Source organism: Muscardinus avellanarius (assembly GCF_963383645.1).
Source record: "Muscardinus avellanarius genome assembly, chromosome: 3".
Classification (NCBI taxonomy): Eukaryota; Metazoa; Chordata; class Mammalia; order Rodentia; family Gliridae; genus Muscardinus; species Muscardinus avellanarius.
In genome coordinates this window covers 81,557,171-81,845,528 of record NC_137788.1, presented here as the reverse complement: position 1 = coordinate 81,845,528, position 288,358 = coordinate 81,557,171, and the positions used below count along the sequence as shown (strand labels likewise).

Below are 288,358 nucleotides of genomic sequence, written 5' to 3'. Positions count from 1 at the left end.
GCACAATAGTCCAGCAACAGATCCCAAGACATTTTAACTTATTGTGCCATAATCAGTTCTGAAGTACCAGCTATGTCAATCATTTAAACAAAGGGCTGGGGTACAGCTTAGTGGAGTAAAGCATGTGCTTAGCATGCATGACACCCTGGGTTCCAGTCCCAGCATTGCCCAAAAATAAGTAAGTAAAAGATTGGCTAACTCAAAGTTTTTCTAGCTGGGCAGTGGCACACACTTGTAATCCCAGCACTTGGGAGGCTGAGGCAGGAGAATTGTGTGCACAGCCAGCTACTTAGTGAGGCTCTCAGCAACTTAGTGAGACTCTGTTTCCAAATAAAATATAACATAGGTCTGGGAGTATAGCCCAGATAGCCTGGAGGTAGAAAGCCTCTGGGTTCCACCCCCAGAACCACCAAAAAAAAAAAATTTTTTTCTAAAATTACTTATTTCACACTCCAATATGCTTATTTTAAGTGATGGGGAGAAGAGGGAGAGACATGAGTATACTGGTAATTATGCTTACTCTATAATCTAGTCTATCAATGCCAAAGTCCACTGTTGTTTCTAATGTTTATAGTGAGTTTTTTTTTCTTTCAAAGTATTTTTCACCCAAGGTTATGTTTCTAAAAGAAAGATGTCATAGGTAGATGAAATCTAATATCTATAAAAACTGAGTGTTATGTAGTAACCAGTTACCATTTCTGAGACGATGCACCTAAGTGATTGTGAAAACTTTTGGTTTAAGATAATCCCATGATAGTACAGCATCACCCTGTCAAATTGCTGTGGTTCATGAAGAAGTTGCCTAAAAATAGCAACATCCCTTTTGCCCACTCAGTAACTTGTTATAAAATAAATCTTGGGAACTCTGAAGAAATTCTTTAAGATAATGTATGTTAAGGATTTCTAAGAAAAAAAAACACCGAAACAAAACAGAAAGCAAAAATGAGAAGTTTATTTGAATTTTGATATTCATATGGTATAAAATCCTAATGAAAATGGTATACAACAAGGTTTCAGACTGTTCCATCCTTATACCCCAGCCAACCAGATCCCCTCCTACGGCTAGGACTTTCTCATGTATCCCCTCAGAAATGGTCTAGTGGTCTAGTTTTGTGTACTTAACTCATCTTAGAAACTGTCCCAGGATAGCACAAACATTATTGCTCATTCCTCCTCCTCCTTCTCCGTTTTTGGTTGTTGTTGATGGTGCTGCTGGGATTGAACTCAAGAGGCATTCTACCTCCAAGTTACACCCTCGGCCCTATTCTGTTTATCTTGAAACCAGGTCACACTAAGTTACTGAGCCTGGCCTTGATTCTCCTGTCTCAGCCTCCCAGTACTGGGATTATAGGCCTGTGGACATGGTTATTGTCATTACTTTCAATGATTATACATTTATACAATGTTGCAATGAATATCTTTTTTTTTTTTTTTTTTTTTTTTGCGGGTCTGAGGGTGGAACCCAAGGGGATTCGACCTCCGAGCTACACCTCCTGCCCTATTTTTTATTCTTTATTTTGAAACCGGGTCTCACTGAGTTGCAGAGGGCCTCACTGAGTAGCTGAGACTGTCCGCGAACCGCGATCGTCCGGTCTCAGCCTCCCAAATGCTGGGATTACAAGTGTGCACCACCACGCCTGGCTCAATGAATATCTTTTTTTTTTTTTTTTTTTTTTTTTTTTTTTTTTTGTAGTACTGGGGATGGGACTCCGGGGGCATTCTATCTTGGAGCTAAGCCCCCAGCCCTATTTTTTTTTTTTTTTTTGTGGTGGTACTGGGGTTCCTGGAAGCCCTTCTCCAGGCTACACTCCCAGACCTATTTTCTTTTTATTTTTGGAAACAGGGTCTCTTAAGCCAGCAAGGCTGGCTTCAAACCAGCCCAATCCTGGTCTCCGCCTCCCAAGCCGGGGATTACAAGCATGCGCCACCACGCCCGGCCCCAGCCCTATTTTTTATTCTTTATTTTTTGAACAAGGTCTCACTGAGTTGCAGAGAACCTCACTAAGTAGTAACTGAGGCTGTCCGCGAATTGCGATCTTCGGGTCTCAGCCTCCCAAATGCTGGTTACAAGCATGTGCCACCACGCCCAGCTTGCAATTAATATCTTTATAAATACATCACTACATCTATATGAATGCCTATTAAATATCCTTCTATTAACAATTTCTATGCCAATGCTTTTTACATTTTACTAAATGTTTATTTTCTAGAGATTATTCCAATTTATATTTCTATCAAAATGTACAAGAGTAACTTTTTAAACTTTAAAAAAGCAACCTTTTAAAGTGGTTGCAAAGTCAGCCATGGAGGCGCACGCTTGTAATCCCAGTACTTTGGAGGCTGAGACAGGAGGATTGCAGATTTTCAACCAGCCTTAGCTACTTTGTGAGGTCTCTACAACTTAGAGCCTGTTTCAAATTAAAAAATAAAGATGGGTGTGGCTTGAAGGTAGAATGCCCCTGGGTTCAACCCTCAGTACTGCTAAAAATTAATTAATTACAAAAATAAAAGAAGTGGTAGGGTATAGCTGAGTAATGGATCACTTGCCTGGCATGTAGGAGGCTCTGAGTTTGATCCTTAGCACTGCAAAATAAATAAATACATAGATAAATAAATACAATAAAAATAAGAATCAGTCATTATCTTAAGTTTGCCCAGAATTCCTTTAAATTCTGCAATAATTACTAACAGTGGCAAAAAAGTATTAAATTATGTTGCTCTTATGCATACAAAAGACTCCAAGTGGCGCACACTTGTAAACCCTGTATTTGGGAGGCAGAGACAGGAGGATCACAGGTTCGCCACAAGCCTCAGCAATGCAGTGAAGCCCTCTACAACTTAGTGAGACCATATTTCAAAATAAAAAAGAATAAAATAGGGCTGAGATGGTAGCTCAGAAGTAGAATGCCCCTGGATTCCATACCCAGTAAAACACACACAACCAAGTCTCAAAGAATTGAACAAATTAAGCAAAAAATATAATATACTCTATCTTAACCCTGGAAGGCTCAGTTTTAGATAAGTATAGTTGAACTTTTTGAGGATTTGAAGATTGTTAGATCAGGTTCCAGTTAAGGTAAAACAAATCTGTACAAAGTGTGTAGATTTCAGTGATAGAATCTCCTCACCCACTCCTCCTTTCACCCTTTCCATTCATTCAGGAAACTTTCCTGAGTCCTTAAAATCCAAGATAAGCCAGGCGTGGTGGCGCACACTTGTAATCCCAGCATTTGGGAGGATCACAGTTCGCAGATAGCCTCAGCTACTTAGTGGGGCCCTTTGCAACTCAGTGAGACCCGGTTTTAAAATAAAAACACAAAAATAGGGCAGGGGGTATCACTCGGAGGTCAAATGCCCCTGGGTTCCATCCCTAGACCTGCAAAAAAAAAAAAAAAAAAAAAAAAAAAAAAAACCTAAGATAAAATTGTCAATTGTCTTGAAGAGCCTTCCTCTCTTTTCTTTAACATTTATATACGGGTTCCCCTCCATATACAATTTCCCAAATCTCCTTAAATATTCTTCCCTTAAAGCTGGGCAAGGCAGCACATGCCTGTAATTCCTTTTGGGAGGCTGCGGGAAAGAGGATCACAAGTTCAAGGCCAGCCTGAGGCTAATCAAGACCTGGTCTAAATAAATAGGGCTGGGAAGTGGTAAGGGCACCACTGGGTTCCATCCTCAGTAATGGGTGGGGGGAATCCCAACAGAATTGGAGTTTGCATGTCACTTAAGTCCCTGTATAATCAGGATTTGAAACACCCTGCACGTTCCTCATCTGATTCTTCCTTTAAATAAATAAGTCTTCTCTAATCCAATTACCGCCAGTGAGTCTCAATTTCTCCTTCTGTGTTTCATACAGGGCATTCCAAAAGCATCTCTGCTCCTTACGTCACACTTGGCTTTCTTCCACCAATCCTCTAAGACCCCTCCGACACTAGGTCAACACTGTAGTTAAGTCTGATGGATTTTCTTTCTGAATCTTCTCTTACTTGACCTCTCAGCAACATCTGTCACTATATTATTATGACTCTCTTAAAACTTGCCTTTGGTTTCCAGGATACCATTTTCCAAATTCTATTTGTTCACTTATTAAATATTTATAAGCGCCTGTAATGTTGCCAAGCTCTGTGCTAGGAAATGGGGATATATCTCTTTACAGGGACTTGCAAGTAGGCAATTATATTGCAATATATATAATTAGTCTATGACAGAGATAAGAATAAGATACAAAGGAAACAAAAAGAAAAGTCTAAATGGACTTAACAGAGAAAGTTCGCACCATTATAACCTCATCTATTGCTAGCCCATCAATGTCCTGAGATTCTTTTCTCCCTGTTTTCTATCCCATTTACACACTCCTCTTATGCCAATCCCAGCCACTCTATGTATCAAATAACTTTAAATTCGTGACTGCCACATATAAATTTCCATATTCTGAATATTTACTGTTTTTATTCTCAACCCCCCAAACTGCTGTTTCTGTCACTTCCCAAATGAACTAATGCAATGGCCATGTTCTCATTTGTTTCAGAAACTTGCTTAAGCCCAAACTCTTTGGTCCTTCATGATATCCCGCCCCTTTATAATGTGCCTCCTTGCCCCCTCACCAGACTCACCTCTTGCTACTCTACCAACCCAGAGTTGTTCCAGCCACTCAAACACCTGCAATTCTTCACTGCCCCAAGCCCCCATCCTTTTGGGTGTCCTTGAGGATGGAACCCAGGGCTTCACACATGCTATGCAAATGTTCTACCACCTACCCACATCTCCAGCCTACTCTCTGGACACACATCGGTGCCTTAGAGGCAGTTCTTCCAGCACTTTCTTCCCCATCCTTTATGCCAACTTACTAGTCTTAAGACTCAACCGAGTCAGCTTCTCTATTGAAGAGCCTCCCTCATTCAACTGACACACCCCAGCCCTTCACACAGGTCCCAAAGCACCCACTACATGCCTCTATTCATACTCAGCACAGGCCGGTGCCTTGAGGTCAGGCCCACCTCCAATTCTGCAGCACCCTGCAGAAGGTTTAGGTCTCAAGATCTTAAAAAACTTAGTTGAGTGAACAGACCAAGGACCAGGCTCTCCCTGTCCCAAATGTCCACACACAGAACAAACTCTACAATGACACCAGCTAACGTTCAAGATCTATAGTTTTCCCCACCTTTCTCAAATTACAGTACAGCTGCAATCTACCAATCCAAGACCCAAGAGGAATTTTAAAGACTTTAAAGACCAGGAACACTTTCTCAGGATGCGAAGAGGCACAGTGGGCCCCACGCACCGACCTCCTTTGCAGAAAAGCCATGTACCTGGGAGAGAAAGAACCAGGGCGAAAAAACGGTTCCCTGGGGCCATGAGTTTTTAGTTAGCAAGGCCCAAGGAGAGCAACTCGCAGCTCACCTGGGCCACAGGCCCGCACGGGGCTGGCCTCCCCAACTGCCTGGCCCAAAGCTGGTGGGGGAGGGGAGAAAGAAAAAACCGTTGTTCTCACTCAGGGCCACTCATGGGTGGTGGCCCAGGGTGGCGCCAGCAGAAGCTATAGTACCTCTTATGAAAAGGACCTTATCTGATCGTCCCTTCCAGTTTGCACAAGATGGAGTAGTGCAAGCCAACCGTTCCAGTCCTCCACGTCGGTCGCCGCCAGCTCTGGTCCTAATGGCGGCCGCTGGCTGGCTGCGACCGGCGCCTTTATAGGAGACCGGGTGGGGGCGGCCTGCTGATTGGCCTGCGCGGGTCACGTGACGCACACAGCCTCCAGCCAATACCTCGAGGCTAGGTAGGGTGGGTTAGGTTTATGCACTCACTAAATGCTGGGCTCCCTGCTCAGAGCTGTGGGCTTGGGAGAAGGGCTGCCCTCCAGGGATTTACTGTTAAAACAACCTTTTTTACTTATCTGTTAGCCTTCTGCTGCTATTTTGGGGGTCCCTGAGTTTTGCTTTGGCTGTTTCTGTGATTTTCATTCTTTTCTCCAGCCTTCTGCGCAGCTCCTGCCTCTTGCATCTAGTGTTTAATAGATATTTCATGCCGGGCGTGGTGGCGCACGCTTGTAATCCCCGTACTTGGGAGGCGGAGACAGGAGGATCGCGCAGGTTCGAAGCCAGCCGTGCTGGCGTAAGAGACCCTGTTTCAAAAATATAAAATAGGTCTGGGAGTGTAGCCCGGAGGTAGAAGGGCTTCCAGGAACCCCAGTACCACCAAAAAAAAAAAAAAAAAGAAAAAAAGAAAAGAAAAAAAAAAGATATTTCATAGCATCCGAGGCTAGAAATGACACGCTCGAGCTGGGTTTAAAATGGCACTTATGGGTTGTTTCACAACAGCTGTACGTGGATAGTGATTTCGGATTTTGAGTCTTGGCAACTACCTCCTGATCTTTTCTCCCGCCCCTCGGCGTCCTTCCTTTCTTCCTTCCCTCCTTCCTTCTTTTTGTATGTGGAGATGTACTGGAGTGTCTTGGCAACTACCTTATAAAAATTTAGTCATTTATGTGTGTGTGTGTGTGTGTGTGTGTGTGTGTGTGTGTGTGTGTGTGTTACTAGGGCTTTCTACCACTGAGCTACATTCCCCAGCCCTTTTCATTTTTATTTTTTAAATTTTGAAGTGGTCTCCCTAAGTTAGCAGGGAGCAAGGCTAACGTGAATCACAAGAATGTATTTAGAACAGTAGTTGCCTTTTAGATCCAAACGGAAACAACGTTTCTGGCTTTGAGGTGGTGGTGTAAATTACTAAAGACTGAATCCAGGGGCACCCTCCCACTGAGCTACATCCCCAACCCTCCTTGTTTTTGTTTTTGTTTTTAATTTTTTATTGGTGCACTGTAGTCATACATCTTAACGGGGTACAAGATGGTGGAGGCATACATGTACACATCATCCAGTTAGCCCTTGCCCAATTCCCACCCCATCCCCTCCTCCCTCCTTCTCTTGTTTGGCGTAGTGACTGATATTGATATTTGTGAATATACATCACGTACATTAGGGCATTGCCCTCTCTCCCCCTCCCATCCCCTCAGTTAGGTCACCTTATTTGCTCATCTATTTCCTTCTTTGTCTAGAGTTCCTCCTGTGACCCATTTTCTTTCTAGCTTCCACATATTAGGGAGAGCATCCGATTTCTTATTTTTGGTTTTGCCTAATTGCCGGACTGGCCTAGAACTGACAATCCTTTACCCCCAACAAATGGAGTGGGTAGGATTACCAGCATGGGTGGGAAGGGGTAGGGCAAAAACAGCTGATGAGTAAATTCATCAGAAAATAACCAACCTCCAGTTCCCTGAAGCACAAACCTTAGGTCCATTAACAGTTTAGTGTGTTATTAATTAATTAATTATTTGTACTGGGGATTGAACCCAGGGGTTTTCTATCTCTGAGCTATTCCCCTAGCCCTATTTTATTTGTTTGTTTATTTAATTATTTATTATTGTGGTACTTGGGATTGAATATAGAAACATTCTACCACTGAACTATACCCTCAACCCTATTTGGGAGGCTTTTTTTTTTTTTTTCCAGGTCTGGGGATGGAACCCAGGGGCATTCAACCCCCGAGCTGTAGCCCCTGCCCTATTTTTTATTCTTTTATTTTGAAACCGGTTCTCACTGAGTTGCTCACTATGTAACTGAGGCTGTCTGTGAACCGCAATCCCCGTCTCAGCCTCCCGAATTCCTGAATGCTGGGATTACAAGCATGCACCACCACGCCCTGCTTTTTTTGTTTGTTTGTTTTGTTTTTTTTTTTAAGCAGGATCTCACTAAGTTGCTGAGGGCCTTGGTAACTGAAGGTTAGACTCAAACCTGTGATCCTCCTGTCTCAGCCTTCCAAGTACTGGGATTATAGGTGTGTGCCACCACATTCAACCTTTTTTCTTTTAATTTTTGAAATGAGGTCTCACTAAGTTGTGGAGGGCCTCACTCAATTGCTGAAGCTGGCTTTGAACCTGTGATCCTTCTGTCTCTGCCTCCTAAGTACTGGGATTACACGCTCACCTTGCGTGTCTTCATTTAATTAATGTCAAAGGAAAAGTCCTCAAACCAAATGTTCTCAAGAAAGCACATTCTTATAGAAGTCTTATGCCCGAATGCACTGGCATTATGAAAGAAGGAAGGCTTTTATTCAAAACACTGAAAATAGTTTACTTTAATCAAGAAAGGCCTGGGAGGTCCTGATTTTCCAAGTAACCTGATGATCAAGAATTGAATGGGAGCTGGGCGTGGTGACGCATGCTTATAATCCCAGCATTTGGGAGGCTGAGACTGGAGGATCACAGTTTGTGGACAGCCTCAGCTACTTATTGAGGCTCTTTGCAACTCAGTGAGACCCCGTTTCAAAATAAAGATTAAAAAAAAAAATAGGGCTGAGGGTGTAGCTTGAAGGTCAAATGCCACTGGGTACCATCCTCAGTACCAAAATAAAAAGGAATTGAATGAAAGAATTCTGGTGCTACAAGCATGGTGGTACAGAACTGTAATCCCAGAAATTTGGGAGGCTGAGGCAGATAAATAACAAGTTCAAGGCCAGCCTGGGCAATTTAATGAGACTGTCTTAATATTGGTACATGCCTATAATCCCACTCTTTGGGAGGCTGACACAGGAGGAATATAGGTTTGAGGCTAACCTCAGCAATTTAACAGGGCCATCAGCAACTTGTTAAGACCCTGTTTCAAAAAAAAACAAAATAGGGCTGGGTGTAACTTGGAGATATAACACCCCTGGATTAAATCCCCAGTACCACAAAAAAGTAAATAAACTATTATTCAAGGCAAGAGTAGGTAGGTGACTGTCCTGCCATGAAAGGCTTAAGAGAGGTCAAAGGAAATGAAACACAGGAGGAGCTCAGTACAAATCTAATCGTGCCCAGCCAGACTTTGGCTCTTCTGAGAAAATTAATGGAAAGTAATTTGAAGGTTTTTTGTTTTTGGTTTTTGGTAGTACTGGGAATGGAACCCAGGGGCCTTCTACCTCCGGGCTACATTTCCAGACCTATTTATTATATTTTATTTGGAAACAGCGTCTCTTAAGCCAGCACGGCTGGCTTTGAACCTATGCGATCCTCCTGTCTCCGCCTCCCAAGCGCGGGGATTACAAGCATGCGCCAACACCCTGGCTACCCAAGTGATCTTTTGAAAACAAAATCCCATCATGTTACCACCCTTAAAACCTTCAAATCGCCGGTGTGGTGGCTTAGGAGACCCTGTTTCCAATTTTAAAAAATATAAAAAATAGGTCTGGGAGTGTAGCCCTGAGGTAGAAGGGTTTTCAGGAACCCCAGTACCACCAAACCAAAAACAAAACAAAACCAAACAAAAAACCCTTCAAATTATTTTCAATTAATTTTAGGACTAAGACCCAACTCCTTAAAATGAACTACACAGTTCTTCATGATTTATCCAACTTCAGCTCCAACCGCACCTTGAGTAGTGTGCCACGTTAGCTAGACTGAACTCGCAGCTCTCACCAGTGCCCAGTCCTCTCCCTGGGCTTCCACAGTTGGCCTTTTCTCCACTTCACACGATCCCCACACTTACCCTCGGTCTCCATCTACGGTCATTTCCCCAAGGAAGTTTCCACTAGACTAGGTCTTCCCATTATACCCTCTCATTAAAACCTAATTGCAAGCGAAGTGTGGTAGCCAGCACCGCTGTCATCCCAGTACTTGGGAGGCTGAGACAGGAGGACCACAGGTTTGAGACCAGCCTCAGCAACATAGTGAGACTCAGTAACCTAGCAAGACCCTGATCAAGACAAAAATCAATCAATCAATAAAAAGAGGTATATAGCTTGGAGGCAGAATGCCCCTGGGTTCAATCTCCTGTAATTACAGTAACTAGTACATTCTCTCTTTCTCTCTCTCCTCTTTCTCTCTCTCTCCTCTCTCTCTTTCTCTCTCTCTCTCTCTGTCTCTCTGTCTCTGTCTCTGTCTCTCTCCTCTTCTTCTCTCTCTCTCTCTCGCACTTGTCACAGATGCATAGCTGCAGTATATTTACTGTCTCTTTCTTCCCACTGGACAACAAGCACCGTGAATGCAAAGTATCAAAAACCTTTGCAACAGCCTCCTGGCCAGCCTGCAATCACAGCCACTTGGTGGGCTACAGCAAGAAGATCACAAGTTCAAAGCCAGCTTGAGCAACTTAAAAAGACCCTGTCTCAAAAATGAAAATGCTGTGCCGGGCGTTGGTGGCGCACGCTTGTAATCCCCGCGCTTGGGAGGCGGAGACAGGAGGATCGCGCTGGTTCGGAGCCAACCTTGCTGGCTTAAGAGACCCTGTTTACAAATTATAAAATAGGTCTGGGAGTGTAGCCTGGTAGTAGAAGGGCTTCCAGGAACCCCAGTACCACAAAAAAAGAAAAAGAAAAAAAAAAGAAAAAGAAAGAAAGAAAGAAAGAAAGAAAGAAAGAAAGAAAGAAAGAAAGAAAGAAAGAAAGAAAGAAAATGCTAAGTGCTGGGGAGGTAGCCCAGAGCTACAGTGCTTGTGTAACATGGGCGAGGCCTGGGGTTTAGTCTCGAGCACTGGGGGAAAACTGTTACATGCAGTGCTACTGAGTACAGAATCCTTTGAGCCTGTCTGGGTTCTTAGAAGTGCAGTGAATCCCACCTGAGTCATTTAGGGGGAGGGGCCTCCCAAAGGATAGGCAAGACCAGATTGGAAGATTTTTACTTTCAGGGTTTTTTTTTTTCCCCCCTTAGACTTAGATGGTTACAAAATGAAGAATATAGAGAATGCATTTATTGGGTGGAATAAATTCTCCAGGAATTGGTGTTAGATTGAACGTAGACAATTTGGGCCAGGTGCAGTGGTACATGTCTGTTGTCCCTGCTATACCAGAGATTGAGACAAGAGGATCACAAGTTCAAGGCCAACCTGGGCAACTTACCAAGACCCTATCTCAAAATACATATTTTTTTTGGGGGGGGGCGGGCCTGGGGATGGAACCCAGGGGCATTCGACCTCCGAGCTACACCCCCTGCCCTAATTTTTTTATTCTTTTATTTTGAAACCGGGTCTCACTGAGTTGCAGAGGGCCTCACTAAGTAGCTGAGGCTGTCTGTGACCTGCGATCCTCCGGTCTCAGCCTCCCGAATACTGGGATTACAAGCGGGCACCACCACGCCTGGCTAGAGGGCGATTCTATGACATATGGAAACATGTGTAATTATGGTTCCAAACAGTTCCATAGTATGTGGGGGTTTTTGTTGTTGTTGTTGTTTAAATCATAATATCACAGAATAGCTCACAGGCTTCCTCTTGCTTTTCATTTTTCTTTTGCAGTGCTGGGGAATGAAATACAGAGCCTCCCACATTCTAAGCAAGCACCTCTCCTCCCCCTGAGCTCTAGTCCTCGCCCAAGCATTTCCATCCTTCCTTCTAGCACTGGATTCAATCAGAGGAAGCCTAGCTTTCTGGTCTCCATAGCAACTGTAGATTCACACATGTCCCCAAAACTCAGTTAAAGAATTTAAATTGATAACTGGCTTCATGTGGAAATTAAGAGGCAATATTATATACAGGAGAGGATTTATTACTAAAAATAAAAATGCTTCAGTTACTCCTAAATCCAAAAGTTGGTTCTCAGTCCGCCAGGGTTACGTTGGAATGTTGTCATGCGTGGTCCTTGGAACTCCTCCTTATTTAAATGCTCTCAGGAGCGCGTCCAGTCTCTGCTTGACTTCAAACATGCGTCTACCCCGGATCTTCTTCCTGAGCTCCAGGTTCACCTCACTGCCGGCTGGAATGCTCCACTGGGAACGTCTAATGAACATCTTAAAGCTGTATGTCTAGATGTGCGCTCCTGATGACCCCCTTTAAACTGCCCACCCACAGCCTTCCCCATCTCAGTAAATGGCAGCTCCAATCTAATAGACCCAAAATTCCAGTCCTCCTCTCTCATATCTCATAGCCAATGAAATCAGCCAATCAAGGTCAAAAGAATTGGAGTCAGCTAGGTTTGGTGGCATGCGCCTGTCATCCTAGTACTTGGGAGCCAGGAGGATTGCAGGGTTGAGACAAGGCTCAGCAATTTTTTTTTTTTTTTTTTTTTTTTTTTTTTTTTTTGGTGGTACTGGGGTTCCTGGAAACCCTTCTACCTCCGGGCTACACTCCCAGACCTATTTTTACATTTTTATTTGGAAACAGGGTCTCCTAAGGCAACGCGGGCGGCTGGCTTCGAACCTGCGCGATCCTCCTTGTCTCCGCCTCCCAAGCGTGGGGATTACAAGCGTACGCTGCCACGCCCGGCTAAGGCTCAGCAATTTAGCAAGGCCCAGTTTCAAAATAAAAAATTAGCCGGGCGTGGTGGCGCACGCTTGTAATCCCCGCGCCTGGGAGGCGGAGACAGGAGGATCGCGCAGGTTCGAAGCCAGCCGCTCTGGCTTAAGAGACCCTGTTTCCAAATAAAAATATAAAAATAGGTCTGGGAGTGTAGCCCTGAGGCAGAAGGGTTTCCAAGAACCCCGGTACCATCAAAAGAAAAAAAAATTTTAAATATATTAAAAGTAGGGTTTGGCGGGTGTCTCTCAGAGGCAGAACATTTCTAAATTTAATCCCCATTATAGGAAGAAAGGAAGGCAGAAAGGAAGGGAAGAAACGTATTCCCTGAGGGGTAGTGGTGCATGCAGTGCTTGGGAGGCTGAGAGAGGCTCATAGGCAGAGACCAGCATGTGGTAACTTAGTGAGACCTTGTTTCAAAATAAAAAATAAAAATGGATGGCTGGGGTATATAGCCCAGAGGTAGAATGTCTGTTAATCCCCAGTACACATAAATACATAAATACTAAAAGGACTAGATTCAACACCAAATATTTATGGCTACATTTTAAAAACCATCCAAATTCCAAAGTAATGATTTTTAAAGGTATTTTGGCAATAAAATGTATAATGTTTATTACCAGGTCTAGCTTACAATTGCCTTTAACAAATTTATTTTGGAAGTAGTATTGAATATAATTAAATGGATGCTCCTCATAGAAAACTTAAAGTATATAAGATTCAAATTTGGAAGTGAAGTCAGGCATGGTAGTACACACCTATAATCCCAGTACTTTGGAGGGTGAGACAGGAGGGTCACGGGTTCAAGGCCAACATCAGCAATTTAGCAAGACCCTATTTCAAAATAAAAATAGAAAGGGCTGGGGGTGTAGCTCAGAGGTAGAAAGCCCCTGGGTTGAATCCCTAGTGCAAGGGGAAAAGAAAGAAAGGAAGAAAGAGAAAAAAGAAGAAAAGAAACTTGAAAGTGAATGAAAATGTATATAGTGAATAATGAATTATCTTAATGTAGTCATTTCTTTCCTTTTTTTGTAGTAGGAATCAAATTCAAGGACATTCTACCTTTGAGATACACACTTAGGCTTTTCAATTTTTATTTTGAAACGGTCTCATTAAGTTGCTGAGGCATACACACACACACACACACACACACGAATCAAGTATAGTAGGAAATAATAGAAAATGTCTCCTTGAACTAACATTTTATGATATAACAATTGAAAAGATCTAGTTTATTTGATTTTGCTATTCGGTTTTTAATGACAGCCCTAGCTGATAAAGATATCTCATCAAAACACACAAATTCAAATGGAAAAACACAAAGAAACAGCAACAAAAACAATAAAAGAATTGGAAAAACAGTTACCTGTGCTTTTAAAACCTTGCTATTTATTTCTCATTTTAATCCAATTTTTTTTTTTCCGGTATTGGGGATGATACCCAGAGGCATTCTATCTCCGAGCTATACCCCCAGCCCTATTTTTCTTCTTTATTTTGAAACAGGGTCTCACTGAGTTGCAAAGGGCCTCATTAAGTAGCTGAAGCTGTCTGCAAACCACAATCCTCCTTTCTTAGCCTCCCAAATGCTGGGATTACAAGTGTGCATCAGCACACCCTGCTAATCCAATTCTTTTACTGTATTTTATTTTTTAGAAATGAGAACTTGCTATGTTGTATAAACTGACCTTAAACTACCAGGTTCAAGCAATCTTCTTGCCTTAGCCTTTTAAGTAGCTGGGACTACAGGATTGGGCCACCATGCCCATTTTAACCTATTTTGAACCAATTTTGAAAATTTTTTGTTAAAATTTAGCTACTAAACTGGGTGTGTGGCACAGGCTTGTAATCCTGTAATCCCAGCATTTGGGAGGCTGAGACAGGAGGATCTGGATTTGCAGACAGCCTCAGCTACTACTTAGTGAGGCCCTTCGCAACTCAGTGAGACTCTGTTTCAAAATAAAGAACAAAAAATAGGGCTAGTGGGTGTAGTTCAGAGGTAGAATACTTCTGGGTTCCATCACCAGGACCTCAAAAAAAAAAAAAAAAAAGCTACTAATTTATTTTCATTGGGTAGGGATGTAATTCAGTGGTGGAGTACCTGACTAGCATACATGAGGCCCCCTGTTCAATTCCCAGCACTAAAACAGGAGGATTGCAGGTTCAAGGCCAGCCTCAGCAATTTAGTGAGACCCTCAGCAACTTAGCAGACTTTGTTTCAAAATTAAAAAATAAAAAGAGCTGGGAACTGGGAGTGTAGTTGGAAGATAGAATACCCTGGGGTTCCATCCCCATTACCAGTAAGTAAGTAAATAAATAAATAATAAAATTTTATTTTCTGATGTCAATGTTTTCCTGAACTAGAAGGTTTTGCATTTTTAATATGTTTAACAAATAGTTTCAAGACCCATTGAAACTTGTAAACAAATAGTAAGTTATGTCTCTAAGTCTCTTAGTATGCTGATAAAGATTTACAGATAATATAATTATACCATTTTGGGGGGAACAAAATTTTGGGCAACAAAATCACCAAACAATAAAAATAATTTCACACGTCAGTTTTCAAAATGTATTTTTCATAGCACCAGTGTGTGTGTGTGTGTGTGTGTGTGTGTGTGTGTGTGTTACTGGGGATTGAATCCAGGGGTATCCCACCTCTGAGCTACACTCCAAGCCCTTTTTATTTATTTATTTATTTATTTATTTATTTATTTATTTATTTATTTATTTTTTGCAGTACTGGGATGGAATCCAGGGGCATTCTGCCTCCGAGAGACACCACCAGCCATATTTTTTTATTCTTTATTTTGAAACTGGGTCTCACTGAGTTGTAAAGGGCCTCACTAAGTAGCTGAGGCTGTTCGCGAACCACAATTCTCCCTCCTGTCTCAGCCCCCCAAATGCTGGGATCACAAGCGTGCACCACCATGCCCAGCTTTTATTTTTTATTTTGAAGTGGGATCTGGCCAAGTTACTACACACTGGCCCAGTTCCTGCTATCCTCCTGTCTCAGCCTCCCAAGTACTGGGTTCACAGGCGTGCACCATAGTGCCCAGCTTTGAGTTCCTTTTTAAAAGCAGATACTGGGCTCAGGGGTAGAGTGCTTGCTTAGCAAGTGGTTCAGTCCCCAGAGTGTGTGCAGGGGGGGTGGGGGTGAGGTCCTACATTTAATTTATAGAATTTACATTTAACAGCGAGTGCATTGAACATTCAGTGCCATCTTAAAGTCCCTGTTGTCTGTGCGTCTGGGCTGTTTGGCCTTCTCACCCTCCTCCAGCAACACACTCTGGATCTCTCCCACAGCATGTGGCACTGTGCTCTCGGGACACGGCTTTAATTTTGTTCAATGCGTGAAGATAGGAGAAGAATGAAGTGAAAGGAAGAGAGAGAGGGGAACCTAACTGTATTCGTCTCTTTCCTCTCTTGTTACTGTGGGACAGCAAAACTGTACCAGTGTGAGATGTAGCCGCGGGTTCTTGTTCTTAGCTATTTGTAGAAAAGAATAGCCAGAACTCTTCTGCTGTAAGCTTAAGCAATTTTTATTATTACAAGGGCAGAATTATTATTTTTTTTGGTGGTACTAGGGGTGGAACCCAGAGGCTTTCTACCTCCGGGCTATACTCCCAAGTCCTTTTTTTTTAAATATTTTATTTGGAAACAGGGTCTCACTAAGTTGCTGAAAGCCTCACTATGTAGCTGAGGCTGGCTTTGAACCCATGCGATCTTCCTGTCTCAGCCTCCCAAGCACGGGGATTACAAGCGTGCGCCACCACGCCCGGCAACAAGGGCAGGATTGTTACAAGAGACAGGAAGCACTGTTTTTGAGGTGCAGTGGAGTGACTTGAAAACAAGTCACTGGAGTTTCAAATATTAGAACAGTTTTTTATAAGGATTAATTATCTCCTTTCTCCCATCCTGCTTTACCAATAGTCTTTTTACCTCCCCCTGACCTAATGCAGACCCAGGCCTACCAATTATCTCCACTGTTAGCCTTTCTTGTTAGATTTATGACCAAGATGTGTTACATGGTTAACAAGGTCAGGGGTTACATGGTATGTGCCCACTTTAGAGAGGGCCTGTACCATCGTCCTGCATCCTTGGGTAGTTTTTAGCCATTTTTATCTCTATCTGCTAGAAGACATTTATTATGTAAACTTGTCTTTAAAGTATGGAGACTGAACACCATATAACTCCATATATAACTCTTTTGTGTACTTGGTAATTAATATAGGGTTCTCTTAACCTTAATTTAAACTGCTATGAGAATTTCTTGTTTGTTTTAACATTCTGTGGTTAGCTGGGCTAACAGCTAACTTTTATTTATTTATTTATTTATTTTGGTGGTACTAGGTGTGGAACCCAGAGGCTTTCTACCTCCGGGCTATACTCCCAGACCTTTTTTTATATTTATTTGGAAACAGGGTCTCCCTAAGTTGCTGAGAGCCTCACTAAGTAGCTGAGGCTGGCTTTGAACCTGCGCAATCCTCCTGTCTCAGCCTCCCAAGCGCCGGGATTACAAGTGTTCGCCACCACACCCAGCTAACAGCTAACTTTTAGCTGACCGAGGTCAATATTGGCTGCAGCTCTTGGCTGACAGTTTAGAGACAGAGAAAAGGATTTTATTGTTTTGTCTAAGTATGGAAGCTTATTCTAATTAGCCATTAATACAGCTCTTATTAACAGTCAATACAGGCTCAATCCCTATCAGGAGAGGTAAGATTTGGCTCTTGTGAACGGGGCAGGCCGACCTCTCTTACGCTGTCGTCTCTCTCAGTTCCCCCTAGTAATCTTTGTCAGAACCGAAGATTGCTTTGAAACTCACATTAACAAGTTTATCCTAACAAGTGACAAGTAACTGCAATTATTATAAAGAAGTTAACATATCTCCATATCTTCAAGTAGTTGAATTATTAACCAGCAGTGTCCATGCGAGAGTCATCTCTGACAAAATGTGTGCCTTTTTTTTTTTTTTTTTTTTGGTGGTACTAAAGATTGAACCCAGGAGTATTTTTACCTCTGAGATGTACCTCAGCTCTATTTTATTAATTAATTAATTTATTGGTTTATTTATTTTGCAGTACTGGGGATGGAACTCAGGGACACTGTACCTCTGAGCAACGCCCCAGCCCTATTTTTTAGTCTTATTATTATTATTATTATTTTTTTTTTTTTTTGGTAGTACTGGGGGTGGAAGCCAGGGGCTTTCTACCTCTGGGCTACACTCCCAGACCTATTTTACATTTTATTTGGAAACAGGGTCTCACTAAGTTGCTGAGAGCCTCACGAAGTAGCTGAGGCTGGCTTCGAACCTGTGCGATCCTCCTGCCTCAGCCTCCCAAGCGCAGGAATTACAAGCGTGCGCCATGATACCCGGCTCAGTCTTTTTATTATTGAAACGGGGTCTCACTGAGTTGTGAAGGACCTTGCTGTCTGTGAGGCTGTCTGTGAACTGCATTCCTTCAGTCTCAGCCTCCCAAATGCTGGGGTTACAAGCATGTGACCTCTGATCTTCCTGTCTCAATCTCTCAAGTACCAGGATTTACAGGTATGTGCCACCACGTCAAGCAAAGTGTGTGTGTGTGTGTGTGTGTGTGTGTGTGTGTATGTGTGTGTGTGTGTGTGTGTGTGTGTGTATTTTTTTTTCGATACTGAAGGTGGAACCCAGGGGCATTCTACCTCCAAGTGGCACCCCCAGCCCTATTTTTTATTCTTTATTTTGAAACAGGGTCTCACCAAGTTGCAAAGGGCCTCACTAAGTAGCTGAAGCTTTCTGCAAACCGTGATCCTCTTGTCTCAACCTCTCAAATGCTGGGATTACAAGCATACACCACCATGCCCGGCCATTGGCTGTGTTTTTATTCTTTCAAAAAGCTATACCTTGAGCTGGGCGTAGTGGCGCATGTTTGTAATCCCTGGGTTTGAGAGGCAGAGACAGGGCAGGTGGGAAGCCAGCCGTACTGGTTTAAGAGACCCTGTTTCCAAGTAAAAATATAAAAATAGGTCTGGGAGTATAGTCCAGAGGTAGAAGGGTTTCCAGGAACCCCAGTACCACCAAAAACAACAACAAAAACAACAACAAAAACCCACACACCAACACAAGGACTACAATAACAAAACACAAGCGGGGCGTGGCGGCACATGCTTATAATCCTAGTACTTGGTAGGGTGAGACAGGAGGTTCACAGGTTTGTGGCCAGACTTAGGTACTTAATGAGGCCTTCTATAACTTAGTGAAATCTTATTTCAAAATAAAGAATAAAAAAACAGGGCTGGGGGTATATCTCAGAGGTAGAATGTCCCTGGGTTCAATACCTAGTACCACAAAAACAAAACAAAGCAAGCAAGCAAACAAACAAAAACCCACTGTTGTAGTATTATTAGAAAAGATACCTTCATTTACACAGGAGGCTGAGGCAGAGGATCGCAAGTTCAAACCCAGCCTGGGCAACTTAGCAAGAACCTGTCTCAAAATAAATAAAAAAAAAAAAAAAGGCTTGGGGGCAGCTCCATGGTAGGAGCTCTGGGTTCAATCCCCAGTACTGCAAACAAAATGAAACAAAGACACTTGCCCATCTCCCACTCCTTCCCGTGGCTTCTTAGTGGGCAACTCTCCCTGTGACTCTCTCCATCTATCTACTGGCCTAAAGGTACCTCTTGCCCACGTTTGCACGGTCAGGACTTTTCATCCCTGCCCAGCATCAGGTCCATTTCATTAATGTTTCAAACTACCGGCCGCTTACCCTCCTGTGTCCTATTTACTTCTTTCTGTCTTGCTGACTACTGAGTTTCCCACCGCCACACCGCCTCTGCCCTCCGCGCTCCCCTGAGGCGCCCTGCCGGTCCAGGTGGTAACTTTAAGTATTCCATAGGCTCGTTGCTCTTTCTCTTGGCCAGCTGTGTGAACGCAGTGGACTGGGAACTCAAGAACCTCTGTCCCAGGTCCCGATCTGTCTCCAGCTGGTGGGATCTTGATTGATCTTGGTTTCCTTTTGTAAAACAAGACAGCTGGACTCAATCAGCTCCCATTTCTCTTCTGTCCTACAAGTCAACTAGTCTACACTCCCAGGCACAGCCTGCAGATATCAGCTCTCTTAGGGTTTGGCAGAGGCCCAGGGCACTGTTCCTGACCTGGTGTCCTCTGCAGCTGGTGCATTAACATAGCTCCTTCTTCCAAATGCTGAGCCTGGTCTCCTGCTCTCTATGGGTATGTATAGATTGCCTGTGATTCTGTGTCTGTCTGTCTGTCTTTTGAAAAAGGGCCTTGCTAAGTTGCTGAGGGTCTTACTAAATAGCTAAGGCTGGTCTCAAACCTGTGTGTGCTACTATGCCTAGTTAGTAATGTTTCTTTCCTTCTTTCCTGGTGTGTGTGTGTGTGTGTGTGTGTGTGTGTGTGTGTGTGTGTGTGTGTAGAGGATGGGGATTGCTGGGGCATTCTACCTCTGAGCTCTACCCCCTTTTTATATTATTTATTTATTTAGTGAGTTAGTTAATTACTTAGTGTGGTAGTGGGGATTGAGCCCAGGGGCATTCTATACCTCTTAGCTACACCCCCAGCCCTGTTATTGTTGTTGTTCTTATCATTATTATTATTATCTTTAAATTTTGAAACAGGGTCTAACTGATTTGCAGAGAACCTTGCTAAGTAGCTGAGGCTGGCTGTGAACCTGTGATCCTCCTATCCCAGCCTCCCAAGTACTGGGATTACAGTTGTGCGCCACCACACCTGGCTCTTTTATTTTTCTTTTGAAACAGAGTCTCACCAAGTTATTAGGGCCTGCCTAACTTGCCAAGGCTGGCCGCAAACATGTAATCCTCTTGCCTTAGCCTCCCAAGTACTGAGACTACAGGCATGCACCACCACACCCGGCTTTTTTATTTTCATTGAAGAAACTCTTGAAAATATATGTACCATTGTTATAAAAACTCTGTGTGTGTGTGTGTGTGTGTGTGTGTGTGTGTGTGTGTGTTTTGAAACAAGACCAAGCAAAAATAGCATTGGCTTGCCTGATATAACTTGTTTCCGTGTAAAGATGGCCTGCGTTCTTCCTCTAAGAACCTCCCTGTGAGATCCCTTAAAGAAGTTGTTTTTACAAATGTGTTGAACCATTTATGTTCTTATGGGAACCATTTCTCCCCAGGCATTCCATTAAACTTGTTTTTCAGGTTATTTGGCGTTTTATTTTGTTTGTCAGTTACCCATGATTAAGTCACCCCACGACTCAGGAGCCTGCAGTGGCTTCCATCTCACCCAGAGGTCCCCGTCCACACTTGCCTCCCATGGCCGCAGTGAGCTGGCGTCCCCGCCCCTCTGCCCCGGGTACCCACTGCCCTTGTCCTCTGCTCCACTGGCCTCCTTGCTGTTGTTCAATCACATCAACATTTCCTACCACCAGGATCTTGTACCTTCTGTTTCCAGGGCCTGAAACACTCTTATTGCCCAAAGCCAGCAACCTTCAATCCTTCACTTCTTTCAAGTGTCTTATGGAGAAGCCTTCCAGCAACGGCACTGGATGTGCAGGGCACACTGCCCTTCTGGACACTGTAACACCCCCTTAACTTAGTTTCTCTGCATTAAATTCGCCATCAGCTAACACATTTTTTTCAGTACTGGAGATGGAACCCATTCTACTTTTGAGCTACACCCCCTGCCCTATTTTTTATTCTTTATTTTGAAACAGGGTCTCACTGAGTTGCAAAGGGCCTCACTAAGTAGCTGAGGCTGTCCACAAACCGTGATCCTCCAGTCTCAGCCTCCCGAAGGCTGGGATTACGAGCGTGCAACACCACACCTGACTATCAGCTAACACATTTTGGGTTTAGCCATTTTTTTCTGTCTTCCTTTCTTTGATATAAGCTTCATCGAGGGCAGGAACTTTGGTTGGTGCTCTGCTGTATCGCTGGAAAAGAGCATCACCCAGTAATTACTTTCATGTTAAATGAATGTGTGAGGGGAAAAATATGATTTGAAAAAATGTGGAGTTACCCAGGTCATAAGTTTTAGTACAATTATGATTATGTCCTTTGCACTGTTTTTACTTTAATATAATTTTAAAGATACAATATCCATAGATTTAGTAAAGATTTATAGAAATTGCATAAGTTGAGGGGATAATTGGATAAGTTGAGTTTGAAGTTTCCCCCAATATTAACCGTTGATTGTACCTTAATACCAGGAGCATAAATAGACGATGATGCCTCTTTGTGACCACTAGGTGTCAGAATATGCACACACTTCACTGAGAGAGGCTCCTGTCTCACTTTTTGGGAGTAGTAATACTAAAAAGTAGGAAAGACAGGTATTTTTATCTCTTTTCCTTTTTTTGGTTGTTTGTTGTATTAGGGATGGAATTCAGTACAGTGAGGCCCTCCACAATTTAGTGAGATCCTGTTTCAAAATTAAAGAAAAAAATAGGGCTGGAGGTGTAACTCAAAAGTAGAATCTCTCTTGGCACTTGAGAGCTAGAGAAGCCTTAAAATATTATGGCCTGCCGGGCATGGTGGCACACACTGTAATCCCCGCGCTTGGGAGGCAGAGAGAGGAGGATCGCACAGGTTCCAAGCCAGCCGCGATGGCTTAAGAGACCCTGTTTCCAAATAAAAATATAAAAATAGGTCTGGGAGTATAGCCCGGAGGTAGAAGGGCTTCCAGGAACCCCAGTACCACAAATAAATAAATAAATAAATAAATAAAAATAAATAAATAAATAAATAAATAAATAATAAAAACATGGTCTCACTAAATTGGTGAGGATCTCCCTAAGTTGCTGAGGCTGGTGGTGGACCTGTGATCCTCTTGTCTCAGCCTCTCAAGTACTGAGATTACAGGCATGCAGTAGCACACACGGCACAAGTGTCTTTGTAAGAGACACACAGAGGAGAGACAAAGGTGAAGAAGAGGGGTTGGGGATGTAGGTCAGTGGTGGAGCATTTGCCTAATATGCATGAGGCTCTGGGTCCAATTCTTTGCACCATGGAGAAAGAAAGAAGAAAGAAAGAAAGAAAGAAAGAAAGAAAGAAAGAAAGAAAGAAAGAAAGAAAGAAAGGAGGGAGGGAGGGAGGGAGGGAGGGAGGGAGGAAGGATGGAAGGAAGGAAGGAGAAGGCCATGTGAAGATGGAGGCAGAATTGGAAGGACACAGCCACAGGAATGCCTGGAGCCATGGAAACTGGAAGAGACAGGAAAGGTTCTTCCCTAGCGCCTCCAGAGGGAGTACAGCCCCGCTGATAGCCAGCTTCCAGGCTTCTGACCTCCAGAGTGATTGAAAAGGGAAAAAAAAAAATCTGTTGTTTTAAATCAAGACACTGAGTTTGTGGTAGTTTGTTGCGGCAGCCACAGGAAACTAAGAGATAGAGGGGGTGCAGTGTTACCCCCACCCTGGCTTCTGGGTGTGTGTTCCCATTGTTTACTGATTTGGGGAGGAAGTCTGGTTTCTAGGGCAGAAAGCCGAGAGTTCAAGTTTGGACGCGTTAAGTTTGAAATACTGTGAGATGTCCAAGCAGCGAAGCTTGATCAAGCTTGATCAGTATCGGGATGAAGGAATCTGTTGATAAAGGAGCTTCAGAGGAAAGATAGTAACTGGGCGTTGTCAGCCCGCAGGTTACATTTAAACCACAGAAATGAGATGCCACCTTAGAGAGTGTGTAGCCGCGGGAGGTCTGTGAACATTAATGTAGATTTTCTCCTCCTCCTCTTCCTCCTCTTACAGTGCTGGGGCTCAAACCCAGGGCCTTTCACATGCTAGGCATGTGCTCTATCGCTGGGCTATATTCCCAGCCACTGGCATAGACTATTTATGTCCATCTGTATGAAACTGGACGGTCTGTAGCCTTTAAAAAAAAAAAAAAAAAACAACTTTCTCACCTTCGCTGCCTGCATGTTGAAAGAGATGCAAACTACAATTACAAGAATATGGGAAGGCAAGATAATTTCAGGGGCAAAACAGTGATATTCTGGCCTCCCAAGTGCTGCTTCTGTTAACTAAAGCCAGGCCTCCCTAATTAAAGCGTCATTGGTTTAGCTATGAAAACTAATATTCTCTAGGAGAAGTCCGTTCATGCATTTAGTGGGTATTTGTTTATCAGATACAAAAAGAGCAGGTTGTGATACAGCGGGTGATAGGATTGTGAGAGAACAAACAGACCAGAAGCTTGGGATGTAGATGAAGCAGGCAGAGTAGAAACGGGCAATCCAAACTCAGCCCAAGTCGGCGTGGGGTGCACCCTGGAAATCTCAGTACCTGGGAGGCTGAGGCTGCAGGAGTTCAGGTTCCAGGAGCGTATGGGGGTAACTTGAGAGAAACCTTGTTTAAAAAATAATTAAAAGGGGTGGGGGAGTAGCTCAGTGGTAGAATGCTCCTGGATTCAATCCCGTTGTTGTTGTTGTTGTTGTTGTTGTTGTTGTTGTTTTGGTGGTACTGGGGTTCCTGGAAACCATTCTACCTCCAGGCTACACTCCCAGACCTACTTTTTTCTACTTTTTATTTGGAAACAGGGTCTCTTAAGCCAGCACGACTGGCTTCGAACCTGCGCGATCCTCCTGTCTCCGCCTCCCAAGCGCGGGGATTACAAGTGTGTGCCACTGCACCTGGCTCAATCCCTTTTAATGCAAAGAAAATGAAAGAAAGAAAAAAAGAAAGGAAGGAAGGAAGGAAGAGAGAGAGAGCAAGGGAATCCAGAGAACTTGGGACCCTAAAGCTGAACCATCTGTGGTTCACGCTGTCTGGGAGGGGAAAAGCCACCTGGAGCCTAGAGAAGGATTCCTCACCACTGAACCAAGGCCTGAAAACTGATTTCTCACGCTTCTTTCCCTGCCCCCTTCTTGGAATCTGAGCCGACACACCCTTCTCTGTACTCCGCAGTGGCAGCTCAGGGCTTTACAGTATCGGGAGAGGAAATCTATTACAAGGATTTTGGGCACTTCGCTAAGGGCTGTTTTGAAGTTTCTGCCTTCTCCAAGGTGATTATCAGCCTAGCCACCCTGTACCTAGCTGGATTCTTTGCAGCACCCCCATTCCCCACCCCAGACCTTCCCACTAGCTCTGCCTGCAGGGCCAGGGTTTCAAAACTCAGGGGCCAGGGTTTCAAAACGCAAATATCAGGTTGGGCGTGGTGGCACATACCTATCTTCGGAGTACTTGGGAGGCCAAGACAAGAGGATCACTGGATTCGAGGCCAAGATTGACTTCAGCAACTTAGTGAGACCCTGTTTCAAAATAAAAATTAAATAGGGCTAGGAGTACAGCTTGGAGATAGAATGCCTCTAGGTTCATCCTCCAGTACCAAAATCAAAAAGCAAGCAAGCAAGTAAAAAAAAAAACAAAAAAAAAACAAAAAAAAAAAACATGCCAGCACACTCACCCTTCTGTCCTCCCACCGCTCCCTGTATAGAAAGGTGTAAAGTGTTGCCTGCTCCACCTCTGCCCTGTATTTCCAACTTTGCTCTCTGAGATCCAGTGGCGCTGACAGTCACCCAGTTCCTTGAGCTCGGAGAGCCCGCTCCACTCCCCAGTGCCTCCTCCATCGGGAGTGTGCCCCCTTCGGATGCTGCCATCACCATCTCGACCTCTTTCCTGCCATACTATATCAAATCCTGTTATTTTCAGCCTCGTGGCACCTTTTCTGCATAGTCCTTATGAGAGTTGTAATGATATATACTTAGATTTTAGTGGTATGACTTGATTGAGGTGTCTCCTCTAGCAGGTTTCAATTTTCATGACAGTGAGTACCTTGCTCCAGATGGTACGGTGCTCAGCCTGATTACAGGGTCTCATTGGATACTGGCTCAGTAGGTAAAATGAATGGGTATCTATTGCCGTTAGTTGTTGAGCTACCAGATGGATTCTAAGAATTCTCAGCATGGATCACTTCTGTGTGGCTCTTTCGGGTCTGAGAAGCTGTTAATAAGTTGGTTTGTGGTGGCGCACACCTATCATTTCAGTACTTGGGAGAATGAGACAGGAGGATGTGAGGAAATAGAAGCTCTAACACATTGTTGGTGGGATTGCAAGTTAGTGGAAGAAGGAAAACGAACTTACCATATGACCCAGCAATACCACCTCTGGGTATGTACCAAAAAGAATGAAAACCAAAATACCAAACTAATGCATGAGAAACCATGTTCATAGCTGCACAATTTACCATTACCAAACTGTGGGACCAGCCAAGATGTCCTTTAACAGATGAGTAGATTACAAAACTATGAAATGTGTACACAATGGAATTTTGCTCAGCCAAAAACAAGAACAAAATTATGGCATTTACAGTGAAATGTCACAAAAAATAAGAAACCAGATGCTTTCCCTAATGTGCGAAAACTAGGGAGAAATGGTAACAGGAGGCACTCTAGTTGAAGGAGGGACCCTATAGAGGAGCGATTAAGGTGACCTATCTGAGGAGATGGGGGGAGAGGGAAACTCTTAAGCACATGATGTACTTAAACATATCAAAGCCAATCAGGAAGCCGAGCATGGGTAAGAGGGAGGGGGAGGGAAGGGGTTAGAGATTGTGTAGGGGCTGATTGGGTGATGTGTGCGTTTATCTCCACAAGTTTTTTTTTTTTTATCCCATTAAGATGTATGACTACAATGCACCAATAAAAATATATTTAAAAAAAGAAGAAATAAACAAAATTATTAGTAATAATAATTCCCCCCTGCTGGAGATTGCTCATTCCTTGAGAGGAGGTTTCTACTTTATGTGCATTAATACTCACCCCCCAAGTAAAAGGAGAGACATTGCTGGGCGTGGGGATACATACCTATCATCCCAGTACTTGGGAGGCTGAGACAGGAGGATCTTAGGCTCCAAGCCAGCCTTAGCAACTTCACGAGCCCGTGTTTCAAAGTAAAAACTAAAGTAGGTTGATGATGTAGCTTGGAGGTAGAATGCCCTGGGTTAATTCCCAGTACCACAAGGAAAAAAAAAGGAGAAATTCTTGTAGGCCCAAGGACAAATGGTGCCAGTTCTGAGCTAGCAATCAGCCTGAAGTCCTCTGTGATTGTGGCTCAGGGATGAAGAGAAAATTCAATAAAGGATGGTAACTGCCCCAACAGAAGACAAAATGAGAACATCCTTCTCGAAAGCACATGAATGTTTCATGTACACACCTTAATAATGTGCACCAGTTTTGAGCATATTTGGCCTTCCTGAAAGCAAAAAAAAAAAGAGCTACACTTAATCACTTTAAATGAAGAGGAGACACAGGGGGTAAGCTTGACAAAATCACCAAAATGTCAGGAAAAAGTCGGCCACATGCCTTAAATGTAGTTTAAGTGCTTCTTCCAAATGTTAAGCGTCCAGTACACGCCTGTAGTCCTTGGAGTGATGAAAATGTGGTGTACATCTGTACATTTGTTTTCACATGGCTTGTGTTTAATTATCCACAGAGGAAAAAAATCACAAAATGTTTTATGTTCTTCTCTTTTAAGTGCCAAAACAAGAACTTCTAAGGCTCTGACAGAATTGGCTGCGATCCCTTTGAAAGTTTTATTAATGTAGACAGAGTATGTTTTTAATGTTTTGTATTTTATTTTTTGTGATATATTCATGCCGATTCCACCATATTTTAAGTCAGCAGTTCTTACCTTCTGAAATGTATTGGGCTCTATTTAAAAAAATACAGCATGATGATGATTAATGAACAAACTATTAAATCAGAAGATTCCTCTGTGTCTCACAGAGAAAGGAAGTCTTGGGTCCCGTGAGAGATTAGTGTCTACGCTCATTAAAACGTAAACACCAGAGCATTCCAGTATGAACACATCTTTCCTCCAAAGAAATTCTGTGCATACGTGTTGCATTTTCTATGTGTTTGTGGATATAGGAATATAAATAAATCAAAGTGCGTACTTTTGTGTCTCAATTGATATTTTGAGCCAGCAGTTGAAACTTAAAGCAAGGTGTTTTAGTAATTGGAGAACTTTAAAAAATAAAAGTGGCCGGGCGTGGTGGCGCACGCTGGTAATCCTAGCGCTTGGGAGGCTGAGACCGGAGGATCGCGCAGGTTCGAAGCCAGCCTCAGCTACTGAGTGAGGCTCTCGGCAACTTAGTGAGACCCTGTTTCCAAATAAAGTATAAAATAGGTCTGGGGGTATAGCCCGGAGGTAGAAAGCCTCTGGATTCCACCCCTAGTACCATAGAAAAATAAGTGTGAATGAGAAAACATCAAATGTTTTAACAGCTAATCTCATGTCCTAATTGTCTTACTGTTTCAAAGCTTGATTCCCATTCCACACAACCCATTGTTTGAGGTCTATTTAATGTGTATGTAAATAACTGGCTACTTATTGGTAGTTTCCTGAATAGGAAAGTAAGATGTCACTTATTCTAGATGAATATATAAGATAGGTATATTTCAAACAAAACAGAATTCTTAGGTCTACACTCTCCAACTAGGTATAACTAAGATAGTGCAATGCTCAAACAGAGGGTACTTCATTTAAAAAAAAAAACACAACATAGCCAGGCGTGGTGGCGCACACTTGTAATCCCCGCGCTAGGGAGGCTGAGACAGGAGGATCGTACGGGTTCGAAGCCAGCCTCAGCTACTGAGTGAGGCTCTCAGCAACTCAGTGAGACCCTGTTTCCAAATTTAAAAAAAAAGGTAAAAAAAAAACCCAACATAAAGGTAAAAAAATTTTATTGAGCCTGGCATGGTGGTACATACCTGTAATCTCAGTATTTGGGAGGCTGAGACAGGAGGATCACAGATTAGAGGACAGCCTCAGCAAGTAGCGAGAATGTCAGCAACCTTGTGAGACCCTGTCTCAAAACATAAAATAAAACTGGGCTGAGGGTGTATCTTGAAGGTAGAATATCCCTGGGTTCAGTCCCCAGTCTCTCTCTCTCTCTCTCTCTCTCTCTCTCTCTCTCTCTCTCTCTCTCACACACACACACACACACACACACACACACACACACACGAGCTGTGAACAAGAGGGACATGGTGGTGCTTGCCTGCAATTCCAGTATTTGGTGGGCTGAGATGGGAATCATAGCTCAGAGACAGAATTTCTTGGGTTCAATACCCAGTAACACACACACACACACACACACACACACACACACACACACACACTGTAGTGATATATTTATACTCTTTATTGTTAAATGAGGATGGTACAGATCAGATACTGAAATTTTCATAGTAGAAATTAATAGATATTTTGAGAATATTAGTGAGAAAATTAGGCTGATAAAGTGATTCTACCTAATTACCATGTACAGTAAGGCAAAGTCCATCTCCTTTCTATGGGCTCTAGAGATATGTCAACTCAGACCTTGGAAAAGCTTCTATTCTTCCAGTCTATTATATATTAATTAATCAGCTTATATTTGAGTTTGAGGCCTTCCAGATAAGATTTTTATAATAGGCTAGCGATGTAGGAAAACACCCAGTGTTATTGGCAATGCAGTGTCATACTTTGGGCGAGTCCTCTTGGGAGGTATCTTCATCCGCTGCCTTATTCTTCGTGTGTGTGCTTCCATTGCAGAGGATGACCGTGACTGCCTCTCTCTACACTCTTTCCAACATTCTGTGACTAGGCCCTATTTGGGTTGTGTATTCCATATGGTAAGTTCAAAGGATATAATAATATACATAAATATGTCCTTTTGTCATGAATTTCTTTTTCATTTTATAAATGTTGTATTAAGGAACTTGTGTAAATATTTTCATTTTTTTCCCTTCCCCAATCATAAACTTGCCCTCACTTCTGGATTTGGAACGTAACCAAGCTGAAAATCAAGATCATGTTTGCAGAGCATGTGAGGTGTCAGCCAGGATCTTCTGATTTGAGAGGCATCGGGGTTGTACGCACTCATATGCCAAAACCACGAAGAATGAAATCAGTGAGAGGTCATTTTTAACACTGGGACTAAACAAAGGAGGTAAGTGTCCTCTCTCTCCTCTCCTCTCCTCTCCTCTCCTCTCCTCTCCTCTCCTCTCCTCTCCTCTCCTCTCCTCTCCTCTCTCCTCTCTCCTCTCTCTCTTTGTATGTGTGTATGATTCTGGGAATTGAACTCAAAGGCACCGTACCTATTAGCTATACCCCCAGCCCTATTTTATTTTTTGTTTGGAAACAGGGTCTCACTAAATTTCTGAGACTGGTCTTGAACCTGAGATTCTCCTGTCTCAAGTTCCCAAGTAATGGAATTACAAGCATGCACCACTATGCCCAGCTCTTTTTGTATTGTTTTTTTTTCAGTACTGGAGATTGAACCCAGGGGCATTCTACCTCCAAGCTACACCTCCAGCCCTATTTTTTATTCTTTATTTTGAAACAGGGTCTCACTGAGTTGTGGGAGCACCTTACTAAGTAGCTGAGGCTGGCCATGAACTTTTGATCTTTCTGTTTCAGCCTCCCAAGTACTGGGATTACAAGCCTGCCCCACCATGTGGGCTTCTTTTTGTATTTGTTAATATTCAAAATAACTTACTTTCCACTGGGCGTGGTGGCACACGCTTGTAATCCCAGCATTCGGGAGGCTGAGATTGGAGGATCACAGTTCACAGCCTCAGCTCACAGATCACAGACAGCCTCAGCTACTACTTATTGAGGCCCTCTGCAACTTAGTGAGACCTGTTTCAAAATAAAGAATAAAAAAAATAGGGCAGGGGGTGTAGCTCGGAGGTTGAATGCCCCTGGGTTCCATCCCCACACCCGCAAAAAAAAAAAAAAAACCCACAAAACAGCAACAAAAATCTTACTTTCCTTTGCAAATATGATTCTGTCTCATTTAAAATAATTGACTCAGCCCCCAGTACTCATTTACGGATGTAAATAATGCTACTGCCTTCCTTTTATCTTCTTCTTTATGGAAAATTATGATGTTAACCCTTTTGTTCTCATTGTAAAATGGGTAAAAATTTTAGGAAGCACTTTTAGACTATTACTTATTAATATGGAGCAAATTTTTCCTTTGTTACATTTTTCATATCATCACACATGATTATGAGTCATTAATGGTCCGATTTGCTTTTCAATATGGAATAATTTCCCCTTTCCATGCAATTATACACATACCATATATACTGTACTGTTTAGCTTAGGGTGTAGAACACATGAGGAGAGCTTGGCTTTTTTTTGCAGATGTTCACCACATGTGGAGCATGGCGAATATGCATATGTCAAGAGTGGTTGACCCCAATTCCTTTTTGAAATGTTTTTATGTGGTTTTATGAAATAGATTCATATTTTAATAGCAGTCATGATGGCCACGTTGAAGTCTTTGTTTTCAGGAAATTCAACCCAAACTGCCTGCTGTAGGTATCTATTGTTTTTATTTTTTTATTCTACCAACCTCCCCTTGTTAGGAATCAGATCTTGATTTTCTCTTGGGGGATTACCCCACCCTTATCCAAGCAGTCCTAGTGAGATGACCACATGTCCCACCTGCTCTGAACTATAGTACTCTTCTGTTAAGATTTATTTCTCGCCGGGCGTGGTGGCACACGCTTGTAATCCCAGGCATTCGGGAGGCTGAGACCGGAGGATCGCGGTTCGTGGACAGCCTCAGCTACTTAGTGAGGCCCTCTGCAACTTAGTGAGACCCTGTTTCAAAAAAAAAAATTAAAATGGGGCAGGGGGTGTAGCTGGGAGGTCAAATGCAACTGGGTTCCACCCCCCCCACACACACACACACGCAAAGATTTATTTCTCTCCAGGCATGGTGGCGCATGCTTGAAATCCCAGCATTTGGGAGGCTGAGACAGGCGGATCACGGTTCACCACCAGCCTCAACTGCTTAGTGAGGCCCCCTGCACCTCAATGAGACCCTATTTCAAAATAAAGAATAAAAAATAGGGCTGGGGGGTGGGGGTAGAGCTCGGAGGTAGAATGCCCCTGATTTCAATCTCCAGTACTGAAAAAAAAAAAAAAAAGATTTGTTTCTCAAGCCAGGTGTGGTGGTGCACACCTCTTAATTTCAGTACTTGGGAGGCTGAGACAGGAGGATTGCAGGCTCAGGGGCTCAAGGCCAGCCTCAGCAACTTAATAAGGCTCCGGGTATGTAGATCAGAGGTAGAATGATCATGGGTTCAATCTCCAGTACCCAAAACAAAACAAAGATTCGTTTCTCTAAGTTTTGTTACTGGAAAGAAGCACTCTTTCTCTTTGGGCCCTCAAAATGAAAGAACACACAAGCCTGAAGCCACCCAGGATCCTAACATCGGGCTTTGTGGAAGAAACTATCTGTGAACGATGCCAAGTCAGGGAAAACCAGAGGTCAGGCAACATTTAGCTCCATCTTAAGCTAAATCGACACCAGTTACTGGAGCTGATACATCCTTTTTACTTAAGCAGAGTTGAATTCAATTTCTACTGCTTGCAGTCAAGAGAGCTTTGATATATATATATATTTTAACAGCGAAAATGATCGATTTATCGTGAGCAGAAGTAACTGGTCAATAGTTCTGGGTAGTAGAAAATATTATTGAAATCTCTTTGGGCTAAGTAGGAAGTTTTTATTGGTTTGGGATCCTAAATTTAGAAAGCTCAAATAACTAACATTTTTCTGTACTCTAGAGACAACTGTCAAATAAATCATCTGATCCTAAGGATTGTTCAGAGAGGTAATTCCAGATTATGTCAGAGTCAACAGAACCACATCCATTTCCAACATTAACACGGTCATTTCACAGGAATTAATGGTCCCAAGGCCCCGCACTAATACTGGCTGCAGTACATTGGCACACTTGGTGTGCTAAGACGGTCATTTTACACGGAATTCCTCACAGCAATCCTGAGAGGCAGGCTTCGTGTTCCTCTTCCACATACAGAACATGAGCGAGGGTCAGCGCTGGGCTTCAGCGTGGGATTTGAAATGTGACCTGCGCACAGCTACAAGTAGAGCCACACCGAAGCCCAGATTTTCTATGTCAAAGCCCATGCTTTTCTTTTTTTTTTTTTTTTTGGTGGTACTGGGGGTGGAACCCAGAGGCTTTCTACCTCGGGGCTATACTCCCAGACCCATTTTATATTTTATTTGGAAACAGGGTCTCACTAAGTTGCTGAGAGCCTCACTAAGTAGCTGAGGCTGGCTTCGAACCTGTGCGATCCTCCTGCCTCAGCCTCCCAAGCGCCGGGATTACAAGCGTGCGCCACCACACCCGGCAAAGCCCACGCTTTTAACCAGTGCACGCATATATTTCCAGAATATGTTCCTGAGCTAGCAGGGATTTAATGTTTTAGTTTTAAAGTTTTTGTTTAGTTTAGTTTTTTTTTTTTTTTTGACAGTGAGGAGTAACTGGAAATTGAAACCAGGGACATTGTCTCTGAGTTACAACCCTAGCCACCTCCTTTTAAAATTTTTGACAGAGGGTTTTGCTAAGTTGCTGAGGGTCTCAATAAGTTGCTGAGGCTGACCTCCAACCTGTGGTCCTCCTATGTCAGCCTCCCAAAGCCTGCGTCACTGCACATAGCTTTAATTTATTTTTGGGGGGCGGGTCTGGGGATGGAACCCAGGGGCATTTGACCTCCGAGCTATGCTCCTTGCCCTATTTTTTATTCTTTATTTTGAAACCGGGTCTCACTGAGTGGTGGAGGGCCTCACTAAGTAGATGAGGCTGTCTGCGAAACCAGATCCTCGGTCTCAGCCTCCCAAATGCTGGGATTACAAGCGTGCGCCACCACGCCCGGCTAGTTTAATGCTTTAACCTTAGATATATCAGATCAATTCTTTAAACTTGACAGTATATATAACTATCAATTTATAAGAATCATTTAATTATCATTTTGGTCCTATTTTGAACAACTATATATGGCTTATACTTACTATGAACCAGGCATAAGAATTTCTAGTTCATAAGGGACCTTATTAATAACTCAGAATCTACCATTGATAATTCATTACCTGAACTTAATTTTTTTTTCTAAGAGGAAGAGGCCTAGGTTGGCATTAGAAAAAAAAAAAAGTAACGTGCCAGTAGACTGCTAACAGAATATGGGGCTGCTGCTCTTTCCAAAAATGCCCGGCTCTTGGGTGGTTCTGGAAGCCTGAGATCACTGGACTGTAATGAGAGCGTCAGAAGGCAGGCGGGAGTGGGGGCAGCCTCTGGGCTGGCTCCTCTCCTCCTAAGCTGGCCTTTTTTTGGGGGGTGGTCTGTGCTCCTGACCCCCGGCTGGTCTGCTGCAACACCTGTTTTCACATTGACCCTTCATAGCATTGGGCACCATACTGGCACTGCCTATTTTTTTTTTTTTTTGAGCTTCTCTCACAGGGACTGAATCCAGAATGTAATTAACTGAGCCCTTATTGAAAAAGTAACCTGTTCTTTGTGTTTAGAGACCCTAAAAAGATGTGAAACAATATCTTGAAAACACTAATTCAAATAGAACTATGCTTTCTAATGGAGGCATGAAAAGAGGCAGGGGTTTAGACAGAAAGCATCCGGCTTTGAATTTTAGCTAGCCACTTATTAAATCTACATGTCTTTGGGAAAATTATTTGCATCTCTATTTTCCAGTAATAATATTTAGCTCAGACAGCCGTGGTGATGTGCCCTTGTAAGCCTAGTAGTTGGGAGGCTGAGACAGGAGGATTACAGGTTTGCAGCCAGCCTCAGCAGCTTAGTGAGGCCCTCTGCAACTTAGACTGTTTCGAAATAAAAAATAAAATAAGGCTGGAGATGTAACTCAGAGGTAGAATGTACCCGAGTTTAATCCTCAGTATCAAAAAAAAGAGGACTCATTAAGATATAGAGACAAATAAAATTAGGCATGCTAGTACTTTGTTTGAAAGCATTAAGGTTATTATAAATTAATATATCCTACAGATATTGACAGGAAAATTCCCTAGAGACTCCCTGTCACTGAACTCTTATCATTCACTCTGATATGTTTATTTCCATAAAGTTTCAAAAACAGTTGAAAAAGTCTGCTTAATATCTTTAAATACATTGTTTTGTTTTGTTTTGTTTTTTGGTGGTACTGGGGTTTCTGGAAACCCTTCTATTTCCGGGCTACACTCCCAGACCTATTTTTATATTTTTATTTGGAAACAGGGTCTCTTAAGCCAGCAAGGCTGGCTTCAAACCTGCGCGATCCTCCTGTTTCCGCCTTCCAAGCGTACGCCACCATGCCCGGCTTGTAAATACATTTTAATGCAGTACTTGTAATATATAAATACAAGTAGCGTTTGTAATATTCAAACATTAAATGCTGTGTGTGTGTGTGTGTGTGTGTGTGTGTGTGTGTGTGTTACTAGGGATTGAACTCAGGGGCATTCTACCTCTGAGCTACAATCATAACCCTATTTTATTCTTTATTTTGAAACATGGTCTCACTAAGTTTGCAGAGGGCCTCACTAAGCTGCTGAGGCCGGCTGTGAACCTGCGATCCTCCAGTCTCAGCCTCTCAAGTACTGGGATTACAAGCGTGCACCACCATGTTCGATGGTATTATTTAAAGAAGTAGCTGAGGCCGGGCGTGGTGGCGCACTCTTGTAATCCCAGCATTTGGGAGGCTGAGACCAGAGGATCACGGTTCGTAGACAGCCTCAGCTACTTAGTGAAGCCCTCTGCAACTCAGTGAGACCCGGTTTCAAAATAAAGATTAAAAAATAGGGCAGGGGGTGTGGCTCGGAGGTCAAATGCCCCTGGGTTCCATCCCCAGACCCGCAAAAAAACAAAACAAACAAACAAAAAAAACCCCAAAGAAGTAGCTGAGTAAAAACAGGTGTAAATCCTCATAATCTTTTTTTTTTTTTTCAATACTGGGGATTGGACCCAGGGGGATTCTACCTCTGAGCCATATCCCCAGCCCTTTATATGCTTTGTTTTGAAACAAAGTCTTACTGGGTATCTGAGAGTCTCGCTACATTTCTGAGGCTATCCTGGAATTTGGGATCCTCCTGTCTCAGCTTCTCAACCACTGGATTACAGGCATCTGACACTACATCCCTCTCTCTTAATCTTAGTAACATAAATGATTAAGCAGTTATGAAGAGATTGCCTTGCTGTGTGTCATGGTAGATGCCTGTGATCCCAATATTTTAGTGACTGAGACAGACTCTCAAAATAAAAATGAAAGGGGCTCAGAGTGTAGCTCAGTGGTAGAGTGCCCCTGGGTTCATCCTTCAGTGTTACACAAAAACAAAACAAAATAAAAAGTTTGCCTTGTCTTACTCTGCTTATTGGATGTAGTTTCCCTTAATTGCTGACTTGCAGGCTGGTTGCAGGGGCAACTTACTCCTTTGATCACGCTGGCTGGTTTGGCTGATCTAGACGGCTAGACCAGTGTCCCCTTCGTCCCTTGTGCATCCCTCCAGAGGCTGCAGTCAAAGAGGACAGCTCCTGCCCATCTAGGAGGAGGACTGTCTTCTCTCAAAAGCATTTGAGCAGCTATGCTCCCTTGCTACGGTACCTGAGATTACATTAAACTGAAGAGCTTCTGTACAGCAAAGGAAACCGTGAAGAAACCTCAACAGAGAGCAGACAGAATGGAAGAAAATTTTTGCCAACTATTCCTCCAATAAAGGACTAATGCCTAGAATATACAGAGACTCAAGAATTCACAGCTAAGAAAAAATAACCCAGTTTGCAGACATGCAGATTAGTGCAACCACTTTGGAAAACAGTATGGAGGATCCTCAGAAGAATGGGAACAAACTTACCATATGATCCAGCGATACCACTTCTTAGTATCTACCCCAAAGAATGGAAACCGAGCTACCAAACTAATGCATGTGTATCTATGTTCATAATTTGGATTGATTCACTCTTTCTTTTGGTTAGGTTGGCTACTGGTTTATCTAATTTGTTCATTTTTTCAAAAAACCAGTTTTTGGTTTTGTTGATTCTGTATTTTTTTATTCTCTACTTCATTGATTTCTGTTTTGATTTTAATAATTTCCTCTCTTCTAATGGCTTTGTGATTAGACTGTTCCTTTTATCATGGGCTTTGAGGTATATCATTAGGTTATTTATTTGGTGATTTTTTTGTTGTTGTTGTTCTTATGTGAGCACTCAGTGCTATGAATTTTCCTCTTAATACTGCCTTCAAGTTGTCCCAGAAGTTTTGATATGTTGTATCTCTATTTTTATTTGTTTCTTTTTTGTGTGTGTGTCTGCGGATGAAACCCAGGGTTATTTGACCTCTGAGCCACATCCCCTGCCCTATTTTTATTCTTTATTTTGAAACAGGGTCTCACTAAGTTGTGGAGGGCCTTACTAAGGTGCTAAGGCTGTCTGCAAATTGGAATCCTCCGGTCTCAGCCTCCCGAATGCTGGGATTACAAGCGTGCGCCACCTCGCCTGGCTAGCCTGGCTATTTTTATTTGTTTTTAGGAATTTCTTAATTTTGTTCCTTACTTCTTCTATGACCCATTCCTCCTTCAGCAATGTGTTATTCAATCTTTACACGTTTATGTGGTTACTCAGGGTCTTCTTATAGTTGATTTCATTTCAGTTTGGTCTGAAAAGCTGCAGGGGAGTATGTCACATATTTTAAATTTGCGTGTGTTCACTTTCTGTCCCAGGATGTGGTCTGATTTGGAAAGGTCCTGTGAGCAGCTGAGAAAAATGTGAACTCTGCTGTAGTTGGGTGGAATATTCTATATTTGTTTTATGGTGTTCTTTAGGTCTGAGGCATCTTCACTGACCTTTTGTCTAGAAGATTGTTTAGTGATATGAGGGGAGTGTTAAAGTCTCCCAGTATTATTGTATTGGGATCTCTGTGTAACTTAGCATCATGAAGAGTTTGTTTTATGCAAGTGGCTGTACCCACGTTTGGGACATAAATGTTGACTACTGTTATTTCCTCTTGTTGTATTGTTCCTTTAAAATGATCTGCATTGTTTCTTATGATAAATTTGGGCTTGAAGTCTGATTTGTCTGATATCATAATTGCTACTCCTGCTTGTCTTTGAGTTCCGTTGCCATGAATTACCTTGTTCCAGCCCTTCACCTTTAGTTTGTGACACTCTTTACTTGTAGGGTATATTTCTTGTAGGCAGCATACAGATGGGTTCTGATTTTGCCATCTTATGACTTTTTTTTGTGTGTGTGTGGTACTGGGGATGGAACCCAGGGGTATTCTACCTCCAAGCTACACCTCCAGCTCTATTTTTTATTCTTTATTTCTCACTGAGTTGCAAAGGGCTTCACTAAGTAACTGAGGCTGTCCATAAACCCGGATCCTCCTGTCTCAGCCTCCCAAATGCTGGGATTACAAGCGTGCACCACCACACCTGGCTTACCTTATGTTTTTTGACTGAGGAGTTGAGACCATTTAATGGTAAGTGTCATTATTGAGAGATGATTTTTTATTCCTAACATTTTGAGTTTTAACTTCTGTTTGAGATAGTATTTGTTCTTCTTTGCTTAGTTGTTTGTTTGATGACAATTATTGTTTCTATGGTTCTGGCACTTATTACTTATTTCTTCTTTTAAGTCATTCTCTTTGAGTATTTTCTCTATTGATAGTTTGGAAGACATAAATTATTTCCGCTTTTGTATGTCATGGAAGATTTTATTTCCCCACTGAATTTGAGAGATAGTTTTGCTGGGTAGGAAATTTTTGGCTGCAAGTTGTTTTCTTTCAGAGTTTTGAATATGTTGTTCCAGGCCCTCCTGGCTTTCATGACTTGGTTTGGGAAGTCTGGAGTGATTCTAATTGGTTTGCCTCTGAATGTCACTTGGTATTTTACTTTTGTTGCCTTTAAGATTCTCTTCTTGGCTTCTATGTCAGTCAGTTTGACTATTATGTGGCATGATGAACCTTTTCTCTTAGGTTGTCTAAAAGGGGACTCTAAGTTTCCTGTACCTGTGTATCAACCTTTTTCTTTTTTTGGTGGTGCTGGGGATGGAATCCTTCTACCTCCGGGCTACACTCCCAGACCTATTTTTTTTTTTTTTTTGAAACAGGGTCTCTTAAGCCACTGTGGCTGGCTTCGAATTTGCGCAATCTTCCAGTCTCCACCTCCCAAGCGCAGGGATTACAAGTGTGTGCCACCACGCCCGGCAGCCTCTTTTTCTATGTTTGGAAACATTTCTGATATTACTTCTTTGAAATGATTGTTGATCCCTTTGGTTTCTCCTTCTATTCCTTTTTCTATGTATATTATTCTTAGGTTAACTCTTTTAAGATGGGCCATATCTCTTCAATGTCCAATTCATGCTGCCAAATTGTATTTTCTAAATTATATAGCATGTGTTCATTTTTGGAGTGATCATCTTTTAAGAGCAAGATTCTATTTTCCATGTGGTCTAGTCTATTGTTTATAGCTGCTATTGATGCCTTCACTTCAATGATTACATCCTTCACTCTCTTCAGAGCTTCTTTCTGATTTCTGTTCAGGGTGTCAGATTTTTTATTTGTTCCTTTATTTCTTTCTGGCTCTTTCTAAATTCTCTTTGAAAATCCTGCATCATTTCTACTGTAAAATCGCTGATTTGTCCTTCTGGCGATCTCTGCACTTCTGTGTTGTTCGTTTGTGTTATTGTGGAGCTGTGGGATCTCATTGCTTCCTTGCTTTTCCTTCTTCTCATGATTTCATGATTCTTAAGTTTATAGCTTTGCTTCTTTTGGTAGTTTTCTCTCACTCTGTAGGTGTCAGCTAGTATATATGAGGGCAAGTTGTGTTGTGTTCAGTGGTGAAGGTTGAGTGAGGAGCAAGGTGATGAAGTAGTAAATGCAAGAACAGGGTAAAGTCACAGGTTTACATAGAACGAGAGTTTGAGTTTGGTAAGGTAATATATAGTAGAGATCAGCGCTAGTGATTATGTAGTAGGATTCTAGTACCAATGTGGATTTAATACAAGACAAAGAAGAAAAAAGAAAAAAGGAAGAAAAAAAGAAAAGAGACAGAAGAGAGTAGATGTACAAGGGAAGACGCTTGAGAAAGAAGTGAGGAAGAGAGCAAACAAACAAGCACGCACGCACACACACGCGCACACACACACACACACACACACACACAGAAACCAAAACAACAACAAAATAATGCAACCCTACTAATATACAAATACTAAGCAGTCTTGGCCTCTGCAGTCCTCCTGGTTTTGCATGGATTCTTGCAGCCTTTTAAGGTTCACAATTAATTGGCATGATTTTTTAAAAACAGAATTGAAGGTGTTTTAACATTATATAGGAAGCCCTTTTTTGTGTTAGAGCCTCTCGATCCCAGATTGAGCTTCCTTCATGCTGTTTAGACTCCGTGCTTGCTTTCTGCCTAGCCCACTGGTCTCGGTCCACTCAGCCAGACACATTCTACTCCCTCCCACGTCCCAGCCTTTGTAGCAACTGAAGCCATCATGTCAGTCCCTCTCTGAGCCCCTAACAGGTCGTCATCTCTCCCAATGGTTGTTGCAAAGGTCAACTCCTTGATCTCTCACCTGTGCTACCTCTGGAATGAAGCTGTCCACTCATCTGATACTGTTCATTGGGTACCTATTAGGTCCTGATATCCACCCACCCTTTCCCTGACCAGATCCAATTGGGACACATTTGTTAAAGTCAATCTATGGCTAGAGCAGTGGCCAATTCTCAGTTTTCATCTTATTTAGAAGTTAAGCCAAAGCTGGGTGTGGTGTTATACACCTATGATCCCAGCACTTGGAGGCTGAGACTGGAGGATTACAGGCTCAAGACCAACCTCAACAACTTTAGTGAGACACCTAGCAACCTAGCAAGACACTGTTTCAAAACAAAAAAATAATACCAAGCATGGTGGGGCATGCTTGTAATCCCAGTACTTGGGAGGCTGAGATAGGAGGATTGCAGGTTTGTGGCCACCCTCAGTTACTTAGGGAGGCCATCTGCAACTTTGTGAGACCCTGTTTCAAAATAAAGAATAAAAAAGAGGACTGGGGGTATATAGCTCAGAGGCAGAATGCCCCAGGATTCGATCCCTAATCCTGCCAAAAAAAAAAAAAAAAAAAAAATATATATATATATATATATATATATATATATATATATATAACAGCAAGAAAAACAACAACAACAATAGCAACTATTAATAAAAAGGGCTGAGGCTGGGTGTGGTAGCACATGCTTGTAATCCCCGTGCTTGGGAGGCTGAGACAGGAGGATTGCACAGGTTCGAAGCCAGCCTCAGCTACTTAGTGGGGCTCTCAGCAACTTAGTGAGACCCTGTTTCCAAATAAAGTATAAAATAGGTCTGGGAGTATAGCCTGGAAGTAGAAAAGCCCCTGGGTTCCACCCCCAGTACTACTACTACTACTACTACTACTAATAATAATAATAATAATAATAATAATAATGGCTGAGGATGTAGCTTGGAGGTAGAATGCCTTTGAGTGAGGTAGAATGCCTTTGAGTTCAATACCACAAAGAAGAATAAGAAGGATCAGGAGGAGAAAAAGGATGGGGAAGAAGAGGAGGAGAAGGCAGAGAGAAGCTGGGAGTACAGTGTTGGACAGCCATGGTCTCTGCCTTGTGATGTTTACATGCACAGGAAGCCTGTTCTAAGGAGCCAGATTTTCTTTACTAATGTGACTTGTGCATAGAAGGCACTTGAAGTATGTGTGTGTGTGTGTGTGTGTGTGTGTGTGTGTGTTGGCAAGTGGGAAGCAGAAGACTGGAAACAGACCATGACTGTCACAAGTGTTTATGTAAGAGATGACGGTATTTTGACTGGGGCAGCCATGGTGGATGCGGTGGGACGTGATCATGGGAAGATACAGTGAACAGTATTGACTGATGGACGGCCATGGGGTGTGAGAGACAGAGAAGAATCGGTGATGGCCCAAATGGTTTTGAGCCACATTAAAGGGGGAAGAGTCAGGCAATTTATGAGAGCAGGAGAGAGGGGGTATCTGTATGGGAATCAATAGTTCGGTTTTTGCATTGTTACATTTGACTTTCCCATTGAATGAAATAAGTGGAGATGTTGAGAAGGCAACTAATACTTGGGTTTGGAGTTCAGGGGAGAGGTCCAGGCTAGAGACACAGGCTTGAGACTCATCAGTACATGCTGCATTTAAAGAGATGGGTCTGGATGATGATACCCTGAGAGGGTCTCAACAGAAAAGAGGACAAAGGACAGGATGGGAGAAGCCAACATTTAGATTCTGGGTGTAGGAGGCGGAGCTAGCATGGAGACCTGGAAATAGGAGGCAGACAATTGGTGTATTTCCTGACAGCCAGGCCAGCGTCTCTAGGAGGAGGGAGTCATCTCCCGGGTCACAGGCTATTGAGCAGCTAAGTGAGAGAAAACTGAAAATTGGCCACTGCTCTGGCCACAGGCTGACCTTAAGAAATGTGGCCGAGGCAGGTATGGTGGTGCACACCTGTAATCCCAGTACTTGGGAGGCTGAGACTGGAGGATCTCAGGTTCCTAACCACCCTCAGCAACATAATAAGACATTGTTTTAAAATAAAAATTAACAAGGGCTAGGGGTGTAGTTCAGAGAAATCCACTGGGTTCAATATGTAGTTCAAAACTAGCAAACAAACAAACAAACAAACAAACAGTCCTTATTGGGTCTGGTTGGGGAGGAAATGGTGGTGAAGAAGCTGGAAAACAAGTGTCAATATCTTTTTTGAGGAACATGGCTTTAATAGACAAGTAGAATTTGGTGAAAATGTGGGGTCAAGTAAGATATTTAAAAAGTGAGAAATTCAACCGGCACAGTGGCACGTGGCGTAATCCTAGCCCTTGAGAGGCTGACATAGGAGGATGGCCAGTTCAAGGCCAGCCTCTGCAACTTAGCCAGGCCCTCAGCAACTTAGTAAGACCCTGCTTCAAAATAACAATAAAATAGGGCTGGGGATGTAGTTCAGAGGTAGAACACCCTTGAGTTCAATTCCCAGTAATCATACACAGACACACGAAAGTGAGAACTATTATAGTATGTGTGTAAGTTGATGGAAATGTCCCAGGTAAGAGAGAAGCGAGAAGATACAGGTGAAGGAGAGGATGAGGACAGGATGCAGGCCTGAGAGCAGTTGAAAGAGGGAGCTGGAGAGTGGAGCTGGAGGACATGGTCTAGTTTATCCAGGGGGACTGAGAAAGTGGAGTAGCATTAGATACATTGGTGGATGTGGTGGTAGGAGGAGGAAGATATTTTTGTCTAAGGGATCCTATGATCTCAGTAAAATCAGAAGCGAAGTTATCAGCTTGAGAATCTGAAGAGAAAGAAAGAAAAGAAAGAAAATCCCTTGGAGGGTAGCCAAGCCAGTGAAGAGGAAAAACTAGAATTTGCTGAGCAGCTCGAAGGGCTGGTGAGGACCATGGTCAGGAACTTAAAGTAAGATCAGTCCCGGTTGTTGATGGTGAAGCCATCTGGGATCAGTGGTTTGGAGATTCTGGTGGGGTTCAAGAATCCCCGGAACCAAGATGCTATAGAAGCGATGAGCTGGATGGGGAAGATGGAGCAGTCATGGCTTTGGCCCCACAGGATCTCCAGCCTCCCAAACCCTCCCAGGCTTGGGTTTCTTATGGAGACGGATAATGCAAACAGGATTATGAGGTACTCCTGGTTTCTTAAGAGGAGTTCTTACTGAAATCAAAGCTTACCTGTTAATCAAATGATTAGTACTTGCATTTGCTGTTAAAGATCCTAAGATGTTTGTCTTAATTTCACCCTTATAAAAGGAAACAGAATGGCTGGGCTGGTGGCTCACATCTGTAATCCCAGTACTTGGAACACAGGTTCACAGGTTCAAGCTCAGGTTTAGCAACCTAAGAGATCCTGTTTTAAAACACCACCACTAAAGGGCTGGTGATGTAGCTCAGAGGTAGAATGCCTCTGGGTTCAATCCCCAGACCACAGAAACAAAACAAAACATGAAGGAATGGCACATATTCATTGGGAAACAGCCCTGATAAGATGATGGCCCTCGAGCCCTGATGCCTTCACTCATTTCTGCCGTGTGTGCGGGCCTTCCTCAGTTTAGATAATATTCTTCAGCAGAAAGGGTAGGGAGACCCTCAGTTAAATAAGGAGTCCTTATCACAATGGAAATTAGGTTCAATTTTAGAAAATAAAGAAAATTTTGTTTCTGACAAAGGCATATGTATACCATTGACAAATGTATACCATTTATAGATTTTACTAGGTCTTAGATGCACTTGATTTTTTTTTTTTTTTGGTCCTCCTCAGAGCAAAACATTTTCTAATTTCTAACACACTTTTTTTTTTTTTTTCTTCAGGCCCCAGACTGGATAAACAACAAACAGAACAAAGCAGAAGGGAAGGGCTGGCTATCTGCGGGGCAGCTGTGGAGAGGGGTGTGGGGCCCAGTCTTCTCCCTGGAATTCCAGGCCTTGCTCATGCTCCGGGAGAGGGTGGCTCTGCCCAGTCCCCGGGCAGCTAAGCCCCAGGGCACTGCAGGCACTTTTGCTGCCCTTTGAAATGGTAAGAGTTCTCCAGCTTCATCAAAACGCCTGCTGAGGGGAAATTGAAGGTGTTTTGTGGGACCTCCTTTGGGGGCTCCCCTTGGTCTCTAGAAAAGGTGTTTGCAGGAAAACATGATTATATAAGAGAATTTGCTTCAGATTTTTTTTTTTTTTTTTTTTTTTTTTTTTTTTTGCCATTTTCCCAGGAATCCCTTTGGTCTGAATCAGGTGTCTGGGGCTCTGCCCTGCATACAGGTTCATCTGCTACAACTGTTTCTCTCATTAATTTGAAATTTGTTAGCTGCAATTCTTGTTTGTGAAAATCGAATTCTGATCTTGGATATAAAGATAGAAAATGTGGCCGGGCGTGGTGGCGCACGCCTGTAATCCTCACACTTGGGAGGCTGAGACAGGAGGATCGCACGGGTTCGAAGCCAGCCTCAGCTACTTAGTGAGGCTCTCAGCAACTTAGTGAGACCCTGTTTCCAAATAGAGTATAAAATAGGTCTGGGAGTATAGCCCAGAGGTAGAAAAGCACCTGGGTTACACCCCCAGTAACACACACACACACACACACACACACACACACACGCACGAAGTATCCAGGCCTGGTGCACACACCTGCAACCTTAGCGACTTAGGAGGCAGAGGCTGGAGGATCACACAGGTTCAAGCCAGTCTCAGCTACTTAGTGAGGCTCTCCACAACTTAGTGAGACCAGGTTTCCAAATAAAATATAAAAATAGGTCTGGAAGTATAGCCTGGAGGTAGAAAAGCCCCCAGTACCACAAAATAAAAACAAAAACCAAAAACAAAATAAAACACCTGCGCATATGAAATGGACTCTTTAGAAGTAGATTTTAGACAGAGGTAGTGAATCTGTCTGTAATAACAGATGAACAGAGAGCACACGCTGTAGTTTGTAGAGCAGTATGCTGTCACAGTAACGCGTGGCTCTCGTCCTGCCACACATTCTTACACGGAGTTGCACAATTGCCTCCAAGATGTTGGCTCCGTGGCAGACAGACTGAATGTCCGTGCTCTTTCCTGGGTGGAAGAAATCGACTTTTAGGTGTTGGTGGTCATATTTCTCCTAAACAAACTTTCATTTTTCTCTTTTGAAACTTTTTTTTTGTGGTCCTGGAGGTGGAACCCAGAGGCTTTCTGCCTCCAGGCTATACTCCCAGACCGATTTTATATTTTATTTGGAAACAGGGTCTCACTAAGTTGCTGAGAGCCTCCCTAAGTAGCTGAGGCTGGCTTCGAACCTGTGCGATCCTCCTGTCTCAGCCTCCCAAGCGCAGGGATTACAAGCGTGCGCCACCACGCCCGGCTCATTTTTCTCTTTTGAAACTTTTTTTTTTTTTTTTTTTTTTTGCGGTATTGGGGCTGGGACCCAGGGGCATTCTACTTTAGAGCTACACCCTCAGACCTATTTTTTGTCTTTATTTTGAAACAAGGTCTCACTGATTTGCAGAGGGCTGTCCGCGAATCTTGATCCTTCTGTCTCAGCCTCCCAAATGCTGGGAGCTTTGAAAAGTGGAGACTCTCTCAGGGATAAATGAAAGGGGCTCATTTTCACCTGAAGCACAAAGTGGGGTTCAGGACAGGGACTCTGGAGCCCCCCGCTCTGCTTTGAGCTACACACCCTGCCCTATTTTTTATTCTTTATTTTGAAACCGGGTCTCACTGAGTTGCAGAGGGCCTCACTATGAGGCTGTCTGCAAACCATGATCCTCAGGCCTGAGCCTCCTGAATGCTGGGATTTCAAGCGTGCGCCACCAGGCCCGGCTGTGTGCATCATTTTCTAATTGGTATAGTGAGGGGGAAAAGAGCTGTTTTCCGATTTAATCAGTTAAAAATTATAAAGTATGAAGCTTGCGCTAAGTATTCTATCAGGGCTTCTTAAAATAGAGAAAGAAGCTGGATTTGGTGGCACACATCTATAATCTTAGTAGTCAGACAGGAGGATCTTGGGTTCAAAGCCAGCCTCGGCAACTTAGTGAGGCCCTCAGCAACTTAGCAAGATCCTGTCTCAAGCTAAAAAATTAAAAATATAGAGCTGGGGTATAGTTCAGAGGTAGACTGCCCCTGGGTTTAGTTCCTACTAACACAAAAGAAAGAGAGAGGGAGAGAAGGAGAAAAGGAGAGAGACCGACAATCAAATAATTTTTCTAAAGCATTGTAGATCTAGTGTATGGCACTAAGGACAAATGGATTGTTAAGAACTTGTTGAGTTGTCTGCTACTGCATGGAATCTGGGGGCATACCACTGAATATGAGTTACTGTAAGCCAGCAGGTCCACACCTAGAGGAGGAGTGGTTCCTTGTGACAGACACAGCGTCTGTAAATTACTGAGATTTTCTGCTAGCAAACATGCTCTACATAAGAAAGATAAGTGCACCTTCATTTCAGCCCTCTATTTACAATTCTTTTGAAGAAGATGGGCTGAGGGTAGGGCTGGATGGTACAGCTTGTGCTTAGAACACCTGAAGCTCCAGGTCCAATCCTCAGCACCAAAGAAAGAAAAAAGATTTAGAGGTGACGCCTCTGTAGACATTGTTAGTTTTGTAAATACTAATATAATTTCTTGTGCTTTTCTATGTCATCTACTAAAATTATTTACCCCCAAGTTTAAAAAGCCATCTACTTTTGTCAATATATAAAGCTCTGGTGACAGGTCATAGTGGTTACCAAGGTAGGTAAATGTGGATTTGAACCCTGGCCCTCCCCCTTCCTAGTGCTACTGTAGGGTGCATTATAAGGCCTTGCTCATTGTAGGCAAGTACTCTACCATTTAGCTCCACTCCTAGCCTTGTTATTTATTTTGAGACAGGATCACTCAGGCTAGCTTTTAATTTATAATCCTGCCCCAGCCTTCCAAGTAGCTGGGATTACAGGCGTGTGCCACCATACCCAGCTTGCGCTCTCTTTCTCTCCCTTTCTGCCAAGGCATTTTACTTAGAAAGCCTACACATGACTGATATATTTGAATGTGGGATTAAATATTTACAGCCAGTTCAAGTGTTCATGTCTGCACTTGAAACTAAAACTTGATAACTGGAAGCAGGAGCGCCATGCCATCTAAGTGCAGGGAAAGCTTAAGGCCTTAAACTTAGACTCCACGAAAGCCTAAGCTACCTCTAGAATTTGCTCCTCCAGCAGTGCGCATACCTGATGCCAGCGTGCACTGACGAGGATGAAGGGTTCATTGAGGAGGTTTCTGTGCCATTCAGTTGATTGGTGCCACTTGACCTTTGTAAATGAATCCCCAATAGGGTAGATTCCCCACGTGTAGGTATAAGAGAAACGGGAGAACTATTTCCCGTTCTCTCAAATTAGAGAACTCCAATACCTGCTTAAAGCATCCTGCAAGTCACAGTATAAGAAGCCACCCTATTCCATTCGTCATCATTTTGAAGACCTTGAGCCAATGCAATTTAGAAAGAAGACTCTCAGGACAAGCCCCTCATTTTACAGAAATCCGAGACTTTGAAGAGTTCAAGCCCTTTGCGTAGGGACCCATCTTTAGTCCAGTGGTAAGAGTCAGGACCAGAAAACAGGTCTCTGAAAGCCTCAGTACGGCCAGGTCGGTTCACGTGTCTATTGGCGTGAGAGCGTCCTGTTATTTAAGTATGCCTTTCACTAGAAAACTGGGGTGTAAACAGGAGTTTGGGAGTGCAGTTCTGACTACCGCTCTCACACCCCGTGGGGGTGCGGTTCTCAGGCGCAGGCTTGCAGGACGAGCGTGCGGGACTCCGCGCGGTCCACCTGCCGCCTACCTCGCGCGGGCCTTAGGGTGACGCCAGCGACGCTGGACCAGCTCCACTATTTATATTAGTTTATTTAGCTAGCGGGGGAGAAACCGCTGGTTCGTGCACTCTGAGCTGCGAGCGAGGCAGAGGCAGCCACCACCACAGTGTATCTTGAGATAACGAGCAGGACGGGAGGCTGGGAAAAAGCAAACAGGGGCAGAGCTGCAGTGTGCGCGGGGCGGGGGCCGCCTTGGGGAGTGGGCAAGAGGGTGTCAGCAGCTTATTCGAGGTTGCAGACTTTTCATTGGAGGACGAGGAAGCGAATAAAACCCCGCTTCTCCAGGGAGCCCCGGAGAGTCTGCAGGACCTGGTTCAAGGGAGCAAGTCCCCCAAGTCCGCGCCGCGCCCCCGACCGTCCTCGCCCCCCGCCCGGCCCGGGGCGCTGGGAGCGGGGCGCGTCCCCTCCCGCGGCTCTCGCCCTCCCCGCCCCGAGCGCGCAGGCTGCCGCGGCCCCGGGAGGCGGGCGCGGGAGGAGTCTGTGCGCCGGGCCGGGACCCGCGAGCCCCTCCCCCCGCGCGCTGATTGCTGCGGCGCGCGGCCCGGCCCCGCCCGCGGTGCGGCGAGGGCGCGGGCGGCGGGCGACCCGGGCTCGGGGACGCCGAGCCGCACTTTCCTCTGCCGGGGAGTGCGACAGGAGGAGCGGCTGCCGGGCGCCCCGCGCTCGCCGCGTCCCCCGCGCGCCCTGCAGGAGGCGGACGCCCCGCGGCTCCGGGTGGCGCAGCGGCGGCCGCACTCGCCGGGCCGGGAAACTTTCCTCCAGCTCGCGGCGGGTGGATCTGCTCGGGACACGCCGCCTCCGAGGTGCGTGCCGCCCGCCGTGTGGGTCGCGCGCTGTGTTCGCTCCGGGGATCCGGGGGCACGGATCGGGGATCGGGGGTCGGGGAAGCAGGGATCCGGGAGCACGGATCCGGGATCGGGGAGCAGGGATCGGGGATGGGGCCGGGGATCGGGGATCGGGCAGCAGGGATCCGGGATCCGGGCCGCGCGGGGAGGCACTCGGGCTCCGGGCTTCCTCTCGGCGGGGCCGGCCGGCCGCGCCCTCCCCCGGCGGCGCGGTGGGTGGGGAGGTTTGCTGGGGGCTGCGCTCCGCGGAGCCCGAGGCTGCTGCGCTCCGGGCCGGCCGCGCCCTCGGGGCCCCGGAGCGCCCGCGTTGTCTTCCCGATGGATTTCCGAGGCTCTCTTGGCGCGTATAACTGGGTTCGGACAAACTTGGGAATCGGGGGCCGTGGGCAGGAGAACCTGCTTGCAGACTTGTTCATATTAGGGCATCTGCCCCACTCCCGGAGCCGCGGGGCGGTGCGGGTCCCGCAGGAGCCACCTTGTCCGCTCGAGAGGCGGGAGCAGAAGATCGCGGGGTCCCTGAGCTGTGCGATGCGGGCCCGGCCCCAGCCCCGCGAGGCCGCCCAGGGGGTCGCGTGCTTGGATAGGTGTTAGGGTGCTAGGGTGCTAGGACTGAGCCTGGCGCCCGGGAGGCGCTGCCAGGTGTCAGCGCCCGCGTCCCAGCCCCGAGTGACCGCGAGCGGCGAGGGCGGGAGGAGCCCGAGATGCGGACCTAGCGCCATCTCCGCAGGGAGAGGGGACCGTGTGGGGGTCAGAAGGCTGCAAAGTAGCAAAACCACATCAAGACATTAATCTTCCTGCAGTGCGACCTACAACTATAGGTACTTTGGTGTGCGCTCAGCCCTCTCTTTTGGTTAATAACAGTGATTGACATTTATCGCGCCCCTACTGTGCGCACCTAAGGATCACATCAATGCGATCGTTGGGGAGGGGTCCAGGGATTGGAAGCAGGGGCATTCTACCCTGGAGCTCACTCGCCCCCAGCCTTTTTATGTTTTGAAACAGGGTCTTGCTAGGTTGCCGCAAGTCTTGCTAAATCGCTAAGGCTGGTCTTGAACCTGAGATCCTTCTGTCTCGGCCTCTCAAGTACTGGGATTACAGGCGTGCAAAAAGCACTGTGAATGGTTCCATTGTACAGATCAGACAGGAGTTTAAGTTACCTGCCCAAGATCAAACATAACTTTCCGTTGGTTCTGACTCCTGAGCTCCTGTGGTGAAATTTGCCTGTGGTCAGACCTTGGTCTTCTTCCTCCCCCCAGCTTCTCATGACTTGACCAACGTGTGTGTGTGTGTGTGTGTGTGTGTGTGTGTGTGTGTGTGTGTGTGTGTTACAGAGGATGGAAACCAGGGGCTACATTCTCAGAGCTATTTTAATTTTTATTTGGAAACAGGGTCTCAGGAAGTTGCGGAGAGCCTCATTAAGTAAGTAGCTGGGGCTGGCTTCAAACCTGTGCGACCCTCCTGTCTCAGCCTCCAACTACTGGGATTACAAGTGTGCGCCACCACACCAGGCCCGGCCACATCTTTTGAAACACAGATAAAATTTCTGTGATTAATTTAGGTGATTATACATATATTTATGGGGGTGCCAAATTGCAGCTCCCCCGAGACTGGCCCCAAATAATTATAAATAGAACTCTGACTTGTGTTAATGCGGCTCTTTATTCTTAATTTCTTTTATTAATCCTCCAGACATTGTTGATGGTCGTTACTTGGCTTCCTTAGGAAACAGCTTGAGGTTGGCACAGGAGGCAGGGAAATCATTCTTACCCCCTTAAGGGCTATTAAAATGGAATTGATTTCAAGCCATTGTGTCGGCTAAAGGATGTTGCTCCGTTTCTCTGTGTTCTCTGCTTTTGGCTTTAATTCTGCATTGTTTAGTGTTTCAAAGCTTCAGTGTATTTTTTTTTTTTTTTGCCCTTTGGTTTGTCTTTGTCACTTGTCAGCTTGAATTTTTTCCTGTTGTGATGGAACCTGACCATGACATGGCAGCTTTGCTTGACAACTGTTGGTCCAGCTCATGTTTTTTAAATATAAAAATCACCAAGGTACCTTTGAACCCCAGGACTTCAAAGGCAGTCCCTGGGGAACTCATGGTTATTTTTAATTTGAGCCAATAGAGGGAGCACGAGGTACTGTTGGTGTCTGCAGGGCACACTAGCCAGTTGGTGGGGCATTAAGTGTACGTTTCAGAAGTGGAAAAGGTTGTGTCTTTATCTAGCAAAATAATTCAGTTGCCTTCTGAGCTTGCAATAGGGAAGTTGATTTAATTTCAACTGATTACAATAAGCATGAAGCTGGGTGTTGTTGGCACATGCCTGTAATTCCAGTGTTTGGGAGGTCAAGGCAGGATTTCAAGTTCGAGGCCAGCCTCGGCAATTTTATGAGAACTTGTTTCAAAATAAAAAATGAAACAGGGCTGGGGCTGGGGCTCAGGGGAAGAATACTTTTGGGTTCAATCCTGAGAACCAAAAAAAAAGACTTTGAGACTTTGAGGACAGGGCCCACATGGTAAATATACATCAAGAACACGTTGCTAGCTGGAGAGATAGCAAATACAAACATGTAGGGTTTTTTAATCGTTTGTTTTCTTAAGAGGTATGCATGTGAAACAATTTTGTATAATTTGAATTTGAGGTTATTGAGAGAACTGGTAATCCAGAACTGGTAATCCAGAGAATCTCATTCTGATTCTTTTTTCTTTTTCTTTTTTGGTACTGGGTATTGGGATTGAACCCAGAGATATTCTACTTCCAAGCTACACCCATCCTCAGCCCTATTTTTTATTCTTTATTTTGAAACAGGGTCTCACTAAGGTGGGGAGCACCTCACTAAGTAGTCAAGGTTGGCTGTGAACCTGCGATCTTCCTGTCTCAGCCTCCCAAGGACTGGTATGACAAGCATGTGCCACCATGCCTGGCCTGAGTCTTTTTGTAATGATCCTCATTTGTCTCATGTAGAGAACTGGATGTAATGACTCATTCTCAGGGAGGTCATATAGTTCTGTCATTATCTCTCATTAACATCTTCTAAATGTAAGATGATAAAGGATTATAAACTCTAAACTACAGTAATTCTATTACTGTGCAGTTTTTAGAGGCTTTTATTATCCAAAATGCTTACGACTAGAAGCCTTTTAGATATCTTTAGATTTTGAAATGTTTGCATATACATAATGAGAAATCTTGGGAAGGTGACCTAAGCCTAAATACAACCTTCACTTATGTTACATAGCTATAATTCATAGCTAAAGAGTAATTTTAGTATATGTAGTGTACCTGAATTTCAGCTTTGACTCATCACATGAGGTTTAGGTATGGAATTTTCCACATATGGTGTCATATCAGCACTAAAAAAATGTTTGGATCTTGAAGCATTTCAGATTTTGCATTTTTGGATTAGGGATGTTTAATCTATATAGTGATAGTTTAAAGTGTTACAATCAATATCAGTATTAGTCTATGGAGTCATGTCTGTAAGCACAAATATAAATAATACTTAAGAATTAATGTACTTGACTGGGCATGGTGGCACACACCTGTAATCCCAGTATTTGGGAGGCTGAGACAGGAGGTTAATAGGCTCATGACAGCCTCGGCAACTTAGTGAGGCCCTGTTTAAAAAAAAAAAAAGTAGGGCTGGGGTATAGCTCAGAGGTAGGATGGGTAGAATGCCCTGGGTTCAGTCTTCAATACTGAAAAAAATGAACATACTTGGAAAATCAAACTGACTTTTTTGTGTGTGTGTGTGGTACTGGGGGTGGAACCCAGAGGCTTTCTACCTCCAGGGTATACTCCCAGACCTATTTTACATTTTATTTGGAAACAGGGTCTCACTAAATTGCTGAGAGCCTCACTAAGTAGCTGAGGCTGGCTTCGAACCTGTGCGATACCCCTGTCTCAGCCTCCCAAGTGCGGGAATTACAAGCGTATGCCACCGCGTCTGGCTCAAACTGACTTTTTAAAAAGGTTGTCTGTCTTTGCAGTTTTCTAGGCCAGTTTCTCTTTCTTGTTTCTCGTGTATCACATAGTATTGATTTAACTTTACTTCATTAACCAAGTTAGAGTCAGATGTTTCCTATTTTAAAATAACTTTGAGCATGGTTGGCGCAAGCTTGTAGTCCCAGTACTTGGGAGGCTGAGACCAGAAGATCGCGGTTCGCAAACAGCCTCAGCTACTTAGTGAGGCCTTCTGCAACTTGTGAGACCCTGTTTCAAATTAAAGACTAAAAAAATAGGGCTGTGGGTGTAGCTCGGAGGTAGAATGCCCCTGGGTTCCATCCCCATTATGGCAAGGAAAAAGAAAAATAAGCCGGGCGCAGTGGCGCACTCTTGTAATCCCCGCGCTTGGGAGGCAGAGACAGGAGGATAAACCAGCCGTGTGCGCTGGCTTAGGAGACCCTGTTTCCATATAAAAATGTAAAAATAGGTCTGGGAGTGTAGCCCGGAGGTAGAAGGGCTTCCAGGAACCCCAGTACCACCAAAAAAAAAACAAACTTTGAAATTTAGTTCCTTTTCCTCCCCAAATCCCAACAGTTGTACTTAGAGTACAGAGCAGCATTTATTTAGGCTCTTCATTAGTCACCCAATACTGATCAAGTTGATCTAGTTTACTTGACAGATGTTCACCAGCCCCCCCACTCCCTAATCAGCTTATAGCTTCTGGTTTGGTGGTTTGGCAAATTAGCAGTCCTCTTCCAGTCCTCTCAAAGCAGAGGCCAAGATGCTTTAAGGATGCCTAGGGTTTGTCAAGAAAGCCTGTAAGGATTGGCAAAATTAGTTTGCTAGAATGAAACTATTGTCTCTTCTTTTTGAAGACTCAAAGGAATTAGTGTTTCCTTATTGTATGAAACTTGGTTGTAGCTTGCAAAAATCAGGTGACTGCTTTCCCGAGAGCCCAGGGAACTAAAAAGTGCCCTTTACAGGTTGTTACTGACTTCTTTGAAAACTTAGGTGATGACCAATTTCTTGGGATCCTAAATCTGTGAAGGATTTTGACTACATTTTAAGCCTAACAGTTCAATCTTAGAGGACAGCTGGGAAGTGCTAACAGTACTGGGGTGGTTGTACTGGATGGTTCTGCTCTGTGATCAATTTTGAATTACCTTTGTTCTTGACAGTTCATTAGGAAAGATATTTCTCTGTCTTTTCATTGCTCTTGGATGAAAATTATAGTTCTCAGATTTATCAGTTAATAGAGGACCGTCGTCTTTTTCACTTTTTTTTTTTTTTTTGCAGGTCTGGGGATGGAACTCAGAGGCATTCGACCTCCGAGCTACACCCCCTGCCCTATTTTTTCTTTATTTTGAAACAGGGTCTCACTGAGTTGCAGAGGGCCTCACTAAGTAGCCGAGGCTGCCCGCGAACCGCCATCCTCCTGTCTCAGCCTCCCAAATGCTGGGATTACATGCGTGCGCCACCATGCTCGGCAGTAACAGTCAATTTTTAGCAGGTTCGGTGAGTGCATTTGTCACTGGGGGAAGATTACTTGCTCTGAGGTGGGAGGCCGAGGCACTTATCTCTGGTTCAACATCTTCAGAGTAACACTTGGAATGAGAGCACTGTTACTTGTAGCCTTTCACAGCACACAAGCTGAGGCTAATATTTTCACTGTCTGGTCAAGCTGAGATAAGTCAGCACCACTTGGAAGGACTTTACCAAAAGCCTTTGGGTCCATTTCCTGGGCTCTGTCCATTTTTATATTTCTCGTTTTATATATTTTTTGAAATAGTACATTTGCTTGTTAACTGACACTGAGCTTAATTTTCTCTGTGTGCTGAGTCTTTGTTGGGGATTTAGCCCAGAGTTCCAACCATTCTCCCTCCTCACCTTAGAGACGAGTTATTTCGGTCTCTTACTCTCTCGGCCAAGATGTGTGCAGTATTTTGTGTTGGAAGCAACGTCAATGTAAGTTCTTTCGGGGGCTACTCTTGTTTGGCCTTAGTCTACATTTTTTATTCCTTAGTTTTCTAGGCTACATTGGCAACTACTTTTGAGGGGTGGAGAAATATTTGAAAGCGAAAGTCTAGAACCAGAGATGGGGAAACATTTCTTTAAGCCACCCTGAGATAGCCTACTGATGATCATGGGTGTATATGAGAAAAAAGGTTAATGTCTGCTGTTTGTGCACATGATTTTTTTTTTTTTTCCCAGTACTGGGGATGGTACTGGGGCATTCTACCTCCTAGCTACATACCTCCGGCTCTATTTTTTATTCTTTATTTTGAAACAAGGTCTCACTGAGTTGCAAAGGACCTCACTAAGTAGCTGAGGCTGTCAGCAAACCACACTCCTCCTGTCTCAGCCTTTCAAATGCCGGGATTGCAAGCGTGCACCCCCACGCCTAGCTACATGATTTCTTTATGTTGAAAACTTTTTCCAGCCGGGAAGAGGACTTTTAGTGTTAAACTGTTACCAGGATAATCACTTAGAATTAAGTTGGAAATGTTAGCCCTATCTCTACTTTAAGAAAAAGAATACCCCAAGCTGGGCACAGTGGTACACCCCTGTGATCACAGTGTTTGGGAGGCTGAGATAGGAGGGTTGCAAGTTGAAGGCCAGTTTCAGCAAGTGAGACCCTGAACTATTTAGCAAGACTTTGTTTCAAAATGAAAAATAAAAATATCTGGGAGGTTGAGTGCCCTTGAGTTCAATCCCAGCACCAAGGAAAACCACCACCAACAAAAAGGCGGCACAGAAGCAGCTACTCTCCCTGCCTCTTGGGCACTGGATTCTGAGCAAAAAGCACCTTCTAAGCTGCGTTCTGTCTGCGGGAGAGAGAAGCACCTGCTTTCCTGTCTTTCCAAGTGCATAATTCACTTCTCTGCAATATGCTGAAGGTCAGGCTTTTGTATAAAATTGCAGATGGACCATTTGCAAAAACACATTTAAGTTGATTAGTTCCTGAAAAAAAAAAAAAAAGGATCGTTAGCAAAGAGTCTTTGCAGATACTAGTCCTTGAGCTTTCCTGTTGATCAGATTACCTTAGAGGACAGCCTGCAGTGTCACAGGCATGATGGCTGACGGCTGGCACGGGATGGGCATGAATACCAAACGGGCCAGGTGGAGGGACTGGCAGAGCTTTGCGTTTCTTTCTTTGTCTTTTCTTTAAAAAAATTTTTTTTTTTTTACTATTTTATTAATGGAAACTTGATGAATACTTAATTCTATTTGCTGTGTGAAAAGAGTCCCTTTGGAGAGTTTCATTCCGTTAGTGTTTTTAGTGATTTATATGTTTTGACAGTATGCTGTTAGTCCCTGGATGCAAAATTGCACGGGTGGCTCTTTGCAAATTTCATTTCAGAATTATCTCACTGTATAATTGCTGGCATAGAATGTGGCTTGTCTCTCCCCCCCCCCCCCCCCGGAATGGAAAGGTTATTTGAGGTGAGATACTCAGATGCTAATCAAAAGCTCCATGCTCATGTGGCCCCTCAGTCCTTTTGTGTGGTCCTGTGTTTTTGAGTTCTCTCTCTATGGCTCTCTTCCTTAAGACAAAACATGCTGGAGCACACAACTCTTCTGAGTGTCCTGAACGTATAAATGTTTTATCTTGTCGTATTAGACTTCGTGCAGTCGGCTGGCAAGTTAAATCCAACGTGGAGGGAAAACACCACTGACTCATCCCATGCATTTCTGCATCATGGCAGTGTGAGGTCTTCCCCATGTGTGTGGGAGAAGTTTCTGATCTTCTACACGGGCGTGTTTACTATCGCCGGTCTGTCTCTTCTTGTCACTTTCTGAATAGACATTCCTCTGAGTCGTCTTATTTTTGTGACTTTAAAGAAATCGTTACTTGTCACCTATTCATAATAGTCCACACACATCCTGAAAAACCAGGCAGGTCACCGACTCATCTTGTGGGGACACACCTGGCTTTTTGCTTCTCACCCATCACAGTCACAATTCACCGCAATTGCTGTGCAGACACTGACTGCATCATGTTTTGACGGGAGCCGGGGCAGGGCTGACCTACTTGTTAACATTTCCCATTCTCCCATATTTCTGACTTTTTCAGTTTGTGACATCTTCGTTTCATTGCTTAGAGTGTTTGCTAAGATGTTCAAGGTTTTAGTGTTCTTCAGCGTGTGGGCTAAGTGACTTCCTTTAGAACCGGTTCTACTAAGTTCCTGGAAATGTCTTCAGAAGCCGGGGGTGGTGGCGCACACTCGTAATCCCAGCCCTCGGGAGGCTGAGACAGGAGGATCGCAGGTTAAGCAACAGAGTTAAGACTCTCAGCAACCTAGTAAGACCCTGTTTCAAAATAAGGAAAAGAAAGAAAGAAAGAAAGAAAGAAAGAAAGAAAGAAAGAAAGAAAGAAGAAAGACAATGACTGGGGTTGGGTGTAGCTTGGAGATAGAATACCCCTGGTTCAATCCCCAGTACCACAAAATAAAATGGGCGTGGTGGCACACACTTGTAATCCCCATGCTTGGGAGGCTGAGACGGGAGGATCACACAGGTTTAAAGCCAGCCTCAGCTACTTAGTGAGGCTCTCAGCAACTTAGTGAGGCTCTCAGCAACTTAGGCAGACCCTGTTTCCAAATAAAATATAAAATAAGTCTGGGAGTATAGCCTGGAGATAGGAAGCCCCTGGGTTCTACTCCCAGTACCACCAACAAAACAAAACAAAACCAAATAAAACAAAACACAAAAAACCAAGAAAATGCCTTCAGAAAGAATCTCACTATATACCAAGCTGGGTGAGGCTGTGTTAGTGTTTGAAGGGGAGATAGCTGAGCTTGCAGCGAGATTCTACTCAGTTTAAAAGGGTAGAGAGGGGAGGACCAAGAGGAGGGAGGTATCTAATATATGAGGAGAAACTTCACTTTTGCATAATAATAATGGATTTAAATGTTTTCTTTGGAATTAATATAGATCTCGAGTAGGTATGTAGGTAAGAGCTTTGCAAAAGAAATTTTTTGCTAAGGTTGAAGTTCTGTAGCTGGCAACTCTTGTAACCCCAAAGATCCTGTTCTCGAAAAGCCAGGAAAAAAACAGTCTGTTTCCAATTATGCATCATAAAAATAGTGAAATTAAGCCAAGAAAAATTATCATTTGGGAGTTGGGTTGCTTTTTTGCAGAGGGTAAAGGAGAAAAAGGGACTGTAGATGCACATTTTAAGGAATCTCCTAGTTTTTCAGTTGGCTTTCAGCTTTTTCTCAACTGCTCTGTATTGGAAATTAAGAATACTTTTAGGATTAAAGACTTTTTCCTCCTTGGGCTCCTTTCTGCTTCTCAGAGAGCACAGAGAATTGTGGCTGGTCAGCACCTGCCAGATCGAAGGGGTCTGGGCCTCCTGTTCAGGGACCCAGCTTGAATTTTTGGTAAAGAGAGCCTTTTTTTTTTTTTTTTTTCCCTCCTGTCTGATTGGGGCCGGGGTATCAGGGGCTCACAGCATCACACCTGGAAGTTGTTGTTGTGGTTTTGGGTTACATTTTTACTGTTTTTCCAGCTGAAATGCAGTCTCCACTGCTCAGCAGTATGTGGCTAGGGGAGGAAAACTGGGGATGCTCCTATGGGGAGAGTGTGGCAGCGGGCAGTGCAAGCAGTGGGACAGTATGTGGGCGCGCTTACTGCCCTCCATCCTGGGCAGAAGCCACCAGGCTTTGTGAGTGCCTGCTGCCAGTTTCAGGATTAGTGGTCCCATGAGACTGAGGTGATAACTAAGAAACCTCCTTCCTACCGCCAGAAGATCGCCCCCAGCACCTCTTAGTTCCTGTTTCCCACACCTTCACACAGTGTTGAATAAGACTTTCCTGATGGCTCAGGGGCTCTGATAACAGGTGGTGTCTTACTTCTTTTCTTGTCATCTTTCATTTGCTCCTCAGCCTGCTGCAGGGCTCCCACGCCCACCACACCCAAACCCAGGCGCCTCCAAAGTGCAAAATTCCCAGGCTGCTTTCAGTCTGCACCTGTATGGTCCTCCCTTGTGTTGCTCTACTCTCTTCTTGCCCCATGTTTTTTTTTTTTTTTTTTTTCCCTCAGAACTAGTTCTGGCGGTTTCCCTCTTGTGGTATCTCTGCAGTCTTGCTTTTTTTTTTTTTTTTTTTTTTTTTGGTGGTACTGGGGTTCCTGGAAGCCCTTCTACCTCCGGGCTACACTCCCACGGGCTACACTCCCAGACCTATTTTTTAACATTTTTATGTGGAAACAGAGTCTCTTAAGTCAGCGAGGCTGGCTTCGAACCAGCGTGATCCTCCTGTCTCCGCCTCCCAAGCATCGCAGTCTTGCCTTTTGATGCTTGATCTGTGCTTATTGGATTTTTGTCAGTTCAATTTTTGTTGCTATAACAAAATACCAGAGAGAGGGTGATTTATATAGAAGAAAGGTCGCTCAAGGCTGGGAAATTCAATATTGGGTGACTGCATCTGATGAGGCACTTCTGGCTGGTGAGGAAGCCTCTCTTGGGCCCCCTCAGGTAGTATGGGGATGGGGACAGAGCATTGTAGCTATTGTTTGCACAGGCCTCTTTTTCTCTCCTTATAAAGCCACAGTCCCATTGCATTAGGGCCCCTTTCTTACAGCCTAATCTGACCTTACTGACCTTCCAAAGGTCCCCAGTAAGTATCACAGTTGGATTAAGCATCTACTGTGTGTGTGTGTGTGTGTGTGTGTGTGTGTGTGTGTGTGTGTGTGTTACTAAGGATGGAACCCAGGGGCATTCCACCTCCGACCTACACTTCCAGCCCTATTTTTTATTCTTTATTTTGAAACAGGCTCTCACTAAGTTGTGAAGGGCCTCACTTAGTTCTTGAGGCTGACCAAGAACCTGCAATCCTCCTGTCTTAGCCTCCCAAGTACTGGGATTACAAGCATGTGCCACCACGCTCGGCCAGCATCAACCTTTTTAATACTTTAGAATGGAGATTAAATTTCAACATGAGCTTTAATGGGGACCTTCTTTTCCATTCCCAAGCCATCATCTTACCTGGACTATGGTAGTTACCTGCCAGTTGGTTTTCCTGGCTTTAGCATCTCTGTCTCCATTTACTCATCCACTAGCATCTGATTTTTCATTTCTTGCAGATTTAAGTCTCCGCTGTTCCATGATCCTTTGCATGGTACTTATGTTTGTTAACAGTCTGGCCTCAGCCCACTTTTCCATCCCTTTCTCTTTCTGCTTCCTCCGTGAGCCTCACTACGTTCCTGTCGGGTCTCTCATGGAGCATGTGCTACGTGCTGTCATGCTCCATCCTTGTGCACCCATCCTTCCTCTGGCATGGCCTCCTTCTGCTTCCTGACAGCCCTGTTCACTCTTTGAGGCTCTCTCTGCTGTCCGCTCTACTGGTGAAACTCCACACAGTTCCTCCTGGCAGGTGCTTTTCTTGCTAGCTCATGAGAACTGTTTTCTTCCTCTGGCAGATCATGGACCTCCCTGGAGCAGAATTGAGTTTGTACTGGGTGGTTTTCTATGACTATTACAAAATACCTGAGATGAGCAATTATTATAAAAAGATGTGTTTTGGCTCACAGTTCTGGAGATCCTTATTTGTGATTTATTAGCGCTGTAGTTTTGGGCTTGTGGTAAAGCAGCTTCAGGGAGGGAGTGTGTAGCAAAGCAAAACCAGTCACCTTGTGCCAAGGAAGCAAAAGAGAGAAGAAGGAAGAGACTGGGGTCCTCTCCAGCCCCCCAGTGACCTAAAGACCTCCTACTAGACCCACTCCCCAAAGATTCTGCTACCTCTTAATACTGCCACCTCGGGGATACTAATTTAATCCATGGGCCTTTGGGGGACATTCAAGATCCAGCCCATGGCAGAGTCTTGCCATCTTTGTATCATGGGGTGGGGGAAGCACAGACCAGGCATCTGACATGTGTCATCAGTTGAATCCTTCAATTCAGTTCCACTTTGGTTAAAGCTTCGGGAAGGGTCGGATATGCTTGATATAAATTTAACTATAGACAAGACATAAGAAACCCGAGTTTGAGTCTGGGAATCAGAAGCAGAGATTGGGATTAGAGCAGGGTTTAGGACAACTTTTAAAGCTCTAGAGAGGCGCGCACCCCGAGAGGGAAGGCGGCTGGCCCGGGAGCACGCGGCTGGTGAGCAGGGCTCCCCCTGGCCCTCTGCAATCTGGTCTCCACTCAGTAGGCTATTGTGCAGGACTCTGTAGATCACTGTTAAGAACCGTGGCTTTGACTCCGAAAAAGACAGGAATAGTAAACTGTTTAAAGCAGAGAAATGATGGGGTCAGGCTGGGGCTCGGGCAGAATCACCCTGGCTTGCTCACAGTGTTCCAGCTCCCTGGCCTGCTCCCTGAGCACACCAAACGCCCTGGCTCAGGGCCTTTGCAGGTGACATTTCCTTTTCTTGGAATGCTTTCCTCCAAAATATATACTGAATTCACTTCCTGTAGGTCCTTACTCAAAAAAATCAAGCTGGGTGTGGTAGTATACCCATAATCCTAGTACTTGGGAGCCTGAGACAGGAGGATTGTAGTTTTGAGGCCAGCCTCACAACTTAGTGAGACCCTGTTTCAAAAAATAAATATTAAAAAGGGTTAGGGACGTAGCCTCTTTTTACTTAGAGGTAGAATTCTCCTGAATTCAATCCCCAGGAAAATACACACACACAACAACAACAACAACAACAACAACAACAACAACAACAACACAAAGACTCTTGGGCATATTTCCTTTCCCCTTGTCTTCTTTGTTTTCTTAGCCTTTATCCTGGTCTAATGCAGTTATATATTTTTCTTATAATCTAATTCTCTGGTCTAGAATGTAAGTTTCTTAAGGGCAGGGATTTTTATGTTTTGTTCTCCATTGAATCTCCATATCTAGAACAGTCCCGGCATGGAACAGACACTCTATAGATATTTACTCAATGAATAGATGGATGAAAAGAAGCCAGATCCCATGGACTTCTTGTAGCTCCAGATGAACATACACTCGGGGCACTCAAGAGGGAACGCCATCGGGCCTGTCTGGGGGGAGGAGAATCTGCTTTTTAAAGCCTCGTTTAAAACGTGTCAGATGAGAACACTGATCTCTTTTTAATTGTCCAACTCACAGCAGCATCCGCGGCTCTCCGCAGCCTTACAAGTGGTTTGGGAAGATTCCCACTTTACCTCTAACAGGCATGGGCTTGCTGTGGCTTCTCTCTGCCTGTGGTTTGCCCTTTAACCCATCTGACTATAAAGATGAAAAATAAACACAGCAGTAAAGGAAAGAGCAGGGGAGAGGGGACCGGGCGGAGGGCAGCGTTTCCCTGTGGCCTGACATCTTCCCTTGGCTCTGAGCCCAACCCCTTGGTGGTTTATAGAACCTTCTAGAGTTGCCAGGCGGGGGTGGGGGCTGTGCTCTAAGGAACAGTCTTGAGCCTGCCAGGCCACCTGACTCTTGCATTTTGCTTTTTTGTTCTAGTTTTTTTGAAAAGGAATGTTTATTTTAGGTTAAAAAAAAAAGATGCTTGAGAAGGGATTTTTTTAAAAAAATTAAGTCACATATTAATTAATTAAGTTTTTTTGTGGTTCTTGGATGAAATGCAGGGGCATTCTACCTCTGAGCTACACTCCAGCCCTATTTTACTTTTTTTTTTTGTTTTGAAGCAGGATCTTGCTAGGTTGACAAGAGTCTTCCTAAGTTGTTGAGGCTGGCCTCCTGTCTCAACCTTCCAACTACTGGGATTACAGGCACGTAGTTTACCATTTTAATTTTGAAGTGTTTTTTTTAACCCTTCTCTGGATGGAGGACTGCTCTTGCAATGACTACTTTGATGCCAGCGAGGGGTGAAGACTGGTGGGACTGTCCTGTGACACCATCCTGTGACACTGACCTACACCCCAGGGGCAGGCGTGTCTGTCCTGAGGAAGCGTGGGATGCTCGATGGCTGGGCACAAACAGTGAAGCGCTCAGTTTATATCAGTGCAATAGAAGAGCTAGCCTCACATGCGTGCGCTCTTCCGATGGCTGCACCCAGGCCTGCCTCTGGACCTGGAGTCTGGCCGGGGAAGTCTAGGGCTCAGAAGGAAGTTACTGGCCATGCTCAAAGCCAGTGGAGCAACTGGACCCTGGTATTCAAAACCATCGCATCAGAGCGGGGCGTGGTGGCGCATGCTTGTAATCCCGGCATTTGGGAGACTGAGACAGGAGGATCGCAGTTTGGGGCCAGCCTTAGCTACACTCAGTGAGACCCTGTTTCAAAATAAAGAATAAAAAATAGGGCTGGGGCTGGGCGTGGTGGCGCACGCTTGTAATCCTCGCGCTTGGGAGGCGGAGACAGGAGGATCGCGCAGGTTTGAAGCCAGCCGCGCTGGCTTAAGAGACCCTGTTTCCAAATAAAAATATAAAAATGGGTCTGGGAGTGTAGCCTGGAGATAGAAGGGTTACCAGGAACCCCAGTACCACCAAAACAACAACAACAACAACAAAACCAAAACACCATGACCAGCCAGGGGTGGTGGCGCACACTTGTAATCTCAGCGCTTGGGAGGCTGAGACAGGAGGATCGCACAGGTTCGAAGCCAGCCTCAGCTACTTAGTGAGGCTCTCAGCAACTTAGTGAGACCCTGTTTCCAAATAAAGCATAAAATAGGTCTGGGAGTATAACCGGGAGGTAGAAAAGCCCCTGGGTTCCACCCTCAGTACCACACACACGAAACAAAAACAAAAACAAAAACAAAACAAAACAAAAAACCCAAACACAGTGACCTGTCCCTATGTCAGACCTCCTCGGACTGCTCGCCCCCAAGGGAGGCTGTCCATGCAGCGCCTGGGTGGCGTTCGCAGTGCCTCCGGGACCAGGCACCGGTCCCGTGTGGTTTTCTTGTTTGTTTCAGGTTTATAGTGGTTAAGAGCATGAGCTGTGGAATTAGGCAGACCAAGACTCAGACCCTGGTTCTGGGACTTCTCAGCCGTGGACCTTGGGTGTTGCCTAGCATCTTACCTTTTCACTTTGAAATGTAGTAAAGGAGCAGAGGCCATGGTGCATGGCTGTACTCACGAGGCTGAGGCAGAAGGATTACAGGTTTGAAGCCAGCCTCAGCAACTTGGTGAGACCCTGTTTCAAAATAAGAAATAAGAGCCGGGCGTGGTGGTGCACACTCGTAATCCTTGTGCTTGGGAGGCTGAGACAGGAGGATCGCACGGGTTCAAAGCCAGCCTCAGCTACTTAGTGAGGCTCTCAGCAACTTAGTGAGACCCTGTTTCCAAATAAATTATAAAATACGGCTGGAAGTATAGCCCGGAGGTAGAAAGCCCCTGGGTTCCACCCCCAGTACCACCAATAAATAAATAAATAAATGAATACATAAATAAACAAAAGGGCTGGGGCATGGCTTGGAGGTAGAATGCCTCTGGGTTTAATTCCCAGTACCAAAATGAATGAATGAATGAATGAATGAATAGGAGTAAGGGCATCTATTTCCTTTAGTAGCTAAAAGGATTAAATGAGAAATTATGAAGCATACAGGCAGTGCTCCATAGAGAGTCACAAGTTGCTTTGTTGGATCTGAGATGAAGGCAGGGTGTGGCTCTCTATTAGGAGGGAGACGCCGTGTGTACCTAAACAACCGCTGAACAGCCACAGAGCGGCTCCTGGACAAGTCTTGGCTTTGCGGCCAACTAGAGGTATAGGGGGTGGGCTGCTCGTGTAGTCTGTCTAATTCTTGGTTCACTAATCTGTAAAATTAAAGGGTCGGAGTAGATATTATCTTTTTCTAACATTTTGAGTTGACTCGTGTAGATGATAAAGTGGAACAAATTATATACAAAATGTTAAGTAAACAGCATTCAGAGTGGGGCATGGTGGTGCGCGCTCGTAATCCCAGTACTTGGGAGACTGAGACAGGAGGATCGCAGGTGTAAGACCAGCTTCAGCAACTTGATGAGTCCCTGTTCCCAAATAAAAAATAAAATAGGGCTGGGGGTGTAGCTCAGAAGCGGAATGCCCCTGTGTTCAATCCCTACTACCACAGCATACGCGCACACACACACACACACACACAAGAACAGCTTTCAGAGCAAGATGGGATTAATTAGAATAGCTTTTGGAATGGGGGGGGTAAGTAGAGTTCCTGGACTTTGTAGAATAGTGTAAAAATGACAAGTTTTGATAAAATGAGCTGACCTCACAACATTCTGGTTTTGTGTTTGCTTGCATTATTGGGGAAATACATTTAAAGATTATCTTTTCTTGTTGTTCAAATAAATTACATTGCTGTGCGTGGTAGAACATGCCTGTATTCCCAGTGTTTGGGAGGCTGAGACGGGAGAATCGCAGGTTTGAGGCCAGCCTCAGCAACATAGACTCTCAGCATTAGTGAGATACTGTTTAAAAATTAAAAAAAATTAAAAATAGGGCTGGGGGTATAGCTCAGAGTTAGAATTCACAAAATAATAAACAAATAAAATAGCAAACATAAATAATAAGTTACAGATTAGAAAAAGCTAAGGTAGTATTAGTATTTGTTTACTCTTACGTTGTTAAATTGAATGTTTTTCTTAGATAATATTTTCCAGTTTGGTAAGTTATCTCTGCTAGCCACTACATGATTATGCATTTTAACTCTCCACAGGTAATCTGCAGTCTCATTTTCTAGGTGTGATTAAGGATTAGTCATTAGTACATATGATAACAGTTCTATGTAAGGTATAGGATAAAAGGTGTTTTGCTGGCCAGGTGCGGTGTATGTCTATAATCCCAGTACTTGGAAGGCTGAAACAGGGGGATTGCACCCTCAAGACCAGCCTTAGCAACTTAGTGACTTCTCAGCAACCTGGCAAGACCCTTTAAAAAGTGAGAGAGAGAGAGAGCGAGAGCGAGAGAGAGAGAGAGAGCGAGAGAGAGAAGGAAAGAAAGAAAGCTGGGGGCAAGGCAGAATGCATCTGGTTCTTCATTCACTAACACACACACACACACACACACACAAATAAATAGAATAAAAGAAAAAGAAAAAGATTTTTCTTGTTTAATCTCTTCATGTTAGAGAAAAAGAAAATACGGCCCACAGTGTCTGCGCCTGTAAAATGCTTTGCTGGCAAAGCCCCTGCTTCCTGTCGCTTTGGGGAGGCCCAAGGCTCTTACACCCGGCCCTAATTTGTTGGCTCATCATTTGTTATTAAGAAATGTTCTACCAACTTTTTGTCCTTTCATAGTACTTGTAAGGTACATATGGCGCTTCATTTTATCTTATTTTTGCAGTGCTGGGGATCTAACGCAGGGCCTTGCAATGCCAGGCCTGTATTCTACCCGGGAGGCGAAACCCGCACATCCAAAGCTTCTTCTAACGGCCGGGTGCTTGCGAGGGCCTGGGGGACGATGACTATGTTTTGAGAATATCAGGTGTGCTGAGTTGTGCTGGAGTCGTTGCAGTCTGAGTCCGCTGGATGACGGACGGCTGGGTGTTCATTCTAAGTAGGTGGGTTGCTTTGGTGGCAGTGCCAGGCCCGGTTCCACTGCCCCCTGGCTAAACCTTTGCTGCTAACTTGGGAATCGTAAGGCGGAACTGAGGAAGGACATGTGGCCAGAGCCTGTAACTTATACCAGAAGTATTGAGGCAGCGGCTTCCCCATGCTTTGGCAGCAGATTTGCAATATTATGTCTGTCATTAGGACTGATATCTTGTGTCAAGTTTGGAATCCTTATTTTTGGGCGATAGAATTCTTGAAATTCGCAATAATAAGTCAAATCTGAAAATGAATACAAAGCTTGCAGTAAGCTGTTATTTATATTATCTCACTGGTAGTGTGCTTCTTTTGAAAATCTTAGGGAATATTTTAACCACACAAACGAAAGTGACTATTATTGATTTAAAATGGATAGTGGGGCTTGGGATGCAGCCCAGTGGTAGAGCCCTTGCCTAGCATGCATGAGGTCCCGGGTTCAATGCCGAGCACTCTAAAACCAAACCAGAGAGGGCCTGTGTGGGAAAGGATGCAGGTGCTGTTTTAGGAACTATGCTAATTTCTATCTCATATATTACAACCAAAGTGAGCCAGAAGCAGGGCGTGGTGGTGCACACCTGTAATTCCAATACTTGGGAGGCTGAGATGGAAGGATCATAGGTTCAAGGCCAGCCTCAACAACCTGGCGAGACCCTCAGAAATTTAGGGAGACCATGTTTCCAGATAAAAAATGAAATAGGGCTGGGGGTGTAGTTCGGAGGCAGAATGCCCCTGGGTTCAGTGCCCAGTATCAATCAATCAATCAAATACAATCAAGGTATTATTATTTGACAGGCGAGGGAGTGGGGAAGACTAAGTGACTTGTCTGACTTAACACAGTTGGGTACCCCAGGATTTGAACTCCTAAGTATAGCTCTTTATTGATTGCATCTTAAAAGAACACACCCTTGGAAATCTTGGGATGCGAAGTTCTTCAATGTGAAGAGGCGGTTCTTACGAGTCTGGTAAGGCGGGTGAAAAGTGCATTTGTGAATCTGAACAACACATGGGCTTTCACAACCTTGGGGAGGGTATGTCTGCCCACCCTCCCATTTTGATGTGATTTACTTGGGAGTGAGGTCTCCTGCACACCAGGCTTCTACCGCAAGGAAACCAAGGACATGGGCCGGAGGTGTGGGTGCTGCCGGCCGGGACTGGGGTGGCAGGGCCAGCCGGGAGAGTGCAGTTCAGCCTCTGCCCCCGTAACCCTCCTCCTGGTCCTCATGTGGAATTCCTGCCGCCTGCTCAGGAGTTTAGGAGTAATCTCTCTGTTTTCTGCCGCTAGCAGCCACAGCATGTTAAGACTTTAATTAATCCTAGGCCTCAAGATACTAAATCTCTTTGCTTGAGACAGCCTGTTAATGACCAATAATGCTAGCTTTTATACTGTGCATGTATGCTGTCATTTGATTCTTGCAGCAACCTTGTGACCTAGGGAAGTGTAGCTTTCTACCCCCCTCTCCACTGTCTCCCAGGGCTGGGGATTGAACCCAGTGGCTCTACCGCTGAGCTGCGTCTCCAGTCCTTTTTAATTTTTATTTAGGGCCTCACTAAATTGCCCAGGCTGGTTTGGAGCTTGCAATCCTCCTGCCTCAGCTTCCCGAGTAGCTGAGATTACAATCATACACCACGGCTCCCATCATTACTTCTTATATTCTTTCTTTTATTTTTTATTCTTGCTTTTCTTTTTTGTGGTACTGAGGGTGGAACCCAGGGGCTTTTCTACCTCCGGGCTATACATTGCTTCTTATAAAGGAAGTAACCGAAGGCTCCGTTCTAATCGCCACCTTCATCCTTTCTTGTCTGACCCGATGTAAAAATCTCAGCTGATCTCCCAAGCACTCTGGAAATACCCAGCATCCAGCATCCACGGAAATATTTTAAAACCCCTTTGGGGCTGGCGCCGTGACAGACACCTATAATCCCAGCTACTCCAGAGGCTGAGGCAGGAGAACTGCAGGTTGGAAGCCAGCCTGCGCAATTTATTTAGCAAGCAAAGTCCAGTGAAAAGGGCTGGGGTTGAAGCTCAGCAGCAGAGTGCTTGCCCAGCAATGTCCAAGGCCCTGGGTTCAACTCCCAATATTGCAAAAAACAAAAACCAGCAGAACCCCATGAAATAACAGCAACAAAAATAACTTCAATCGAATCAGGCCACTTTCCTCCTTTTTTCCCCCTTCCCTATCTGCTCTACGGCTCTACTCCCTCTGGTGATAGGGCCCGTAAAGCCCCTTTTCCGTGAAGGGTTTTTTTCTCACCTGATTTTTTTCCTGTGGTACTGGAGATTAAACCCAGAGCCATTCTACCTCTGAGCTACATCTCCAGCTCTATTTTATGTTTTATTCTGAAACAGCATCTCACTACATTGCTGAGGACCTCACTAAGTTGCTGAGGCTGGCCTCAAACCTGCGAAACCTGCGATCCTCCTGTCTCTGCCTCCCAAGGACTACGGGCATACACCACCATGCCCAGCTTTCACTTGATTTTTTAAATTTTCTGCTTACCCTCAGGATGTGGGCTTTTCCTTTCGAGTTCTAACTATACTGCCATAAATAACATATTTGTGATTATTGGTTTATTTCACCAGACTGTAGGCCCATAGGAAAAAGAACATGTCTCCATTGCCTGGCACCAAATAAGCAATAAATTAAAATATGTTCATAGAAGAAATGAAGCTCAAGAAATTAAATATCTTGCCCGAAGTAGTAATTGATATTACTTTTACCAGAACATAAGCCCCACCAGGGCAGGTTGTTTGGCTTCTATTCTCATTGCTGTCTCCTTGGCATCTTGAACAGGGCCACATCCTACTAGAAAATATTTGCTGAATATCAATTGTACTTGCACTCAACTTCAGAGCTTTCACATCCAAACCCCGAACTTTTCCCCTCGATGGCAAATCTGTCTGAAGATGAGGATTGGGACGTACTCAGGTGCCCTGTGGGGCAGGGACATTCTGAGAGATGCATCCTCGTGCACAGGTCTTAAAGGGCATTTGATGTCGTCAAACAGCCATGTCTGTCCTGCCTCCCCTGCGCCCTTCCTCATAGCTGCCGGGCTGGATACTGATGTCGTTCGTGCTGCCTCTTCTGGATCCCCTGGCTGACATGTTGAACAGCCGGCACGACAATTCCTCTCCCAGCTTTGATTTAAGCACTTGCAGATTTAACTGTGTTTTTCTTAAAAAAAAGAAAAATCACTTAGATGGCAGACTAGAAGAAGCCTTATTGGTGTCTTTCCAAAAGCATCTCATGTTGAATCTACCAGGTGTTACTTACTATTTGAGTTCAGGCGATGGGATTTTTAAAATTTTTATTATTTCACTCAATATCTTTTTGTTCATAAGACCTTTAAATATGTTGAGTTTCTGATTTTTCCCCTTTAATCAGGGCAAAGCAGAGCAATGTTAGGATATGAGTGTGTGTGTGTGTGTGTGTGTGTGTGTGTGTGTATAATTTTTTGTGATACTGGGGATTGAACTCAGGGTTTTCTGCCTCTGAGCTACATTCCCAGTCTTATTTTATTTTTAGTTTAAAACAGGGTCTCACTAGGTTGTTGAGGCTGGCTTCAAACCTGCGATCCTCCTGTCTTAGCTTCTTAAGTACTGGGATTAGGGGCGTGTGCTACCAGACCCAGCTTGCCCTTTATATTTTAAAGAGCTTTATGCTGGGCATGGTTGTACACACCTGTTATGGCAGTAATTGGGAGACTGAGATAGGAGGAGTGCAGGTTCAAGGCCAGCCTCAGCAACTATGGAGGCCCCCAGCAACTTTAGCAAGACACTGGAGCTGTAGCTTGGAGGTAGAATGCCCTGGGTTCAATTCCCAGCACTCAACAGCCATTCTTCCTCCCAACAGCCATTCATATATCCTTAGCATGCTATTTTTTTCTTTTTTGGTGGTGGTACTGGGTATTGAACTAAGGGCATTCATTCTACCTCAGAGCTACACCCCAGCCCCCCCCCCCCCTTTTTTGAGGCTGTCCTCAAACCTGCTATCATCCCGGCTCAGCCTCCCAAGTACTGGGATTGGAGGCAGGAGCCTCCACGCGGGCGCATGCCTCTAATCCCATACCCTTTGTATAGAACACTTTGCTTTGAAATGTGGTCAGAGTGATTGCAGTAGACCCCAAATTGTTCCTTCAGGATCTCAGAGGACCTCGATGTATGCCGAAAGGAAGTATTTAGTTGATCATTTCCAAAGAAAGTCAGCGAGGCCAAAAGCCAGGGTCAGAAGGCCTTGGTGTTTGCAAAGTTAATGCGACAGAGCCTCACAGGAGAGGGGAGCTTGTGCTTTTTACTTCAAAGCTCCCACTTTCTGGAAGCCCGCAGGCTTGTGCATTCTAAACAGGGACTAGATCCCTAGCGGCAGGCTCAGGTGCGATGCGCACAGGTCTCGGGAGTTCAGCGGAGTGGGGACCAGGCGCCTCCCTTTCCATTCTCCTTTGCCTCAGGATCCTGTCACTACACTGGGAAGATTAGACAAAGCCCCTCTGCAGTTTATTTTCTTTTTAGACAAGTTACACTGCATGGAGGGCTTTTGAAACTAAAGGGAGAGAAGCTCTCTCTGTTAGAAGCCGCGGCGTGCGGTTCCAACTTGCCTTGGACTTCATGGAGATGTTTTAAGATCCGGTGTAACTCGCTGTGGTTTGCCTTTGGGCATCAAGCTGTTTAGCTTGGCTCTATTATATCTGTAATTGCTGCATTTTAATAATTGCCCAATATTCTTGTCAGCAATTTGCAGCCTATATTTTTAATAGAACCGTGTGCCTTGCTTTCCACAGGTTTATTCAGACCTGGTGTAAACCCCGGGATTAGCACGGCGCAGGCCCGGGACCCTCAGCAGCCGGGCAGGGGCGGCCGGCGCAGTGCACATCTGCACATCCCACAGGCCGCGCTGCCCGCGGGGTACGTGCCCCATAAATACCCTCCGGGAAGCTAACTTCTGAGTCGCGGTGCAGGGTTTTGCTTTATAAAAACCGCCCTCAGCACTTGGTGACATAGCATATTGTTTTAGAGGGGTTTCTCCTTATCCACTCATTCAGGAAACCTACTCTTCGTGGGGAAAAATGGGGACACAGTCTCTTAGCTGTTGTTCAATTGTTAACAGAGAATGTCTCCATTTATCTGAAAGTGCTGTGAAATTATGGTGGCAGACACGTTGGACTCAAAGAGACAATACAAGTTGATTTCATGGATTCCAAATCAGCTTTATAATTTTGCCAGCTTCAACTTGACTGGCAGCTTTATTTATTTATTTATTTATTTATTTATTTATTTATTTACGTGATTCTGGGCTTTAACTTAATATTTCTTTTCTTTTCTTTCTTTTCTTTTTTCTCCCCATGGTACTGGGGATGGAACCCAGGGGCATTCTACCTCCAAGCTGCACCCCAAGCCCTATTTTCTATTCTTTATTTTGAAACAGGATCTCACTGAGTTGCTAAGGGCCTCACTACTTAGCTGAGGCTGGTTATGAACCCAGATCCTGACTCAGCCTCTCAAATGCTGGGATGGCAAGCATGCACCACCATGCCTGGCTAACTTAATGTTTCTTAATGTTTATTTAGCAGTAAACAAAAGGTTAAACTAGTAGGGTATGTTGGCATATGCCTAAAACCTCACTACTTGAGAAGCTGAGACAGGAGGATCACAGGTGTGAGGCCAGCCTCAGCAACTTAGCAAGACCCTGTTTCAAAAAAGAAAAAAATAAAATAAAAAGGGCTGGAGGTGTAGCTCAGAGGTAGAATGCTCCTGGGTTCAGTCCTCAGTACCCACACCTACCTCCCCCAAAGAAGATTGAACTGGCTTGACAGCACTAACTGTTACAGAAATGACCAGACCTTGATCTTTCCACTTTATTGGTATACATGAGAATGGACAGTAGTGATAATCATAGCAAGTATTTATTGATTGCTTATTAAGCTAGATACTTTTCTAAATATTATTTGTAATATAAAATGTACTATATACTTTCTAATCAATATATAATATGCAATTTCTAAGATATATATGTATATGTATGCACACACACACACACGAATTGAATTGAATCCTCACAATTTACCATACCTAGCATATGATAAGCTTATTCTTGAAGAGTATCATGCCTATTCACATCCAGGCTTTTTTTTTTTTTTTTTTTTGGGCGGTACTGGAGATGGAACCCAGGGGCATTGTACTTCTGAACTACACCAGCCCTACTTTTTAATTCTTTATTTTGAAACAGGGTCTCACTGAGTTGCAAAGCGCCTCACTAAGTAGGTGATGTTGTAGTTGGACAGCAAAAGTGTACCGGTGTGAGATGTAGCTGTGGGTTCTTGTTTTTAGCTATTTTAGAAAAGAATAACCTGAACTCTTGTGCTGTAAGCTTGAGCAATTTTATTATGACAAACACAGAAAGATAGGACAGAAATTAAAGCCCTATATCATAAAGAGAGAGAGTGACTTAGTAGAGTGACTTGAAAATAAGTCACTGAAGTTTTTGGGTATAGAGCAGTTTTTATAAAGAATTTTATCTCACATCTTTGCTTAACCAGTTGTCTTTCTGACCTCACATAGGGCAAGTCTTTTGATGTGATGATTTCTTCCTGTAGGCCCACCCTTGTCTCTGGTACAGACCCAAGCCTTTTGTTATATCCCAAAATGTGTTAATTCATTATAGAAATCAGGGATCTCTTGAAGGCTTGTCCCAAGTCCTTGGGGAATTTTAGCTTGTCCTAGAAGTTATTTTATTATGTAAAACTTGTCTTTAGAATGCAAAGGCCCTGGGCTACCTCTATTCTGGGAACTCTGCAGGGTTCCTTCTCTTCCCCAGTGCCTGCACAACATTCAAGCTCTGACTATTTTCTATATATATATATATATATTTTTTTTTTGTGTGTGTGTGTGGTACTGGGGTTGAATGGGGGGGGGGCTTTTCTACCTCCTGGCTATACTCCCAGACCTTTTTTTTTTTTTTTTAAATATACTTTATTTGGAAACAGGGTCTCACTAAGTTGCTGAGAGCCTCACTGAGTAGCTGAGGCTGGTTTCGAACCTGTGCGATCCTCCTGTCTCAGCCTCCCAAGCGCTGGGATGACAAGCGTGCGCCACCACGCCTGGCCTTACTTTCTATATTTTAAAATTAATGCCAAAGCATTTGAAGTCAATACATATTGAAATTAGTACTAAAGACGTTTTTGAAATTAGTACCAAAGATGTTTCCCAATATGGGCACAAGTGAGGCTGTCTGCGAACGGTGATCCTCCTGTCTCAGCCTCTCAAATGCTAGAATTACAAGCGTGTGCCACCACACCTGGCTAGCCAAGCAGATTTTTAACTGCTACCATAACCCATATTCTATTCATACCAGGCTTTTTTTTTTCTATACTAGGCTTTAAGTCACTATCATCTACCAAGATTGAACCATAGTGCTTCTGCATATATAGTCATTGCATTTTAAGGCATACTTAAAAATTCTTTTTGAAGTTAGAAGTTCATTGTTATTATTTTTAGATAGGTAATACTTGAATGTGGTTTGAAACCCAGAACCTGCTCCCTCTAATCCCTGTTCTCTAATCACCCAATTTCCCTTTTGCTGATAGGTATTTAGTATTACAATTGTGAAGAGTCATTTATTTATTTATTTTTTGCAGTGCTGGGGATAGAACCCCAGGCCTCACACATGCTAGACAAGTGCTCTACCACAGAGCTACACTACCAGCCCTGAAGAACCATTTTAAATACCTTCTCTAGTCAGATGTGTTGGTGCATACCTGTAATCCCAGTCTTTGGGAGGCTGAGACAGGGGGAATCCCAGGTTCAAGGCCAACTTCAGTAACTTAACGAGAATCTTAGCAATTTAGTAAGACCCTGGGTTTTTTTTTTTTTTTTTTTTTTTGGTGGCGGTACTGGGGGTGGAACCCAGAGGCTTCTACCTCCGAGTTATACTCCCAGACCTATTTTTAAAAAATATTTTATTTGGAAACAGGGTCTCACTAAGTTGCTGAGGGCCTCACTAAGTAGCTGAGGCTGGCTTCGAACCTGTGTGATTCTCCTGTCTCAGCCTCCCAAGCGCGGGGATTACAAGCGTGCACCACTGCACCTGGTTTAAGACCCTGTTTTAAAATAAAAAATAAAAATGGCTGGGGGTGAAGCTCAGAGGAAGAATGGCCTTGGCTTCAATTCCTAGTACCACAAACAGAAACAAAACAAAAATCTTAACACTTGATGAGATGAACTAAGACCATTTAATTAGAAACTAATTTTACCATTTTAAAAATAATTCTGAGTCAGGCGTGGTGGCGCATGCTTATAATCCCAGCGCTTGGGAGGCTGAGACAGGAGGATCGCACAGGTTCGAAGCCAGCCTCAGCTACTTAGTGAGGCTCTCAGCAACTTAGTGAGACCCTGTTTCCAAATAAATTATAAAAATAGGGCTCGGGGTGTAGCCTGGAGGTAGAAAGCCCTGGGGTTCCATTCCCTACTACTACAAAAAAATAAAAAATCAAAAATCTGTGCTGTATCTCCAAGTGCCCAACTCGGCTTTGTGTCTGAAGGCAGCAGCTGGGGGTCTGTGATGGTATTTCCTGGGTGAAGGGGACACGGTTGCAACCCCTCCCTGTGTGAGATCGTCTTGGGGAACTCCGCCATCCTGCCGTTCCCAGGGTGCAGATGAAGCAGGATCTTTGCACTTTTGTCCAGTTGTCAGATAACTTTTATTGCTGATGGGGGAACTATGCCTGGACACAGTAGGCGCTCAAGACATGTGTGGAAGTTGTTTCAGGCTCAGGGATGAAGGGCTGCAACATATACTCTGGCGTGTCTCTATGTTAGGGACAGAGAAGGAAAATTCAGGCGAAGTAAACCCCCACCAAACTCTCGTTCAAGACTCTGGATGGGAAAAGGTTTGGTTATCTAGTGCAGGATTCAGATAGGTTCACATGGGGCTGAGCGGCAGTGACTTCTATTAAAATGTCAGCGAACCGTTGAAATAAAGCCTTGCCTTCTTGCTGGTTCTTTGTTGTTTTTTTTTTTTTTCAGATTGATTCTCAGTGTAATTTAATTGGGTCTTTGTGAAAATCCTGTCATTAGAACATTAGATTGAGTTCCATTCTTCAGCAGTGTGTCTTCACAATAGTGTGTGAATCAGAGATATTTCTGTTTGCTTGCCAGCGCTAGGGAATATATATATATATATATATATATATATATATATATATATATATATATATATGTATATATATGTGTGTGTGTATATGTGTGTGTGTATATATATATATATATATATATATATATATTCCCAAAAATCTTAACACTTAACACACACACACACATACACACATACATATATACATATATATATAGTGTCATTGATTGTTTTAATATTATAAGCTATCTGGTGGTATCACAGGTGCATCTCAGTTTTCTTTCACAGGCCTGAAAATTCTGTGCAAAACCAAAGATTTAGCTGGGTGTGGCCTGTTGTCTCAGCTACTTCAGAGGCTGAGGCAGGAGGATTGCATGAGCCCAGGAATTTGAGGCCAACCAAGACAACATAACAAGACCCCATCTCAAAAACAAGCCATCACTGCCCGGAATGGGGGTGCATGTCTGTAATCCCAGTAGTTGGAAGGTAGAGACATTAGAATTTCTAAGTTGTTGCGACAGGGGTTGCAGGTTTGAGGCCAGCTTCAGCAACTTACTGAGACCTTGTTTTAAAATTGAAAGGGCTGAGGGTGTAACCCAGAGATAGAATGTTCCTGGGTTCAATCCCTAGTTCCACCAAAAAGAAAAAATAAAACAAAACAACAACAACAACAACAAAAATCCCCCCAACACAATGATGTGTCAAATATGAGCATGTATTTGTATAAAATCTTTATTGGGTAACTCCCACACCTATCCTAGTGTGCTTGAGTGCTGTCTTGTCAATTTTCAAGACAAATTTCATCACTTACATTTTTCAAAAAGTCTCCCAAAATGGAATTGCTACTAGGGATTGAACCCAGGGGCATTCTACCTCCAAGCTATACTCCCAGCTCTTTTTATTTTTAAGTTAAAACAGGGTCTCACTACATTGCTGAGGCTGACCTTGAACCTCTGACTCTCCTGTCTCAGCCTCCCAAGTCCTGGGATTACAGATGTGTACCACCACGCCCAGCTTCCATTTAACTTTAATGTGTATTTATTTGTGAAAAGAAGTTCCTGCACTGTTTTCTTATTGATACTTGTTTATTCTTACAGGCAATTGGAAAATTGCAAAGAGGGATTTTAAACCCACTCCAGTTTACGAAGATTATCTGTAACCTGAGGAACTAGAGGCCGAGGTGACTGGAGAGGACACAGTGTTGTAGAAAAATGGCAGCCCAGTATGTGATCTCCATGTTTGCTCTGATGAGCTCCTGTCTAGCCACTGCAGGTAAATTGCATAATATAGATTGTATATTCATTGTATTCTACTGGATGGAGATACATATAATATGTGTGTGTGTGTGTGTGTGTGTGTGTGTGTGTGTGTGTGTGTGTGTGTAGGGGGTGTTGGGGATGGAACCAAGGGGCATTCTACCTCCGAGCCACAGCCCCAGCTCGATTTTTTATTCTTATTTTGAAACAGGGTCTCACTAAGTTGCGGAAGGCTTCACTAAGTAGCTGAGGCTGGCCAGGAACCTGGATCCTCCTGTCTCAGCCTCCCAAGTACTGAGATGAGAAGCCTGCACCACCACACAGGGCTCTCCTGGATTAATTTTTTCCCTCTCATTCTCTTTAGAAGAGAAAAAAATCAGCTGTGTAATATGCATACAAAACTTGAATATTTTTGTTCTTTAAGTAAATAAAATATTTGACTATTACACAGATACATATGTTTGCCTGTGTTCTATTTCACTAGGCTGATGCCAGGCATTCTAAGATCAGTGGCTCAGACACCTGATCCGTGTGGAGGCAAGTAGAGAATAGATATGCTCATGACGAGCCTCATTTTATTTTATTACATGCATAGATGATACTTAGAAGTTCTTGTTTTTATTTTATTTTATTTTATTTATTTTTTTGTGGGTCTGGGGATGGAACCCAGGGGCACTTGACCTCTGAGCTACACCCCCTGCCCTATTTTTTTATTCTTTATTTTGAAACCGGGTCTCACTGAGTTGCAGAGGGCCTCACTAAGTAGCTGAGGCTGTCCGCGAACCGCGATCCTCTGGTCTGGGCTCCCGAATGCTGGGATTACCAGTGTGCGCCACCACGCCCGGCTGAGTTCTTGTTTTTAATAAGAACTTTCAGAAAGGTTCTTTGGTTCTTTTTTGTTGTTGTTGTTGTTACAAAATAAATAGACCTTCCAGATAGAGGTGACATTCTTGACATGGCTGCTTGGGAGGTATTTAATTTTTGTTATTTCAGATATTTTATTTTATTTTACTTTTTTTGTGGGTCTGAGGTGGAACCCAGGGGCATTCGACCTTTGAGCTATACCTCCTGCCCTATTTCTTATTCTTTATTTTGGAATGGGGTCTCACTAAGTTGCAGAGGGCCTCACTAAGTAGCTGAGGCTGTCTGCAAACCGTGATCCTCCAGTCTCAGCCTCCGAATTATTCAGCTGTTTTAATATGTAATGTGTGTTTGAGGCACTGGGGACTGAACCAGGGACATTCTATCTTTGAGCTATACCCCCATCCCGTTTTATTTTTTAATATTGAAGCTGGGTCTCACTAAGTTGCTGAGGGACTTGATAAATTGCTGAGGCTGGTCTCAAATCTAATGCTCCTCTTGTCTGAGCCTCTTAATTACAGGTGTGTGCCACTGTGCCCGGCAATGTATAACTTTTGAAAAAGTAGAGAAAAGGCTGGAGATAGTTTAGCATAAGTGAGGATTGTTTAGCACATGTGAGGCCCCGGGTTTGAATCCTAGCATTGCAGAAACAAAAACAATGAAATGTACTATGTCACCTAGAGGCCATCAGAGTATGTGGCTGGAGCTGAGAAAATGGGAATGACTGAATTGGAATGTTGTCACTTAAATAAGAATATCAGGTCCCCCACACCAACGTCACAGTGTTCCACGCCAGGGTTACTTCATACAGTAGGAGGCTTAATTTGCTCTCTTTGTTCTAATTTGCTCGGTGTCTATCCCCTAATAGCTACATAAACCAATTTATTGAATCACCTCTGGAAATTGACAGGTCTCAACAAGAAAGATGATTTGCCTCTTGACACTGGCTGTTGACTTGCACGGGCGGAGGAGAGGGGTGCTCATTACCATTTACTGGGTGTGCACCTCAGCCAGCCACTGGGCTAAACACGTACAAAATATAAAAACAAGTAAGCATACTTGCGTTTAATGGCCTCCCTTAATCACAACCCTGAGTTAGGTGTGATTATTTTTGCCATTTTATAGGCAATGAAATGAATTATTGAGAGATTAGGCAGCTTGCACTGGTCACGTAGTGGGACATGGAGAAGCAATGTTTTACATCTCTGCTCTTAACTTGAATATTATGCTAAAGAAACTATCCTCCCGTGAAGGCACCAATAGCCACAGACCAGGATTGTACGTAGGCCGACTGAGTAAAAGTCAGTGGGGAGAAAGGGTTTATGATATTGGAAAGCAGAATGTCTTTTTTTTTTTTTTTTTGTACTGGGGGTGGAACCCAGGGACCTTTTACCTCCGTGCTATACTCCCAGACCTATTTTATATTTTATTTGGAAATAAGGTCTCGCTAAATTGCTGAGAGCCTCACTAAGTAGCTGAGGCTGGCTCCGAACCTATGTGATCCTCCTGTCTCAGCCTCCCAAGCGCGGGGATTATAAGCATGCGCCACCACGCCTGGCGCAGAATATCTTCTTTATTGCATTTTTGTCCTTTCTTCCTCCCTCCCTCCCTCTTTCTTTCTTTCTTTCTTTCTTTCTTTCTTTCTTTCTGTGGTACTGGGGATTGAAATCAGGAATTTCTACTTCTGAGCTATACCCCAAGCCCTATTTTAATTTAATTTTTTATTTTGAAATAAGATCATATTAAGTTGTGGAGGGCCTCACTAAGTTACTGAGGCTGGCCTCCAACCTGCAATCCACCTGTCTCATTTTCCCAGGTATTAGGATTACAGGGATACTCTGCCACACCTGGCTTCATTGCGCACATCTTGAAATAAAGTTATTAGGTTTTGCTTTTGTTTTTTGATTGCCAGTGTGTGAACTGGAACTGCCCATCTTTTTTGTATTGTTGTCTGTCAGCAGTTTCGTTTTGTCTCATTATTGAAGAGCTGTTTGCCGTTTAACCCATGCGTTAAAGTGAATCTTAATTAAAAATTACATTGAAGCTGGGAACACTGGCGCACTCCCATAATCCCTGTTACTTGGGAGACCGAGACAGGAGAATCACAGGTTCGAGATCAGCAACCTATCAAGACCCTGCTTCAAAACAAGAAATAAAAAGCTGGATGTGGTGGTGCATCTCAGTACTTGGGAGGCCGAGATAAGAGGATTGCAGGTTCCTGGCCAGCCTCAGCTACTTAGTGAGACCCTCTGTAATTATGAGGGCCTGTTTTTTTTTTTTTTTTTTTAAAAAGAATAAAGAATAGGAGCTGGGAGGCTGAGACAGGAGCATCGTGGGTCAGGGCCAGCCTCAGCTACTTAGTGAGGCCCTTTGCAACTCAGTGAGACCCTGTTTCAAAATAAAGAATAAAAAACAGGGCTGGGGGTGTCACTCAGAGGTAGAATGCCCTTGGGTTTCCTCCTCAGTACCAAAAAAAAATATATATCTATATATATATCTATATATCTATATATATATCTATATATATCTATATATATCTATCTATATATATATATATATATGGCTTTGGACTTGGAGATAGAATGCCCCTGGGTTCCATTTCCAGTACTGCCAAAAAAAAAAATCATATTGAAAAGTAGTAGGTAGTAGTGGCAGAGGAGAATGAGAGGGAGGGAGAGAAAGAGACAGAAAGAACTGGATGGAAAATCTGCTGTGTTGAGGAGGTGTGGACTCCTCCTCAGGGCTGGGAGGCAGGTCTCTGCTGTCACTGATGCCTGGGTCAGGCTGGAAAACGCAGTGAAGAAGGACTTAGTGGGAAGGTGGGGAGGCCGACAGCTCTGTACGGCCTTGATGTTTTTGATAGTCAACTAGTTTTGCGTAAGACCTTCCCTTTCAAGCCATTTGGAAAATGTTATTTTTGAATTGCGTACAAGCCCAGAGCTTCTCAAAGGCAGAAAAGACAGTAGATTCACAGACTTTATAGTAGCTCACAGCCGCTGATACACAGCACAGAGGCAGGGATGCCTTTGGGAGGAGAAGGGTGTTGGTTGTTGCCGTTTTGCACACCGGATGGGCCGTATGAATGAGGGAGGGAGGAAGAAACGTTTTGTACATGCTGATAGCTGGTAGCGTCCTGTGTAGACTCAGCATATTTTACCAAATGTTCTTTGGGGCATTCTGAATGAATTGAACTTAAAGAATATAATTAATAATAATAATAATAATAATAATAATAATAATGAATACTTATAAAGTTGTGAGTGGGTGCCAAGCCCCATTCAAAGTGCTTCACATGTGTTACTTCAATCTCATAGCTACCCTAAGAAGCAACTATTTCCTTTTATAGATGAGGAAAGTGAGGCACACAGAGACACAGAGATTAACTTTCTCAAGGCCTCACAACTAATGATGGGCAGATTTAACCATAATCTGACTTAGTCTAGGTCAGGAATGGAGCCTTTTAATTTCTCTGCCAGGAAAGAGTGTTTATCCAAGCAGAGTTTGTTTTGAAGGAATGATTATGGGTTTGCTGTGAGTCCTCCTCTTTATCTTTGCGGTGCTGGTGATTGAACCCCATGGGCATTCTACCTTTGATCTATACCCCCAGCCCTTTATACTTTGAAACAGGGTTTTAGTCAGTTGCTGAGAGTCTAAGTTGTTGTGGCTGGCTTTGAACCTGCAACCCTAGTGTCTTAGCCCAAACACTGGGGTTATAGGGAAGCACCACCATGCCTAGCTTGAGTCATCCTCTTAAAACATTAAGTAAATGTTTTTACATTAAGTAAATGGAGTTCCCACCAAGTGCAAGCACAGCACTAGACTTTTAGGGGTATACAAATAAATGTCATATTTATCCCTTCTTTTGAGTTGCTAATACTTTAGTCAGGTTTGTAAACTATAACCATATAACAAAAGAATCAATGTATGACACTTGCCAGAGAGAACCCAGAAGCCTTCTGCAGGGTCAGAAGGGACAGCCCTTGGGGACTGGAGCAGCTGTGGTGCCCTCTCTCTGGTCTTGAGCTGGGCCCCGAGGCCAGGCAGAAGCTAGAAGGAAGACACTGGGCTGACCAGGAGGCAGGACCAGGCTTGGCACACACTTGGCTCTTGGTTGAGAAATTCAAGCTGTGGCCTCCAATAGTGAGTCGAGAATGTAGCCTCACTCACTTCAAACACACAGTGCTGGGAGGGAGGCTGGCACTGACCATGGGCCTGCTCTCTACCAGCAAATGTGTTTTGTCTTAATAAGAAAACCTTATGAAGCCGGGTGTGGTGGTGCACGCTTGTCATACCTGCGCTTGGGAGGCTGAGACAGGAGGATGACACAGGTTCAAAGCCAGCCTCAGCTACTTAGTGAGGCTCTCAGCAACTTAGAAAGACCCTGTTTTTAAATAAAGTATAAAATAGGTCTGGGAGTATAGCCTGGAGGTAGAAGGCCTCCTCATCCCCATCCCCATCAGCTCCTCATCCCCAGTACCACCAAAATAACAAACAAAAAAGCCCTATGAGGTGGATATTATGTTTGTCATCATGCTCATTTTACAAACGGGGAACCTGAGACTCAATTGGTGAATAGTTTGTACCACATCCCGTGACTAATAGGTGGCGGAGCTCGCTACCCCAGCACCTTCTCTAGACAGAAGGTCTTCAGTGTGGAATGAACAAACCTCCAGATGGCTTGACTGATTAAGTACCAGGTAAGCAGCCACCGATGTGGCATCCCAGAATCCAATGAAACCCTTTGGCCTCGGAAGGGAAGGACGTGGACCACCTGAGCAGAAGGACCCGCGAGTGATGCACCGTCTTTATTTGCGCTCCTATTTCATGGAAATGGTCCTGAAGCTGTGCCTCCGAGGGAAGGTGCTGGGTTTTCAGTAGCAGAAGGGGCGAGGACATGTGGCTGGGGAGGGCTAGCCCGGTAGAGCACTGAAGTAGCCCAGGTTAGAGGAGGAGGTGTCTGTTCCAGTCTGGGCCTATCATGAGAGCCCTTCTGTCCTTTTCTGTTCTGGTGGAGGGTGAGGGAAGCAGCATACAAGGCTTTGATAGACTCACCCCTTCCGTCCCACCCTGTCTGGGTTCTTGTATGCATTGTGGAGGAGAGAGGGCATGCTAATAGTGAATGTATGCAGTGCAGGAAGCATAATGCCTCCTGGATAGAAATGACTTGAGGATGTTTATTAATCTATCTACTAGGAGGACAACGGGAAGCTTAGCTAGGTGTGGCAGCACATGCCTGTAATCCCAGTACTTGGGAGGCTGAGAGGAGGGTCTCAGGTTGGAGGCCAGCCTCAGCAACCTAGTGATGCCTTCAGCAACTTAGTGAGACTGTTTCAAAATAAAAAATAAGAAAAGGGCTGGGGAGAATAGCTCAGAAATAGAATACTTCTGGGTTCAATTCCTAGTACCAAAACAAAAAGGGAAGTTTGAAAAATCCAAGCTTGTTACTACAAGTATAAGACTCACTAAGCTTTTCACTTTAAGAACTGTTCTTACACATCTTTAAAAATGATTAGCTGCTGCCTCTGCGGCTTGCCAGTGTTAGGTAGGGCAGTGTTTCCAGGAGTCTTAATAATGAGAATTCAAGGACGTCTGTTTCGTTGGAAGCGATGGCTTTGGCAGCCCTCTCCCGGCCCCTGTGCCAGGTCAGAGGAGGGCTGCCGAGGTGAGTTCTGCAGAAGCCTGGCTGATGTCCGTGCCCAGGGCCAAGGAGAAACACCTGGTTCCCTCATTCCACCATCTCGATTCGGTGCCCAGAGCATCCTTGGGACCTTGCCCGCAACCTGCACCCAGGTTTCTGTTGGGCAAACATATATATATTTTTTTAACCTCTGTTGGATCTACCTGAAATTCTAGGTAGAGTCCACAGGAAAATTGAGATGTTTTTAGTCTGAGCTCTTTTCCTGCTAAGAGAACCCTGAAATCTTTGTGTCCATGGGACAGCCAGCTGAGAGGGAACCCAGCTGCTTGATACATGGGATGAGCTGGCAGCCCTGGGGGAATTTAAACTAATAAGAATAGCATCCCGTATTTATAGTTTTCAAAATGCTTTTCTACCTAGTGTTTCATTGGCTCCTCCATTGCAAGCTCTGTTGTCTCCATTTCAAGAGTGAGAGTTATGGAGCTCAGTGCAAGTGAGTGACTTAGGAAGACGATTCAACTCTCGGTTACACCACAACTCAGACTCATTTCTGCAGACGGTGCCAACAGACTTCACGCACCTTGTGCTGCGGGCACCCTCAGTGCCTCTTGAAACAGTGTGGCCAGGTGCCCTCCTGGACACCTATCAGTTCATTAACCCATACAGAAACCCCATGAGGGCTAGCTGGGCATAGGGGTGCACGCCTGTAGTCCCAGTACTTGGAAGGCTGAGACAGGAGGATTGCAGGTTGGAGGACAGCCTCAGCAATTTAGCCAGACTCTCAACAACCTAGCAGGATTCTGTTTCAGAACAAAAAATAGGGTGGTTCGCGGACAGCCTCAGCAACTTAGTGGGGCCCTTTGTAACTCAGTGGGACCCTGTTTCAAAAAATAAAAAAGACTAAAAACTAGGCCTAGGGGTGTAGTTTGGAGATATAATGCCCCTGGGTTCCATCCCCAGTGCTGGGGAAAAAATATATATATACATATACATATACATATACACATATACACACACATATATATATCTATATCTATATCTATATTATATATATATATGGCTGGGGATGTAGCTCGGAGGTAGAATGCCCCTGGTTTCAACCCCAGCCAGATCAGAAATGATCATTATTTCTGTTTTTATAATTATTAGCATGGCCACCAAGGCTCATATGAGAAACAAATAAGTTTTAAAAGTAAATCCAGGTGGACATTCATGTATAGTCTTAATAAGAGAAAGAGCCAGAGAGGCGGGCACTCTGAAGTTCATGCTCTTTTTGTTATGTTGCCCAAAGGAATTGGTGATATTTCTAAAAATGTAATTAGTTAATTAATTTTTAACGTTATTTTTAACTAACATGTAAAATTGTGTATTTTTACCGTATACATGATATTTTGGTATATATATGGTATGTGTTTGCGTTGTGGCCTCAAGGCATTTAACTTATGCATTACCTCACATATCATTGTGTATGAGTGTTTGTGTTGAAAACATGTAAATATACTCTTAGCAAGTTTCATGCATATAATCCATTGTTACTAACCATCGTCACCATGATGTTCTATCAACTCATTACTTATTCCTCCTGAATGATGTCTTGTATCCCGTGGCCATCTCTTCCCCAGTCCCTCCCAACCCCAGCCTCAGCTTACCACCACTTTACTCTCTGCTTCTATGAGTTGGAACTTTTAAAGTTCCACATGTGAGTGCGATCATGTGGTATTCATCTTTCTGTGCCTGGCTTATTTCACTTAACACAATGTCTCCTAGGTTTATCCATGTTGTAGCAGAAGGAAATCCTTCTTTTTAAACTGAACGGTACTCCATTGTCTACATAGACCTCCTTAATGGCCTGAGCACCTCAGAAGTGGTTCTGCCTAGGTTTTCTCCTCCCTGCCAATTGAATGAGATCAAAGGCTATAACTTGTGAGGTCAGGAAGGTTGGGAGAATGCTGGCTGGGAGCTGCCACCAGGGAATGTAAGGGATGGAGGATGTTGGCCTGGGGTGTAGCTCAGTCATGGAGTACCCCTTTGGAGACAGCTAGTTGGTGTGGGCTGTGGTGTCACAATAATGATGATGATGATGATGACAACGATGATGTGATTTTGGGGAGTGAACCCAGGGGCATTCTGCCTCTAAGCTGTACCCCCATCCCTTTTTAATTTTTTTAAATTTTGAAACAGGATCTCGCTAAATTGCTGAAGACCTTGCTAAATGGCTGAGACTGACCTTGAACCTGTGACCCTTCTGTCTCAGCCCCCCAAGTAATAAGATTGCGGGTGTGCACCACATGCCTTGTGATGCTGTTCTCAACTGTGACGCTGGCTATCACCAGGGTGCCAAACTTTCTACTTATTTTAAGGAGCCAAGAATCGCTCTTGCAAGGCCCAGTCTCAGTGGACTTCCCTGCATTTTAGGCTGTGTTCTTTTGGGGGATACCGTGAAGTATAATAAGGTTTCTCATTCTTCCCATTTTCCTTTAGGTTTTTGTATAGAAACAACACATACAAATGTATACACACGCACCCACACATGGAGTGGTAGTCAAGAGAAAGATGAGTTCATCTCTCAAACATTCTTTTGCCCTGTAAGGACGTGTGTGTGTGTGTGTGTGTGTGTGTGTGTGTGTGTGTATGTGTAATATGATATGTATTAAGTGAAATGAAAGTCCTTTCTCTCTTTTTTTTCAATATGGATGTACTAATAGCCAGCAGGGTAACCGGATGTGCTTGTCCTGTAGGGAAGTTGGCGACTGAGAAAGTGAGTAAGCTTCTCCACAGAGCTGATGTTTAGCGAGGCAGCAGGCTCCTCTCTCTTTCATCTCTACCCCGGGCTTTGCGATTGCCGCTCTGCTCTCTGGGTTTCTGATTCATTCGGATTATTTTAGGATACCAGTGATGGATCTGTTTTATAAACCACGATCAACATTTTTATAGGTGCCTACACAGCTGTTTAATTGCTACACGCTTATGCTCTGACAAAGTTGTGTACATTGGAAATTAGACTTTTTAAGTTTGTTTGCTTTGATAACTAATCCCTGATACTCAGGGGCACCATGAATGGCCGACAGAGCTCCCAGTGTGCTGGTTTTGGATGGGATGTGGGTGTGGGAGTGTTCAGTGAAGTGTTCTGAGGACTGGCCCTGAATCAGGACTGACCCTGCCCAGGGCACCCGCACCCAGGCTCTCTGGGAGGACTGGACCACCCTCCTCTGTATCCAGGTGGTTGCTGATGGTCATTCTCTTTAAAATGTTCACTGCCAGAGTGGGTTAAAAGCATTCAACCTGCAGTCCAACCCTGCCGGGCGCTGTAAGCTGGCAGGATTCTAGCGGGCTTTGAAATGCCCTAGCTCTTAGGATGTTCCTCCCAAGAGCTGGGCAGCAGGTGCTCTGGGAAATGGAGAGCAGCTTGTCTCCTGCTCTATGTGCCAATGCTTAGAAATTAAAAAGGGGGGGGGGTGGTATGTGGAAAATCTTAGTACCTTCAAAGAAAAATGTTGATTTATTTTAAAATATAAAGTCGTTCTCTGTGTTGGCACTGGTCAGAACCATATATGGCAAAAAGAAAAAGTCTCAGTAAAACTGCTTTGAAGAGCCGGGTGTGGTGATGCACACTTGTAATCCCAGCATTTGGGAGGCTGAGACTGGAGGATCGCGGTTCGTGGACAGCCTCAGCTACTTAGTGAGGCCCTCTGCAACGCAGTGAGACCTGGTTTCAAAATAAAAAGAATAAAAAATAGGGCAGAGGGTGTAGCTCGGAGGTCGAATGCCCCTGGGTTCCATCCCCAACCTGAAAAAAAAAAAAAAAAAACTGCTTTGAAGCCAGGCATGGTGGCATAGGCCTGGAATCCCAGTACTTGGGAGGCTGAGACGGGAAGATCACAGGTTCAAGGCCAGCCTCAGTAACTCATCCAGACTTAGCGATTTAGGGAGACCTACAGGCTTGGGAGGAGACTGGCTGAGGCAGTGCGTTCCACAGTCACCTTCAGCACCAGCTGTGATGTGATTCACAGGCAGAGACCACTGCACCTCTGCCCTCTGGGCTGCCCCAACTTATGGCGTGGCATAATCCTCACATTTGTTTAAGAGGCCCCAACTTCATTTCTTCATTTACTGTGTCTTTTTGTCTTTCGTCTCTTCCCACTTCTTGCCTGGTGACTTAGTAGACCCAGGAGACATGTGTTGACTCACTGATGGTGGGGGTACGGTGCACACGGCCGTGACTGAGGACTTAGGTGATGCGGAGGATGTGGCTGACTGGGTGAAAATGGAAGTTGAGGGAGCTCTGGGAGGTTGGAACTCGAAGTTAGCATCCTGTGGGACACAGGCCATATCTGCTGGACTCTTCTCATTTTTAACTCTGGTTTCCCACTGACTGCCTACTCTATTCCTATAATCAGACTCTAGGCTAGAATTTTAAAACTTAACATTTTTTTAGAAGGGAAAAATTACCTTAAGTTGTTACTGATATATATGATATATTGTTGATATATATTATTGATATATCATACATATATAGTGAATTAGAATGAGACAATGAGAAGACTTAACCCCTCTGCCTGAAAAGTGATTTAAAATAACTTTTAATGCCGTTTGCCACCGAGGAACTGATTAGGCATTTTTATTTTATTTAAATTTTTTCAGTACTGAGGATTGAACCCAGGGGCATTCGACCTCCAAGCTACACTCCCAGTCCTTTTATTTAAACTGATTTATTGATTTATTTTCTTATTTAATTTTATTTTTTGGCGGTACTGGGGATTGAACCAAGGGGCATTCTACCTTAGAGTTATACCCCTAGTCCTATTTTTGATTCTTTATTTTGAAACGGTGTCTCACTAAGTTGTGGCGGGCCTCACTAAGTAGCTGAGGCTGTCCACGAACCGCGATCCTCCTGTCTCAGCCTCCCAAATGCTGGGATTACAAACGTGTGCCACCACGCTTGGCCCCAGCCCTATTTTTTATTCTTGATATTGAAACAGGGTCTCACTGAGTTGCGGAGGGCCGCACTAAGTAGCTGAGGCTGTCTGTGAACTGCGATCCTCCTCTCTCAGCCTCCTGAATGCTGCTAGGATTATAAGTGTGCGCCACCTAACATGCCTGGCTCTGATCAGGTGTTTTGATTTGCTTTCTTGGGGCTCTTCACTGTTCTTAGGGGGCCATGAGCCACCAAGCTCGCTGCAGCCCCAGGTGGTGGTCATTCTGCTTTTGAAATTGAACCAGAAAGGTCCAGAGGAATGCAGCAACATTTTTTTTTTTCCTTTTTGCTCCCCTGCTAGCTTTTTTTCTCTAGGCCTCCAAACAAAAATGTGTTTATCTTATTGGCCATGCATGTGGAGCAGTCTAGAATTCTGTGTGGCATTGATAGTGAAAAAAAAAAAATAGATTTCCCACCTGACTGGGGTTCTGGGAGTGAGAAGGCTTGGATTATGCAGGACTCCTTGATCAGAGGAAGGGAATTTGGGGATGAGACTTATTTTAAGATAGATATACTTAAAACTATACACTTTTTTCTTTTTTCTTAAACCAATCTTTTTGGGGGTGCATAATCTGGGGTATACACCAGAAGTAATACCAAACTTATAAATACTAAATCAAGAGTTTCTGCTCATTAGAAGAAAATAAAATGTCTTTAGGGTGAAAGAATAGTTTGAACTTTAAGAGCTTGACAATTATATAATCTGTGAGCAGGGTCTGGTATATCGTGGAGGACTCTGGGGACCTGACCCTAGCAGCCCATCACCTTCGTCACCCCAGGATTGAATGCAAGGACAGCTCGGCTGTCTGTCACCGACCTGGTCTCAGCCTGGCCCTGGCAGATGGCCCAGGAATCTGTGTCCTCTGTTTTTGTCAAGCTTAATTAGCTCTAGAAATACGCTATCAAAGGCTGTCTGGCGACTTTCATTAATGATACGGGGTGAATTCAAAAGCACTAATTAATTGTGTTAGATTATTTGCAAAGCCCATGCTGAAAAACCTAATGCCTGTAGGAGAAAGTTGGCAGAGAGGCTGTGCAGAGATTAGCCTGGACCTTAGCCGGCTCAATTGCCTGTTGGAGTCCTGCCAAGAGGGGAGTCGCTTTTCACTTCGGAGAAGGGCACGTGGCCATACTCTTCCCTACGCTGCCAGTCGACTGTTCCAGGCCCTTGGGTGGCAGAGCTCCTGTGGACCTTTGCAGACCTAGAGAGCCCAGGGTGTGGTTTCAAGAGGTCCTGTGTGTTTTTTGTTTTGTGAGAGAAACACAATCACTTAACATTCATTAACTAAATAAATACTTCCCAAGGGCCTCTTCTTAGAAAGAGGGAAGGAGCTCTAGTTTATTGTGAAACAATTCAGGTTTCGAGTATTAAATGTTCAAAGGTACCAGGACCAGGCTTCATAGTTTTTTTCTTAAAATAAAATCTGGTTTTATTTTATCCTTTAGTTTTATGAATATTTTATTCATATCCTCTAGTTAGGTGGCCAAGGACAGAAAAAAGTGAATTTCAAAAATTTTTCTTTAAAAAAAATGAGATAGGGTCTCACTAAGTTGCCCAGGCTGGCCTTGAACCTCTGGCAACCCTCCTGTGTAGCTAGTACTCACGTGAATTTTTTCATCTGCCATTGCACTTGGAAAATGTTAAAAGAAATCTCAATTTGAAATCATGTGCATGCCAAAATAAGTTCAGGGTAGTCAATATGGTGAAGGAAAAACAGATTTGCATTATTTTGCTACACTTGACCCATCTTTTGGAATAATAATACCTAGAATTAACTCATCCTGACAAATTGTAGAAAAATGAAAATTCCTGCCCCTTAAGAAGAGAGAGATTTCTGAGCCAAGTGCCAGTTTCTGTTGACTCTGAGGGCCACGTAGAGAGTTGAAAGCATAGAAGAGCATTTCAGGCTTATCTGAGAGGAGTAGAGTGTTATATAAATAAGGGAGCTGTGTTTGAAAACATCCATCCAGAAATCTTCCGATTCCTGGGCCTGGCCCTGCCTTCCAGCGACAGTCCTCAGTGTCTTTTTCTGTCCTCCCGAGCTTGGGCAGCCTGTGAATAAGTAGTTATGTACGAATCCCAGACCAAATTTCACTTTATTAATATGATTCAGAAGAAAGGAATTCTAGTGAAGAGTTTCAGAGGACTGTGCTGAGCCATTTTGTGATATTGTCAGATCTTCCTGACCTTAAGGAAGGTCCCCCCAAATCTATCATATCTGCATATTAGTCAACTTGGAATCTATTGGAACATGCTTTCACAGATGCCTTGGGAGAGTATGTGTGGTATAGGAATTTATTCCTAAGTGCACAGCAGCCTCTGTGTTTACTCTGTATGAGGCTGGCTGTGCTGAAACCCTGGGCAACCTGCTTTCTCCTTGCTGATAGGTCTGCAGTAGCAGCTTTGGACTTTTAACCCTTCCTGCAGGTGATCCCTAGCCAACTTAATGGAGTTGACGGGACTAAAGCCCCCAGAGCAGTGAAGAATCATGAAAGGGACTTTAAAAGCTGGAAACAAAGTGTTTGAACTATGATTTTTCTTTTTTTTTCTTTAATTTTTTTCAGTTTCATTATGCTTTTATTTTGGAACTATAATGTCAAGGCCTACTTGTATATCCCAGTTAAGCTGTGAGCATACCATGAAGGATGCTATAACTCACAATTAAGTCAAAGACTTTAAAACATGTTTTTTTAAAGATAAAATTCAAGGTTATCCTAAAATAAGCATGGTTGTTTGCAGTTAAATATATTTGAATGGGAGAAGGGTCAGGATTGCCAATGATAAAATGAAAAGCACTCTGAATCTCTAGCCTGTTGTATCTATTTTGCTATTCATGAATATGGTATGCCCTTCCATTTGTCTAGGGTTTCTTTCAGCAGTGATTTTGTATATTTCAGTAGCTTTTTTTTTTTTTTTTTTTTTTGAGGGTGTGTGTGTGCTAGAGATTAAACCCAGGGCCTCAGAGCTACAGTCCCAGCCCTTAGCAGTTTATTTAGAAAACTATGGTGTGTTCAAATAGAAATAATATTCATCATGTCTGTTTCATTAAACTTAGGTTCTAGAGCCCATTTTAGAGCTATAATTCTATTCTCTTCAAACCACTCTTCATTAATAATGGTGAAAGCTGATGCTCCCTCTGGCCATCTGGAGAGTGAGGTCAGTCACAGATAACTAAGACCAGTTGCTGAAACTAGTTATTGCTGGCGTTCTTCTAAGTTGTAGGAACTCACAGCCTTGTATGTACTATAAGGAGTACATTATTTAGCTGAGGCCCAAGACCAGTGTTGCTGAGCAGGGGAGAATCAGAGCAGCTGTTCACTGTGGTAAAATGAGCATCCTTGTTCCTTTGGACTAAAGAAAGGACAGAGTCTGGGGCAGTCTCAGAAAACCCAAAGATTGAATGTTGTGTCCTTTGAATTTTCCCATCAGAGTTTTGCTGGAGTCCAGTCACTCCTATGAAGCTTCATTTAGTACTTGTAACTAAAGAATTTTGTAAAGATTTTACCTTCTAGATATGGGTAATGTTTAAAAGACCTTACCAAGGTAAGCAATGGCTGTGTTAGACCATTATATTTCTATTTAGGAAAAGTAATTTTCCACCACAATGTTAAGATTATAGCAACTTAATGAAACCCTTTTTCAAAATAAAAAATAAAATGGGGCTGGAAGTGTAGCTCAGTAGTAGAAGCCCTTGTGTTCAATCCCTAGTACTCTCCCTCCAAAAGAGTCAAGATTTGTCTTGAGCCAGGAGTGGTGGCGCACGCTTGTAATCCCAGCATTTGGGAGGTTGAGACAGGAGGACTGCGCAGGTTTGAAGCCAGCCTCAGCTACTTAGTGAAGCCCTTTACAACTCGGTGAGACCCTGTTTCAAAATAAAGAATAAAAATAAGGCTGGGGCTGTCGCTTGGAGGTAGAATGCCCCTGGGTCCCATCCCCGGTACTGAAAAAAAAGATTGGTCTTGACATATTAAAGTTGCAGATTATCTCTTTAATCCAGTGCTTCTCAAAGTGTGGCCATGGATCTGAGACTTTTTCAGGGGGTCTGTGAGGTTAAAACTATTTTTGTAATAATACCTTAGTAGTAATACTAAGGTATTAGATGCTATCTTTTTCACTGGGTTTATGCATAGCTTAGAAGCAGATAAAACTGCTGGTGTCTCAGCAAGATTCAAGGCAGCACTTCATTGCTATGCATTTGTGATAAATAATAACCAGTTTTGTGGTTAATAATAATAATAATAATAATAACCATTATTGTATGTGCCACCATACTCAGCTTCTACTAAATGTTATTTTCTGCTCCAGTTTTATTAAAGAATGTTCTCAGTGAAGGAGTAAAGCCCCTGAAATACGTGTGTGTGTGTGTGTGTGTGTGTGTGTGTGTGTGTGTATCTTTTACTGGAGATTGAACTCAAGGACATTCTTCTTTAAAGCCACACCCTCAGCCCTATTTTATTTTTTACTTTGAAGCAGCGTCTCACTAGGTTGTTGAGGGTCTCAATAAGTTGCTGAGGCTGTCCTTGAACCTGTGATCTTTCTGTCTCTCAGCCTCCCAAGTACTGGGATTACAAGTGTGCACAAGGACTACATGTCTTTTTCATATTCTGGATGCAAATGGGAAGTACGCATGTCCCACTTCTACAGTCCCAAGGAGGTGGCTGTCTTGAGGAAGAGCGCTTGTGCAATTGTTTGAACTGTAAACTGAACTGGTCTGTTTTTCATGGAACGCCATTTTACTTGAAAGAACAGTGAATAGACAAATGATCGTTATCCAGACTTTGGTATTTGGCAGGCAGTTTTAACAAAGTACAAAGTGGGCCTGTTACTTCAAGGAAAACAACTGACAGTATTTGTTGCCAGTGATAAAAATCTTCTTGAAACAGAATTGAAATTTTGAAAAAACTTTTATCCATGACCATGACCAGTTTTTCAATAGTTAAATACTTTCCTGATGGAATCAATGGAGATATTATTAACAGATGTGACTTTTTTTAGTATCTTAAAATGAAATGTCTTATTTGGCATATTTGCATAACTCAGTAAGTAAGCCATTATTTTCCAGTTGACCAATACACATGTTATTAAGTTGTGCATGGACAAAAGAGTCAACATCTTGAGAGTACAGGGTGGAGCAATTGATTTAAAATTTTTTTTCATTTTTAGTTTATTTATTTATTTATTTATTTACTTATTTATTTATTTTGTGGGTCTGGGGATGGAACCCAGGGGCATTTGACCTCTGAGCTACACCCCCTGCCCTATTTTTTATTCTTTAGTTTGAAACCGGGTCTCACTGAGTTGCAGAGGGCCTCACTAAGTAGCTGAGGCTGTCCGCGAACCACGATCCTCTGGTCTCAGCCTCCCGAATGCTGGGGTTACAAGCGTGCGCCACCACGCCCGGCTCATTTTTAGATCATTTTAGACTTACAGAAATGTTGCATAAATAATAAAGTGTTTTCTATCAGTTTAGCCTTAATGATAACATCATATATATAAACATAGAACAATGAGCAAAACTAAAAAAGAAAAAAAAAACTTGGTGCAATATTGTTAACTAAAAATTAAATGTATTTGAATTTTATTAGTTTTTTTTTTTTGTGTGTGTGTGGGTCTGGGGATGGAACCCAGGGGCATTTGACCTCCAAGCTACACACCCTGCCCTATTTTTTATTCTTTATTTTGAAACCGGGTCTTATTGAGTTGCAGGGAGCCTCACTAAGTAGCTGAGGCTGTCCGTGAACTGCGATCCTCCGGTCTCAGCCCTCCAAATGCTGGTATTACAAGCGTGCCCCACCACGCCCGGCTTGAATTTTATTAGTTTTTATACTGTCTTTTTTTGTGGTGGTGGTGGTGGTTGTACTGAGAATTAAACACAGCAACATTCTACCTCTGAGCTATATCCCTAGCCCTTTATTTTTTAATTTTTTGAAACAGGATCTTGCTAAATTGCTGAAGGTCTCACTAAATGATGTGGGTCTCACTAAGCTGCAGAGGCTGTCCTGGAACCTGTGATCCTCCCGTCTCAGCCTCCCAAGTACTGGGATTGCAGATGTGTGCCACCATACCCAGCCTCTGCTAATGTTATTTTCTACTCCAGGATTTAACCTAGGAACTCACATTGCCTTTAGTTGTCATATCTTCTTAATCTTTTCCAATCTGTGACAGATTCTTGGTTTTCCAATGAGCTTGTCACTCTAAAAAATGTCCTGGAGAACGCCCCTCAGCTCTGGTTTGTCTGACGCTCTCTCAAGGTTACACTGAAGTTAAATATTGTTGAGAAGGCCACCACAGAGGTGATTGAAAGGTTGAAAATAGAGTTAGGGAGTTTAGGAGGGAGGTAAAGACACCAGCCGGGTTATCAGAGATCGCTGCTTTATTCGGACCCAATCCAACACCCTCTGGGGAGTCAGCCGGCCGTGGGGGAAGGGACCGACCGACGGGCCACGCGTCTGGAGAGCTGCGCATAGTCCTGATCGGCCGGCTGAGTCGCGTGGTGGATCGGAGGCACCGATGTTTTATAGGCATGCCGATTCTCTCGCAACATCTGTAGTCTCGCGATCTCAAGTATGTCTCACGGCACCTGAAGTCTGTGATATCTCTGCTTCTGGCTTCTGGGGTTCCGCCTCCTGTTCCCGCTGCAAGAGCATGTTGGGGAGAACGGGGACCCGACTTATCAGTGATACGTGCTTTTCAGAGCATCATGTTGAGGATACATTTGCTGGTAGGACTTACTACCCTAGTCACTTGGTTAGAACGGTGTCAGCCAGAATTATCTGCCACAATTACTGATATTCGTTTTGAAATCACTTGATGTTTTGTGGGAAAGCAATAGATATTAATATAACAGGGTATAAAGTTTATTACATAATTCTACATTGCAACAGATCCCAAGAGATGATGAATTAAGGTATAAAATCAAAGAAGAAAAGGTTAGTAAGATTTGCAGCTTTAAGCCGGGCGAGGTGACGCACGCTTGTAATCCCAGCATTCGGGAGGCTGAGACCAGAGGAGCATGGTTCGTGGACAGCCTCAGCTACTTAGTGAGGCCCTCTGCAACTCAGTGAGACCTGGTTTCAAAATAAAGAATTAAAAAAAAAATAATAGGACAGGGGGTGTAGCTCGGAGGTCAAATGCCCCTGGGTGCCATCCCCAAACCTGCAAAAAAAAAAAAAAAAAAGATTTGCAGCTTCAAAGCCAGGCATGGTTGTGCACCTACTTAGTGAGGCCTTTGCAACTCAGTGAGACCCTGTTTCAAAATAAACAGCAGCCGCAGGTCCTGGTGTCTGCTGGGGGCCTGTAACCGGCCTCTTGAGGATGCCTAAGGACCACTATCAGTTTGAGGCCACATTTCTTCATGTCCTTCAACCAGAACAATGTATCACAACAAATTGAATGCAGAAGTCGAGCTGAAACCCAGCTGTCTTGTCTTAAGCCAGACGTTAAAGAGATTTGCAAACATTTAGAACATTTCTCTTTCCCCTAAATTGTTTCAGAAAAGTTATTTTTTTTCCATGAGAGAGACTCGTTACATTAACATACAATGAATTTGTTGGTTTTGAATGAAACAGGGTCTCAGTAAATGGCTGAGGGTCTTGCTAAGTTGCTGAGGCTGGCCTCAAACCCGCGATCCTCCTTTCTCAGTCTCCCAAATACTGGGATAGCAGGTATGCACCACCAAACCTGGCTCCTTTTGTACTTTAAATGGAAGGGGACTTGATGACTTAGTTTTTAAAGGGAGGAAACAAAAGTAGGTACAAGGCCATAGTATACTGTCCTATATCAGTCTAAGTCAGTGTTTAAACAGCATCCTGCATTCCCATGAAGTGGATTCTGTAATGGAAACTACCACAGATGAGGGCCAGTGCTGGCAGAATCACCAATTTGGGCATCTTTGATAGCTAGCAGAAATATAAATATCTAGTGCAGCATGTGTTTTGTTATACTGTCCCAGGAAAATGTTGTAACTGGTTTTGAACCAGATTCGTCCAGTATTTAAGCTGCTACTTGGACCTGAGAGTTGGAGGCTGAACTAATTTTCTGAGATCTTTGGTAAAGTAAGTTTAGTACACATTTTACCCAAAAGTTATGATGACCTAATATTGAATGAGTTTCGTTTATCAAATTCCAAGGATGTTCATATAGGTCCATCTAAGAGGAACAGGATCCCCATCTCCAACAAGACAGCGTAACAGTATAATGCTTCGGGGCACTGACTTGAGAGCCCCGCCTCTGCCACCTAGTACGTGTTATGTAAGTCCTGTTTGCTTTAGTGTTCTCTATAAAACAGAGATAGTAAAAGTATCCATCTCCCTGTATTGTTCTGAAGATTTGATGAGATATTATACTTTAAGTGATCAAAGCTCTACCAGGTACTTACTAAGTCCCGGTAAACTGTAGCGACTAGTAGTACTATTCTTAGTTAACTTGTGGCATATTTTATGTTGTTTATGTTTTTCACGACATCCAAATTTTTATCTCATTAATAACTTTTATCCTCAAGTGATGATTTAGGGTAAGTTACATCTGGGAAGATTTTGTGTTCTCCAGACACAGTAGAGTTAAATAGCGGTAAGATACCATTTTAAGAATTCTTAGAGATTATCTGGTCCACTCCTCCTGGCTCACAATAACCATTCTAATATCCTGTTGACTGAGGCCCAGCCTTTGCTTGAATTGAAAAGATCTCTGACTTTGGGGACGTTCCTTCTTATGTGGTGCCGCAGCGAGCCTCCTCTTGCAGCCCTCAGATCCGCCTTGCAAAGCTACATGCAATTTGGCTGACAAGTAACCCATCTGAACAGTGAGCAAATGGGTTCTGGACAATTCGTTATTGTCTAAAAGTAACCAGATGGTTTGTGTCAGAATCAAGGGGACACAGGGGACTTTGCTCCCTGTTGGTAAAAGAAGAAAGGCTTGGATTTGCAGTTTAACTGCCCCGGCTGTAGAGATTTGTCTCCCCCCACCCCTCAGCCTTTCATGGGCTGGGAGCCAGGCAGGCGACAGGAGGTGCTGGGTCTCTGGGTCCCTGCGCTCACAAAACACCTGCTTGCTGTGCTTGTCTTTCCTGAAGGCAGGCCTTTTTAGCTTCAAAAGTTGGACTTTACATATTTATTTGTTTTCTTTTTAACTCTTAGGATGAGAACTCCATAAAAGTAGAGGCAAAACTGCCTGTTTTAGCCAGGTGTTTGGCACACGCCTGTAATTCCACTACAGGAGGTTGTAGGTTCAAGACCAGCCTCAGCACTGTAACAAGTCTCTGCAATTCAGGGAGACCCTGTTTCAAAACAAAACAAAAATAAATAAAAAAGGAAAAGGGCTAGGAGTATGGATCGGAAGTAGACTGCCCCTGAGCTTAATCTCTAGTACCAAAAAAAAAAAAAAAATCTTAACTCTCAAATGTGAATATATTTTTAATTCAGCCGGGAAAACAAACATTACTTTCTCTTGTGCCACCGCCCTTTCTTCAGAGGGAAGGGGAACCCTCAGGGGAGGAAATAAGATCTCAGGAGAAATATCTCTTCTCATTTGCAACTTTCAAATACATTCAGGGAAAAAGTATCCTTTCCTTTTTGATAGGTGGGGGTTTTCTAGAAAGGCAAAGTGTCTAATCTCATTCATCAGGAGTGTGCTGTGCTATCAGAATGGGTTTTTTTTTTTTTTTTAATCAGCCCAGCTGGAGATCAGCTTCCAGGCCCAGGGCTGGCAATTGCCAGTGTCACCCGAGTTTAGCTTGTTTTCTGCACTAATGAAGCAAGGTTGCCAGAAGTCTGGATTGTAAAGGGCCACCATTTTCTTTCTACATTACAATGTAGAAGAAAAATGTAGTGAAAATTCCAACATACATGTCCAAGTACTTCCTTTTTCTGGAGGGTTTAAACATTTTCTTAAGTAAGTTGCAAACATTGTAGAATACACATGCACACACACACACACACACACACACACACACACACACATGATACAGGCTGAGAATTTTCAGCAGATAATTAAGGGAATCTGAGCCTCCGTTTTTCTTTGGTGTTTGTATCTTTCTTTAACATGTCAGTACCTGAGTGATCCGTAGAATAATGTGCATATTTAGGTTAGAGCTCATCGGCATATTCCTCAGGCTGTTTTGATTCAGTGTTTTCTCTGAAAGAAACACTCTTTGATTTTGGAACCCAGAAGGCCGACCTGCCTTCTAATCTGGGTTCCCCCTCCTTGCCCTGCAGCCTGGCTTGGTTTAGTAATTTGATTCATAACGTTCAGTTACTTAATGTCACAGGTTTTTTTTTTAAAAAAAACTGTAAAAGGTGGACACTAATAGTATATCTCAAGGTTGTTGTGAGGAATAAATTCATTACTACATATAAAGTGCTTAGAAGATAGCCTGGGACATAGTAACATTTCATAGATAATAATATTGTTACTGTCAAATATGGATTTTTGAAGGTACTGTAGTAGAAAAGAGAGAAACAATTTGCAAATTTAAAACCCCCCAAATAGCTGGCCATATACCTGTAATATCACATATTTGGGAGGCTGAAGTAGGAGGATTACAAGTTCCAGCCCTGCTTGGGCAACTTAGAGAGACCCTGTCTCAAAATAAAAAGGGCTGGGAGTTGGGCATGGTGGTATCCAGTACTTTGGAGGTTGAAATAGTAGGGTTGCAGGTTCAAGGGCAGCCTCAGCAACTTAGGGAGATTCCTTAGCAACCTGGGCTGGGAGTATAGCTCAGAGTTAGAATACCTCTGGGTTAACCTCTAGTACCAAAAAGAAATAAACAAATAAATAAATAGGAAGAAAGAAAAAATAAACAACAAAAAATAAATAAACCCAAACCAAAAGACTGGAGACATAGCTCAGTGGTAGAGCACCTCTAGGTTTGATCCCTAATTACCCCCTACACACATCCCTAAACAAATTCAAAGAAATATTGATTATTTGTCTCCACACATCAGTTTGAGCCTTGGCATTTGTATAGTTCTTTTCTGTTTAGGGCTGCCTGCTGTTTCCTTGCACCTTTCCCTATGCAGAGGGTGGTGGTAACTTCTAGGGTTAACAAGAAGTAGGAATGCTCAGAGAAGTCGAAGTACTGACAGGTTAGAAATGAAATAGCAGCTGGGCATGATGGTGCACGCCTGTGATCCCAGGGCTCGGGAGGCTGAGACAGGAGGTTACGGGTTCACAGCCAGTCTCAGTAGCTTAGGCCTCTTGCAACTTAATAAGACCATGTTCAAAAATAATAAAGATTAGAGCTGCGTGTGGTGGTGCATGCTTGTAATCCCAGCATTTGGGAGGCTGAGACAGGAGGATTGCAAGTTCATGGATAGCCTCAGATACTACTTAGTAAGGCCCTCCGCAACTTAGTGAGGCACTGATTCAAAATAAAGAATAAAAAATAGTGCTGGGGATGTAACTCGGAGGAAGAATGCCCCTGGATTCCATCCTCAGTACCGGGGGGGGGGGGGGAAGGCTGGGCTTGTAGCACAGAGGCAGAATACTCCTGGGTTCAGTCCCCAGATGGAAGGAAGAAGAAGGAGAAGAAAATGAAGCAACTCTGAATTTTCTAAATTGTTATTTTCCCTTTGTTAAATTTCCAACTTAGAGAATAAAAATGCTACTGTTGAGCTGTGTGTGGTGGCGCACCCAGTACTTGTGAGCTGAGACAGGAGGATCACAGGTTCAAGGCCGGTTTCAGCATCTTAGTGAGACCCTGTTACAAAATAAAAAATTAAAAATAGGGCTGGGGGTGTAGCTCAGAGGTACAGGCCCTTGGGTTCAATCCCTAGTAACGTGCGCACACACACACACACACACACACACACACACACACACACACACACAACTGTTCTACCATTAGAGTTCACAGCATTTGCGGGCAAAGTGAAAGCAAGAATAGACAATACATGAAGAAAAATTATAATTTGTGTATTTAAACTGTGCGTTTTCCTTATCACTTTATAGTTTGGAGCAGATTTTAAGCATGCACTCCCCTCCCCCGCTTAAAACACATTGGCCGTTATATTTAACGGGACTTAATTTTTTAAATAGAAGTGATTCACTGTGAAGTTTTTGATGTTCAGCAGGCAAATGCAATGCGTTACTTTGTGTAAGCAGAGGTGCGGAGTCTTTGAAGTCTTAATTATTGAACTATTTGCCTGAGATCAAGCTTCTTAACCGTTCAGACTTTCTCTGTTCTGTAATAAAATACAATGCTGGGAATAACACAAAATTCTATGTGCACAGCATTTGGGTCCTGTTTGCAAAGCACGTTCGACCCACATCCTCAGGTTTACCTTTGAGTTCCAGTGGCAACTGGGGGAACTTTCATGCCCTGTTTCTCTCCTGGTGGTGGTCTAATGGGATCTTGATTGGTAAAGACAGAAACATATGTTTCTGGGAATGGTAAGCCTTAGTTTTGTTTACGTTTTAATGATCCCTTGTCTCTGAAAGTGGCGCTGGGGCCAAAACTGTTGTTAATATGGGGATGGGTCTGAAAGACCGTTACGTGAGGTTGATGCCCACCTCTGTATCTTCCTCGGGCCCCTGCCACAGTGATTGGATTTTGCCTGGGTGAAGGGGCCCCATCTTAGGGAGCAGCCTGGTTTTTATAGTTTCTTTGTTTGAAAGCTCCTACCTGGAAGACAGAAGCTGCACTTTGGAGAGTAAAAGACTAACAGTTACTGTTCTCTGCAAGTGGCCGCCCCCAGGACAGGGGTGTGCATGCACCCCACAGGTTGTGTCCTCAGTTTGTACTACAGGTCTGGCAGCTCTTGTGGTCTGCCCCTGGGCTATCTTGGGCTGGTGGAAATAGCAGTGATGGTCTCTAATTCAAAAAGACCTTAGGGACTCCCATCCAGAAGTCCTTACCTGTGGGATGATGGCGCTTCCTGCCGTGGAGGCAAGGAAAGAAGAGGGCATCCAGTGGCCGGCAAGATGCACACGTGCCCCTGGCCCAGCTCCGCTGTGGCTTTCCTAGCTGCTTCCTTTTGCCCTGCCCTCTGGCCTGCACCCTCCCTACTCTGGGGCTGCTGAAGGAGTGGGGAGGAAGTTCTCCTTCAGGCTTCCTGTGCCCTCAAGCTGAGCTCTGGCAGGAGGGGTCGGAGCCCCACCTGCGTTTACATCCACACAGCAGCTGGCTGGCGGTTCCTCCTCAGGGCCTGGGGGCTTCTATATGAAGTACTGGCTGGCATCATTGACCACCATTCACAGATACATAGGAAGAGACCATAGGACCCAAAAACGCTGGGTGACCTCTCCTATGCAGCAGCTGTGCACAGTACTAGTTGCTGTGGCAACCGGGCTCTGTTTATGAAAATGAACAAGGACTTCAAGCCTGGGGCATCCACACCATGGACAGGGCTCCCTCTGGAAGTAGACTGCCTGCCAGATTGCCAGGGCTAAACCAAAACAAAGACATACCAAACAAATGTAGCTGGGAAGCACTCTGCCCTTGGGGGCATGCACTCTGGCCCGAATGTTGGCCTCGGTCCTTCACCAAGCAGAGTGTGCCAGGGTGAGCTTATCTCGGTTGTGTCAGAGAAAGAGGACAGAGGCAAAGACCCTGGGCCTAGTATGGGCAATTTTTCAGAGCGCAGCGTTGCATTGTGCAGATCTGGCTCTCGCTGTGGGTTTCGATGGAAGCCGTGTTTAGTATCAAGGATCTGACTTTTTGAAAATCTTATTTTAAGTCCCTCCCTTTATATAAACTGTGAAGCTCTATTCATTTGGCTTTACACCTTTAGAATGGGTCTTTGTCTGGAAGAATCAGGTGTGTCCTCTTTGAGTGCTCTCTTTCACAGCATCGGTCTTTGCGTCCAAAGCACCCTTGGTCCTTAGGGCTTCCCACATGAGGTGGTGAGCTATGGACATCTCAAGCTTTGAAGCCCAGCGCTTCCTTCGAGGGTCCTGCTGTGTTCTGGAGGCTCCTGGCATCCTTATGCTCCATCGTTCACAGCTGTAACAATCAGCATGTGTGCCTTCCTCCCTCACTTGGGCATGACCCTTTGGTAAAGTGCTTGGGTCTGTGATGCCATTCCAGAGCTCCCTTCCCTATGTGGATGGGCTTAGGCTGCGGCCCTGGAGTCTCAGGCGAGGGGCAGGTGGAGTCTCAGGTGAGGGGCAGGGGAGGCACCGGGGAGGTAGAAGGAGCTGGCATTGGTGATTTGCCAACAGAGCAGGTGCCCAGGAGCATCTGAGAAAGAGGGCCTCCTTCACTAGGAGGAGCTAGGATTTTAAGGTGCCCATTTACTCTCACCTGATCTCAAGGAGTTGGGGAGAGCAAGGCAGAGAGGCTTAGGGCGGGGTGCTACTGGTTGTGACTGCAGTGGTGCTCACACCAGAATTCTCTCCTAGAAGAGCTCCGGTGTGAATTCTTCTCCAGGTTGCCCTGTGTTCCCTGACCGGCAGTGTGCCTAGGTGCTCTGCCAGCTGCTACCCCATGAGGTTGACAGTCCAGGGGGCCCCATCACTGCAGTGGGGGGAAGCTGAGTTCTCTTGCCTCTCTGTCCAGTATACAAGGCCAGTGTTGTTACTGGGGTGGCTACCCCTTTTGCTCAGAGTAATTTCTTGTGAACTCTCCTGTTGATAAACGGAACGAAGTTGGCTTCATTTCCCCTTAACCAAGGCTTGAAGGTAAAGTATAACTTCAAGTGCCCTGTTGGTTTTCATGTATTTCGGTGCTGAACATTTTTGCCCTGGGTTATGGATTTGATGTTTCCTTCCGGTCTTGGTGGAAGTATCTGTGTGAAGTGTGAGTTAATTTTTGTGTGTGTGTCTGTGTGTGTGGTACTTGGGGTGGAACCCAGGGGCTTTTCTACCTCCAGGCTATAATCCCAGACCTATTTTATACTTTATTTGAAAATAGGATCTCACTAAGTTGCTGAGAGCCTCACTAAGTAGCTGAGGCTGACTTTGAACCTGTGCGATCCTCCTGTCTCAGCCTCCCAAGAGCTGGCATTACAAGCGTGGGCCATGTGAAGTGTGAGTTAGCCATTTGGTAAACTCTTTTTCCTATGGCTAGTTAATGGGACCAAAATATTGATGGAGACAGGGGTGGGGCTGTCAACTGCTTATATTTGAGAGTTCATCACTGGCATGGATGAATCTAGCAATTTGCACTGGGTAATAGTAATTAGGGAAAGAAGTAAACTTTTTCAGGTTGATGGTGTATTTTCCATGACACTCCAGTGTTCTTGGGGAAGGATAAGGAGGACGGTGGGAGAGTGTGCCCTGCCCTGGTGTGGGTCAGCCTTTGCAAGAGCTGTAGAGCCTGGCATCGATGGTGCTGAGGACCAGGACGCCATGCTGGGCAAGTCTGCAGCAGAGCCGGCTTCTCCGGGACGCCTTCACAGTTGGCCAGGGAGGTTAATCCCCATCAGCTGGGAGCCCTGCCTGCACTGGCCATGGCTACCTTGAATTCTGGATGAGGGTCAGAGAAACTCAATACATTTATTCATCCAGTGAGCGGTGAGTGGCAGCAGCCTCGCCAAGGCCAGCTCTCTTTCAGCTCTCTGATGAGATGTATTATTATTGTTGTTAATGGGTTGGCTAAAGAAGCGGCTCTGGGAGAATCAGGGCTTTGTTCTGCTGTCCACGCTCAAGTGGTTTCTACTAGTGTCCCGTAGTCATTCCACAAACATTTACCAAGCACCTACTGTGTGCTGGGACTGTGTTAGCATAAGCACAGACTTAGTTAATGAACCACCTCGCGTGGCTGGCCTTAAGAGGGGCCGGATAATTGGGATCCTTTGTGTCTCTTCTTCCCTGTCCTTTGGTGACTTCCCACCAGGAAAAGGAAGTAACAGTCAGCTTCAACCAGTTTACTTTGGTAATAGCAGCTTTAGAAAAGGCTTGGAGCTGGAAATCCAAACAGTTGAGAAAGAGGAGGTTTGGGGATGGCTGCTGGAGTTTTGTTACTCCTCCTAGCCCTCAGACGCCAGCCCAGTTACCACTGAAAATGACCTTTTTGACGTTGAACTGTCTTGTCAGTAAGTCATGGATACACACTGAGAATAGAAATCCAGGCCGTGCTATGCGGCCTCGCCAGCCCATCGTCCTGTCGCAGCGAGTGTCACCATGATGCCGACCATCAAATGCTAGCCATGTGCCTGGCTCTTTACCTCACACCCACAGGACCCCCACCCAGGAAGTTTACCTTCACCAGAAGCCCAGGACACTGCGGGGAGTGGGGGACGGGAAGGGACAGAAACCTTCTCTTGGGTGAGACCTTGTCTTTGCTTGAATCCGTCAAGGGAATTGTGTTTGTCCCTCTTAATAGGGAGGGCCTTTATTTTTATTTTTATTTTTATTTTATTTTATTTTTTTTGCGGGTCTGAGGGTGGAACTCAAGGGGATTCGACCTCCGAGCTACACCTCCTGCCCTATTTTTTATTCTTTATTTTGAAACCGGGTCTCACTGAGTTGCAGAGGGCCTCACTGAGTAGCTGAGACTGTCCGCGAACTGCGATCCTCCGGTCTCAGCCTCCCAAATGCTGGGATTACAAGCGTGCGCCACCATGCCCGGCTCGGGAGGGCCTTTATAAATAAAATTTTATATAATAAAACGTTTTCCTCTTAAAATCTGCTTTTAAAAATATATAGAGTGGAGTACAACAAGAACAGATGGATAACTCCACCCGGTGTTTTTCTGTTCGTTGAGGACTTGCAATGGCTGACTCAGTGTCAGGCTTCAAGGGGATGGATAAGGTAGGGACGCAGCTCCTGGGTCAGCTTCCTCCCTACAAAATATCGGGTGGCTGAACAGGAGCTCTTTTGACTTACTGGTGTCTAGGAGATGTTTTGGTCAGCTTTCCCTTCTCTGTAACCAACATACCTGACAAGAACGCCTCGCTGTTAGAGGAGGAAAGGTTTATGGGGCTCACAGTTTTCGGGGTCTCAGGCTCCAAGGTGAACAGTGGCGACAGAAGGGTTAGTGTGTGTGTCCGTGTGTGTGTGTGTGTGTGTGTGTGTGTGTGTGTGTGTGTGTGTGATATCTTGGTGGCCCAGAACTGAGATAGAGAGACAAAGAAGAGGTGGGTCTGATGACCTCTGAACCTTGCTGCTTTGGGACATGTTTTTTAACACAGGAGCTTTGGAGGGCTTTTTTTTTTTTTTTTAGTCTGAACTATAATAGGAGAGAATTGAAAACTGGATTTCAGCCGGGCATGTGGCACACGCTTGTAATCCCAGCATTTGGGAGGCTGAGACAGGAGGCTCACAGTTCATAGCCCGTCTCAGCTACTTAGTGAGGCCCTCTGCAACTCAGTGAGACCCTGTTTCAAAATAAAGAATAAAAAATAGGGCTGGGGTGGAGTTCTGAGATAGAATGCCTCCGGGTTATAGCCCCAGTACCACAGAAAGAAAGAAAGAAAGAAAGAAAGAAAGAAAGAAAGAAAGAAAGAAAGAAAGAAAGAAAGAAAGAAAGAAAGAAAATTTAATTTCATTCAGTACTTAGGTTGTTTTGTCTCTGCCTTGCCAGCTGCTGGATCATCTTCAACTGAAGACAGATCTGGTCAGTGGTTTTCAGGCCATGTGCTTGCTCATAGAGAAAGAGCAATCCCTCTCTCCCTCCCTCCCTCCCTCCCTCCTTCTCTTCCTTCCTTCCTATACTTTTATTGGTACAGTGTAATTATACATTATAGTGAGATTCAAAATGATACAAACATACAAACACACATTTCTTGGTGTATGTGTGCCTGCCCCTCCCTCCTTCTCCCTCCCATACATGTCAGTGAGACTGATAGCAAAACCTTCTTGTACGGACCTGGCTTCAGCTTTCTTAAGAGTGAGAGAGCTTCTTTCCCCAGGTTCCCAGATGCCTCTTTGCATCCACTGGCTGAATTATCTTGTCCACCCCACCCTGGAACCATCGGTGGCAAAGAGCAATGGAGTTGTAATGATTGGCCTGGGCTATCAGCTAGAGAACGAGTCCCTCTGCTCAGCACAGGGTCTCCAATGAAAAACAAACACGAGCAGGGCGTACAATGGAAGAAATGCCATCTAGTAAGACCGTGACATCAAGATACGGGGTCAGGGACCGAGTAATGGAGGAGAAGTCCCGGCTTTGTTTGTGAGCAGCCTTCTATGGGGCTCTGTAACGTACCAGCTTCTCTCTCCTCACCCTTGGGGAATAGGTCTTGAAGTCTAAGGTGCTTTCTTCTATGATATTTGTGGCCACTGTGCCCGGCGCACAGTAGAGGCTTAATATGATCTGGAATAAACAGAGCAAGGAGAGATGTCTCATATTCCTTCATGTTTAACTCTTATCAAACATTGCCGCCAATAAATGTATTATTGATATCCTTATTCATTAAATATCTTAGAACAGCTTTATCGAAGTATATGCCACATATCATACAATCCACCTATTTAAACTGCACAATTCAGTGTTCTTTGTTTGTTCACATAGTTGTGTACCTTCCACCACAGTCAATTTTAGAACCTTTTCATCATCTCCCCAGAGACTCTGTACCCATCATAAGTCCCTCCCCATCCCCCCTTCCCAAGCCCCTGGCCACCACTAATCTACCTTCCTTTCCCTGGAGTTTCCTGTTTTGGTCATCCCAGATAAATGAAATCATACAATATAGAGTTGTTTTTGTTTGGCTTCATAGCATAATGTTTTCAGGGTTCATCAGTTGTACTGGTACTTGGCCATAAATATTCATATAAATATTCATATTTATGGCCAAGTGATATTCCATTGTCTGGCTCCACTATTTATTATTAGCCCATTATCAGATAGTGAACACTTGCATTGTTTTCAGTTTTGGGCTCCTATGCATGGCATGCTATGAACATTTGTATACTTACAAATTATTTTGTGGCTTGTGTTTATTTCTCTTGGGGATATCATCTGTATCTATGTATCTATCTAGAATGACTGGGCCATACAGTGACTGTGTTTAGTCTTTTGAGGAACTGCCAAGCTGTTTTCCAGGAGCTAAGTGGGGACCTCAGTAGAGTAGGGGTCAGATATTTGCTTGCATTATCTACACCTTGCAGGAACTGGGGCAGAGTCTCAGATGGTACAGGCGGAGCCGGGACTCAAAGCCAGGTCTTCTCATAACAGCATCCTATTGAGCCCAGGCACGAGTCCAGGTCTGCAGAATCACTGACCACAGAGAACGGACTGGGGCCAAAGGCCTCAAGTTGATGAGAGGGTGTCGGCACTCACGGGGCGAAGACAAGAGCTCCCTGCCTCCTGGAGGGACGCTGGGGTTGCTCCTTTGAACCACTTATGATGCTGCCCTGAAATAAGGCATCTGGAGAGGAAGCTAATCAACCAGCACTGGCGTTGTTTAGAATTATTTGTATGATAAAGTAGGGCATATATTTTAGTTTGTAATTATACAACTAATACTAGAAAACATTTGCAAGGAAAAGAATTAAATAATGTAAAAGGACAGAGAGCCAAGTGAGAGCCCCCGACATCTTCCCGACCCCTCTGTAGCATCACCCCCACCCTAGACAAGCGCTATTTACAGCTGGTTGTTCATTCAGTCTTTTTTTTACATTTATATTCTTATATACATAGTTGTAGAGAGATAATACATTATTCAATTGTTATAAAACTTTCTGTAATGACAAAAAAATCCCTTCATATCATCAAGATATTTTCATCAGTACAAACTGGACTGTCTTAAGTGCAGCATATATGTTTCAAGGTATAGATGTGTGCTGTTAGTGATGACCATTTAGATTATTTTTAGTATGTTTCTATTTTAAACACTAGGATGGTTCACACTTGTGCCTTTGATACTATAATACCTTTACAGTTATGTTGTAAAGTTATAGTGTAATACAGTTGGCATATTTATAATTATACCAATTTCAATGTGATATAGTTATAGTTATGATGTAATATCTTTACAGAGAGGTTGCTCAGTTCAATTGCTGACCAGACCTGGCTGAGAAGATTGAAAAAAGTTAAAAATGGTTAAAAATGTTCTGTCTGGTCTTTATTATTGAATGCCCACACCCTCTAAAAAGTATAAATTGAGCATTATTATTGCTAAAAAGAGGTTAGTAATGACTTAATACACAATGGTACTTGTTTACATATTCTCTCATCCAAATTTTATAACAATTTTGTGCAAAACGTGTACTCTTTATCACTGATCTGAATCAAAGACAGATGGGTGTAAAGCCGCACAACTTTTAAGAATCCAGTTTGGGATTTGAACCATCCTCTTCTTTTTTTTATATTTTATTTGGAAACAGGGTCTCACTAGGTTGCTGAGAGCCTCACTAAGTAGCTGAGGCTGGCTTCGAACCCATGCGATCCTCCTGTCTTAGCCTCCCAAGCGTGGGGATGACAAGCGTGGGCCACCACGCCCGGCTTTGGACCATCCTCCTCTGATTACCAGGTCACTCTTTCTTCCCTATTGTTCTGAAGCTGGCCTGTTCTCCTGAGTCCTTTAAAGAGAAAAATTATAGAAGGTAAAATGTCTTTCAAATAATGGAATATTATTCTATGAGCAAGAAAAGAAGAGGGAGGGTCTTTGGATCTGGGGGTGGTGTGGGGGTGAAGGTACTGACACTGCCATTGAGCCCGGGGGTGTGACCCATGATTTTAGGAGGCTCTGATGGTGACTATGCTGAGGCCTTAGTGTCCTGCTATTGTAGGCTGCAGCCTTAGGGTCGTGTTAGGAAATAAATCACCATCAGGAACCCGTGTATTTGGAGGCTTCCCACTCCTGAGGCCTCTCCCAACAGAAGGGCTCTTTGCAGAGGAGCTGTCTCTGACTCCTGAGAGAGTTTTAATTTCTCTACGGGACAAAGGTTATTTTTGGCCTTGGAATGGCTTAGCCCTCTGAGAAGTGGTGCTTTCACAGAGACAGTAGGCTGTGCTGAGGTCAGGATCTAAGTGTTGTTTCTGAACTCTTCCTGGTGCCCAAGGTTCCAGGTCCCAGAGGGAGGTGTGAGCAGCCTTCCAGAATCAGTTCTATGCCATGACAAGAGACCTATGTCCATGGATAGTGGGAGGGTCTCGTTAGCAGTAAAATCATCTCAAATTAAGACATAAATCATTAGGTGTATTTGAAGAAGAGAGCTAAGAAAATCTGGATGGGGGGACACTACCACCACCACCAAACCAAACCAAACCAAAACCCAAACTGCAACCCCCCAAACCCATAATAGGGTAAATGGCATTCTTCTAATGAACATGTCAGCATTTTTAACAGATTGTGTACTCAAGTGCGTGGCGATGCAAAGAGTATATAAATGTCAAAAGCACAAATATAGCCAATGTTTACATTAAGCCTTCCACCTCCAAATCTCACACACAAAAGGTCCCCCTTGTATATGTTTAATTACATCTCTGAATACTCCCTTGATCCCATTTCTCCCTTTTCCCCAAACATATATTTTGGTTACCTCTGTAAAGACACACACTATATATTGGCCTCTCTTGGAACCACAGGGAATGTACTCCACTGAATCACACCTCCCCAGTCGTGTATAAAGCGCAAGGCTTTGCAACCCCAGGGGCAGGGGCAGCAGGGCCTGGGGATCCTCCATGCTGGTTTCCAGCCACAACTGCGCTGGAATGAAAATAGAAAGCAGCCAGGCATGTGCAGAGTCAGCTTTTCTTTGGGCCTCAGCTCAGCTTTCCTGCTGCCCTAAACTTTTCTTTAAAAAGAGAAAAAATAAAAGGAAGACAGAAAAGAAAGGCTGGGGGCAAAGGGAAAGCGACACAGTTTTAAAAATGTTTACTAGTAAAAGAGTGAACATATAAAATAGCAGCTTAGGGCTGTGGGAATGTGTAAAATCAAAACCGAGCCAGTGGTGAGAATCTCGTGCTCTCTCTAGAGCACAGTTCACCATGCATGTGCATGGAAACACAGATGCAGCGGGAGTTTCCTTGCGGGGTGGTGTCAACCGTTTGCAAGGTTGCACAATAAGTGCCATTACTTTATTCGTTAATGAAATAATTCCATTTAGCAATTTTTTTTTTTTTTGCTAATGGAACCCAGGGGCATTCTACCTCCGAGCTACAACCCCAGCCCTATTTTTTATTCTTTCTTTCTTTCTTTCTTTCTTTCTTTCTTTCTTTCTTTCTTTCTCTCTTTCCTTTCCTTTTCTTTTCTTTTCTTTTCTTTTCTTTTCTTTTCTTTTTTTTTTGCGGGCCTAGGATGGAACCCAAGGGCATTCTACCTCTGAGCTACACCCCCTGCCCTGTTTTTTATTCTTTTATTTTTTTTGAAACAGGGTCTCACAGAGTTGCAGAGGGCCTCACTAAGTAGCTGAGCCTGTCTGCAAACCACGATCCTCCAGTCCCAGCCTCCGAATGCTGGGATTACAAACGTGCGCCACCATGCCCGGCTTATTCTTTATTTTGAAACATGGTCTCACCGAGTTGCAAAGGGCCTCACTAGCCACGATCCTCCTGTCTCTGCCTCCCAGATGCTGGGACCACAAGCATGCACCACCACACCTGGCCCATTTAGCAGCTATTTATTGAATACTTATTTGCAAGGCCTCATGCCAGGTACTATGGAGAATCTATAGGAAAGCACTTTCTCTTAGGTGCTGGGAATTAGGACAGCACTCAGTTTTGCAGCCCTGGTGCTAGGTTGTGGGCCGGTCAGAGAACCCACCAGCTGCAGGGAGGCAGGGATGCAGAGGAGAAGGCAAAGGTCTCTCCAGCCTTGAGGCTCCCTGGAGACTGTGAGGGGCGTGGAGCTGGCAGCAAGGCTGGGTGGGATCTCAGAATGTCAGAGAAGGGGAGTAAAGACCAGGAACCCACAGATGGAGCTGCGGGAGCTGGAGGCCCAGCTGGGCGGCTGGTTCCTGGAGAAGCTGGGCCTTCTCATGCTGGTCTGTGACTGCTGCAGGGAGCTAGCTGCCCCTTCATTTCTCTGGGCCTCCTTTTCCTCATCTGCAAAGAAGACAGCTGAGGTTTCTTTTTGTTTCAGTGTACTGAAGAAAGAGAATATTATGTTTGTAACATAGGTTTGCAAGTTGCCCCTAGTTATAGGATTTAGTGGTTGGAAAAGTTTTTAGCCCTTCAAGAGAAAACATCACTGGAGGATATTATACTAAGTGAAAATAGTCAGTCACAAAAAATAAGAAATCAGATGCTTTCCCTAATATGTGAGAGTTAGGGAGGATTGGGTCATAGGAGGAACTCTTGAAAAAGGAAATCCTATAGAGGAGCAAACAAGACAACCTAAAGGAGGAGAAAGGAGGGGGGAAGAGGAAAATCTCTAAAACACACAATGTACTTAAACATATCAAAGTCAAACACTAAGCCGAGCAAGGGAGGGAGGGATGGGGAGGGAATGGGGTGGGAAATGGGTAGGGGTTAAATCAATGATGTGTGCATGTCTCTACACACAAGTTTTTTACCCCAATATGATGTATGAATATAATGCACCAATAAAAAAAAGAGAGAGAGAGAAAACATCAAAAAAAAAAAAAAAACCAAAAAAACAAAGCTTTGTCTTATTTGGGAGTGTTGGTGCATGGCGGAAACCCTAGTATTTAGGAGACTGAGACAGGAGAGTCTAAGTTTCGAGGCCAGCCTCTGCAATTTAGCAAGACCTGCAGCAACATGTGAGATCCCTTTTCAAAATAAAAAAGTAAAATAGGGCTGAGTGTACTCAGAAGTAGAATAACCCTGAGTTGGCACACCCCCATCTCTGGACTTTCTTTTCTTTTTCTTTTGCTTTTTTTAGCAGCACCATTATCACAAGAATACTGCTACAGAAAGGATTTGTGAAAATGTATTTAGTAGAAAAAAAAAAAAAGAAAACCTAGGTAATATGCCAAGCCTTTTTCACAAGCAGTGCTGGAGTCCAAACTTACATACCATAATTCAAATCCAAAGTTTTATTAGTGATAGGATTATTTTAAACATCTGTGTATGTATCTGTAAAAGAAAACAGCCAAGACAGAGGGTGATGCGAACATCAAGTACATTCACATTTTTTCCTTGTTATCATCGCATCCTTCAGACAGCACTGATTAAAAACAAAGACGGTTCCCAGTTTTTGGTTTGATTTGATGCACCAAGTCCAGGCTGGGGACTTCATTCCAGAAAGCACAGGCTTCCTTTCTGGTTGGAAAGGATCCACATTTTGTTTGACCTTCAAATACTCGTGGCCTTACTGGAATACACTGGCCAACTTGTCCTGGCAAGGCCGGAGCAGTTTACGATTGATGTCCACAGGGACTGCCTGAGAGAACAGTTAGGGCAGCGGGAGAAAGGTGACTGTAAGAATGCAGACATTTGCCTCCTTTCCAGCTTAAAAATCAACGGGGTGATTTAAGAGAGGCAGTACTGAAAAACAAGCAAATAAACACACAATTCTCAAAGTTCCTATTTTTCGGAACCTTTGAGAACTTTGCCAAGGTCAGAGTGTTTTTTTGCAGCTGACTTTGGTAGGAAGAGGATATTAGGTTTTATTTATTACACAGGGCTAATATCTATAATCCTTTTCTAAAGATAGTCAAATATAGACCTTGGAAAACAGTTTCCATGGCTTTTGAACAATATGTTCTTTCTGCTGCTTTGTTTATAAAAACATTGTTGGATGGCTAAGGATGTCTACTAATGCAGACTATGGTTGGGCCCAAGGGTTGCTCTTTTTGATCAGTCTGGAATTGAGTCCCAAGTGTACAGTAAGGATAGAAGGTTTTGTTCTTGGGGCTGGAGGTGTAACTCATTGGTAGAGCACTTGCCTTACATGGATTTTATCCCTAGCACCAAGAACAAAAAAGAAAAGTCATTTTTTAATTTTAAAGTAAATATATAACTAGAAACTGGGTATTGAATTTGTTCATTCTTAGCTCAAGCCAGCAATTTTCACTGTGTGGGGGGTCATAATTTGATTACGTTAAGTATGTAGTTGTCGCAGTGATGTATGATAAGGTATGATAGGGATGGTGACATTAAGATGTTTTCTTTAGTAAGTATATCTTTTATATGGGAGTAATTGAAAGTAATCAGTTTAATGTTGTCAGAATCTTGTATTAATCTAGGGAGAAAAAAATCAGTAACTTCTATTCTGTTAATGTAAAAGAATATAAAAAGTATGTATAGCTGGGCATGATGGTGCACACCTGTAATCCCAGTACTTTGGAGGCTGGGACAGGAGGATTGCAGATTCACGACCAGCCTCAGCAATGTAGTGAGACTCTCAGCAACCTAGTGAGAACCTGTTTAAAAAATAAAAAAAAGCCAGGCGTGGTGGCGCATGCATGTAATTCCAGAGCTTGGGAGGCTGAGACAGGAGGATCGCACAGGTTCGAAGCCAGCCTCAGCTACTTAGTAAGGCTCTCAGCAACTTAGTGAGACCCTGTTTCCAAATAAAGTCTAAAAAAAAAAAAAGATCTGGGAGTATAGCCCGAACGCTGGGATTACAAGCGTGTGCCACCACGCCTTGCATAATTAAAATTTTTAGTGCTTCATTTTGCTTTAAGTTAGACTTGAAGGTTAGCACTTACTGCATGAGTCTAAATTTTCAGTTGAGCTTAATATATTGGGATGATAATCTGTACTGATTTTTGAAATATAACCTCACAAAGATGCAAGGTACCTACAATGGGAACAGATGAGGTGCTTGAATTAAGTGGAAACTCACTGACCTAGGAAGATTCAGAAGCAGTTCTGACTGAAGCTCTGCATTGACTTCCTTGGGTTGTTGCTAGTTGTCTGTATGGTTACTGTTCATCCGCAATTACAAAAGTGAATATCCACACTCATTATTACAAATAGAACTATCCAATTAAAAAAAGAGTACACATATAAAAGAACATGTCATACAGTATCTGTTCTTTATATAACATTATAGAAAATTGCCTACTGCGGTTGAGAAAGCAGGAGTGGTCAGTAACATATAAGAGTATGGGGAAAAGAATTGAGAAAAATGAGTAGAAAGATGAGCAAATGTATGTTTTGATAATCTTTGTCCAGTGTTTTCTTAAAGACCAACCTCGGATTTAAAGTATTATCCAGATGTAGTCTTTGGCCTCTGGTAGTTTGCTGATAGGAATTCAGCCTTGAGTTGAACTTGGAGATAGGTCATTTTCTTTTCCTTTTAATTACACAGTGACCAATCTGTTGTAGTTTGTTGATCTATTTTCTCCTCTTACCCTCCTTCTGTTGCTTTCTCCATGAGCTACTGTTTTTTTGTTTTTTGTTTTTTTCCTGGAATGCTGGGCATCCACATTTTGCATTAAGTTTGTGTGCCTCTGTCTTAACCAGGAATGGAGAAAATCTGACCTGATATTTCAATTTGTAAGCATAAGTAGACTCAGAGGGGTCTTAATCCACAGGTATTTACTCAGAATTCCTTAGGTAAGTCACCCCCATTTCCTTAGGTAAGGAACACTGAGCCCAGCTCTCCCAAGCTTACCCATGGAAGCCTCTCCGCTCACGTCTGTGAGCTTTCTTCTTTGCCCTTTGCAGAAAGAGTGATCACAGCTTCTTTCCTGGTCAATTGATTTTATTTTTTTTTGGTGGTACTGGGGGTGGAACCCGGAGGCTTTCTACTTCTGGGCTATACTCCCAGACCCATTTTATATTTTATTGGAAACAGGGTCTCACTAAGTTGCTGAGAGCCTCACTAAGTAGATGAGGCTGGCTTCGAACCTGCGCGATCCTCCTGTCTCAGCCTCCCATGCGCGGGGATTACAAGCGTGTGCCACTACGCCCGGCAGGTCAATTGATTACAGAACATGAGCTAATAGATTTTTTTTTTTTTTTTTGGTTTGGCAAATGTAATTCATTAATCTGTTGTAGGAGTATCTCACTTTGAAGTTTATCTGGTTTTTTTGTTGCCCACTATTTTAGTTCATTTTGGCAAGATGGGGGTAGTATCAGTCCCAGGTAAAGCTCAGGGCAAGAAAACTACGAGAGGTGGCCCCAGTCAATCAGCTTGTTAGTGGCAGAGTTGAGCCTAGACACAGGCTTTCTACCAACAAGGAGAGCCTTTGCCCCATTCTTGTGGTTTTCATTGTATATTATGGGCGTTTTTCTCTCTCACTCTCTGAGCTACACCTCCAGCCTTTTTTTTTAAATTTTGAAAAAGGGTCTCCTCAGTTGCTGAGAGTCTCAGTAAATTGTTGAGGCTGACTTTGAACCTGCAATCTTTCTCTCTCAGCCTCCCAAGTACTAGAATTACAGATGCATGCACACCAGCCCAACTCTGGCTTCTCTTTTGAAGTTGCAAGTGTGGGGTGATAAAGAAAGTAGAGTCTTGGCTATCAAGTTTTCATATATTTTCTGGCAATGTCTTTACGTTTATATAAAACTTACTGGTTTAGTTAAAACCTTTCAAGTACATGATCTCATTTAATAAAATCTGAGTATTATCTAGGGCGTGTATTCTGTGTGTGTGTGTGTGTGATGCTCAAATCTAGGGCCTCATGAATGCATAAGTACTTTACCAGTGACCTACACTCCAAGTCCCTATTCCTATTCCTATTCCTATTCGTGTGTGTGTGTGTGTGTGTGTGTGTGTGTGTGTGTGTGTGTTACTGAGGATGGAACACAGGGACCTTCTACCTCTGGGCTATACCCTCAACCCTATTTTATCTTTTATTTGGAAATCAGGTCTAAGTTGCTGAGGCTGGCTGTGAACCTGCGATCCTCCTGTCTCAGCCTCTCAAGTACAGGAGTTACAAGCACACACCATCATGCCAGGCCCTATTCCTATTTTAATGATGAGAAAACTAGGGTTCAAGGAAAGGGATATGTTATTAGTGAAACTGGAGCTGTTGCCTAAACTGGGTTGTATTAAGACTAAGGCCAGTGAGAATCAAACATGGGCTTTACCTTTCTATAATATATATGGAATCTCTTCTCTGTGCCAGGCGCTGCATCAGATGCTGGGGGTTCATAAATGATTAAATATAAATATATTTACTTTTTATATTCATCCATCCATCCATCCATCCATCTATCCATCCATTCATTCTTTTGGCACTGGAGTTCAACTCTAAGGCCTTGCACCTGCTCAACCCTGAAATCACCCAAAATATCTCCTTCTAAATTTCTGATAGTACAGTAGATGTTCTTATAGTTTGCTGGGTGCTGGAGATCAACTTTGTTCAAGGAAATTAAATTTCAAAGACTATGCAGTAGAACTGCAGCCAGATATGTGTTTACTTTTGTGAGCGCCTGTTTTATTTGCCAGTTTATTTATTCCTATGCATTTAGATAGAAAAATGAATGCAGTCCTTTTTTGGCTCCCTGAAAAAGTTTTTATACTTTCTGGAGTTTCCTCACTTATTGTCTTTAATATTCCAAAGTTTTATTATGACTCATCTTGACTATACAATAATAAAAGTAGGTGCAGGTCTGTTTGAAGACACTCGGGTAATTTGAAGAAGTGTATTTTGAAACCTTTAAATACTAACTTTTCTCTTCAGTTGAGCTTTGTTTCATAGTTACTAATTGTCTATGTTGTTGGACATTTGGGATGAGAGAGAATAAAAAGGAGTTAAAAGAGGATAGTTTATTTTTTTTTCCTGCTCAAATAAGTAGTTTTGCCATAAACTACTGAAAGTTTCCTGTTCTTGTTTGTTAAAAAGTGCACTTTCATTCATTGTTTTCATGCTACTTCCTACACTTTTTACACCTAGGTTGAAATCTGGGATAAGTTATGAGTTAATCATCGAGGGCAAAGAAATTCTTATTTGACTTCAGAAAAGAGCTTAAAAAGGGGACCTTCTTGAGTCTCTATTTGCATATCTACTATTAGCATGTGTCTTTCCTTTCACAATCTTGGATTGCAGAGCACAGTTGGATGTTTGGGGGTGCTGGAGGTTGATTTCAGGGGCATTCTACCTCTGAGCTACACTCCCAGACCTTTTTATGTTGAAACAGAGTCTCACTAAGTTGCTTAGAGGCTCACTAAATTGCTGAAGCTGGCCTCGAACCTGTGATCCTCTTGTCTCAGCCTCCCAAGTACTGAGATTACAGGCATACAACATACCCTGATGGACCCTTATTTCTCATATGGGAAGGCTGGGAGATTACACATTTTGACTTGATTTTAGAACACTGCAGATGGTTATTATCGTACCACAGAGGAACAAAAACTTCGAGTGGCCCCACTTTGGGCTTCCCTTGTGGAATGGTACTTTCCAGCTTGGACTACATGATACATAATGGACCCTTTGTAGCATTGTGCATAAGGGACCACAGATGGGGGTGCATGGTCTCCATGATAGTGTCCCGGGTACTGACTGGAGAGTGAAGACAGGAAGCAGTAGTGAGTACAACTCCCACAGGGGTACACTGGGAGAATGTGCACACGATGCTACAGTTGTCATTGGTCTGGGAGGTGGAAGTTAAATATCTCTTCATCTTGAAAAAGGAAGGCAGGAACCAAGAGAAATTGGGGGAGGGCCAAAAACTATCAAACTCTGCACTTGCCTTTTCTCTCTTGGCATTTTGTGTGTTTGTGTGTATGTGTGTTCTTTCTTTTTTCTAAAAATTACTTTTATTGGTGCATTGTAGTCTCACATCATAATGCAGTTCAGAATATGGACAAACATGCACACAGCACTTGGTGAGCTTCCCCTTCTCTTGGAATTTCTAAAATTGCTTGGAGTCCCAGAAGCAATAGGAGAGTAGGGCTTTAAGCACAGTTATGGTGTTAACTGAACCCCCAACAATTCACTAGTGCATACATTTTGCTTTCTTTGATGGCTTGCTGTTCAGATTACATTATCATGGACAGGGTCCCTAATATTGTCTAGTATTATTATTATACACTATCATTTTTTTACACTTATTTGTCAATTTTATTTTATCTTTTTATTTTTTTCAACTTGTTCAATATTTTATTTTTTTAAATTTTATTTTTATTGGTGCATTGTAATCATACATCACATTGGAATACAAGACTTGAGAGGATATACAAGCACACATCATCCAATTAGCCCTCATCCACTCCCCATCCCATTCCCTCCTCCTCCCTCAATCCCATGCTTGTTTGGTGATTAACTTTGATGCATCTGTTTATGTACCTCCTGTGTTTTAAAGAGGCTCCATCTTCCCCTATTCCATACCCTCTGATTGGTCACCTTAGTTGCTTCACTATAGAGCCCTTTCTTAGCTCGACCTCTTCCTGTTGCCCCTTTCCTCCTAGTTATTGCTGATTAGGGGAAGCATCTGGTTTTAATTTTCTGCGATATTTCTCTGTGCATGCCGCGTTGCAAATACCGATCCCACTCTTGATGGCCCCAGTAGTGGCCTAGCTACCCGGTGGACTGATCCATACCTTGCTGGCTCAAACAGCGGCCTTGCCTCATGGGAGGTCCTAGTTCTGGCCTCGCTGGCCCCGACACTGGCCTAACCTCTCAGCTGGCTGAGATCCCGGCCTCGGAGGCCCCAGCACCGGCCATCCTCACGGCAGGCTCCGATGTTAGCCGATGGCCCCGGCATTGGCCTAACCCCACGGCAGGCTCCGATCCCGGCCTTTGAGGCCCCAGCACCGGCCTTGCATCACGGCAGGCTCCGATCCCAGCCTCGTTGGCCCCAGGACCAGCGTAACCCCTTGGCAGGCTCCAATCCCAGCCTTGGAGGCCCCAGTATCGGCCTTGCCTCATGGCAGGCTCCGATACTGGCCTCGCTGGCCCCAGCACCGGCCTAACCCCTCGGCAGGCTCCAATCCCAGCCTCAGAGGCATCAATAGCGGCCTTGCCTCACGGAAGGCTCCGGTGCCGGCCAGTGGCCCTGGCACTGGCCTAACCCCTCAGCAGGCTCTGATCCTGGCCTCGGGGGCCCCAGCACCGGCCTTGCCTCACGGCTGGCTCCAATGCCGGCCGTTGGCCCCGGCACCGGCCTAAGCCCTCCACAGGCTCCGATCCCAGCCTCGGAGGCCCCAGCACCAGCCTTGCCTCACGGCAGGCTCCGATCCCAGCTTTGCTGTGTCCGTCGCCCGCCTCACCCCTCAGCAGGCTCTAATCTGAGTACCCTCTTCGCCCAACTATTTGTCCCACATTCTCGAGGGTGCGTGGTGGTAGCATTCTGCCTCTGGGGTCATTACTTCAAAGGTTCCAGGTGTAATGCATCAGATCTCTGCCTCCCCTGAGTACTGGCCACTGCCATTGCCACTGCCTCCAACATTTCAAATCTTTCCCAAGCTCTTTTTCCACTCTGAATGTTGTCCAGTCTTCCTAAGCATGCGCGATGGCAGCATTCAACCTTTGGTGTAATTTCTCAAAAAAAAAAAAATAATAAGGTTGGTAGGCTCCAATTTCTGCTTCTCCTGAATGCAAGTCTCCACCGCCAACGCGGAGACCGCTTTCAGCACTGCCTTTCTCCTTGGTCTCCGCTAAAGTCTTTCTCCTTATAGGTGATATCCAAGATTCTTAAAAATGTAGAGAAGAAGCAGTCCTCCTTAGCGGGAAATTTTTCCAATAATTCCAGTTCATTTGGATAAGTTTTGTCTGCATCTCCAGTATCCTGGCATCTGCCACCTCCTTGACCCCTCTCCGATATTTTCCTTTTTTCTTTTCCTTTTATACAGGGTCCTTCCGGGTGGAAAGGGGTTCGCTTAGGGGTGCCCCACCAACGCCTGCCCATCCGCCCATGGTCAGGGACAGAGGCCCGGACCACAGGGTCCTTCCGGGTGGGGAGGGGATCGCCAAGGGGTGCCCTGCCAGCGCCTGCCCACCCGCCCAGGGTCGGGGACAGGGGCCCGGACCACAGGGTCCTTCTGGGTGGAGAGGGGGTCGCTGAAGGGTGCCCCGCCAGCGCCTGCCCACCCACCCAGGGTCGGGGACAGGGGTCCGGACCACAGGGTCCTTCTGGGTGGAAAGGTGGTTGCCGAAGGGTGCCCCGCCAGCGCCTGCCCACCCATACACTGTCAGTTTTATAGTAGGTTCTTGTGTCATGAAGGAAGCCGAAATGTTTTAATGAGTCACAAGAAAGATAGATGTCAAAAATCTTTTTAGATTAAGCCCGGGATGGTTGTGCACGCTTGTAACCCCAGTACTTGGGAGGCTGAGATAGGAAGAATGCAAGTTCGAAGCCAGCCTCAACAGCTTAGTGAGGCTCTCAGGAACTTAGTGCAACCCTGTTTCCAAGTAAAATATAAAGTAGGTCTGGAGGTGTAGCTTGGAGGTAGAAATCTCCTGGATTCCATCCCCAGTGCGCCACACACACACACACACACACACACACACACACACACACACATCTTTATAGGTTAGTCTGTAAATGGGGTGGAGAGCCTCCTCCCGGCCCTCACCAGAACTAGCCAACTTGGAATGGAATGTGAATGAGTGTAAATAGATGGTAAGTGATGAACCTCGTGTAGACACAGGCTTTTAGATAGAGTGAGAAAAAGAAAAATACCCAGGGGTATAGAAAGTATAGGCAGAATTATAAAGTGTAGACACTTGAGACCATTTGGTGGAGATTAAAAACTGAGACAGTACTGATCTTTAATAAACCATGACTCATATTTATAGTGATGACTAAATATTCAAGAAAAAAACAGTAAGTGAAATTCAGGATTTTTAAAATATATAAGGTAGCTCGGAAATAATTGTGTGTGTATAGTAAATTTTAGATAGATTTCTCTTAAAAATAATGTAATTCTCTTTCTTGAAAGGAGTAAAGCTGTAGTTGTTTGGAAATTTTGCTATGTGGAATATCTTATTACCTATCAGTGTTGAACAAATGAGGTATTTATTTTTTGTTGGGAAGAGAAGAAGGGAGTCTGATATGAAATACTGAGAGAAGGAAAGGAATTAATTGTTACTTTAAATAATAGATGTAGCATTGGTGTATTTTTCGGTGCAGATCTTAAAACAGAGTCCTTTTTGTTGCAGGAACTGGCATGTAATGCTTATTATTTTCAGATCGCCCATCTGAAAGCATCGGAGCTTGTCTCCGAGTGAGAAAAGGTGAATTCCCTCTGGCAGTGTGGTTTCCGCAGGTTCACTTGGGAGGAAAGGAGAGGAGCCAGTTTATCCAGAGTGGAAAAACACCGAAGAAAAGCTTCCCTCAAAATAACACACACAGATTGTAGAAAAACAGAAATTGCTTTGACCGAATGTGACAAACTTAAAAAAAGTAAAAAGGCTTTGGCTTTGAAACATCATATAACACATCTGTTCTGAAAGGCTGCTTTGTCAGATACAGATGTGTGTTTTACAGTCTTTCTGTGTGTGGTTTTGTTGCGCATATGCTCAGTAGATGTGCTGTGGAACAGGTATCTTATTTATCCCAGTTGTTAATTGGTGTGGGGGGGATTTTATTACACAACAGGACAGTAATTTATGTACAATGACTCCTAAAATTACCAACCTTGTAATAATAATAGGTCTCTTAAATTCAAACCTAGAAAACTAAGGTTTTTTTTGTCCAAAGAACTGGGTTTTTAAAAAAAATTTTAAGCATCACATTTCCTTTTGATCTTGGCTACTAGAAAGCTTGGAGCTGGGTTTGGTATACAAATAAAATGTTCTCCTTTAGCTAGGTTATCGATAAGATTTCTCTTTGCCAGAGTAACATTTTAATTGATTGACAGCTAACATAGTTTTTCTGGGCTTTTTTGTTATTGTTGTTGTTATTATATGCCCTTCAATATCCTTTCTGGAAATAATTGAGTATATAAGTAATAAGGAAAGCTATAACATGACATCATGGTTGAATTAGTAATTTCCTAGGAACAGAGCCCACTGAAGCCAGGGATCCTGGTTACACCTATCACGGATCTCTAGGACCAGAAGCCATGGCAGAACTTGTCTGAAAACTAGGATGGAGTTGGAACCAAATGCCTTTTTGTTCTCTAATCTGTAGAGATCTCTTAAACCTTCTGGGTGACAATAAGGATAGTGAGCTACCTAGTGTACAAAGTTCCATTAGGTTCACCTCTTCTATGATTTCTAACATAAAGGGAGATTGAGATGGGTTATAAAGCGTTTTTCTCCCCAGGACGTGTCCCATTGCTGGAGATAGGATAATAGTTATAATGGTAATAATAATTAATGATAATAATAATAATAATGATGATGATGATGATGATGTAATTTCAGTAACTGTCCTTGAGTAGATAAAGAAGTAGAGGCAGGGAATTACAAAGCTATAATGTGGCAGGCCGGCGACTGGCTCCACAGTCTAGAGAATTAGCAGCTTGGGTTTTGCTGTTCGGCTGATGAACTCATCACTCAGCAAGCATTTATGAACTGCCAGGCATGGTACCGAGCACCGCGATGAAGGATGCAAGAAAAACACTGTCCTGGCTCTCGTGGAGTTTCCAGCTCAGAGAGGATATACAAGCACGTGCCCCAGTGAAAGAAGCCATCGGCTTATGGAAGTGGATATTTGTTATAAAGGGAAAGTATAAGTGTAACAGGTTTAAGGGGGTCTCTGAATTTAATTGGGCACACAATATGATCGTAGGCTAGAGCTACTTAGCTGGGCCCAGTCTTCCCTTCTGAAGGCCCAGTGTCCCCATCTACACTGAATAGTTTCCTGCTGCTGCTTTTGACTGACCCACAGCTGCCGCACACTCTGGAAGCCCCAGCTCCATCGCTCCTGAAGACCCTTGTAGCTTCCCTGGAACCAAGTGCTCACCTGTGACCACGTGTTCACCAAGCCCTACAGACCGTCAGCTCTCAGGTTCCCTCTTAGCAGGGGCACCTGAGCAGTGAGCCAGCTAGCTAGAAGAGGAAGGAATACAGCTTAGTCTTGTAATGGGATTTGACGTATACATTAAGCCGGGCGATTTGGCATTCATGTTAAGCATTTCCTTCATTCCTTAACAACCATGCTGTTGAGTGCCCTGATTATATGTAAAACCTTTCAAGTAAGTGTGCTTCAGTTCATGGCTCACTTTGTACACATGGCTGGAATTAGTAATATTTTGCATGGCCAAACCAAAGTTTGTCGGTTTTCCTTTTTTAATCTCTTTTCTCCCTTCTGTTATCAGGACCTGAGGTTATGGGCTATGATTTCATCTCCCCAGAGGTGTGGTTCCCGCTCTCTCCTTCCTGACCCTCCTGCCTCCCCATCTTCTTGGCTTGCCGCTTTCCCCCCTGCCCACCGACCCTGCCCACCAGTCCTACCGCACACTCATCAGCCCCAGAGTCGGCCCCTGCACTGTGTTACGACTCCGGAGTTCTGTGTATAGTTTCACCTCTCCAGTCTTTTTTTTTTTTTTTCTTGCCAGACAACAGTTTGAGGTAAAAAAGAGAAAATTAGAGGCCAGGGGAATGGCCCCGGGGTACAGCATGTTCTGAGCTTGTGCAATGCCATTAAATTCAACCCCCAGCATAGAGGGGGAGGAGACTAGCTTGGTGACCTGATTATCTTAGGTATAAGTCAAGGCTGAGCCATGAGCAGATTGGGGAATGTCACTCCTCAAGGTCAGTGCGGGGCAGATTTGTATACCTTAAAGTCTTGACTTTGCCACAAAACTATTTTGAAATAGGATCTTGCTAAGTGGCTGAAGGTCTCGCTAAATTGCTGAGGCTGGTCTAGAACCTGTGATCCTCCTGTCTCAGCCTCCCAAGTATTGGGATTATAAGGCATTCACCCCCATACCTGGCTTCAGCGATCCTCCTGTCTCAGCCTCCCAAGTATTGGGATTATAAGGCATTCACCCCCATACCTGGCTACGAAGTGTACTTTTTTTTTTCCTTTTCTATATTTTGAAATTTCTTTCTTGCTGTACGGGGGATGGAACTCAGAGCCTCCTGTGTGCTAGGGCAAGCGCTCTGTCCCTGAGCTACAGTCTCCAACCCAGACTGTACTTTCTTTCAGTTACTTTGTATCTGCCAAACTCAGGGTCGGAGGAGGGGGGAAACCCAAAGAACAAAACTTCTATCCTCCAAACCTTCAAACTTCTATCCTCCAAACCTTCAGATGTTCTTGTCTCTGGGCTGAGACCAATAACATCCTATATAAACCCTAATCACCTATAAATGAATACTGTAGCCAGAGTCCCCTTCCATCTTAGCTTCCTGTAGGTCTTGTCAGAAGAGCAGGAACTGGGTACCATCTTTTTTTTTTTTTTTGGTGGTACTGGGGTTCCTGGAAGCCCTTCTACCGCCGGGCTACACTCCCAGGCTGATTTTCTATTTTTTAATTTGGAAACAGGGTCTCTTAAGCTAGGCTCCGAACCTGTGCCATCCTCCTGTCTCCACCTCCCAAGCCTGCGCCACGCCCGGCTGGGTACCATCTTATAAATCAAGAGTCAACAAGCAAAGTCTGGCCGGGGTGGAGCCTGATCACCCTCCTAGATTTCCAGAACACTCTGGAAGCTCAAATGTGGACCTCGCCCCTTTGCCAGTTAAGACTCCAGAATGTACTCAGAAAGCGGGGATTTTTACTCTGTGCATAAAACTGTGCATAGTTTTATTTTAAATCTTCCCAGTGTATTCTTAGAAATACTTTTTGGGAAGTAATGGCTAGGGAGTAGTAGAAGAATATCTTATCTTAGCTATTTTATTAATCACTCTAAAAGCTCACAAAGAAAACATTTTTCAACTCTAAAGAAGATGTTTTCATTCATTTATTTCCCCCACCCCCCACTGCCTCGAGGCTTTCCATTTCTAATGGTACTTGAAATTTGTAAACCATTTTCATCTGCAGTGCCTGATTTGATCTGTAAGTTGAGCATGTCAGAGTGAGAGAGATTGTAGGAAGCTTAAAAACAAGGTCAGGGTCCGGGTGTAGTTCAGAGGTAGCGCCATTGTCTAGCATGAGTGAGGCCCTGAGTCCCATCCCCAGCACCACAGAAAGAAAAGCAACAAAAACAAAGTCAAACAAAAGTCAAACAACCAGTAAGCCTCAGATCCGGACTTGACACCAGCTGTGTATCTCCTGGCCCACTACCCCATGATTCTCTAATGCAGGAGACCCTCCCTTTTTCTTTAATTTTTTTGGTGCTGGGGATCAAACGTGTTAAGCACAGGCTTTACCATTGGGCGACTCCAAGCCCTTTTAGGGCCTCCTCTTGCTATGTCTAGTGGTGACATCTGGGATGTGCTCCCTCTGCTGCCCCCTCTGGTCATAAAGATATAAAACAAACAGCAGTCCTTCCTCTCAGCTGCGCAGACCCCTCTGTATACACTTCTGGGTGGTATCTTGCTTGGGTGGAGTACCCTTTATAACTTGAGAATTTAGATTCTTTTTTGGGGGGTGTGTGGTGCTGGGGATGGAACCCAGGGGCATTCTACCACTGTGCTACCTCCCTAGCCCGATTTTTTTATTCTTTATTTTGAAGCAGGATCTCACTGAGTGGCGGAGGGCCTCATTAAATAGCTGAGGCTGCTGGTGAACCCAGATCCTCTCGTCTCAGCCTCCCAAGTATTGGGATTACAAGTGTGCGCCGCTACGCCTGGCTCAGAATTTAGGTTCTTAGTGAAGCTTTGCCCCTCCCCCCCCAACATTAAAAACACAATTAGAACACAGGAAATTCTTCAACATGGTTGCACCATGATTCTAACCCAACAATATATACAAATAAGTGCTGGCTTTTAGCCTAACAAATTGGCATTTGACTTCTTGGAAAAGACTTGGTTCTCAAGAGGAAGGCTTGGATTTAGATAGTCCCTGGGAGGATGAAAGGAACCATGATAAGATATGCCTAAAGAGTTATGCTGTAGAAAGAGCTGCCCAGCCGAGAGATCCTTGTTGCAGGCCTTGGAACCCGCCTCTCTTTGTCTAGGAATAAACTTCAGCCTGCAGCTAAGTTTTATTGTTGAAAATCCCAGGTGGGGGCTGTAGGAGAAGGGCCCCCCATTCCACAGCTCCATTGCCAAGGGCTGCAGATCCCAAGGCTTGTAATCGGAGACAGTGGGGCCAGAGCACATGGTCTGTACAGACGAGCGCTCGCCACTCAGGGCCTCGCAGGTGGTTTTTCCTCCAAGGTTTGTTTTTGCGTCACATCCTGATGTTTGTCACATTCTTGTCTCATAAAGCCAGACTGTGCTGCTGGCTGAGAAACCAACCTGAGTGCCCTTTCTGACACATCCTGGCATCGCCTGGGGCCGAAGGGACGTCCAGCTCCAGGGCAGCACAGATCCTGCGTTGCCCAGTCCCACAGTCTGTGGGAGTCTGTCCCTCGTTGCAGCTGACAGGATTGCGGAATTCCCTGTGGGACAATAACAGAAACCCTCATGAGTCAATGGTGTTGGTGGAATTCAATCTCCCCACTGCGATGTCTTGGTCCCAGGCTATAACGTTACCCCTTAATTCCCTCTGCGTCTTTACCACTTTTATTACAGCTGAACACACGCTCCTCATTAGTACCCTGGGTGATATGGGGGGATCAGAGCACTGGAAATTATGTGGAATCGGTACCAGATGTTTGCGTCAACTTGGTGTGCATTGGTTTTGCGAATGTTTGCAGATCACATTTATTAAACGTGAAGATTACTTGCTATACCTTCCTCCAAACAATACCCTCCCCTCAATATTTTGCTCTGTGCTTCACGAGGCATAGCATTAAGGCTTTCTTTGGGGATAGATTAAAGTGTGTGCAGCAAATGCCTCGTCTGCATTCTATCAAGTCCCGGGGCTGGCCTGCAGCCAGCGTGGACGTGGGGGTTCTGTAACTGAGATCGGAATGCTGTGTTGTAGCTGAGGGACAAAATGAAGGGGGAGCCTATTTGCATTTTTTTCCCTTTAAGTAGAACCGGGAATTTAGACATCGATGTTATAGTCACTAGGTCTTAGGAGCATTTCCCATATATCTGGATAATTGAGCATTACTGAAAAAGACAAAGAGGACATTTGGTAGAATGAGAAAGAAATTTGTGCTTCTTCACTGAGCTTCTGAAGTCTTTTTTTAAGCTAACCAGAAGTTGCAGATGTGAACCGAGAAGTTTTATTTTACTCTATTTTATTTTATCTTATCAGGCAGGAATTATGGTTTACGTTTGGCCCGGGCACCCAGTGTGAAGGGCAGGACTGGGAAGCGCAAACAAATTCAGCTGATACTCTATCACCTCAATTAGGACTTGGACCTGGACCTGGAGTCTGATGGACCCAGGTTTGGGGTCCCTCTGTCACTTGCTGGTGTGGCGTGCTCTTTGGCAAGTTACTTAACCCCTTCAAGTCTGAGTTTCTGTCACTCTAAAATCAGGGTTTGGACACTGTCTCCATAGTAGTGTTATGAAGAGTGGAAACAGAGTGTACGGAGTATGTGGCCCAGAGTGGGCGAGTGATGGCCGGCCTTGGGACCAGTCACCTCTGGCTCAGCAGCGGCGCTACCCAGCGCTGCCTCAAGTGGCCCAGCTGCTGACCGCCCGCATGGTGGGGGCTCCTTGTCAGCGGGCTCTGGCCGGGGCCAGGAGAGCTTCTCACCACAGGCTGAGCTTGCGTCTGCGCTGTCTTCCCGCCAACCACACTTTCAGCAAATAGAAGTAGCATCTCGGGGGGCCAGGGGCCAGGTGTCTCTCCCTTTGGCTGAGAGGGTGTATGGAACTGGAGGGACAGAGCCTGACTTCAGACCAGGAGGGACGAGGACAATTGGAATAAGACACAGCACCCAGCAGAATGTAAGGTCAGATTTCTCCAGGAGCCAGTGGGAAGAGAAAGCTCACATTTTGAGACCATGGAAAAGTTCCATTCTTTTAGGAATGGAAGCCCCAAAGAATCCTGGACAGAGCCAGGCACAGTGGCACAGCCTAGTAATCCCAGTACTTAGGAGGCTGAGACAGGATGATTGCAGGTTTGAGGACAGCCCCAGCAATTCAGTGAGACTCTGTTTTAAAACAAAAAATAAAAAGCACTGGGGATGAGGCTTGGAAGTAGAATGCCCCTGGGTTCAATCCACAGTACCATAAAAAATGAACGAATAAATAAATAGATAATAAATAAAGCAATCAATAAGAACCTGGACAGGATGTGTTCCAAATGCCCAGAATAAACAGAACTCCCTGAGTGGGAGGCAGCGGTGCGGCGTCTCTGGAGGCAAACCTGCATGTCCACTCTTGCCAGGAAGTGCTGCAATGAAATATGCATCCTGCCCCGTGGCTTGCAACAATCCACTTACAGTGGGAATAACAATATTTCTTCAACCCACCTTCCAGGGTTTCTTTGAAACTCCTCATGAAGTATCTGCAACTTGCCTTTTTGGTGATAACCACGAGGAGAGAGAGGCATGTGAGCCAGGAGTCAGTGGACACTGTTGTCCCCAGCCAGCGTTTCTTTCCTCGTCCCGGAGGCCCTGGTTGATCCTGACTCTTGCCATGTTGGTCAGGATCCTCACCACGCATGCCCCTCATGGCCCCTTGGCTGTGGGACGAGATTACATGGGGAAACAGAGCGTAGGCTTCCAGCCACGGCCACTGGGGGCTGTCCCTGGGGGCTTGCACCGGCAGCTCCAGAGCTTGTGGGCACTGCACAGGTGCAAAATGTTATCTGTGGAATCTGGATGTTCATTGTACAATGGTTTCAACATCTCCGTATGTTGAAATCTTTCATTTAAAAAATGCTGCGGGGAAGGGAAGGCTTATAGACTATGAGACCAAAAAAGAAATGCCTCCAGGAACCACACTCACTGCTGATGAGAGTGAAGTGGTACCGTTTTTCAATGGTATCACGGTGAGGAATGATAGGGAGAGTGTTACAATAGTCCCCTACTTGTCTGAAATTTCTCTGGATCACCTCCTGGTTCCATCCCCTTCTCAACTATATTGGGGTGCCTTCTGGACCGGGCTAAGGTGTGTGGCACTAGACAGAGGGATTTGTTTCTTTCCTGGTATTTGCAGTCTTCTGGAGTGCATGTACATCAAGCAAATAATTACAAGTAATTGCATACATCTGATCACATGACGTGCTTTCAAGAGAAATGGTGCCATGAGAATATGAAGAAGTAGAAAACAATAGCTCTCCAACCTAGTGAGAGGAGAGGGCGCTTCCTCTGGGACCTGAGGCTTGAGCAGGGCTTGGTCTTGCTAAGGCAGGGGAGGGAGCAGAGAGGGTGGGAAAGAGTTCATGAAAGAAACTTTGTGTGTATGAAGGTCCCAGGGAAGGGGTTTGATGAAGTAAAAGAAGGGGAGTGTATTAATTAGGGTAGGGTAAGCTGCAGGTGTCAGAAAACCCAACGTGACTTTGGGCTTGAATAAGAGAAAAGTCAACATGTGTTTTATAAATAAGCAGTTGAGAGCCTGTTCACCAAGCTCGCCGGCAATTTCTTTTTGCTTTGCCCTTTTTACTGTACCGCTTCCCTCTTACGGCCCCAAACAGCTGTTCTAGTGCTATTATAGAAGCTCTGTCTAGCCGGGCATGGTGGTGCACGCTTGTAGTCCCCGTGCTTGGGAGGCTGAGACAGGAGGATCGCACAGGTTCTAAGCCAGCCTCGGCTACTTAGTGAGGCTCTCGGCAACTTAGTGAGACCCTGTTTCCAAAAAATATATAAAATAGGTCTGGGAGTATAGCCCGGAGGTAGAAAGCCTCTGGGTTCCACTCCCAGTACCACAAAAAAAAAAAAAAAAAAAAAAAAAAGGAGCTCTGTCTATATTCTAGTCAGTGGGAAGGAGGCGAGGATGGAAGGTCACATCTCCTCCCTTTCACAAAGAAACTACCTGGAAGTTGTATATGTCTCTTCTGGTTATGTGTCAGCCAGAATTTGGTCACATGTCAATTACCTAGCTGCAGGTGGGGCTGTACCTCCATGTTGGATGGGCATGTGCCTGGCTAACAAGCAAGTGGAACAATGGATACTGGGCAGCAGGTCTGTGCCTCAGCCAGAATGGCTAAGACAGGGTGAGCAAGGGCCGGAGCGGGGAGGGATGAGGCCAGGCTGGGGCGGTGCCAGGTTGTAAGGGCCTTGGAAGCCATCACAAGGTCTGGGGGCTTTATCTGGAGAGCAGCAAGAGGTCAGGAAGTCTTTTTAAGCAGACCACAATCAGACTTACACTTCATAAGAGGGCTATTTTCTTTTTAATGTTTAAGAGTTTTATTTTCTTTTCATCTTCTCCCTTTAGTTTTAATTTTTTCCATTGGTACGTTTTGTATTCTTTGCGTTCTGATCCAATTATTTCTTTATAATACATTTCTAGAGGGTAAGAACTTGCTGGGTCAAAGAGATATGAACTTTTTATTTTTATTTTTTAGGCTTTTGATACCATTGAAAAATGGTACCACTTCACTCACATCAGCAGTGAGTGTGGTTCCTGGAGGCATTTCTTTTTTGGTCTCATAGTCTATAAGCCTTCCCTTCCCCGCAGCATTTTTTAAATGAAAGATTTCAACATACGGAGATGTTGAAACCATTGTACAATGAACATCCAGATTCCACAGATAACATTTTGCAATAGTCACTTTATCAAGTTTCTATCATCCATCAATCCATCTTTTTTTTTTTTTTTTTTTTTTTGGGTGCATTTCAGAGTAAGTTACAGGCCTTAGGACATTTTACCCCTACATCTGCGACTGCTCTTTGGTTCTCACTGAAAGCGTGGGACACTAGCCCCGGGATTAACATCAATACCTCCCTTCAGGATTCTACCCACAAAGAGAGAAATCAGCCCCAGAGGCAGGTCCAACTCTGCAGTCTCTGGGGACTGCAGTGACCTTGGAATAGTTAACAGGTGCACTGAGCTCCTCTCTCTCTCTCTCTCTCTCTCTCTCTCTCTCTCTCTCTCTCTCTCCCTCCCTCCCTCCCTCCCTCCCCCTCCCTCCCTCCCTCCCTCCCTCCCTCCCTCCCTCCCTCCCTCCCTCTCTCTCTCTCTCTCTCTCTCTCTCTCTCTCTCTCTCTCTCTCTGTGGTCTGGGGATGGAACCCAGGGGCTTTTGACCTCCTCTGAGGTACACACCCATTGCCTTATTTTTTCATTCTTTATTTTGAAATAGGGTCTCATTGAGTTGCAAAGAGCCTCACTAAGTAGCTGAGGCTGGCTGCGAACTGTGATCCTTCGCCTCTGGAATGCTGGGATTACAAGTGTGCGTCAGCACGCCCAGTTTGAGCTTTTCTTCTTTTTCTTTAAAATGTACTGAAACTAGCCGGGCGGGCGTGGTGACACATGCTTGTAATCCCCACGCTTGGGAAGTGAGACAGGAGGATCCTGCAGTTTCAAAGCCAGCCTTGCTGGCTTAAGAGACCCTGTTTCCAAATACAAATATAAAATAGGTGTGGGAGTGTAGCCTGGAGAAGGGTTCCATCCTCAGTACTACCCCCCCTCCAAAAAGTACTGAAACTACCTTTTTATGACGTGTTGGGAGTATGTACAGAAGCTTAATGAACGGGAACAATTTCTTTATGGTTTTTACTAGAATAGTCTAACATGATGTGTTGATTTGTTGAAGGCACCATTTCTTACATAATCTTGGTGATAGAGGTGGATAATTCCTGAATTTTTCTTCTTTTTTTTTTCATTTTGGCATAGGCCAATCACATGGTGTTGTTGTTGTTGTGTGTGTGTGTGTGTGTGTGTGTGTGTGTGTGTGTGTGTGTGTTTTAAACTTGAAGGAAAAATTCAATAACTTCAAAAACCCCAGCATGTCAATGGTCATGGGCACTCTATCCTGACACTGTTAGTCAGCTTTCCATTGCTGCATCGAACCACTGAGACAAACAACTTGAAAGAAAGAAAGAAAGCTGGCTGTGGTGGTGTATAAATGTAATCCCAGTACCAGGGAGGCTGAGACAGGAGGATCGCAGATTTACTGGCCAGCCTCAGCTACTTAGTGAGGCCCTCCGCAGCTTAGTGAGACCCTGTTTCAAAATAAAGAATAAAAAATAGGGCCGGGGGTGTAGCTAAGAGGTAGAATGCCCCTCCTGGGTTCAATCCCAAGTACTGCAATAAATAAATAAGTAAGTAAATAAATAAATAAATAAATAAGGTTTACTGGGCTTATGGTTTCAGAGGTTTCAGTCCGTGGCCATTTGGCCCTGTCACTTTGGGCCTGTGACAGTCGTGCACATCATGGCAGAGGATAATGCTCACTTCATTGTCGTTGGGACACAAAAAGAGAGAATAAGGAAGGGCTTGGGGTCCCCATGGCCCTTCACGCCCATGCCTCCAATGACCTAACTGTCTTCCATTAGACCCCAACTCTTGAAGGCTCCACCACCTCCCTAAAGAGTACACAGGCTGGCAACCAAGCCTCTATTTAACACAGCCTCTAACACAGCTCTGAGGACACTGGCGATCCAAAGTGGAGTGCCGGGTGTATTTAAACATCAGCTTCAGTGGATCCAGTCAAGATATGCTCTCACACACTTGATCAGGCTGTGCCCTGTGCATCGCTTTCTCTTTTCTTTGACCTTGGAATGACATATTACCCCTGGCTAGAGCTACGACTCACAAAGAGGGGTCTGCTCTTCTATTACCCCCACACGACAGAGAACACAGCTGTCAGGCAGAGTGCTCCCTGGGCACCGGGCCTCCCCTCTCCCCTTCCCGCCCTCCCTGGGTGGGACCTGGCCCTCCAGTTTGTTTTTTGTGGAGTTTTGTTTCTGCCCCTTTGTGAAGATGAGCATGGTGGTTATTTAAGGAAGACCCATGGGCAATGGTGGCACTGGAAAAAAGAACACAAGAAGCAGGTTGTAGGTCTTTTTGCTAATGGGTTTTGGATCAAATGACTGGCCAGTCAGAGCTTTGCAAACACATAAAAAATCAAGATTAAAAGCATTTATAGCCAGGCGTGGTGGCGCACGCTTGTAATCCCTGCGCTTGGGAGGCTGAGATAGGAGGAGTGCACAGGTTCGAAGTCAGCCTCGGCTACTTAGTGAGACCCCGTTTCCAAATAAAATATAAAATAGGTCTGGGAGTGTAGCCCGGAGGTAGAAAGCCTCTGGGTTCCACCCCTAGTACCACCAAAAAAAAAAAAAAAAAAAAAGCATTTATATTTGTGCTTAATTTATAATCATTGCAAAATCATGGCAGGAAGTCCTGAGACCATTTCAGAGGGTTTCCCAGTGTGGGTCTTTAGAGCCAGTGTGTACCCCCAGAATCGAGTAGGAACAGAAGATTTTCCCTGGGGCTCAGGAAGGCACCACCGTCCGGCACTGCCGTGACATCTTCCCTCACCACCACCTGCTTTCTCAGAAAGCAGCTGGGCACTGTCCAGCGATACTGAGTGGCAGTGATTATTTGAGAAGGCACATACTTCATTTCAGACCTGATTGCTGTTATCAACCTAGATAATTTCTGCGAGTCCTGAAATAGACCTGGCCCCCCAGGCAGGGTGTCAGCTTATGGTGTGGCCGTGGGTGCAGGCGCCGCGGCTGCTTCTGAGCTATGTGTACCTTTTAGATTGGGACTGCAGTCCTAGAAAATACCTTTATTATGTAGAAAAGTCAGAAAGAGCTCCTTGGAATGCACCCAGACCTTGTATATGGGTTCCATTTGAAAGGGTGGGCGGTATGTTCAAGTCCCAGGGGGCCTCAGCTACTGACCTGGGACAGTACCAGCAAGTGTGCAGAAGTGGGTGAAGATGAAGTATTCTAAGGATAAAGGGAGATTTCCCCTCTGCTCTCTGACAGTACGGTGAACTGAGCTGATGAAAACAGACTAAATAGGAGACAGGGCACACAGCGTTATTATTTTATTAATTAATTTATATTTTGCAGCACTGGGATTGAACCAAAGGAGATTCTACCACTGAGCTGTCCCTTCAGCCTTTTTTTTTTTTTAACTTTTAAAAATTTTAGACAATGTCACTGGGCGTGGTGGGCACGCTTGTAATCCCCGTGCTTGGGAGGCGGAGACAGGAGGATTGCACCGGTTCAAAACAAGCCTCGCTGGCTTAAGAGACCCTGTTTCCAAATAAAAATATAAAAAAATAGGTCTGGGAGTATAGCCCGGAGGTAGAAGGGTTTCCAGGAACCTCAGTACCACCGCCAAAAAAAAAAAAAAAAAAAAAATTTGTTTAGACAATGTCTCACCAAGTTGCTGAGGCTGGCTTACAACCTACAATCCTCCTACCTCATCCTCCCAAGTAGCTGGAATTACAGGCCTGTGCTATCACACTTAGTAACATACAAACCTATTAACCTGCAGAAGAAAGTTGTTTCCAGAATGAAATGACAAGAAAACTAGCCTATTCTTCTGAAACTCAATCTCTTTTAAATTTTTTGGATGATTTTGGAGTATATTTGATTTTCTAAATTCCTATTTATTTTTTTATTTATTTATTGTGGTACTAGGGCTTAGGCTGGGAGTGTTCTACCACTGAGCTACACCCCAGGCCTTTTTATTTTTCATTTTGAAACAGGTCCTCACTAAATTAATGAGGCTGGCCTCGAACCTGTGATCCTCCTGTCTAATCCTCCCAAGTTCTGGGATCACAGGCGTGTGCCACTACACCTAGTCTAAGTCCCCTTTTAGACCCACAAGGCGCAAATGCAGTCCTCTGGATGAAGGACACCCACCACTGACATTTGGGTTTAATTCTTCCTTCCTGTCTTGGAAGGAAGTCAGAGGTACATGAGATGGATGGCTTATGGTCCCCTTGAGTTCTGGAAGCAACCTCCTTATTGTAAAGGTTCCTGTGGTGGGCTCCCAGTGGATTGATGACTGAAAATGCTCTTTTTCGGTAGACTGGCTGCTCTTTCTGAGTGGTTCGTGTCTGTGATTCTGTCCGCAGGTCCAGAGGCCAGCACGCAGTGTGAACTGTCACCCGTCAATGCCTCCCACCCTGTCCAGGCCTTGATGGAGAGCTTCACCGTCCTGTCGGGCTGTGCCAGCAGAGGCACGACTGCACTGCCGCAGGAGGTGCACGTCCTCAACCTCCGCGCTGCTGACCAGGGCCCAGGCCGGCTGCAGAGAGAGGTAGGCGCAGACGTCGGCTTCCAATGCACACCCTGCTGAGTCTGCAAAGATGCTTTTCAGAACAGAGTCTTTTTCTCCTCTCCAGAGATTCAACAGGAATGCTCGTGTATGAAGACAAGAGAGAACAGGACTTAGAATAACAGACATCTCTCTGACTTGGGCAACCTGAAGAGTTGTCTCTCTAGGGATTGCTTGCTTCTCTTCCTTTCCTGGCTCTGCATATGGGGAAGCACATTTGTAAGAATTCTGTGTTCTACTGGGGATGGTGGTACACCTCTGGAATCCCAGTATGTGGAAGGCTGAGAGAGGAGGATTGCAGGTTGGAGGCCAACCTTAGCAATTTAGCCCCTCAGCGACTTAATGAGACCCTGTTTAAAAATAAAAAGTAAAATAAGGCTTGAAATGTAGCTCAGAGCAACCGCCCCCCATGGTGTTCAATTTCCAGTACCACCACCACCAATAAATTAATAGAATCTCACTTTCTAAGTATGACTGTGAGAGATTAATGTGTTATTCCTCTGTTATCATAATAGGTGTTCTCATCCTCTTTCTTCCTTCGCTTTATCTTCTGAACCTATTGCTCCTCCAGCATTGGTCAGGGGAAACGGGGACATTCTAGAATAAAGGTAGCAGTACTTTGGGCTTTGGTGAAAGTCCCAAGGGCAGCTCCTTATTGCAGCTTTTCAAAGATGGCTGTGTGGTGGCGATGGCAGGGATGGGTTCAGTCTGTGCTTACACCGCGTCATGGCTCTCCCACGCTACCCCACCAGCACCTGTCATTTTACAAGTGCCGAAACAGGTGCACAGATAATTCACTGGCCCAAGGTCATCCCCCGCCAAGAGAAATGACCTCCACTTCCCATGACTCAAAAACGGCCTTAGTCGTGGGCACAGGGGCATCGTGCTTCTTTGTGAGGACCGACTTCCCCACCAGATCACTCACAGTTGTCAACTTTCTGTTTTTTAGCTTCAGTGTGTGAGAGGTGTTACCACTCAGGTATTATCTCTCCAAGGAGAAGGAATCACTCTGAACCCTGACTGCAGTGAAGCGCAGGGAAAACTAACGCAGGATGGGATTTACCTGTGAGCTTTCCCCCGGCCAAGAAAGCGGATTTCCAGAACCACTTGATTATGGGCCTTCGGCACCCTGCCTTTTGGGGGGAGCAGGGACAGGAGAGCCATGATGCCTCTCGAAGGAAAAGCAAACTGATTTTAATCCCGTGAATGTGTGCAGAGTGGGCTCATTTCAAAGATGGATCATCTGACCTTTCCAGCTCCGCTGGAAATTATTGTTAATACTCTTGGTTGCTTGCCATTGTTGCTGCAACCCATATTTCAGGTCAGATTTCTTTATCCCAGTAATGTGTCTTTAATTCTTAACGTATGGGGGAGTCTGTGGTGGGAGGGAGAGGAGGAGAGGAGGAAATGCAGTTCCTCGAGGTGAGGCATTGCTGACTCCAGCAACTCCTCAGCAGGAGCAATTACTCATTCTATATATGCGCCTCTCCGCGGAACCCAGAAGAGAAAGCAAGCCCAAGCCGCCACGGAAGCAGCAACAGCTGAAAATTCTTGATGTTAAATTGTGTGGTCTTGTTGTCAACCTTGAAAATAGTCTACTGGAGGGACAGAAAAACACCTTTAAGAGGAGCAACACGCTGAGCGTGGTGGCGCACGCTTGTGATCCCAGCATTCGGGAGGCTGAGACAGAAGGATCGTGGTTCGAGGACAGCTTGAGCTACTAAGTGAGGCCCTTTGCAACTCAGTGAGACCCTATTTCAAAATAAAGAATAAAAAATGGGCTTGGGGTGTAGCTCAGAGGTAGAATGCCCCTGGGTTCTATCCCTAGTACCCCCCAAAAATAAAAAAGAAGCAACACAACACCCCCTCCCCACTTTTCTCTACTACGTTAGATCAGAGTGCTGAAGATGTATAAAACCAGCCAGCATCATGGGGCACAGCCTGAGAAGGAAAGAGGGCCCACAGAGGATAATTCCAAGCTTCTCTGAAACCCTGAACCTTGTTCTCAGCACCTCACTGGTGTACGGATGATCTGGGACTGGTGATTTGAAGACATTCCTGAGAATAGGTTACAGAGGGCAGTTGTGTCCTTTGCTTGTTTGGGGGCCTGTAAGGATTAGATGAGTTTAAATAGAGTTCAGACCTGTTTGAAAACATGGTGTTGGGGTAGCAGATCTTGGGAATTTCCATCTGGCTTTGGCCTGCTGCCCCTTAGTAGACCTCTGCATTTACCGAGGGAAGGTAGAGGATGACAGAGCCAGCCAAAGAAAGAGCAGAAGAGTTCATTGGTGGATGGCAAGACGGGGTGGAGAAGTTCACACCCCCTGCCCTGTTCCTATATAACTGTGGAGAGATAGTATTATGGCTGTGCACGCAGTTTTGAAAAATTGCTTAAGCCATGGGACCCAGAAATTCCACTCCTAGATATCTACCCAATAGAAATAATAACATAGCTTGCACAAAAACTTGCCCATGGATTTCATGCTGTTATTATTCATGACACTTAAAAGATAGAAATAACTTGAATGTCCATCCTCTGGTGAATGGATAAATAGGATGGAGTATATCCATACAGTGGAATGTTATGTGTAAAAAGAAATTAAATACTGATACATGCTGTAACCTGGATGCACACCTTAAAATATGCTAAATGAAAGATAGAGTAAACCGTTGTTATGTAATCTCACTCTTATGACATGGCCAGAGTCGATGTATTTATGAAGACAAAGTTTAATGAGTACTCACTTAGTGCTAGGTGGGGAAGGGTGAAGTAGAGGTTTACTACTAATGGTTATAGAGTTCTTAGGGTGGGAGTAAAAATATTCTAAAATTAAAATTGTGGTCATGATTTTACAGCAGTGCAAATATACTAAAAACCGTTGAATTATAATTGAAAGGGGTGAATTTGATAGTAGGTGAATTGTATCCCAATAAAACCATTGAAAAAGAATCTTTCAACCTGCCAACATTCTAATTAACCCATAAAGTGTACCTTGGCTTCATTCACTTTTATTTTTATACTAAAATTACTTCCTCCTCCAACCTAAACTCACCCAACTCTTTTTTTTTTTTTTTGCTGTTCTCAATGGATAACTTGGTTTTATAAATATACCATGATACGTGTTATGCTAGAGCTAATGGCTTATTCATTTGGGGGGGACAGCGGTGGGAGGGCCAGAGGCAGCCTTTGTACAGTCTCTGCCAAACATTTAAGACAAGCATTTTTCAAGATGAACAGTGTCCTTGCTCACAAATTAGCAAAATAATCATGCTGGCTCCCAGCCACACTCTGCTGATTGCAGTAGTCATTTTTCACCTTCATCCTTGAGTGTCAGGGAATTCCTAAGTCAACCCTATTTCCCCTCGGCTGGTTAGCGGTGCTGGATCAGCAGCGAGATCTGTGATAAATAGCTCCTTCCCTAACATTTGACTCAACTCCCGCCTCCCAGGTGCCTGTGGCCTTTCGGCTGAGCAGAAGTTTCTTGTTTTCCAGGGCAGAGGAGGTGAAAGAGCCTACAACTAGAAGCAGTCATCACAGCAAGTCAAATTTGGGGGAAACGGTTTTGCTCAAGTCGGATAAACAATTATATGGGCCAAGAGGGGTTTGTATCAGAAACACACTTGCTATAGCGATATCAGAAATCCCTCTGCTCCAAAGCAGCCGCTCCTGTTGCTTCCCTGCCGGGTCCACATCACGATGGGAAGACTTGTAGCTGTGTTTTTTCTTCTGAGACCACACATCTCATTTGCAGTCATTGGTTTTAGAAATAACAACAGCCTTGGAAGTGCACAGGAAACTGGAAAAAGACTGCCTGGCGACAGAGGAGGGCCAAAGAGGGTGAACAGCCCTTAGAGACTGGATTGTCTTTTGGAATGAGCGGGGTCTGTGTCGTGGCTTTCGTCACGGTGAAAGCCAGCTCCCAGCCTGTGAAGCGCGGTGCTTCAGGGTGTTTCCTGGTTCCTGGGAAGGGCTACACCATTGCTTGTTTATAGCAACACACTTTCATTAGTTTCTGGAATGGCAACAATTTTGTTTCCTATGGTCTACTTTTTACTTGCAGTCCGCTTTAATGTGGTGGTGTGTGTCATTTCTATTTCCGACCTTGCTAATTGCTTGCTTATTTTGAAAAGCTGTTGAGGGCAAGCCCCTCATTAGCTATTGCACATGCATAGGAGAGATGTGGGCCTTTACATGTATGTATATTGGGTGTGCCAGGGCCTGGCTGTGGGGTGGAGTGTGGACCAGAGTCTCCACTGACATCGACAGAAGCCAGGTTTAGTAATGCCACCCACTGGCTCACATCGTTTTATATATTTGCTTCTCTGCCTCATGCCAAACGAGAATTTTGGATGGGCTTGCAACAAGAGTCGAACGAACCATGTAAGCAGAAGCACAAAATGAGAACCAAAGAAGAAAGAGGAGTGAGGGTCCTCGGCCGTGTGGGTCATGTGGTTGCTATGACCAGGTTTGAAATCTGGCTCCAAGCTTCTTGGCCCGCTCGGCCAGATGGGACATGTGGCCAGTCACACATGTGGCTTGCAATCGCTTTTACTTTTTTTTTTTTTTTTTTTTTGGTGGTACTGGGGTTCCTGGAAGCCCTTCTACCTCCGGGCTACACTCCCAGACCTATTTTTATATTTTTATTTAGAAACAGGGTCTCCTAAGCCAGCGCGCGCGGCTGGCTTTGAACCAGCACAATCCTCCTGTCTCCGCCTCCCAAGCGCGGGGATTACAAGCGTGCGCCACCACGCCCGGCAATCGCTTTTACTTTATAATCGCTTTTACTTTATACCTTTTCCCAAGACTGGGACGTGAACTTGGCCTCTTCTTAGATCTTTCTGAGGGCAGAGAAGACCACAGTGAGCAGAAAGAGAAAGATGTCAATATATCTAAAACACTAAGCAACCGTCCTGCTCGCCTTCTAACAGCCCCTTTGTCCCCCCAAACAGCAGCAGCTGCATCTAGTGGTGGTGGTGGGGTTGCTGGCCGCCGGCCGCCCTGGGGCCCGTGTCAGCTCTGCCCGGGGATCTTTGGGTTTCGGGAGGTTTGCCACCAGAGGGTGAGCTGCGGAGCTGCCTCCAGCAGAGTCTGTTAATGGCTGCAGTTGAAGTTTTTCCATGCTTCGAGATGGTCTCTCTTTTACTTCCAGCCTCCAAAACCCGCTTATCTAGTGGGTGGGCTTTCGCTGTGGGCTGAGCCAGCAGGTGTCAGGGGACAGTTCAAGCCCTGTGCTTTTTTCCAGGCTTTGGAGCCCTTGGTTTTTCCCTTGGGGCTCTGGGGTAGGATTGAGGTTGGTCTGTATGGCAGAGTCTCTTTTTTCCTTCTCGTGGTTCAGGATTATCATACCAACTGTCAGTAATTATAAAGCATAGGCCTGAGCTCAGGAGCCCCTGCCCCCAGCCTCCATGAGGCTGTTAATCCCCACACGAAATGCCACCGCCCGGGGGGCTTTTCTCTATTTCCATCGATAATCTTCTCCATAATGCTTTCAGCAGCCCTCACAAAAGCGCCCACCTGTCCTCTGCTGATAATCCAGTACTTCTTGTGACCAAATTTGCTTTAACTGTGTGGGGAGGACAGGCAAAATAGTGGCTCTTTCCGGGCCTGGGATGTAGGTGAAGAGGAGGAGCGCTTTCCTGGCCTGTACCAGGAGGCCCAGCGTTCAGTCTCCAGCAGTGCCAGACCAACAAATAAAAAGTCTCTTCCTGTGAAGAACAAAAAGCCAGGTCTCAATATTTGGACTCTGCCATCTGATAACATCTCATTTTTGTTGTTGTTTACTTTGAGGAAATCGGTAGTTTTAGGGATCTTTACCTGTCTATGTACTTATCTGTCATCGCTGGTCTTTCTTCCGGCTTTCACAGTATTAATAGATGGACAACGCTTTTCCTCTTTTTCCCTCGCAGTTATCAGAATACAGACACTGCGGTGTTGGAGAGGGGGCAATGGCAATGGGTATATGTCTTGCCCATTACAACAAAAATAACTGATGCCAAATTTCAAGGCTGGCTTTTAAAATTATTATTATTGCAGTTCTGGGGATGGATCCCAGGAACATTCTACCTCCGAGCTACATGCCCAGCCCGATTTTTTATTCTTTATTTCGAAACAGGGTCTCACTGAGTTGCAAAGGGCCTCAGTAGTAGCTGAGGCTGTCTGCGAACTGCTATCCTCCTATCTCAGCCTCCCAGATGCTGGGATTATAAGTGTGTGCCACCATGCCCACCTAAGGCTGGCTTTTTGGAAAGTATACCCACCAGAGCAAAAACAGCACATGAACCTCAGCAAATGAGCTGCATTCTGTCTCCATGTGGAACACTTTTTTCTCTGCTGTTATTCATGAATGATTTCTCAATGCTAGTCCTGTGCATGGGGGAGTGGTAAAAGAACCCAGTCAAGGCTATTTATGTTTGTGATATCTTATACATAGTATGAACTAAGCAAGTGTCAAAATAAACTCCCCTCACACACAGACACTGTATACTGGTGAAATTCAGTTTCTACACAAGTCCCCTCCATACATAAGCTCTGCCTGGTGTTTATTTAAAAGGAAGTTGTCCTGGAATTTGCCCCAATGACAGGTAAGATTATCTCAAAACTGACCATTTTGTCACAGACCTACAACAGATACATTAAATGTCCCCAAATCAATCAATCTTTCTTTCTTTTCTTTCTTTCCTTCTTTCTTTCTTTCTCTTTCACTCTCTCCTCCTTCTCCCCCTCTCTCCCTCTTCCTTCCTCCCTTTTCCTCTTTCTCTTTCCCTCCCTTTTCCTCTCCCTCCCTCCCTCTTTTTCCCCATGCATCTAAGTGTCGCTATAGACATTATTTCATTACCTTCAAAGGCATCTGACCTTGTCTTATGGGATCAAAGACCCCAAATGAAGAGGATGTGCCATCATTTAAAGAGTTGCCCCTTCACTCGGTGCTCAGTGCAGTTTCCATGGTGACCCCCAGCTGGGAAGATGGAAGGTCCTGACTGGGGCCTGGATCAAGGAGTAGGAGCAGGGTCCAGCACAGCAGAGCAAGGCTGTTGCAACAGAGGACGGTGCAGGCCAATGCTGGAACTGGCCAAACTCGTCAAGGATGATGTCTAACATGCCGGGGCAAGATGTGTAATCTGAAACTACAGCTAACTCTCAAGTAAGGACTCTCCACAGATGCAGTTTGGGAATTTTTCAAAAAGGGAAAGCAGAAATAAAAAAAAGATACCAGGAGCCGGGTGTGCTGGTGCACACTTGTAATCACAGTACTATACAAAAGGATCCGGGTTCACGGCCAGCTTAGTTACTTAGTGAGACCCTGTTTCAAAATAAAGAATAAAAAATTGGGCTGCAGGTGTAGCTCAGAGGTAGAATGTCCTTGGGTTCAATCCCTAGCACCCAGCAACACACACACACACACACACACACACACACACACACACACACATACACACACACACACCAGAAAACACCAGACACATAGCCGGGCGTGGTGGCGCATGCTTGTAATCCCCGCGCTTGGGAGGCGGAGACAGGAGGATCGCGCAGGTTCGAAGCCAGCCGCGCTGGCGTAAGTGACCCTGTTTCAAAAATATAAAATAGGTCTGGGAGTGTAGCCCGGAGGAAGAAGGGCTTCCAGGAACCCCAGTACCACAAAAAAAAAAAAAAAAGAAAAAGAAAACACCAGACACAAACAGACCAGGACCCACGCTGAGCTAAGCAGTTACCATGTTCCTCCCAGGATTGGGGCTGGCTACATGCCTCTGTCTTACCCTGTCTTTTATCATAGGGATGTCTAGTTGCTGTAGAATTGCTCTAGAAAAGCCTAGTCCTGGCCCACCCGGGGGATTAAGCTTGGTTGGACTCTGACATTTGAGCATGAAGTAATGAATTCCGGGTTATGTTCTTTGCTAGCTGAAAGTTATCAGATTGGGAGGAAAAAACAAAAACAAAACCCCTCTATTATATCCTTTTTCCTCGGGATGGAGAAGAGACTGTCCTGACCCATTAAAAATGTGTCCAGCAGCAGCATTTCCCAACCAGTGTGATAGTCTGTGTTCTTGGAGGTTAGAGTTGCAGCCCTGACCCACACTGTTGTCATGGTAACTGCTCTTGACTTTTTAAATTTCCTGAAAATCTCATTAGAAAATGTTTCTACAAGAGCACCCTCCACATTTGCAAATGTGACTTTTTGCTCCTCTTAGATTTTTATTTTTTTGAGAGTAAAATAAGCCATAATATAAAGCAAGGGGCAGGTCTACAAAACTGAGACCCAGATGTATCATTTGGGCAAGGGCCCAGTCTGTGTGAGTGCGTGCAAAATATCCAATTATCCAACTTGTGTTTCTTATTTCCATTGCTTATCTGCTATCTTGACATTTTATTCAAAAATAAAAGGAAATTTACTCCTAATGACTCTCATTTGAATACACAAATTCTGCAGAAGTATTTGTTTATTATATTACGGTCCATCCCTTTTCCCACTGTTTTCTAAAATGTCTGTGTAAATTAGACACATATGTATTTCTTTGCTCTTCTTCCTCCGATGATGACGAGGTTGTGGGTGAACTGGTCTCTCTGATTGCCTCTGGCTGCTGTCTTATTTCTCTATTCCTTTCCTCCCTGGTCTCCTGGTTGAGTGGTCATTTTTCTTCCCTCTCTGCTGCCTGACTTCTGCTCCCAAGCTCATCTCTGGTTATTGCTGATGATGTCCTTTGGACCAACTCATGGGATGCTGGCACTGGCGAGGGGCTCACATGGGCAGGCCAGAGAAGGGAATGACTCCTTGCTCACCATCAAACACCATGACTCCAGCTCCTACCAAAGAGCTCTTTGACTACATCACTTTTCCCCACTCCTCATTTTTTTGCTTCCTTCAAGGTTGTTGGGCACACCCTCTTTTGGCACCTGCCCGTCGGTTTCAGGATTCACCTGGTTCTGCTTCTTCCTTTCCACCTGTTTCTGTTTCTTTCCTTCTTTCTCTGGGGTTCCTGACCTACAAGCCACTGACCCTCTATTTACCTCTGTCCACTCTCCCTGAGGCAGCCTGTCTGTTCTTAGGATTTTGGTTGTCACCTCCTGCCCATGACTTCCAGCACTCTCTTGCAGGCTTCTCAAGTGGTGCCCCAGTCAGTCTCTCCTGCACCCCTCCTCCCAGTCTTGCTTCGAGCTCCCGGGTGCATGATCTGTGGTATGGAGGGGTGGCTTACAGTATAATCCAGATGCAGAGCTAATGCCAGCGCTGTCACATCCAAAGCATGTGGCCCTGGGTGTCCTACTTGATCCTCTAAGCCCCACTTTCTTCACCTGTGAATAGAGAAGACAAGAGCGCTGTTTCTGGGTGTTCTCTGATGATCGAGAGACAACTCTGTGCATGCAGGGTTGGCACGTGTGCCTGGCACCTCCTAGTAAACAATCAAATGCTTGCAAATCGGGCTTTTACCATCTCTAAAACTGAACACGAAAAGCTTGCTAAGCCACTTCTCTGGTCCCAGTGCTGGGCTGCAGGCGGAGCCCCTGCCATCCATCAGTGTCTACACTGTCATCCCGCTTGCAGCTCTTGAACCACCTCGGGTTCCCTCTCCTCCCTTCAAACTCTGTTTGGGTCACGGTTTCCTCAGCAGTTTCCTTTGAATGTCTCTGTTCCTGTGCACTTACCTTGCAGCTTCCTTCATCAATTTCCTGGGACTGGCATCGTCAGCTTTAGATCCTGATTCTTTCCAGCTAGTTTGGGAACCACCTCACAGAAAGATCTACTCTAAATAATACTCCTGTAACGCCCTCGTTGACACATTCACAGTCCCATTAAATGAGTTGTTTACTAAGAGCCCACTGTGTAGACAGTCTGCTCTAGATTTATACTCATCGTTATGTCTTTAGCACCTATTGACATTAAAGGAAAATACGCTTAATGTACCATGACTAATGAAATGCCTACTTTATTGACAAAAGTTTGCAGCAGCCCAAGGATGGGAGTGGTACTTCTACCTACAGGTGAGGAAAGGATTCCAAAGGACAGAGCATTTGGTGGAGGGCTTAGCAGTGAGGCAGGCACCGCAGGTGGCAGGGCACGGCCTTGGTGTGCACCGAGGGAAGAGTGGAACCCCCGTGTGGAGGGAACGTCTTCCCTGTTTGTGCACACGGTGTGGCTGGTAAACAGATGGGGGTGGCAAACTGTGGCCCTTTGAACAAATCCTGCCTGCTGCCTGTTTTTGTTTTTTAACTAGCTTTGTTGAGACACTATTTATGTACCATAAAGTTCTCCTGTTTAAACTGCATAAGTAGCTGGGCGTGGTGGTGCACACTTGTAATCCCAGCATTCGGGAGGCTGAGACAGAAGAATCATAGGTTCGCAGACAGCCTTAGCTACTTAGTGAGGCGCTCTGCAACTTAGTGAGACCCTGTTTCAAAATAAAGAATAAAAATTGGAAGTGTAGCTCAGAGGTAGAATGGCCCTGCATTCAATCCCCAGCGCCACAAAAAATAAAAAAATAAAAATATGAACTGCACAATTCAACCGCTTTTAGTATACTTAATAGAGGCGTGTGGCAAGTACTATAATCCAATTTTAGAATTACTTTTATCACCTCCCTCAAGAAATCTTGGACTCGTTATCAGCCACTGCCCCCGTTTCTTTGTGCCCCCTGCCCAGCCCAAGGCAACAGCCAATCCACTTTCTTTCTAGATTTGGGTTTTCTGGGCATTTGCATGAATGGAATCGTGCAGCATGCACTCTTTTGTGACAGGCTTTTTTCACTTTGCATAATGGACTGAGACCCATCCGTGTTGTAGCATGTGTCCGTTATTCCTTTCCTTTTTATTCCTAAGTAGTATCCCATTGCACAGCCACACCATGCTGTGCTTTTCCATCTATAAGTCTGATACCTATTTTCATAAAGTTTTTTTTTTTCTGGTTCTGGGGACCAAACATTCTACTTTGGAGCTATACCCTCAGCCTTTTTTTAAATTTTTTTATTTTTTTTATTATTGTGAAACAGGGTCTCCTTGAGTGGCTGAGAACTTCACTAAGTTGCTGAAGCTGGCTACGAACCTGTGAGTCTCTTTTCTCAGCCTCCCAAGTGCTGGGATTACAGGCTTGCACCACCATGCCCAGCTTAAAGTTTTATTAGGGCCAGGCATGGTGGCCCACGCTTGTAATCCCAGTACTTGAGAGGCTGAGAAGAGGATCGAAGGTTCATAGCCAGCCTCAGCAACTTAGTGAGACCCTGTTCCAAAATAAAGAATTAAAAAAAAAGGGCTGGGGATATAGCTCAGCGATAGAATGCCTCGGCGTCCAATCGCCAGTACTACAAACGAATAAATAAATAAATTAATTAATTAAATTTATTAGGGCACAGCTGCACCCAATTGTTTCCATATTGTCTAGGGCTGCTTTCTTTTTACAGTGGCCAAGTTGGATACTATGAGAGAATCTCCAGCAGCTTTGAATAGTTACTGTTTGACCCTTTGCAGAAGAGCTTGCCCGCTCTTGGGATGCAGGTTGAATCCCTTGGAGATGCTCAAGAGCAGATGGTAGGACCTCACCCCTGGGCATGGTACCTGTGCTCCCAGCTCCTTGGGAGGCTGAGGCTAGAGGACCATTTAAGCCCAGGAGTTCAGGGCCACCCTGGGCATCACAGTGAAATCCTGTCAAAACAACAAACAAGGCTGGGCGTGGTGGCGCACCCTTGTAATCCCCGCGCTTGGAAGGCGGAGACAGGAGGATCGCGCTGGTTCGGAGCCAGCCTCGCTGGCTTAAGAGACGCTGTTTCCAATATATATATATATGGTCTGGGAGTGTAGCCCGGAGGTAGAAGGGCTTCCAGGAACCCCAGTACCACCAAAAACAGAACAACAACAAAAAAACAAACAAACAAACAGTAACAACAACAAAACCCACCAAAGGACACTGGCCAGTGCCTCAGCCCGGCTTTATTAGATAAGTCCATTGCTCTGTGTCTTTGTCTTTAATCCCACCTGCACTCGTGTATCTGGTCTCTCGGGTCTTGCCTTGTTAGAAGCCCATGTTGAAGTCGTACCCCTCCAGCAACCTTTCTCTTGACCCTTCTCCATTCCCCCTTTTAAAATGTCGCTCTGAATCCTCCCTTCCCCAGCCTCGCTCTGCCCCTTCCAGGGCGCAGGATCACATTTCCCTGTACTCTTTGCTGCGGAATCCTGTGCGTTAGTCCTGCACACCCACCTGGCGAGAGGCCTTGGGCTTCTTTTGTGGTATGTAGACTGGATTCTCACATGGCGCGTGGACGTTATTTCAAGCATCACGGTAAGGTGCTTGAAGGACTCTCCTTTGTCCACCGTGCATGTTTATTCGGTTTGCACTGTATCGGTGTTTGGTCCCTAGACTTTTCCATTTTCTATTTCTGTTTTGATACATTTTTCTTAAATCTCATTTAATCCACCTTACAGTTTCCTTTAAACTCCACAGATCTCTGTTTCCATCTTTTTCCAGCCTGTTTCTGAATCTCCGTAATATTCTTCTTTGCTTTTAGGAGTTTTAGTCATCTCCCACTAAACTAGTTAGTCTTTCTCTCTTCTGGGGAAAAAGCTATAAATGGTTTTTGACTCTGCTGCTCCCGTGGGCAGCTCATTTGATCTTGAGCTGAGCTTGAAGTTGGGCCATTGAGAATGTCAGTCCTCATGATGTCGGGGTGACTCTCAGCCAAATCTTAATATTGCTGGAATTAATTAACGTTGATTCCTCCAATTGAAGAGAGCATTTTACTCTACTGTGTATTATTAACCACCTAATAACCTGATTTAAAAAATTTTTTGTTTTCTTGCTCCATGAGTCCTTAAAATATCCCTGCCTGTATAGTAATTTGTTCCTTGTTTAATGTGGCTCTTTCCTTTGTTTACTCTGGACTCGAGTCTTTGTAGCTTGTTTTCTAAGTCAGCTCAGAAGTTGCTGGTCATTGGATTTGGCAGCGTTTTCAAGCTTTACCCACCAGAACCCTACAGGAAGTTGTGTGTCGGCCAGAAGAGTCTGTTTACTTAGAGCATGGTGTCCTGCAGAAGCAAGCCATTTACGAGGGGCTGGTTTTAAAGACACAGGAATCCGACTCTGTTTGGAGGACCTGCCCTGCGCTCTGGCCTGCGCCGGCCCACACATGCGCCCCAGGCTTTCCTTCCCAGCCTACAGGGGCACTTGGGCTTGAGTGAGGGATAACTGGAGGAGTCCTCGCCCTCAGCTTTTCAGCCTTGTCTGGAAGGCCAACATTTCAAGACCCAGGTCCTAGGTGGCCCTTGGAACTCATGAGAATGGGATTGATTAAAAAAACAACTTTCTCGTGAATCCCAGCCAAGAAATGAGCTGATATTTGTGCCACGCGACACTTGTCTTGGGGACGGGGCAGGCCTGCTGGGCCCCCTGGTATCGGTTGGGTTGGCAGGGCTAGCCATGATGTTCCCTCTTTCTGCCTTCTTTGCCCATGTCTCGCTCTCTCTCTCCAGCCCGTCCTCCCTTACCTGCTTTAGCTCTGTTGGACCAGATGGCCAGGACGGGAGCCTCTGTCGGCTGAGGGAGCCAGCTGGAGGGCGGTGGGCGCTGGGCCTGCAATCTACCGCTCCCCTCTTGTCAGGAAGCCTGGGGAGCCAGAGCTGAGACCTCTTCTACAGGGTTTCTGTGAGACCGTCTACCTCCCCAGGACCCCCTCATCTTCAAGGGGCCGGGTGGAGCAGGATCCTTTGACCTGGGAGAGTCTGGGGCCTGGTCCACTGGACTCTCTCAGGCCACTTCATAGTTGGGGCTCCTCTGGGGGACCCAGCCCCTCCTGCCCTCTAATGGACCTCCTCACAGAATCCCTTTTTACTTTTGTTTTATCTACCTCTTAGCAGAACAACAGAGATAAATTAAGCAGTGGCACTCCACTAGCTGAGTTTGGGGGGAAGTTCTTATTTCAAAGAAAAAAAATATTACTTTAAAAATTACTTGCCAAATTTTTTTTCAAAAGCCAAAACTTTTTTTCTTAAAAAAAAAAAAAAAAGGAGCTGGCGTGGTGGTGCACTCTTGTAATCCAAGCATTTGGGAGACTGAGACAGAAGGATCAGGATTCTCAGACAGCCTCAGCTACTTAGTGAGGCCCTCTGCAACTCAGTGAGACCCTGTTTTAAAATAAAGAATAAGAAAACAGGGCCGGGGATGTCGCTCAGAGATAGAATGTCCTGGATTCCATCCCCAGTATACCGCAAAAAAAAAAAAAGAAAAAAAGAAAAAAAGAAAAGAGGGAGACATTTTCCCAGTGAGGACTGGATTGTTTAAATTGTCCAAACCTTTATCTTCTTTTTCTCGTTAGGTAAGTCTCACTCTTGGGTGATTTCTTCACTCATTGAAGTGCTAGCTATTCACAGGTGCCCACCACACCCTCAGGCTGCCCCTCTGCTCATCGCATCCCCGTCCCCTTCCTGCCAATGAGACCTACCTGCTCTCACCTGCACCTTCCCAGCCAGGTGACTCATTCCCTCAACCCCCAGGAAGAGGGATCCAGGGTGCTGGGGTGCCTAAACCAGGGTTGGAGGGGGGGGAATTACTTGTGACATTTCTGTGCAAATTTTATGTAAACCACTGTTACATAAGGTATTCAGATTGAATTCCACTAGATTATGAGTTAGCCTAATAAATAAGCACCCTCTACTACCATTCGATTTCCTCCCCTTTCCCCAGAACCTTGATCCTGGTTCCTGGAATCAGAATTCAAGCCAGATGAGCCCCCTCCCCTGAGGCAGAGTGGATGGGTGTGCAGTCTTGAGGCAGTATACTTAGGAGACTGGAATTTTTATTTTTGTAAATGCAAGTCAGGGGAGGGGCTGGAGAGCTATTGCTTTAGACTGTTCTTATTTTTGTTTCTTTTTAAATGAGTGCTACCTTATTTTGGAATTGCAGCAACTTGGGAAATTTACTGGAATTCTGCCAGCTGTCACCACCTGAATGAATTTGATTGTACCCTTCCTCCCACCCATTGACCTGTCTTTTACTCTGTCTGGGGGTGCTGGGGTGCAGACTTTCTGGAGTTAGTCCTTTTGATGCCCGAGCACTCTAGTTTTTTTCCCTGTAAAGGTTGGTTCAGCCACAAATCAATTGATTCTGCTGTCTCAATTTCAAAATAAAAAGAAACTTAGAATAAATAAGTAAATAAATAAATTTCTGGGTGTGGTGGCCCACGCTTGTAACCCCAGTACTGGGAGGCTGAGACAGGAGGATCGTGGATTCCTGGCCAGCCTTAACTACTTAGTGAGGCCCTCTGCAACTTAGTGAGACCCTGTTTCAAAATAAAGAATAAAAAAATAGGGCTGGGGGTTTAGCTCAGAGGTAGAATGCCCCTGGGTTGCATCCCCAGTACTGCAATAAATAAATAAATAAATACATAAATACATAAATAGACTTAATATGTATATCACCATTTTTTAATAATCTGGTAGGATTTTGCTAAAGCTCTGTTGAAGGTTCTATATTTCCAATTCCTGGGAATGATTCTTTGCCAAAATCATTTGCTACTATCTTAGTTCCAAGACACCCTACGATTTTCCCTTGAACAAGAGTTCTTCAGCTGAATCTAGAAAGTTCACATCTGTTGGAGGAGGAAAGGTAAATTTTAAGGTAAATGTGGATTTTTAAAAATATACAGGATTGAATGCGGTATATTTTACCTCTGAGATGTACCACCAGTTCTATTTACTTATTTATTTTGGTGGTACTGGGTGTTGAACCTACAAGCATTCTGCCTCTGAGCTATACCCCCAGCCCTCTTTTTATTTTTTATTTTGAAACAGGCTCTCACTAAGTTGCAGAAGTTCTCACTAAGTTGCTGAGACTGACTGCAAACTTGTGACTCTCAGCCTCCCAAATTCTAGGATTATAGGCATGTACCACCATACCTAGCTTTAAAATTATTTATTTATTTATTTATTTTTGCGCGTATGGAGATGGAACCCAGAGGCATTTGACCTCTGAGTATATCCCCTGCCCTAATTTTTATTCTTTATTTTGAAATAGGGTTTCACTAAGTTGCAAAGGGCCTCATTAAGTAGCTGAGGCTGTTCGTGAACCGCGATCTTCCAGTCTCAGCCTCTCGAATGCTGGGATTACAAGCATGCGCCACCATGCCCGGCTTTTTTTTTTTTTTTAATAGGATCGCCTGAGTTGCCAAGGGCCTTACTAAATTTCTGAGGCTGGCTGAGGCCTCAGAATCCTGTAATCCACCTATCTCAGCCTCCCAAAAACTGAGATTACAAGTATGTGCCACCACACCCAGCTAGATATATTAGAAGATATACTAGATATACTAGATTCAGATGTTTGTGAAGACATACTAGATTAGATGTTATCCAGTGTGAGAGCCATGGACAGCCAGTGTTAGGACCCACGATCACTGCCATAGCCTAACTCTTGCCTGGAGCCTACGCTCCATTGTGCACATTAGCACTGAATTTAATTTGCTTGACATGTGTATACACATATCTGATTCTTTTTGAATTTTCATCAGCAAGTTGCTGATGTGGCTGCAGTTTCCCTGTGTCTACTGGGTCTACCACAGGGTAGGTGGCTGGTACCTGTGTGCTAATTTCAATGGAAATTGCATTGATGTCTTCAGAGGTGGCCCTCATGAGCATGACTTTTTTTTTGGGGGGTGGTACTGGGGGTGGAACCCAGGGGCTTTTCTACCTCTGGATCATATTCCCAGACATATTTTATACTTTATTTGGAAACAGGGTCTCACTAAGTTGCTGAGAGGCTCACTAAGTAGCTGAGGCTGGCTTTGAACCTGTGCGATCCCCCTGTCTCAGCCTCCCAAATGGATTAAAAGCGTGCGCCACCACACCTGGGTTGAACATGACTTTTCTTCCAGTGATGTGTGCACGTACCCAGGTGCCTTGGGGAAGAGGAGCAAAGAAATAGAACACTCGCTGAAGACAGAGAGGAAAGGAGGGAGAGGATGAGGTATTAGATTTTGTGGCTTTAGCCAAGCTCCCAGGGTCTTTTAATGACCTGTAGTTAGTGTTTTTTTTTTTTTTTTTTTTTCCTGTGAGGCATAAGTCACACTGAGATTTCCGCCTCTGAATAGCTCCCAAAGAGCATTGATTTTCTTGGAGTCTATTTCTCTTTCCTATTTCTTTCAACTGCAAGCAGACAGACGTGCAAGCTGGGACCCAGCAGTTCCTGAAGGTAGAGAAGGCTGAAATTCAGGGGAGGGGACAGGGCACAGTTCCCCTGGGATGTGCAAACTTCAGTGTGAGCCTGTGGCCTGTAGCTTGTCTCCTTTGCTTACCAAGCTCAGTCTTAAATTTTGGGTCTTCCAAAAACATTCAAAGGCAGCTGAGGAGCCTCATTTCCGGGGATGATGCACTTTGCCTCAGTCATCTGTGCCCGGAGCACTTTTCGGGTGATGACTCTCTTTTGTGTTCTCATCTGGCGCAGCCGACCAGGGCCTGCATCTCTTCCAGCCCCCAGTCCTTTCTTCTGAGCCCGGCATCCCGAGAGGGCTCCCGAGCTAGCTTCGTCTGCTGTTAGTGCACGTGCAGCTATTTATTTTTGTTTCCTGCTTTCATAAGGTTTGAAGATTCTACTCTTTCTTCCCTTATCACCACTGGTTGTTAAGGCAGTGAGTCTCTAAGTGGAATGGCAATTGGTACCATTGTGGACAAATATTTTCCTGAAAGAATGGTGTTCTTTTTTTTTTTTTTAATGCTGTTAAAAATCGAATTCTCAGTGTTTTAGTTGGAAGCTGTTCAGTTTTCCCAAATCATAAAATCTTTCAAAGCCTTCTCCAAGTGACTTTTTCTTGATTCAGTTCTCTTCTTACTTGCATTTAAAAAAAAAAAAAAAAAGACAGAAAGAAAGAGAAAAATCTCAGCCTGTTTCCAAACAGCAACATGACTTTCTAGAGCAATAACCATGGGTGCTTTTGGTCCGTGTGCCTGTGTTCTTATATACATTTCCTAAACACTTGAGCTGGCTTGGTACAATTACTGTGTATACATTCTACATGTGTTTCCTATTTTTTATGACTCATACTTACGGTACTCATAAAGATTTATCCTTTATCTTGGCTCTGAGTAATGAGCCCGCATGTACATTTCCAGCAGAGATGTGGGCTGGGCTTGTGCCTGTAATCCTGCAGGAGAGGCCTCTGGAAGCCAGGCGCTGGCGGTGTTCGTGGTCATCTGTGGGTAAGATGCGCGTTTCCTCCCCCAGGGAACTCATTTTCTGTGAGTTGACCAAATTCTCGTTTTTCCAGGTTTTCCTTTTCCTTTGCCCCTTTTAGCTGCTTATGAGCGAGACACCGGAGCATGGAGAGAGGAAGCAAGTGCTCTCTCTGCTCCTTCTCGTGGCTGGAAACCATGGTGAAGGGTTTGGTGGAGCAAGAAATGGAAATAAGTAACTGAAATGGTATTTGTAATATGTGGCAATAAACACAGAGGGTCTCCTGGGGCGCAGATGAACTGGTTTTGGAACCAAGAGACACAGGTGGCTTCGGTCTGCTCAAAAGAAGCTGGGACAAGGACTGCAGCAAGACAGGCAGTACGGTGCTCCTCCTTTTGGGATGCCATGTGTACACCCTTCTTATAGTGCCGGGAGCTCTCCAGTTGATGGCCGAAATACAGGGAGATGAGAGCTACATTCTTGTGCTCATCTGTGTGCCTGGGTACCATCTGGCTTCAAAGCCTCAGGTCCCCAGGAGCCAGCAAGCAACTGAGCTCTATAGGAGTAGTTCCCATGGTGAGAGCAGCACCAAGCTGCTGCTCTCAGGGAAGCCCCCAGATATCACCTCCTATCAGATATTTTTAATTTTTCCAGCCCCAGATCAGTGACTCACCTTGCATTAGGGTTGACATTGGTTGACATATTGTCTTACTGTGTTACCAGGGTGACAAAATTAAGAGAGTTAGCAGAAGATCCAATTCTCCTGTAAAAGAGGAAAAAGTTCTTAAGTCTTTATTCACACCGATGGATCTTACTGCCTTCATTCCTGTGGTAGGCCCACAAAGATATGTCCATGACCTGACTCCCCAAACCTGTGAATGGTACCTTCTATAGAAAAAGTCTTTGTTGATGTCATTAAGACTCTTGAGATGGGAAGATTAGTTTGAAATATCTGGGTGGCCCCTGAATACAACTACATATATCCATGTGAGAGGAAGATCTGATGAAGAGGAGAAGACAGTATGACCTTAGAGGCAGGGATTAGCGGGGTGGGCTCACAAGCCAGGGAATACCAGCAGCCAACAGAAACTGCAAGAAGCAAGGAGCAGATACACTTCTAGAGCCTCCAGAGGGAGTATGGCTCTGCTGACTTCCTACTTTGGGCCCCAAAATACTGATTTTGAACTTGTGATCTCTAGAACTAGAGAGAATAAATTTCTGTCATTTTAAGCCACTGCAGTTGTGGCTGCTCATTACAGCAGCTGCAAGAAGCCAATACATGCTCTGTCTCACATTAGTTTGATGAATTATCCTGAATTCCCCACCCCCTCCTGTCTCTAAGTTGTTCCTCAGTCTCTGTAAAGGACACTGCCACCCAGTTGCCAAGCCCCCAAACCTTGGGATTTATGTGTCTTCCTGTGTTTTTTCAGATTCAATACTATTAGTTTTATGATAAGAATATTTTCTGAACCTGCCTACCTTCAACTACCACCTTTGGTCTGAAGCACTAGCACACATTTACCTGAGGTGCAATGAACCTCAAACCTGTTGAGTTCCTCTTTTACGTTAGAATTTTGTCTCCTGTTAACTCTTTTAATTGTCACCCTGTGGCACAGTAAGACAATATGTCAGCCATAACTAAGAGTGTAGGGTTTGGGTAGAATGCCCACGCTGGGATCTCAGTTCTACTGTTTATAGCTGTATGTCTTTGGGCAAGTTAATTAACTTTTCTATGCCTCATTTTTTTCTCCTGTGGGGATAATGATAGAATGTGTTTCAGGGGATTGTTGTGACAGTTAAATAATTTAAAGGTGACAGGTGGTGGGATATAATCAGCACTCAATAAATGTCAGCTACTATCATTATTAGCTAACATGATCTATTCTCTACAATAGCAGCCAGCACAATTCTTTAACAACTTAAGTCCATTCACGAAATTCACCAGCTCAGCTTCCTGCAGTGGTTTCCCATTACATTTAAAATAAAATCTCCAATCCTTTCTGAGGCCCTAACGGATCTTCCAGCGTCTCACCACTGCACACTGTCCTGTGGTTCACGGGCCCCATGCCTAGCCTCCCTCTTTTGAACGAATCCTTCCTTTTTGCCTGGAGTGTTTTACCCAGGCCTGCTCAGCAGTATACATACCAGGAGTTGAACTCAGGGGCCTTCTACCTCTGAGCTACACCCCCAGCCCTAATTTTTATTCTTTATTTTGAAACAGAGTCTCACTAGGTTGCAGAAGGCCTCACTAAGTAGCTAAGGCTGTCCTTGAACCTGTGATCCTCCTGTTTCAGCCTCCCAGGTACTGGAATTACAAGTGTGCACCACCAGGCCCAGCTGACCCTGGTTTTTTTTTTTTTGTGTGTGGTACTGGGGGTGGAACCCATAGGCTTTCTACCTCTGGGCTATACTCTCAGACCCATTTTTTATACTTTATTTGGAAACAGGGTCTCACTAAGTTGCTGAGAGCCTCACTAAGTAGCTGAGGCTGGCTTTGAACCTGTGCGATCCTCCTGTCTCAGCCTCCCAAGCGTGGGGATTACAGCGTGTGCCACCACACTCGGCTTAGTTTTGTTTTTATAATCTCAAAGCTGTTGGGTAGGCTGAACTCTTGATATTTCTTTAAGTGCTATTGGCTTTTTTGAGTCTATGTTGAGATGAAGGCTATATTTAAATATAGTTACTTCAGGGCTCCAATATGAAAAGCAGCATAATTTTCATTTAGTAAAAATACCAATAAACAATTAGAGTTGAAAATATTTCTGGGATTGTTAACCTAGAAAATATCCTTAAAGAAACCCTCAGCACACAGTGGCTGCCTACTAGCTGAAATGTAAATAAAGGTTAATGGATGACTTATTTTTTAAAAAAAAAGTGAAACAAAACCCCTAGATTAAATAGGATTTACAGATTTGGGGGCAAATCTGGTCTCTAGATATTTGAGGAAATGCTTTTGAATTTTATACCTTAGATCTTACTGCCTTGTACAGTTAAAAAGAATCATAATTTTTTCAAAGAACTGTCCCATCAGGACAGAATACACACATGGATATCTCTCTCTCTCTCTCTCTCTCTCTCTCTCTCTCTCTCTCTCTCTCTCTCTCTCTCTCTCTCTCTCTTGCATTTATTGAAATACAGAAGATTAGAGGAATTAATCATTTCAGTTTGCTATGAGAAGGGCCCACCCCACCTAAATTAGAACCAGGTGGCGGGCTTCATGGACAATGTGCCAGTACATAGCATTGTTGTCTTGACGAAGGCAACAGCCCTCAGAATTTATGATCCTCAGTGCATCCCAGAGACCAAGAACAACACCTGTGAACAGAAATGACCGAGACCTAGAAACAGCATCTCCCTAGACACACGTAATGGAGTAGACTTAATCAACTACAGCTGGACTGAAATAAACAAGCGCTAAGAAACCAGGCCCATTGGAAGGGGCGGGCTGGAGCTAGGCTCCTTGCTGGAGTAATTGGACCCAGGTGTGCTAACCTGGCACTGCCTTTTGGAGGTGAGCATTTGGAGATGCTTGAAGTAGGGTTATGGTTTGGCCTCAAGCTGGAGGCAGAATTTTCCAAGACTAGAGGAGAAGAGTGGCAAACAAACTAAAGCCAATCAAGGAGTATGAAGTATGTGAAGAATAGCAAGTACCTTGTCAGCTGTGACAGCTTGTGCCTGCCGACCTTGCCGGCTGAGGCTTCTGCTGGGAGAGTGGGTGTTGAGCTGTGTACTACTGCAGGTCTTTAGAGCTGGATGAACTGATGCCATATTCAACACCAGAGGGTTATTTAGGTAGGATAATAATAAATGTTAGTCCTCAAACTTCCCAGCTCCAGATTGGGAGAAACCATGAGCTTTACCCACAGTCTGGTGCCTGTGCCTACCTGGGAAGCAGTTCATTGCTCTAGAATCTAGTACTTTTTATGCTCCTAAGTTCTAGAAGGCTTACTCTAGGGCAGAGATTTAATTTGTGTTCAGAAATGTGGGATCCTCCAGAGCAGACAAAGTGCTGGGGGCAGGTATGGAGTAGAGGTGGCCTTGTCAGGACCTTTCTCTGTTGGATTCAGAAGTCCCCAAAGTTGCAGTGAAATTCAGCGAGCAAGGTCGAGGCCTATCTAGGTTAGTGGTGCCTGCCCAGGAATACCATATCTGGGTCAACATTCTAACTGATATAATCCAAATGACTGACCACGTAACTTAGAGGAAAGAAGACTGATTTGCTCACCCTTTCTTGGAGATTCCTGGTTTAGTCCACATGAGGCCAGAATCTATGGATCTCAGGGGATGGTGGCCGGAAGCAGAGAGAGAGGGAGGGAGGGAGAGAGAGAGAGAGAGAGAGAGAGAGAGAGAGAGAGAGAGGCAGGCTCTGCTCTCACCTCATGGGGGCTGGAAGCAGAAAGGGAGAGAGAGAAAAAGAGGGCAAGCCAGCAAGCAAAGGGATTCAAAGACAAAAGCCGGGCCCCCGAGGCCGCACCCCGAGAATGCACTTTGTTGAGCCACATCTCACCCGCCTAGATTACCACGCAGGCCATGGTAAATCCAAGGTAAATCCACAAGAATGGATTTATCTACTGAAGAGATCACAACCCTCTTGAGTCAATTACATCAACTCTGGACATTCGTACATGTGCTCTTCAGGAGACATTGTGTATCTAACCGTGACACAGTGAAGATGCAGTGAAGATCCACCCTGGTGAAGACAGCGAACTTGGGCTGTCTTCAGCCTGATCTATAGTGAGCTCCCAATCCCAAAGCGCAGGGGAAGCTGACAAGTTGCAAAATAAAAGCCATTCATTTTTTTTGTTTTTGTTTTTGTTTCCCTTTTGTTCTTGGGGGTTGAACCCAAGGGCATTCTACCTCCAAGTCACATTCCTGGCCCTTTTTATTTCTGAAACAGGGTCTAAGTTGCTGAGGCTGGCCTTAGCCCTGTGATCCTCCTATCTCAGCCTCCCAAGTACTGGGATTATAGGTGTGTACCACCACACCCAGCTCCATTAGTTCTTTATTAGAAAACCAGAGGGTCAAGAGTTATGTGTACAACTGTCATCAATTTGTCATCCTGCTTCAAATCCAGCAACCTTTAGGCAGAAGATAATGGCCAGGAGGAAGATGGCTTAGTTGGAGAGATAGTCGAGCACTGATAGGCTTCATTCCTCAGAATTACAAAACTCAGGATTCTAGTTAGTCTTCTGAGCACTTGAGCAAGCAAGAGAGTTTTAGCTCTGTTTTACTCACTTGGAAACTGAGGGCGTGAGATATTAAATGTTCCACCCAAGGTCAGGAGCTACGAAGCGATAGGTGGAACCCAGTGGAGTCACCATGCACCTCCTTAGACACAGCCGACTGCAAGCCGAGTGGCTTCGGGCAGGCTGGGCTTCCCTGATGTGTAGACAGCTCTTTGATGGCTAGATCATTATTTGCTAAGCACCTGCTATTTGGCAGGCACAGTGCCAGGCACCGGCAGCAAAGACACAGTGGATAGTGGGCTCCTACTCCGTTGAGATAATCTCAGCTTTTCTTAAATGTGGGCTTATATGGTGCTCCTGGGGTTGTTTGTCAACTTAATCATATTGGAGATAAGTCTTTGAGCTGCAATAGAACAGCCATCTGGTAAGAATTAAATGTGAATAGCTGGGTTGTCATCTATAGGTGAAGAGCTTAGGAAGAGGGACAGGTTGGGGCGCCCTGTTATTAACGATATCTCTGTTCTATACAAACAACTCTCTTTACTGGATTATCTGTGCCAAAATATTACTAAATAGCTTGGAAACAGGTTAGTGTTTTGCCCTTTAGGGGAAAAAAAGACCATGGAGTTGAATTTGGAAAGGAATCTTGGAAAATGTTTCCATAAAACAATGTATCATTCACATGCCCCCAAATTCAGCACTGCAGGCTTCTGCTGGCAGAATCAGGTGATCTTTGAAATATATTCTGACTTGATCTTGGAATCTTACATATCTTGAGTAGGCTGAAAGCTGGTTATTTTTGTTTTATTGCCAATGACCTTTTTAAAAAAATCAAAAGTGCCCACCAGATATTTTTTAGAAAGAAGCCAAGAGGCTTTCTATTTTCATTCTCTCTCTCTCTCTCTCTCTCTCTCTCTCTCTCTCTCTCTCTCTCTCTCTCTCTCTCTCTCTTCCTTGTGGTACTGAGGGTTGAATCCAGGGGCAAGCTATACCTCCAGCATATTTTCTTTCTTTTTTTTTTCTTTTTCTTTTTTTGTTTGGAAACAGGGTCTCACTAGGTTGCTACTGCTGCCCTTAAACCTGTGATCCTCCCGTCTCTGCCTTCTAAGTACTAGGATTAGAGACATGGCTTCTATTTTCTTTTCCCTTTGATTTTATAAAGCTATAAATGAAAGCATTTCCCAGCACAAAGTTGTGAGTTCATCCTCTATGTTGGCTTATCTTTCCTTTGTCTTTCATGCATTCGTTCATTTAATCTTCCTAAAAATGTGCATTTACTATGGCAGATGCTGTGGTAGGACTGTAGATAGAGTGGTCAGTGAGACAGGTCCAGCCCTTCCTGGTGGTTTTGAAGACAGGGCACCTGGGCATTGTTCAAGTGATCAGAAGGGGTGAAGGTTAGGAGGAGCTTCGTTGAGGAAGCGCTTGAATAGAGACCTGGGTGATGAAAAGGGTCCAGCCATGCAGAGAGCTGGGGGAAGAGGTCAGGTGACAGGTGAGGGCTCTGCCAAGGTCAAGGTCCCAAGCTTGGCAGCAGCTGGTTAGAGGCACGGTAGCCAGCGTGTCCGGAGGAGGGTGGTGGGTCATGGTTTACTTGGGTCAGATCACAGGGTGCTCTGCAGGGGAAGAAGTTGTTTCTTGGTATTTCTTCTGTTTCTGTGTTCTTTTCCACTGCTTAAGAGCTGGTGCTGAATTCTGAAGACCTGGGGAGCCCCTGTTTCCCAATAAAAAGGGAGACGTGACTCGCCCAGTGGTGGCTGGCTGAGTGGAAGCTGGGTGGCAGATGTGGATATTTGGGTTCTAGTCTGTGATGCCATAACCAGCTGTGAAACGTGGGCAAATATATGACCTCCTAGGGCTTCAATTTCCTTCACATTTGGAGTAGACTATTGCTAAACTCTCCTTTATCACTAAGAATCAGGGATTTTCTTATATACACGTTCCATTTGGGTTTTATCTCTTCTTCCAGACTTTTTATTAGTATTCTTATAGTAGTCAAGTCTACTTATAGGTTCTAATTTCAATTCTTCCCTTATGCCTTTGCTTCTAGAGCACCCAGTAAAGTACTAGGAGGAGGGGGGTGACAGGAGGAAGTAAATAAGGGGGGAGGAAGGGAACTTTATAACTTCACTTGTGTGCCTGATGGCGTCCATTCCTGGTACCCTGAAAAGGTTCCCAGTCACTTAGTGAGTGGATTGTGGTGGGTAATCCCTGTTTTCAGGTGAGGATTTATGAGTTGACCCAGAGCAGCCATTGTCCCTTTTAAAGAAAATTTATGCTGGCTAGATGGGGTTTTCAGAACCTTCCAGTGTGATAATGTTGCTTGCATTTACTTTTTTTTTGGTGGTACTGGGGCTCCTGGAAGCCCTTCTACATCCGGGCTATACTACCAGACCTATTTTTACCTTTATTTTTTTTTTGGAAACAGGGTCTCCTGAGCCAGCGCACAGGGCTGGCTTTGAACCTGCAGGATCCTCCTGTCTCTGCCTCCCAAGCGCAGGGATTACAAGCGTGCGCCACCACGCCTGGCTCTTGCATTCACTTTTTAAAAAAAATTTATTGGTGCATTGTACTCATACATCATAGTGAGGTAAAAAACTTGTGTGGACATACATATACACATCGCCCAATTAGCCCCTGCCCAATTCCCACCCCATTCCCTCCCCATCCCTCCTAAGCTTGGCTTAGTGGTTGACTTCGATATGTTTAAGTACATTGTGTGCTTTAGAGAATTTCCTTCTTCCCCCCTCTTGCATTCACTTTGACAGGTTAAACTAAACTTTTTCAGATTATTTATTTATTTATTTATTGGTATGGGGATTGAACCCAGGGGTACCCTACTTCTGGGCCACATCTCCAGCCCATTTTTATTTTTTATAGAATAAAAAAAGATTTTATAAAGTAAAATCTCACTAGGTTGAGGAGAGTCTCTCTAAGTTGCTGAGGCTGGCCTTGAACCTCTGGTCCTCCCATCTCAGCTTCCCAAATACTGAGATTATAGGTATGTCCCACTACACGTGGCTCAATTGTTCCTTTTATTTAAATTATTTTTTCTGTACTGGGGATGGAACCCAGGGGCATTCTACCTCCAAGATACACCCCCAACCCTATTTTTAAAATTTCTTTATATTTATTTATTTATTTATTTATTTATTTATTTATTTATTTGTGGTACTGGGGTTACTGGAAACCCTTCTACCTCTGGACTACACTTCCAGACCTATTTTATATTTTTATTTGGAAACAGGGTCTCTTAAGCCAAAGAGGCTGGCTTTGAACCTGCTCCATCCTCCTGTCTCCGCCTCCCAAGCGCGGGAATTACAAGCATGTGCCACCATGCCCGGCTTTCTTTCTTTCTTTCTTTCTTTCTTTCTTTCTTTCTTTTCTTTCTTTCTTGGTACTGGGGTTCCTGGAAACCCTCCTACCTCCGGGCTACACTCCCAGACCTATTTTTACATTTTTATCTGGAAACAGGTTCTCCTAAGCCAGCGCGCACGGCTGGCTTCGAACCTGCACGATCCTCCTGTCTCTGCCTCCCAAGCACGGGGATTACAAGCGTGCGCCACCACGCCCGGCTAATTCTTTATTTTAAAACAAGGTCTCACTAAGTTGCTAAGGCTGGCTGTGAATCGGGATCCTCCTGTCTCGGCCTCTCAAGTACTGCGGTCACCATGTCTGGCTATGTTCCTTTTAATTGGGTACTTGTTTCCTCATGTTTTTTGTTTTTTTGGTTTTTTTTTTTTTTTTTTTAGTATGATCTGGCTTTATGAAATTGATGATTGGGTTTCACTGGCTTTTTCTTTCTTGTCAGCCTCGTCTGTTCTTAGGGACTTGTCTGCCCTGAAGATGTCTCTGCTCTATCATCAGCTGCTCAGAACAGCCGTCCATCTATAGGTGCCATGTGATCGCCTCTAGTTTCTTCATTTATGGTGAAAGTGAAGCCCACAGTAAGATACTTCTGCCAAACTTATTTTAAGTTTGATGCCAGAAATCTTACAGTAGGAGGAAGATAAGATTGGAAAGCACCGGTGCTTGTGGTTTATAATGAAAGTTAATTTCCCCTGTTTCTCAGGCAAAGGGAATAAACATTTTTTCATCCAGGGCAAAAATAAATGATTATTTTCTGGAAGTCAGAAAGTCCTAGTTTTTTTTTTTTTTTTTTTTTTTTCCCCCGGTACTGGGAATGGAACCCAGGGACATTCTACTTCCAAGCTACATGCCCATCCCTATTTTTTATTCTTTATTTTGAAACAGCATCTCGCTGAGTTGCAAAGGGCCTCACTAAGTAGCTGAGGCTGTCCACAAATGCAATCCTCCTGTCTCAGCTTCCCAAATGCTGGGATTATAAGCGTGCACCACTACCGCCTGCCTAGAAAGTCCTATTTTCATTCTAAAATTGCTTACCAACAGCTTGCTGACTTTCTTTTTTGAAATAGGAGATCTGAGAGAGATTATGAACCCAAATTGTTTCAGTCATATACTGGAAATTTCAGTAGTTATGAAGTCTTGCCAGGATTTAGGATAGCATCTCAGGAGACTTTGTAGGGTGAGGAAAGGTGACCTGAGTGTGCTTCAGAGCACTAAAGCAGAGGGACACAGAAGAGGTTTAATCTAGCAAGTTCCTCACACAGTAGAGAGCTATGGGTAGCACTCAATGGATTTTTCCATGGAATAATATAACCAGGACGAGAGTCACCAGGCCCTGTGAGTTGTTCCTTGTAAAAATGTGCACGGCTCATGAACACAGCTCACATGCTTGATTCATTGATTGTTTTTGGTTAAAACATGCTCATGGGTATGGTGAGTGCCAATAATTCCAGTACTTGGCAGGCAGAGACAGGAGGATTACAGATTCATGGCCAGACTCAGCAACTTAGGTAGACCCTCAGCAATTTAGTAAGACCTTATTTAAAAAACCAACCAAACAAAAAGGGCTGGGAGTGTAGCTCAGAGGTAGAATGCCCATGGATTCAATCCCCAGGATATATATATATAAATATAAATATATATGTACATATGGGTGTATATCACTCAACAAATTATGTATACATACATCCAGTATCTTTATATATGGGTATATATATATATATATATACTCACACATTCATAACTAAACAAGTATATATTGAGGACTAATGGACAAAGTCTAGGAGACCTGGGATTGAGGACTTCAGTTTGATTTTCTCACCTTGCAAGATATTCCTTGGTAGTCCACTAACAATCTAAAGGGATACTGCGATCCTCCAGTCTCTGCCTCCCAAATGCTGGGATTACATGCATGGGCCACCACATCTGGCTTATTTATTTTTATTTTTGTGGCACTGGGAATTGAACCCAGAGGCATTCTACCTCTGAGCTAAATCCCCAGCCTGATATTATATCTTATTTGGAAACAGGGTGTCACTAAGCTGCAGAGGCCTCGCTGAGTTGTCGAGGCTGTGTCTTTGAACCTGCGATCTTCCTGTCTCAGCCTCACAAGTACTAGGATCATAGGTGTGTGCTACCACACCTGGTTGACTGTGAACTTGTTAAGAAAAAGTCTTGCTTCTGATTCCCACTTGAAAGTTTTCATTACTTAGGGTGTTTCCCAAATTCAAGCTTATATATGCTGTCTTCACAGTTTGTGTAGTCTTCATATAGTACCTGTATCATTATTTAGCTAATATTTTTAAAAATATACTCACTAAAAAAAAACTACAGGAAACCAGCATATCCTTAACATATTATCTATAAAAATAAATATATAAGCTATATTTTTAAAAGTATTAGGTATCTCTACACTTTGAGGAGATTGATTTAGCAAAGTGCCTTACAAGTAGTAGCTATTTGGTATCTACAGGATTAATAAATATATTAAGATGTGTAAAATAAGAACCCCATTTCCTTGGAAATCTAATAACTGTGCATGTCAGCCTGGAGATGAAATAGGGAGAAGCTAACAGACACTGAGCAAGAGAGGTTAGAATGCCCGTAAGTTTAATCCCCTGTGACTCTGACACATCTCTCTCTCTCTCTCTCTCTCTCTCTCTCTCTCTCTCTCTCTCTCTCTCTCTCCCTCTCTCTCTCTCTCTCTCACGCACACACGCACACACGCACACACGCACCCTTACTCACTGAGCAAGTCTTTAAGCCAAGCCATTGATTCTGTTTGTGAAGCATGTAGATGTAGACATTACTAATTACTTCCTTATATACTGTGAACTGCTGGTCCAGCAAGCCTGAGGAACAATAAATTCTGTGGCTGGCAGACCCTCTGCTGATTCCCTGGGCATCCTGCTGAAACGCCAGGAGTTGTGCAAATGGAGTGTCTCCACAAGAGATTTAGGAAGCAGCACTGCTCACGGGACACGTCTAGTTGAATTTCTAAGTGTTCTTGTTCAAGGTAGTTTGAGTGACAGATTCCTCAGTACTCTTATGTTCTTTATGAATGTGGTATAGATTTCCACTGTAATTGAGGTTTGAGACTATTTTCTATAAATTCTTGCTAATGGGAATTATATGTTTTTCTCATCTAATATTTGATGAGTTTGTAAGGCTATTCAGGTGGACCATTTTGAGTTATTTTATTTAAGTTTGAAATTTTTTTGTGGTACTGGGAGTGGAACCCAGGGGCTTTTTACCTCCAGGCTATATCCTCATCCTTATTTTATTTTTTATTTGGAAACAGGTTCTCACTAAGTTGCTGAGGCTGACTTTGAACCTGTGACCCTCCTGTCTCAGTCTCCCAAGTACTGGAATTACAGGTGTGCACCACCATGTCCTGGCTTATTTTTTATTTTAAAACATGGTCTCACTAAGTTGTAGAGGGCCTTGCTAAGTTGCTGAGGCTGGCCTCCAACCTGTGATCTTCCTGTCTTAAGTACTAGGATTATAGGCATGAGCCATCAAACCTGGCTGGGATTCCTAAAAAAAAAAAAAAAAAAAAAAAAAAAAAAACAAACAACAAACAAAAAAAAGTTCTGTATATTCAAGCCAGTTAAAACAGTTATTTATATTTAAGCCAGTTAATATATTTAACAGTTCAATTAATCATAATAAAAACAGAATTTTTAAGTTCATGAAGAAATTTCTAAATTGCTATACTCTATAGTTGCTGCTCTACATAGTATGGAACTAACACATAAAGTTTTTATTTACTATTGAAACTTTTGTAGAGATTTAGGATAACAGATCAAAGGCTCTAGAGCGCGTCGTTTTCTCACTTAGTGTTTAGTAAGGTTTAGAGATTTTTTTTTCTTCTTAAAGCTGTAGGAATTAGTCCATGGAAGGTCAACATGGGATAAAGTTTTTTTAATGTTTTATCAGAAACATCATCCTCTTTTTTTTTTTTTTACTCTTAAATCCAGGGTTGGGATCAACAGCTGTTCCGACATGGGCAGGGTAACTTGATATACTGGCATACATTTTTACCCGGGTCTGCTCTTAGTGCAGATTTGAAATGGTTGTTTTGGAAAAATGTGCTATGGATTTCTCTCTAGACCTTCCACCAGAGTAGCCTAGCGAGTCCTTGGCACTCCCTGTGCATCTTTCATAAGGGAACTTTGATGCTGTGACTTGACGCCTTGAAACCAGCACAACAATATGGTGCTTGAGAAGCCCTGTTTACTTTGATCGTCTTTCAACTTCTGTGCCCCGGCCTTTTCGCGGAGGACAGATTGCTGTAGCAGAGTTCTGGGGCTGAAGCCCATGGACTGTTTTTGTAGTCTGGTTGCTGTGGTGATTCTTAGCCTGCCGTGACTCTCCCCGTCTCTAGGGAAATAAAGACCTTTGCAGCTGTCTCGACCTTTTTGGGATTGTATCTGGTGGAGGTCTTCACCGAGCTTGTGGCAAACCCGGCAGGAATGGGTCTTTGTCCACAAATATGTGGAATCAGGGCATCTCTTTTAGGATATGTTGTTTTTAAAAACGAACGGCAGCACACGCCTGTAATTCCAGTACTTGGGAAGCTGAGACAGGAGGATCGCAGATTTGAGGCCAGTCTGAGCAACTTAGTGAGGCCTTATTTTAAAATAAAAATAAAATAGGGTTGGGGATGTAGCTCAGAGGTAGAATGCCCCTGGATTCAATCCCCTACAGTAGCACAAAACAAACACAAACACAAGCAAACAAAAACCGGCTCCCTATCCTCCTAAATTGTATGAGGCCTTTGAAGCGTCTATACCCCTGGCTGAAGGCGGAATTAAGGGAGTGGTGGATGTGCTGTTGATCATGAAAGTGGTCTGAGTGAGAGCCAGGAAGACGAAGGAAGAAGTTTCTGAAGTTTTCAGGTGGGGAAGGTAGAATGTGGTAGCAGAGCAGAAGCTTAATGGGGCTCACGTGTGCCCAGAGAAGATGGTTCAGAAAGGATGCGGCTGTCCTTCTGGAAGACTGTGAGGAAATCTGAAACCTCAGCCTGAAGATAATACAAACAAGAGCCGTTTTCCACAAGAACCAAGGGAATAGAGAAAATTTGCTGTGGTTTTAAAGAAGAGATGTAATAACAGCTCACACTTACAGAGCATTTACCATGTGCCACTCACAGTTCTAAATGTTTCACACAAGTGGCATATTTAATCCTTTGACATCTGATGAGATAGACACAGTTATTATCCCCATGCTGAAACTAAGGCAACCGATGGTCGTGGAGTCTTAGCCTGCTCAAGGTCCGAGGCTCGTAAGAGGAGAGCAGATTCCCGCCCAGAGCCAGGCTCTGAGTCACTGTTCTTACCCACCCGGTCAAACTGCCTGTAATTTAGAAAGAAAGACAGAGTGACCCAAAGGATTGGGTTACAGGAGATGCTGGCCAACTGGAAGAAAGTGGGGATCTTGGAAGAGAGAAAATGAAAATTTTGCTTTAAAATGTGTTGGCTCATTTATTTATTCGTTACATATTTATACACTTCCATCTAGCTGCCAGGCATTGGACCTGGCTATAAGGTGGTAAAGAGACAAAGTCCCAGCACCTCCCGTATGAGTTTCTGTCACAATGATGAAGGACCTTCCATTGTCAAGGTTTAGGGAAAGGGTTTATTTTGGCACACCGCTTTGGGGTTCTGGCCCTTGATCATCAGCCCTGTTGCTCTGGGTGTGTGGCAAGGCAGCAGAGCATCTTGGGAGTGCATGGCAGAGCAACTCCCGCCCATCAGCCAGGAAGCGGCAGTGACAGATCCCCACGGCCCAGTGACCTGAGGACTTTTCCGGGGGCCTACCTCTTCAAGGTCCACGGCTCCTTCCAATGGTGCCGCCTGGGGATGAGCCTTTAACACATGGACCTCAGTGTCCAACTCAGCACTTCCTTTGAGATAGTCTGTACATGCAACCTTCACTCATGTAAAACCGAAGATGGCAGATACAGTGAGATAAGAGTCAGCAGGACACAGGTCAAGACCATTTGCTGGGAAGAGCCTCTGACTGGGAGCACTGATGACATGAGGCTTCTGAAAGAGCATGCTATTTTTTTTTTTCCAAGAGAAGAACAAAGTCAATCCTATGTGAAAATATAAAACTGTAATTAATACATTAATGCATATATCTGCCTCTTTCTAAAAAGAGTTAAGAAGCTTTATTTGCTGCACTTACATATAGTTTGCCTTTGAAATTTCCAAAGCGCTTTAAAACAATATGTCCACTTTATAAATAGCTCTGGTGTAGGTAGGTTGCAGGGTAGTAAATGGAGATTACATCATAAAAAGAAAGGGGATTCAAGAAGGGTCTAGGAGGTCAATCTTTATATGAGAAAGTTGAGAACCTGTTTGTAGCTAACATGTCATTTTTAATACACATAACCTGTATGGTATGAGAGCTTTACAAGTACAACTTTTTTATTTCACATAATAACTCAAAAAATAGATATCATCCTGGTTTTTTTTTTTTAGATGAAGAAACAGTGGCACAGAGTCAAGCAACTTTTGCCAAGGTCACATGGTTAAGGGAACTGATGAGCTGGAGTCGACACCAAGACTTTGGGGCCCGGATCCACACTGTCCTTCAGTGCACTACACTGAAGGCCATGCCTCCCTTTAAGGATGTAAATCAAAACACAGTTCAACTTTGAATCTCACTATGATGTGTCATTATATTGTACCAATAAAAGTATATATGAAAAAGGCAGTCCATTAGATGGTAAGGCATTCTTAGAGTAGCTGAGACCAATGTTAAGCCCTTAACGCCTGGCTAGTCACTGTCCTAAGAAGGACATATCCATTTTGCCCATTATTCACACCTTATTTCTTGATGCCGAATGGGAACCTTCTATGGTGAATGGATAATAGAATAGGAAACAAACAAATCACACGTTTTTTCTTTACTTGGTAACTTTGGTGAGAAGGTTTAATGTTGTAGAAGTGGATGGCTACTTGGGTAGGTAACTTACTTTATCAGGTTCTGGTCTTTCAGGTTATTTTAGAAAATTGCTCTTCTGCAATGGTCTGGAAATGTAACTCCTTATCTTTTTTTTTGAGATTATAAAACTTTTCTTGTTCCTTAGAGTTTATGAAGAATTATATTTATAACAAATATAAATTATTTAACCTGAGCAATCTTATGAAGTTGAGCTCTTTTAAGATTTGGAGAGAGTTTTTTTTTTTTTTTTAATGGTGGTGCTGGGATTTGAACTCAGGAACATTCCACATTCGAGCTTATACCCCAGCCCTGTGTGTGTGTGTGTGTGAGTGTGTGTGTGAGTGTGTGTGTGTGTGTGTGTGTGTGTGTGTGTGTGTGTGTGTTTGGAACAGGGACTTGCTTAGGTTACTGAGAGTCTTTCTTTGGGAGGGGGAGTCTGGGGATGGAACCCAGGGGCATTTGACCTCCGAGCTACACCCCTTGGCCTATTTTTTGTTCTTTATTTTGAAACAGGGTCTCACTGAGTTGTGGAGGGCCTCACTAAGTAGCTGAGGCTGTCCATGAACGGCGATCCTCCAGTCTCAGCCTCCTGAATTCTGGGGTTACAAGCGAGCGTCACCACGCCCGGCTTTACTGGGAGTCTTTTTTCATTGCTGAGGTTGTTCTTCATCCTCTAGAACCCTTCAGTTTCAACCTCCCAAATACTAGAATTACACACATACACTACCATGCCTGGCAAGAGATTTATATTTTATAAGTACAATGGCTTATTCAAAGTTAGTTCTAACTTTTAGATCTAGATACATAAGCAAGAGGCAACAAGGTCCCTCAGATTCCCAGATTCCTAGACATGGACAGATATGACCTGAACCTGAAAACCAGTACAGTTTTCCAGACTTTGTGAAATTCTAAAGAACTGTCAGCACTTCTCTATTAGATTTCTATCATTTTCTTTTGACAGAGTTACTTGTTGAGAAACATTCTCAAGGACTTGCCAAATATAGAAAATTGAAAAAAATGAATTTAGGAAACATCTTTAGAAAATAAATGAAATGAGAAGTAGATGCGAATCTGAAAGGCTTAAGAAAAGTGTGCAATGATGTTATGGAATTACTGGATTCTAGGGTCAGAAAGGGGCTCAGTGGTCATTTAAAATAGTTTGGAAACACTTGGTTTCTAAAATCTTTGATAATCAGTCATCCAGCCAATCTAGCCACTTTAAAAATTCTGAAAAACAAGAACATTTATTGTGGTGATAGCTTTTTGCCTATCTCCTAACAGAAGTTTGGATGAGCACATCTCAGTCATGGTGATATACTATAATCATCCTCCATGTATCTTTCTTCACAATGGGCTGTGAGCACATTGGGGAAGGATAGGCTTTCTATTGCCAATAATTGACATGGCACCTGGCACATAATAGGTGCTTAACTAATGGTGTTTGGATAAGTACAAAAAAGTACATAGGTAACACAAGTTATCAACCAAAGCTCAGCATGTGATTTAGCTTTAAATCCCTTAGATCTGAAGTCTTGAGGATTGATGGGACCTTTCAGCTTTTTACAATAAGATGAATTCTTTATGGTAACAAACGAAGGTCTTTTCCAAATGAAGATTTATTTATTTATTTATTTATTTATTTTGGTGGTACTGGGGTTCCTGGAAACCCTTCTACCTCCGGGCTACACTTCCAGTCCTAATTTTTAAATATTTTTATTTGGAAACAGGGTCTCTTAAGCCAGCGAGGCTGACTTCAAACCTGCCTGATCCTCCTGTCTCTGCCTCCCAAGCGCGGGGGTTACAAGCGTGCGCCACCACACCCGGCTTCCAAATGAGGTTTAAAACTCTAGACTTGAGCTGGTCTATCCCACATAAAAGTTCAAACCACTGATTTATCATTGTTGATTTTAGGTGTCAACTCAGCTGGTTTATGGGATACCCAGAATATTGGTAAAGCATTATGTCTGGGCGTGTCTGTTGGGGCTTCCAGAGGAGATTAGTGTTTGAATCAGTGAACCAGGTAAGGAAGCTCTGCCTTCTGTGTTGGCAGGCACCGTCCAGTCCACTTGGAGTCCAGATAGAGCAAAGAGCAGGGAAAGTGGACGCATTTTCTTTTCTGAGCCAGAACACCCATTTCCTACAAGATGTATCCTTTGTGTCTGACTCTTTTTTACTTCACATGTTTTGAAGGTTCATCCCTGTTGTATTGTACATCATAATTTATTTTTTAATAGCCAAAAAATATTTTCTTGCATGGGTGATACCACATTTTATTTCAGATCACATTTTTATAGGGAGATGTGTCATATTTTAAGTCAAATTTCTTTTATATTTTGTCTGAACATCACAAATAGAGAATCTCATTGATTTCTTCAAGATCCTAGTAATGACCTAGATATTTTGTTAAGCACCCCCTACTGCTTTCACTGCTCCCATTTTGGTTAGAATTACTGCTTATTAGTAGTATTTTCAAAGTATGAGTCAGAAGCAATATTGTAGACTATATTAGTTTTGCTGAAAATGAGAGGTAGAAGACCAAGCATTTGAGACTTAACTCACTTATAAATTAGAACTTCAGCAGTGTGACCTTGATATCTTCTAGGCCTTCCAGACTTTGGTCAGAAGTAGGACATTTTTTAGACATGTGTTAGGAAGGAGTAGCTTGGCCCCTCTCCATCTGCAAAGCTTCCACAACTCTCTCAGACTCTGTCAGCGCAGGTGTCCAGCCGAATGCCTTCCATGTTCCTCACACTGAGTGGAATTCAGATGTTAGAAGCTCATCTTGGGTCTAAAAAGGGAGGCTAGCCAGGCGTGGTGGCGCATGCCTGTCTGTAATCACAGCGTTTGAGAGGCTGAGATAGGAGGATCACAGTTCGCAGACAGCCTTAACTACTTAGGCCCTTCGCAACTCAGTGAGACCCTGTTTCAAAATAAAGAATAAAAAATAAAAAATAGCTTGGAGGTTGAATGACTCTGGGTTCTATCCCCAGTACCTCAAAAAATAAATAAATAAATAAATAAAAATAAAAAAAGAAGAAAGAAAGAAATAAAAAGGGAGACTATGTCTAAAAATGAAAGTTAAAATACTATTTCCAAATACTGCCTCATATTGCCCAATATCAAATATGGGAAACAAACTTTTTATTTTATTTTATTTTATTTTATTTTATTTTATTTTATTTTATTTTACTGTGGGTCTGGGGATAGAACCCAGGGGCATTTGACCTCCAAGCTACAGCCCCTGCCTGCCCTACTTTTTTTTTTTTTTTGGTGGTACTGGGGTTCCTGGAAGCCCTTCTACCTCCGGCTACACTCCCACGTGCTACACTCCCAGACCTATTTTTGTACTTTTTTGTGTGTAAACAGGGTCTCTTAAGCCAGCGCGGCTGGCTTCAAACCTGCGCGATCCTCCTGTCTCTGCCTCCCAAGCGCGGGGATTACAAGCATGTGCCACCACACCCAGCATGCCCTACTTTTTATTCTTTATTTTGAAACAGGGCCTCACTGAGTAGCTGAGGCTGGCCAAGAACCGCAGTCCCGGGTCTCAGCCTCCCAAATGCTGGGATTACAAATGTGCCACCACACCCAGCTCAAACATTTTAATTATTCACTTGGAAGACAGCCCGTGTCATCTCTTCTGTTGTTTTATCACAATCACAAATTCCCAGTTGTGTGAATTGATTGAATTTGCTGGTTATGCATATAGGTTTGGTAAGACTATGGTAACTTTGTTGCTGAGAAATGAATCCCTGATCTTGTATCAGTACATACCTTGAAAACCAAATGACTTTTGTCAGAATTTACACCCATTTTATTCAGAGGTAAAATCCATTCTTAGTCCCTGCCATAACCTTTAAGTTTTTACCTCCTGATTTACCTTGAAGTAAATACCCTTCAGACTTGCCGCGATTTAGGTCTTGGACTTTTTCTTCCTTTTCCTTTTTTCCCCCCTTTTAAATTTTATCTTAGGATATTAATAAGTATTTAAAAGATTTTTAAGGCTATAGAGGAGCCAGGCAACCTCCTCTGCACTGTAGCTTTGTCCCTTCTTTGTCAGAACAAGCACATCAGATCACTCTCAATGCTGCCTCAAGAAAATAGGCTGAGGCCAGGCGTGGTGGCTCACGCTTGTAATTCCCGAATTCGGGAGGCTGAGACCAGAGGATCACAGTCCTCACAGTCTGCAGACAGCCTCAGCTACTTAGTGAAACCTTACTTATTTTGAAAAATAGGAGAGGGTGTAGCTTAGAGATCGAATGCCCCTGTGTTCCATCCCTAGACCCGCAAAAGAGAGAAGAGAAGAGAAGAGAAGAGAAGAAAGGAAAGAAAGAAAGAAAGAGAGAGAGAAAGAAAATACTCTGAGACAGGAGGATTGAGGTTCACAGCTCACCTTGGCTACTTATTGAGGCCCTTTGTAACTTGATGAGACTGTTTCAAAACAAAAAATAAAAAATAGGGCTGGGGGTGTAGCTCGGAGGTAGATAGTCCCTGGGTTCCATCCTTACTACTGAAAGAAAGAAAGAAAGAAAAAAAGAAAGAAAGAAACTTAAACCCTTGCTTTGTGACTTTAAGAAGATATTATCTAACCATCTGAGACACCAGTTACCACATTTCAAGTCCCCAGTGCTTATTTTGACAGCCTTCCCTTCCCTCTGCTTTTCACCACCACAGGTTCTTCACCCAGAAAGCACATTATAGGACTCACCATAAACTGATTGTGCAGAAGAAAACAGGCAGAAGTACTGAACTCGGATGTAAACAGGGCAAGATTATTTGCTCCATTGTGCATCAGGCTGTTCTAACATCTATAACCTGAGTTAAAGCACTTATAGTTCCATGCTTCAAAAGATAGTGAAAGAAAAGAATGCTTTCCTTCAGAATATATATTCCCTTAATATGGACTGATAACATGTCCTCCCACCTTTGACTCCAGGTTACTTTCCCTCCCTTTCTCAAGAGGAAAACTGAAGTTCCTCTAAAAGCATTTCTTTAAAGTCGTAACCAGGCTGGACCCGGATACCCTCAGGGGGCCAGGACTGTGAACTTCAGGCGTTGTTTTTGTTATAGCTTTCAAAGGAAACCAGACCTCACAGAATTCCCAAGATTTCCTATCTTGACCAGAATTTGTAATTTATTCTAATCTACACATCCCCTGCAGCAGCCCCATGGGCGATCAGTTGGCACCTCTGTAACTCCTACAGTGTGTGTGTGTGTGTGTGTGTGTGTGTGTGTGTGTGTGTGTGTGTGTGTGTAAATCCAGAGGAAGGCACTAATGCAGAGGCCAGAGCCTGGGTTCCTGTGGCCCCAGCATTCTTTCTTGGGTTTATTGTTCTGCACTCATAGTGTCTGAGACACACTTGATTCTCTGGGATTTGAAAGGCCACCAACCCCTTTCTAAGTTTCTTGGCACATCCATTGATGACAGCAGGGAGCATTAGGAAGCTTTTGTAGTGCAGGAGGAGGGGGATTCACATCAAAGCACACGCACATCTCTGCTATAGACTATTCACTGGCCTCCAGCTTGTGCTAGCTTGCCTAAGCCGGACCCTGCCTTCTCCCTGCCCTTGTGTCCTGCTTCCAATGCCTGCACAGCAGCTTCCCCTTCTCCTCATAACCTCGAGGCCAGCATCCAAGAGTGAGCATGAGGTGGGGAGGTTGGGGCCAAGAGGCAGACAGAGATGTATTCGTCCTAATCCCAGCACCTCCACTTTCTAGCCATGACGTTGGATAAATTATTTACCTCTCCGGGCGTGGTGGCGCACGCTTGTAATCCCCGCACTTGGGAGGCAGAGACAGGAGGATCGCGCAGGTTCGAAGCCAGCCGTGTACGTTGGTTTAGGAGACCCTGTTTCCAAAATGAAAATGTAAAAATAGGTCTGGGAGTGTAGCCCGGAGATAGAAGGGCTTCCAGGAACCCCAGTACCACCAAAAAAAAAAAAAAAAAAAAAAAAAAAAAATTATTTACCTCAAGCTGAGCATGACAGCACACACTTTTAACCTCAGTACTTAGGAGGCTGAGACAGGGGGATCACAGGTTCAATCCTTAGTAAAACACACACACACACACCTTTTTTTTTTTCTTGGTGGTACTGGGGTTCCTGGAAACCCTTCTACCTCTGGGCTATACTCCCAGTACTATTTATACTTTTTTTTATTTGGAAACAGCGTCTCTTAAGCCAGCGCGCTGGCTTCGAACCTGTGCAATCCTCCTCTCTCCGCCTCCCAAGCGCGGGGATTACAAGTGTGCACCACCACGCCTGGCACACTTATTTACCTTTGAAAACCAATTCCTTCATCTTTGCAAGGAGGATATATATGCAGAAAGCATCCCTCTGATGAGAGTAGCAAGTCTTAGCACAATAGAAAAGCTTGGAGGTTTACCTGTTGTCTTTCCTTGGAAGGGAGTGATGATGGATATCACTGTGGCTGCCGCCACTGGTGTGTGTGTGTGTGTGTGTGTGTGTGTGTGTGTGTGTGTGTGTACGTACTAGGGACTGGACCCAGGGCATTTTACCTTTGAGCTACATCCTCAGCCCCCCCCCCCCTTTTTGAAATAGGATCTTGCTAAAGTTGCTGAGACTGGCCTCAAATCTGTTATTTCTCCCATCTTGGCCTCCCAAGTATTAGCAGGATTATAGGCATCCTCCACATGTCTGCCTATCACTGTTCTTATTAACAACTATCATTAGAGTGTTGTGTTTTTAAATTTTTTCTTTGCAGTCCTGGGATTGATTGCACTCCGGGTCTTAGAGCGTACTAGGCAACTGCTCTACCACTGAGCTGCCCTGACCCCCACCCCAATTGGAGTGTTTTTGAATGTCCATAGCTTAGAGTCTCCTCTTCAGCTTTCTTTTTTACACTAGAAAAATAACACTGGACCCCCAGTAGGAATTTTTCTTTTACCAACTTCAGGTTAATATACTTTCTGAGACTGTATCTTAGCCCAGGAATCCAAATGCCATCCTTGGATACCATGAGTATCTTGAATCTCTGCCTGAACACCATTGTATTTTGTGACTTTTGCATTTACAAATGTATTAATTTTAAGATGGTACCCAAATATAAATCTTGACTGCAGATAGCAAATTGAAATGATTACTCCAGTGTCTTGTTCACGTGGGAGCTGGGTTCTTGCTATGCCTGTTTTGTGAATAAGCTTTGGATAACCACACCAACAGTTCTCTTTATGTAATTCCCTTTACTGCAGTAGCAACACATAGGCTATTCTTACATCCTACAGTTAAAGAGATAGACATATCAAAATACTGGTTTACTTAACAGGTAAATAGCAGAAACAATTTCAAACACATTGTAAACAGTACAGGTTGAGAGGAGATACATTTGCATATGCCATAGTTATATGGAACTTTGGTTACATATTAGTGTTAGAAGCAATAATAGTGATTGGAATGAGTGTTTACTAAATGTGACAGGGAACATAAGAAGATAAAGCAACCCCCCCTCACTTTAGTCAGTCTGCAAATATTGAGTTCTTTAAGTTTGCTTAGAATTTTAATTTTTAAAAAAATTTTTTGGGGGTACGGGGGATTGAATCCAGGGGCATTCTACCACTGAGTTATGCCCCCAACCCCATTTTTTTTTTTTATTCTTTATTTTGAAACAGTCTCACTAAGTTGCAGAGGCCTCACTAAGTAGCTGAGGCTGGCCGCAAACCATGATCCTCCTGTCTCAGCCTCCCAGGTACTAGGGTTACAAGAGTGTGCCACCACGCCTGGCTTTTTAAAACAGTTTTAACACACTACATTGCCGGAATGAAAACCATTTAAATATGCTTTCTAGAACATTTGGTCAAGATGTTTTTAATCATTGTCTAACCTTGAGAAGGAGACTATATTTCAAAGATTATTTTTCACACTCTAATTTTTAATTTGCATAGCTGTTAGATAAGATAAAGTTTCCATTTTCTCTTTTACCTCGGATGGTCCCCGTGCACATCCTAAGAGCTGGCCTCCCTGCCCTGTACACACAGCTGAGGATGACATTCGGTTGTTTATTCCCACAAGGTCTCCATGTGGCCTTGGAATCCTCTCCGCGCCCCTCGCAGTTTTGGTAGTTGGAATCTGTTTGCTTTTCTTGACTGTTTTAGAGTTCAAGTTGAACGTGATGACAAAGTTAGTGTTCTCTTTATTAGGTTCCCCCCTCCTTTTTGGCCAGAAAAACAGGACAACATGACCTTATTATTTGAGTCACATTTTATTATTAACTTTTATTGATTCTTTTATTCATTTTGCAGAAACCTTGTTGCTTGCTTACTAGCTCTCAGGCCATGTGCTAGGCCCAAGGCTGCAGAAACGAGTGTGACTCAGTTTCTGCCCTTGGAGAATGCCCCGTGGACGTCACAGTGTGCCGATGGTGATGGTGCCCCATGCGGCTCTGGCTCTGCTGACGGAAGGGAAGGATTTCCCTGGAGTTGCATCCTGAGGGGGATGCAGGTGACCACCTGGGGACATGGCCGTAGGGCATCTCAGGCCAGAAGCCAAAAGATTTGGTGTGTTAGTGACATATTAGATGACATTCACACCGCCTGTGCTTAACAGTGAAGGACAGTAGAAAAGTGGCTGTCAGTGTCCTGAGATTTGCAATCGGCCATGGCCCACAGAGGGCCCAGTAGCCTTCTTACACAGGAACATACCTATGTCCAGAGCCACAGTGCACCCTGCCGCTCTTCCCCACAGGGGCTGAGCCATGGGCTACCCTGGGAAGGGAGGTTCAGGGTCCCTTGAATCCCCTTGCAGCGCTCCCAGGACCCCTTTCAAGGGCCATGGCCTGCAAGTTGCATAAATACTCTTCTGTTTATATGAGTTCTTGTCCCTCGACCCCCAACCCAAATTTAGTTCCCAGTATTTTTCCAGAGCATTTAAACTATGGAGCAGAGAAGACAGACTTATTTCTGCATTAAATTGCACACTTTTAGGTTTTCCTCCCTCTTTTGTGGTTATATTAGATTATTTTCAGAAGCTCCCAGGGAATCTAGAATCATGTCCTTGCTGGGGAAGGAAGGGCTAGTTTGGGAATTGACAGACTGTTCCTCTTAGCACAGCAAGTAGTTCTAAGAGGATAACTTTGGGAAAGAGCTTGATACCATTTGCAGTGTGAATTCCTTGACCCCAGTGCTTCTTTAGATCAGGGAGACTGGCAGCTGACTCCCTGTGGTGGGGGTGGAGACGCGGCCCAGATTCCTTGAATTCTGCATCAACTAATTGATGTTCCTTTAGAAATTCAGGGAAATGCAAAAACAAAACAATAAAGAAACTTTCAAAAACTCCAAATCCATCCCTCCAAGAACATTTCAAGGGATTCTTTTTCTGCCAGTTCCTAAATGGTAAAGACAAGCAAGAGTCAATAAAGCCTTAGCTGTAAGGGTTCCTCAGCCTGAATACCCTGGACCACCGAGGCAACAACACACTCCAGGGTGTTTCCACCCCCAGTGGTCAGCCTCACATTCCAGACTCAAGGAGCTCCTAAAAGTCACACTGTCCACACGTAAGGAAAATTGAGTTCCACCGAGGGCCCCTGGTGTCTTGAATAGGTCTGCGCCTCACCGTCTGTCTGTGTGGTATGGGGGTGCTGGGGGTCAAGGCGCAGGGGGCTTTCAGTTACTACCAACACCGTTGCCAAGAGAACGGGGCGGACAACGTCTGTTTACAGGCTGGCCATGATTTTACAGGTCTTGGTTACAAGACACACTGCTGGAGTTCTTTTCTTATCTATCTTAGTATAAACTGATTATTGAATCGTCCCTTTCAGAGCACTATTTGGTCTGGTTTTAGATAATAGGAGTCTCCTTGGTGATGTTTCGGATGACTTCATTGCCTCGTGGGTCCACAGGGGCTGTTCTAAGAATCAGAAATGTTGAAATAAAACCTCACTGACACATTAGCAAAATGGGACAGCTGCTAGACACCCATATCAGTTGTGTTTTTCCCCTTTTGCTTGTGTTTGTTTTAACAAATCCCAGGAGTAGAGGTCTTACCAATAAAAAATATTTTGAAATCTCTATGGTAGGGATATCTTTTCTATGCTATTAGTGCACTGCTGTTACACATCTTAGTGAGGTTCTCTGTGATTCAAGCAGGCGTGCACACAGCTCTTGGTGTACGTCCATCCAAATCCCCCCCACAGCCCCCTCCTTCCTCCCTGTACATGCTAATGAAGCAGTGATAATACCTATATATTGCCAAAGCATTATTTGAACTGTTTCCTTCCTCAGCTCTCCTCCCCTCCCACCTCCCTCTCTACCTCCTGCCACTATTTTATTGGCCTCGCTTGGGATTTATCTAGTTTTTTTTATGTTTCCTATGTTGTCTGTAGCTTTCACATATGACAGAAAACATGGTCCTTGATTTTCTGAGAATGGTTGAGCTCACTTAGCGTTATCTCCTCTACTAGCTCCACCCATTGTTTCCCTACTGATGACATAATTTTGTTCTTCTTTATGGCTGAGTAGAATTCCATTGTGTGTATATACCACATTTTCTTTTTCTATTCATCTGTTGATGGGCACCTGGGTTGGTTTCAGATTTGGCTATTATGAATTGTTACAGTTTTCTTACTTTAGTTCTTTTGGGAAAATACTGAGAAGTGGTATATCTGGGCCATATGATGGTTCCATTCCCAGTCTTTTGAGTAACCTCCAATCAGATCTCCATAGTGGTTGTACTAATTTATAACCTATGGTAGGGATATCTTGAAGCTATGCTATGAATTCTGAAAAATTAAAAACAATTTTCAGCTGGGTATGGTGGCGCACCCTTGTAATCCCAGTGCTTGGGAGGCTGAGACAGGAGGACTGCACAGGTTCGAAGCCAGCCTCAGCTACTAAGTGAGGCTCTCAGCAACTTAGTGAGATCTTATTTACAAATAAAATATAAAATAGGTCTGGGAGTATAGCCTGGAGATAGAAAGCCCCTGGGTTCCATCTCCAGTACCACAAAAAAAAAAAAAAAAAAGAAACAATTTTTATATCTTTCTATAAAGAGAATGGGGTATTTTTCTTCTTCCTTGTAAGTATAGAATTCATTTTCATAAAGTGGTTCACAGAATTTGAAACTGTGCACACACACACACACACACACACACACACACATACACACAGTATTTTTGCTTATCAAAGATAATCCAACTGAGAAGCCTTTCCTAGGCTTCACAGGTTAAGAGTTTTGTCCTTTTTTTCTGGTAACCTTGTGGGCAAGAGCATGCTTCCTAAATGGGGGACAGGAAGGCTGTCTTCCCACTCAGAGTCTCTGTGCTCCTTACACCTGGCCTTGACTGGACAGTGTTGTGTCCAGAATTCTAGGGAAAAAAAACCAGAAAAGATTTGCTTTGAATTTTGTTACAAAAATCACATCTAGCATGCTAAAGGGCACAGAAACCTCAGAAGGCCTGTAGAAACAGATGTTGTCAAACTGATTAGACCAATGACCGCTGCTCCTTTTAGAGCAGGGGTCAGTGAGGTGTGGGGGACAGTGTCTCCATATGGGAGGTGACCACGCAGATTCACTTGCACTTTCTCACACTGCCAGGAGACAGGCAGGATGAGAGCATAGCTCTTGACAGGACTCCCTGGACCACTAGATGGTCAGAGGATGGGCCTGAAGAGGCCACGGAAATCCTGGCAACTACATGGGAAAGCTTTTTAGCTCTGTGTCGTCTTCTATGAAGTTCTTCCCCTGAAAGGATGCTAGTTGAGGACCAGAAGTGATCTTTCTAGTTTAATTTGATGGAGCTATTTGGTTTCCATTTCTGCCACTATTATTTTCTAGCCCTTTTACAATGGATTCCTTAACCTGAGTTAGTGAGATCTGTGATGGATTTATTTCCCTGAAATTACCTGCAAAATTTTAGTGTGTGTGTGTGTGTGTGTGTGTGTGTGTGTGTGAGAGAGAGAGAGAGAGAGAGAGAGAGAGAGAGAGAGAGAGAGAGAGAGAGAGGGAGGGAGGGAGGGGGAGGGAGAGAGAGAAAGAGAGAGAGAGAGAGAGAGAAAGAGAGAGAGAGAGAGAGAGAGAGAGAGAGAGAGAGAGAGAGAGAGAGAGAGAGAGAAGCTTCATACTTGCATCAAAGTCTCAAGTCTCAAATGTTCTGTGACTCACAAAGATTAACAAAGAAGCCACAGGTTTAGAGATGGGTCAATTGCCTCTTTACTTGGGATGTGTCCCTATCAGCCCCATTCCCTAAGTTCAGTTCCTTATAACTTTTGAAGCGCATAGACTGAGCCGGTGGGTACATTTTTCTGTGTAAATTTGGTGAAAGATTGAGTGTCAACTCTTTAAGCTACTGTTTGGATTTTGAAGCTAGAATGATTGGATACCCTTTGTATCATTTATTTCTCCATGGGACATTTTCCCACTGCAGTTGTCTTATTCTGGTCCTTACACCACCATCACCGGACAGTATAATGAAGAACCTTAGCAGAATGTTCTTAGGTTTGGAACTATCATCTGTCCTGAGTTATAATTGATCCTAAGGAAGATTTTCTTTTCTTTTCTTTTTTCTTTCTTCAACCTAGGAAAAATTTATGTAACTTAGCCAGGGAGTCTCTGAGATATTCTGTACAGGTTCTCCCCACATTCCTGAGACCTTTCATACTTTTCTTCTCTCACTGGTTGTTTTCAGCCGTCCTCTGTCTTCTCTGCTGCAAGATTTGCTCAAGTGGAAGAACTACAGAGAGAAAATGCGTCGAGGGATAGGTGAGCAGGTGTTGGCGGGGTTCCTTGTTCCTGCCAAATGATCTTTTTTGAAAAAAGTATCGGGTCCTTTTCTTTTAATTTCCCAATTGCAGTGCGAATTCTTTTTGCCAAATGGCTTTTGGGGTTACGCCTGGGACCTGTGTGCCAGAGTCAGAGATTCATCTTGGCCAGACACTGCCACATATTGAAGAGGGAGCCATTTCCAGGAAAGCACAGAGAGCGGAGGCTCCTAGGAATAGTTCCTTGACTGTCTGAGCCAGGCCCTGACGCTGTGGACCATCTGGAAAATTTTGGACTTGAGCACCAATATCTGTTTCATATATCTTCTTGTTTCATAAGCTTTTTTAAAGTAATCTTTTTCATTTGAAATATATAGTTTTTGTTTCATAGTGTACATTTTGACCAAAGTTTTTGTGTCTCTATGAGCTTTCAGAAGAACTGCGTATCTGCGGACTGCAAAGTAAATCAGGATTTCTTTTCTTTGTGCCGTGATGGTGCTTGAGAAACAGTTTTGAATCAGTGAGCAGGGAATGCTCTTACTGACACGTGCTATTCCTGCGAATCGGTGTTGCCTTGTGGGCTTCAGGGTCTCCTGGACCAGCGGCGAGGCTGTCTCTCCTTTCTCACTCTTCACTGCGTGCACCTCTCGGCTCAGCGAGTGCTGTGGCTCCTGTCTTTGCCCCTGCTCTGTTCCTACACCCTCTCTTATCTTCAGTAGCTATCGATCCATGTATTTCTAAATGCAGACAGCATCTCCAAAATGGGCTGTGAGTCTATACAACCAAGGAACATGTTATTTTGCTGTAGCTGTGTTTGACATCACAGTTCATTTTGTACTTTGATTTGGCAAGTGCTTATGCCAAATTAAAAAAAAAAATCCTAGCTATGTGCAGAAATAGCTCATGATGGTTTAAAGATTGTTTATATTTTTATATTTTCCTGCAAATTAGCTAGCTAAATCCCTTTGAAGTTACATCTATGCATCTATGTCTCTCTCTGTGTGTGTGTGTGTGTGTGTGTGTGTGTGTGTGTGTGTGTGTGTGTGTGAGATATATATACTGGGGACTGAACTCAGGGAGTTCTATCCCTAGCTCTTTTTTGTTTCAAAACAGAGTTTCACTAGGTTGTTGAAAGTCTCTCTAAGTTGCTGAGGCTGGTTTTGAGCCTGTGATCCTTCTGTTTCAGCCTCCCAAGCACCAATATTACAGACATGTGCCACCATGCCTGGCTTCTTCAGCCTTTAAAAACAAACAAAAACTTTTAGGTTTTCATAAATATTCATAAGTTTGCTCTGATCAATTAATCAATATTTTATTACATATTATACATTAAGCATAGTATTAAATGCAAGACATATATTTGCTTGTGTCTATTTTGGAATTAGAGATACTCATTCAATAGTTAACAAACAAGATATATACTGTGGTGCAAATTATTCATAGAACAAAGTATTTTTGTGTGGGGCATACAAACAAGACATACTATGGTACAAGTTGCTTATAAAATAAAGCACTTTTGTGGCACTGACAAATAGAGATGAAAACATTTGGTTGACATTAAGATGATGCTTACTGTTTGCTAAAGCATGAGTTTTGAAGATAAGTAAAACCTAATGCCTTTTTCTTATACATTTATTGGTGCATTATAGTCTCAGCATAATGCAGTTCATGGTGATCGTGACAGAGACGCACACGGCACTTGGCGGGCTTTCTCCTGACTCCCTCCCTATCCCCCTTTCCCATACGTGAAACTGAGATTGGCATTGGTGTTCTCACACATGAACATAATGTCAATGGAAGGGATTTCTTCATTTAATTCTCCCCCGTCCCCTAGACCACCTCCCTCGCTCCACTGGAGTATACTGTCATAGATGATGTTGGTTGTAAGCAGTCCTTAGGAAAGAAGGTAGAGATCCAGGTGGGTCAGCAGCCACCAGGAAGATGTGAAGCAGCCAGCTTTCTGTGCCCTGTCCCTGGTGACTGTAGGCTCGGAGCACGGCTCGAGACCGGTGACTCTTCCGAAGGGCTACAGCTGAGATGTCTGTTCTTTCTCCGTGTACCCCTTAGTCTGCGTATTTCCAGCCTGAGTCCTCTTTTGTCTTCCCCTCCCTTGTTACTTTATGGTGGTCTTCAGTGAGTTCACCCCGTCTGTTTAAGTGTGTGATTCTTGGGTTTTGCCTCTGGCTGGCGCGTCTTGCTCTCCCGTGCTTCTCTGTGTTAGGGCGACTGCCCTTGTCCCACGTGCTCCCAGAGGACATTGCGAGTCTGCTTTTCTGGCTCTACCCACATGTTCTTTCTGATAAAGCCAACGATGCTAAATGGTGACCTACAGTGGCCTTGATCCTCTGTCAGAACCGACCACAGCTGTCCCAGCTGGGCTCACATCCCTGTTCCGTTTTGCTGTTTCTTTGTTTTGGGAGGAGGCGGTACACCATCAGCGTCCATTCTGCATGTTCCCTGCACTTCCTGTCTTTGGAAAGCCCCTTTGCACGGGGAGCGGGGACGGTGCCAGCACTGGCAGCTCCGTTGGCGTCCCCTTTGCCTTCACGCTTGGCACTTTTCGTTGGCAGAACGTACTTAGCTTTACCTGAGAGAGGAGAAAGCCATTTCTCTGAAGGGCCCCAGGGTTAACCCGCCCCTGGGGAATTCCTTCTCTAGTTTTCAGCAGAGTTATTTGACTGAGAGGATAAGTCAGTCCTGAAGGAAGGTAACCTTTATTCCACCTCTGCCAATTTGTGTCCTTTTCTTGGGATGAGTCGTGTTTTGATTGAGATTAGTAGGGATAAACTATATGAAACAGCTATGTTGTATGCAGGGGATAAAAAAAAGAAAGACCCAACATCAGCAGTATCATCTAGTTAAACCTGGTGTGTCTTATTCACAGACTTAGGGCTAATTTCTAGCTTCTCCTCTGAATGGTAAGTTGTGAAAAGGTGCCCAGGTGCTACATGGAGTGATTCACACAAAAGCCCGCACTGAGATGTCTCTTCTGTTGCTTTCTAGGTGACTCTGCACCTGAATCCCATCTCCTCGGTCCACATTCACCACAAGCCTGTAGTGTTCCTGCTCAACTCCCCGCAGCCCCTGGTCTGGCATTTGAAGACAGAGAGGCTTGCCACTGGGGTCTCCAGACTCTTCTTGGTAAGTGTTTAAAACCCTCTGAGACGGATCCTTAGCACAGGTTATAATGATCCTCAGCATGAGGTTATAATGACCCTAAAACTTTGCAAGATTTTTTTTAAAGGTTTTTCTTTGTATTAAAATACAACCAAGTGCTAGGTGTGGTGGTGCACACCTGCAATCCCAGTACTTGGGAGGATGAGACAGAAGGGTTGCAAGTTAGAGGACAGTCTCAGCAACACCATTGAGACCCTTGGCAACTTAGTGAGACCCTGTTTCAAAAAAATAAAATAGGACCAGGGTATAGCTTGGAGGTAGGATGCCCTTGTGTTCAATCTCTAGGATCACAAAAAATAAAAATAAAACAAAGTAACACCAAGACCCAGTGTGCAGCTTCAATGTGAATAGACTTGGCAATATTCTGATGGCAGAAATAAGCATTTACTGGGGGGGGGGGGAGAAGCACCACTCACATGTCCTCTGTGGCTGGGACTCGTGTCTACTTTGCATGACAGAGAAGGACCTGCATTTATGCCCTGTGTGGCTTGGGTATTTGTTTCAGCTCTGAGGCTCCCCCTGTGGCGTCGGGGCACTCTAAATACTACAGAGAGCCCCTGGGTGTGTGGTCTCTGACCACAGAATAAATATCACAAACCAATTCTATTTGTATATACCATGAACCTTTTCTGATAGGAGGAACTGTTTGTTGAGAAAGTGACACTGTGAGTTCCAAAAATGAAATCATTTGTATTTTATTTTAAAAAGCTGGAACTCAGCTCTGCGCAAAGATCCAAATATTACCTACTATTTGTAAATCATGTCCTTTTAAGTTTGCCAGAACATTCAAGCTCACTAGTTGTGGAGAAATCGATGGAGTGTTTGGATGGAATTTTTGGAGTATGATATCATGTCTGATGATGAGCAACACAGCAGCTCGGGGGTGATAACTCACATTGACTTTGAGAGCGCAGCCCGCTGGAGGCCAGCCTCGGCCTCGGGCTCTCCAGCATCTTGTCCAGGAGCATCTAAGACTCCAGACCCTTAGCTCATAGCTTTCCTCTGGGCTAATTAATAAACTTTGCATAATTAGCGACTTTAAGCCAGTTCTGTAATTTCTTGTCACTTGCATATGAAACATAGCTTTTAAATACTCAGATCCTAGCTGGGCATGGTGGCACACGCTTGTAGTCCCAGCATTTAGGAGGCTGAAACAGGAGGACTGCATTTCGCAGCCAGCCTCAGCAACATAGTGAGGCCCTTTGCAACTCAGTGAGTGAGACCTTGTTTAAAAATAAAGAATTAGCCAGGTGTGGTGGCGCACGCTTGTAATCCCTGTGCTTGGGAGGCAGAGAGAGGAGGATCGAGCTGGTTCGAAGCCAACCTTGCTGGCTTAAGAGACCCTGTTTTTAAAAAATAAAAAATAAAAATAAATTATATATATATATATATATATATATATATATATATATATATATATATATATGTCTGGGAGTGTAACCTGGAGGTAGGAGGGTTTCCAGGAATCCCAGTACCACCAAAAAAAAAAAAAAAAAGAATTAAAAATAGGGCTGGGGGTGTAACTCAGAGGTAGAATGTCCCTGGGTTCCATCCCCAGTACTGTAAAAAAAAAAAAAAAAATCTCAGATCCTTAGCACAAATTTATAATGACCCTAAAACTTGGGAAGATTTTTTTAAAGGCTTTTCTTTGTATTAAAAAAATACCAGCCGGGCATGGTGGTGCACGCTTGTAATCCCAGCATTTGGGAGGCTGAGACCGGAGGATCGTGGTTCATGGACAGCCTCAGCTACTTAGTGAGGCCCTCTGCAACTCAGTGAGACCCTGTTTCAAAATAAAGAATGAAAAAATTGGGCAGGGGTGTAGCTCGGAGGTCAAACGCTTCTGGGTTCCATCCTCAGACCCTCAAAGAAAAAAAAAAAATAGTAAATGCTAAGTGTGGTGGTGCATACCTGTAATTCCAGTACTTGGAAGGCTGAGACAGGAGGATTCCAGGTTTGAGGATAGCCTTAGCAATATAGCAAGACCCTATTTCAAAACAAAACCTAAAAAGGGATAGGTGTGTAGCTTAGAGGTAGAATGCCCCTGGTTTCAATCCCTAGTACCAAAAACAAAAATAATAAAATTGGGCATGGTGGCACACGCTTATAATTACAGTACTTGAGAGGCTGAGTCAGCAGGATCTCAGGTTCACAGCCAGCCTCAGCAACTTAGTGAGGCTTCAGTAACTTAGTGATACCCTGTTTAAAAAAAAAAAAAAGGCTGTGGATATAGCTCAGAAGTAGAATGCCCCTGGGTTCAAGCCCAGTATCACAAAAACAAACAAACAAAATAAAACAAAATAGCAAAACCAAACAAACCAAAAAACCCTCAGAGGTACCCATAGAATAAGGAATTCATACTCAGTACAGTTAGTAAGTAGGCAAATAAGCAAGTAAAAAAGAGGAGAAAGAGAAGCTCCTCTTTATTTTTTTTATTATTATTTTTTTAACCAGTGATCCTTCTATCTTAGCCATTCAAGTACTGGTGTTAGAGGCCTGTGCCACCATACCTGGAGAAGCTCCTCTTTATGGAAGAATGCCAATGAATACATATAGAAGGGATAATGGGGTTAGAAAAATCATCATTTTGTAACCATCATAAGCAAAAGCTGATCGGGTAAGCCTCATCAACAGAGGCTAAACCTAGTAGAAATGGAGGGAGTTTGAGGAATATTTAGATATTCTCCAAATATCTTTTCAACACATTACTTATTGATTATGGAAGAAGAAATAGCCATGCTATACAGTGGAGATACCTGGCGCTTTTTTAACCAAGTGGTCGGAATTAACATCACCAGTGTGAGGGCAGTGGACATCGCGGCCTGTTCATAGACAGGAACTCAGCATCACGTGTGTGGTAGTCTACCCAGACCTGCGTGCAACCCGAATCGAACCATGAGGACAAGGACACTGGACAGAAGCAAGGAGAGACCGCCTATAAAATAACTGGCCTGTCCTCTTTATGCCAGTAGTGAAATTTAAAGTAAGGCTGAGGAGCTGTTCCAGATTAAAGAAGACTAAAGAGACACATGCGGTTCCAGATAGGATCCTGCTAAGTGGGGGCGAGGCAGTTGCCATAAAAAACATTTTGTGGTCAGTGGGCAAAATTAGATGCCACCTTAAATTCAAGTTTATATCAGTATATTTCTTATTTTTGATAATCATGCTGTGGCGATGAAAGACACTATTCTTTTTTTTTTTTTTTTCAGTACTAGGGATGGAACCCAGGGGCACTCTACATCCAAGCTATACCCTGCCCTATTTTTTATTCTTTCTTTTGAAATAGGGTCTCACTGAGTTGCAGAGGGCCTCACTAAGTAGCTGAGGCTGTCCGCGAACCCAGATCCTCCTGTCTCAGCCTCCCGAAAGCTGGGATTACAAGCGTGCGCCACCACACCTGGCTGAAAGAGAATATTCTCCAGAAAAATACTTGATAAACTTAAATATTAAATTGCTCAGGAAGAAAAAATACAGTGTATAGAGAGAATAATAAGGCACACTTGGCAAGATGTTACTTGCAACTTTTCTGTCCCTTAGAACTAATTTCAAAATGAGACATTTAGGCTGAGACAGGAGGATCGCACAGGTTCGAAGCCAGCCTCAGCTACTTAGTGAGGCTCTCAGCATCTTAGTGAGACCCTGTTTCCAAATAAAATATATATTAAAAAAAATAGGTCTAGGAGTATAGCCCAGAGGTAGAAAGCCCCTGGGTTCCACCCCCAGTACCACAAAAATAAATAAATAATTAATTAATTAATTAAAATAAAATCTCAAAGGATACATTTTCAAGGTGGAAGTTACTAAGAACTTAAATTATAGCTTCTTCTAGGAAATGAAACTCTTCATACTTCTACTAAGAAGGCTAAACAGTAATAATTTAGTTGTTGTCATTATTAGTAGTACATTTACTTAGTACTTGGTACATTTCAGGAATGGCACAAAAAGCTCTTATTTTTATCTCATTTGATTCTCAGAATATTCCCAAAGCAGTTGTCTATTTGCCCTTCTTATAAATGAGGAGCTGAGACTTAGAGATTAAATGGTGGCCCAAGTGACAGGGCGGGTTTCTGGCAGAGCCAGGTCTCTACCTCTACTAGGACCTGTTCTACCCATGCTTATGCTGACCTGACTCTCTTCATATGGAATCACTGTCAACCTCCTTTGATTAAGACCATTTGTGATCGGAAGACTTATGGGTATGATCATAGTCATACATGCATTTTGTCCTCATCCTGTAGAGCTGTACTACTCAATACCGGGGGAATTATCTATGCGTGGCTATTTAAATTAATTTTAAAAAACCTATCCACAGAAGAAAAACAAACAACAAAACTACAAAACAAAATCGAAACAAAAGCTTTTTAGGCTGGGGACTTGGCTCAATTCTAGAGAGCTTTCCTACCATGTGTGAGGCCCTGGGTTCAGTTCCCTAGAACTGTCAAAAAAATCCACAGAAGAAAAACAACAAAACTACAAAAAACAACAACAACAACAAAAAACACACAGCCCTAAAGTGCCTGTTGCTTAGCCACATTTCAGGCACTCAATAGTTCCACGAGATCAGGGGCTTCCACAATAGACAGGTCATGGAGGGGTTATGAGCAAAGGTTTTGCCTCCCTTGGTTTGAATCCCAACAATAATTGGGCAAATTAATTTTTGTTAGCCCAATCTTTCTCAGGAAAAAATAATTTGGAAACAATAATAGATTCTACATCATAGAGGTTATTATCTTGATTAAATGAGATTGCCTATTTAAAATTTGTTGGTTCAGCGCCTGACACTGATGGGTTCATCAGCGGTATGTGCCATTGCTGCTGTTATGATTATTAATAGGAAAGAGTGCTTGGGAGGGTGCTGAGTTTTCATTTGTAATTATAAAATATCCAATGTGGCTGACCCCAGCTCGAAAGAAGTTTCTATCTCTCAGGGCTGTAGGTGCAGCTGAACAGAGTGGACCACATGTTTCATAGTCGGATTTATCTCTTGCTGGATCCCCGCTTCAACCCACCACTCTAAGAGTTTTAAGGGGAAGCATCTTTCTTTGTTGTTTTACTTTTGTTTAACTGGAACAACTATTTGGCCATCAGTTTAAGACAGATTAACAAAAAGGAAGACCAGTGTCAACCCTATTTGGAGTTAAACCCATGTAAGGAGATCGCCAAACAAGTGTTGAATTGAAAATCACTAGCCCAGGGGAGGCAGCAGGGGAGGCCTGAAGGATGTAAATTCAGGGACACCTGACCCCACTTTGCTGTCCAGCAGGCTTCCTTGAGGGCAGATGCTTTCCTTCCATCTTCATGGCCTGGAGAAGGTGGGGAAGAATCTGCTGCTAATTCAGGTTCTCAGATCAAGAGACAATGAGTGATGGAATCTCTCTCTCTCTTATTTTTTTGAACTCATTGCCACAATTGAGGAAAAGGTAGGGGAGTTCAGCTGGGCAATCATTGTCTGAACTTTCAACCTGATAGGTTTACAGATTTATTTTATTTATGCTAAAAAAGTATTGAGAAGAGCCACAGTATTAAATTGACTTTGGAAACATGCTACAATTTGAATAGATATTTCTCCAAAGAAAGAACACGGGGGAACTGCTGGTCAGAACCACAGTGAGAAGCCACTACCCACTCGCTAGGATGGCTGTCATTGAAAAAGCAGATAATAGTAAGTGTTGTCAAGGATGTAGAGAAATTAGAAGACTCACACACTGCCACTGGGACTGAAAGTCGGTTCTTTGGGAAACAGTTGCACACAGCACCTGTCTGCAGATGTCAAAGCAAATTCATAGTAGTCAAAAAATGGAAACAACTCAAATGTCCATCAACTGATAGACAGATAATGCTTGTCTACACACAGAATATTATTTGACCCTAAAAAAGAACGAACCACCAGGCACAGTGGTGCATGCCTGTCACCCGGCTTCTCGGGAGGTTGAGGAGGCAGGAGGATTGTGAGCTCAAAGCCAACCGGGCAGCACAGGGGAGTAGAGTTCTGATGTTTAACACAACCTGAATGGACCCTGAAAACATGGTAAATGAAGGAAACCAGACACAAAAACTACCTGTTATATAGTCTCGTTATATGAAACGACCAGAACAGGCAAATCCATGGAGAGAGAAAGAATAGGAGTCATTGTCGGGGCAGGGGCGGGGGGAGAACGGGAATGATCTGAGGTTTCTTTTGAGTGATTAAAAAAAATGTTTAAGAATTACAGGCCGGGCATGGTGGTGCACGCTTGTAATCCCCGCACTTGGGAGGCAGAGACAGGAGGATCACGCAAGTTCGAAGCCAGCCATGCTGGTTTAAGAGACCCTGTTTAAAAAAAAAAATAAATTAAAAAAAATATATATATATATATAGAGAGGGGGGGGGATGGATATATGTCTGGGAGTATAGCCCGGAGATAGAAGGACTTCCAGGAACCCCAGTACCACCAAAAAAAAAAAAAAAAAAAAAAAAAAAGAATTACATAGTGGCAAGTATAGTGTGCTTTAAGAATGTACTAAAAACACTGGATTGTACAATTGAAAAGGGTGATATTAATAGTATTTGAATTATGTCTTATAATAGTGTTTAAAAAATTCTGGCAGCACTCTCAAAGTGATGGTGTAAGGGCTGGGGACATAGAGCACTGGCCTAGCACACACAAGTCTCTTATTTGATTCAGAGCACTAGAAATGTAAGAACAAATAAAAAATAATGGTGCAAAATTAATGAACTAGATGATGACGATGGTGCTGCTGACGATGGTTTTTGGCACCGGGGATTGAATCCAGGGCCTAGTGCATGCTAAGCAGGTACTCTGCCACTGAGATACACTCCCAGCCCTGAAGTAGATCTTAAAATGTATCTTTTTACTTTATCTCATGTACATCCCTGATTTTTGTTTTGAATCTTGCCTTATTTGCATTCCAAACCTGAGCATTCTCTCCTATGAGGTCTACAGACTTGGAGCCTGGGACAAACAGAAAATTTCAAGATGAGACTCTCATGTTTGACTTCTAATAACATAATGCTTAATCCAGAGGTCACGGGCAGCCTATTTATGTCAGAATTAGCTGCTTTGCATGCTCATAAGGAAAAAAACGGATATCTAAGATTAGGAAAGTCTCGAGAACTCACGAAACAAGCAGCTTCTTCCAAACTCATTTTCTCCTGGGATTACTGTGCTGTGATCTCCCCACCCAGTCACTTATCGTTGAATCCAGAGAAGAAATGCATGTGAGTGGGGGAGGGAGAGCGGAAGGGGATGAATGTGGTCTCCGAATGTGGGTACTAGAGTTGGCAAATAAAAACACAGGCTGTCCAGTATGAATTTTGGATACATACCAAGTCCTTTTTTTAGTATGTTTATGCAATATGTGTGATATGCTGACAGTAAAAAGATACTTATTATTTATCAGAAATTCAGCTTTCAGTGGGTGCCCTGAGTTTTACCTGGCAGCCCAGAGGTATCTTAGGTCTTCCCATCTGCTGTGTTTCTTATTGATGCCCTGGCTTGACTGTCAGGAGACCTGGGTACCAGTCATGGCTCTACCACTATCTGCTTATATGTCACTGGACTAAACTACGTAGGCCTCGGTTCCCACATCTCTAAGAAGAGGGGGCTGGATTAACGGGTCCCTAAAGTTTCTCGAGGCTTTTAAACTCTGATGCCTTGGATAATACAGCTGCTAGATATTATATCCCAGTTTAATTGGAAACAGAAAATGGCAGTACAAACATCGTCTCTTCAGTAAATCCAAGTAAATATCAAGGCAGGGCAGTTGAAATAAATGAGAGAAACCAAACATTACGCAGTTGGCTTTGGATTAAAAACAAATCAAAACTTAATCTTAATGAAAAATGCAAATTAATACCAGGAACGTGCTTAATATTTAAAAACCAGTTTAACATTTCCAAGAATGGGGAGAGGTGGGTAAAGAAGCCATGCTTGCCAAGAGCTGGTTTATTCCTTTTACTTAAACTGGAGGCAAAAAAAAAAAAAGTCCAAATATTTTGGGCCTCTGCCACCAAACCACAGGCAGTTCTCTGGTCTGTACTGCAGTTTGGATGACTGACAAGGCTCGGTGAAAAACAAGTGCTATTTGTTTTCCTGTGCCTAGTATTTAACTGGAAATCAGAAGGTTAAATTTCCAATCAGTTGTTAAACAGCCCCAGATGTGTGCTCGGTGCTCACTGGGGAGGGATATGCACAGCCCGTGCCACAGCGCATGTCCAGCCGGTACCTTTGTATGAAGCCAAGTAATGTGTAACTCAGGGCTGCAGCGTCCAAAAATGCCTCAAGAATAACTCAGATGTTCAAGTTTGCCGGTGGGGAGGAGGGAACTTAAAAGACATATATTCTGTGTTGTATTGCATTGCAGTGCATTAAAAAAAAAAACCTTGAAAATAATTTTATTTTTCTATTCTCGTTTCCTTCTTTCCCTTCTTTGGCAGCCCCTCCCCCGTGTCCAGCAAAACCACAACATTAGCATACCTAGTAGGAGAGTTTGTGTATTTACTTGTTCATTCACCCAAGCCCAGTTCGGTTGCCTGCTGGGAACTAAGCCAGCTATAAAGGGTGTGAGGGGAAAGGGGGTGACTTGCCTGTCCTGAGGGAGCTTCCTCTTATATGGGAGACCTGGTTAGGAAACTGGGAGTTGCGGTTCAATGTAGTAAGTACCATTGTTGAATCTGGAAATTGGAGAAAATGAGGGTTCTCTTGCAAATGCAACTAGAGACAGCGTCCTTCGGAAGCCTGGCCCTGGGTGGCTTGTGGCGGGTGGGTCAGGACGCTGTGCACAAACACTGCTTCCTGCATGGCTAGGAGTGTCACCCCTGTCTACCAGGGCTCTGGATGCACCATTTTGGATTTTCCAGTGAGGTCTTTCTCCAAATAAATTCTCTCTTGAAGGCAGATTAAATAACTAAACGTTTCAAGATTGGTGGTGGTTCTGTTAAACGGCTCTGGTGGGATGAGTCACTGTATCCTGCGGGCTGTTCTAAGTGGTTGTGTACCGAGCATTTCTATCACAGAGGCTGCTTATCTGTTGGTTTTGTGGCTTGTCCTTAAGAGCCTTAATTATATGGGGCTTGATCCTCTCCTGAGCCAGGGTCAGTCAACTACCATATTCCTAGGAATGAGTTTCTGGGTCCTTTGTGGTAAGCGTTCTTCCTAAATGTCACTGTGGCAATTAGAACACTGGAGAGAGTCCAGTTCCAGCTGGTAAACTTGGTTCAGAAGGATTTTTCCTAACTCACTGGGTTAAGGCTGGTGAATACTGCCAGTGAGTGAGTAGCCCGGGGCCCTGGTGAGGTTTGCCCGGGTGTCTTTCCTGAGCAAGACATCCTGCCCAGGAGGGCTCATGCAAGTGAAAACTTTTCCTGGCCCTGGCTGGACATGTTGTGTCATGTCTGTGCAGGCATAGCCCCAGCCCTGTGAAGTCTTTACTTTCATTCAACAAAACGAGGTTAAATAAACTTGCTTACACTGAGGAGGAAGGTTGGGGTTTCTCTGTGTAGATTCCCAGGGTGTTCTTTGGGGCTTTATTGTCCAAGGCTGATTTGGTAATCTGATGCATCTGACTGTCTCAAGCATTGGGCAGCTGTATCAAATATTCATCCCTGGTGCTATGGGCGACGTGGTGGAAACGTCCAGAGAGCCATTTGCTAGAAAAATAGAGTGTTTTGTTAAGGGAGTTTGCAGGATGGTTTATATTCACCTAATGGGGCAATCTGTCGCCCCAAAAGGCCCTGGAAGACCAACATGAATGCTCTTGGCTGTGCCTCAGTCTTCCTGCCAGTTTCAGACAGTGATGCCCATGGTAGGGGTCCCCACGGGTGTCCCCCATGCCTCATCTCAGAAAGCACCTGCAGGATGTCCCAGCTCTCTACCTGCCATGGGTCGTTGGGTTTATGGAAGCAACCTGGTTCAAGGACCCGTGTCATCTGACCCCTGGCTTGGAAGCTACTTCTGATTTCTGCAGGGAAAGGAAGAACCCTTTAGCTTTTGTTACTTCTGAGTACAGGGGAGGATTTGTACCCTGTGATTTGCTTTTGCCCTTGGTTGCTAGCACCCCATCTCCAGGAAGCCTGGGGCCTTTGTTGTGAACATGGGCTCTTGATGCCATAGTGTTGGGAGTCCTCACTGGCCTGCCTCTGCCTGGTCCCATTCAGGTGGTGAATGGCAGTGTGACACTAGGACCCGGCTGTACCTGGAAGCCAGGGCGCATCTATCTGCCAGCTCTGGAAAAAAATCCCACAGTGGTTATACCTGCCTTCCTGCCTTCCTTCCTTTCTTCCTTCTTCCTTCCTTCCTTCCTTCCTTCTTTCCTGGAATTGAACCCCAGGGCATTCTATCCCTGAGTTACACTCCAAACCCTTTTTATTTTTTGTTTTGAAACAGAATTTTGCTAGGTTGTATCACGTGAAGTTGTCCTCCGACTGGACACTCCTGTCTCAGCCTCCCAAGAACTGAGATTACAGGTGTGTGCTGCCAGGGTTTTTATGTTTGTTTGTTTGTTTGTTTGTTTTTCTAGCAGTTTTATTACAGGCTCTGGTCTGCCCTAGTGAGAAATGAAGCATGGGCTGTCAACCTCAAGGTCTGTCCGACAACCTTTGTGACCTGTTGCAAGGAAGCACATGTTTGTATGTTTATATTTGACAAATACTTAATAGTGAGTGCCATGTGCTCTTCTGAACACATAGATTACTTAATCTTCATGATAATAGATAATATCATCTTCCTTTTTAAGACAAGGAAGCTGAGGGAAAATCTGTGCACAGTCCCATAGCTAGTAAGTGATGGATGTGACCCATCTGAAGGGCTTCGGATAGCGCCCAGCACTATTCTATGGTACTCAGTAAACGTTGGCAGTAGCAGCAGTGCTTTCCAGAGTGGTAGGTGGTGAGCTCACCAGGGACAGTCGTTCCCCCTGACTCTAGGGCATACCTGTGAGCTCATCTGTAGCCGTGTCCTTCAGCATGGTGCCACTGATGACCACCCAAGAGCAGGCCTTCAGAACTGAGCCTTTAGCACGAAGGTGTCGTTTCAACAGAGCTCGTTGCAAGTGGCCCCTTTCACTGCTGGAATCTGGGTCATGCCAGTACTCCACTCAGATAAGGGGTTTCAAATGGTTTTTTGACCCCTTTTCCAAGAATGCTTTCCCCAGGGACTCCTGGTTGGACTGAGCCTGGCTCGGCCCCACTGGGCCACCTCACTTGGTATCTGTCTCTGTCCTTCTCTCTCTGGGCATCATTTCGTCATCTATATTATTTGTGTTTGGTTTAAATGTCTTGACTTAGGCAGAGGAGACCCCTGAGGTCTTCAGAGACTGTTAAATACAAGCTGAAAAGTGAGAGTTGGATAAGACTGTGGCCCGCTAAGAGGACCCTCTGCCTTTGTGAGAGCCAATTGTAGGAAGTTTTAAGAGGGTTCTAACTGGTTATTTTGGGCTGGAGGCTCCATCTCTGGTCCTGCCCCCTAAAGAACTACCCTTTAGAGTCTTAGACCCTTTCTTCCCAAAGCTGTTCTGGGATCTGTCGCTGCGCAGTGGGCCAGAACTTAGAGCTGCATTTCTTCTGTGGCTTGAATCATAACTCATAGAAACCATATCAGTCAGGATTTAGCCAGAGAATCAGAACCAGGAGGTTGTACACGGGAAGAGATTTACTTCAAGGATTTGGCTTACGCAATTGTGAGGACAGGCAGGGTGAGTTGGAGATCTGGAGGGAGGCCGTCAAGAAGGGCAGCTGTACCCAGGGGTCTGCACAGGAGCTGCTGTCGGCACCTGGAATTCCTTCTTCCTCAGGGAGACCTCTGCTGTGCACCTAAGGGCTTTCCACTGACTGCATTGGGCCCGCCTGGATTACCCAGGACTGGATTACCCAGGACCGTCTCCAGAGCTTCCTCAGAATCTTTCAATTATGGATGTTAGTTACCTCTAAAAAAAGGCCTACGCAAGTAGATGAAGGTTTGATTAAACAATCACACCATGGCCTAGCTAGGTTCATATGTAAAGCTGACCATTTACATTTAAAATTTATACAGCCTGCTATTCTTGCTGCGTTGTATCCACTGTTGTCTCTATTCAACCATTTGAAGCTCTTGAGGCAATTGGTTGTTGTTTACCATAATTTGCATTCCAGCCACATCATTCATTTTTGAAGTGATTGGTCCTCTTTCTATCTGCCCGTTCCATTCTTTCTCCCCACTTTTGCCAGTACAGCTCATTAAGCTGCCGGGGAAGGGGTACAGAGAAGAAAACCACCCAACAAGCAGAGAAGGTAGTACCCCCTAGTTTGCCTTCCTGCTTTTCCTTTTTGTTTTCATAAAAGCCTGTTTGCATTTGTGTATTCAATCCTAGTAGAAAACTTGGCTCAAGTTCTGCAGGTCTTCGCTGAACTGATTCCCTCGCCAAAGGAGATGAACTTGCCAGGCACATTCTGTACCTATCTTCCCAGTGAAAAGAGCATACCTTCTGGAGTCCAGTGGTTTGAACATGTGCTCACACCTTGCTAAAACTACATGTTCTATCACCTTACCTAATCGCTCAGAGCCTAGTTTTCTTTAGATGTCAAATATAAAGGTCAGAAGCTGTAATGTAGACTATTAAGAGCTCATATGGAGCCTTTATGATTATTATCTCGTGGGATCCTGTTAGTATAGGGCTTAGGGAAACCCCATCTACACTACCTGGATGACTGGATTTGGTAGTGACTCCTCCATGGTGGTGTAGCAGAAGGCACGCCAGTGAGGAAGAGGTCTTTGGCTCTGTTGCCAACACTGCTGTCTGCCATCTCTGTGCCTTGGGTAGACCCTTTAGCTTCTTTGAGCCTCAATTTCCTTGTCTGTATAGTGGAACTGAGATTATCAGCATCACTGAAGAAGATCCCACTTGGAGTCAAGTGTTTATAAAATTCAGTTTGTACCATTGAACCTGGCTTGGCAGGTTGACCATAACCTAAAGAGAAGAAAGAAAAAAGTCTCCCCACCCCCCAACTTAGGGATTTCCCAGGAAGCACACTTGGAGGGCAAAGCTAGACTGGAGAGTGTGGCAAGTAGCAGTCACAATACCAACCAACATTTTATGCAGGAATAACACCCTTTACATAGCAAAGGCACTACACATTTTGAACAAACTCCTTTTAATACCATGCCAAGCTGGGCACAGTGAGACACCTGTAATCCCAGTACTGGGGAGGCTGAGACAGGAGGATCACAGGTTCAAGGACAGTAAGTCTCAGCAACTTAGCAAGACCTTGTTTAAAAATAAAAAATAAAAAGGGTTGGGAGTATATCTTGGAGGTAGAATGCCTGCAGGTTCAATCCCCAGTACCAAAATACACACACACACACACACACACACACACACACACACACACATATCCATGCTAATGTAAGAAGATGAAGGGGGAGGGGCGAGGTGACTGTACGAGTCTGGGGAGATAATAAGGCCGAGGAGGATCCCTTTGCAGCCTGGAACTCTACTTTGGAACACTGTTAGAATGCAGCTCACATCTCCTTCGTTTGGTGACCTGTGGGACTAGTTCTTCTTTCATGGTGGAGTGAGATCTTTTTCTTCTCTTTGTGCATGTGTCCACTCATACATTGCTGTTCTTGTATTGTGTCCGTGGGGGACTGGAGTGTTGTGTTTGCCCTGGCTCACATTCAGGTTTGTGCACCGTCAGATTCAGGGGCTACAGCTCACAGCTTCCCCCAGGGACACACGCAAACACAGAATGTTAAAAAAACACGGGCACTTGCAATCCTCGGTTCTTTACTTTTCAGCAAAAATTTAAAAAAACCAAAAAGCAGAGGGTAATAATCCCAAGGGTTTTGAAAAAATTAATAGTTGAGTCTGTGTTAAGTCATTTTATTGGAAGAAAGTAATCTGGTTTCGGATACAAAATAAAAACACCCAAGAATTTATAAATGGTCGTGTGGATTTTTGTTTCTTGAATGTATGATTGGCAGATACTGTAATCATATGGCTCATGAATATGTAGCTTTGCAAATTATGAATGTAGGTTTCATGGGCATGGAAGTTATTATTTCTTTAAAACAACCCCTTTTTATAAAACAACATTGAGTCATGATATATGTTAATAGAAAACATGTTTCAGATCACATTTCTCATCTCGGGCTTAGCGGGAAACAAGCGCCGCCCTCGAGGAGCTGGGGAGGGAGAGCTTGAGCTCTCCTTCATTCAAGATGTAGAGTTCAGTCCTCATTTGGAAGGTAAATATTTCAATGCTGTTTCAGTGAGTTTGTCTTTGCTGGACTCTGTGCGCACAAAATACATCAAAGCATAATCTCTTAATGCCTTTCTGTGCGGGGGGCTGTTATGAGTCCTAGAGTCAATTTGCAGGTCCCACTGAAATATAAACATAGAGTCTATAGAAACACCTATTCTTCTTTACCATATGTCTTTCCCTGCTGGAATTGAGCTAGCAAATTCTTGGCATGGCAGGTGTTTCTGAAATATCTTTTTTTTTTTCTGCTTCATTTGTTTTCCTTACTTTGCTCCTTCTATTTTCCTAAGCAGGCAATTCCAAAAAGAGATTTGCTCGTGCAGGAGGTCAGAGAAAGTGAAGAGGAATAGTGAAAAATTTTGTGTCAGGCTGGACAGAAGAGAGAGAATAGCTGATTCTCACTTTGCAAGTGTTGAACTTCCACCAGTACCAAAGTCATGGGACTGTGTGAAGCTGGGTGTGTGAGTTAGAGCCGCCCTGGGAATAGCTGGCGCTCACCCAACCGATAACTCAAGCCCCAAATGGGCCACAGCTGAGCCACAGGGCGTGTGTGTGTGTGTGTGTGTGTGTGTGTGTGTGTGTGTGTGTGTGTGATATTCCTGGAACGGCTTTTCCTCTGAGGTCTCGGCAGGCTTTTCTTTATCACTGGGGAGCTGAGGCTTCTCTTATTTCACAAGACCCACTTCTTTCTTTTCAAATGTGCAAGATGACTCCATCCACGGCTTGGCTTTTCTGTTTCCCTCTTGGCTTTTTCCCCCCTCAGATCAGGGGAGGAGATTTATGCCTCTTCTCCAGACAATCTCACTCAAGCTTTGTAAAGATGATTTGGAGTTTAAATAAAATTTGTGCCTAGAGCCTAGAGCAGTGTTCCTCAAGTCCGCTTCGGAATCATAAGTGATGGGAAGAGGACCAGATTGTGGTTTCCCAGCTCCTAAGTTCACACCACTTTAGAACCTGCATTTAACATTTCTTTCTGTGATACGCTCGTCTGAAGATGACAGATGGGGAGACACCGGGCTTGAGATATCTCGGCTTTGCTTTATATTCTGAGACCGGACCAAGAAGCCCATGGGTAGATGGATATTATCAGCTTATAAAAATGGTCCTTCTTAGGGTCATACTGGAGGAGGACATAGAGCGAGTACTATCTGATAGAAATATTATGCAAACTGCATATATATTTTTTAATACTAGAGATTGAACCCAGGGGCATTCACCTCTAAGCTACACTCCAAGTCCTACTTTTTATTTTGAAACAAGGTCTCACTAAGATGCTGAGAATCTCACTAAGTTGCTAAGGCTGTCCTGAGAACCTCCTGTCTCAGCCTCCCAAGTACTGAGATTACAGGTGTGTGCCGCCGTTTTTGGCTTCGCATATGTAATTTTAAGTATCTACTGGTATATTTTGAAAAGCAAAGGAACTTGGTGCAGTGGCATGTGCCCATAGTCTCAGCTACTGGGGAGGGTGAGGCAGGAGGACTGTGTGAGCCAAGGAGTTTGAGACCAACAAACAAGACCCCCTAAAAGAGAAAAGAAAGAGAAAAGAGAGAAATTTAATCAATACATCCCAAATAATATCATGTAAACTTATAATCAGCCAACCAGTCAATCAAAATTAACAAGATTTTTTTTTTTTTTACTTTTTCTTATACTAAATCTTCAAGCTCAGGTATATATTTAACATTTCCAACACAGGCCAGTTAAACCAGCAGCACTGAGGTGCTTAACGGTGACGTGCGGCCCTGGCTGCTGTCTTGGTCAGCATCGCTGTGGGGCAAAGGTGGCCTTGCTGAAGCCCCCGGTGGTGCATGATTGATAGTGTCATTATTCTTAGTTCTCTACTCCTGAACGTTTCTGGAGCCTTCCTTCCTCAGCACAGAACTTTAGGCAGGCTCTGCCGATGAATCCGACTTCCAGACTCACTTTTTAAACAAACCCGAGTATCTTTCCTGTACTCATCACTGTTGGTGCTTGGATTGTACTCATGTACAAAGCCGACTTCAAGTCCAGCCTCTGACAGAGCTTTTGCTCTAGCAGGAGGAGATGGACTTAAGCATAACAAATAAATATATTGTGTGGTCTTTTAGAAAGTGTCAAGTTCTATAGAAACAACACACCAAGCTGCCAGGGTTGCGCGAGGTGGGTGCATGGTCATCTTGTATATATTTTTTGTTGTGTTGGGGATTGAACCTGGTGCTTTGCAGTGCTAGGCGAGTACTCTTACCTCTGAGCGCCACCCCCAGCTTGCACTGTAATTTCAGTAGCCCCCCCCCCCCCCAGAAGGTAACATTTGAGTGGTTTTGAAGGGGGTGAGCCCAAGGTGAGACATAATTGCCACCTGTGATGGGCAAGACCGTACCCTAGGGAGAGTTTGTCCTGGGTTGGGGTCCAGGAGGCAGGCGAGCGGCCATAGAGGCCTCACAGCAACGCTCCCCTTGGAGGAGTGGCCATTGAGGCCTCATAGCAAAGCTCCCCTTGGTCCTGGAGAGTAACCACCTTGGGGGAGGCCAGGGAGAGGCTGAGACGCAGCCACCAGGCCTCTGAGTCACTTGATGTGCTCAGTGCTAAAATGAAGAAACCGGCTTCCAGGAGAAAGCCGTGCCCATCAGCGAGGGCCCGTTCGTGTCACTGGCGGGATCCACCCTGGGGCCGCCGTGGATCTGCTTAGGACCGTAAGAGTTAAAGCTGAAACACAGGTGTGGAAACAAAAGGGACTGGTTGCCTCTTTTGCTTTTTTCACAAACTTTTGGATGAGGGTTGTTGAATCTGATCCAGAAAAAATAATAAACTTGGCTCTCGCTGCCTAGCCGTAAGTTCTTGTAATAAAACTCCCAGCACTGGCAGAGAGAGTAATGTTCTGCTCTTTAAAAAAGTCTGGTAGCGTAACCAGAATTTAAGATAGAAATGTCGTGTGTGGTGCAAGTAGGGAAGAATATTCAGGCGAGGAAGGGGCTCCGGCATCCCGGGATTCGTTAGATCGTAAAGTGCTTCGCAGTCGCCCCTTTGACAGACCCTCGCTAAGACCCGAGATCCTTGGAACCCTGTGCTCTCTACATTCCCACAAGAAGACATTTGTCATGTCAGGGAATGTCAGGGGATTGAGTTTTAATTAGCAAGCGGGAGGAAAGTTCAGTGTATTGTGGGGGGAGACACGGAACTACTAAATATGCTTTAATAATTGGTTTTTAGCTAGAGTTATGAGGTGAAAAATCAAATCATTAGCATTAAAGCCTGGCCTAAAGCTCACATTCTGGGCAGTGAGGGAAAAGAGAAGGTTGGGGTAACGGGAATGAAGGAATTATGGCATACGCTTTCCTGTAAGTAACGACATTGAGCTTTCGTTGAACAAGCAATTATTGGGTGTCTGCTTTATACCTTACCCTGTGCCAAGAGATTCAGACTGAACAAGATGCTTCCTTGGCCCTCATACTGTTGTTCATGTTAAGTTGTATTCGTTTGCTTTTTCGACCCAAATACCTGACAGGTGCGACTTAGAGGAGGAAAAGTTTATTTAGCTCCTGGTTTCAGAGGTTCAGTCCATGCTTGGCTGGCTCCAAGACAGAAATATCATGGCAGTGGAAAGCCATTCAGCTTGTGGCAGCTGGGAAGGAGAGAGAGGAGAAAGAGAGAGAGAGAGAGAGAGAGAGAGAGAGAGAGAGAAAGAGAGAGAGAGAGAGAGGGAGAAAGGAGAGAGAGAGAGAGAGAGAGGGAGAAAGGAGAGAGAGAGAAGAGAGAGAGAGAGAGAGAGAGAGAGAGAGAGAGAGAGAGAGAGAGAGAGAGAGAACACGCAGGGACAGATATAGTCCTTAAGGCCGTGCCAGCAGCGATTCCCCCCTCCAGCCATATCCCATCTGCCTACAGTTACCACCCTGTAAGCCCATTCAAATTATTAATCCATCAGTGGACTAGTCTATTGATAAGGTCAGAGCACTCGTGATTCAATTATTTCACCTCTGAGCATTGCTGCATTGCCCAGACATGAGCTTTTCTGGAGGACCTTCCATATCCTAACCCTAATGCAAATGAAGGTGCTAGGTGTGTTGGTAAATGGAGCAGTGCATGTGTGAGAGGGGATGGACTGGAGCAGGTGCAGGACATGTGAACAGCTCCCTCCCGAGGAAAGCAGGGAGCCTGGGCGGCTTCACAGAGAGGGCGCTCCCTATAGGAGGACACAGAGCAGTACACCAGGTGAGCAAGACAGAATGGAGCTGTCCAGGCAGGGGAGCAAGAGGCAAGAAGACCTGGGAGCACGTGGCCACAGGACACGTTCTGCAGCTCTGATTGGTTCCATGTGATGAGTCTTGGGTGCGTGGGGAGGTGCGTGAACTGAGAGTCATCAGAGACCCCCCTTTGGCCACGTGCCCTGTGAGGATATTTAGCTGCTCTTCTATATCATTGCCTGTTTTCTTTTTGGAAAGATTGTCCAAGTGAAAGTGTAAAGGAGGGAGATAGGAAACGGGATCAGCTACTGTCACCGTTTGGTTGACACAGAAGGGCCAGAAATGGCATAATAGCCTGGCAAGGACCCAAGACGAAGGATGAGAGATGGAATAAATAGCCTTGGGAAGTTTCTGCCATTTTATCTAAATATAAAATCGTTGTTCTTAACCTTTGTGTGTTTTTTTTTCAAACAATTCCATGCTTACTCATTGTAACATAATAAGAAATATAACCTCTGACCCATTTCCTGGCACATAGCTCCTAGAACCTGGACATCTCCACGGTGATAAATATCTTTCTCTATGCCAATAAAATAACATTTATTGGGGGCTCCTGGATGGTATCTTGATGGGAGCTGGTTGGGAGGAAAAACAACCATCTAATGAGAGATTGAAACTTTCAGCCAGTCACCCATGTCTGGGGAGCTAGAGGTTGACTTAATCACCAGTGGCCAAAGATTTAATTCGACCCTGCCCACTTGAAGAAGCCTCCATTAAAAAAAAAAAATCCCTAAAGTGGGCTTTAAGTGCTTCTGGATCGGTGGACCTGTGGAGGTGCTGGGAGGGTGGTGTCTCTACAAAGGCCTGAAAGCTGTGCCCCCTTTCCTCTGCACAAATCTCTTTCATCTGGCAGTCCCTAAGATATTTCCTCTATGATAATCAGGTGAACAGAGTTCTGTACACCATTTTATTAAATAAGTAAAGCTAAGGAAGGGGTTGTGGGACTCTCTGATTTATAGTCTGTCAGTGAGAAGCACAGGTGACAACCTGGATGTACAGTTGGGGTCCTGAAATGGGGTCAATTTTGTGGAACTCAGCCCTTATCCTGCAGGATCTGACGCTTTCTCTAGGTGGGTAGGGAATTAAATTGAATTACACGATGCCAATGGACGTCCAGTGAGTTAGAAAATTAGTTGTGTGACAAATAATCACAGGTGGTGTCAGAGATGAACTGTTGAAAGTGGCAAAGTATAGAGATAAACTGTTTCCCTGGCTGGGGAGCCGAGGCACGACACAGACATCACGTATCTATTTCACTGCATCTCTTGGCAGAGTGAGGCATGATGCCCTTTACAAACACAAGGACAACTCTTTGCAGGGTTGCTTTGTAGTTGGGTGAAGGCCCTGGAAACGTGGGCATGTGGAGAAACCTGTGAGGCCCAGATCGCAGCCTCTTTGCTCTTCCTTTGCTACCACAGACCTTACACTCACCATGTCTCCATGTGAATGCTCCCCCCTGGAGCCTGCTAGGCTCTCTCTTTCATTTCCTCAGGTCTTTAACTTCTCACTGACTTTCTCCATTATAATATTTAAAGGTACAGCACCCTTCTTCTCTCCCCTTAGTTTTTCTTTCTCTCTGGCACTTGTTCACAAGTGGAGGTGGCAAGCCCTGTGTGTGTAGAGTCAATGTCTCAGTTCCGGTGAAGGCCAGGCAGTTGTTGTAGAACTGAGAAGAACCAATGTTTTGGTGTTTCAATATGAAGGCCATTCGCAGGAGACTTCTTTCCTGCTCTGGGATGGTCACCTTTTTTCTACGCAAGTCTTCAAACTAGTTATATGGTCCCCTACACAATAGTGAAGACCATGTGTTCTACTTAGCCTACCAATTTAAATGTTAATCTTATCCCAAAACATCCTCAGTAAAGAAAAAAAGAACCTAGAATAGCATTTGACCAAATATCTGGGCACCCTGTGGCCTAGTCAAGTCGGTGCCTAAAGCTAGCCATCACAGTACATTTGTCAGACTACACCTGCGACCCCGAATCTAGTCCCAGCGCCACGTTTTGGAGACTGTGCCGGTGACGATCTGACCAACACAGTGTCAGGGGAGTAGTTGGAGAAGGTGGGGATGTTGTCCTGAAGAGGGAGCACGCTATAAAGATCCGGTGACATCTTTAAATATTTGAAGACTTATATCACAGAAGAAAGAGGACGGAATCCTTTCACCTGGCAGATATGGCTCAGACTAGAAGAGGTGAATCTTATAGACAGACAGAAAGAACAGAAACCTTTTGCCTTGGGAGCTAGCGAGGTCTCCTTCCTCGAAGAGTTCAAACAAAAACTGGCCACAACAGGAGTGAGAAGACTCTCATTCTGCTCCCTGGGGGAGGCTGCTAGCTCTGTGAGGCTCCTTCCTCTACTGTGGAAACCACAGTAGCCTTCCTCACCGGTCCTGAGGATCAAATGATGTAACACCCAAACAGTTCCTCCTACCACTCCGTGTGGGTAGGAGGCCTTTGTGGAGCTGGGAGAGCCAGCGTCAGGAGACAGTGCCGACAAACCATGCGCCAAGCAGGAAATTTCCAGTGACCTGCAGTCCGCTCCCAAATTCCTCAGCCCTGAGTGTAAGGACCTTCCAGCTGCTGGCTGGGTGGAAGACACACTGGGGCAGGGCTGGTGGCCCATGGGGCACCGGCAGCAACTGTCTCTCCTGGAAGAGTCAGCCTCATTGTGGTATCACTTTGTAATTACTTCCAGGCACAGTCTCAAGTTGCTCCTGATTTCCTCTCTTGTTTATACTGTTGACTTTCTTGCCTCCGGAACACACCAGTGTGATATAATACTTCACTCACTCTGAAAAAATAAAGTACTCTTTTTATAACATATGTAAAACCCAGGGTTATATTGCATGGTTATATTGCATGAGGACGCAAGCGGCAGACGTCCGAGGCTCCTGGTCCACATGTCCAGGAGCTGTGCTGGACAAAGGCCTCCAACTGCTGTGGTTGGTTATATTTTTTCCAGGATTAATAAAAATGTCTTTTTAGTACAAGTGCTTTTTAATGAAAAGATTTCACTGTAAGGCTAAAGTCAGGAAGCCAGATAAAGATGACTTGAGGTTTAGAGCTGATGGGTAGCTGCGTCCCGGGAGTTGTATGGAGATGAGTGTGGTTAGCGTTAGGTGGAAAGGTGGCTTCCTAGTTTTTCACATATGGGTGACATCTAATCAACGTTAAAGCTAAATGTTCTCTGTTAGTTTTTCTTATAATTGGCATCAGGGCACCTAGAAATTGCCATAACACACTCGATGATACTTCACAGTGCCCACGACCTAGTTGGTAGGCAATTAGTAGTCACTCTTGTGAAATTATTTATTATTTATTTATTTATTTTTGGTGGTACTGGGGCTCCTGGAAACCCTTCTACCTCCGGGCTACACTCCCAGACCTATTTTATATTTTTATTTGGAAACAGGGTCTCCTAAGCCAGCGCGGCTGGCTTCGAACCTACACGATCCTCCTGTCTCCACCTCCCAAGCGTGGGGATTACAAGCGTGCGCCACCACACCTGGCTTGTGAAATAATTTATACCCAGTTTATTAGTGATTAGCTCTGGGATTCCCAAGCCAGTACAAACCAGAAAAGGCTTCTGATTTCCTTAGCAAATACAAAGCAGATTGATTTCTGTCATAGAAAGGGCCTTCAACTGGAGTATTCAAACTGGGGATCCAGCAGGTGTTGTAGTGCTAATAACAGTTTAGCTACCACCACCTCTCCCTTCATCTCCAGGTTTGAGCTGCTGAGGTAGATGTAGAGAGATTTCTTGGTCTCTGCATTGTTGACATTTTGGACAATTTTTTGTTGTTGTTGTTGTTGTGGGAGTCGTCCTGCATTGTAGGAACATTAGCAGCATCTCTGGCCTTACTCTATAGCTGCTAAAGCACCTTCCTACTGGTTATGACAATCAAAAATGTTTCTTTTTTTTTCTCTTCTTTTTTGCGGTACTGGGAATGGAACCCAGAGGCGTTCTACCCTGAGCTACACCCCTAGCCCTATTTTTTATTCTTTATTTGAAAACAGGATCTCACTGAGTTGCAAAGGGCCTCACTAAGTAGCTGAGGCTGTCCATGAACTGCGATCTTCCTGTCTCAGCCTCCCGAATGCTGGGATTACAAGCATGTGCCACCATGCCCGGGTTTAAAAATGTTTATTGACAGACATTGCCAAGCATCTCCAGGGGATACCACCTTCCTGGTTAAGAAGCTCAGACATAGAGACAGTGTGAGTTGACCCCCGCACCCGGGGCCTGTGCTGTAATGGTGCCTTCCACATGGCAGACCACTTGCACTTACCATGGCAGGCATTCCCAAACATGGCTGAACATTGGAATTGCCCAAGGAGTTTTAAAAAATATGATGCCCCAGGGAAAAACTTTCTCAATAAGACCCTAAAGACACAAGAAATTAAAACAAGGATTAATATGTGGGATTGCATTAAACTGAAGAGCTTCTGTGCAGCAAAGGAAACTCTCAAGAACTTTAATAGAGAGATGACAGAATGGGACACGATCTTTGCCAGCTATTCCTCCAATAGAAGACCTAACATCTAGAATATACAGAGAATTCAAGAAACTTACCACCAAATAAACCAATAACCCAATCAATAGATGGGCAAGTGAACTCAATAGATACTTCACAAAAGAAGAAATACAAATGGCTAATAAGTATATAAAAAATGCCCAGTATCATTAGCAATCAGAGAGATGCAAATCAAAACTACTCTGAGTTTTCACAGAACCCTCATTAGAATGGCAATCATTAAAAACACAAACAATAACAAATGCTAGGGAGGACATGGAGAAGCAGGAGCTCTGATACACTGTTGATGGGACTATAAATTAGTGCATCCACTTTGGAAAACAGTGTGGAAGGTCCTCAGAAAAATGGGAATGAACCTACCATATGATCCAGCTATACCACTCCTGAGTATCTACCCAAAAGAACTGATACCAGACTGCCAGAGTAATGCAATTTATAACTGGCAAACTATGAACTAGCTGAGATATCCATCAACAGATGAATACATTATAAAATTATAGGATAAACACACAATGGAATTCTACTCAGCCACAAAGAAGAACAATATTATATCATTTGCAGGGAAATGGGTGGAACCGGAGAGTATTATGCTTAGTGAGATTAGTTACAAAGAGTGAAAGGTAGCCGAGCGCACGCCTGTGATCCCAGCATTTGGGAGGCTGAGATGGGAGGATGGCGGTTCGCGGACATTCTCAGCTACTTAGTGAGGGCCTTTGCAACTCATTGAGACCCTGTTTCAAAATAAAGGATAAAAAATAGGACTGGGAGTATAGTCCAGAGGTCTATTGACCCTGAATTCCATCCCCAGTACCTCAAAAAAAAAAAAAAAGTGAAAGGTCAGATATTTAGATATATTCCTTCATATGTATAAACTAGGGAGAAATTGAGACATAGGAGGGAACCTAACTTAGTGAAGCTGGAAGGGGAGGGAGACACGATGAGGGAAATGCTTCCGTTGATATGGTGTACACGCAAATCTCTGAATGCCAATCACAGTGTTCATGGGGAGGGTGTGGGTAGGAGCTGGAGGAGGCTGGCTGAGTGCTGTGTACATGCATGCTCTGTCACTCCAAACTTGTTTTGATATATGATTCCAATGCACCTCCCCCCAAAAAAATCTGATGCCTGGGCTCTATCTAAAGGTTCTCACAGGTCTGGGATGTATCCTGGGCATTGGGGTATTTAGAAGCTGTTCAGGGAAATCTGGTTTTGAGCCAATACAGAGACCACAGCATTAGTAGATTATGGAATCAATGCAGTGAAGGCATCATTTGCCAGCATCTAATATATAGAAATTATTGATGCTTAGCACAATAGCTGGGTGCAAGTACTATTGTGTGTGTGTATATTAAGGTTGAAAATGCTGCTGTAAGCAATAGAACCATTAGCAAAAATCCCTGCCCTCAACTTGCTTTTTGGTCTGGCCATTTATAACCCCTTCAAAACTGCTTACTTTTCATGAAGAGTAAACAGTTAATGTGAAATTTAATGCAAGACATTTATAATTCTATGACTGGTGAGTCTTTTGCCTATATTTTGAGTTTTTATCTTGACATTGATAAAAACAGTTGTTTTATAAATGCTAGCCAGTAACATGCCTGTTTTCACCAGCAACTAAGTACAATTATAGCATAGCAACACGATGATTTTCTTTTTTGTACATGTTAATTATTTGTACCCCATGATATGCTAGGTCAGCCCTGGGCTAAATACACCCGCAGTAATGTGACACCACATAAACCACCCTATAAATTTTATTAGGACCCGTTTAACAGCCTTTTTACTTCATTATCTATGAAAAAAATTTTGGGGAGGTCTTGCAAAATTAGCTGTTGCACACATTCATCTCACCGCCCTAAGCAGGGGGACACAGTAGATGGTTGGCCACCTGTGGCCATTCTTTTTCTCTCAGTGCTCAGGATGACTTGGTTGGCAGATGTTGAAGCTGTGAATGATCTAGAAATCACGTTCGGTTGCTCGCAGGACCTTCAGATCCCTTGCCCTGATCCTGAGCCCATTACAAGCCCAGAAGAACACCCGCCGATGCTTCCCACTTGACTTGCAGCACTTTACAGTCAGATCCTCGGTACCCATGGCAGACCCATAGATGCTCAGGTCCCTTATACAAAATGGCATAGTATTTGCATAAAACCCACACACATCTTTTGTATTTTAAGTAATATAGCGATGATTATACAATATAGTGTAAATCTTTGTAAATGCTTGTTACACTGTATTGTTTAGGGAAAGAATGACAGGGAAAAGAAGTCTGCATACAGTCCAGGTGCAAATTTTTTTACAAATAAATTTTCTTTGTGTGTATATGGTACTGGGGATGAAACCCAGGGGCATTCTACCTCGGAGCTACACCCCCAGCCCTATTTTTATTTTTATTTTGAAACAGAGTCTCACTCGGTTGATGAGAGTTTCACACAGATACTTTCAATTTGTAGTTAGTTGAGTCTAGTGATAGTGAACCAGGTGAATGGATTGTCAACTCTACCCGAACAGAATATGTTCAGCACAGATACTTGGAAAAAAAGCAATGATAACTCTTGTGATTACTCACACTTTACAATGTAGTCTCTGTCACAAAGTTCTTTCAAAATTCAAAGGTAGCTGGGAGTGATGGCGCACCCTTGTAATCCCAGTGCTTGGAAAGATCGCACAGGTTCAAAGCCAGCCTCAGCTATTAGTGAGGCTCTCAGCAACTTAGTGAGACCCTGTTTCCAAATAAAGTATAAAATAGGTCTGGGAGTACAGCCCAGAGGTAGAAAAGCCCCTGGGTTCCACTCCCAAAACCACAAAAATAATAATAATTTAAAAAAATTCAAAGGTACATCTTGTGTGAGTGCTTTTGCCATTGTCTGAGACAACTGAGCTTGAGATTATTATTTTTTTAATCAGCTACTGAAAAAAAGCTGGTCTGCCTGTCTAATAATGGGAAGAGACCAATTGGGTATCGGCAAATACCCATTAATGGTCTGCTATTTACGATTCAGCTCTGGGTGGCTGCACCATTTAAATATGCAACTGTGGAGACCCCTGGAGAAACCAGGCCCAGTAAGACGCTGGGTTCTGGGCAGGGGTTGCGCGCGGCGCACAAAAGCCGGGGCCTGGGTCGCGGGACCCTGGGCCCCGGGCTGAACTGCGCGTAGCACGCCAGACCCCTGGAGAAACCAGGCCCAGTAAGACGCTGGGTTCTGGGTGGGGGTCGCGGGCGGGGCACGCCTAATGGGGCCCGGGTCGCGGGACTCTGGGCCCCTGCCGAACTGCGCGTAGCACGCCAGACCCCTGGAGAAACCGGACCCAGTAAGACGCTGGGTTCTGGGCGGGGGTCGCGGGCTGGGCACGCCAGATGGGGCCCGGGTCGCGGGACTCTGGGCCCCTGCCGAACTGCGCGTAGCACGCCAGACCCCTGGAGAAACCGGACCCAGTAAGACGCTGGGTTCTGGGCGGGGGTCGCGGGCTGGGCACGCCAGATGGGGCCCGGGTCGCGGGACTCTGGGTCCCGGCCGAACTGCGAGTAGCACGCCAGACCCCTGGAGAAACCGGGCCCAGAACAGAAAAAGATAAAGAAAAATATCGGAGAGGTGGTAAGAAAGCCGTTATGGATGCCAGGACACTGGAGATGCAGACAAAACTTATCTAAATGCACTGGAACTTATGGAAAAATTCGCCGTGAAAGAGGACTGCTATTTCTCTATATTGTTAAGAATCTCAGACATCACATATAAGGAGAGAGTTTAGCGGAGACCAAGGAGAAATGCGGTGTTGAAAGAGTTCTTCGCGATGGTGGTGGAGACTTGTATTAAGGAGAAGCAGAAACCGGATCTTACCAACTTTATTTTTTTTGGAGAAATTACACTAAATGTCGAATGCTACCATCACGCATGCTTAGGAACACTGGACAACTTTCAGAGTGGAAAAAGAGCCTGGGAAGGATTTGAAACGGTGGAGGCAGTGACAATGCCAGTGGCCAATATTCGGGGGAGGCAGAGATCTGATACATTACAACTGGAACCTTTGAAATAATAACCACAGAGACAGTGATCGGAACCTGCTGAGGGGTTAGGCGGGCGCTGGGGCCAGTGGCCGACATCTGAGCTTGCTGTGAGGCAAGGCCACTACTGAGGCCTCCGTGGCCGGGATTGGAACCTGCAGAGGGGTTAGACCGATGCTGGGGCCAGCGAGGCCGGCATTGGAGCCTGCCATGATGCAAGGCTTGTGCTAGGGCCTCCGAGGTCGGGTCCGGAACTTGCTGAGGGGTTAGGCCGGTGCTGGGGTCAGCGAGGCCGGCATCGGAGCCTGCCGTGAGGCAAGGCCAGTGTTGGGGCCCCCGAGGACGGGACCGGAGCCTGCTGAGGGGTTAGGCCGGTGCTGGGGCCAGCGAGGCTGGCATCAGAGCCTGCCATGAGGCAAGGCCGGTACTTGGGCCTCCGAGGCCAGGATAAGAGCCTGCCGAGGGGTTAGGCCGGTGCTGGGGCCTCCGAGGCCAGGATAAGAGCCTGCTGAGGGATTAGGCCGGTGCTGGGGCCAGCGAGGCCGGCATTGGAGCCTGCCTTGAGGCATGACCAGTGCTGGGGCCTCCGAGGCCGGGATCGGAGCCTGCCGAGGGGTTAGGCCGCTGCTGGGGCCAGTGAGGCCAGCATCGGAGCCTGCCTTGAGGCAAGGCCGGTACTGGGGCCTCCGAGGCCAGGACAAGAGCTTGCCGAGGGGTTAGGCCGGTGCTGGGGCCAGCGAGGCCGGCATCGGAGCCTGCCGTGAGGCATGACCAGTGCTGGGGCCGCTGAGGCCGGGATCGGAGCCTGCCGAGGGGTTAGGCCGCTGCTGGGGCCAGCGAGGCCGGCATCAGAGCCTGCCGTGAGGCAAGGCCGGTACTGGGGCCTCCGAGGCCAGGATAAGAGCCTGCTGAGGGGTTAGGCCAGTGCTGGGGCCAGCGAGGCCGGCATCGGAGCCTGCCTTGAGGCAAGGCCGGTACTGGGGCCTCGAGGCCAGGATAAGAGCCTGCCGAGGGATTAGGCCGGTGCTGGGGCCAGCGAGGCCGGCATCGGAGCCTGCCGTGAGGCAAGGCCGGTACTGGGGCCTCCGAGGCCAGGATAAGAGCTTGCCGAGGGGTTAGGCCGCTGCTGGGGCCAACGAGGCCGGCAGCGGAGCCTGCCGTGAGGCATGACCAGTGCTGGGGCCTCCGAGGCCGGGATCGGAGCATGCCGCGGGGTTAGGCCGGTGCTGGGGCCAGCGAGGCCGGCATCGGAGCCTGCCGTGAGGCAAGGCCGGTACTGGGGCCTCCGAGGCCAGGATAAGAGTCTGCCAAGGGGTTAGGCCGGTGCTGGGGCCAGCGAGGCCGGCATCGGAGCCTGCCTTGAGGCATGACCAGTGCTGGGGCCTCCGAGGCCGGGATCGGAGCCTGCCGAGGGGTTAGGCCGCTGCTGGGGCCAGCGAGGCCGGCATCGGAGCCTGCCGTGAGGCAAGGCCGGTACTGGGGCCTCTGAGGCCGGGATCGGAGCCTGCCGAGGGGTTAGGCCGCTGCTGGGGCCAGTGAGGCCGGCATCGGAGCCTGCCGTGAGGCAAGGCCGGTACTGGGGCCTCTAGGCCAGGATAAGAGCCTGCCGAGGGGTAAGGCCGGTGCTGGGGCCAGCGAGGCCGGCATCGGAGCCTGCTGTGAGGCAAAGCCGGTACTGGGGCCTCCGAGGCCAGGATAAGAGCTTGCCGAGGGGTTAGGCCGGTGCTGGGGCCAACAAGGCCGGCAGCAGAGCCTGCCGTGAGGCATGACCAGTGCTAGGGCCTCCGAGGCCGGGATCGGAGCCTGCCGAGGGATTAGGCCGGTGCTGGGGCCAACGAGGCCAGCATCGGAGCCTGCCTTGAGGCAAGGCCGGTACTGGGGCCTCCGAGGCCAGGATAAGAGCCTGCCAAGGGGTTAGGCCGGTGCTGGGGCCAGCGAGGCCGGCATCGGAGCCTGCCTTGAGGCATGACCAGTGCTGGGGCCTCTGAGGCCGGGATCGGAGCCTGCCGAGGGGTTAGGCCGCTGCTGCGTCCAGCGAGGCCAGCATCGGAGCCTGCCGTGAGGCAAGGCCGGTACTGGGGCCTCGAGGCCAGGATAAGAGCCTGCCGAGGGATTAGGCCGGTGCTGGGGCCAGCGAGGCCGGCATCGGAGCCTGCCATGAGGCAAGGCCGGTACTGGGGCCTCCGAGGCCAGGATAAGAGCTTGCTGAGGGGTTAGGCCGGTGCTGGGGCCAACGAGGCCGGCAGCGGAGCCTGCCGTGAGGCATGACCAGTGCTGGGGCCTCCGAGGCCGGGATCGGAGCATGCCGAGGGGTTAGGCCGGTGCTGGGGCCAGCGAGGCCGGCATCGGAGCCTGCCGTGAGGCAAGGCCGGTACTGGGGCCTCCGAGGCCAGGATAAGAGTCTGCCAAGGGGTTAGGCCGGTGCTGGGGCCAGCGAGGCCGGCATCGGAGCCTGCCTTGAGGCATGACCAGTGCTGGGGCCTCCGAGGCCGGGATCGGAGCCGGCCGAGGGGTTAGGCCGCTGCTGGGGCCAGCGAGGCCGGCATCGGAGCCTGCCGTGAGGCAAGGCCGGTACTGGGGCCTCCGAGGCCAGGACAAGAGCCTGCCGAGGGGTTAGGCCGGTGCTGGGGCCAGCGAGGCCGGCATCGGAGCCTGCCTTGAGGCATGACCAGTGCTGGGGCCTCTGAGGCCGGGATTGGAGCCTGCCGAGGGGTTAGGCCGCTGCTGGGGCCAGCGAGGCCGGCATCGGAGCCTGCCTTGAGGCAAGGCCGGTACTGGGGCCACTGAGGCCGGGATCGGAGCCTGCCGAGGGGTTAGGCCGGTGCTGGGGCCAGCGAGGCTGGCATCGGAGCCTGCCGTGAGGCAAGGCCGGTACTGGGGCCTCCGAGGCCAGGACAAGAGCCTGCCGAGGGGTTAGGCCGGTGCTGGGGCCAGCGAGGCCGGCATCGGAGCCTGCCTTGAGGCATGACCAGTGCTGGGGCCTCTGAGGCCGGGATTGGAGCCTGCCGAGGGGTTAGGCCGCTGCTGGGGCCAGCGAGGCCGGCATCGGAGCCTGCCTTGAGGCAAGGCCGGTACTGGGGCCTCTGAGGCCGGGATCGGAGCCTGCCGAGGGGTTAGGCCACTGCTGGGGCCAGTGAGGCCGGCATCGGAGCCTGCCGTGAGGCAAGGCCGGTACTGGGGCCTCCGAGGCCAGGATAAGAGCCTGCTGAGGGGTTAGGCTGGTGCTGGGGCCAGCGAGGCCGGCATCGGAGCCTGCCTTGAGGCAAGGCCGGTACTGGGGCCTCGAGGCCAGGATAAGAGCCTGCCAAGGGGTTAGGCCGGTGCTGGGGCCAGTGAGGCCGGCATCGGAGCCTGCCGTGAGGCATTACCAGTGTTGGGGCCTCCGAGGCCGGGACTGGAATCCTGCCAAGGGGTTAGACTGGTGCAGGGGCCAATGGCCAGCATCGGAGCCTGGCGTGAGGCAAGTTCACTCCTGCGGCCTCCAAGGTCGGGACAAAAGCCAGCTTAGGGGTTTGACCGGTTCAGGGGCCAGCGAGACCAGAACTGGGTCCTCCCATGAGGCAAGGCCGCTGCGTGAGCCAGCGAGGTCTGGATCAGTCCACTGAGTAGCCAGGGCACTACTGGGACCATCAAGAGTGGGATTGGTACTTACAACGCAGCATGCACAGAGAAATATCACAGAAAATATAAATCAGACGCTTCCCTTAATCAGCAATAACTAGGAGGAAACGGGCAACAGGAAGAGGTTGAGCTATAGAAAGGGCCCTATAGTGAAGCAACTAATGTGACCAATCAGAGGGTATGTAATACTGGAGGACGGAGCCTCTTTAAAATGCAGGAGGTACATAAACAAATGTATCAAAGTAAATCACCAAAGAAGTGTGGGTTGGAGGGAGGGGGAGGGAATGGGACGGGGGCTGCAGGAGGGCTAATTGGATGATGTGTGCTTGTATATCCTCTCAAGTCTTGTACTCCAATGTGATTGATATATGACTACAATGCACCAATTTAAAAAATAAATTAATTAAAAAAAATAAAAAAAATAAATAAATAAAATAAATAAATAAATAAATAAATATGCAACTGTGTTTCCTCTAGGTGTCTGAGGGTTCCACGGTCCAGCTTTCATCAGGAAACTTCTCCTTGACAGCAAAAATAGAAGAAAGGAACTTCCCCCAGGGAAATGAACATCTGCTCAATTGGGCCCGAAAGGAGTACGGAGCAGTTACTTCATTCACCGAACTCAAGATAGCAAGGAACATTTATATTAAAGTGGGGGAAGGTAAGTTTTAAGTGGCTTCAGCTAAGGACTGATTTACGACACTCAGTTGTTTTCTTTTCTGAGACCAGGTGGTCGGGACTGGGAATCATAGGATTCCCAGTGTTGAAGCTGGCAGGGACCTGAGGGATTATTCAGATCTGCTCTCTCCCACCTCCCCTCCTTCCATTCTCCTTCTGTGGAAACTGGCCTGGTAATGACCACATAAAAAAGAGAAAAGGTTGGTTGAGAGAATGGAAGATTGTTGTGCAGGATTGAGAAGACATCTGTGCATGGAGTCATAAGGGAGTTGAAAGTGAGACATGGGTGTGGAAGAGGCAGTGATAACTATCCCATGAAGAAAGCTGGCAGTGCGGGTCAGTGGGTAGGACTTCTTATTCTTCTGCAGATGTTGCAAGCCAATGTCAGTTTATGGTGTCCTGTCGTCAGTTAAATTTTGGACGACAGCAGAGGGGAAATTGTCAAATGTATTTTTTAATGTTAATGCTTGTTACAAGGACAAGTCATTAGAGAAAAGAACTGTCCGGTCTTGATAACAGACTGCTCATTTAATTTCCTTGCCTTGAGAGGGATCTAAATAGGCAATGACTCAATTTTGAAAGCCAATTATTTAAATTTTTTCATCCTTATTTTTAGTTGAATGCATTTGAAGCCCCCATGAGTTACTCGGAAATAACTCTGGTAAAGGAGTCCCTGTCACAGCGAGTGATGTGTGAACATAATACTCCTGGTTTTCAGCATCCAGAGCTTTCTGTTGAGTTCTGAAGCATTTTCCCCCTGTACAGACAGCGGGGCAGGGAAGAAAGGGTTACTGAATGCTCGACCTAAACTCTGTTTTGGAACCCGGATGCTTAAAAGTGTGTGAGACAGGTGCAGGGAAGGTTGACACTGTCTTCAACTCCGTGTGCTATGTGCAGAGGCCACATCGGGTGCTTTCCCATGCACTGCACTTAGCCCACAGTAACCCCAGGAGAGAGATGCTATTTCTACCACTTTACAGAAGGCTCAGTGGAGGATGAAGCGAACTTGCTCAGATTCACATCACCAGCAAGTGGCAAAGCCAGCTCTCAGCCCAGGCTCCTTGACTCTTGTGGCTGACGCATATTGCCTGCTGTTGTACTTTAAGTCTTAGCCCCAAAGGCACAACTTTACAATGGAAGTGGGCTGCAGGATGGAAAGTCTTGTCTAGTTGGGATGAGAGGAAGGGTTTTAGGTGAGAGGTGTAGATCTGTTACAAGGTTCTCATGGTAGCCAGGTAGATAATAATAGAGGTCAGGCCCCATTAAGCAAAATAAAAGATCTCCTTTAATAAAAGTTATAAGTCTGGGCGGATACTACATATTTCTGAAGCAGTAATGCTATGAATTTCTAGTAGCATAAAGAATGTTGATTGCCCCCCTTGAAATTTTTCAGAAAAAAAAAAATTGCTACAGTAACATTTAAAGTGCTGGCCCTGTTCCCTTGACAGTACATGAGTTTCCCTGCACAGCAGTCACCTGCCCTATGAGCTGGCGGTGAAGCTGCACACTGGGTAGGGGCAGTGAACTTACAAGACCTGGTGTCCAGTCCAGGAAAAACGGATTAACTTCTCAGTAACTCCCAGTTTACTCCTTTGGAGCCCCTGAAACCTGGCTGCAGCCATCAGCAGGGTCTAAGTCTCCGGCCCATGGGAGAGGAGCCACTGGAGAGCATGCGGCTCCTGGGGCAGGTCGGTGAGCCTCAGGCAGTCTTGTCCATTATCAGCCTGGGTCAGACTCCACCGAGCAGCCTCGGCACTTAGCTTCTCAGAACCCACCTGCCCCAAGCCCCCTTCTTCCCAGAGACCCCTGGCTGTGTGCTTCTTCTTGCTCAAACTCGGCTGTCCTCAGCGCGGGGCAGTGCTGGGAGCTTGCTAGAGATGCTGTTTCTTAGCCCCCACCCCCAGGCAGCCACCCCGGGGTCGGGATCAGCCGTGGGGCTTTTGGGGAACCCTCTGGGAGATCCCGAGACTCACTCACATCGAGAACTGCTCTGACCTGTCCATGAGGAGTAGAAAAATGGAATGTTGCTTCCGGTCCCAACTGGCCCTCATCAATGTGCCTCCAGCGTCACAGATTTACCACAGCCCCTCAGTTTCCACAGCAGGAAAGAGAGGCGTTTATACTACCTCCCAGGCTCATTCTTGCTTTCCAAGTGTGTCCTTCTGGGTCTCAAAGTCATGTGCCGACTTTTTCTTAAGCTGTAAACAAGCCATGTGATGCTTTCCTAACCTTAACCCTAACTCTAACCCAAAACTTGCCGGGCTTCTACCTGGGCATCCCCCCTTGTGGTTTTCTTTCTACTTGGCACTGGTGTAGGTTTCGATGCCAGGCACGCAGAAAGTCACTTGGCGAGGGAGGGCACATATGCAACAAAGAGTGATCAGCTTGTTCAGCTTAGTGACAATGGCATCTGGGACCGGGGCCCTTAATAACAGCCGCTTTGAATAATGAAACGTTTCCCAGTGGCCTCTCAACGTGGGTGAAATTCTTTGTCATTTGTCTCAAATCTCACATCATGTTTCTGAATTCAGGAAATGTGCACCACGTGCCTATTGCACACCAGGTACAAGCCAAGCGCACCTGGGTCTGGAAACACAGGCTGCAGTCCCAGGAGGGTCCTGGTGTCCTGAGTTCTCTGGCCCATACACATACCTTCTGATTCTCGATTAAATTTTAACACTGTCATCTCAATATCACTTTCCGTCCTGTGATCTGGGGGAGGTATCACAGGCTGCAGCTGCCCGGTGTGCATACCTCATCTGCACATCTGGCAAAACCCTCAGCAGATGTGGAGGAAGGCTGCTCTAGCAGCCCAGGGGAGGAGCCTTGGGCTCTTCTCTCCCGAGGGGGATGTTGGAAAAGTATGCAGAGTGGAAAGCCAGCGCTGTCTTGCAGAGGCCTTGCAAACTGCCATGGTCCTCTCTGCTGGCGCTGGTGCAGGGGATGGCGCAGGGGTTGGATCTAGGATTCTCAGCATGTGCCGTAGACTTTTAGCACAGGTGAGGTTGCACAGGCTTGGGGGGGGGGGGCAGCACCAACCCAAACTTGAAGTCTCCTGGGCCGATTCCTCACTCAGGGTGGTGGTAGGGAAGACTTTCCTGTGCACATGAACCCTGGCATCCCGTTCTTAAAATGAAAAAGGCAGAAATCTGTTTCCTTACAGTGCCAGGTCTCTGATTAATTGCCCCCTCTGAAAAGCTTGCTACCCCTAGAACTTCCTTGACACTGGTCCTAGCTGTCTTCTGGCCAGCAGTTTCTTTCAAGTTCTGTTGAAACATTTAGAGCACTGGATGGAAATCCCATCAAGCGCAGTGCTGTGCAGCTGGTGTACTGCTGAGGGAGCGTCTTCAGACCCTCTGTCTTTGCATTACTTTCCTGAGCGGAGGTGGTGAGCAGCCGTTGGCACAGCAATGTTTGTAAAAACATCCTGAAACCCCTAAGGCGCTATGTAAACATCGGTTGTCTGGGTCAAGATTAGGAAAAGGGCCAAAGCCTGCCCTCCCTGTTTTCCCCCCAGATTCATACCGTTATTCTTCAGGGTGTAAAATGTTGTGAGGAATAAATAGGAAGGAATGATTAATGCTTTATGTTGGACCAGAAAATTAATTAGAGGGCTGGTTCTCCTGTTAACTGAAATGATTCAGTGAGGATGCTGACTCTGAAATATCTATTGGATTTTTTTTTCCCCCCCGTGGGTCTGGGGATTGAACCCAGGGGCATTCTAACTCTGAGCTACACCCTCAGCCCTACTTTTTTATTCTTTATTTTTGAAATAGGGTCTCACTGAGTTGCAAAGGGCCTCACTAAATAGTAGCTGAGGCTGTCCACAAACCATGATCCTCTGGTCTCAGCCTCCCAAATGCTGGGATTACAAGCGTGTACCATCACGCCCAGCTTCCTATTGGATTTTCAGGTGGGAGATGCTTGGTAGACAGATGACAGTATGCATCCGCAGCTCAGAAAAGGAGTCATGGTCTGGGTTCAACCGGAAGCTGTGAGAACAACTGAGATTATCTAGGGAAAATAGGAGACCAAGTGGGATTGAGGGAGGAGCTGGGATTCTCAGCCTTGGCGCCCATTAGGATCAAGTACAGAGCTGTTCAGCTGCCTAGGCCCCACCTCAATGCTCTGAGTCAGGTTCTTCAGCATGGGGTCCTAATAGCTGGGATTCTGACGTGCACCTGGACTGAGGACCACTGCCAGGAAAGAGACTGAAACATAGGCCAGAGGACACAGGCTAGGACAAGAAAGGAGAGAATTTTGACAAAAAGGGCCACTGGTGTTGGTCAGTAGGAAGTTGCTGCGAAGGAGGCATTTCAGAGCAGGCTGAGGAGGTCGTGGACTGAGGCCCTTCCTTGGGCCTGCAGTTCCGTGTGTCATGCTGTTGCTCAGTCCTACTGGCACCCCTTGCCTGGTCACATGGAGCTCCGTGGTTTGACAGGTGGCTCTCTGCTTTCTTACTTTCAGATCAAGTGTTCCCTCCCACATGCAACATAGGGAAGAATTTTCTCTCCCTCAATTACCTTGCTGAGTACCTCCAGCCCAAAGCAGCGGAAGGTTGTGTGATGTCCAGCCAGCCCCAGGGCAAGGAAGTACACATCATCGAGCTAATCACCCCCAACTCGAACCCTTACAGGTGAGCACGGGCATTTGTCCTCTGAACTGAAAAGAGATGGAAGTAAAGATGGAGGTGCAGCCCTCCCTGTGCAGGAGGGAAGGAGCCCCCTCCCCATGCTTCTGGTGTGGTTCACAAAAGCTTTGAAGAGGCAGTAAAGGCACAGTGGTGCCAGGCATGGTGGTGCACACCTGTAATCCCAGCTGCTTCAGAGGATGAGGAGGGAGGATCACAGATTCAAGGCCAGTCTAAGGAATTTAGTGGGACCCTGTCTCAACATAAAAAATTAAAAGGGCCGGGAGTATAGCTCAGTAATAGAGTGCTTGCCTAGCATGTGTGAAGCCATGAGTTAAATCCCCAGCACAAAATTTAAAAGGCAAGCAATCAAGAAAAGCATAGTGGTATAGTTTATATTCTGTATCTATCTCTAGATGCTATATTGTATGCTCCAGAGGGGTTCTTAAATCCTGTTCTGAATTTTTAGGTATTAGTTATAAGACATAGTCATTCTTGCTCCTTCATGATCTCCTTTGACTGAGGTTGGCCCTGTTGAGGAAAATCACAAAATGTGCCTCATTAGCATAATTATTATTTTAATAACATTCTGAGTTTTATATGTTTTGGTGTGTGTGTGTGTGTGTGTGTGTGTGTGTGTGTGTATGTTGTCGTTGTTGTTGTTGTTGTTGTTGTCTCAGGCATTGAACCCAGGGGTAGAATGCCCACCCTAGCCCTATTTTATTTTATTTTTTAATTTTAAAACAGGATTTCACCAGGTACCAGGTACTTTGACCTTGAACCTATAATCTTCCTATCTGAGCCTCCTAAAACCTGAGATTATAGGCATACACCACCACGCCTGGCTAGTAACATTCTGTTTTTAATAAAGTTCTGTTCACAGTGTCCGGAGATTGCTGAATGCACTCAGAACTATCTGCTTTAAAGCTCTGTGTGTTGTGTTTGGGCAAAGTAGGGTGTGTGTGTTGGGGAAGCGGCTCTTCATGGAGATCTCCCAAGGTGTACTAGACCCAGCTTACCTCTCTCTTGTCTAATTTTCCTCTCTCACTCTCCTGACTTCCTACCCCTAGACCAGAAATTTGATATTCCATATGAGAAGAATTAGATAATTTTAAAAGAAATAAAAGGAAAAAGCAATTCCTTCTCCCACTTTAGTCTCTATTTCATGTGGGGTAGTGACTTAAAATTACACCGTGAAGAAGCCAGGTGTGGTGGCATACACCTGTGATCCCAGTACCTGGGAGGCTGAGGCAGGAAGACTGAAGATTTGAGTCAGCTTTAGCAACTTAGCAAGACCTTGTTTTCCAACAAAAAATAAAAAAATATAGCTCAGAGATAAATGCCCCTGGGTTCAATCCCCACTACAAAAATATATTTTTATATTATAAAAAGATTTCAAAGATAAAATTATAATCGAGCTTTATTTCAAAAGCGAGTAACTTACAAATCAGTTTTGGTAAGAGTTCATTCTGTCCCACATGAAGAATTTTGTGGAAAATTAAAAAAAGAAATGGGAATACAAGAAATCTGGCAAATGCGCTCAGATATTGAGCCTGGGGCTTCATTTGAGTACACCCTGCACTTTATACTTTACAAGTGTGTAAAACCAAGAGAGACATAAATTTAGAATGACAGGGATGTTATTGTTTAGTAAAAAAAAAAAATTCTTTTTTATACTGAATTCTTAGAAGTTTGGGTTGAATTCATCAATTTTCCAGCAACCACTTGGTTGACCATCTGTTTTCTTTATTTTAATAATTGTATATCCAGAAGTTTGAGAAAGCAAACACAGATAGGATTCTTTAACAGTTGCTAATAGCGTAAGCAAAACTTACATAAGTCAAGACACTCTCAGGCCTTTTGCCTCTTCTTTTGTTCTGAAGTTTCCTAGTGCTTTCACTAGCAGGCCTCCCTCCTCTCTGCCACCAGCCACCCCCCTCACCAAACTGCCACCCACTTCCAGTTTTGAAGAACTCTGAGCATCCAGCTAGTTGGAAAGTTACACACCGAAGGTGCTGGGCGTTGAGAAAGCAACAATCCTGCTTCAGAAGTAAACTCCTTGGGTTCCTTCAAGTTCATTTCAAACAGTGGCTGCTTTAAGTAACCACTTTCCCCTCACCCCCCCCCCCCAAATAAAGAAGAGAAAACCTTGAGTGGCTAATTTTCAGCCCACATGTGTTTCTATTGTTATGTAAAATGGCTTTGTTATGCGTGAAATAGCAATCTGTTTTGCACATGTCATTTGCCTGGGATCCACTCCAGCTTCTTAATCAACTGGCCAGACACTGGAAACGCGAAGCCTTGGAAGAGAGGAGAGAGCTGCAGCTTCCTGGCCTTGCGGTCCTAACTTTGCCTTTGTTTTCCACTCAGTGCTTTCCAGGTGGACATAATAGTTGACATCAGACCTTCTCGCGAGGATCCTGAGGTGGTCAAAAATCTCGTCCTGATCTTGAAGTGCAAAAAGTCTGTCAACTGGGTGATCAAATCTTTCGATGTTAAGGGAAACCTGAAAGTTATTGTAAGTTGGCCATGCATTTCTTTGCTTTGGTGAATGACGGTAGTTTAAATCCTGCTTATGAGTGCTATTTTTGTAAATGTTTTGCCTCCTTGGACTCTCTAAGCTCTCTCAAGTTGTTATTATTATTATTATTATTATTATTATTATTATTATTAATTATTATTATTATTTCGCAAAATAGGCTACTCCTTGACTTCTTCTGTCAAGTGTGGTGGCCAAAATGTGGCCTCTGGGAACAAGATAGGCTGAGAATTGAATCCTGCCCTTTTTTTTTTTTTTTTTTTTTGCGGTATTGGGGAAGGAACCCAGGAGCATTTTACCTCCAAGCTGCAACCCCAGCCCTATTTTTTATTCTTTATTTTGAAACAGGGTCTCACTGAGTTGCAAAGGGCCTCAGTAGTAGCTGAGGCTGTCCGCAAACCATGATCCTCCTGTCTCAGCCTCGCAAAAGCTGGGTTTACAAACGTGTGCCACCACGCCCAGCTGAATCCTGCCTCTTTACAGACTGTGACCTTGGACAGGCCCTTTAGCCTTTCTGAGCCTCCCCTTGCTTACCTGTGAAATTTCTGAAATGTGTTAGTGTGCGTCCCAGTCATAGTGAGTGTAAAATAAGAAACACAGCCTTTCATGGTTGAATGTCTTGTAAGGGCCTCAGTGTCATACCCTGAATATCAGCTCTTACTTTGGGGTTAGGTGCTGAAGAAAGCTATGGGCAATTACACTGACCCCGGCTCACATCATAAACTTTTTTCTTTTAGTTAAATATGTAGTATTGGCATAAATTTTTGTTTGTTTCTAACTTAGGAGTCAAATAGTGGTGGATGAGCCAAGAACCTGTGAGCATGTGCTGGCCTGACCCTTAAGCATCCTAATTCACATAGGGCGTGTGTGCCCTTTAGATCTTTAGTGCGATGGCGTGATAGGAAGCAACAGCTCGTTTCCTGAAAAGTTGAACATTGAAGTCCTGGCGAAATAAATCTTATCCTAGATATGCTTAGGGAGTGACTATTTGGCACAATATTGGAGTAAATTATATTAAAAATTAAAGAGACAGGTGTGGCGGTGCATGCCTGTAATCCCAGTACTTGGGAGGCTGAGACAGGAGGATCTGAGGTTCAAAACCAGCTTCAGTAACTTAGACCCTGTTTCCACATAAAAAAATAAAAATATTGGCTAGGGGTGTAACTGGGAGATAGAATGCCCCTAGGTTCAAGGTTCAATCTCTAGCACGAGAGAAAGAGAGAGAGAGAGAGAGAGAGAGAGAGAGAGAGAGAGAGAGAGAGAGAGAAAGGAAGATCCGTTCCCATTTTTTACTCCTTAGCTTCTCTTTGGTAGGCATTAGAGTTTATACATTGTCTTTTTTAAAAAGTTGATCACTTTCTCTCTCCCGTTGGGCTGGCTCCTGTGTTTTCAGTGCTTGGGGAGAGGATTGCCTCGGGTTTTGGTGTTGTTCCTTCAAGCATGGCGCCTTCTGTGTGCTCAGCAGCACCAACAACCCCCTAGGCAACATCGTGAACACATACCGACCGGCGGCAATGGGCAGAGCTGAGAGCACACATGACTTAATTTGAAAGTAGTCATGTCTGGTTCCTGTGAGTCTTAAATTTTTTTTCTAAGCTTTGAGAGAGTTCTACTGACCCATCAGGTGTGTAGTGGTGATGCGTTAATCTGGTGTCACACATGAAGCCCAGCTTGATTTTTCTGAAGTCACAGCTATTTTGATTTCCTTGCCTGGTGCGGCATGAGGGTTGTTGATGACCTGGGATGTCTGCTGCTTTTGCTCCCTGGCACACCAACCAAATGTTTTTAATTTCAGAATAACAAAAACAGGAAAGGGAATCATGCTTTGAAAGGCAGAAAACATACGGTACATTTTAATTCCCTGCCGGAGTCCTTGTGTAAATATTCCTTCAGCCCTGACCCTTCAATGGCTCTTTCTCTCCTTGAGTATGTGTGCCTGGTGCATGGCAGCTCTGGAGTTCACTCCCAATGTCCCCATCTCTCATATGAATCAGAAAGGCCAGAAACGCGATTGCTCACCCCAAGCGAGATCTGTTTATATTCTTCTCCCTGGCTGTACTCCTACTCCAGGCCGATTCTGGACAATGCATGACAACATTACTAAACAATTAGGTAATGTTTCATGGTGTTCTCTTCTCTCCTCCCAGTCAGTTTCATGCTGTGTGATTTCCTAACTCCAGTCTCAAACATGAATCCTGACTATGCTGCAGTCTGAAGGTTCCTGCTAAGACAAAATTTGGATCGCTGCTCAGAAAGAGAGAGGAGATTCTTAGAGACCTTGTCCTTAGTCTTTCCTATAGAGATAGCTTGGTGGAGTGGAAGGAATCCCAGCTCAGGGACAGGGCTAGATTCAAGTCTCATCTCTAATTGTCATTCTTCCCACAGACGCTGGGCAGTGTGGTTGAGTCTGTTTACCCACCTGTGAAATGGGTATGGGGATTGCATTCACCTTGTGCACCGTGGCTAAGTTTGCTCATTGGTTTGTTCACTCATTATTCATTCAGCAAGTATTTGTTAAGGGCCTGCAGGATATTTCCTCTGAAGCAAAGAGCACACTGCCTGCACAGAGCGAATTCTTAGCTTCCTATGCAACTCAACCTAGGAATTTCAGGTTCTCCGCTAACCAAGGAGTAGCAATACCATTCTCCTTATATTTTAGAGGACAGTTAGATAATATATGTAAAGCCCCTATCACAGTATACGGCATAAAAAGGGGTTCATTTTCCTTCTATAAGTATTTTCTTTAAAAGTTTGTTTGTAAGTTGGGCACTGTGGCACAAATCTCTCATCTCAGTATTTGGGAGGTTGAGATAGGAGGATCGCAGGTTCCAGGCCAGCAATTTAGTTAGACCCTGTTAAAAAATAAAACTAAAATAGAACTGGGGGTATAGCTCAGGGATAGAATGCCCCTGGGTTCAATCTTTAGTAAACCCCCCCCCCCACACTAAGTGTCTGTAGGAGCAAAGAGGGTACCTCTTTAAACAAGGCAAAAACAATGAAAAATGGATACTAATGGAACCTTCATGAACTCAATAAATCAGTGAAGCTAGCCAGGTGTGGTGGCTCATGCCTGTAATACCAGTACTTGGGAGGCTGAGACAGGAGGATCGTAGGTTAGATGCCAGCCTCAGCAACTTAGCAAGACCTGTATCAAAATAAAAAAGAAAAAGGGCTGGGGGTGTAGCTCAAAGGTAGAATACTCCTAGGTTCAATCCTCAGTACTAAAACACACACACACACACACACACACACACACACACACACACAACCTCAATAGGGTAAACTTTAAAAAGCGAACATTAAACATGGAAAGCTCGTGCTTGTGTCTGTTGGAAGTGGAGCCTGGGCAGAGTGCACCCTCCAGGTTGTAAACTGGTCAGTCAGAAAGAGATGCAGAGGGCTGTGTGGGTTTCGGATGGGAATACTGGAAGTCTCCGCATCCCCAAGTCCAGCTATGGCTCTTTCCTGGGGTCCCCTGGGGAACCCAGAAAAATCACTCCTATAGCAGGAAGAATCCCAGTACATTAAAAAACAAAAACAATACAATGGAGGAAACTTAGTAGAAATGTCTTCCTGTACTGTTTCATGTGGCTCAGGACTTCCAGATTAGTGATGGCCAGCTTTGTTTTAGGAAAGACATTTTAAAAAATCTGAATTTTAAAAAAGTGAGAATATGCATCCTACCGTTGGGTTGGATGACTTTCCTCACTCCCTCCTTCCCCTGTCAGTGCTAATGGAGATACGGTGTGGGGGTGAGGGGAGGGGAGCACTTAGTCTCTACCTAGCTTATCACCTTTTTCTAAGGTGGAGCTGGGAGAGATGGTGATAGTGTTTGGAGATCCCTTTGGGGTTTTTTTTTGTTTGTTTTTTTGTTTTTGTTTTTGTTTTGCGGGTCTGGGGATGGAACCCGGGGGCATTTGACCTCCAAGCTACACCCTCTGCCCTATTTTTTATTCTTTATTTTGAAACAGGGTCTCACTAAGTTGCAGGTGGCCTCACTAAGTAGCTGAAGCTGTCCGCGAACCACGATCCTCCAGTCTCAGCCTCCCGAATGCTGGGATTACAAGCGTGCGCCAGCACACCCGGCTTGGAGACCCCTTTGAATACCCTGATTTGGAGTAGCTCCATTAAGGTTGGGAAAAAAAAGCACAGGGCCTCCCAGAAATACAGACAGAGTGAGGAATTTGCTGGACACTGAGAACCAGCTTGCCTGCCATTGTGTCAAGCCTTGCTGCTTTACAAATGTGGTAGCTGTCTAGCCTTTTACGTTCCCAGCCATAACTGATGTGAAGTGTACTGACAGCTCCCAGGTTTAACATGGAAAGGTGTAAACAGATCGTTGCAAAAGAATAGGTGGCGGTTAGGGTGAGAGCATTCTGAAAACGTATATTTTTTCAGCTGTCCAACATGAAAGACCAGGGCAGATGAGGCCAAACAAGTGTGGTTTAGGCCAAAGTTATGATTCCCACCAATGAAAGAGACATGTTGCTGAAACAGTGTGCACGCCCATAATCCTAGTACTTGGGAGGATGAGAAAGAAGGATCATAGGTTCAAGACCAGCCTCAGCCACTTAGCAAGGACCTCAGCAACATAGTGAGATCCTATTTCAAAATAAAAAATTAAAAAGGGTTGATATGTAGCTCAGAGGTAGAATGTCCTTGGGTTCCATTCCAGTGCCAAAAAAAAAAAAAAAAAAAAAAAAAAAAAATCAAGAGGACAGGCTGCTTTGAAAGCCTGGAAGGAGCTGAGCCTAAGAAACTTCTGTTGACTAAATGAGTAAAAAGAACAAATAGGATCCTTCTTGACATCGTTTTCATTTTCCTTCTCTTTCTTGTCTCCTTCTTTTCTTTCCTCTCTCTCCTCCCTCTACCTCCTTCTTCTTTCCCTTTCTTCTTGCTTTTTAACCCTGTTTTCCCTTAAGGAGTTTTCTCTAAACAGAGTAAAAGCTAAATTATTGTGGATCTGTGAAACTAAGTTTATAAATGCTGCAGAACTCGGTTAAAATTCCAGTGGGTCCCTTTATGTGCAGTGATTGTAACGGGTCAGTTTGGCACTTTCTCCTCAGATAAGCACTTGGGGTCATAGAAAAGAAGACTGGGTAAGATCCTTTAAGCTTGAGATCCTGTTGAAATATATGTGTTCTCAGCCAATCTCCCACAACCAGAGAGGCCAAGAGAGCTTAGAGCCTGTGAATCTCTTAGGGTTTTACAGTGGGAAAGGATTAATATTTTGTCATGTCAGGAACAAACAGAATGGGAAACAAATGAGGAATTTAGAAAAAATGCTTCATGTATGCAGGAGAAAATCATTGGGCATGGAAATTAAAGAGATTTTTATTCAGCATGAAAATGGCATAATCTGCAGGCTGGAAGGGCTTTCCTGCCCTGTTGGTGCAGTTGTTAAAAATGTGTCTTCCCGCTGGGTCCCCTCTGAAGCCCTCAGCTCTCTTGCCCTCTGGCCAGGTCACTACTACAGGAGCCAGCCAGTGACATGACATTTACTTTCTATGTCGTAATTGCTCAGACACGATTTATGTCTATCATTTTAGTTTTGTAACTGATCACTCAGTAGAAGCTTGTTTTATGGCCTCTTTGTATTACTGGATGAAATATTGATAACTTAGAGGGATGATAAGCTTAACTAATTAGTATTTAGAACTTAAAATATGTAAACATACTCAGTTAATAAAACTGGCAAATGAATACAATTTCAAGATTGTTATAAGCTATAGATGAAATAAGAACACTGGCTGATTCCCCATGTGGAAATTAACAGTTTATGAAGTTGAGAAAGTTTCCACACTCAAGTCGCTAGCATGTGCCACCTTCATTTAAACCTATAAGGAATATAAGCACAGACGTTTTGGAGCAACGTGACATGAACATCTGAATGCTTTGTAGATCATTTAAAAAATAAAAATGAAAAAGAAAAGTTTGGTATATATATTTGATATTATATTTTAAACATTGGCTTGGGGATGTAGCTCAAGGGTAGAGTGATTGCCTAGCATGCCTGAGGCTCTGGGTTCCACACCCAACACTGTAAATAGTAATAATATGATACAATAATTATAGTAACATAATACTAATTATTATTGTTACAAAAGTAATGTAAAAATTAAATTAGCTCTCTGGTAACAAATTAGGTACACTTAATTTGTAGCTACTTAGCTGTTGGATTATTTTTTTCATCAACATAAGCATTCCAAACAGTGTGATCAAACAGTATGAACAGAAGTCTCTTAATCTGCTATTAAAGATTTTCCTATCAGTGTTCTTAGCCCAAGGAAAAGAGAGATCAAAAGAACAAATAATCCCTCATACACAATATAGAATGTTTGTTTTATTCTTTTATTATACAATTATTTAAAGCACTGTTTAATTTTAATTTCACCCATGAGTGAAACTTTATGGTTATCTCTAGGCTCCCAACAGCATCAGCTTTGGGAAAGAGAGTGAGAAATCAATGACAATGACCAAGTCAGTAAGAGACGACGTCCCTTCCACCCAAGAGAATCTGGTGAAGTGGGCTTTGGACAATGGCTATAGCCCAGTAACATCATATACGGTGGCTCCTGTGGCTAATAGATTTCATCTTAGGCTTGAAAACAACGGTAAGTGTGATTTTTATCGTGGTGGTTGTTTATTTAAAAAAAAAATCCTCCAAATGAATCTTTCAAGTGAGAGACTCTCATTTCAGCTTGAATGGTGCTGTTTTTCTGTTGCACATTTTAATAATTTCTTTGAATACTTTCTACCACAAGACCTTAAACTGTCTAGACTTGCGTTAGATTCTTTTGATGAAACTGTAATACAGATTTGCATGCAATAGAATTGATTGCGTGTTGGAGAATGTTATTGTAGACCATCTACATTATGATTACAGTAAGAATCAGTGAGAGCCTGGGTTCTCAGAGTCACCTAATGACCATGCATAGCTGAGAATACAGAGGGACTGCAGAAAAGAAGTCTATGGTCAGAGACTATAGCTTATAGGAAAATATTCATGAGGACTCATACTTGGGTTTTCTTACCCAGTGGGAAGGCCAGAATTGTCACCCCAATTTGATGGAGCAGAGAGCAGAGGATCAACAAGTTCTTGAGGGTTTCCAGAGACTTATAGCTAGCATGATTCAAGCCCTCAGTTTTCTGATCCCCGTGCCTGCTCCTCACCCTGTGGTGCCTCTGCGGAGTGCAGCTGGTGGGATGAAGGCCACGGGAATCAAATCCTTGGCTCTGCCATCTGTGCACTGTTTGGGAGAAAGCTGCTTCCCCAGTTAGCCTCAGATTCCTCTTTAGCAATCCAGGGGAAATAATAGCGCCTACCTTACAAGGTTGTTAGGAAGATTTTTTTTTTTTTTATTAACGTACAAGTTAAGAACTCTCCAAAGCTGTGGCTTCTTTTGGATTTGATTAGCTGTAGCATACAGAATCCTTTCTGAAAGGATTATATAGGAGAGTTTATGTCCATGGTCATCATCACAACCAACCTCCGCCGAGACGGATTTGACCTCAATCATTTATTGGTTGGCTTAGATAGTAGTAGAGAATATCGGGAAAGTTACCGTTTTTTTCTTTAAATTGTTGACAATATGACAGAATATTGAATATTACTTGTATGGAAATGCTGCTTCCTCTGAAGGAATAATGAGCCTAAGCAGCTTTTTCTTTTCTCTCCTTAGGGACTGCATTGTAGGCCAGAGTCCCCACATACCTTTTAGAGTTTGGCAGTCAAACAGGTGGTAGTAAAATCATTTAAAAATACAACAGTGTTTTGGCTTGAGGTGTATCTCAGTGGAAGAGTACTTGCCTAGCATGCTCAAGGCCCTGGGTTCAATCCCCAACATTGCAAATAAATAAATAAATATAAAAATAAATATAAAAATACCAATACTGTTTTAAAAAAAACTTTTGAGAAACCATTTAGAAAATTTCTAGATTCAGCCGGGTGTGGTGGTGCATGCTTGTAATCCCAGTACTTGGGAGGCTGAGACAGGAGGATGGCAGGTTTGTGACCAGCCTCAGCTACTTAGTGAGGCCTTCTGAAACTTAGTGAGACCTTCTTTCAAAATAAAGAATAAAAAATAGGGCTGGGGTTGTAGCTCGGAGGTAGAATGTCCCTGGGTTCCATCCCCAATACAGCTAAAAACCAACCAACAAATGTCAACAACAACAAAAACCCTCTAGACTCAAATGAAGCAAAAATGGCATTTGAATGGAATAATATTGCCCCACATAACTTACTCTAGTTACATACTTGTTAAAAATTGGTAGGGACTTAGAATTTTTCTACCACAGTGCATCTCAATCTTGGCTGCACATTGCAATTGCAATAGGGAGATTAAAACATTAATGATTGTGTTCAGCCCTAGCGAGCCTGAGTTTTGATTGGCTTGGAGTGTAACCTGGACACCGGGATTTTTTTTTCTAAAGCTCCAAAAGTGTTTTTTGGGTGGGACTGGAGATTGAACCCAGGGGCATTCTACCTTCAGCACACCCCTCCCCCAGCCCCTTTTGTTTTGAACCAAGGTCTTGGTAAGTTGCTGAGACTGGCCTGGAACCTGCAGTCCTCCTGTCTCAGCCTCTCAAGTACTGGGAACACAGTCATACACCACCAGGCTCAGCAAAGCTCCGAAAGTAATTTTAATGCACAGCTGAAGTTGAAGACCAGCACTATGACCCAAGCCTTTCATTTTTAAAAATGGGAAACTGAGCCAGGCGTGGTGGCGCACGCTTGTAATCCCAGCATTCAGGAGGCTGAGGCAGGAGGATGGTGGTCCACGGCCAGCCTTAGCTACTTAGTGAGGCCCCCACAACTCAGAGACCCTGTTTCAAAATAAAGAATAAAATATAGGGCTGGGGGTAGCTCAGAGGTAGAATGCCCCTGGGTTCCATCCCCAATACTGCAAAAAAAAAGGGAAAAAAAATGGGAAACCGAGACACGGAAAGAAGTAAGCCACTTGCCCAAAGCCACTTAGCTAATTAGACACCAAGACTAGAATTCAGGCTGCTCGACTCCGAATCACTTTTTTACATGGTTTGTTAGACATAGGGTGACAGACACCTGCCCGTTCGCTGCTAATTTCTCCTGTTCTGCCTCTACCAATGACTGTGGAATCGCACACCAATGATGCTTGACCTTCTTCTGTCACCACAGAGGAGATGAGAGATGAAGAAGTGCATACGATTCCTCCTGAGCTCCGGATCCTGCTAAATCCCGGCTCCCTGCCTGGCCCAGAGAACCCGCCCTTCCGGGGAGGAGGAGGCCAAGCCGGAGGGCTCCCCTTTCCTTTCCCGGATATCTCCAGGAGAGGCTGGAAGGAAGGGGGAGAAGATAGGATCCGCCATCCGAAGGACTCTGTCATCCCCAGCCTACAACTGTTTCCTGGCCCCAGAGAGCCGGAAGAGGCTCAAGGGAGCGTGGACGTTGCCCTGTCGGTCAGATGTGACAGTGAAAAGATGGTCGTGGCTATAGAAAAAGACTCTGTGCAGGTCCGCTCAGCCTCTCAAAGGAGAGGCCATCTCCTTCCCAGTCTGGCCCCAGTCTGTTCATTATCTCCCTCTCGCCCTTTCACTCTTGAGCTCGGGAGGCTTGCTCCTGTGTTCTCGGTGGGGTTGGATGAGTCCACTTCCTCTTGGCTGCCATTCTCACTTGGTTCCTGTTGTTCTCGGTGAGGGGATTCCAGATTTTCACGCGTCAATATTTTGCTACCGAATCTGTCAGGCCAACGAACACAGTCGTTGGGTCTGTTGACAGGTAGCCGCCTGGGAAGAGGCATGTAGGGGCTGGGGACAATGCAATCCTCCACAGGCCTTTACTTAGAAGACCCCCGTGTGTGTTAACTGTGTGCCGCAGAACTGCCTCTGAGCCCCCCGTTATGTCTTTAATGGCTGTCATTTCAGGCCAGCAGCCACTCAGGGGTGGAGGTCACCCTGCTGGATCCTGCCTGCAAGGCCAAGGTGAATGACACCCATTTCATTTTGGAGTCTCCCCTGAATGGCTGCAGAACTCGGCACCGGCAGTCCACCACGGATGGCACGGTTTACTATAACTCGGTGAGTGTTCTGCAAAACCAAGCTTTGCCCTCTGCCAAAGCCTTGCTGGTGCTACTTTACAACTAATCTCAACATTTCTATGAATGTGAGGAGGGGCCTGCACATAAAGCCAGGTATCAGTTCTCAGCAAAGTGCAATGCACTTTGACCTTGAACACTTGTGTTTTCTTTGCTTTTTTGGTGAGTCTCTGGGAGTGGGAAGGCCCTGTTTTCTCAGCTGGAGTTGCAGTGATCTCACTCACTCCCTCTTTCTATCTCCTGAGGGCAAAGGGTTCACTGGCAAGTGATCGTGACTTCTCTCAATGGCCGAGCTGCAGGGTCAAGTGCCCTGGTCCTACCAGGGATAAAACTCAGGGCCTTGGACTGTGAGTGAATAGCTCTGACCAGGTGCATGGTCCCTCAGCCACCACTGCATCAACACAGAAAGAGATGTTAAAATCTGAAAACAACATTCAAGGAATTACTAAGCCAGCCTGTGTCTGTCTGTCTGTCTGTCTGTCTGTCTCTCTCTCTCTCTCTCTCTGCCTCTGTGAAAGACACTAAGTTGAAGAGAATCTCCTACTTTTGAAGACACATGGAGGAAGATCCCACAGATTCCCCCAATGATAATCTGTGTCAATAGCTAAACTTCTCCTTCCAGAAATCTTTCCTGTCTGTTGATCTAAGTTTTTTCTCTTCAGATTAAACCTGTCCTCTTAGAGACAGAAACTGGGCAGTAAAGATGAAAAGAATTTGCAACATAAAGCCAGGCACAGTGATACATGCCTCTGCTCTCTGTACTTGAGAGGCTCAGGCAGGAGAATCATAGATTTGAGGCCAAGCTTAACAACTTAGGGAGATCCTATTTCAAAATTTCAAAATAAAGAAGGCTGAGAGTGTAACCCAGAGGTAGAATGCCCCTGGGTTCAATTCCCAGTACAAAAAAAAAAAAAAGAATATGAAACATGAAATCTCATAGAAGAACTTCAAAGTGCTAATTTTTGAGTCTGGATTATACTTTTGATGGTAAAAAAAAAAAAAAAAAAAGGCTTCAAGGTTTCCATGTCTGCCTTTGACACAATGTGTGTCTATGCTCTTAGCAACTACTCCAGCGTTGACAGGGGATGGGGTGGCTGCGGCTGCTGGTTCTTGCCACTGCCTGTCAACAGATAAACGACTCAGTCCAGGGGAGAGGCTGGAGATGAGGTGCTCCTGTCAGTGGCTCGGGTGGGAGTGGCTCTCCTGTGGGCCCAGGTTTATTGTTCCTCAGAGAACCTCAGGAGACTGGAGCTGGAAAAATCCCTCAGATGATCTCATTCCATTTCCTCATTTCACAGGTGAGGGAATTGTACTGGGGAGTTAAGACTTGCTTAGATCTAAGGGACTCGTTCATGGATGAGCGAGGACCGAACCCAGCTTCCTGATTGCTGGTCCACTGATCTGTCCTCAACACCAGGCCAGCCTAGCACCCAAATAACTCACTTATTAACCTTGGCTTCCTGCTGATGTTAACACTCATTTTCTTGGAATTATCCATTTTCTCCTATTAGAATGAATGTCATATCAGACTGCTACATTTGGCTTTGCCATTTTAAAACTGGTGTCCAAGTTGACACCAATAAAGTGATAATCTGCCTGTTAACCTGTCTGTTAAGAAAAAAGAAGTATCAGTTCCTTCAGCAGAGAAGGAACATACTGTGATTCTATAAAATACCTTCTTTTTCAGATTTTTTAAAATTTTTATTGTGATGTCCTGTGGGTTTCTTCAGTTACGTAGATACTTTCTTTTCAGGAGCTGATAAAGAAGAAAGAGGCCATTTTTCTTCATTTTCTTCCCATTCTGTTTCCTTCAATGAATATTTTAACTGTTGGTTCCAACCATAACTGTTTGTAATAATGTTATTATATATTTTTTGTTTTGTATCATGTTCAGAATCCAAGCATATGAGACAGAAAGAAATTAGGATTTTGTGTGTGAAGTCATGGTCCTTAGGTGATCTTTTTTGGGGGGGGGTACTGGGGATGGAACCCAGGGGCATTCTATCTCTGAGCTATATCCCTAGACCTATTTTATTCCTTATTTGGAAACAGGGTCTCACTGACTTGTGGAGGGCCTCACTAAGTACCTGTGGCTGGCCTTGAACTTGTGATCCTCCTGTCTCAGCCTTCCAAGTACTGAGATTACAAGCATGTTCCACCACACCTGGCTTTTTTTTTTTTTCTCTATCTTTTTTAGAACTAACCCAGGCACAATAATTTCAAAAAATGTTAAGATATATTGTTCTAGACTAGACCATATTATTTTTGTTCATTTATATACCACACAGAAAGATATGGGGAAAGAAATAAGCAAAGTGTAGTATAAGAGAAAAGATGAGGTGGTTGACTCCATTGTAAACATTGGGCCCTTTGCTTCTGACTCAAACTACAAATTTTTAATCCTACAAATAATAAAAGCTCCTTGGAATAGCCAATTCTTGGTATTTCTTAGAGTTTTTTCTTTTCTTTTTAGCAAAAAGACCTACAAGGAGAAGCCAGTTACAATATAGAAAAGCCTGCTGACAACCCCAATCAGCTCCATTTGTGTCTAGAATTTTCCTACTCTTTAAAACAATGTATAAGCCAGGCATGGTGGTGCACGCTTGTAATCCCGGCATTTGGGAGACTGAGACCAGAGGATCATGGTTCGCGGACAGCCTCAGCTACTTAGTGAGGCCCTCTGTAACTTAGTGAGACCCTGTTTCAAAATAAAGAATAAAAAATAGAGCAGGAGGATGTAGCTTGGAGGTCGAATGCCCCTGGGTTCCACCCCCAGACCCGCAAAAAAAAAAAAAAAAAAAAGTATAATTATTCAGTGTAGTTGTAAAATGAATCTGTGTTTTTCACAGGACACAATACAGATTTTAAATCAGATCTTAATTTGAGCCTGCAGTGGGCTTCTCCTTATTCTTTATTGCTTTGAAGATGAAATCCTAAAAAGCTGGGAGATTTTGTTTGTTTGGTTAGTTGGTTGGTTGGTTTTTGTATTAAAGTTTTTAAATTTACATCTGAATGGTTGGTTACATGGGTGTTTGCAGGAAGGAGAATCAAATATGTGTGGTTATAATAGTTTTGTTATAATAGCTGTACTTTTTTTTTCGCCTTTTAGATTGTGATAAAGGCTCCATCCTCTCTGGACAGTAGTGGTTGGCCGGATGGTTATGAAGATTTGGAATCAGGTGATAATGGGTTTCTAGGAGATATGGATGAAGGAGATGCTTCCCTCTTCAGCCGAACTGAAATTGTGGTGGTACGTGTTGGCTTTAGTAGGCAGCTTCTGGAGAATGTTTTCCACTTGATTGGCTTCTACTGGGGACAATCAGAAAATAAAGTTGTATGTTAAAGGTCAGCTCTTATAAAGCTACGAGGCCTTCATCCCTCATGTGATTGTAATTTATCTCTATTTCTTTGGTTTTGTTCCAGTTTAATTGCAGCTTACGGCAGCAGGGGAATCCCAAAAGCTTCCAGGACCAGACCAACAGAAACGTCTCCTTAAACCTGGAGCTGTACAACACTGACCTTTTTATAGCACCTGTCCAGGGGATCTTACCAGTGTCAGAGAATGGATATGTCTATGTTGAGGTGAGACGTGAATGTTATCCTTGGGTTTCTGGCTTAGTGCTGAGTCGTAGTTCATGGGACATTTGCTAAAATACCCTTTGCGGGCCTCTTCCTGTACCTACTCATTCCCCTAACCAGCTCTGGGTGAGGGTTTGACTCAAATAATACTTTTGGGTTACTTCCTGACCAAAGCGGGACATTTCAGGATTAGTATACCATACTAAATTGGGAGGGGGCTTTGTAAGAAGATGAATGTTAAAAAGGTGTGTATGTTGGACGGGGACAGAGTGTGAATTCTAATAAAATTCTGTGCTTGTTTGAACCTTAGCATATTTGGTCAGTGGTTGTAGTGTTGCTTAGTTAGCCATGAATTATTTCAAAGCACTCATATATTATCATTTAAATTGCATCAGTTTTAAGTGAAATGCTGTGTGCCGCCATATCTCATGAAAATATTTTTTCTAAGTCATTATTTAAATATCTGTATACATATATTAAACTGTTTACTATACAGAATAGTAATGTGCATGGCATAAATCTGGAAGACCCACAGACTATTAGATAGTTCTGGAAATAATGAAATAGTAACAGCTAACATTTATTGCCGATTTATGATATGCAAATACAGTTATGTATCAATAATGAACTCTTCAGAGTAAGCCTATGAGCATGGACTAATAGTAGCTTAATAATAGCTCCGTCTTAGGGATGAAAACAAAAACCGGGTCACAAACTTGCCCAAGGTCACACAGCTAGCACTGAGCAGAGTTCCGATTCAGAGATCTCCCTTAGCTACGTGGCTCCAGAATCCACACGGTTGCCCACTAGATGCTACTGTCACTTATTTTCAAAGTGTCATTGGAAGGGCAAGAAAGTATCACCTCATCAGGGCAAATCCCAGGCTCACAGATTGGATTCTAGAGGAGACACAATCTCTGTGGCACCCGGCTGTCTGCTGTGGGTTGTGCTTGGGCACAACTTGTACCATTTGAAGCAGGCACACTGTCTGCTGGTCTTGCAGAGAAGCCATCGTCTGATGAGCTGGTTTGGGGAAGCAAGTTGGTGTTCTGCTTCACTGTGGGAGGAGTGAGAAGCTCACAGGGCGGAAATGGGATCCTTCCATATGTTAGAGTGACTTCAGTGTGTATATCTCTGTTTTGGTGAAGACAAACAGTTCTCACATCTGCATTGGCCCTGGGATGAAGCTGCTGGCTCCAGATGTCTATTTATAACCCCTAACATTTAAATCTAGAATGATAGTACTAATAATGGGTGGTATTTATTAACTGTCTGGGAACCATGTTGTTCCCGTGTAATATTTTCCTTTACTACTGCTCACAGTGACTGTGCCTTGTCAACACTAGCGCCTTCATTCAGAAGGTGAGGACGCTGAGGCTCTGCCCACGTGAGTCTCTGCACACAAGGACAGAGGAGCATGTGGTTTTCTTGGACTCATCTCACTCCAGAACCTAGACTTGCATTTCCAGTCTGTTTTAGAGCAGATTTTACAGACATTTTTTTTTCCCTCTTTGAGAAAATAAAGGTTTGCTAGACATCCTGCCATTCCATAGTTTCTTTGAGACTAAGAAAAGATTTGCAGTGCCTTTGTTATGCATTTGTGCATTGTGGGTTCTGAGTTTGTGTTAGAGGGCACTTTTCATTAGTATTTACCATCTTCCCAAGATAGAAAGTCTTGTTCTGCAGAAATGTTGCAAAGATAATGAAGTACAAATGTTACAGACTGGCACCATAAGGTGACAGCATCCTAGTCATCTTTATCGGCTTCCTCCCGCTTCCCACCATCTTTGTCACTGAGAGTCCCCCCAGTTAACTGCTTAGGGATCTTTCACAATGATTTTGTGGATTCAGAGCCCCATGGATGTCAGGGATTTCCCCTGGGCATCTCAGAATGGAAAGTTTGTTTATAACTCTGTGTCTTTAGAAAGGATTCTGGGGCTATTGGCCTTGTGGGTAAGGACTAACTTTATTTCTAAAGTGTTTAAGTTTATTTTGATCCTAAGTTTAGTCAAGGAATGAGGCACAGAGGGGGAGGGGCAGTTCATGCAGCGACCCACATGTCACCAAACGGAGGATCCAGTCTGTTCTGGGGACTTTAGCTGAGTTCAGGGTAGCTGAGGTTTGAATTCTGTTTACACTTGGCTAAACATGACTTCCTGTTTCTAAAGAAAAGAACCTTAACAAGATTTGGACTTGGCCCATACAAATGTTTTGTAAGAGGGAAGTGTAAATGAGTTGGAAATGGTTCCAGATTAGATTTCCCTTAAAATACCCCTGGGCTTAAAGAGCGAAGGGAGAGTACTTGGCAAGGCTGGTTGGTCCCGTGAGCGGCTGGGACACTTTGCCAAGTCCCTGATGACCACCAGATTGCCCTGTCCCCTGACGTCTAGCTCCAGAGGCCTGCCCGGCCTGCTCACCGAAAAAACAGGACTTGAGATGATTCCGTAGCTTTCATGTTTTAGGCTTGCTCTGATTTTCTGCAATTTAGTCTCGCTCTTCCCCGACTGGGTCATATAGACGCTGCTTCAGTTTTCTATTTTTTGAGCAATTTTTTTTTTGAAAAAGAGCTTGTCGTATATAAGAAATACACTATTATTATGGCTTTGTTATAGGTGTCATTTTGGAAAATTCACTTCGGTGCATGATGTGCTTCTATTTTTATCTCTCAGAGGAATTGTGGGAAGTTGAAGGGACTTATTCATTTTGCATTTGAAACTTCCAGGCTGGCATTTGAACTAGATAGTTCGCTGTCATCATCCCTCTCAAGTTCACATGAGAAGTGTCTCTTCTCTCAATGAGTGCATTACTTCTGTAATTAGAAAGAAGGCTATAAATGTGTTACGGCAATAAAGCACTGTTTCATCCAAAGGACCGTGTTGGTATGTGGTCCCTGTGCCTAAATTAAAGATGCTAACTTGTTCCTGAATTGGTCTTTTGAAGGCGTCTATCACCAAGACTGACCCAGAACTGGGATTCGCCATCCAAACTTGCTTCATCTCTCCGAATTCGAACCCCGATAGGATGTCCGACTACACCATCATTGAGAACATTTGTCCTAAGGATGAATCCGTGACATACTACATCCCCAAGCACGTGCGCTTCCCGAACTCACCCGTCGCGATAGATAAGGAGCGGTTCAGCTTCCTCTTTAAGTCCATGTTCAACGCCTCGCTGCTCTTTCTACATTGTGAGCTGACGCTGTGCAGCAGCAGGGGGAAGGACCCCCAGAAGCTGCCGAAGGTTCGTGGGCACGCATCCCTTTGGATTGGCATTTTGGCATTTTTAGGTGATGTGGTGACCTCCTGGGCAAGTTTAATCCCCGGTTATTGCAGGTTGAGGTTTTGGTTTGGAACTGGCCACGTGAAGTAATAAAGCCAAGATGAGCCGGGAACTGTGAGTTTTAGGGCATCTTAGAGAACAAATCCTGACAGTAGGATTTTTTTTTTTTTTTTTTTTTGGTCGTTTTTCTTTTTTTCCATGTGCGCAACTTCGCAGCTCCTTACGAGGGATAAATCGGAACTGTTTTCCAGTGAGGCGGAGGCCTGGCTTTATCTCCACTGGTCAGATAACACGCCGTGCCAGAATTCAGTGAGCCCAGGGGACAAGCTGAGCACGAGGATTAATTTTTCCAGGTCCCGCTGAGACCTGGGTTGCGATTGTTTTTCGACCTTCTCTGTGTGAGTTGTAAGGTTGACTTGTCTCAGGAGGACTTCCAAGGGAAACTCACAAATGTTTTACTTTTTCTCAGTTTCATATCAGTTCATCGTGTTGGCTCACGTCACGCCCCTTCTTGAAGCAGCACACTCTGTTGCCATAACAGAAATCAGAAGCCTTTGACCTGGCCTGAACGGTGCCCGCAGGGGCGCTGCGACGCTCACTGCGCTCCCTCCTTAGGCCTTGGGTGTGAAATGCGTCTGTGTCTTCTGCTGGAGTTTTGTTTCTGCGACCTGCTGAGATTATGTATCACTTCCTGTGTGCATTTATTCTGTAGATCACATACGCACAGTGTAAACTGGCATTTATCAGTCACATAGTAATTAATGACTCAAAGGCTAAAACTCAAAGCTGTATTATTAATGAATCCTACCATCTAGTATATGGGCGATTTAAAAAAAAAAGGTGGAAAAAGAAGAGGAAGAAATATCATTGACTTACCATGGATCTGAATCCTTTGCACTATTATATTTCCCTGGGCATTCATTTTTTCAAGAATTTTGGCCACCTAGGAAAACACAGCCACGTCTAACCATAATCATTAGGGAACGCATATGGGATGGGTTAGACTGTATGTATCAGTTGCTTTGCTTTTGGAACCATCAATGTCTTAGGCTCTTCGCTCTGCCTCCCTGCAGTGCATGCCTCCCGATGAAGCCTGTGACTCGCTGGACGCCTCCATGATTTGGACCATGATGCAGAATAAGAGGTCGTTCATCAAACCGCTGGCCGTGGTCCTCGTAGCAGAACCAAAAGGTGCGCTCTGGGAGGCTCAGTCAGAGGATAGGGGCCAAAGGGCTGCTCTTAAAGCTAGCCAATACTATGAAGTCTGCTTTTATTTATTTGTTTTGCGGTACTGGGGATTGGACCTGGGGCATTCTATCTCTGAGCGACACTCCCAGCCCTAATTTTTATTCTCTTTATTTATTTTATTTTATTTTTTTGGTAGTACTGAGGATGGAACCCTTCTACATCCGGGCTACACTCCCAGACCTAGTTTTATATTTTTTATTTGGAAACAGGGTCTCTTAAGCCAGCGAGGCTGGCTTAGAACCTGTGCGTGATCCTCCTGTCTCCGCCTCCTAAGTGCGGGGATTACAAGCGTGCGCCAACACGCCCGGCTATTCTCTTTATTTTGAAACAGGGTCTCACTGAGCTGCAAAGGGCCTCACTAAGTAGCTGAGGCTGTCCATGAACTGTGATCCTCCTGTCTCAGTCTCCCAAGTATTGGGATTGTGAGCTTGCGCCACCATGCCTGGTTTGAAAATCTGGTTTTATTCAAAAGTGAAATGATAGGCCTGATAGTAACTTGTGTGTGTGTGTGTGTGTGTGTGTGTGTGTGTGTGTGTGTGTGTGTTGCTAGGGATTGACCCCAGTGGTGCTCTCTACCACTAAGCTATACACCTAGTCATTATTTTTTAAATTTTAAGACAGGGTCTAAGTTATCCAGTACAGGCGAGCACCGTGTTGCCTGGCCTGGGAAAGGATTCTTTGCCCAAGGAGTCTTCTCTTTAGCTAGTTCTCCTACTGCCATTCTGGCTGAGTGGTGATACATTTACAACTTATTTCTTTTTTAAAAAAATTAGATCATAGTCAAGGTTATCTCTGATATTATATCACTCTCCCCTGCAATCAGAAATGCTTCCATGAAGCTGGGCATGGTGGCGCACGCTTGTAATCCCCGCACTTGGGAGGCGGAGACAGGAGGATCGCACTGGTTCGAAGCCAGCCTCACTGGCTTAAGAGACCCTGTTTCCAAAATTAAAAAATATATAAAAATAGGTCTGGGAGTGTAGCCAGGAGGTAGAAAGGTTTCCAGGAACCCCAGTACCACCAAAAAAGAAAGAAAGAAAGAAAGAAAGAAAGAAAGAAAGAAAGAAAGAAAGAGGGAAGGAAGAAAGAAAGAAAGAAAGAAAGAAAGAAAGAAAGAAAGAAAGAAATGCTTCCATGAACATGCAAGAGAGGGCCAGAGGCACCCAGTGTTCTGGAACTTGCTCACAGGCCACTGCCCATCTTTCCATGACTTATTACTGATAGGCAGGTTAGTTGCAAGCTATTGTGATGCTTTGTTAAAATTGCGGATGTTTTTGAAAGAGGGTTGTGTCTGTGATCATGTCTACGTGAGGTGTTGGCGGAAGAAAGAAGATTGAAAACAGCTGCCCAAGTGCATTTCATTGTATTTTTCTGGTCCTGGGGATTGAATCCAGGGGCTCTCTACCTCTGAGCTACACCCCCAGCCCTGTTTTTTTATTCTTTATTTTTTAAACAGGGTTTCACTAAATTGCAAAAGGCCTCAGTAAGTAGCTGAGGCTGGCCGAGAACCTGTGATCATCCTGTCTCAGCCTCCCAAGTACTGAGATTACAAGCATGTGCCACCACTCCTGGCTTAAATACATTTTATAATTTGATTTTCAGAATGTTACACAGTTGCATTTGCTGCCTGAAGCCAATGATGCCTCTTCCTATACATGCAGGAACATTTAGCAATCTGCATCCTCTTAAAGAAAAAGAAGGATGTGCCCTGTGAGGTGTGGTTTTGGTACCTAGGAGGGCAAGCAATGCAGGGCCAGGCCCAGCATAGGCCCAGCCAGCCAAACCAGCCAGCAAAGAAGCAGAGCAGATGTCAGAGATGGAGATGAGGCCCTGTGGGCTGTGCAGAGAGCCATCCAACAGGGACCACATCACAGCTCCAGGCAGCACAAACAAGCACAGACACAGCAGGTAGCTGTCAACACCTGAGGGGTGGAACCAGATGTCACATGAGATATCTGGGTAGTTAGAGTGTCCCTGTCTAGAAGCAACCTGTCACTCTCCAGAAGCATTGGTGTCTAACAGTGTCAAGCTGAGAAGGCTGGAGAGTGAAAGTGGATTCCAAGCCTCCAGGGTAAGAGATTCCAGGGCTGAAGCTGCAGCCACCTCACACCACCCTGAAGGGCAGAGAAGAGCCAGGAACCAAGGTCCTTGACAAAAGTCAGCAAGCAGCCTGGCCCAGCTGCTAGAAATAGTAGGGGACCTGCTGGCTGGTGCTGATGTCAGATCTAGGGTGTTAGGGCCTCCTGGGATGGCACTTCTGAGCTGAGCACTGTTGGATTGGGACTTGCCAGAGCTAAGCAGCAGGGCTGGGTCTGGTAGCAGGACCCACCAGGACAAGGGCATGTGGGTTGCCTGGCTTCTAATTTGTCAAAGTGGCTTTTGTGTGGTAACTGTGCCATTCCAATGGTCACACCTGGTGGCTGCCCCCTTCCCAGGGGCCTGCTCTTATCAAAAGGGAAGATCATAGAAGGGGAGGGCAGAGACTTAGAGAACTTTGCTTGGGCTTCATTTTCTTCTGAAAAGGAGGGCTTGGATCCGATGACGTCTAGAAGCCCTCTCAGCTGCAACCCTCCACCCTGCTTTGGCAGGAGGAAAATAATTTTTAATTCATTTCCCAGCTCTCCTAAGTTTGGGCTGACATGTACCTATGAGAAGTCGGATAGTTCTGCGGCAATGTGTTTGTTGTCATTGGTTTTATTTTATTGATTTGTTTTCAGCCATTTGAAAGTCCTAACAGGCATCTTTCTATGTATTGGTTGCCCAAATACTAACTAGTTCCTTTTTATTGGCTGTGGGGCAGTGGGGGCAGGAGAAATAAGGATAAATTAATTGTATTGCAAAGAAATAACACTTGGGCGACAGCTGGCCGTGTTTTGCACTGTGCGAGTGGTTTAACAATAGCACGAGTTACCTCACCCTCCATCTGTGACTCTTACCTATTTTGAGAGAGGTAATTCTGTTGGTAATTGAAGGCAGCAGCCTGCTTTTGCCTGTGCCAGACAATAATTAGGCATTAATATTGCAGCAATATAACTTCCAGCAATTCATTCATTTTTCTTTTAAGTCTGGTACTATTTTTCTAAGTACTTTTTTCTTGTAAATTAGGTAATTACTTTTATTTAAACAGTGTCATTATATTGAAAGTTCTCTCTGTGTGGTTGTAGGTTGTTGTTGTTTTTTTTTTACACAAAAGTTCAAGAAACAAATTTTACCAGATATCAAAGCAGTTTCATGAGATTTGCTAATTGAGACTAGATTTTGGGGGAGTAGCACGTGGGCAAGGGAAGTTTATTGCTTAGATTTGTTAAACACGTTCAGGAAGTTAGACTGTAGGCCAGCTTCCCAGGGGCTGTATGCAAATTCAGATTCTAACTTTGTAGGAACTGGTAGGTTTTTCTGACAGTTCTCAGTTCTGTGATGATTCCTTTCCCCTTGTATGTTTATTTTCATTGACTTTAAAATCATTGCAAATAATGCAGAACACTGGAGTCTCTTTTGCCTCACAGTGAATTGGAGTAGTATGAAAAAAGAATGTTCCATTTTCCAATCGTTGGCTTATTTGATTTATAACAGGGCCATGTATGTTCTTCCTGGGAGCAAGGTAGGTCAGTTACTAGGATTTATTTTGGGAGCTAAGTATTTCCCAGCCGAGGGGCTGCTTCGCTGACTTACTGCATAGGTGGCCTTTGAAGGTCATGCCAAAGTTCCAGCCCCCTCTGTAATTGGTTCATCTTGGTTTTCAATACTTGTGTTTTCTGGGGCAACAGACAGAGAACCAGGCAAACGAGTGGTGCCCACCGTTACTAGCATGGACGTCATTCAGACAGTGTTTTTTCCCTGCATACAGGGAGGGTAGGCCATCGAGGCTACATAAATATTTCTGAGTTCCTCCTCCAGGCCACTGTTTTTAGTGGAGCCTCCCTAAGCACATCTTTACTACCTTGATCTCTAAGTCTTTTGGTAACCAACTATTGGCTAATCATTCTCTCCCTACTTAAACCTTCAACAGTAGATAAAGGTGATGGTGGCAGTGATGATCCAACATCGCGTGAGCATTTACTTTTTGTATAACATCCTGTGCCAAATGCTTTATGTGGATTATCATATTTAATTCTCATAGCGTCTCCATTTACACAGAGATTAAATAACTTTGCCCAGGTCATGTAACCTATAAATGACAGATTTGAAATTCAAGTTTTGGCTTTTTATTTCTATAGCCTGTACTCTTGAACTTTATGCCTTATCCCAGATGGAGGAGGATTCTAATTTTTAATAAAAATGACCAGTAACATAGGCGTCTGCCTCTTATTCAAAGTACCACCTACATACCTGAATGAATAGGAACTGAAAAGAAGAAGAATTTTCAGAAACAAAAAGCCTGTTTTTCTACAGGGTTAAGATGTTAGGAACAGTGTAAACTGTTTTAAAGTATATTAAAGTTCAGGAGAAGTTCTGTGACTTTGGGCTATAACTCACACAGAAGAAAAACAGAAAACACGAATAGTTTATGCATATTCTGGTTTATGGCAAAACAATTAAAATAGTTGAGGTCGTGCCATTCTACCATATTTTTTGAAATATTCTGAAATATAGGCATGTTAGCACTATTTGCTTTGGATGCTGTGACCGCTCTTCACAGCGCTGAGAACAGTTGGGTTTACACAATAAACATGGTACACTACGTCAGTGATGCTTTTAAAAAATGAGAGAGAGGGGGTCATCATTCTTCTGAAACAGAGTGTACATACACAAAGAAATATGGACATAAAAGAGTAGTAAATATCTTTCCCAAATTTGCCATGCTTTATAGGCAATATCTAATTCTCAGCAAGTTAAATGTTTGAAATACTGAATTTTCTTCATATTTCCACTACACAACTTTAAATAACAAAGACACCTGCCTATTATGGACACTCAGTAAATGTTAATTTGCTCTTAACCTCTCAGCCAAAGTAGGTTTTTTTTTTTTTTTTTCCGGTGGGGGGAGTGGAAAGGAAAGTTGTGAATGTCAAATAGAAGTTAATCCCAAAGAGGCATTACTTTTTGGAACATACTTGATTTTTCCAGAACAAATATACTCTAAAGAACCAGCCAAGTTTTGTCCTCCAGCTAAGGTACAACGAGGGGAAACAGTAGAAAGAAGGTCAAAATGCTTCTCTGACAGAATCAGGCACCCAGCTTCTGTCCAATAAGGGAGGGGGTGTTATAGTTTTATAAATCCATTTGCTTCACATTTTTAGACTTTTATCGGTATAGTATAATTATAATAGTGAGATTTGAGGTGATATAAATGTACCTGCACACATTTTGAAACCTTTTTATTTTGGAAAATCTCAACTATACACAAAAGTAGAATGAATCCCCATGAACCTCTTGCCTGTTTCCAATAACTACATATTCATGGACGATCTTTTATTATCTCTTGTTTTTATCTGACTGGATTGTTTGTAAGGAATCTCAGATACTTAAATTAATCTCTTTCATAAATGTTAAAGTATGTGCCTCTACAGGTTACGAATAATCAAAAGTTCTCCAATACAAAACCAATGATCAGGTCGTTTAGGAAGACTACTCTGAAAGTAGCATGAAGATTGGGTTGCTGGGGAAAGTGCTCCTTAAAAATGTTTATAAAGTTCTTCTATATTCTAGGCATATAGTTGACAGATTATCCTGTCTTTAAGGGCATTATATATAGTCTAGTGGAGTGTTTCTCAACCTCAACAGTCTCAACATCTTGGGCTGGATAACTTTTTGTTATTGAAGAGCCATCCTGTGCATTGTTAATTATTTAGCAGCAACCTTGGTCTCAGCCTCTAGATGCCAATAGCAAGCAGGCCCCATCCCCAGCTGTGACAACCTTATATGTCTTTAGATACATCCAAGTTTCCCCAAATCATCCCCATGTAAGAACCACTGTGTAGTGGCAGGGTGCAGATAAATGAACAGGCCCTTGCAATGCATGACACAGACACTGAAGGAACCCAGAGAAGGGGTTCAGAAATAACACAGTAAGGTTAGTAAAATCCATCTTTCAGTGGGGCCTGCAAAAGCCGCCTGAGTCTCCAGGGGGAGATTTCCTTGCCCCATCTGTGGTAGTCAGCATTCCTTCACTATGGCAAAATACTTGATTAAACCAATTTAAAGGAGGAAAGGTTTATTTAATTTTATGCTTTTTATTGGTAGGGTGCAATCATATAGCATAGTGAGACTGCAAGTGATACCAACACACGTGCCCACTTCACTTGGGAAAGCTTCCTTTTGGCTCACTGTTTCAGAGGTTCCAGTCCATGGTCGGCTGGCTCCCTGTTTCTGGGCCTGTGGACAAGGTGGTGAAAGGGATGGTGGTGTAAAGATGCTCACCTTGTGGCAGCTGAGAAGCAGAGAGCAAGAAAGAGGAAGGAGCTGGGGACAAGTCTCCAAGGTCACCCCTCTAAGGACCCACTCCTTTCAACTGAGGCCCACCTCATGCTGGTCCCACTCCCCCCATTCAATGATGAACCCAGTGATGGATTAATCCATTGATGAGATCGGAACACTCGTGATCAATCAAGCCCTCTGAACATAGCTGCACTGGGGAGCACACCTTCAACACAGGAGCCTTTGGGGGGCATTTCGGATCCAACGGAACACCACTCCTCCTCTTTGCCAACTGTCAACCAATGTGAGGACCAGTGTGGCGCCTTTTCCCCCTGTGGACCTGCTCAGGCTGACAGTATTTAGTAGGAGAACTGAATTGAAAATTGGAGGCCCCCAAACCGTGGCCAGTTACTCATGCATAAACCCAGAAACATCCCATTTACGGAAACCATACTTAACAATCCGAGGAGGGAAATTTTGGTTCTAGAGGTAGACCAAAATTTGCTTGGAGTATATGAAAAGATTGAATTCAGAACGTTGATTATAGTTTATTCTCTCTGCAAAGAAATCTATTGTTAAAATTCTCTTTGTAGCAATCTCTAGGGTTCCTTCCTGACAATCTTATCCCTAAACCCAAAGTAAATATTGTTACATTCACTCTTTTCCTTCCAATGTGCCAACTCGATTATAGGGTTCTGGTGGGGATGAAACTATTTTAGTTAGACTCGGGGTTCTGGGGAATTTGGGGACAGAAAGCAAGAGGATGAAATCCTTTAACCTCAGCTCCACAGCCCATTCTTGTTATTGTTTATGTGTGGCCATGAAGGAATTTCAGCCGAGAAACGAGCAACAACTGTTCCTGGTTAGCTCTCTGAGAAGGCCCCACTTGGGGTGGGAGAGAGGATTAGATCATAGCACGAGTCCATTAAGAATTCTTCAGCAATGCAGTCTGTCACACAGGACTTGCTCTGAAACCCAAGTTCTTGCATGTGAGTGAGGGCTCCTCGGAGGGGAATCATTATTTTTAAATCACTTGGGGATTCCGAGTGACAAAGTGTAACCACAGGCGGTTGATTGGATGGAACTCTTCCCAGAAGTGTGTGTACTGCTCACACCGAGCACATCCTGGGATCTTTAAACACTGTGGACTTAGTTCAGTGGATAAAACTACTAATTCTTGGAAGTGGATGAATTTTGTGGTTAGATACCCCTACTTCATAGGATACTTGGGAATTTAAAATGATCTAATGTAAGGCCTTTTGTCAATTGTAAAACACTATTCAAATGTACAAATGTCATGCGTCTCTGTTATTACTGCCAGTAAGGTTGATGGGACCAATCCTGCCCCCCACACACACACCCGGGAGAGCTCAGTTGGTAGTATAGTGAGGCAGTTAGTGTGTTCTGCATTCAGAATCACATTTTCTTAAAAACACACAATCAGCCAGGCCTGTGACTAATACTTGGGACAAGAGGACAGCAAGTTTGAGGCCACCCTCAGTAACTTAGTGAGGCCCTAAGCAACTTGGGAAGACCTTGTTTAAAAAACAATTGATTAAATAAAATAGGGCTGGAGCTGTGGCTCAAAATGGGATGCCTCTGGGTTTAGTCCCCCTACCACAGTAAACACACACAACACACACACACACACACACACACACACACACACACACACACCATTTTTCTTAGTAATTTTATTAAAGTATTTGAGCATATATCCTTAGCCCAGGGCCGCCATTTTTCCCTTTAGTTGCTGGATCTGATTCATTCCTTCCCTGAGAGCTAGACCACTGATGACTCACAGTGGTCAGTCCAGTCAAAAGGGTTAATCCTCAAAATTTACAATCCTGTCTCCTTTTACCTTGTCAATCTCTATTTCCATAAATATCAACTCACTACTTATTTTGGTCAAATTTTCACAAGTCCTTTTTGCTTCACTGGGGGTTCAAGGGATGTGTTTCTATCTTCCTTTTGTGTGTGTGTGATACTAGAGATTGAATCCAGTGGTATTCTACCTCCAAGATACACCCCTAATCCTTTTTAAATTATTGCTATTATTTTGTTTTGAACCAAGGTCTTACTAGGTTGCTTAGAGTCTCACTATATTGCTGAACCTGGTCTTGAACACCTGCGATCCTCCTGTTTCGCCCCCCCCCCGAAGTACTACACCTAGCTACTACAACCATATTTAGTATGATCCTTCTTTATTGAATGAAAATGGAAATGAAAAGTAGCTGAACACCTACTACTTTCTTTTTCTTGGCAATACTGCGGATTGAACCCGGAGCCTTACACCTGCTGGGCAATTGTTCTATCACTGACCTACACTCAAGGGTAGCTCCCTAAATTGCCCAGGCTGGCCTGGAATTTGGGATGCTCCTGCCTTGGCCTCCTGAGTAGCTGGGATTACAGGCATGTGCCATCACACCAGGTGACACTTAGCAATCTAAAGAGAAGGATGGAGTCTGCCAGGGCTCAGTACCATTTTTCTCTAGAAAAGTTTAGAGAGGTAATATGTTTGGTTTGGGGAGCAGGCAGCCCCTGTCTTAATTGCTCAGTTCTGCTGCTATAGCATGAAATTAACCATATTTTATATGTTAAATGAACATGACTGTGACCACAAAAAAAACTTCATTTTTGGAGTAAATTTGAATTTCATATACCTTTCATGTCATAAAAGTCTTTTGATTTTGAGTTTTAAGGAACCATTTCAAGCTGGGCACAGTGGGTGCATGCCTGACATCCCAGTACTTGGGAGGCAGAGACAAGGAGGATCACAGGTTCGAGGCCAGCATGTGGTAACTTAGCAAGACCTTGCTTCAAAATAAAAACTGAAAGGCCTGCCTGGGTGTAGCTCAGAGGTCAAACACCCCTGGGTTCAATCCCCAGTACCCACATAACAAACAAAGAAGGAAGGAAGGAGAGAGAGAAGGAAAGAAAGGCTTTCAAAATATAAAATTCATCCTTCACTCAGAGGCTGTAGCATCCTGAGCCCTGTCTGTGCCCGCACTGTCCAGGGCAGCAAGTCTTGTGAGTGAGCTAGTACTTAATCTGAGCTCTCCAGCGAAGGACAGAGTGACACTCGGCAATCATTTAGCCTGTGAGGCAGGCGTCTGGAATTCTGGTTCAACCCCTGGCCTGATGCTTTCCAGCATCAGTGGGCTAATCACAGGATATCAGAGTCTCAGGCCACTCATTTGTAAAATAGTGATAAAAATTCTTTTCTGCCTCCCTCACCGGACTGGGGTGCACCTCCAATGAGACCTCCCTCACCGGACTGGGGTGCACCTCCAATGAGACCTCCCTCACCGGACTGGGGTGCACCTCCAATGAGACCTCCCTCACCGGACTGGGGTGCACCTCCAGTGAGACCTTGGCTGTGTAGTACTCTACAAACACAAAGCATTACAGAAATATCGATGTAAATGGGCATCTTAGTCATCTCATTCCTTGTTTCCTCCATCCTCAAAAAGGACATCAACGTGTTAGCCCTCTGAAAGGCCCCTACTATGTCAGTCTGGGCCCTGAGGACATAGGGATGAGTAAGAACTAGACTCTGCCCTCTTGTAGAACAAAATGGCAAAAGAAAGAAAAGAAAAGGAAAGCAAGCAAGCAAGCAAGCCAGCCTCTCAGTAAGTTAGGATGTTATATGGCACAGGCTCCAGGGAGGGCTGGAGTGAGCAGGGGTGGGGAGGCCAGCCCTGAGGGGTGGGGTGGGACGGAGCTGGGGAGAGGCAGGGAGGCCTCCCAGCACAATTCCAACAAAACTGGCCTAGGGGTAGAGGGTGTTTGGGAACCGCTTGCCCGGAATGATGACATGGATGATTTGGGAGCTTCAGTAACTGAGTATGAGAAGCTCAGCATGGGCAGAAGACCCCATCAGGAGAGGAACAGAGGGAAGACTTCAGTTTGGTGTAAACAGTTTAGATCCCCCTCCCCAAACAAAGAAGAGTCCTGAAGGGGTTCAATCAGGGCAATAACATTAGCTCTAGGTTCTGGAAAATTCATTCTGGGGCAAATGTGAAAGAGGAAACATTTGGGGGAAGGTGGTGGTAGAGGCAAGGAGACCTCTGTGGTAATGCAGATGCATAGATAATAGTATGAGAGTTGGTGCCTGTAACCCCAGCTGCTCAGGAGACTGGGGCAAGAGGGTCGCAAGTTCAAGGATAGTCTCAGCAACTCAGCAAGACTCCATCTCAAAATAAGTCTTACAAAAGTTGGGGCTGTAGCTCAGTTGTAGAATACTTGCCTCGCATGTGTGAGACCCTGGGTTCAATAAGCACACAATTAAGGAGAGAAGAATAAGGTACAAAATGGGCAAATTCTTCAAAGAATTTAAAAGTTTAATAGTTTTGTAAATACCCTGGGGAAGTATGACAGTTAAAGGCACTGGATCCTTTTGTAAGTTAATATAAATATGCACATACACACACACACATGAATTGTCAGACCAAATTTCCTAAATTTAGATGTTTTTGTTCACATCAGAGAGCCGCTATAAGTGAACAATAACAAATTGCAATGCTTAAAATCTATGGGTGCCAGGTGTGGTGGTGCCACAGGAGGACCACAGGTTTAAGATCAGCCTCAGCAATTTAGTGAGATTCTGAGCAGCCTAGCAAGACATTGTTTTAAAATAAAATTATTAAGCCCGGCATGGTGGCGCACGCTTGTAATCCCCGCACTTGGGAGGCTGAGACAGGAGGATCCCACAGGTTCGAAGCCAGCCTCAGCTACTTACTGAGGCTCTCAGCAACTTAGTGAGACCGTGTTTCCAAATAAAATATAAAATAGGTCTGGGAGTATAGCCCGGAGGTAGAAAGCCTCTGGGTTCCATCCCCAGTACCACCAAAAAAAAAAATAATAATAATAATAAAAAAATATATCTATATATCTATCTATCTATCTCTCTATATATGTGTGTGTGTGTATATATATATATATATATATATATATATATATATATATATAGCTGAGGATGTAGCTGAGATGTAGAGCACCCCTGGGCTCAGTCCCCAGTACCCCCCCCACACACAAATTTATGTGTGACCCATGTTACAGTTTTGATATCTAAAGAGAACCGCTAACAGAGCTTTCTCAAGTATTTCACAAATAGCAGGAAAATGTGTCCCTGCTGCTGAGATTTTGATGACCCTTCGCTTACATCTTGGTTTCTTCATGGAATTCATTATGACTTATGCTTTTGTTCCAGAAATCCCAAGAGTGAAGGAACCAAATCCAGTCCCTCCACGTAAGTCTTTATGCGGCTATTTCGAAATCAGGCCTTGTGGGCCTTTGTAAGAATGAGCTGGTTGGTAAACGCTTGTCAGAATTTGGAGTTTTGATAAGGAGACTTCTGCCTTCATTCTCTCTTCCCCTTTCCTTTTTGTTCTCATACTTTTTTCCGCCCTTTCCTCTGACCTTCCTTTTTCCATTTTAAAACAGATTTGTTGACCTATCAGCATGTGTGTCCTGCAATATAATCTGAGAGAGATAAATCAGTCACCTGCATATGCATACCTGTCGGGACCTGGAAGCATTAGCATGTAGCCCTGGGAGTGGTTTGCTTTCATTGCCAACAGTGTTACCTGCCCAGAGAAGTAGCGCAGAGGGAACTAGTTGCCATGTGTTCAAGACAGTGTCTAGTCCAAGGAAGACAGAGTACCAGAGAGGGCATGTGCGAAGACAGTAGAGCACAGCTGGGCGTGGTGGCACAAACCTAGAATCCCAGTACTTGGGAGGCTAAGACAGGAGGATTGCAGGTTTGAGGTCAGCCTCAGCAACTGAGCAAGACCCTGTTTCAAAATAAAATAATAAAATAAGGCTGAGGGTATAGCTCAAAAGTAGAGTGCCCCTGGATTCAATCCCTAGTATCACAGGGAAGCAGGGAGGGAGGGAGAGAAGGGACGGAGGGGGAGGGAAGGAAGGGAGGGAGGGAGGGAGGGAATAATGGGTTGGAGGTTGTGTAGGCCAAGCTCATCATTTTGTACAGAAGAAAACGTCAACGAGAACTATTTCGGCGAGAGGCCGGTGATTGCCGCTGGCACTGAGGCGGGAGTCGTGCCAGCTTCCCAGCTGCCCACCCAGGGGTCTTCTACATGATGCAGCCTTGGGAGATGATTCTGTGCTGAGATTAGTCTCCAGGGCTGGCTCCATGTGCCGCTCAGTCTGGGGAGTGCCTTATGCAAAACCCTAACAAACGATTCCCCTACGTGGATTATTTAACAAGATTCTAGAAGAATATCACGACTCAGAAGGAGACCCAGGTGGATACATTCTCTCATACTTACCTAGTCTGATTTTCAAAAATGACATCTCCACCTTTGGGATTTTGGAGTGTTTCCATTAAAAACTTGCGATCATGGTCCCTCTTTACATCTGTAGGCATAAAAGGGCAAGCTGTTGACAGGTGTGGTGGTCCTTCCTTATGATCCCTGTACTTGGGAGGCTGAGACAAGAGGGTCACGGGTTCGAGGCCAGCCTCAGCAACTTAGCAAAGCCCTCCACAACTTAGTGAGACTCTTTCAAAATGAAAAAATAAAATAGGGCTGGGGTATAGTATAATTCAGAGATAGAATTCCCCTGGGTTCAATCCCTAGTACTCACACTGTCCCCCAAAAGAACAGGTTGTCTTTTAAAATCTGCCCCACAGATTAGAATAAATAGGTGAATGGCTTGGTTCATTCTAACTCATAGAGTTCTTCCCAGTTCTTATTCTTTCTAGAAGACCCTCATCCATTTTGCAAACTCATTTTTGTGGACCTCCTGCCTTCAGGAAATAAAGTAACCATCATTTTTCAGAACATAAGAGAATTCCAAAGGGCACATGACCAGAAGAGCGGGAATAAGACTTGGGAGTTTGGAGCTTCCAGAGAGTTCTTTCTCTACCGTGATGTAATTTTTTGAAGCCCTTTGGAGGGCTGGGGCGCCTCCAGGGTCACAGTTGACTACAACTGAATCCTTGACATGACAACAAGTCGAAAGGCAAAGAGAATTAATTTATGTAGGGATCAGCCAGAGTTGCTTCTTACTGGAGTGGAAAATAGAGATAGTATTGAAACCACAGGGAGATCTTACACCTTCAACTGATACTCAAAAAACCAGAGACCTCCGTAGATTTATCCTACCCAAGCCCTCTCTTCCTCGGATGCTAATTTTAACTTTTTACAAGTGACTCAGAGAAGACAGTTCTCTTAAATGAAAGGAAATATCCTATTTCTGTGGCCTGGAATTAATTTTAAATATAAAAATCTGCCAAATGGAGGAACAATTGGTTCTATTTATATGTTTTGCTGAGCATGATGCTGACATAGCTCCCCACCGAGCAGAAGTGCCATCCCCTCAAAGAAAGACCAGGAGTGGGTCAAAACGTTCATTGTTTTAAATGACACGGGGCATAGTTGACTCTGTGCTTTCTCCTTCTCGCCTTCTTTTTTCCCTTTTATACTTTGAAATGTTCCCAAAAAATGTTGTATTCTGTCTTTATTGTGCAGTGTGTCTCACTGTTAGAGGCAGTCAGTGAATAAGGAGCAATGAGTAATCATGGAGGTTCTTTATTTCCTTTTTTTTTTTTTTTTTTTGGTGGTACTGGGGTTCCTGGAAGCCCTTCTACCTCTGGGCTACACTCCCAGACCTATTTTATTATTTTTGGAAATAGGGTCTTTTAAGCCAGCGCGGCTGGCTTCCAACCTGCACAATCCTCCTGTCTCCACCTCCCAAACGCAGGGATTACAAGTGTGCGCCACCGCTCCCGGCTTCTTTATTTCCTAAAGCATCTTAACCTGTGGATTTTTAAGACCCTCATTCAAATAGTAGGGCCTCAGATTGGGACAGTGAGACCACCGATTTAAATATTTTACGAAATTTACAAATCTGATTTTTTTTTTTAACAGTACTGAGGATGAAACCCAGGGACATTCTACCGATGAGCTCTACCCCTAGCCCAACTTTTTTATTCTTTATTTTGAAACAGGGTCTCAGTGAGTTGCAAAGAGCCTCACTAAGTAGCTGAGGCTGTCCGCAAACTGCGGTCCTCCTGTCTCAGCCTCCCAAATGCTGGGATTGCAAGCGTGCGCCACCACAACCGGTTTATGAATCTGATTTTTTTTTTTTTTTTTTTTTTTTTTTTTTTTGGTGGTACTGAGGTTCCTGGAAACCCTTCTACCTCCGGGCTACACTCCCAGACCTATTTTTATACTTTTTTTTGGGAAACAGGGTCTCTTAAGCCAGCATGGCTGGCTTCAAACCTGCGCAATCCTCCTGTCTCCACCTCCCAAGCACGGGGATTACAAGCGTGCGCCACCACGCCCGGCTGAATCTGATTTCTTAAAGTAGTTTGTTGTTCACAATAAATAGCAAACTGAGTATGTTTGGAAACTTCATAATTTCACTATTCCGTGCACCCAAAATATTTGCCAGTAGCAAGACAGTATATTTAATTGGAACCCTTATTACATTCTCAAATTTTATTAGTCAGTGCTCCGCCTTTATGACGGTGCTTATAAAACAAATATAAAATTGCAATGTATGATGCAGACTAACTTTGTGTGTATTGGTTTCACTCTTACAGAGATTTTTCACGGTCTGGACACCCTCACCGTCATGGGCATCGCATTTGCAGCGTTCGTGATCGGCGCGCTCCTGACCGGGGCCCTGTGGTACATCTACTCACATACAGGTGAGTTTGCTGGCTGGAGCTTGGTCGGGACGTGTCCTGGGTGCCTGCCAAGCTGGGCCCTCGGTGTTCTGTCAGATGAATGAATGGATAAATAATGAATGAAAGCAAGAGAAAACTCTTTCGCAGTCTTACCACATGTATGTATTTGGCATAAATTGGGTTTTGTAAAAATATAATTTGCTTTGAGCAGGTGGTAGAAATGAATGTTTGAACCGCTTATGTTGATGACAGTTGTGATTATCAGCTTCTAATCAAGCTATTTGGTCATTAGAGTTGAAAGTAATTTAATGTAGAAAAACTAAAAATATAAATCATGTCTCTGAAGATAAAGACTTCAGAATAGACACATACATGTGCAGAAAATAAAAAGGGAAATCAAGAACTTATTATCACATCTGCCGTGGCGTGGAGCACTGTCCGCCCAGACACTCTAATCAGTGACTTAAGCCAGAATTTCTCAACTTTTTTTTATAGTCTTTTAGCACCTGTGCCTTCTTTGAAAAACACAAAATTCTCGTGTCTTTCTATAGTTATTTAAGTTTTTAAAATTCTTTTTTTTTTTGCTTATTCACTTGTTTTTGGTGCCTTGTCATACATCTTAATGGGATACAAGATGGTGGAGGCACACACGCACACATCACTCTCTTAGCCCTACTCTAATTCCCTCCCCCTCCCTCCCCCTCCCTCCTTCTCATGTTCGGCTTAGTGATTGACTTTGATATGTTTGTGAACGTGCATCATGTACATTAGGGAATTTTTATCTTCCCCCCTCTTATTACTCCAATTAAGGCCTCTTTATTTGCTCATCTGTGGTTTCTCCTTCTTTGTCTAGAGTCCCTCCTATGACCTTTTTCCTCTCTAGCTTCCGGATATTAGAAATAGCATCTGATTTCTTACTTTTTGTGACTGACTAATCTCACTTAACACAAAGAAATTTAAATGGCTAATAAATGTATGAAAAATTGCTCAACATCATTATCAACCAGAGAGATGCAAATCAAAACTACCCTGAGATTTCACCTAACTCCAACTAGAATGGCAATCATTCAGAACACAAACAACAACACATGCTGGCGAGGATGTGGAGAGGTGGAAACTCTAATACATTGTTGGTGGGTTTGCGAATTAGTGTAACCACTTTGAAAAACAGTTGAGAGGATCCTCAGAGGAACGGGAATGAATCTACCATATGACCCAGCAATACCACTTCTGGGTATCTACACAACAGAAGGGAAACCAAACTACCAAACTAATGCATGCGTATCTATGTTCATAGCTGTGCAATTCACCATAGCCAAACTATGGAACCAGCCAAGATGTCCATCAACAGATGAATGGCTTACAAAACTATGGGATATGTACACCATGGAATTTTACTCAGCCAAAAAGAACAAAATTACATCATTTACAGGGAAATGGACAAAACTGGAGAACATTATGTTAAGTGAGATTAGTCACCAAAAGTAGGAAATTGGATGCTCTCCTTAAAATTCATTTTTATGAATTGGAAAGGAATAAAAATGGTGAAACAAAGCACTTCCTTTCTAAGCCACGCTCCTCCAGCCCCCAAATTCTAACGTGCCCCTCCCCTTCCTACCAATCCAAAGGCTGAAACTTACTGCCCTGAACTGGGAACCTGTTTGTTGCCAGGAGATAACATAGGCCCAGCAGAGGAACTCTCTAGTCCACAGGGAAAGAAACCCATGGACTGCCTTCTACTGCTTCTAGGTTTCCCTGAAAACAGAGGAAGGAATCACCTGCATTCTGAGACCTGTCTAGGGAGCTAGTGGGCTCCTTTGGCCCTTGGATACCTGGAGTTTACACTGTGAACCTGGGTCAGTGGCACTAGATTCATCTGTCAGATGCCAGTGGCCAGCCCAGCCTCTGTTTAGAACTTCACTCATTCACCACTGACCACTGAACACTGTGATGTTTTACCTCACCTTGGGTCATTCCACCAGCCCACCATAAAACATGCCTAATTTAGAGGGACAAGAAGCACTGAAGGACATTTTTGGGCACTGTGTCTTAGCTTTCTTAATTGCTAGACAAAAACTAAAACTGTTAGCCAGTGATGTTGGCTAACATTACGATTGTAATCCCAGCATTTGGGAGGCTGAAACAAGAGGATCATGGTTCATGGCCAGCCCCATCTACTTATGGGGCCCTTTGCAACTCAGTGAGACCCTGTTTCAAAATAAAGAATAAAAAATAGGACTGGGGGTGTAGCTTGGAGGTAGAATATCCCTGGGTTTCATCCCCAGTACCACACACACAAAAATAAATAAATAAAACAAATAAATAAACTGTTGAGAAAAAAGTTACACAGAGATCCTCTGTTAGATAAAATTTCACTCTTTTTTTATTAGAATTTTCACTCCAAACACCATATTCACTGACTAAGGTATTTTAGATTATGGTAGAAAGGGAGAAACAAACTCTATTGTGCCCAGCATGGAAAGTTCACCCAATTTCAAGCAGAGCCCTGGCAAAAGTGTAGGAGAATTTAATAGTGGGGCTTTAAGCCCTCAAATTATTGTTCCTAATCAGGAACAGTTGACGAAACCTATTTCGTGTGAGAGAAATAAAATAAGAGTTTAATGATTAAGTACAATGATATCTAATGATTCTAAGTCTTGGATGATATCTATGAATCAGTGTAAGAGTATTACTCCGATGGAAAAGTTTATTAAAAAAAAAACAGGAGGGACAGCGCTTAGCACAATAGTATTTTAGAGTGAATAATTTCATCATAGGAATACTGGCATGTTCAGATCTCAAATTAAGTTCTTTGTAACTTTTTCCAACCTCCCGTGAAGTTCCTGGGCTGTTGGCAGCCTCAACTGTCTTTTGGGAATGAACTTGAAAGTACTCCAAGCTGACTGTGCAGCCCTGCAGATTTCATATGGGTGGGTCACCCACACATGCTTCCATGCGCCTGCTCAGCCACGGACGCCTGCATCATCGCACACCCCAAGACCCTCACAGCTCATCTCGGGCTAGGAAGCCAGATCCAGGCAGAATGTGGGGTAACCAAGTGGCACCCACTACAGGAAGTTGCCTAACTAGAGTTTCTCCCGCTGATCCTAGACTCTTGTCTACAGCCAAGCAACACAACCTGATAAAAAGCAATGTTTAGCTGGGCATGGTGGCCCATGCCTGCAATCCCAGTTCTTGGGAGGTCAAGAAGGGAGAATCATAAGTTTGAGGCCAGCCTTAGCAAATTAGTGAGACCCTCAGCAATTTAATACCCTGTTTCAAAATAATAATAATATAGGGCTGGGTGTGTAGCTCAGAAGTAGAATGCCTTGAATTCAATCCCCAGTACCCCTTCCCCAAAAAAGGCAATGGCTGGTTGTATAGCGTATATTGGGTCTCATTAAACTCACTGTCCTTTCCCCAAAACTAGAGTCTTCAGAGGAGATTTCAAAGTATTGTTCGTATAGAAATAGACTTGTCTATAGATTTTTAAAATCCAGAAATTCAGTTGAGTATAGGGGCACACACCTGTAATCCCAATACTTGGGAGACTGCGATAGGAGGATCTTAGGGTCAAGACCAACCTAACAATTTAGTGAGACTTTCAGCAACTCAATGAGACACTTTTTATTTCCTTTCCTTTTCTTTCCCTCTCTTTCTTTCTTCCTTTTAATTTTTTTATTGGTGCACTGTATTCATACATCATAATGGGATAAAAAACTTGTGTAGACATACATGCACACAGCGCCCAGTTAGTCAGTCTTTCTTTCTTTCTTTCTTTCTTTCTTTCTTTCTTTCTTTCTTTCTTTCTTTCTTTCATGGTACTGGGGATGGAATCCAGGACCATTTTACCTACGAGCTACACCCCAAGCCCTATTTTTTAGTCTTTTTTTAATTTTTTGGTGCTACTGGGGTTCCTCAAAGCCCTTCTGCCTCCAGGCTACTCCCAGACATATATATATATATATATATATATATATATATATATATATATATATATATATATATATATATGTATATATGTATATATTATATACATATATATATTATATACATATATATATATTTTTTTTTTTAAACAGGGTCTCTTAAGCCAGCGAGACTGGCTTCGAACCTGTGCGATCCTCCTGTCTCTGCCTCCCAAGTGCAGGGATTACAAGCATGTGCCACCACGCCCGGCTAGTCTTTTTTTATTTTTTGAAACAAGGTCTCACTGAGTTGTGAAGGGCCTTGCTAAGTAGCTGAGGCTCCTCCAGTTTCCTGGTCTCCGAATGCTGAGATTACAAGCGTGCGCCACCATGCCTAGCTTCAGTTTTAGACCTTTTCTGTTGACCTCCTACTGTAGACAGAGAGGATTTAGCTCTCTTTCACCCCTGTTCCCCCACAGTGCATTCATTCCCTACTTGTCCCCTTATTCACCATCCTCCTAATACTGAAAGTTCGGTTAGATCCATATTTGCCAGTTACATTATTATTGTTACCACGCACCAACTTGTCTGCTCATCTTGCAATGGAAGCCAGTCAGTGGAGAGGCCAGGCAGAGGTAGAGAAAGAACTTTATTATCACAAGCCAGCTGATCAGAAGAGGGCAGGGATTCTCATTCCTCGAGAGCCATCCTGCTGAGCTATCATAGGAATGGTTTATGGAGAAGACAGGAGATTGTGGACCTGGCAGGTGTAGTGTGTGCCTAAATGAAGCACATCTGCTTCCAAGTGCCTGGTCTTACGATGCTCTTCAGTTCTCTAGATCTAGAGAACAAAGATCACTGCTTCCTTGGGCTTTGTTCTTGATCCGTTTGCCCGTAGGCAGGTCCTGAAATACTGCTCAAAGGATAAGGTAGAGGAGATACCCGTCCTGATCCGCTCACTGATCACCAGATCACACTTGTGAATTAAGACATACTCACCTGCTTCCTGTAAAAGACAAGAGTCACCTGGAGTTGAATAGGGATCTAGGTGGAGATCTGTCTTCAGCCTCTGACCCGCTCCCCTCTGAGCTCTGCGTCCGGATATTGCCGGCTTCTGCCCTGTCTTTCACCACCATTCTGGGGGTTCCTTTCACTTTTCTTCTGAGTTGCAGATCTGTCATGAGTCCATGCCACCTCCTTCCTGGTTCAAAGGGTACATAGGAGGCAAATGTTTTCTACACCTTGTGTGTCTGAAAATACCATTTTATAGAAACATTTGGAAGATAATTTGGCAAAATATAGAATATTAGATTATGAGTGAATTTTCTTCTAGAATTTGAAAACATTTATTGTTTTCTAATGTGAGGATTGCTGTTGGGAAGGTTAAGGCCATTCAGTTTCCAGTTCCCTTTGTATGTGGCCTGGTGTGTGTGTGTGTGTGTGTGTGTGTGTGTGTGTGTGTGTGTGTATGTGTGTGTGTGTGTGTGTGTGTTCTGTAAGAAATTCTATAGTAATTTCCCTTGATTTAGGTATATTTTCATACATCTTGCTGGGCATTAATTGAGCTCTTTTAGTCATGCCCTTCAGTGCTAAGATTTCTTGAGTCCTTTTTCAGCCAGGTGTGGTAGCATATGCCTATAATCCAAGTACTTGGGAGGTTGAGACAGGAAAGTTACAGGTTCAAGGCTAGTCTCAGCAACTTAGAGAAGGCCTCAGAAACTTATCTGTTTCAAAGTAAAACATAAAATAGAAAACAAAAGAAAGAAAATAAAACAGGGCCAAGGGTGAATAGCTTGGAGATAGAATGCCCTAGGTTCAATCCCCAGCAACACACATACACACACACACACACACACACACACACACACACACACACACATTCTTTCTTCTCACCAATAGTCTCTTATTCTCTCATTTTAGAAATCATTTTATTTAAAAGTTGAACCTCTTGCCTGTTTCTAGAATTTTACTTTTCTGTTTTTCATCTTTTTTTGCCTTTTTTATTTTCTAGGAGATTTCCTCATATTTATCTTTCATTCGATTAGTTTTTAATACCCTGAACTCTTTAAATTCCAAGAATTTTTTCCTATGAATTTATTTTTTAAAGCCCTGCTCTATGCCCTTTGCAATATCTTATCCACCTGAGAATATGAATCCAGGATTATTTCAGAATGGGGAGGCTCTGAGCTTGCTGGTGGGGATTATGAACACCCTTAGGGTGGCTGCCACAGCCATTCTATTCACGCACCCTCTTGTCAGTGCCTAGTGACCTCCTAGCGGCCTCCTCAGGTCTTTCCTCTGTAGCTCACCAGTTTTCCATGTAACAGGCCTTCCTGTTTCCCACCTGGAAGGTACAGGACCAGCTCTTGGAAGAACTTTTTAATGGCCACTGATTAAAATAAACTAACATGGCAACAAATTGTATTTGGCAAATAGATACCGGAAAGCAAAAGTTTGGACTCCCTGGGCGGGGCCCGGTGCTGGCACTTTTACTGAATGTGAATGAGGAGGAGTCTTGTTTTGTCTCTAGAGGAGATGCTGCATCCCAGTTTAGCTACCATCGGGCTGAAGCCCAGGAGAGCAAACACACGCCCAGGTCACGTATTGCCCCTTTTGGGTGCCTTTTCTCGCCCTCAGCCATGCTGCTGTGGCCATCCCAAAACTATTGGTCTCACCCTCTTCAGAGTGAACTTCCTGTTCTCCTCCTGGATGAGAAAGTACCGGGTGCTAGCCCCAGCAGTGGAGGAGGAGATTAAAGCGACCAGCCCCCTGCCTCAGCCCTGGGTTTGCCCTCTCCCGTTCTCATTCCCAGTGCCACCGTTGGCCTAGGAGGTCCCCCGGGCCCTGTGCCGTGGGTCAGTGGCTCCTCAGCCCCCACTGTTGCTTCAGGGTTCTGCCCTCTTGAGTCTGCTGGCCAGTTATTCACCCGTTTCCTCAGCAGCTTCCAAAACTTTATTATTGTTGTCTGCACTCCCTGTTATCTTCTTTTCATGGGTTTGTGCCTTTTGAAAACCTATTCACTGCCAGGCACTGTGGCACACGCCTGTAATCTGAGTACTTGGTAGACTGAGACAGGAGGCAAGCTCCAGCCAACTTAGCAGGATCCTGTTTCAAAATATTAATTAATTAGTTAATTAATTAATTAAAAGGGCTGGGGTATAGCTTAGAGGTAGAATGTCCCGGGCTCAATTCCTAGTATCAGCCAAAAAAGAAAAGGAAGAAGGAAGAAAGAAGGAGGGAGGACAGAAGGAAGGAAGGAAAAAGAAAACCCACTGACCATCACCCTAGAGAGATGTGGAGAGGGACTGCCCAGTGTATGCAGTAAAACGCTGTCTCTTCTCTAAGTCTTAAATCTTGCCCTTTTTTTTTTTTTTTTTTTTTTTTGTGGACTGGGGATGGAACCTAGCAGTATTGTATCTCTAAGCCCCACCCCAAGCCCTAGTTTTTATTCTTTATTTTGAAACAGGGTCCCACTAAATTGTGGAGGGCCTCACTAAGTAGATAAGGTTGGCCGCAAACCTGTAATCCTCCTGTTTTAGCTTCTCAAGTTTTGGGATTACAAGAGTGCACCACCACACCCAGCTACTTGCCCTTGTTTTTGTTTTGTTTTGTTTTGTTTTGTTTTGTTTTGTGGTACTGGGATAGAACCCAGGAGAATTCTACCTCCAGGCTACATCCAGCCCTGTTTTATTTTTTGTTTAGAAACAGCCTTGCTAGGTTGATGAGTCTCACTACTTGCTGAGGCTGTTCTCAAACCTTGATCCTCTGGTCTCAGCCTTCCGAGTAAAGGGATTAAAGGTGTGCACCACCATGCCCAGCTCCTGGGGGATACACCCCCAGCCCGATTTTTTTATTCTTTATTTTGAAACAGGGGCTCACCGAGTTGTTAAAGACCTCACTAGGTAGTTGAGGCTGGCCATGAACCGGCATCCTCCTGTCTCAGCTTCCCAAATGCTGGGATTACAAGCGTGCGCCACCACGCCCACCTCCTTAAATCAGTTTCTTAAAGGGGGGTCTTTGGGAAATTGCTACCTGCTTCAGCATCTCCTTTTTACATTGGGAAGGACAGGGTCAGAAAACTGATGTGACTACTCAGTTACATGGTTATAAGTCAGGATTGGAATCCTGCTTTCTTGATTCAGAGTCTATTTTTATAAAAGAACGATTGCAAATCATTATGAAAGAATGATTTTGTTTGAGTGAAAGGAGAGCAGGTGCTGCGTTCTTTATAGTGCAGTGGGCTCCTACCCTCTCCAGCAGCAGCTCTCTGGCCCAGGGACTTCCACTGTCTGCCTCAGCCTCGCTTCCCGCTGTGTCTCTGTTCATCAGAGCCAGGCTTGAGACCTGGCTGAAGCATCAGACCTCTAAAAACATTGGAGCCTCCAGAGGTGCTCCTGACTCAAAGGTCTGAGCTGACGTGGTAGACTGTGAGTATGTGTTTGTGTGCATGTGTATCCCTCTCACTATGGAGAACTAGCAAGAAAGTCTCCCCAGGATGAGAACAATGATGTTGTGTGATGAAAGAGAGAGAGAGAGAGAGAGAGAGAGAGAGAGAGAGAGAGAGAGAGAGAAAGAAGAGAAGAGGGAGAGAGAGAGAGCACACGCGCACACACACACACACACAAACACACACACACACACACACACACGGTGTATTCAAGAAGATTGTTGAATCCCAGCCTGAGGGATTGGGACACACAGCCTAATTAAAAACTTCTGCATTTTATTTTTTATTTTGCTCTGTGAAACATAGTGTTCCTTCTACTCTTAGATGTTTTTTTTCCTAGTTACACATCTATGCCGCCTTAAATATCTTACAGTTTTATAACTTTAAACCTCTCTTCAGAGGTTGAGACAGGAGGATCGCGCAGGTTCGAAGCCAGCCTCAGCTACTTAGTGAGGCTCTCAGCAACTTAGTGAGACCCTGTTTCCAAATAAAGTATAAAATAGGTCTGGGAGTATAGCCTGGAGATAGAAAGCCCCTGGGTTCCACCCTCAGTATCACCAAAAAAAAAAAAAAAAAAAAAAAACCAACAACAAAAATAAACCCTCTCTTCAAACACATTTCTTGTTTAAGTATCTCACCCCTAAGAACCTGTGAAGTAGAGATTCGAATTATGCTTATTAAAGGAAAATATGGTCAATATACCTGGCTCAGGTGACTGGCATTTGAACTACCTAGAGTGTCAAGTCCATTGCTGAGGATAGCCCTTCCCTAGGGGTTAGAAGGACACCGCTGGAGGCTGCCTTCTGCCTCCACCCAGCCTTCCTGGTCCCTCTGCCTTCTCCCTTCTCCTCTTATTCTTGTCAGACTTTGATAACATCCTCTATAGGGGTCACAGAAGCAAGTTAGAGTAAAACACAGAGGACCAACGTGCAGATGCAAACAAGTTGGCCATCCTGGGAGAATATAGAAAGAAAGTGGGAGGCAGGGCATTTGGGAAGACCCGAATTCCCACCTGGATCATTATTCTTTTTCCCCAGAACTTGTAACAACATCTAACCCACCCCTCCTGGAGAGTTTTGCCTGCCAAAGAAAGATCTTCATACTTGGAGAGTGGGAAGAACAATTTTTTGGAAATGCTAAAAAGTGATTGAAAACTTCTCTAAACCTTTTCTTATAGGAGTGAGCCTGTGAGTTTATTATAGTTAGGATATCAAGAAAATGACATTAATTGGTACAAAATTGCAACAACACAAAAGCCAAGAGGAAAATAAGGAATATTAAGTCTAAATCACCCCAGGCATTCTACCTCCAAGATACACCCCCAGCCCTATTTTTTATTCTTTATTTTGAAACAGTGTCTCACTGAGTCGGAGAGGTCATTACCAAGTAGCTGAGGCTGTTCGTGAAAAGGAAAGGAATTTTATAAATTTTCTCTATAACTAGCCAATTCTCATAACCAGCAAGTTCTTCTCCATCTCACCTAAATCCCTATTTCTGCCATTTAAACTAATTTCCTCATGTTTTGCCCTCCAGGAAGATAAGATAAAGAACACCTGCCTTCTTCTCTTTGTGGTCATCCTCATGGGCAGTATTTAGCCTCATGTGGGCTAAATAATCTAGATTCCGCTCACTATTTTGTTTTTCAGTACTGGGGATTGAACTCAAGGGTATCCTAAGCTAAATCCCTAGCTTTTTTTTTTTTTTTTTTTTTTTTAGTTTTGAGGTAAGGTCTGGCTAAGTTGCTCACTTTGGCCTTGAATTTACGATCTCCTGCCTCAGCTCCTGACCACTGGGATTATAGGTGTGCACCACCATGTCTGGTTCACCTTTTTTCAAAAACTCTTTTCTGGTTTTCTCATAGACCTTTTCCACATTATTCTCATTTCTCATAGATTGTTTCTTCCCCAGCATCCGTCACTGTGAAAGACTTAGCAAATATGAGTGCAGTTGTAAAGTAGACCTCCAAGAGGTGATAAGAAGCCAGATCTGGACAATATTATGCCAAACTGAAGAAACAGAACAGAGTCTCCTTTAAAAAATACTTGTGTTTTTTTTTTGAGCCGGGCATGGTGGTGCACTCTTATTTGTAATCCCAGCATTTGGGAGGCTGAGACAGGAGGATCGTGGTTGGTGGACAGCCTCAGCTACTTAGCAAGGCCTTCCACAACTTAGCAAGACCCTGTTTCAAAAATTAAAAATTAAAAAATGGGGCTGGGGGTGTAGGTCAGAGGTAGAATGCCCCTAAGTTCCATCCCCAGTACCAGGGGAAAAAAAAAAAAAACCATGTTTTTCTGTTTCTTAGAACATCTCTAGCACCAACTATACTCATCCACAGGCTAACATTTGAGATGGGTGGAAATAATCCTTGGTGCTCTTATCTCCAACACACCCTCCAGAGTGCTCCAGGCACCAAATGCCTCTCCCCAAGTCACTCTCCCTCCTCCCCATTCTCTCTTCTCTCTATGTGCTTTGAGATTCAGGAGCAAAGCACAGAGGATGAACACGTGGTCTCTGGTGATCAAGTTTGATAGGTGCAAGTAAGGAGCCTTCCTTGAACTTCTCACATTTCGTAGCCAGTTCTTCTCTGCTTATCCATAAGGTCCTCCCTACCCACTCCTCCAGAAGGAGCCTGGTAGCATTTGACAACCAAGGGATCTTTTAGAGAAAGTTGGTGCCCCAAGAAGCCAGTGTCGCTGTGATGGCAAACACAAAGCCAAGGGCCCAGCTCAGAAACCCCAGGGCACTGTGGGTCCTGTGTGCAGAAACTTTAGCACAGCAAGCTTTCTTCCTCCGGAGGAGCATCTCTGTAGTATCACTTCCATCTGACAGTAAAAAAAAAAAAAAAAAAAAAAAAAAAACCTTTTTCTTAATTTTGCCAAAAGGAACACATTTTTTGAATCTTGGTTATTTTGAGAGATCTTGTGTTTTGCACGTGAATGTGATAGCCACAGAGGAGGAAGGGGTAGTCTACAAGAAAGGGTTCTAAACATCTCCAAGCAGAAGCACCGAGATTCTCCAATTGAATTAAAGTCTGTTAACTTGACTTGTCTACTTAGGTGAAAGATCCTGCAATCTTGAATGTAGGGGTGTGTGTGTGTGTGTGTGTGTGTGTGTGTGTGTGTGTGTGGTGTTTGTTGTTTTACTTTGAACGGTGTTTTGCATCATTGGGGCAAGCATTTCCAAACCCCTGGAAGTTAAAAGATCTCTTTTTAATGGCCACTGATTAAACTGACATGGCAACAAATTGTATTTGGCAAACAGACACCGGAAAGCAAATGTTCAGGCTTCCTGGGCAGGGCGTGGTGCTGGCACTTGTCCTGAAAGTGGACAATCAAGCGCGTGTTGTGTGCTGGAGGAGAGGATCTTATTTGCTGTCGCTAGAGGAGGTGAGGCCTTCCTTGTGCCATGGGCTTGAGTGAAGAAGTCCAGCAGAGTTTGCAGGGAGGGGGCAGCCACCTCCTGCTCGTTGATGTAGGCTTTGTTTAAATAGGAAGAGATTTTTTTTTTTTTTTTTTTTTGGTGGTACTGGGGGGTGGAACCCAGAGGCTTTCTACCTCTGGGCTATACTCTCAGACCTATTTTATATTTTATTTTTTGAAACAGGGTCTCACTAAGTTGCTGAGAGCCTCACTATGTAGCTGAGGCTGGCTTTGAACCTGCGCGATCCTCCTGTCTCAGCCTCCCAAGCGCGGGGATTACAAGCATGTGCCACCACGCCCGGCTTAGGAAAAGAGATTTTTAAAATATGGTTCATACATAGCCACATCCATCCTTCTAATATTAACATAAGGATCCAGCTGAGTGGGAATCAATATGTGAGTTGGAAGGGAGGAGGTTGAATTCTTAAAGTATGAGTTGGTCTGATCTCTGGTGTGTGTGTGTGTGTGTGTGTGTGTGTGTGTGTGTGTGTTGTATACATCAATATAGTCAAGAGCCAGGGGTATCATTCAGTGGCAGAACACTTGCCTAGCATGCACAAGGTTCTGGGTTCAATACCCAGCACTTGAGAGAGAGACAGAAAGAGACAGAATTCTCTGGAGAAAGTAAATTTTTGGCAGAAAGTTTCTGCCATCAAGGCAAAATTCCCATCCTTATCTTCATATGCACATGGAGGTCAGGGGGCAATGCTGGGGAAGGTCCGAAATGTAGATTTCCAGAAGAAAAGGATGAAAATACAGTGTTCCCCTGCTTCTCAAGAGCATCGGCCCCTTTCCCTTCTTCAATACCTCAATCCCAGAAGCAAAGATTAATTCGAGGAAACACAAGGGCCAGAGATACAAGACACACATAAACACTCTGAGGTTGACACACAAGTGCGTGGAGCTTCATAGAACGCTTGACAGAGAGAGCTGGAACTGAACCCAGGGGCACAAGCCGCTTCCACAATTCCAGAACTGCTCTTTGGGCAGAGGCTTTGGTGGGGCCCCAGAAGGGCTCAAGTTCCTGTGTGTGGAGGGCAGAGCTCTGCTTTGCTCCTGTGTTTTGTTTTAATGAAGCAGAAGGGAGGGTTGCTTATCTCAGCCTGATAGATGTGTATTTCAGCATGACAGGAAAGAGGAGGCTCATTCATAAACAAACCTGGCCCTCGGGGGCTTCCTGCATTGGGTGTGTGTGTAGGGGGGCTGCTTACAAGAAGATTATGAAGTTTATGCTCTGAATTTCCAAAGGAAATGTAGTGTTTTTCACTGGGGAGCCCTGATCACTTTTCCCTACCCAGAGCCTCTTTTTGAGGGCTGCACCGAAGCCAGTTTTGCTGAAAAGAAGACTAACTCTAGGGCTTTTGCACTGTTAAATGCAAACCATGTGTGTGACCCGAGGTCTCCTCCCTCTCCACAGCACTGCACATTTGGCACAAAGAATGGGTTTAGCTGAAATGCAGTGAAGTGTGTAATGAAAAGTGGGAGGCTGCGTGTGTTAGGAGATACTCGCAGTGCACTCAACGAGAACCTCCGCGTGGAAGGGGGTGCTCACTGGCAGCCACTGCAGACCCGTGTGCAAACAGCTAAACCCCTTCCACAGAAGCTTCTCCCAAAACAGCCCCCTCCCTACCCTCATGCCTCAGGTTGTGTGCCGGGCACAGATGGCTCTCTCTGCTGTAGCTGGAGCAGAGGCTTGACTTCCCCAGCCCAGTTCTAAACGAGGGCATTCAGAAAAAGGCCCCCGGGGGCTGTGTGTGTGCTTTGCATGCTTGAAGTCCTGGGTTTGATTCTCAGCACCAAGAAGAAAAAATACTTCCAAACTGCCAAGGTTCTCTTATTACAACATAAAGGTCTCCCTCACCCACCAAATGCTGCAAAATCTTTATGAGAAAAGAATGCACAGTGTTTCCTGCGTCCAGGTGCTGGTCAGTTGGCTCATGCAGTCCACATGTTTGTGGTCTTTTCAAAGGTTGTGGGCTCTGAAATCCAGGGCATTTGTCGTCAACTGTCAGAGGTCTTGGCCAGCTGGAGAGCCCTCCTCTTTCCCCCATGCCTGAGGCCTGAAAAACAGAAAAGCCAGCAGAAAAATCTTTTGGCACAAGGTCTTCCAGCCATCCAAGACCTGGGCTAATTGCTTCTGCCTGTGGTTGAGAAAAAGCACCCAACACAATGGCAAATTTGGGGCAGAGGTGTTCTTTTGCAGGACGCACGTGTGTGACATGCATCTTTCTCTACTTCTTCTCTCTATTAACCACAGGGGAGGCCGCAGGAAGGCAGCAAGTCCCCACCTCCCCGCCGGCCTCTGAAAACAGCAGCGCAGCCCACAGCATCGGCAGCACGCAGAGCACGCCTTGCTCCAGCAGCAGCACGGCATAGCCCACCCAGCCCGCCGCCGCCGCCACTGCCGTTGCCACGCGCGGGCCCATGCCGCTGCTGCGCCCAGACTCCCAGGCTCGGCGTGGGCTCCGTTGTAAAGAGAGAGTGAATTTCAGTGTAACAATCACCTGTTGTATTCACCCCTCACCATAGCCATATAAGCGTGCCCCTGGACTTGTGTAACACACTAGAATTCATGTGCAAAAGCTAAGAGGGTGGCCAGGGCCACCAGCTCCTCCCAGCCCAGGGTGGGGGCTTTCAATGTGAAACACGTGCCAGTTTCTCAGATGCTGCTTGGTCCAGGCGAGGACACCCATAACTTGGGGCCCTGTGTTTTACCCAGATTTCAGGACATGGTAAAAGGATAGCTAGATGGCAGAACCAGGGAGGAGATGTAGCCAAGATTCTTGTACCTCCGAACCAAGATGTAAAACTAAGCTGCACCCCTGGATGTGCGCTGCTGACCTCCTGCAGGGCTGCGGGGCTCCCTGGGTGCTGCCCCGGGAAGGCAGCCTGCCACAGGCCAAGGCAACATTCCTTTCTTGTGCTCTGGGCCAAAGCCAATGCTGATGACCTTGTCAGCTTCCTGTTTCTACCCCCCCCCAAAAAAAACATAAATGTCTTAAAAGGCCAAGTTTGTATTTCTTAAAGTCGTATAGAAATGGAAAATGGCCCAAATCTGTAACTATAGATTCGTGCCCAAATCTGACATTTTGTTCTGAGAGATTAATATCTAAATTGGAGCAAGAGTTCCATTGTAAAGTTGAGGAGGAATTTTCAAGGTGATATATGTGTATGTGTATGTAAGTACAAGTATATAATATGTCACCTGGCACATTCATTTTCTAAGACGGAGAGAAAATACGTTGCCCCTTCGAAAATGCTTTAAGCTTCCAGAGTTGGAACATATTTTTAAGTTGTTTTTGGTAGAATAAATGTTTCCACTCAAGACACAACCTTCTAATAAGCCCTCTTGTAAAAACCAAGCCCTCATGCCTTTAATATATCCCAAACTCAAAAAGGATTTGAGGCAAATGCCATTAAACAATAATATGATGCCACTTTGCAGCTAAAGTAAACTCAGTGATACCTCTATGTTAAAAAAGAATGCCAGAGGAGTAACTCCACACCGAATCATTTATTGCCAAAGATAGCTTCGTTGCAAATTACATAGTATTCTTATTCCAGAATTCCCTTAAATGACTTAGGAATCCATAAGGAGAACAAGTTAGATTCTACTCCCAAAATATTCAGAAGCAAATCCCACTGATCTCAGGATAAAGCAGTTGTACCTGGACCTCTATGGAGTCTTTCATAGGAAATGCTAATGAAACTCAAAACCTTGGGGCTCATGCCTGTAAGCCCAGGACTTGGAAAGCTGACAGGAGAATCTCATGTTAGAGGCTAGCCTCAGCAACTTAGACTCTGTTTCAAATGAAAAATAAAATTGGTCTAGGGTGTACCTTAGAGGTAGAATGCCTCTGGATTCAATCTCATCCCCAGTACCAAAACAAACAAAACAAATCTTTGGGGCAAACAAGTGTGTGTGGAGATGGACAATCACTGTTACCCAAGTGTTGAGTAATAGTGATTGGTTGGATAGATGTAGACACTCAATCAGGGTCATTTTAACCAAAGCACATTGTTCAGGGCTAAGATTTCCAGGCCACCTACATTGAGATATAGAAAACTTTCCAGATTCTCACATATGCAGAAAGATGACAAGAGCCTACTTACATTTTTCACATTTTGTACATTTAGTTACATTTTTTAACATAAGGGTATCAGAGTGGAAGACCTAGATTGCGCTACCTGTGTTTGAAAATAATGCGCTTTGCCTAACCTTCAGCAGAATGTATTGTTTTAGCATATTCTATGTATAAAAAAGTTTAAAGGTGTCTTCAAAGAAGACTAGAGTCTTTAAGTCACTTATAGCTATATTTTACTACAAAAAATGTGTATAAAGATATATTTAAGTGTTTCAGATAAATATAAGTTACTCCATATGAAATGTTTAATTTCAGTTACTGTGAATCCTTTTGATCAGTTCTTTGCTTTTTTAAAAAGCCCTTTCCATCTTGTTAAAAAAAAATAATTAGTTATGAGGAGGTAGTAAAAGATCCATTTCTCAAATGGACAAGGTTAAAAACTTCTATAATATATTTAAATGTATATTTTTGAGAGATATGCTACATTACCAATTATTTTATAAATAATCTTAAATTAATTTACAAATTTATAGATTCAAACCAAAAGATTTTTAAAAGAGAGAGAGGGAAACAAAAAAAATCACCTTTTATTTGTTTGAGTCTCATTTTCAGAAATATTTAGATCAAGAAATCTGTGCTGATGAAAGCTGATCTCATCTTGGAGAGTGAATGTTTAGTATTTCTGAAATGTTTCTAAAAAAATGAACATTAAAAAATAGGGTGTTTTCTCATTAGCTTCTTTTTCAGCATTTCTGATGACTTCTTCCTTCACAGTTTTAATACCAAGTACAAACTCTACTTTTATAACATGTTCTGCAAGTTTCTTTAAAGCTGTTTTTATATCCCAGTTGAACTCAAGTCTATCTGCCAAGTCATGTGTTATTTCTGCAGGCAACGCCCGTAACTCACCAAAGCCATTTTGTTGTGTTTGTTGATGCCGAAGCTGTTGTTGAAATCCTTTAAACTTCAAGGCAGATCGTCTGTGTTCGCTTTTTACCATGTGCTTTTCGCTAGCCGTGACTCCGTATTTTAAGAAGTCAGAGATTTCTTCTGTCTAAACTGTCTCTATAGCATTTTCTAAACACGAAATGGTCTTTCCCTTGTCTGGTAATAAGATTGTAAATCTATTTCCTGCGTGTGTTCTCAGCGGGCATGACTGAGTACGTGTGGGGTGCGCACGCGCGTGCCGGCCTTTTGTATTGTAACTACCTCATGGTTTGAGAGATGACTGTACTGCTGGTTGTATTAACAGAGCACATTTTTTTGGGTGAGCTGTGTATGCGACTTTTTAATTTTTTTTTTCCTGTTTGTTTTATCTGGGGGTTGTTCATGAAACTGACAGATTTTTTTTTTTTTTCTGAAAGGACTATTAGCAGTTTCCAAATACAATACTTCTCTCTTCTGGTTTCTCCTGAATGAGCCTGATTTTGTTGCTGTTTCTCATCAAATATAAGGGTAAAAAGAGTGCCCTGAAAATCCCTGTGGCCAGTTTGAACACCCCCTGTTGTAGTCTTTTCTCTGTTCCGTGTGTTGCAATTTTGTGAACATGCTTAGATGTATAGTTTTGATAACCACAGTTTTAAGTCCTTTATCTGTGCATAATAAAAAGATATATATCAATTATTAATATGTGTTTTGTTTGATTATCATTAAATTCTACCCTTGGGCTGATGTAGCACTTTTGCTGTGACTTTCTGTCATAACTGCACTCATGGGGGAGACAGGGAGAAAAGCAAAGAGGCCCATGAGAGCAGAGGGAGGCTGGCGGAGCAGCTGTCACTCTCCTGGAGTCAAGGAGAGAAGTATTTAGGCTCTGCCAGGGTCATCCCCTCCTAATACCCCGATGCTGCTTCCCGTGTTCCGCTCTCAATCAGATACCACCCCTTTTAATAGAAACCAAGGAGTCTAACTGGAGCCTCTTTGGGTTCCTCACCCCCAGTTTCCCAAGTGCATTCCACCCGTAGAAAAGACTTACTCCTCACTCCTACCGCTGCTCCGCACTGCGTCCCTGGAGCTGGATCAGCCCCGTCACCTCCACACTCCTCTTTAGAGCCAGCTTGGGCCCTACAGCTCTTTCTCCAGCACGCAACAAAACAAATGCTAAAGACACGCAAACCACCTCGCTCCCCATCTCGAACTCTTTAAGTGATTCCCTTGTTTGTTTTCAGGATAAAGCTCAAACTCCTAAGATGGTTCAGGTGACAGTCACCTGCCCGCCTGCCAGCTAGTCTCCTGCCTCTCTGGAGCTCAGTTCTGCTAGGCGTGCCCCAGCAGGCAAACCTCTACTACGAAAGTGGTTTTCTTTCACCATCGAAGACTAAATGATAACACCTAAAATGATCTTACAAACCACACTGCCCAATCCCTATCTTCTCCCCCGCCCCTTATTTTCAAATCACCAAATGTTTTATTGAACAATTCTTGTGAGTAACCATTTAATTACTATATATTAGTAAGGTTGGGGTTTTTTTACTGCTTTTCTGTGAATATGAGAATCTGTACTTGGAAAAACTGTAGGCTTGTATTGAATGAGATATACATGAACTGTATAAAGTGTTTTTTATACAAAATATACAGATGAGTACATGTTTTAAACATAAATGTAATTGATAATAGATTATATTTCTATTCAGATACACTTCTCCCTTTTGAGATTTAATGCCATTGCTGGGAGTGGCGGCACATACATTTAACTAAGCCAGGTGAATCACAGGTTGGAGGCTAGCCTTCAGTAACTTTGTGAGACTCTGCTTCCAAATAAAAGATAAAATGGGTGTGGGATATAGCTCAGAGGTAGAATGCCCCTGGATTTAATCCCCAGTACTACACAAAAAATAATAATATATAAAATAGAACTGGGGGTGTATCTTGGAGTTAGAGTGCTCCTGAGTTGAGTCCTTAGCACCAAAAAGAAAAAGGGTTAGTGTCTTCAGTGGTTTCATAGCAAATCTCCAGCCCCTCAGGCCTTGCCAGGCCGGTGCCTGGAGCAGGAAGGGCAGAAGAGCTAAGGGCAAGAGAGTTTGTTCAAGAGAGTCTGAAGATATCAAAGATGAGAGTCTGCCATTTTTTGGTACAGAGTGTCCCCTGGACCCAGCATCTTATAGGTCAGCTAACGTTTCTGCCATTAAACTTTCCTGTGTCTAGGTGATCTTCAGTGAGGCTCTCTGAACTACCTAGAATCGTAGGCAAGAGTTACTGTGGCCTAGTCTGAGATGTTTGTCTGCTTTTGGGTATGGAGGGTTAAACCTCAGGGCCTCTACTTCTGGGCTATGCTCCCAATTCTTTTTATTTTTCTGTTTTGAAACAGAGCCTCACTAAGTTGCTACAGCCTCACTAAATTGCTGAGGCTGTTCTGAAACCTGTGATCCTCCTATCTCAGCCTCCCATGTACTGGAATTACAAGCATATACCACTACCCTTGACATTACTCAATACTATCCTTCTCAGACCCACCATTCACTTCCCTGCAGGAACTAGTGTTAACATCATTTTTCAAATTTAAACATATTGAAACATGTTTATAAATAGAGGAGTTTCTGTTTTGTTTACTGAAAATAGGATCGCACACCATACAACTTGCCTTTTTAACTTAATACCTCCTAGATTAGTAGATACAAAACAAATTCATGCTTTCTGATGTGTACATAGTTCCTACAATTAATTCAGCCTATTTGCTAGTAATGGACATTTAGAGGTTTTATTTTCAGACTTTTGCCAAAATACTCTGCTGAAGTTAATATCCATTTATTATACATCTGTATGCATATATGTATGTTCTTACATTCTAAAATCACAAATAGAAACTTGTAATTTCATTATCACAGTAGAAGAACTTAACATAATAACACAAATTGAAAATCAAAAAGATATGAAAGCTGGGCATGGTGGTACATGTCTGTAATCCCAGTACTTAGGAGATAGAAAGATCACAGATTCAAGACTAGCCTTAGCAACCTAGAGAGACGCTGTTTTACAGTAAAAAATAAAAATGGCTGGGGTGTAACTCAGCATTGGAATGTCCCTGAGTTCAATTCCCAATACAAAAAAAAAGAGGGAAGAAAGGAAGTAAGGGAGGGAGGGGACTTGAACAGTGCAATTAAGCTTGTTCTACTGGGTACACACAGGACCCTGTGACCCCAGTGGGAGAATTTTGTACATAATGAAATATTCACAAAAATTAACCATTACTAGAAACATAATGGAAATATCACAGAACTTAATCATGCTGATTTAACCACAATCAAAGTAGTTTAGAAGTCAATATGAAAAGAGTAGTTTTAAAATACTAAATGTAGCCGGGCAAGGTGGCGCACGCTTGTAATCCCAGCATTCAGGAGGCTGAGACGGAGGATCGCGGTGTGCGGACAGCCTCAGCTACTTAGTGAGGCCCTCTGCAACTCAGTGAGACCCTGTTTCAAAATAAATTTAAAATAAAAAATAGGGCTAGGGGTATAGCTCGGTAATAGAATGCTCCTAGATCCCATCCCCAGTACCCCCCCCCAAAAAAAACTAAATGCATTTATAAAATTTTAAAATACTTCTAAATAATAAATGATTTGAGGAACTCATAATGGAAATAGACTATATATAAGCTTGAAGAATGATGAAAATACACTCCAACGGTAGTGTGCCCTTTCCATTAGGTTGGAACAATCGAAAATGAAGAAAAAGGCAGGGGCAAAATCTTGGGCAGAGTTGTTGCCTAAAGTGATCTACACTTCTTGAGGTTTTGTGTTTATGTTCTTTTAATGTTGTAAGTCAGAATAATAAACTACCCTTTTAATAAACAAGGAAGAAAAGAGAAGAGAATGGTGGATTGGGAACTGGGAAGCAAAATCTAGGTAACTGGCTCACATGATTTCCAGAGTGGGGACGGGAAGTGGGGGGGGGAGTTAAATTGTCAAAACGAATTCAAGAAGCAAAGGAAATTAAAAATAAAAATTTTTATTATTAAGAGAATTAAAATCAGCTGGGCATGGTGGTGCATGCTTGTAATCCCAGTACTTGGAAGGCTGAGACGACGATTGCTTGTCTGAGGCCAGCCTCAGCTACTTAGTGAGGCTCTCCACAATTTAGGGAGAAAAATAAAAAATAAAAAATAGGGTTAGAGTTGTAGCTCGAAGGTAGAATGCCCCTGGGTTCAATTCCCAATACTGCAATAAAAAAAAAGGAAAAAGAAAGAAAATTAAAATCTACTCATGACAAAACAAAACACAAAATTTAGAGTAAAAGAAAAGAAAAATAAGAGATGGAAGTGGCCGTATATGCCTATAATCTGAGGTACTTGGGAGGCCGACACAGGAGGATCACAAATTCAAGGTCAGTCTCTGCCAATTAACAAGATGCTATCTCTGGGGGGGAAAAAGCAAAAACAAAATAAATTAATTAATTAATTAAACCCCGCTGCCAAACTCAAATTTAATTTCTCCTAAGTGGTCAAAGAATAGTTAATGCCAAGATCCTGGTGGTTCTTTTATTTTGGGGATGGCAGGTCAAAGGGAATGAGTCTTTGACATTAATACCTATTGCCACATTACTTTCTCTAAAGGCTTGCAAATTTTCTCAAAGCATGCTGCCTGCCACAGGCAGAGTGTAAGGCAGGCTGTCCATTTCCAGGCTCCTTGTCAATGTCAGGAATGTCAAAACATTTTGGGCTCCAGGTATTAGATTGGATTGGTTTGAATGTCTGCTAGCAGCTGAGTTGCTTGCTTAAGCAATTAAAAGTTAGTCAGGCATGGTGATACATGTTTGCAATCCCAGTACTTGCAGGCTGAAATAGGAGGATCACAGATTCAAGGCCAGGCTCAGCAACTTAACAAGAACCCTGTTTCAAAACAAAAATATAAAGATAAAAAGGGCTGAGGGTGTGGCTCAGAGGTAGAGTACCCAGGGCTCTTAGTACTACAAAAATAAAGTAAAATAAAAATCTACTTCTTAGCATTGTTGTATTAAATGAGATAACCAACATAATGCTCTTAGAATAAAATAATCACTTAATAAATATCATCTCTTATTGTTACAGTGTGCTATATGTTTTGAATTTTGGCAAGTTGATGGTTTGCAACTCATTATTTAAATGTGTGTTATCAGCCAGGGTGGTAGCAAAGGCTTGTAATCCCAGAATTTGGGAGGCTGAGACAGGAGGATTGTGGTTCGCAGATGGCCTCAGCTACTACTTAGTGAAGCCCTTGTTTCTAAATAAAGAATAAAAAAAATAGGGCTGGAGGTGTAGCTCAGAGGTAGAATGCCCCTGGGTTCCATTTCCAGTGCTGAAAAAAAAAAAAAAAGTGCATTATCTGCACTGAGAGTGAGTCTTAAATCATTATTTTATAATCATTGGTCTTTTCCAGATCATTCTGTACATTTTTATATTTTCCTAGTATATCATTGTCGTTTCATTCTGTTTATAATAGATAGTGCCCAGATAAAATTTTCAGTTTTTACATAGTTTAATATGTCTACCTTTTCCTTTCCCCTTTGGTTTTTCCTTTCTTGCTTGGGGTTCTCTAAGCAGGTATATTCTAATACTTTTACATTTTAAAAATTTAGATCTCTAACCCATACTTTTCTGTATGATATGAAGGTCGGGGTCTATTTTTGTTTTCTCCCAGATGATTATTCAGTTCTACTAGGATTTATTTAAAACTCCATCTTCTCCTCATTGCATTTTTTAAAAGAATGGTGAGAGTTGTTCTAGTCAGCATTTTCCATCACTCTGACCCAAATACCAGGCAAACACAGCTTAGAGAAGGAAAGATTCATTTGGGGCTCAGAACTCAGAGGTTTCAGAGGTCATTTCTTGATGGGCCCCAGGGCATGGCAGTGGGAGGCAGAGCAAGAAGAGGGGGCCAGGGACACGCAGTCCCCACGGCCAGGTCCTCAGGACCCACCTCCTCCCCAGCCCTGCCTGCCCCACCTCTGAACTTGCTGCATTGGGGACATGCTTGCAATACATGAGCCTTTTGGGGATGTTCTAAACCCCAACTATAACAGTAGTCTAGGCTTAAGATATGTTAAAATTTAGTATAAAATTATATAACAAAAACAGCATAGTATTAGTATTGGAATAGTTAAATAGATTAGTCAAACAGACAAACAGAGCAACCAGAAATAGATCTAATTTGTTGGAATCTTAACATACAATACGTCCTAGTTTTTATTAGATTGTGTGTGTGTGTGTGTGTGTGTGTGTGTGTGTGTGTGTGTGGTGGTGCTGGGAATTGAGCCCAGGGAATTCTACCTCTAAGCTATACCCCCAGCCCTCTTTATTTTTAATTTTGAAACAGGGTCTCACTAACTTGCTGAGGCTGGTCTTGAACCTGTAATCCTCCTGTTTTAGCCTCCCAAGTACTAGGATTACATACATGCACCACCATGCTGGCTTCATTGACTTCTTAAATGATTCCATGACCCAAAAGAGGTCATAATTCTAAGACTTATGTAAGAGTTTTGTGTCGTCTGATTTCCATGGTGAAAAAAATTTTGATTTTTTTTTTCCTGTTATTTCCAGAAAATTGGAGGAAAGGTTGTCTGGTATATAAAAAGCATATCAATGCTAGCTCTACTCCAGCCTTCTCATGGTTCAACATGGCATTCTTGATAGTTTGCCACGACTTCTCCTCTCTCTCTTTCCCCATAAATGTGTGTGCAAAAATCATTTATAAAGTGTTAGCTTCTTTCTACCACTTGAGAATAGTACAATAATTCTGTAGAATGAAATGAAAGAATATTACCAAGTGCCTTTTTCAAGGAAAATAAAAGGCACTTTTTTTTTTCATCCCACAGCCAGCCAAACCTATAGTATTGCTCTTCCCTAATGTAATATGTTTGAAAATGGGAATGGCTGGATTAATTTTTACAGATGTCATTAATAATACAAAGTTTGAGTTTTGGCATATTTTTTGCCTTTGTCTCTAAATTTCCATCTCAGCTTTTCAGAGGGGCTGAACACGGCAATTTATGTAGATTTGATTTCACACTTAAAATAAAGGTCATATGACATCACCTCCTCTTCCTCAGAAGGTCACAGCATGAATTGATTTTAAATGACTTCTCCATTTACCACCTCTGAGAATTCATTAAATAGAAAAAAAAAAAAAAAAAAAAACCCTGAAAGTAGAACCACATGACTCAAGTGAAACCTAGTTTGGCTTAGAAGGCAATGAGGGTTGGGGTTGAGTGTGTGCTTTGGAACAACTGTCCTAGTGTGTGAGGACTTGCCCCAAGGTGCCTTGAGACCAACGAAAGAGAAGCATCCAGATGGAGTATCAGAGAGCACAATTAATTGAAGGACTTACTGACAGAAGCATAGTCCCAGGTGGCTGTAAGATGGATCTCTGCAATTTGGGTCAGAAAGAGGGGTGAACATATTTATGGGCAAAGACAGAAGTAACTTCATCTTGGCTGGAATGTAGCTGGTTTATCTTATAATAATATCAGAGGCATGTCCCTGGAGCCTGGGTCAACTTGTAAAACCCCACATACGACTCTAATGGCTTTATGCATTTATAGTTTGTTGGGAAAGTGTGGTGGGGGCAGCAAGGGGGAGACCAGCTAAGGTTACTCAGGGGAAATCATCGTGGTTATGACTACAGTCCTGTCAAGCTATATCCATACATTCCATCACTCATAACTGGCTCTTACAATCTCACATGCACCCTCTACCCTGATGCGCCCTGAGCCTGCCAGCCATTTAGCACTGTGTAGGTGGTGTGCGATGGTGCCACTTGTCTAACTTGTAAGCAGTCCAGTGCAACAGTAGAGGCACATGGAAGAAAAAAGACAAAGGACAGTTTTGCAAAGGTTAATAGCAGTCAACTTTTCCTACCGGGAGCCCCAGGAAGCTAACCAATGACTTAGCATGTCTCCTACAGAGGGCATGGGATCAGGCAAGGCGTAGATTTGGGTTTGAGAATAGTGCAGGTTCCAGGGAAAGCAACTAAATCAGCAAGATTGCAACTCTGGACTGAATAAATGTTTAGCAGGGACCTGCAAAGGTAAATCTATCTGCACACTGAATAGAAGCCCACCAGTTACACAGGGACCTCACACAAAACGGAACCTCCTTCACTCTGCAGGAGATGGGGACAATCTGCACTTTATCATGTACTGTGCCTGGGATCAAATGGGTTTTATGCAACCAGACTACCTCTAGGAACTGTACAGATAGTCCAGAGCCATGAATCTTTTTGGGGTTGACAGTATAATACTGTCAACCAGTTAGCAAGATGTCATGCATATAATGAAACTAGACAGTATCAATGGGGAGTGTCCACCGTTTTTCCTCTCAAATGAAGGTAAATTGGTCTCCAAAGTCCAGTTTTAGAGGAATTCTGAAAAAAGCATTGACTCAGTCCAGAACGTCAGGCAGAGAGCCAAGAAAGGATGTGATTTTTTTTCCCATACCTGAGCACAAAGTTGTTGGCACCGCAGCACAGCTATGAAGCGTCCTTCATTGAACTCTCTATAGTCAATGGTCATTTACCGGGTTCTACCTGGTGGGGTGTAATGTATGAGTACAATTTGACGTGATGGCAACCATCTCAATTTGTAACCATCAGGATTTCCTGCTGAGTAAACTCTAGCTGGTTTTTTCTCCATAGTTTCCTAGTAAACCATAAATCAATAAAAACATTAGAGTCATACATGGAACTTTACAATGGGGTCCTGGCTCCAGAAATGCACCTGATTCTTCAGTATTACTGAAAAGTAAACCAGGTATGATACAGCCAACATGAAGCCACTTTTGTCCTAATCCATAAACACACCCCTCTTCATGACCCAAATTGCAAGGTTTTGTATAAGTGCGTACCACCACATCCGGGTTTTTTCTTTATTAATGTGTTCTCACTATTTCCTTTCTGCTTAGAAGCCTCAGAACTGACTATCCTTTTGTAGATCACAGCCTATCATCTGAACAAGGAAAAAGGGAATGGGAAAAACTGTGTTTTGAGTCAGGCGTGGTGGCACATAACTCTAATCCCAGTACTTGGGAAGCTGAGACAGGAGTATCGCAGGTTTGAGGACAGACTCAGCAACGTGGCAAGGCTCTTAGCAACTTAGCAAAACCTTGTTTCCAAATAAAAAATAAAATTGGTCTGGGGATATAGCTCAGAGGTAGAATGCCCTTGGGTTCAATCCACAGCACCAAAAATAAAAATGAAAATGAAAAAACAACTTGGTTCCTTTCACTTGACCAATCCAAGACTCAAAGCTGGAAGTCTTCATAAGTGATCTGGGCAGGGCAGCTCTGGCTGGTCTGTTACTCGTCCAGGTTCATAAACTGCCTGTGACGTGGTTCCTGCAAAGAACACAGTGTCCTTAACAGGAGTGCTGAACTACTGCCGATGTCGAAAGAGGGAAACACATGGATTCTGTTTAGTGCAGGGGAGGTTTAGGAAGGCTCTGTTGTTATTTAAGCCCAATGCAGAGAGTAACAACCTCCCTCAAAAGTAGAAACCAGAGCTTTCAAAATCTTCACCGGAAACACCAAACTTCTGGAGCACCACTTTTTTGAGGTAAGTATGGTACCTCCATTGAGTGTCTAGGTTTCTTATCTTTTTCCTAAGTGGAAACAGGAGATGAAAAAAAAAGTTTCTTAACTCACCAATTAGCCTTAAAAGTAGAAGCATCTGTGGGGACATCGTCTAACCCGCACTACAGGCAAATTCACTATTCTTTGACATTCCATTAAAGCAAGTGATGCGAAAGAGAAATTTATTCAACTAAAGCACCAGCAAAGAAAAAGGTGACAAATCTTTAACCCAGCCAGAGTCCCCATTTTTTTAAACTAGGGATTGAGCTCAGGGGCAGTCTACCTCCGAGGTATACTCCAAGCCCTTTTTATTCTTGAAACAGGGTCTTGCTAAGTTGCTGAGGCTGGCCTCGAACCTGCCATCTTCCTGTCTCAGCTTCTCAAGTACTAGGATTCTAGGCATGTACCACTACACCTGGCTCAGAGTTCTATTTTGACTGATTCTTTTTTTCCTTTGAGTACATTTCACAGAATTCCAATGCACATGCTTGGAACGCTTTAGTTACTGATGGGGACAGTGTCAGAACATGTAGGAAGCACACAGAGGCATGTAATGGGAAATGTAGGATTTATTTCAAGTCCCTTCATAACCTTGGGTCTAAGCTGAGCCACAGTGGAGAAAAACTAAAGCTACAGGAGAGAGATCCACCCACCCATGGGCCGGAGGCTTCCCTCGCCCTCCAGCTGGTCTGTTCCACTCCCTCTTCCATCTGCTTCTCAACACCTCCTCAGATCACTCTGCCCGCCACAGCTCTGCTGATATGCAACCATTTGCATAAAATCCATGAACCACCCAGCTTTAAATTATTTTCCAATTTCTGGGATCTGGTAGTGCCATCATTCACCCTGTGGCTCAAGGAACAAGACTGTTATTTTTCTGTCACCCCTCGGCCCATCCGTCAGTGAGTCCTGTTGATTTGACTTCCCAGACATATTCTGTTTCTCACCATCTGTGCTACCCTATCCCACTCTAAATCACCAGAACATCTAACAGGCTCCCCGTGGCCCCATGTCTCACTACAGTCTTTCTCCTGTGGGCTGCTACAACGGTGTCTTTAAGGCAAATTAGATCTCATCAATCTCCTGTTTAAAATTCAATGTCAGCCCTCCATCACACCTGGAATAAGTTTAGAATTTTTTATTAAGGCCCTAATTTGTTTTTGCTTTTGCTGAACATTTTCTTGTTTATTCGCTTTGGTCCTTTAGCTTTTTTTTATGTGTTGAATAGAAATACAAGCCAGACAAGGTACCTCCTCTCCTCCCTGCTCATTCCAGCCGGGATGCTCTGCAAAGCCTCTGCTGCTCAAGGCCTCGCGTCTGCAGCCCCTCTCCCCGAGCGCTGCTGTCCAGATCCGCACACAGCGGGCTCCTCCTTCGCATTCAGATCCCAGGGCAGGAATCGCATAGGAAAGGCTTTCACTCCGCCACATCATTCAGGTTAAGCCTTTGTGCACCGCTCATGAGTATTTTTCTTATTTTAGTTTGTTTATTGTCAGTCTCTCCCTGGCTGTCTTAACTGTTCTCTCCGCAGAGCTTAGAGCAGTGCCTAGCACATAGTAGGCAAGTCCTGCACACTGTGTGAATGGCGAGCCCTTTCATCTTCTCCTTTGGCATTTCCAGGGAGTGTTTTCTGTCACGCTCCCTATGCTTAATGTTGAAACTAAAGCTGGGTGGGGGGTGCATGCTGCAATCCCGGCTACTCAGGAGGCTGAGGCAGGAAAATTGCAAATTTGAGGCCAGTCTGGGCAACTTAATGAGACCCTGTCTCAAAGTAAAAATTAAAAGGGCTGGAGATGTAGCTCAGTGGTAAAATGTTTGCCTTGCATGGATGAAGCCCTGGGTTGAATTCCTAATAATGGGGAAAAAAAATGTGTGTGTGTGTGTGTGTGTGTGTGTGTGTGTGTGTGCAAGCACTCACATGTGTGCCTGTGACAAACATCAGGCTAGATTTTATTTCACATCTCAGTTGATTTTTCTCGCCACTCTGAGCTAATTAGTATTATGCCTATTTTTATCAATAAAGATGTGAAGCCGGGCGTGGTGGTATGTGCTTGTAATCTTGCTACTCAGGAGACTGAGACAGGATCCAGGTTCAAAGCCAGCTACTTAATGAGGCCCTCTACAATTTAGTGAGACATTGTTTCAAAGATAAAGAATAAAAAGTAGGACTGGGGAGGTAGCTGGGAGGTAGAATGCCCCTGGGTTCCATTCCCAGTACCACAAAAACAAAATTTAAAAGAATAATAAAAAAATAAAGATGTTAAGACTCTGGCTGGGCATGGCGTTTGCCCAGTTATAATCTCGGTACTCAGAAGACTGAGACAGGAGGCTCGTGGGTTTAAGGCCAGCCTCAGCAATTTAGCGAGACCTTGATTCAAAATAAAAACTAAAATAGAACTGGGGATGTAGCTCAGAGGCAGAATGCCTCTGGGTTCAATCCCTGGTACCACAAAAAATAACTAACTCAATAATACTGAGACTCTAGTATACTCCTAGAGAAGTTGTCCAAGAACCCAAGGTCTATTCGCGTGGATTCAGCCCAGCAGGTTTCAAAGGCCACGCTCCTCTCACTTCTGCATACCCGGGACAGCGTCTTACTTGAGTATCTACATGGCCCTTGTAACTATCACACTGGACATGCTCAGTAAGTCAGAGAACCTTAATAAGTCAGAACCTGACAGGATCTTAGTGATCACCGAGACTTAACTGAGCAATGTAGTAAATTAGCAGCAGGCCCAGGATGCCAACATGCGATCTCTGGGTCTTCTTCACTATTCCCCCTCCGTTCCCTTATGCCAAGGGCCAGTCTCACCCCAGGGACTTTGCACTTGCTATCTCCCTTCTTGGGGTGATTTTCCTCCCGATTTTCATGTGACTAACTCTCACCATTCTTGCCTCAGGACAGACATTGCCTCTCTAGACAAGTCATCGCTCATCATACAAATGAAATTAGATACTTTTCTCACTCTAATCTCTCTTGATCCCATTTTTCTGCTTTTATTTTCTTCTGAGTATTTGTCCCAATTTGGAATTTTTTACATTTGTTTTCTTGCTTATTACAAGCCCTTCCCCCTGGACTATGAGTCAGTGAGAGAGGGACCTCATCTGACTTGTTCATGTCTGTGTTTAGAATGATGCTCCCCAGCAGATCTGTAGTAACTCTTATGCAAGTAATAAGCCGGGCGTGGTGGTGCATGCTTGTAATCCCAGAATTCGGGAGGCTGAGACAGGAGGATCGCGGTTCATGGACAGCCTCAGCTTCTTAGTGAGGTCCTTTGCAACTCAGTGAGACCCTGTTTCCTAATAAAAGACAAAAAAATAGGGCTGGGGGTGTAGCTTGGAGGTAGAATGCCCCAGGGTTCCATCCCCAGTACTGAAAAAATAAAAATAAATAAAAATAAAAGCTGATCTTAGGCCTTGTTAGAATAGGCTTTAGTAGAAGAGCCTCGACTTTAAGGCAAGCTTGGTCCCTTCCTCACATGTGGCCTGCTAAGTCCTCTATTGACTTTTTGGAGTGTCCAGTAACATCTCTCTATCTGGATGGTCAGAACTTAAATGTCTCCAGCCCTGTGTTAAGTTGCACTAATTGTTCAGATCACAGCATTCCAGTGTCTGTTTTCTCGGCTAGTTGTTCTTTGTCCAGACTCATACAATCTTGCCCCACAAAAGCACAGCTTGATATTTACTTTACGACTCATGTGGAACGCTAAGCAAATGTCTAGAGTTATTTCTCTGCAAAGATTTCCTCAGTGTCTTGCCTACAAATTCCAACCATCTCAGTAGCCCTGAACTCTGATCTCTGTCATCCTGGCTCAGGAACATGGCCTTCCTCGTCCTCTAAGCTTCCCTCCCTGAACCACAGTGGGTAGAGTGGCCCCCAAGCCAAAGGCCGGGGCACTGGAGGGGCCAGGCCATTTTCTTCCCTTCTTTCAGTAACCACTGTCCTGTCTAAAGTCTGAAAACAATTATTTCCATATTTTTTCCAATTTAAGAGCTGTTTACAACAGGATGACAAGTCTGTTACTAGTTATTCTACAATGGCTAGAAATGGAAGTTGCCTCATTTGTTTTCTCCTCCTCCTCCTCCTCCTCCTCCTCCTCTTCCTTCTCCTCCTCCTCCTTCTTCTCCTCCTTCTCCTCCTTCTCCTTCTCCTTCTTCTCCTTCTCCTCCTTCTCCTTCTCCTTCTCTTTCTCCTTTTCTTTCTTCTTTCTGTACTGGGGATTGAATCCAGAGACATTTTACCAGCAAACTACATCCCCAGCTCTATTTATTTATTTATTTATTTATTTTGAAGGAGGGTTTAAGTTGCTTGAAGAGCTCACTTAATTGCCGAGGCTGGCCGTGAACCTGTGATCCTCAATCTCTCTCAAGTACTGCAATTACAGGCAGGTGCCACCACACCTGGCTTCTTTTGGCGCTTTTGAAGTGTGAAATCAATCTTCTTGGCCCAAACTTGTATGATCCAGAGAACTAGATATTTTTATATTTTTCTTTGGAAAGAATATGATAACTGATGAAGTTTAAAGAAACTCAAAAGATACAACTAAACTGTTGCAATAACTAAATAAATCCCTGTTATAACTCTCTAAGTCACAGAGTTTCAGGATTAAATAAAATAATAGTCATTAGCATAGGCCCGAGAACCAGAGCATGTGGGTATTTGATGAACATAGCATTCTTTTCTTCGCAGGGAGAGGTTTGAAGCCAAGTTCTATTTTAAATGGGTTTGGTGAGCTAGTAATTGAAAAGATTCCTGTGGTGACTCCTTTTCTAAAGCAAAGGATCCTTTTGTGAAATGAATAAACACTTCCTAATCTTTTTGTAAATACAGATTTTTATACATTTGGTTGGCTTAATGTGTTCTGGGAGGACTTTGTTTGCTGAGGCCAAGTGTGGGTGTGAATGTGAATGTGTGTTTTGGGCATGAATAAGAAAGAAGAGGTTTGCCTGTGCCGTATCATAAACCTTGTTGGTCTGGGTAGAAGCCATGAGGTTTTAGATCATATTTTGAATGAGATGATAACACAATAACAAATACAGGATGGGAAATTTCTATACAAAAAGAAATTGCAGCTGGTACACTAATTTCTGATGTTATATGTTCACTGGGTTTTCACAGGACACTTTCTAAGAACCTGGAAGGAAATTAATTGGGCTATGTCTCTGCCACGAAAACTTGCTTTTTCATTTACTTATCTCTGTGTGTGTGTGTGTGTGTGTGTGTGTGTGTGTGTGTGTGTGCTGCACACGTGCATGCACACACATGTGCTGGTACTTGAAATTGAACCCAGGGCATTTTACCTCTAAGCTACACCCCAGTTTTTTTGTTTGTTTCTTTGTTTTGTTTTTAATTTTGAAACAGGGCCTCACTAAACTGCTGAGAGCCTCAGTAAATTGCTGAGACTGGCATGGAACCTGTGATCCTCCTGTCTCAGCCTCCCAAGTACTGGGATTATAAGCATGTATCACTGCATGTGGCTACATACTAGTTTTTTTGTTTTTTGTTTTTTGGGTTTTTTTGGAAATAGGGTCTCTTAAGCCAGAGCGGCTGGCTTCAAACTAGCGTGATCTTCCTGTTTCTGCCTCCCAAGCGTGGGGATACAAGCGTGTGCCACCATGCCTGGCTAAGTATTAATTTTTAGAGTGGAAATAATTTTTTTTTTTGGTACTAGGGATAGAACTCAGAGGCTTTCTACTACAAGCTATACCTCCAGTCCTATTTTTTATTCTTTATTTTGAAACGGGGTCTCACTAAATTGTGGAGGGCCTCACTAAGTAGCTAAAGCTGACTGTGAACCTGTGATCTTCCTGTCTCAGCCTCCCAAGTGTGTGCTACCACACCCGGCAAAAATGGAAATAAATTTAAAATTTTATCATATCAATGAAATAGAGAAGCAAAGCATATGAATATGAAAAGATGTTCCTCTCCAATATAATTGTCAAAAATGGAATCAAAATAGTGTGGTGACATTTTATATCTTTCAGATAAGAAAAGATTTTAAAAAATAATGTGTTTTGCCAATTTAGTTGGCAAAAAGAACAAAAAAAGTTAGAAAACAAGAGTCAATTGAAATATTACTAGAACTGAGACATTAGTCCAGTGCACGGTCATAATACTCTTATATAAAATAGCACTTAATAGCTGAGCATGGTAGCACATGCTTGTAATCCCAATACTTGGGAGGCTGAGACAGGAGGATCACAGGTTTGTGGCCAGCCTCTGCAATTTAATGAGACTCTGTTTTAAAATAAAAAATAAAATAGAGATGAGAGTGAAGCTTAGAGGTAGAATTACCTTGCATTCAACCCCGTACCACACACACACACACACACACACACACACACACACACGACTTGTATAGATATAGACACATTTCTTCCCAAATATCCACAGTAATAAGCTATCAAATATAATGAAAAGATCTCAGCATAGTAGCAACAACATCAAAATTAATGATGCCTGAGAATATATATAACAATAAACGAAGGAACTATATGAAGAAAACAATCTTTTTCTTTTCTTTTCTTTTCTTTTCATGTTAGAGATTAAACCCAGGGCCTTGGTGTTATGAGTCTTACGCAGTGGCAAGAATGACAGGTCACACTTAATGTCTTTCACGAATACT

The 288,358-nt window shown here is 44.2% G+C and overlaps 1 protein-coding gene across 1 annotated transcript; it reads left to right on the top strand.

The window, feature by feature from the left end:
• Positions 1-75,934: 75,934 nt before the first annotated feature.
• Positions 75,935-269,489, top strand: TGFBR3 (transforming growth factor beta receptor 3; the record flags this gene model as incomplete). Its single annotated transcript, XM_080691467.1, has 16 exons — positions 75,935-75,995; positions 133,958-134,142; positions 183,513-183,650; positions 214,778-214,961; positions 219,446-219,614; positions 221,979-222,126; positions 228,572-228,761; positions 231,305-231,639; positions 232,051-232,203; positions 235,330-235,470; positions 235,644-235,802; positions 238,740-239,039; positions 240,152-240,269; positions 251,803-251,934; positions 255,253-255,360; positions 269,371-269,489. 16 exons carry the CDS (start codon positions 75,935-75,937, stop codon positions 269,487-269,489), a joined length of 2,640 nt encoding a protein of 879 aa, XP_080547593.1.
• Positions 269,490-288,358: the final 18,869 nt, after the last annotated feature.